Raw genomic sequence first — 253,715 nt, forward strand, 5'->3', positions numbered from 1 at the left:
TTCACACCAGCCTATGGGGTAAGTATCATGTTTATTCCACTTCACAAACTAGGAGACTGATGTAGAGAAAGGTTTAGACACCACATGTTCTTAGCAACTAGACAATACCGCATCTCACGTCATTCACACTCCAAAATAAAGCAAAAATCACATGAATATTCCAAATGAAATGGAGAATTCAAAGAGAGATTATGCTTGTGCAGTGGCAGCCGGTCACTCACTCTGACTCAGGAAGGCACCAAGAAGGCTCCTGCAGTGGAGGCGGGTGGGGTTGTTGGAAGCATTTGAGCTGCTGGGCTCTCAGGTATTAATGGCTCAGCGGGGACTTCCTGTCTCATGTCTCTTGTCACACTCTTGACTCTGGAGTCAGCCTCCAGGGACTGCTCACACCAAGGAGGAGGCCCGGGATGAGCCTTTCTCTCCCACAAGTGCCAGGGAACATCAGATGAGCCCCCTCAAGGAACAGTTGGGAGAACATCAGGGAACTGGTGAAAAGCAGAAGGCAAAGCATCACCAGTTCCCTGATGGAAGTTCCCCTTCCTGCTCACCCTGGTGGGTTGAGTCGTCAGACCTGTGAGTGCCGTTAAGGCACTGTCAGTTAGTGTTACCCATCCAAGCTCTGTCTGCTCGCCGCACAGCAGGCCAATGATCAGGAGACCAGGTGTTGAGACAAGGAATAGTGACTTTATTCAGAAAGCCAGGCATCCGAGAAGATGGAGGACTAAAGTTCTAGAGTACCATCTTATGGGGTCTGGACGCCAGTCTCTTTTATAGAACAGAGAGAGGGAAGAGGTGAGGAAGTAAAGTAAAAAGGCCATGGGTCTTGCAGAATATCTCCTGGCTTGGCCAGCGCTGGGGAGCTAGGAGAAGATGTATTAATTTCTTCAGGGGTCAGGGTGTCTCCCTGGGAGCTGAACAAAGGTACTTTAGTTTAACATCAGGCAGAGGGGCAGGGTTCCCTGAGGCAGGCCATTATGTGTGCTTACAGCCACAGACAGCATCCTTTTAGTGATGAGAGTACCAAAAGCAACAGGAAGCAAAGCTTAAAAGAAATAGATCCAACATGGAGTCAGGCATGCTCTTTCCTGTTACATTAGGATAGCAAACTGCCCAAGTCTGGGAGGGTGGGCTGAACCTCACAGGTCCTGTCCCCAGATTCACCATCTAATCACCCCCAGAGAGCTCTCCTCCATCACTCTGCTGCTGCTGCTGCTGCTAAGTCACTTCAGTCGTGTCTGACTCTGTGTGACCCGTAGATGGCAGCCCACCAGGCTCCACCATCCCTGGGATTCTCCAGGCAAGAATACTGGAGTGGGTTGCCATTGCCTTCTCCCTTCCATCACTCTACCCAAGTATAAATACAGAGCCATCCTTCAGTCTCTGTACCTACTCCCCCCTGCCACCCACTCCCCTCTCTCCTGAAACCTGCCACAGTGTTTAAACAAGACATTGCCAAAGACATGGAGGTGGGGAAGATTGGGGAATGGTAAGAACAGAAGGGAATGAACCCCCTAAAAGCTATATCTGTCTGATCAGGCTACAGGGTGGGACTGCAGAACCAATCTCTCTCTGGTGGGTGGGGGAGGGGAGGTGGGGTGGGTGGGATTCAGACCCCTCACTGCCTAGCTCCTGGACTCTCCCCTCATGAAAACCCCCACCACCTGGGGACAAAGGCAATGCCTTTCAATTTAGAGAAGTCTAAGAAACCAAATTCTATTTCCTCCCTAAAATCCATTCTCTTGCATTCCCAGTCTCCCTTATCCGTCTAGTTTCCTAACCATGCTCCCAGCATTGCCTACTGACCACAACCAGACAAACACAACAATGCAACATTTGTATCAGAGATATATAGAGAGGTAGAGAAAGAAATGGAAACCCACTCCTGTATTCCTGTCTGGGAAATCCCATGGACAGAGGAGCCTGGTGGGCTACAGTCCATGGGGTCACAAAGAGTCGGTCACGACTTAGTGGCTAAACAACAACAACATACAGAGAGGACCAGGAAGTTCCTACCAGTGATGCTGCTCTTGGGGTATGTGTGGATTTTACCCTAAGAAGTGACATCACGTCAGGGCTTTGGCCTGAATTTGTTCCTGATAACAGAATTACTGTTTCTGGTTGCGGGTCTTGTAGATGGGCTTGGGAAGCATGCTCAAGACTGTGTTGGAGGCTTGGTGAACAGGAGCCCTTGGAGATAAATCCTAGAGAAGTTATAGTTGACTGCAGAAGGCACGGAGGATCCAATGGGGAAACATTAGGTGAGCATGGTGTCTTCCAGGTGCGAGATTGCCTGGGGAGTGCTTTCACAGGAAAGACCTGGAAGGGAGCAAGGGACACAAATAGGGGTGGGTGGAGAGCAGAGACAGCCTGTGCACAAGGGTACGTGTAGATAGACACACAGACAGGCTCATAGACTGAGAGTCATGCCCTCATGGTAGTTTGAGTCACTTATGGAGCAGTTCTGGGTTTCCTTTGGCCAGTCGTCTTGCTTTGCCTGGTTCTAAGTCTGTATATAGTACATCTCAGGACCCTCCCAGGTTGACCCACTCTCTTAACCAAGATGGATTCTAGTGAAGAGGCCTATGGGTGGGTTGACATCAGCTACTATAGGGTGGTGCCCCCTCCCTTTTTCACCTTTGAGCAGCCTTTCTGCACATGTGTAGTTGGGAAGGTTTCCTAGACCTTGAGAATGAGGAATATGTGGTCTTTTATCTCTTATCTGGGCAGGACTCATGCTCCTCTCTCCCTCCTGCTATTCTGGGGCATCTGTCCACCAGGGAGGAACTCCAGCAGCTCAGCCTAGGGCCCATCTCTCTCCTGCCTCACTCTCATAAGCTAAAGAGGATGCTTCAGAGAAGGTCCTGGCTTTAAGCCCCTGACTGCCACACTCACATAAATGCGAGATGGGTGTATGTTCCCATGACGAGGGTTTGGACAGAGCATCTGCCCCAACAGCATCTAGCACACCTGGCTTCTCAGGTGTTCCCCACCCCACATGGAAAACAAGCTCAGCTAGAGGTGGTAGTTTCCTGTATATCCAGAGCCCGTCTTTGGAACACACATTTGCTTCATAAAAAGTGTTCAAGTCTCCTGCCTCATAAGCAGGAAAAAAAAAAAAAAGCCCTTGGGAAGAGGTGTGACAAGAGCGAAGGCTCTACTTGGCGAGGGGCTCTGTGCACACTGGCACACCCTCGTTCTTGGTTTCTGCTCTTGTCCTGCACCTAGAGATCCATGATTTCAGGACTTCTTAGAGGTACTAGATCCATCGTGTCAAGGCAGGAGGCTTGGGCTTTCATACTGCTATAGCACTGGAGGTCTGAGCCAGTCAGAATCTCTGTCAGGAGAGTGAGGTGGTGTTGGACAGACTTTCTAGAAAGCTCCAAACCTTTGGGATTGGGCAGAGGAGAGCTTTAGTCCCCCAAAGTGTTGCAAAGGAATGGAGTTGGATTTTGGTGACCCGTCTCAGGGCCAGCAAACTCTCCAGGCCCCAGACCCAAAGCTAACTTCATGTGGCCTCTAGGCTAGGAAGGGGTTGACCTGACTGTTTTACCTGCATCTCATACTCTGATTGTGTGTGTAAGTGTGTGTTTGATGCTCAGTCATGTCCAAGTCTTCACGACCCCATGAACTATAGCCCACCAGGCTCCTCTGTCCATGGGGTTTCCCAGGCAGGAATACTGGAGTAGGTTGCCATTTCCTTCTCCAGGGGATCTTCCTGACCCAGGGATCAAACCCTCCTCTCCTGAATTGCAGGTGGATTCTTTACCACTGAGCCAGGGGAAAGCCCATAAGCTTATTGAAAGTGAAAGTGAAGTCGTGCCCGACTCTTTGAGACCCCATGGATAGTAGCCTGCACCAAGCTCCTCCGTCCATGGGATTTTCAAGGCAAGAGTACTGGAGTGGGTTGCCATTTCCTTCTCCAGGGAATCTTCCCAATCCAGGGATTGAACCCAGGTCTCTCACATTGTAGACAGACGCTTTACCATCTGAGCCACCCTTATTGCATACAAGCAAATACTTAGGCCTCATTCAAGACCATGGCTTCTTTCTTTGCACATAATTCTAACAGGTTTGTTCATCTAGTTTTCAAGACTAAATTAGAGGCTCTGAGTTAGAAAGGGACAGAATCCCTACTCAGAAAAGGGATACTGGCAGCCTAAAGGTGCTACAGAAAAACTGTAAAAGGCAAAAGAAGTAAAAGACACCATAAGTCTGGTACAGTTTTGTTCACACTGGTAGGGCCTGAGAGGATCACAGGGTCACTGCAAGGGCTTTGTTCATGCTCGTGAACCCAGGTTATCTACAAATGCACTTGTTCATCACATTAAGTTTATGATGTATGGAAGTACAGGCTACATTTCAGAAAAATAGTCACTCATCAAAGGGCTAAACTGTAAGAAAAAGAAAACAAAGGCAGGCACCAACTATTCCTTTAACAAGTCACCTTTAACTTCCTGAAAATTTCACACCTGTTGTGAACAGTCCTGTAGTGAACATTGGGGTACATGTGTCTTTTTCGATTATGGTTCTCTCAGAGTATATGTCCAGTAGTGGGACTGTAACAAAGGTCCATCTAGTCAAGGCTATGGTTTTTCCAGTGGTCATGTATGCATGTGAGAGTTGGGCTATAAAGAAAGCTGAGCGCCGAAGAATTGATGCTTTTGAACTGTGGTGTTGGAGAAGACTCTTGAGAGTCCCTGGGACTGCAAGGAGATCAAACCAGTCCATCCTAAAGGAAATCAGTCCTGAATATTCATTGGAAGGACTGATGTTGAAGCTGAAACTCCAATACTTTAGCCACCTGATGCAAAGAGCTGACTCATTTGAAAAGACCCTGATGCTGGGAAAGATTGAGGGCAGGAGTAGAAGGGGACGACAGAGGATGAGATGGTTGGATGGCATCACCAACTCGATGCACATGGGTTTGGATGGACTCCTGGAGTTGGTGATGGACAGGGAGGCCTGGCGTACTGTGGTTCATGGGGTCACAAAGAGTTGGACATGACTGAGCAACTGAACTGAACTGAACTGATGGTACTTTTATTCCTAGTTTGTTAAGGAATCTTCGAACTGTTCTACATAGTGGCTGTAGCAATTTACATAACATGTGTAAAATAGATAACTAGTGGGTGGGGCAGCAGGAAGCTGCTATATAGCACAGGGAGCCCAGCCTGGTGCTCTGTAACGCTTCACCTTAGAGGGTGGGAGGCTCAAGAGGGAGGGCAACCCACTCCAGTACTCTTGCCTGGAAAATCCCATGGACGGAGGGGCCTGGTAGGCTGCAGTCCATGGGGTCGCTAAGAGTCGGACACGACTGAGCGACTTCACTTTCACTTTTCACTTTCATGCATTGGAGAAGGAAATGGCAACCCACTCCAGTGTTCTGGCCTGGAGAATCCCAGGGACGGAGAGCCTGGTGGGCTGCCGTCTACGGGGTCGCACAGAGTCTGATACGACTGAAGCGACTTAGCAGCAGCATGTATATATATATATCATCACCCCCAGGTGGCGCTAGTGGCAAAAATAACAACAATAACAACAAAAACCCGCCTGCCTATGCAGGACACACAGGAGACATAGGTTCTACCCCTAGGTCGGGAAGATTCCCTGGAGGCAGGCGCATGGCAACCCACTCCAGTATTCTTGCCTAGAGAATTCCATGGACAGAGGAGCCTGGCAGGCAACAGTCCACAGGGTCGCAAAGAGTCGGACACGACTCAGCGACTAACACTTTCTTACTTACATATATATACATATATAAATATGTGTGTGTATATATATATGCATGCTAAGTTGCTTCAGTCGTGTCCGACTCTTTGCAACCCCATGGACTGCAGCCCACCAGGCTCCTCTGTCCATGAAATTTTCCAGGCTAAGTGTATATATATATATATCTATATATAACTGATTCACATTGATGTATGGCAGAGACCATGACAACACTGTAAAGCAATTATCCTTCAATAAAAAAAGTTCACACCTAGCACATCATCTCTGACAATTCCAGGAGACCAGGCTTTTTTTCCAGAATTGATTCATTTGAGCAAAAAGAACAGAGTACAAAGTACTCTGTACACTTAACTGTTTAAAAATGTGATACCAGTTTTCTTACAAGTTGTCAAGAAGAGTTGTGCCCCAAAGCATTTTCTCCCATGCTGCACTGCACATCACTCACCCCGCACTGCAGAATGAGACCCGCCTGTTTAGTCTGCTTCCTTACATGTTCCTTACTCTGTCCGCTTGGCAATATTTGGGTTGGAAACACCACAAAGAAATACTTGAAAAGTCTTTTTTCAAATATAAGTTCAATAAAAACATTTCTATGTATTACATTTTGCAAAACACACTTAACTTCAGGAGAGTTTAGATAGCCAATTAAGCATTTTTATCCCTTCTTTACCATGGCTTGGGCAAAAATCTTCTATGGATGAGTATGAAGAACTAAATTCCTTCAGATGCAACCATTTATATCTGGTCAGTTTTAGGCTTAAAGAACAATTCAGTTCAATGTAGCAAAATGCAATATTTATATTTTTTGCAATATATATTAAATTTTTGCCAGGTATGTCTAGGTCCTGGGAATACAATGGCATGGTAAGATACAGCCCTGCCTGGAGGAGTAAATGAGATACAGTGTGATAAATGATTTCAGAGATATAAGCACAAGGAGCTAGAAAAGTTTTGCATAGGATGGCAACTAATTCAATCATGGGGCTTTTAAAGATGTCTTAGGAGAAGTGATATTTCAGCTATGAACTAAACTTGCTTTTTTTTTTTTTAAGAATCTCCATACTGTTTTCTATAGTGGTTGCACCAGCTTACATTCCCACCAACAATATAGGAGGGTTTCTTTTTTTCCCCCACACCCTGTCCAGCATTTGTTATTTGTAGAGGTGGCTCAGATGGAAAAGAATCTGCCTACAATGCAGAACAGGGTTTGATCCCTGGATCAGGAAAATCCCCTGAAGAAGGAAATGGCTATCCACCCCAGTATTCCTGCCTGGGATATCCCATGGACTGAGGAATCTGGTGGGCTATAGTCCATGGGATCTCAGAGTCGGACACGATTAAGTGATTAACGCTTTCAAACTTTCATTCTGCCTGGTGTGAGGTGGTACCTCATTGTAGTTTCAGTTTGCATTTCTCTGATAATTAGCAATGTTGAGCATCTTTTCATGTGCCTGTTGGCCATCTGTGTGTCTTCTGTAGAGAAATGTCTATTTAGATCTTCTGCCCATTTTTCCATAGGATTGTTTGGTTTTTTGTTGTTGATTTGTGTGAGCTGTTTGTTTATTTTGGAAATTAAGTCCTTGTCGGTCCCATCATTTGTAAATGTTTTCTCCTAGTCTGTAGATTGTCTTTTCTCTTTGTTTATGGTTTTCTTTGCTGTGCAAAAGCTTGTAAGTTTGATTAGGTCCCATTTGTTTACTTTTGTTTTTATTTCTGTTGCCTTGGGAGACTGATATTGGTATGATTTATGTCAAAGAATGTTTTGTCTGGCTGTATTTTTAATAATTCAAGCAAGAGCTCACGATGGCCTAAGCTGGTACAAGTGGTAGTGAAAACAGAAGAAAATAGAAAGATTTGAGACAGTTGTTAAAGAATTTTTAAGACTTGGTGAATTACTTAAAAGAGTAGAGAGAGACAGTCAAGGTTGATACCCTGATTCCTGCATGGGCCATGGGTGATGGCAGTGTCATTTGCGGAGTTGGAAGTGTAAGAGGAAGAGGAGTGTATTGGGTGGAAAGAGAGAGAGTGAGAGATGATGACTTAACTTGGAACATTCTGAGCTGGAAATCCCTCTGGGTCTAGAATCAGGATGACAACCTGAGCTGGAGATTTAGCTTCATGACTCATCAGCATGTGGTTGATACTTGAAGCCATGGAAGTAGACAGTGTGGATGAAAACAGCCAGCTCATCCACCATCTATCCATACATCCATTCATCAGAAAAGGAATTTCTGTGTATTCTCCAGTGTGCATGCAGTATACGTGTGAAAGTTTGAAAGTTTAGTCTCTCAGTTGTGTCCGACTCTTTGCGACCCCATGGGCTGCAGCCCACCAGGCTCCTCTGTCCATGGGATTTTCCAGGCAAGAGTACTGGAGTGGGTTGCCATTTCCTTCTCCAGAGGATCTTCTGACCCAGGAATCAAACCCAGGTCTCCCACATTATAGGCAGACACTTTACTGTCTGAGCCACCAGGGAAGTCCCTATATGTATAATTTCTCCTAAACAGTGAAAATATCACACGTTTCTTTTTCAAAAAAAAAAAAAAAAAAAACCACCACTGAGGAGCCATCATCGTGAGGCACTTTTGATTTCTGTCTTCACCACTTGCTCATAGGGTTGAGTGGCTCTGGCCAAAAGGATGTTTCCTCAGCTCTGTTCTTTTGCTCTTTTATTGTGAACTTCAATCTGAAAGACACACCCACCCCTGAATCCTCCACGGCGAAGTCTGACATTCAATCCTAGCCTGGGGCTCTGGTTTAGCATCAAAGCGTGAGTGGGTCTTATTCAGCCTTTCCCAAGAAATTGCTAAACGCTGTTTCATTAAATGTGTGCCAGAGAAGTATATTTTTCTTATTGTTTTTTAAAAACCAGGAAAGAACCAAAAAAAACTGTGAAACAAGTATCCCCAAATTTATGTATGGTGTCAGGAAGATTGAGAACAAAATGACTAGTGTTCTACAAGCATAAACAAGAAAAATGGAAAAGAATTTTTTCTTTAAAAAAGGAAGTCCCTAGGTATACCTACGGCTAATTCATGTTGATGTACAGCAGAAAACAAAGCAATATTATAACGCAATTATCCTTCAATTAAAAATAAATAATTTTTTTAAAAACCCTGATATTGCTATGAACTGTCAGATCAGGTAGAGACTTCAGATCAAAGATGATTTGAACTCAAATGTTGTATACAAACTACCCATTCCCCACTGAAACCACTAAATGGATACTATATCAAATTCTCTATGAGTGCTGGAAGCTGAGGAAGGGAATTGCCCCCATAACTGCGACTCACAGGGTTGATGCGATACACCAGTAGCCATTGCTCTGATGACAGTGGCCCTTGTGACAGAGGAAGAGAGCTGTGCGCTGTGAATGTCATCTTATGACACTGCCAGGAAGCTAAGGCAACTATGGTTATCCTGTGGGAGAGTCAACATCACCTGTTCTTTTCTAATTTATTTTTATTTATTTATTTTTGACTGTGCCGCACAGCATGCAGGATCTTAGTTCCCCGACCAGGGATCACACCCACGCCCCTACAATGGAAGCATGGATTCCCAACCACAGGACCGCCAGGGTTAGTCCCAACATCACCTGATTCTGGCCTGTGAGCTCACAGGGATGGTCCCTCGGAGGGGCATCTCCCTGTGTGGTATGCCCCTGGGCTGCCTCCTGGAGTGTATGCAAACCACAGACCGTGGTTTTCACAATGATCAGTTTAAGGTGACCAAAGTGTGTCACCCTTCTGGTGAAGGTTCTGAGGAGTTACAGGAGCCTTTGAAGAGCAATCATCTTCTGAGTTGCATCTAGATGCACTGGGAGAGTCAAGAGGCAGAGGTGGTGACAGCTGAGAGCAACACAGCCTCGTGTCCTCCCGTTATGGGTGCTCAGTTATTACCATGCCTGTGGCATCACATGGACAGTTATTAATATGTACATAAGGATTGAATAGGCTTCCCAGGTGGCACTAGCAGTAAAGAACCCACCTGCCAATGCAGGACAGCATCACAACCCACTCCAGTTTTCTTGCCTGGAGAATCCCATGAACAGAGGAGCCTGGCATGCTATAGTCCATGGGGTCACAAAGAGCTGGACACGACTGAGTGACTGACACAATGCTGCATCAGTTTCCTAGGGCTGTCCTAACAAATGACTGTGGCTAGGTGACTCAAAACAACAGAAACTAATTAGCCCACTCTTCTGGAGGCCAGATGTCCAAAGTCAATGTGTCAGCAAGTCCGTGCAGCACCTGAAGGTTCTGAGGAGAATCCTTTCTCGCCTCTTCCTTGGCTTCTGGGAGCACCACTCCAATCTTTGTCTTCACATGCTCCGCCTGTGGCCTGCTCCCCTATGTCTGGTTCTGTGACAAATCCCCCTCTCCTTTCTCTTTGGATACCAGTCACTGGGTTCAGCGCATGTGTTTGGTCACTCAGTCATGTCTGACTCTTGCGACCCCAAGGACTGCAGCCCACCAGGCTCCTCTGTCCATGGGATTTTCCAGGTGAGAATACTAGAATGGGTTGCCATTTCCTCTTCCAGGAGATCTTTCCGACCCAGGGATTGAGCCCGTATCTCCTGTGTCTCCTGCATTGCAGGTGGCTTCCTTACTCGTTGAGCCATTGGAGAAGCCCCAATGGATTCAGGGCCCACCCTAAATCCAGGATGATCTCACCTTAAGACCTTTAACTTGACTCCATCTGCAAAGACCTTATTTCTGAACTCACATTTTCAGGTACTGGAGATGATGACTCAGACATTTCTTTTTGGAGGCCGTTAATCAACCCACTCCAGCCACCAATACTAAAGATTACCCTACATTCTGTGTCCCACTCGAAAGGATGCCCAAGAAGTTGTCCAACATAGCTTATCAGAGGTTCTAAGACTGAGACCAAACGACATTAAGGCACTCTAATAATAACATACTAATATAAATGTAGACACAGAACATAGAAAGAATTCTCACAGGCCAATAATAAACAATTGAAAATGGTCAAAAGATTTGAAGAGGCACTCACGAAAGCTACACATATGCCCAATGAGCATATGAAAAGATGCTCCACATCATCACTCATCATCCGAGATTGGTCCATGGGAGGCACAAAGGGGCTCAGAATTACAGGACTGTGAATTAAATAAGAGGCTTTCTACACCAAGTCCCCTACATACAAATGAGATCCATTCCAAGACTGCGTCCGTAAGTCCAGTTTGCTCATCAATCCAACAAAGTTAGCCTGGGTACCCAACTAACACAATAGGCTATATAGTACTGCAGTGTCATAGGTTTATAATACTTTTCACACAAATATTACATTAAAAAAAAACAAAAAATAAACATTTTTATTCTTACAGTACAGTACCTTGAAAAGTACAGTAGTGCCAGCTACCTCACCGCAGCTTTTACACGGTATAGGGGAGTGCAGGTTCAATTCCAGGTCAGGAAGCTAAGAACCCACATGCCTTGCAGCCAAAGAATCAAAACAAAATGGAAGCAATAGTAACAAATTCAATACGGACTTTAAAAATGGTCCAGATTTTTAAAAAATTAAGAAAGCAAACAACAACAACAAAAGAATATCTAGTAGCTATTTATATTTAGAGTTGTGGTGGGTTAGTGTCTGCTTCCTTACCTTCGTGCACAGGTCTGGAGGTTGGCTAGAGTCACTTAGTTCTGGCCCATGCATCTCCCTGCAGTCAGCTAGCTTGGGCATGTTCTCGTGATGGAGATGCACAGGTGCAGAGTACAGGTGGAAAGACTTGAGTATTTTTCAAGTCCCCATTGGTATCCAGCCTGCTACCATCCCACAGGCCAAACAAGTCACCAGCCTGCACCCCAGGTCAGGGTGGTCACAGGAGGAATTCGCAGCTGTACGACTGCATTTCGGAATCGATTCAACATTAAGAATGACCAAGGCCTTTTGCCAACACAGTGCGTCATGTTTATTGGGTGATTCACAGGTCAGGAAAACACACGAAGGGGAAAGACCGGAGGCCATCAGTCATGTCAGGAAACAAACTATTTAGCAATTCTTAGCTTCAAGTGTTGTCTTCCATCACAGCTTGAGGAAGATGGGCCAGTCCCTGACAGAGCGGTAGCGGGTGCTGTTTATTTTTAGCAACAAGAAGCACATACATTTATTTAACCAGTGACTTTTAGGACAATCAGCAAAAGAAGAAAACTGTATTTCCATGGAGCCAAGACAAGAAAATCATTTATACAAATTAAACTGATACAAAATACATTATAAAGAGAACCACACATACAAAACTCATTAAGTTGGTCAAAGAGCAAGAATGCCACAGAACAACCACGCTGAGAATACTGGTGTGAATTCATTTCGGTTATGAAACTTATGTCCGAGAGAGTGTGAGTTATCACATTTACTGAGGTAAAGGCACAATCACTTCCACATAGTTAATGGGGAAGAAGCCAGATTCCCCATGCAGAATTCCTTCATACCAGTTTTCATCTATTTGATTGGTTAATGTAATGATGTCCCCTTCTTTAAATCCTAGTTCTCCTTGGTTTTCAGGCTCAAAGTCATAGAGACCACGACAGCAGGGCTGGTCCATGGGAACGTTAGAACCTGTCCGCATCGTGTGGAGACAAAAAGCAAATGGTTAACATGACGGAGCATCCGTGGGGTGCTGCAGAGACCAGGAACAGCAGGCCCCTGCCTGCCTTTCCAGGACAAGGCTGGCTCGGCACCCACTGTGGGCCCTGCACTTGTGGCCTCTGCCCTCCTCAGCTCTGCCTCCTCCCCTAGCTGACCTCCTGAGCGCATGGCTTTTCTCATCAGTTCTCCTAGCCAGAAAAATTCAGGCCCAGCCCCTGTTCTTTAAGCAGCTGTTCAGCTCTGCCTGAAGCCCAAGGGAGGTGCAGAATTTTACAAGGCCTAACCCCTGCCCTCAGGGAGCTCATAGTTCCTTTCTGGAGAGTGGACAACACATGAGAAACATCTGAAGAACAAAGATGAGGGACTTCCCTGGTGGTCCAGCGGTTCAGACTCCATGCTTCCAACGCAGGGGACGCGGGTTCAATCCCGGATCAGGGAACTAAGATCCCCGCGTGCCACACAGTGTGGCCAAAAAATAAAATAAATTGGTAAGAAACCAAGGCTAAAACAACAACAACAACAAAACAACAAAGACGAGGTAGTGTATCACCTATAACTCAGAGAAGAAGGAAGCAGAAAAGGCCTGGATGGTCAGGGCCATATTCCTAGAGCTGGTAACCAGGGGGTGGAACATGGCAGGGTGTGAGACTAGACAGACAAGAGCAGAATCTCTACAGACCAGCCTGCAGCCTTGGGATTGTTGTACCAAGCCGGTAGTTCTCAGGACAACATTTTTAACGTAATTATTTTTTCATTTCAAAACCAAAACTAAACACGGTAAAAAGAGAAAGACAAAAAGAGACAGTAAATACATGCAAAATTGAGAGAATAAATACATGCTAATGAAGAGGTGCATGTGTGTGTGCTAAGTCATTTCAGTCCTGTCTGACTCTGTGTGACCCCATGGACTGTAGCCCTCCAGGTTCCTCTGACCACGGGATTCTCCAGGCAAGAATACTGGAGTGGGTTGCCATGCCCACCTCCAGGGGATCTTCTGGACCCAGGAATCAAACCCACATCTCTTACAACTCCTGCATTGACAGGCAGGTTCTTTACCACTAGTGCCACCTGGGAAGCCCCAATGAAGAGGTCACCAGTGTTAAATTAACATGATGGCATAGAAGTTTCCAGATAACTTTATGAATATATTTGTGTATGTATTTAACATATAGTTATTTTCATAAAAGAATATTCCTATTATATTACGATGAACATTTTCCAGGTTACTTTTAATTACTGAACAGCTGTCAACTATATCAGGATAACATAATTTCTTTATTGTTTTGGTCGCGTGGTGTGGCACATGGGATGTTAATTCCCTGACCAAGGATCAAACCCCTGTTCCCTGAATTGGGAGCTCAGAGTCTTAACCACTGGACCACAGGGAAGTCCCTAACATAATTTCTTTAACTGATACCCTCTTGTAGGATATTTAAAGGTCTTCCTTTCCTTCCTTCCTCTTTCTCTCTCTCTTCCCTTCTATATTCCTTCCTTTTCATTTGCCCATTTGTTTCCTCTTGGCATTCATTGGTAACTCTTTGAAAAATATCGTAATATATGTGTATTTATAAATATGTACATTTAATTCCTGAGGGTAAACTTCTAGAAGGAAATTAGCTCTTCATAGACATAACTTTTTCTAAGACTTTTAAAATTTACTACAGTATATTTTTCTATTTTCTTTGTCTTAAAAGTATTAGGTGCCCCTAATATTTATGGACTTTCATACTATAAATATTAACCTCGTATCTGTCATGTTTGATATATACACTATTTCCAGCTTATTATCTGTATTTTTTTCCCTTTCATTTTGTTTTTGGAGTGTGTACTGGGGGTGGGGCAGGGATGGGGGTTTCTGTTTTATTTTGCCATCCATGCAGAAATTTTAAACCACATAAGCAAAGTGATGAAACTTTTCATTCATGGTTTCCCTTCCACAGTTATATATAAATATTCAACTAAATTTATCCCAGTAATTTTTTAAAATTAATTTTTAATGTGAAGATGCTCTCCTTAAATCCATTTAGATTTTTGCAAATAAAGATATTATATATTTTTAATAATGTTTAAGCAGCTATCTGAATGCAATTTATTAAATAGTAATAATCCATTATTCTCAACTGATTTCAATCCTACTTTTGTCTTATGTGCACTTGGATCTATTTTAGCATTTTCTACTTTCCCCACTGATGTATTTCAGTAACTGTACCACACCATTTTAAATAGTCTAGCTTTAAAGTAAATGTCCCTTAGACTGCAAGGAGATCAAACCAGTCAATCCTAAAGGAAATCAACCCTGAATATTCATGGGAAGGACTGATGCTAAAGCTGAATCTCCAACACTTTGGCCACCTGATACGAAGATCCAACTCATTGGAAAAGACCCTGATGCTGGGAAAGATTGAAGGCAAAAGAACGGGCAGCAGATGAGATGGTTAGATAGCATCACTGACTCACTGGACATAAATTTGAGCAAACTCTGGGAGATAGTGGAGGACAGGGGAGCCTGGCATGCTACAGACCATGGGATTACAAAGAGTCTGATACGACTTAGCAACAACAACAAAAAGTAAAAGTAATTAGTAAAGCAAGTTCCTCTCTATTACTCTTCTACCGGCATCCCTTAGAGATATTGCAGATTTGGTTCCAGACCATTGCAATAAAGCAAACATCTCAATAAAGCAAGTCACACACATTTTTTTGGTTTCCCAATACATATAAAAGCTGTTTACACCATCCTGTAAATAGCATTGTATCTAAAAAAACAATGTATACACCTTAATCTTAAAATACTTTATTGCTGAAAAATGCTAACCATAATTTGAGCCTTCAACAAGTCAATCATTTCTGGGGGTGGAGAGTCTTGCCTTGGTGTTGATGGCTGCTGACTTATGAGGGTGGTGGTTGCCGAAGGTTGGGTGGCTGTGGCAACTTCCTAAAGTAAGACAAGAGTGAAGTCTGCCTCATGGATTGACTCATCCTTTCACAAACAATTTCTCTGTAGCAGGCAATGCTGTTGGATAGCATTTTACCCACAGTAGAACTTCTTTCAAAATTAGAGTCAGTCCTCTCGAACCCTGCTGTTGCTTTATCAACTAGGTTTATGTAATACTGTAAATCCTTTGTTGTCATTTCAACAGTCTTCACAGCATCATCAGTAGATTCCATCTCAAGAAACCTCTTTCTTTGCTCATTTATCAGAAGCAGCTCCTCATCTGTTCAAGTTTTGTCATGAGGTTGCAGCAGTTCAGTCACATCTTCAGGCTCCACTTTGAATTCTATTCATTCTCTTGCTCTTTCCACTACATCTGCAGTTATTTCTTCCACTGGAGTCTTGAACCCCGCAAAGTCATGCGTGGGGAATGAAAGCCACTTCTGATAATGTTGATATTTTGACCTCTCCCCATGAATCACAAACATTCTTAATGGCAAGCAGAATCCCTTCCAGAAGGTTTTCCATTTACTTTGCCCAGATTCATTAGATGGATCACTATATGTGGTAGCTATGTTGTTGTTCAGTCGCTCAGTCGTGTCTGACTCTGCAACTCCATGGACTGCAGCCCGCCAGGCTCCTCTGTTCATGGAATTCTCCAGGCTAAGAATACTTAAGTGGGTCCCCATTTCCTTCTCCAGGGGATCTTCCCGACCCAGGGATCAAACCCGTGTCTCCTGCATTGGCAGGCAGATTCTTTACCACTGAGGCACCAGGGAAGCCTCACGTAGGCAGAGTAGATTTAGCATAATTCTTAAATGCCTTAAGATCTTCAGAATGGTAAATAAGCATTGGCTTCTACTTAAAGTCACCTGCTGCAATAGCCCCTAATAAGAGAGATACTCTGACCTTTCAAACTTTGAAGCCAGGCACTGATTTTTCTTCTCTAGCTATCAAAGTCCTAGATGGCACCTTCTGCCAATAGAAAGCTGTTTCATTTACACTGAAGATCTCTTCTTTAGCATAGCCACCTTCATGAATTATCTTAGCTAGATCTTCCTGATAACTTGCTGCAGCTTCTACATCACTTGCTACAGCTTCTACCTCAGCACGTGCTACTTGACCTTGCAGTGGTTAAAAATCCACCTGCCAATGCAGGGAACATGGGTTGAATCCCTGGTCCCAGAAGATCCCACACATAGCAGAGCAACTAGGCCTGTGTACCACAACCAGTGAGCCTGTGCTCTACAGTCTGTGCTCTGAAACAAGAGTTCCTTTTCCATTTCAATTTCCTCTTTCTATTATTATGAAACGTTCTTATTCCTCTACCCATCCAGACTTTAAGTACGAGTTGAAACAAGTTCTGCTAGAGACTGTGTTCTTTCCTCAACAAGTCTTTCCCAGCCAAGTAAAGAAGAAGATAAATTTGGGGCTGGTCAAATGAGAAGCTGCTTTGTCCAGGGGAGGGGCCAGTAAGTGGCAGAAAATTCAGCCAGCAGCACCTATTCTCTGGGGGCGGGCCTCCCTCAGTGCCACCCTCAGTACCACCCCCACTGCTAACCTTCCACCCCACGTGAGAGTGAGAGCCAAGCCCCACCCCGGCACCTCGCTTAGGGAGCATCTGTCAGTGAAGTTCCCCAGTTGGACTGAGATGGTCCCCTCTTGCCTTCCTGCTGCAGTGGTTCTCAATCTGGAGGCAGGATAAACACCCTCTGCCTGGGCTGACCCCAGACCAATTAAATCAGAAGCTCTGGCAATGGGACCCAGACACTGGAGTTTACAAAATTTCTCAGGTGTTTCCAATTTCCAAGAGAGGTTGTGAACCACCAGCCCCATGGCCCTCTTTTGCTCCAAGTCCTTTGGCAAGAGGCTGGGAGCCTCTGGAAGCTAGCGGGGGAAGTGGGGTGGGGAGTCATGGCTGGGGAGGGGAGGCTGTTCTTCCTCTTCAGGTGGGAAGCTCCTTCCCAGGTGTGACTTCCAGGTAGGTCAGCATTTTAAAATCTGGGCCCCCTGCCTCATTATTTCTAGAATCTTCCTGATGCTTCCAGCATGTAGATGGCTCCTTCCAATGACAGAACCCTATCCCACCCCAAGTTTGTATATTCCTTTTGTCGTAATGACAGGAATTGGGGATTGTTTAGTCGCTCAGTAATGTCCAACTCTTGGCCACCCCATGAACTGTAGCCCACCAGTTTCCTGTCTATAGGATTTCCCAGGCAAGAATACTGGAGCAAGTTGCCATTTCCTTCTCTAAGGGATCTCCCTGGACCAGAGATCAATCCTGTCCCTCTTGCATTGGCAAGTGAATTCTTTACCACTGAGCCACCAGGAAGCAGGAGGATTTAAATAGGGGGCCTGGTTCATGATCTTGAATGTTAACAGAATAACCTTCACTGATTTCAAAGCATTAGGGAATTGTGTGTTTCCAGGCCAGACTTTCCATTTTCCTTTAGAAATACAGCTCAGATCTAGGTGGGCTGGGGGGCTATGGGAGCTGGTCACTGAAATCCTGTAGCAAGTCAACCTGCTGAGTCCAAGTCAATTCTACTAGTGAATAACTGTTCCAGAGTGGTCTATTAAAATGATCAGTATTCTTCTGTCATTTCTTCCACTACCAGTTTTTGACACAGAGGGAGTCAACTGCCAAGCCCCATGATGGTTTTGGGAGGCATTTTCTGGAACACAAAACGCCCATGCTAAAAGGGTCTTTCGTGGTCTTCCACAAGCTTTCTTTTTGAAGAAGAGGCAGTACGTGCCCCTCAGAGGTCACAACAGCCTGGCCCCAGAGCTAATGGCAAAGCCAGAAAGATACCAGGGCTCCGCCTGTGACCGCCTCTCCTGATGTCACCTCCTACATGCTCTATGCCGCTAAGTCTTGCCAAGAAACTTCATAGGCTATCACACTGACTACAGGGCTGTGTGTGTGTGTGTGTGTGTGTGTGTGTGTGTGTATACATATGTTAGGTTGGCCAAAAAATTAGTTTTGGTTTTTCCATAACATCGCATGGAAAGACCCGAATGAACTTTTTGGCCACTCTATTTTTCCTTCCATTCACTTTGTAAGCTACCTGTGATGACTGAAATAAATACTAAATGGCAGACATGCACTTATCCCAGCCCCCGCCTATGCATGCAGACGTGTGCCCTCGCTGCACACACGCTCTGAACCAGTGGAGGGAGAGACACATCCCTCCCGTCTCGCTTCATTTACTCCAGGTGAGGGACCACTGCCACACTTCCCACTTCTGTCTCCTAAGAGCTGGACCTCGACCAGCACTCACATCACACTCCATCAGCAAAGCAACCCCAAACGTGGCGTCTGTCCCAAGACCCAGGAGTGGAGAGCCCCTGGGCAAGAGTTCCCCAACTCCAGTGAGGTGTGAGTGCTGGGTTCTTCCCAGCCTCTCCACTGTCCCCCCACCCCCAACATCCACCCACTGAACACAGTTCTTAACAACAGTGCAGGCACCAGGTAGGTCCACGCCCAGCAGAGCTCGGCCCACTGTTCTGAACTGTACATGCAGCAAGATGATATTGGGAAGTATCATCTGATGCCTTCGTCATGCTGGGTCGTCTTGGCCGTCTGGGGCCCCCAACCCAGAAAGCCATGGCCTTCTGTACTTTAGGGAGAGAGTGGAACCCACACATGAGGGAGCGATGTTTAACTGGTAAGTTCCAAAATAATGCCATTTCAGTTGTGAGATGGTGTGGACGCTGAGGCTTTCGGGCTTTCATGCCTGAGCCTTTTATGAGATTTGAAGCTGGGGTGGGGAGCGACTTCTGGGTTCCAAGGAACCAGAGGTTGAAGAACTCGGAGCACAGAGATTTGTCTTACAAGCGTGGGGAGGGAGGGACTGTTTCTTGCCACCAGAAAAGAGACAAGAGCACCTCCTGGAATCAGGGAAGAGGTGGAAGAAGACAGCAGTTTGAAAAGGCTGAGATGCTTCCTGATCCCACCCTGGGGTGGGGGTCTTGGCCCCACTTCCCACTGGAACTGTAGGAGAAGGTAGGCTTCAAAGAGCTCTAGACTTGGGGGTGCTGAGCACAGTGGAAATGGTGGGTTGTGTAATTAAACAGGCGCTTCCCCTGTGACTCAGTGGTAAAGAATCTGCCTGCAATGCAGGAGATGCAGGTTCGATCCCTGAGTCCAGAAGATCCCTTAGAGGAGGGCATGGCAACCCACTCCAGTATTCTTGCCTGGAGAATCCCCATGGACAAAGGAGCCTGGAAGGATACAATAGAGGAGGGCATGGCAACCCACTCCAGTATTCTTGCCTGGAGAATCCCCATGGACAGAGGAGCCTGGAAGGATACAGTCAACAGGGTCGCAAAGAGTCGGACACAAGTGAAGCCACTGAGCACCCTCACATGTAATTAAACAGAGAGGGTGCCTGAGGGGGTCACCTGGGCCTCATGCACTGTGAACACATCTTCTCAAGACCAGGCAGGAAGTGAGGAAGTGCTGAGGGGGCATCTGGACCAGAGATGGCCTGGGCGTGGGTACACAGGCTCCCAGTGCAGAGGTCCAGTAACCCAAGGGCAAAGCCTTGGGCCCCTGACCCGGGCCCAGACCTGGTGTGATAAGTCTCCTCTGTGGAAGCAGTTAAAACCCTGACAAGCTTCCCCACCCATCACCATGATGTTCCCTAAACACCCCCTGTACCCAGGCAACATCTTGAGGGTACAGAAGGAGGTAGGAGAGAGCCTTGGAGGAAAAACCAATAGCCCTGGCAGGAAATTTTAGCTGAACTGACCAGGTTTAAATCCTGAATCAAGCAAGCAATAAATGGACAGTCTGCACTTTCTATTGGAAGAGACTGAGTTACCTTGAAATGGCCAGATTACGTTTTTTTCCACCATTAGAAGAAATGGAAAAAAGATTAATTTTTTTTTTCTTTTGGCCAACAGTAGAAATGGAAAAAAGATTAAGTTGTTTCCGCCATCGGTCTGAAGGGAGGCTCACGAGCAAGTTTGGTTAAAGAGGAATCGAGTTTGTGCTCGCTCCGTGACAGTGTGTGAACTTTCCCTCTGCACAAAAGACAGGGCAGTGTCACCACAGATGGGACGCTGGAAGTGAAGGCAGAAGAGGTGACATGTTCTCAGTGGGATCTTTTCAAACTGGCCGTGCTTGGCGCAGACCTGTGCAAGGAGCCTGAGCGCCCAGCGCCCAAGGATAAGCTGCACCTCTACCCAGATCTTCCCCGAAGAAAGGAGGGGTCCCACCCAGCACCGCATCTTTGCTGAACACTCACTTCCCTTTCCCCTGGGACCTTCCACCACCACCTCCATGTACAAGCTTTCTTGTGCACGGTACTTGGCACCTGAACCCGCTGAGAATCTGTGCACGTGAGCTCCTGGCAGCCGAAGCCCCAGCCCCGGGCCATCCAGTGAGGAGGCTGCCTCCTCCTGCCCTGGCCGGGGAGCCTGTGTTTATTTTCTCTCACTCCTGAGGCCTGGCTTCACGTAATGTGAGAGCAGAGGTGGGGAAAACACAGTCTCTTCCTTGTTAAGGCACTGAAACAAAGATTATTTTAACAGAGAGAAGGGAGTGTCCCTATTGAATATTTATTATTCAAGCTCTGTTCCACACCATTAGGGAGTAAAAAAAGAGACCCAACCACAAGAATTTTAAGGAAGGTGGTCGGTCAGTCAGTACTGCATCGGCAACATGCAACAGGTCGGGAAATCGTGTTCTCTCTAAAAGAAATTTCACTCCCTTCTGGGCAATAATGTGGACCGGCTTCTGACAATATTTGGTCCCCTCTTGTTTTAACAGAAGGAAGATTCTCTGGAGACTCTTCTCTGACTCCAGCTTTTATCTCTTCAAGTCCCTGCTGCAAAGGGCTACTCACGTGAACAGAACTGCCAGGCACATTTTATTCTGGTAGCCACAGTCCCACAATGAATACCACAGTCCTGGTCAGCTGGAGAGATAGAAGACTAACCCTCAGTTTTCAGTATTTACCATGTGCCAGGAAAACATTCTAAGTGCCTATAAGCAAACTTAATTCTCAGAGGAACCCTTTGATGAGGTACCATTTGTCATTATTGTTGTTCGGTAACTCAGTCGTGTCTGACTCTTTGTGACCCTATGGACTGTAGCCCACCAGGTTCTTCTATGGATTTCCCAGGCAAGAATACTGGAGTGGGTTGCCATTTCCTCCTCCAGGGGATCTTCCCAACCCAGGGGTCGAACCTGCATCTCCCACAATGGCAGGCGGATTCTTTACTGCTGAATCACCTGGGAAGCCTGAGGTACTATTATTTCCCCCAATGTGATGTAGAGAGAAATTGGGGTTCCAAGCACTTAAGCATCAGTGCTGAGATCTGACCTCCATCTAGGTCCAGAGTCTGAGCTCTTGATCACCGTGGCATGCACCCACTCTGAACATCGTTGGATGCTGAGTTTATGCCCACTAGGTTTCTGAGCCAACTGCAGTCAACAGGGTGGTCCATCAGCTGGGTTGGAAAGAGCCATGGGTCCTCAGCAGGGCAGGCTCCTGGAGCTCCCAGGCCTGGGATGCTCTTCGAGTGCTCTCCACCTTAATCCTTCTCTGATCCTAGAAGGTCTGCCCACATCCCACCCACCCTGCCAGTCACTGGAGGGATGCCCTTCTGGGCCTTACTTGCTGTGCAGCTTCAAAGTGAGCAGCTCAGGCTTCAAAAATACCATTAAGTCCCTATACATACGAATGAGTTCCATTCCGAGAGTGCATTTGTAAGTCCAGTCTGTTCGTAAGTCCAACAAAGTTAGCCTAGCTAACCAACTAACTAATCAGCTATATACTGCTGCTTTTACACTTGCTTCTGGACATTCGGGCTTGAAATAAAGACACTGCACTACTGTCCTCTACACAGGACTGTACGGTAAAGTGTGCACAAGCACAGCTCCTTGTGAAGGATGCATGCACGCGACAGTGTATGCCAGACATGAGAAGTAACTTGTGATAGCTCTGATTGGAAATGCGAACATTCACATCTTGGAAAGTTCCCAACTTGAAGGTTCATATATATCAGACTTAGTGTAACAAGCAAAAAAAAAAATGGACATCTATTCTGGGTGGTGGGTTAGACCCCAGCGTAGAGCTGGTGTGCTGGTGTCTCTGCAGCCTGGCCACCTCATGTGCTCCCTCCCTCTCTCTCTGCCACCAGCCAGGACCTGGGAGCCTGTTGTCGAAAATATATTTCTCGCCCTGACTTTGAAGAAGATCAAGGAGGGAGCAGAAGTGGTAAGAGGGGCAGGGAAATCCTTCTCTCCATGACACTAAAAGTCACAGCTCTTTTGATGTCCTTGAACTTGCCGTATTTTCAGATCACCCAAGGAACCCACTGCACTCTTGTCTCCTCTGGTGGCCCTGACTTCAGGGATTTCATTACCTGGAAGCATCTGGTCAGAGCATCACAATCGAAAGGCAAGCGACAACCCCCACTCCTACTTTGTGGTGAGCGGGAAGCGGATGGAGAGAGAAGTAAAATTCATACACCTGCTGTCAACATGCGTGCCTATCAACGTACAAGGTACAGAGTCTACAGAAGCTACTGACCTGAGGAGGGTTCTTTGTCTTTTAGTAAATGCCCCAAACTGCTGTGCCTTTTAGAGATTTTGTTCCTGCTCTTTATAGTGTTTCTCTTGCCTCCCTTGTCATCAGGCTGCGACCTGTCACTTTTTCCTGCCGACAGTGGGCCTTCCCGGAGCAGTCCCCCATGCCTTTCTAATCTGCTCCTTCCAGTCTGCTGTAGGCTGGGAAATCAGATAACCAGTTATGAAACGTTAACAACTGCTGTGTCCTGGGCGCTTACACTATGTAGCAAGTACCGTGTGTGCCCAGTACCTCTTATTTACAGGATCTGATATAATCCTCAGAATAACCCTCTGCAGGTAAGGTGAGAATTCCTATTCTTTTGATGACAGAATTCTGACTGAGAGGGATGGAGCGAAAGCCAGGACTTGGGCCTTCCTCTGAAAGGCAGGTGACACCTGTCCTGGCTGGGTAAGCCTGTTTTCTGCTCACTTCCTGGTCTCAAGTCAGGAATGCAGAGGTGTCTGCATATGACTTCTGCTACCCATGGGGAGAAAGGAAGGTACCTGACAGCAGGTGGAATGGGCAGCCAGTTAGGAAGAGTATGGTCAGCCACCCAGAGACTCACTACACCCATACCATCTAACTAGAGAGTTCATCTCTTAACGGGTTGGGCCCAAAAGGGACTTGGAACTTTCAAGTCTATTTCTGCTTCAGACTCAAACACTGAGTGTGTACCCTGGGCCAGGCACCATCTCTCTTGAATTAGAACCAGCATATCTGGTTCAAGCTCCCTTCAAAAGTTGTCATTTTTTTATTGATCAAAAATCTCAAGCTCTGGCAGCAAACATTTTTTTGAAGCTAACACTTTTGCTTGAGCTGACCCAGATACAGCATTGGTATATAACTCTGATGAATACTACAGAACCCATTTTTGTTCAACATCTGTAAAGGACTATTTTCGTTCATTTGGTAAGACCATATGAGACAGACAGTTTGGATCCCTGGGTTCTAGCTCTGGGTGAGGTCACCTCTGGACCCTGGTTTCCTTACCTGCGAATTTTACGTATAGATCTATGGCTAATGCCATGGACAGAATGTCTGTGTGCCCCCAATATTCAGATGTTGAAGTCCTAATCCCCAAAGTGGTGGTATTAGCAGGTGGGGATGTTGGGGGATGACAAGGTCATGAGGGTAGAGCCCTCGAAAATGGCATTAGTGCCACCAGGGACAGACGACGAGAAGACAGCCATCTGCAAACCAGGAAGGGGTCCCTCACCCGACAACGAGTCTGCCGGCACCTTGATCTTGAACTTCCCAGACTCTGAAACTGTGAGAAATAAATGTTGGTTGTTTTAAGCCACTTGATCTAGTATTTGTTATAGCAGCTTGAGCTAAGACAGTTAAGTCATAAACTAGTGAGTATGGTCTAGTAAAGGTTTATGAATAATCTAGAAATAAGAACTCTGTATTTATCCATAGGAGATGTGATTTGTTAAAATAACTTGTCAGTGGAACTCAAGCTTAATTATTATAATCTATAAAAATAAGCACCTGTAATTTGTTTTTACCTTAATACCAATCCTCTACCACTCACAGATTACAGGAGATGGATTTAATTAGTGATGTTTGTGCCCTCCTCCATTCACTAACAAAGCTTTCCCTTGTGTACCAAGATGACTTGCACAGACTTCTCGGAAGCTGTGGCCCATTATTTAGCAAAGTTTCCTGGGAGGTGAGCCCTCTGCTACAACCGGGTCCAGGGCGTGTGGGTTGCCTTTGCCACTCTGAGTTAAGGGAAAGGAGAAGACGAACAGCGGCCTTAATCAGAGGTGGCTTCCTGGCCACTGGCAGGGGGATCAGTTTGCAGACGGTGTTTTGCTTGGCCGGCTCCTTGCTTTGTACAGTGTGGATTAGTTGCCAGTATTTAAAAATCAGGAGATTGCACATAAATATGTGATTTCTGGCTTCTCTTGGAAAAATCCTAAGGGCTGGCTATCCTTGGTCCACATTCTCGGGCAACAAGCGGCTGCAGTTTGGACAGGGTGAGCATTTACTCTATCCGCTACAGACTCCTCTGCCTGCGGTGCTCCTGACTTGGAGGTCTGCAGTCAGACATCACTGGCCTCGCTGTTTTCTCGTTGTTGTTGTTGTTTAGTTGCTTAGTGGCATCTGACTCTTTGTGACCCCATGGACTGTAGCCCACCAGGCTCCTCTTTTTCCCAGGCAAGAATACTGGAGTGGGTTGCCATTCCCTTCTCCAGAGGATCTTCCTGACCCAGGGATCGAACCCATGTCTCCTGTTGTTGGCAGGCAAATCCTTTACCACTGAGCCACCTGGGAAGACTTTCCCACAATCTGGCATCAGGATTTGCACCTGAGGCCACACCCACTCAACAACTCCAGAGGGGGTGTCACCCACGTGGATTCCAACACAAGGCCCACTGGAACTGTGCTTCATGGCCACTCTGTTTGTAATCCTTGGAGACTGACTTCACTTGACTATTTTTTTTAAAACATAAGTACATAAATGAATATTTAGATAACATTATTTTAAGTTTTAGCTTAAAGACCAAGCATATCATTGTAGAATATACGCTAAGATTTTAAAATATGATCTGAGATAATAGAACCATTTCAGCCAAGGAGTATTAAAATTTTGACAACTAAATTGGAAATTATGTCCAACAGGCTTTTCAAAACCTCTTTTTACAGACTATTTAGCAGAGTTACAGGAAACCATCCCCTGCAGCAAGAAAACTTTTCCCTCTGAAGCTTTCTTGAGATAAAGAATAAAAAAAGGACCCTTCCCCCTTTCTCACATCAATGCCTATTGATCAAGAATAATAATCAGAGCTCACACTTTAATTTTTAATAGTATTTTTTAAAATACAGAAAATATAAAAATGTTCAGTCTGTGCACTTTGCAAATTTGTAAGAATGCTGAGTACTCATAAAAGATAAATTTTGAAGCCACAGAATTTAGAGCTGGAAAATAAACCTGGAATGTATTGAGTCCAATCACTTCATTTAGGAACAAGTATAAATCAGTCCAGAGATGTTAAGAAACTCTCCCAAAGTCACACAGCAAATAAGTGCCAGAATTCTGAATTCCAACAAGAGACTCCCATTTTTTGCTTATATCTCTGTCTATAACTCCGACTCTGAACTACTACTGATAATATACAGACATGGAGACTGCAGACAGGCTGATGGCAAGGGAAAAAAAGACCAAGGAAAGAGTGGGAAGGACAAGAGAGAAAGAGTAAAAAAGGACCTGCTGACCAAGCAATCACCGTTGTCACTGCTGTGTGAAATTTTAATTTCCTCTTTGGAAATTCGGGTTAAAAATACATCCATTTCTATTTGCAGAGTGCTCGTCTTCTTTAAGTTTCACACTTCACACTTTACTTCTGAATAAATGTTTATTTTCTAATGTAATCCTAGAGATTTCACTCCAATGAGGGGAAGGACTTAAGCCCTAGACATTACATCCGAGCCCCCTAAGAAGTGTCAAGGAATTTATAAAAAGTCTCTTTATACCCAAAGGGAGTTAGAATGTCTTAATATACATCATTTGAGAGATTTATTTCACCTCGCTCTGAAATGCCTGGAGCACATGTTTGAAACCCACACTTGTTCACTCATCTTTGCCTTCCACATTAACGTCAGTCTCAGTTTGGTCCATATTAACCCTCAGTTGTGATTAGACAAAGTGGCGCCCTCTTTAAGAACCGCAGTGCAAAAGAAAACCTCCTTAGGGACTTCCCTGGTGGCACAGTGGATAAGAACCCACCTGCCAGTGCAGGGGACACAGGTTCAATCCCTGATCCAGGAAGATCCCACATGCCCGCCGGGCAACTAAGCCCATGCACCACGCCTACTGAGCCTGTGCTCTAGAGCCCAGGAGCCGCAACTACTGAAGCCCTCACACCTAGCGCCCATGCTCCGCAACAAGAGAAGCCATCGCAATGAAAAGTCCACGTGCCGCAACTAAAGAAAGCCCGCTTGCAGCAATGAAGATCCAGCACAGCCAAAAATAAAAACATAAATAAAATTAGAAAAGAGAAGGCCTTCATAAATAAGTGAGTTGATTAAAAAATGTACAATGGCCTCTGTTCTCTAGTCTTTACATTTAGAATTCAGCAAGTGACGACTTACCCAAGGTAGGGAAGATGCCTAAGCATAGGTCGCAAGTTCCTTTACTATTTTCCTGAAAACCAAGGGTTTTCTGGGAACGACCCAGGCACACATTTTAGCGCGAAGACTTTTCTTGGCCTCCCTTTCTCTTTGGGGACAAAGAGGCAGCATACTCCGATGAAGCCTCATGACCCCACACTCAGGGGCTTGGACAGGCAGCGGTTTCTCCTCGCCAGAGCCTAAACTTGGATTTTGTCTGCAATCCATCATTTCAAGATGTGATTTCCACCACCACCCCCCTCTCCCTTTTTTGGCTCACTTTATTCATTCTCTTAAGTACCTAGAAACCATATTATCAAAGATTCCATCTTAGTCCCACCATGGATTCAGCCTAATTGATCTACGTCCTTTCATCTTCCCCCACCTCTGTTTTTTTTTTTTTCTTTAGAAAGAAGAAATGATGAAGAAAATGTTCTTGGAATTCATTTCTGGCAGAGTCCTAGGAGCTTTGCTTTAAATTGTTAGTGAAATGCTTGACATTTTTCCTTTACTTTATAAACATTATGTGCAAATCATTCAGAATCCTAATGGAAAGTAATTTCCCATTAATGCCGGCTATAAAATGCCATTTTCTTTTGAAACTGTGCCTTAGAAACAAACAGTACGGGACGCCTTCACACTCGCAAATTCTACCCACGAATCAACGAGGAAGCCCAGGGCTGGGGATGGGGACTAAAGTAGAGGCAGATGTTACACGGTGGCGTGGCATGCAGTGTGCTATAATGGAGAATCCAGTTGTGGATACTGAGCCTTCCTAAAAGCCATCTTCTACACATCTGTGATCTCTGGCTGACCATCACCCAGCTAACAACTTAATCTGCCTGGGGACTGAGCTACTGGCCAAGAAGGAGGGGACAGAGTACTACACACACAGTCTGGATGAGGAGGCCAAGGAACGGACTGTCCTATCACCGCTTTCTTCTTCCAAGTCAGATGCGTACAACAGACTCCCTTTGCAACCACTTGCTGGCCCGATTCCCTCCGATCAAGAATCTTGGAAAGAAATCTTTCCTGATGCTCTTGAACGTTTGCTGACATTCCCCAGTATTATTTCTTAACAAGATAAAATGAAAAATCTGTAAGATATAGAACTACCATATGACTCAGCAACCACACTCATGGGCATATACCCAGAAAGAACCATAATCCCAAAAGACACATGCACCCCAGTGTTCACTGAAGCACTATTTACAATAGCCAGGACATGGAAGCAACCTGGATGTCCATGAACAGATGAATAGATAAAGAAGTTGGAGTATGTATAGACAATGGAATATCACTTGGCCATAAAAAGGAAGGAAACTGTGCCATTTGCAGAGACACGGATGGACCCAGCGAATGTCATACAGAGTGAAGTAAGTCAGAAAAAGAGAAGAACAGATATTGTATATTAATGCATATATGTGGAATTTAGAAAAATGTTAGAGATGAACCTATTTGCAAAGCAGAAATAGAGACACATAGAGAACAATGTACAGACACCAAGGGAGGAAGGCAGGAGTGGGATGAATTGGGTATACACACTACTATGCAATGGCACCCCACTCAGTACTCTTGCCTGGAAAATCCCATGGACGGAGGAGCCTGGTGGGCTGCAGTCCATGGGGTCGCTAAGAGTCGGACACGACTGAGCAACTTCACTTTCACTTTTCACTTTCATGCACTGGAGAAGGAAATGGCAACCCACTCCAGTGTTCTTGCCTGGAGAATCCCAGGGGGACGGGGAGCCTGGTGGGCTGCCATCTATGGGGTCGCACAGAGTCGGACACGACTGATGGGACTTAGCAGCTTAGCAGCATGTATAAAATAGATAATTAATGAGAACATACTGTATGGCACTGGGAACTCTACTTAATATTCTGTGGTGACCTAAATGGGAAGGAAATCTAAAAAAAGGTAGAGGGGAGACATTTGTAAACGTGTGGTTGATCCACTTTGCTGTACAAGAGAAACTAACACAACATTGTAAAAACAACTCTACTCAGTTGTGTCCAACTCTTTGTGACCCCATAGACTGTAGCCTCTGTCCATGGGATTTCCCAGGCAAGAATACTGGAGTGGGTTGCTATTCCCTTCTCCAGGGGATCTTCCTGACCCAGGGATCGAACTTGCATCTCCAGTGTCTCCTGCATTGATAGATGAATTCTTTACCACTGAGCCATCTGGGAAGCCCTTCTGGGGTCCTAGGGTCTGCTGATTCCAATTCATTCAGATATAATACAGGGAGGAAGGCAGGCTGGGGTTGGACTTGCTTTCAACGTATTTAGTTATATTTATAACCAGCTTCTTTCTAACAGAAATTTTGAAATGGCTCACAATAACATATGTATTCAGAAGAGAGGTTTCACAGACCAGAAAGAGAAAAGTAAAGCCATAAAAAGTAAGGAAACAATGTATTTTCATACAAACAATAGAACTTGTGAGTAAAGGAGGGAGCGGACTACTAAAAATGGTATCAGAGGGACTTCCTGTTGGTCCAGTGGTTAAGAATCCACCCGCCAATGCAGGGGACACAGGTTCCATCCCTGGTCCTGAAGATCTCACACGCTGCTAGGTAACTAAGCCTGCACAGCACAACTGCCAAAGTCCATGTGCCTAGAGTCTGTGCTCTGCAATAAGAGACGCCGCTGCAATGAGGAGCCTGCACACCACAACTAGAGAGTAGCCCCTGACTGCAACTAGAGAAAGCCTGCGCATAGCAACAAAGACCCAGCGAAGCCAAAACTAAATAAAGACATTTTTTCAAAAATTATACTGGAGCAACAGACATATGCTGGGACTGTCCCAAGCAAACTAGGATGCATGGTCACCCTCATCAAAGGGGAGGATGTGCACATGGACCAGCTCTGGCCATTTTATAATGATTGCTGTGCTTGAACTTTGCATCTGGCACTAAGCTTCCTGGGGGTGGGGAGAACAGGGAATACAGTGGGTACACAGTTTTCTTTAAAGAAGGAAGTATACCTATTCTTCAAAAGTCACAACTTTTCCATTATTAAATACATGCTTGTTTATTCAAATACACTTATTGAAATACAATTTAAAGAATATCTTTTTAAAAAGGAAAATATTGCCCAGAATCCTACCATTTAGCCTGGCCTACACGCACAAATTGATTTACAAGGTTGTAATCACAGAACACTGATAACTCTGTGTCTTTCTTTTCAACTTCATATCAAACCACAAACATTCGAATGTTTCGACATAATTTCCATGTCAGTGAGTTTGAAAAGCTGCACAATATCCCATTTGATATACCATCATCTACTTAACCATTATCCTAATGTTGACAAATATATATAAATAAATATTGGTCATTAGACTGTTCCCATTTATAACTTGTTCTTCCTCTGTATAGTGCTGTAATAGGTACAGGAATATGCTTTTGCTTAAATTATTTCTTTAGGATACATTTCCAGGAATGAAGCCACTGAGAGTAAGCAAACATTTTTATTAATTTTGATGGATATTGTTGAGTTGATTTCCCAATGAGTCACCCCAGGGTTGGCAAACTCTGGCCTGTGGGCCAAGTAACATCTGAATGGAATACAGCCATGCTCATCCATTTCCATACTGTCTGTGGCTGCCTTCACATCAGAACAGAGTTGAGAGGTTGCAACCAAGACCAAATAACTGACAAAGTGTAAACTTTTTATGACCTGTCCCTCTACAAAAAGAGCCTGCCGACTCCTAGGTTATCCTTAATGTACGTTCCCATACCATCCTGCATGAGGTACCACGTTCTAATGGAAATGAACTGTGTGGGGCCTGATGTGTTCTTCCACAACATATGTGTAGGAGATAGATGTGTGTGGTAGAAACTGCAAGCTGGCCACCAACACTCTCTCGCTCCTCTTCACGGTGGTATAGTGGTGGGATGTGGCTCTCCAGCTAAACCCACTCCCCCAGCCTCTGCAGCTAGTTGTGGCCCTGTGACTAGGTCCATCCCAGGGGGATGGGAGTGGAAGTAACATCAACCACCTTTGGTTTACTTCCCTAAAAGGCAACCTCCAGACCTGGACTTCCAGTCTTAATTTCTATCTCATTTGAACCATTGCTTTCTTGAGTCTCTGCACAACAGTAACTATTCTTACCCTAACTCATGCAAAAACTGGTACCAGAAGTGGGATGTTGTCATGATAAGAGCTAAACTTAGTGGCCAAGCCGTGATGAAGAAGAAACAGATATAACTGGCATGAAAGTCGGCGATCCTAGTTAGGGTGTGGAAAAACACTTGGTAAAACTTTTGCCTGTGGTAACTTTCAAAGCATCCCGCATATCAGGAGCCTAAAGGAAGAAATTGGGGAAAACAGAATGTGACTGGATGGTAACTGCTCCTTGGTACATCTAGCTACTTATTGTAAGAAAGGGAAGAATTGCCCGGTTTGCAAGCAAAAAGGGAAGAGACGAGAATCAGAGATTGGGTCCCAGAGCATTAGATAAGCTTCTGTACCACCAAAGAACGGACGATGGGCAGGCTGTGCTCCAAGTCATTCTCAGAGACTTCTGTAAACTGAATGAATGGACCTCATTCCACAGCAAAGATTTATCTAAAGGTATTGCCTTCCCACTTATCTGCTATTCCAGATGGCCTCAAGGTAGCCTCCATAAGTTAAGAAAGGTTAGCTGGGACTTCCCTGGTGGTCCAACGGTTAAGAATCTGCCTTGCAACACAGAGGACACAGGTTCGTTCCCTGGTCAGGGAACTAAGATCCCACGTGCTACAGGACAACTAAGCCCACACGCCTCAACTAGAGAGTCTATGGGCCACAATGAAGAGCCTGCATGATGCAAAGAAGATTCTACATGCCACAGCTAAGACCCAAGACAGCCAAATATAGAAATATTTAGAAAAGGAAAGGAAAGGTTAGGCAAGAAAGGAAAGAAGTAAGGCGGTCTCTTAAGAGCTATATCTAAGAAAGAAACTTGGATGTGATTACTGGCACATGGGAGTGCTTGGGAGACACAGATCAGAAGCTATTACATTTTTGGAGGCCTTGAATTGGGAAAAGGAAGTGCTGGTCTAACCTGAAAACATCTGCATCTATTGAACCTTGAAGAACCCTCAAGACACCTAAGCAGCAATAAGCACAACTGTCAGAGGAAGCGGCTTTCCAAAGGCCACTTCAGATATGAAGATGTGGAAGCTATGAAAGACATCTGAGAAGATAAATCTAGGGACCTGCAGGATAAAGGACAAGAGCTAGGCTTCTCACCTTCCAGGGAGTAGAACCAGGGTCTAATCTTCTCTCATTGACTCAATAGCGGGTCCTGCAGAATCCATCATTTCTTTGGACAAGTGTGTGCATGCTCAGTCACTAAGTCATGTCCGACTCTTTGTGACCCCATGGACTGTAGCCCTCCAGGCTCTTCAGTCCATGGGGATTCTCCAGGCAAGAATACTGGAGTGGGTTGTCATTTCCTTCTCCAGGGGATCTTCCAAACCCAGGGATCAAACCCATGTCTCCTGCATTAGCAGGTGGTTCTTTACCACTGAGCCACCAGGGAATCCCAGCCAATCACTAAAGATTATAAAATAGGTATGTCTTCCAAGGGGGAAGAAGCAGGATGGGAAGAATTAGGAGATAGGGATTGATACATATACACTATTGATACTATGTATAAAATAGATAACTAATAAGAACATACCGTATAGCAAAGGGAACTCTAATTCACTGTGGTGACCTGAATGGGAAGAAAGTTCAAAAGGGAGGGGATGTATGTATATGTATGGCTGATTCACTTTGCTGTGCCGTAGAAACTAATACAACATTGTAAAGCAACTATACTTCAGTAAAATCAATTTTAAAAATTAGAAAATAAAATAGGTGTGTCTTTAATTCCAAATAATGTTGGAAAACAAGAAGGACCATAAATTATGAAAACTATAAGGAATATCTGAAAGATGGAAATCAAGCAGCTGGAGAAAATGAAGCTCAAAATGGTCCCCAAAGAGAGATGCAACAAAAGTGGGTTTGGAGGGTGCCCCAAACTCAGAGTAAGTAGTTCTGGGAGCTGGAAGACTAGTTGGCATTCTGGGCAAAGAGCGGCCTGATGACTCCTCCCACCCTGGCCTTGTACCAAGTACCCAGGAGACCAGGCGTCTGCCTCCAGGAGGAGTACTGAGTGCAGGGACCTGAAATGGTGCCAGGCAGCCCAGAAAACTAGAAACCACTGTACCTCACTCAGCAAAGCACCCGTAATCCCTCAGAACCACGGGAAGTGGGCAGCAGTAACAGACACAGCACCACAGGCAAATTGACATGGAATCTCAAATGAGAAGTTGCACACAGAGCAAAGAATTGTTTTTTATCCATTAGTACTTGGCAAAAATTGAAGTCTAATGACACAGGCAAGGGGAAGCAGGTATTGCTATATTAATAGTAGTGTACCTGTTTTAGCAGGTAATTTGGCAGTATCAATGGTCTCTTAAATGCATTCACTCTAACTCAGCAATTTCATTTCCAAGAAGGACTTGCCCATCAGCATGTAGAGGCAGATAAAGGACATTCCTTTTAGAAAATAACTGGAAGCAACTTTAATGTCTATTAATAGGGGAAATGGTATATATAATGGAAAACTATGAATCCATTAAAAAATAATAGGATAACACATATAAAATGGAATATTACTCAGCCATAAAACTTAGTACAGCCACTATGGAGAACAGTGTGGAGATTCCTTAAAAAACTGGAAATAGAACTGCCTTATGATCCAGCAATCCCACTGCTGGGCATACACACCAAGGAAACCAGAAGGGAAAAAGACACGTGTACCCCAATGTTCATCACAGCACTGTTTATAATAGCCAGGACATGTAAGCAACCTAGATGTCCATCAGCAGATGAATGGATAAGAAAGCTATGGTACATATACACAATGGAGTATTACTCAGCCATTAAAAAGAATACATTTGAATCAGTTCTAATGAGGTGGATGAAACTGGAGCCTGTTATACAGAGTGAAGTAAGCCAGAAGGAAAAACACCAATACAGTACACTAACGCATATATATGGAATTTAGAAAGATGGTAACAATAACCCTGTGTACGAGACAGCAGAAGAGACACTGATGTATAGAACAGTCTTATGGACTCTGTGGAGAGGGAGAGGGTGGGAAGATTTGGGAGAATGGCATTGAAACATGTAAAATATCACGTAAGAAACGAGTTGCCAGTCCAGGTTCGATGCACGATACTGGATGCTTGGGGCTAGTGCACTGGGACGACCCAGAGGGATGGTATGGGGAGGGAGGAGGGTTCAGGATGGGGAACACATGTATACCTGTGGCAGATTCATTTTGATATTTGGCAAAACTAATACAATTATGTAAAGTTTAAAAATAAAATAAAATTAAAAAAATAAATAAAATGGAATATTACTCAGCCATAAAAAGAACAAAATAATGGCATTTGCAGCAACATGGACGGACCTAGATTGTCATACTCAGTGAAGTAAGTCAGACAGAGAAAGACAAAGTCAGACATATATATATGTGTGTGTGATATAAGTAATATCACTTACATGTGGATTCTAGAAATATGGTAGAAATGAACTTATTTACAAAATAGAAGTAGAATCACAGACATAGAAAACAAACTTGTGGTTACCAGGGAAGAAGGGGAAGGAGGGCTTAACTGGGAGATTGGCATTGACATATACACACTACTATGTGGCTCACAACAAACTGTGGAAAATGCTGAAAGACATGGGAATCCCAGACCACCTGACCTGCCTCTTGAGAAATCTGTATGCAGGTCAGGAAGCAACAGTTAGAACTGGACATGGAACAACAGACTGGTTCCAGATAGGAAAAGGAGTACGTCAAGGCTGTATATTGTCACCCTGCTTATTTAACTTATACACAGAGTACATCATGAGAAACGCTGGACTGGAAGAAACACAAGCTGGAATCAAGATTGCCAGGAGAAATATCAATAACCTCATATGCAGATGACACCACCCTTATGGCAAAAAGTGAAGAAGAACAAAAAACCCTCTTGATGAAAGTGAAAGTGGAGAGTGAAAAAGTTGGCTTAAAGCTCAACATTCAGAAAATGAAGATCATGGCATCTGGTCCCATCACTTCATGGGAAATAGATGGGGAAACAGTGGAAACAGTGTTAAGACTTTATTTTGGGGGGCTCCAAAATCACTGCAGATGGTGACTGCAGCCATGAAATTAAAAGACACTTACTCCTTGGAAGGAAAGTTATGTCCAACCTAGATAGCACATTCAAAAGCACAGACATTACTTTGTCAACAAAGGTCCATCTAGTCAAGGCTATGGTTTTTCCTGTGGTCATGTATGGATGTGAGAGTTGGACTGTGAAGAAAGCTGAGCGCCGAAGAATTGATGCTTTTGAACTGTGGTGTTGGAGAAGATTCTTGAGAGTCCCTTGGACTGCAAGGAGATCCATCCAGTCCATTCTGAAGGAGATCAGCCCTGGGATTTCTTTGGAAGGAATGATGCTAAAGCTGAAACTCCAGTACTTTGGCCACCTCATGCGAAGTGTTGACTCATTGGAAAAGACTCTGATGCTGGGAGGGATTGGGGGCAGGAGGAGAAGGGGACGACAGAGGATGAGATGGCTGGATGGCATCACCGACTTGATGGACGTGAGTCTGAGTGAACTCTGGGAGTTGGTGATGGACAGGGAGGCCTGGCGTGCTGCGATTCATGGGGTCGCAAAGAGTCGGACACGACTGAGCGACTGAACTGAACTGAACTGATATATAAAATAGATAACTAATAAGGACCTATTGTATAGCACAGGGATCTCTACTCAACAATCTGTAATGACCCATATGGGAAAAGAATCTAAAAAAAGAGTGAATGCATGCATATGTATAACTGATTCACTTTGCTGTACACCTAAAACTAACACATTTTAAATCAACTATACTGCAATAAAATTAAAAAAAAATAGTGGGATAGATCCATATGCATGATGTGGGAATAACGCCAAGAAACAATGGTACATTTACAAAACCTAAGCATAGCACAATACCGCTAGTACAAGATCTTGTATTTGAAAACTAGTGAAGGGTTTAAAGCAGTAAGTATACAGTATATCTATGCACATAAATAGATATGACAGTGTTCATACCAAATTTTTAACACTGGCAACATCTAGGAAGGGGCCTGGGGTAGAGTGGGTGATCACAACAAACTAAAGTATGACTTACACCACTTGAATGTTATTTTTCTCAGTTCAACCATTTTCTTTAGGCATATATTTGTGCCATTTGTCTAATTAAAAAATAATGGTGCAACACTTATGATGGTGCCTACCACATAGCAGATGCTCAGCCAATGCTGATTCAAATTTTTTTTTTAATTAGGAAAATATTTTACAAAAGTTAAAAATTTAAATGTAGAGGATAATGCAGCATGATGTTTCTATGGCCAAGGTTTGACACACGAGAAGGCCGTAAGTATAGATCTGATAGACAGTGCCTGATGAACTATGGATAGAGGTTCATGACATTGTACAGAAGACAGAGATCAAGACCATCCCCAAGAAAAAAAAAAAAAAAACCAAAATGGCTGTCTGAGAAGCCCTTACAAATAGATGTGAACAGAGGAGAAGTGAAAAGCAAAGGAGAAAAGGAAAGATATACCCATTTGAATGCAGAGTTCCAAAGAATAGCAAGGAGAGAAAAGAAAGCCTTCCTTAGCGATCAATGCAAAGAAATAGAAGAAAACAATAGAATGGGAAAGGCTAGAGATCTCTTCAAGAAAATTAGAGATACCAAGGGAACATTTCATGCAAAAATGGACTTAATAAAGGACAGAAATGGTATGGACCTAACAGAAGCAGAAGATATTAAGAAGAGGTGGCAAGAATACACACAAGAACTATATAAAACAGATCTTCACGACCCAGATAATCATGATTGTGTGATCACTCACCTTGGGCCAGACATCCTGGAATGTGAAGTCAAGTGGGCCTTAGGAAGCAACACTACGAACAAAGCTAGGGAGGTGATGGAATTCCAGTTGAGCTATTTCAAATCCTAAAAGATGATGCCGTGAAAGTGCTGCACTCAATATGCCAGCAAATTTGGAAAACTCAGCAGTGGCCACAGGACTGGAAAAGGTTAGTTTTCATTCCAATCCCAAAGAAAGGCAATGCCAAAGAATGCTCAAACGACCACACAATTGCAGTCATTTCACACGCTAGTAAAGTAATGCTCAAAATTCTCCAAGCCAGGCTTCAGCAATACGTGAACCGTGAACTTCCTGATGTTCAAGCTGGTTTTAGAAAAGGCAGAGGAACCAGAGATCAAATTGCCAACATCCGCTGATCATCGAAAAAGCAAGAGAGTTCCAGAAAAACATCTATTTCTGCTTTACTGAGTATGCCAAAGCCTTTGACTGTGTGGATCACAATAAACTGTGGAAAATTCTTCAAGAGATGGGAATACCAGACTACCTGATCTGCCTCTTGAGAAACCTGTATGCAGGTCAGGAAGCAATAGTTAGAACTGGACATGGAACAACAGACAGACTGGTTCCAAATAGGAAAAGGAGTATGTCAAGGCTGTATATTGTCACCCTGCTTATTTAACTTATATGCAGAGTACATCATGAGAAATGCTGGGCTGGAAGAAGCACAAACTGGAATCAAGATTGCTGGGAGAAATATCAATAACCTCAGATATGCAGATGACACCACCCTTATGGCAGAAAGTGAAGAAGAACTAAAGAGCCTCTTGATGAAAGTGAAAGAGGAGAGTGAAAAAGTTGGCTTAAAGCTCAACATTCAGAAAACTAAGATCATGGCATCTAGTCCCATCACTTCATGGCAAATAGATGGGGAAACAGTGGAAACAGTGTCATACTTTATTTTTGGGGGCTCCAAAATCACTGCAGATGGTGATTGCAGCCATGAAATTAAAAAACGCTTACTCCTTGTAAGGAAAGTTATGACCAACTTAGACAGCATTTTAAAAAGCAGAGACATTACTTTGTCAACAAAGGTCTGTCTCATCAAGGCTATGGTTTTTCCAGTGGTCATGTATGGATGTGAGAGTTGGACTATAAAGAAAGCTGAGTGTTGAAGAATTGATGCTTTTGAACTGTGGTGTTGGAGAAGACTCTTGAGAGTCCCTTGGACTGCAAGGAGATCCAACCAGTTCATCCTAAAGGAGATGAGTCCTGAGTGTTCATTGGAAGGACTGATGTTGAAGCTGAAACTCCAATACTTTGGCCACCTGATGCAAAGAGCTGAGTCATTTGAAAAGACCGGGAAAGATTGAGGGCAGGAGGAGAGGGGGTCAACAGAGGATGAGATGGTTGGATGGCATCACCGACTCAATGGACATGGGTTTGGGTGGACTCTGGGAGATGGTGAGGGACAGAGAGGCCTGGTGTGCTGCGGTTCATGGAGTCGGACATGACTGAGCAACTGAACTGAACTGAACGGTGTGGAATTCATCCTTGATGTAAGTACTCAATACAAGGAAGCAGGAAAGGGTGCATTACTAAGGGGGAAAGGGAATTTACCAAATAACCTAAGAGAGAAATTCAGGATCTCAGTGTAGCCACACAGAATACAGCAATGAGCAGTGAGCAAGCACTTACAGGAGAGCCTTGCAGAAGGGCATGCGGTACCCACAGAACGGTCAGCTCACCTGTTGTCTTTGCTGAGGAGGCGGTGGACACCCCATTGAGCTCGCTGGGGCTCCTTTTTATGGGTCGTGGCTTGTATTCTCGCTTGGGGACGTTGGATGCAGCCGATATCCTGTGATACACATTTTAAGATCAGTCAGACATTTGATGAAAAATTCAAAGCCTCCAAACCTACATTTGTTCTGCCTTGTGGACCTACACATTTAGGTCCTAAGGTGATGGTCATGAAGGGGGTGATTTTTACACATTGACCCTTGAGTAGCCCAAAGTGATGGCTTTGATATGCCAAATGTAGTTTTTTGGCTATATGCAGACATACCTCATTTTATTGCACTTTGCAGATATCTGCTTTAAAAAAAAAAAAAAAAGAAACAACTGAAGGTTTGTGGCAACTCTTTGTACAGCAAGTCTCTGGGTGCCATTTTTCCAAGAGCATTTTCTCACTTTGCATCTCTGTATCCCATTTGATAATTCCCCAAATATTTCAAACTTTTTTCTTAGTTATTCTATCTGTTGTGGTGATCTGTGATTAGAGATCTTTGATGTTTACTGTTGTAATTAATATGGGCCCCAGAAACAGTGGCATGTGAGCTGGCAAGCTTAATTGATAAATGTGTGTTCTGACTATTCTACCTACCACCTCCAGCTGTTCCCCCATCTCTCTCCTTCTCCTCGGGCCTCCCTATTCCCTGAGACACAACAATATTGAAATTAGGCCAACTGATAACCCTATAATGGCCTCTAAGTCTTCAAGTGAAAGTCTCATATCACTCACTTTAAATCAAAAACTAGAAATTATTAAGCTTAGTAAGGAAGGCACATTAAAAGCCAGGAGAAGTCAAAACCTAAGCTTCTTGTACCACACAGCCAAGTTGTGGATGCAAAGGAAAAATTCTTGAAGGAAATGAAAAATGCTTCTCCAGTGAACACACAAATGATAAGAAAGCCAAACAGCTTTATTGCTGCTATGGGGAGAGTTGTAGGGGTCTGGATGTAGCTAATGGATGACTTTGGGGGGTTCAAGACTTCAGTGAAGGAGGTCACTGCAGATGTGGTAGAAAGAGTGAGAGAACTAGAAGTGGACCCTGAAGATGTGACTGAATTGCTGCAATCCTCTGATAAAACTTGAATGAATGAGGAGATGCTTCCTATAGATGAGGAAAGAAAGTGGCTTCTTGAGATGGCATCTATTCCTGGTGAAGATGCTGTGAAGACTGTTGGAATGGCAACAGAGATCCAGAATATGACATGACTTAGTTGATAAAGCAGCAGCTGAGTTTGAGAGGGTTGACTTCAATTATGAAAGAGGTTCTACTGTGGGTAAAATGCTATCCAACAGCACTACCTGCTACAGAGAACTCGTCTGTAAAAGGCAGAGTCAACTGATGCTGCAAACTTCATTGTCTTACTTTATGAAATTGTCACAGCTGCCCCAACCTTCAGCAACAACCACCCTGATTATTGAACAGACATCAACATTAAGGCAAGATGCTTCACCAGCAAAAAAGATTAGGACTTGCTGAAGACTCAGGTGATGGTTAGCATTTTTAACAATAAATATTTTTAAATTAGAGCATATATTGGGCTAACCAAAACATTCATTTGGGTTTTTTCCATAAAGTGTTACAGAAAAACCCCAAAACAAACGTTTGGGCCAACCCAACATTTGGGTTGGTAGTTTTTTTTTTTTTTTCCTTAGACATAATGCTATTTCACACTTAAAAGACTACAGTTTAGCATAAACATAACTTTCATATGCACTGGAAAGCCCAAATATTCATGTGACTCACTTTACTGCAATATTCAATTTATTGTGGTAGTCTGGAACCAAATTCTCAGTATCTCCAAGGTATGTCTGTATTTATAAAGTATTTTCTCTCATAAAGTCTCTGAGGCATCTAGCAAGTACCAGGGATGAACTGGGCACTCAACAATGATCACTTCCTTCTCTTTTTCCTCTTATAAAGGTAGAATTATGAAAAGACACACATGTGAGGAGGAGATGAACTACCTGCCTTAGAAAGTGGATGATTCAGAGACTGGACACATCTTGTGTCTTCCTTTTATAATTATTGCATTGATTTAAGCCAAAATCCCTCCAAATTTACTCATTATGATAATCCCATGTAAAACAATTATCTGTTCTCACATTTGGTCAAAAGATAGAGTAGTATTTCAACCCAGTGTTTCAATTAACAGGGTTGCAATGCATGATACCTATATCACTGATTTTCAGAAAAGTCAACAGTACGCTCATCAGTAAAGTCACGAGGAACACAGCAATCTTTCTTTGACCACTCAGGGGCGTTTTTGGCTCTTTCAGTATCAGAGTCAATATTATAAACATGCCCTGATATTTGTCCTGGGAAAGTAAAAATACATCTTGTTCGAGATAATTACATACTATGTGGTGGGCTTCCCCAGTGGCTCAGTGGTAAAGAATCTGCCTGCCAATGCAGGAGATGCAGTTTGACCCCTAGGTCAGGAAGATCCCTTGGAGTAGGAAATGGCAACCAACTCCAGTATTCTTGCTGAGAAAATCCCACGGACAGAGGAGCCTGGCAGGCTACACTCCATGGGGTCACAAAGAATCAGATATGACTGAGTGACTGAGCACACACACACAAGAACCTACTGTATAGCACAGGGAACTCTACTCAATACTCTGTCATGGCCTATACAAGAAAATAATCTTAAAAACAAGTGAAAAGTACCCAGCTCTTTGCAACCCCATGGACTGTAGCCCACCAGGCTCCTCTGTCCATGGGATTCTCCAGGCAAGAATACTGGAGTGGGTAGCCATTCCCTTCTCCAGGGGATCTTCCCAACCAAGGGATGTATGTATATGTATAACTGATTCACTTTGCTATACACCTGAAACTATTAATACACACTGTCTGAAGACCATCTCACTCCTCCCCACATCCCTAGATGTTGGGGAGTGGCCCTAGGCCATCCCACCTTCAGCTAAACTCTCATCATGTCAGCAAGGAAGACAGGACCTCTCTGAAAGGGCTGAACTCCAAGGCAAGTGTGCAACCTGGGTTGCCCTAAACACAGGTCATAGAATAAGGGACTTGAGCAAAACGAGAAAGGAGAAAAGCTGCCAGACCTCCTTTCCAGGTTCTGTCCTATTGGACAAAGTCATACGGTTATTATCTCAGCACAATCTGCACCCAACCATGAAAGCCAGTGGAAGAAAATTCAACACAGAAAGAGGCAGTGGGAAGGGGGAACTGAAGAGAGAGACAGAGATGGATTTCTACTGACTTCAACTCTGCAGCCCTTGTCTGGTAGTCAATGGGGAGGCACTTACCTCATCTGTAGCTTGCTCTGCAGCTCCTGCAGAATCTCTGTGGACTGTCTGTGATAATCTAAAGCGGCCTCGACAAACACGGCCAGCTGGCTGACTTGTTCTACCTGCGGCACAAGTGGAAAATGACTCCATGGAGGCCAGCGCCTGGGTCATGTTCAGATAGAGGAGAGACTGGCGACCCAGACCCAGCTTTTCAGGGCAGACCCCACCCCACCACCAACAACAACCCTGTCTGCCTGGGCTCTCGTCGATTTCATTTCATTTCATCACAAAGTAATAATCACACAGGTCATAGTAGAGAGCTAGACATGCTGGAGAAACATGTTCAAATCTAGTTTTGATTATGAAGCTGCTTTAGCTCAATAAAAAAAGTCTGTTTTTCCAATTAGATGATATTCTTGGGAGATGTGTATGCTATAAAGCTCATGAATCTGAAAAAAGAGAGATAAAACTTTTCCAATGACAACTCAAGCCAATATTTAGTAAATGAATTTGCTTTCTTAGTGAAGTGTCTCTACGGGCAATTTTGAGCTAAGTCACATCAAGAAAGTAAGTAAATTAAGCTGTTTTCAGGCTTCCCAGGTGGCGCAGTGGTAAAGAATCCGCCTGTCAATGCAGAAGACACAGGAGATGCAGGTTCAATCCCTGGGTTAGGAAGATCCTCTGGAGGAGGAAATGGCAACCCACTCCAGTATTCTTGCCTGTAGAATCCCCATGGACAGAGGAGTCTGGTGGGCTATAGTCCATGGGGTCGCAAAGAGTCAGACACGACAAGCAACTGAGCAGCACACAAGCTGTTTTCAGATAAGAAAAGAAGCCAGGGAGCAGATTGTGCCCCAGGGCAAAGATATGCCAGCCCCCTGTATATATTTATTGCCATCAGCACAAAATAATTTCCCTGAAATAAACAACCCAAAGGAATGAACCAGGAAGACTCTGGCATGTCTCTTTCCCATGAACCAAGACATTCATGAAATTTGAGACCAAATTACAGTGGATGAAAGAAAATAAAATCAAAAAGTTATGTTATATAGAGAGCCCCGAAGACCTGGGGATGCAAAATTTGAAGAAGAGACATCTCCTGTGGGGTATCAGAGCTCTGCCCCCAGCTTTCTATATGTCTGGGGGGCTGCAACAGAAAGGAGGGATGAATGGAGCTGATTTCCACAAGCCTCAGAGGAGGGACCACTGGGTGGAGGTGATGGGGAGGCAAGGGGTTCCAAGAGTGAATGCCATGAGCTCCAGAACCAGACAAAGCACAAACCGAAATCAATCCCCCTCTTTCCTAAACTTCCCCAAAGTGTATACCTCATCTCCCTACTTCATTTCTAAGTAACTTAGGGGAAAGTCTGCCTTCTTAGTCCCTCCTACACATTCACCCTGCAAAACCAATCATGGGCTCCTTTGCCTTCAAAGACCTAAGCTATTTTCATTTTCTATTATTGACTGTGCTTTATCTGTCTACACTTTAATTCTCCTTGCCCACGCACGCCATTTTAAACACAGGCTCCCTGTTCACGTAAGATCTACATGGACTTCCGCTTGGGTCATTTTGTGATCCGCGTCTGCACAATGAAATCCCATCATATCACATTTACATAACCACATTCTGTGGCTGGAAAAGCAACAAGCCTAAGCCTGAAATTTCCAAAAACTCAATAAACAAAACAAAGACAGCCTGGCCCCTGCAAAATTCTAAGGATTTAAGTTTCACCTCTTTGGCTTTTACACACACTTTTAAACAAGTCCAGAACCATGGTCTAACAGGATCACAGCAGAATCTGCTTCAGATTCCTTACAGTGCAAGAGCTGTGGCTGGTTAACAACTGCACCACACTCCTCTGTCTTTAGTAAGGTTAATTTATATATATACATACATATTTTAAAAATAATTTTATTTATTTACTTTTGGCGGTGCTGGGTCTTCATTGCTGCACAGGCTCTTCTCTAGCTGTGGCAAGTAAGGGCTACTCTCTAGTTGGGGTACATAGCCTTCTCATTGTGGTGGTTTCTCTGGTTGTGGAGCATGGGCTCAGTTGCTCCACAACATGTGAGATCTTCACGGATCAGGGGTTGAACCCTGCATTGACAGGTGGATTCTTTACCACTGAGCCACCAGAGAAGCCCAACTTTTTTTTTAAGAGAGTGTATTTTTTTTAATGTGAACCATGTTTAAAATCTTTATTGAATTTGTTAAAATATTGCTTCTGTTTTATGGTGTTTTTTTTTTTTTTTTTTTTTTTTTTTGTAGCCACAAGGCATGTAGGATCCTAGTTCCCTGACCAGGGATTGAACCCGCACCATCTGCATTGGAAGGTAAAGTCTTAACCATTGGACCACCAGGGAAGTCCCAAAAGTCACTTTCTAGGGGCATGTGACTAAGCAGAAGCAAAACCAAAACCATAGAACAGGTCGTTCACTCTTTGTTGGATGTGCTTTCTTTCTACTAGTGCAATACTTCCTAGATGTCTTCTTCCATATATCACAGGTCCCTTGATATGTCAATAAAATAACAGTTATAAATTCCCTAATGGCTTAGCAGGTAAAGAAACTGCCTGCCATACAGGAGACACAGGAGACTCAAGGGACTCAGGTTCGATTCCTGGGTCAGGAAGATCCCCTGGAGGAGGAAATGGCAACCCACTTCAGTATTCTTGCCTGGAAAATCCCATGGATAGAGGAGCCTGGCAGGCTACAGTCCAAAGGGTTGCAAAAAGTCGGACACGACTGAGCACACACTCATTCATTCAATAGTAATGACAGTGGTGTGGAAGAGTTCAATGATCAAATAACTGAGAAACTGCCTTGTGTATTCTCTCTTAGGACTCTCTTAGAGATTAATTTTTCATATATTCATATAATCCGAAAAGCCTTGTGATAAAGAAAACCTGTCTAGTTTTGGTTAACCCAGGGTTTCCCAAACTTATTTGACCGTGGAGACATTATTGACAAAACACAAACTACATCCTGTGGAATAAATTTTGGGAAACTCCACTCTAGACCAATGAAAAGCACCCAGGAATCTGGAATCTAGTCAGTCCATTTGTCATAGGAGCCCATGGACAGAGGGAAGGTTCCCAGGCTGGGCGTTTGTATCAGGAGAGCATAGAGAATGCTGCAGATGCCTGCCTTCATGGAGCTGGGGAAATGGCATCTTCTGTGTGGTATTTCTGGCTCTTGCCAAAGTCAAAGACCTACATTCCATTATGTCAAGTCATGAGGAATAAACCTCTCTGCAAAGACAGAAGAGGAGCATGTTAACAGGTCTTGCGGTGATTCAGCATTCCCAAGAAAATGGCAGTGGGGGGCCTTCCCTGGTGGTCCAGTGGCTAAGACTCCCCACTCCCAATGCAGGGGGGGCCTGGGTTCAATCCCTGGTCAGGGAACTAGATCCCAAGTGCCACAACTAAGAGTTCACATGCCTCCACTAAACATTCTGAGCACCATAACTAAGACCCGGCACAGCCAAATATGTAAAAATAATTGAAAAAAAGTGGCAGTGGAGATTGGGAACCAAATTCTGAATACCCTGTACCCCCAACCTCAAAGCTCACTGCCAGAGGCACAAGGGCCCCTCTCCTAGGGGGCATTTCTCTGGGTGCCTCTGAGGGCACTGGCAGTCCCAGCCTGACCCAGAGAAGGAACCATCCTAGACCTGCCCCTCTGGGCTCCTGGGAAAGCTCGGGGCCCCAAACGCCTCCTGCTTGCACCTGCGTGTAGAATAAGGAAGCTGCTCAGCCCCCAGCCAGAGGTAAAGTAACACTCGAGGCCTCCAGCCCCACTCTTACTGACAAGTCCCCCAGGGACAACAGTGGGGGGCCAAAGGGGACTCTTCTCTGATTCTCGCATTCCCAACTCTGCCCCCAATAGGCAGGAAAACAGATGCCACTTTCCCTTAGGAGTGTTAGTGTGAACCACTCAGGTCCTTCTCACCACCCCTTCCTTCCTTCCACACCAGAGGAGGAGGAGGAGGAGGAGGTCTGTTTGATTGATGAGATCAGGGCGAATGGACCCTGCACTGGAAAGATAAGAGGGTCTTGGCCCGGGAGGTCTGTTTTCTTGAAGAGAGTGGGTTTGTGAAGCGACTTTTCTGCTCGGCCCACCCACTCCCCGAGGGTGGCTCTACAGGCTAGACCAGGCCTGGGGGAGGCAGCTGGAGCCCCACGTGGGCACAGGCCCAAGCTGCCCACATGATTTTCCAGACGGTCCTGTCCTCCAGGCAGGGGGCTGGTTTGTCATCCTTGTATGCCTGCCCCCCTGCCTCTCAGTGGGGAGAATGTAGATGGAGAAGACAGATAAGCAACCTCACCTGGAAACCCCTACAAATGGCCCATTGGCCAGAGAATCAAGGGGAACTGGAGAACATTTTCCAGACCTTTCCTCCTCAACAAGACTGCCAGACCACCTGGAGGTAGCCAGACACTGTCGTGGAAAAAGACAAGGCTGTCCTTTTCTGGGTCTAACTGCGGTTGCCACAAGAAGAGGATGAAGGCAGTCTTCCGGAGCTTCCACAATAACTTGTGAGTCTTCTCGACTCTAAACCTGGGAGAGGCAAAGTTAAGAGCAGCCTCCCTCTCATGAGTCACTTCGTAAATGGCAGCTCTCGTCACTGTCATCTTCACCACCACCATCAGGTCCTTAGCACTGTCATTATCTCGAGAATCAGCAACCGCAGCACAGATGGGTAAGGACCACTGTGGCTAAAAACAGCACAAGGAAAGGTGGGAAGAGAAAGAGAAGGAATCTAGTACCAAGGAAGCCTGCAAAGGCCTTCACCCTTTCCTTATTTTGATCTCTTCCCATCTCAATGGTCGATTTCCATGGAGATGTAGACCCAGGTCCTGAAACGAGGGAGCAGACCATGCTCCTCAGAGCTGAAAGAAACCACCCCACCTTTACCTGCTAAAGGAAACTTTAGGGGGAACCCTGAAATTCATGCCTCTGTGAGGCCTGAGTTACAAACTAGCCTTCTCCCAGGGTAGCATGGAAATGGGTTAACTCATTTGAGACAAGCAGAATAGTGTCCCTGTCAACAAATGGACAAATGACTGAGCTTTTATAAGGAAGGGATTATTTCTGATTTTGATTGATACTAGAAGGAAAACAGGTCTCTTGGGTCAACCACCAAGGGTAGAGAAACTGATTCAGGCCTCCCTAATGGCGTACTTTGCGATAGCTTATCAAAGATCGTGAATGAAGGTCATGACAAAGCACGTGGGCTAGACAGCATGTTTGCCTCAGAGTTTAAATCCATCTCTAAAGGGCACAGGGCTGGAGGGGCAATCTTTACTGCAGCCCAATAAGGAATACATGCATCTGATGCCTCTCAAAACACTCTCTAAATACTTCATTTTTGAATCAATATGGCAACCCAAGACAAAACTAAACCAAATGGCCTATGGTTCAAGGATAATTTCAAGGAAATTTGTATTTTTAAGGGAAAGCAAACAACAAGGGAAAACTGTTATACCGCTTCTCATTTTTCATAAAGTGTAAAAAGAAAACAAATCTGATAAAATATTTAAAAGGAGAAACATAATAGAATGTGCTTCTCGGCATTGGGGTCTAATGGACATGGGAATTTCAAATTGTTTCCTCCAGGATTAATGTCTTGTCAACACTGAACATAATCTTCCCTTGACATCACCATGGCACATAAAAGGTGCTCAGGACACCTGGCTTGACTTGACTCAAAAGATGTAAGACTTCAATGTACCTTTTAATAAATTATTGTAAGTAGAACATAGTTTTGCAGATATATAAATCCTCTGACTTGTTCCAACAGGTTGGAGTGTTCAACAAATAGGTCCAAAGTAATGCTGGGCTGAGGTGGCTCATGGCCTCACCAAGGCCAGGCTTAGGGCAGGAACTCCAGAGGGAGGCAGGTGGCCAAGTGTTCTTGAAAAATGCCAAATGACCTCTCATTGCCAAGGCAAAGAAGAGTGGCTTTCAACCTTCATGGTGTCCACTTGGGGGTTACCATCTGTTTAGTTTCATTTCCACCTGGGCTTCCCAGGTGGAAAAGTATGTGCCTGCAATGCAGGAGACACAGGAGACGCGGGTTCGATCTCAGAGTCAGGAAGATCCCTTGGAGAAGGGAATGGCCACCCACTCCAGTATCCTTGCCCGGGAAATCCCGTGGATGGAGAGCCTGGTGGGCTACGGTCCATGGGCGGCAAAGAGCTGCAAATGACTGAGCGACTGAGCATGCACACAAAGTCTAACTTTACTTGTACAAATAAAATGAGAGCCGGTGGCAAGAATCATGGTACAAGGGAATGTTAGCATTTCTGAGGGATCTGTGTCAAGACCTTCACAACCCCCAAGTTCACAGGTACTACAAGGGCACAGCTGGAAAACTCAGGCCATGCTTTTATATCCTGAAGCTTCACTGTGACAAGCAAAGGCTCGGAGAGCTGGATGATGAGTGAGGCTTCCCATGAGCCAAGGAAGCTGCTCCTCCTCAAACATCTGCCTCACAGAGCACATTTCATTTTTAGCAAGACTGCAAATTACCATATTCTTGGGCTTTCCATTCACCTGCAAAACCACCAATAGCATAGCCTCAAATATCACAACAGCAGGTCTACCTCGCACTTCACCCAAGACAATCCCACCTCCCCAGGGCTGACCTGAGCACATCTCTGAGGTAATCCCAGGATAAACAGGACCCTCTCCAGATCTGAGATTTGAGTCAGGACTTGCTAGATGTCTGAAGCTATTTCTGAGGCAGGAGATAATGGTTATGGAAAATTCCAGAAATATGTAACAACTAAGGCTCCCAAGTTCCTCAGCATGCTGACCCTTGTCATACAGTCAACATTTTCATTCACATTAAAGTCTCCTGTTTGGTGTAAATACTTACATCATTTTCTAAAAAATTAAACATGCTTCTTTCAGCCAACTCCTTTGACTCTTCAAATTTTTCTACTGCTTGTCTGACTTCTTCATCTGGTATCTTACCTACTCGCTTCTTTTTATAATCGTAATCCAGGCGGCGGCCTTCCAGCTTTTTCAGGTGGTGCTAAGAGACAAAGGAGTCCTTCAAAGAACTGTTACACTCAAACACAACACAAACAGACTGTTGGCATTTCTATGAAAATAGTCACTGCTTTTTCTCAGCATAAATTCTAGGGGGCAGGACCCCACCTTACACTTCTTCTGCATGCACTCGGCATCTATTAGCAGCGACTTTCACTGCTGGTCAACCAGGAATGTTTGTGGAATGATTGAATGGGTAGATGGATGGATGGATGGAAGATAAACTGAATGAGTGTCTATATGGAACATAAAGATGCAGTATCAGTTTTTAGATTAATTTTCCAAGGTTCTCTATAGAACCCTTCAGTTAAGTTCCATTAATTTCCAAGTAATTTCCAACCAAATTAACTATACTCCCAAAAATGTATGTTTCTTTTGGCAACTCCTCACTAAGAAGTAGATTATAAAGCACAAATTTCTAGTATCCTCTTGAATACTTAGGGATCTTCCATAAATTTCCCAAATAATTACAAAATAAGTTGAATAAATGCTATTGATGAATGCAATACACACAGAGGACCAAAAGTATGATCTCTTTAACAAAGTAAAACAATTACTAATATTAGAGGTGTCCATTCGTGGAACACAGTGCCTTCTGTGGTAGTAAGTTCCCCATTACAGTCTGTGTTTAAGCTGAGGGCTCTCATGTCAGAAATACTATAGAAGGGATCACTATACAGGTCAAGGGAGTTTACGATTATAACCCCTGGAAAACAGATATTTGATATTGAAAGTGGAAGTCAAAACAGACTCTCCCACTGAAGCATGTGGGTAGCTTGACTATTCTTTTTAGTGGGAAGCACTGGTTCTAACGTCCACAATGGGTGGGTGAAAAAAATACGAGACAAAAAGTCAGAACCACCTCTCTTACATGTTCCGTGACTCTGGGCAAGTCTCTAAACCCCTCCAGACCTCCACAACTATGGTGTAAATGGGGACAGGTGGGCTTAACCTGGCTACTTATGGGTGATGAAATGTCTGTAAAAGCTCTTTGAATCCAACAAGACCTTTTATAGATATGTCAGGCATATGTTAAATGAATGGGCTTTCCACTCAGGAGGTCCAAGCATAGTTGAGACTATGAAAAGCCTACTGAATATTGGACACAAGTCTTGATCATCTATAGTATTAGGTTTGAATGTATACAGTTTCTCCATCAAACCAGAGCTGAGTAACAAGAGGTACCACTTAAAAATTATCTTTTGCATAGGGAAAACATTTAAGGCTATGTGTATTTTGAACATTTATCCCACTTTCTATTGAGGATCCACATTCCTATCCAGCCACCCTACTGAACCAGGTCAAGTGGAAGAGTAATGTCATCCGGTGAAGTTCCTTTCTTTCTTCAAGGACAACAGCACAAGAAGAAACTGTATATTATGTCTTTCCACAAAGGAGGTGTTTGGTTTAAAGGTTCTGCATTTGGGAAAGATACCTTGGTGTCCCCACAGCTCATAATACCTCTTCTCTAGGATCATCTGTTCAATAATAATCTGTGAGCACAAAGGCTGTGCTAGTCATCGTGACTACAAAAGTGAACAAAACCTGACTCCTTACTCCAAAGCACTTTATCCCAAACAACAGAAACAGAGAAGCACAAGGAGCACCTGATTAAGTCCAGCAGAGAACAAGAGCTTCCCCAAGGACAGAACATCTGAGCTGAGACCTGTGAGGTGAGATGGCTTAGCCGGGAGAAGGGGGAAAAGGAGAACGACAAAGAATAGAGAGAGAGCCCAGTGCCACGGGGACTGTACATAATTCAATGAGGCTGGGTGAAGAGTTCAAGTGGGAAGAGGCGAGCTATCAATCCCAATCAGTCAATCAACAGAGAGAAGGAGGGACTGGGAATTAGGGACTAAGGTGCTGGATCTTTACTCCCAGTGGGCAGCTCCTGGGGGGCTTGTCCCTTAGGAAGACTGCTCTGGCTGCAATGTGGAGAGTAGACTGCAGGGGCCGAGCTGTGAGGCTGGGAGTCAAGGGCTGCCATGCTGATATGTTTAAACATTAACCAGAAGTCAATAGAGAGAAAGGGGAAGAAGGGAGGTTCTGGAGAGAGGATGAAGGATGTGGCAAAGGCCCTGAGGAGGTGAGGATGAAGGACTCTGGGGCCCAGTGGAGGACTGGGCTGAGGGAGCAGAACAGACACCAATTGCCCTGATGTGGAAGAGAAAAAGGAGGACAGTGGGAGTAAGCTGCTGAGCGAGGTGCTGGGCATGGGGTAGCAGAAAGTTCTGGGAGTTCCTGAATGGATGCTTTCATTTTTCGTTCAACCTCCCCGAGTTCAACCTCCTCTCCTCCATAGCCCTTAGTTTCAGTGTGAATTCTAAACGTCTACACGGGCACCCAGGACTCTCCCCTGGGAAGCTCTGGGATACGGCCCAGGAATCTGCATTTCTAACATGAGATGATGATGCTATTGCTCGTCCTGGGACCACACCAGGAGAATCACTGGGCCTGAAAAAGAAAAAGGGGGATCTCTCCAAAGTTCAGATGATTTCCAAGCTGGTCCCCAGCTGCACTCAGATCACTCCTCAAGGCCCCAGGAGTTAGGTCTTTTGGGCAGCTTCTCAAGAGGGTGCCCAAAGAAGGTCTCAGTGCAGTCTGTCTCTCCAGAATAGAAGTCCCTGGTGGGGTGGAAGTCTCAAGGCTGCTTTTGCGCATCTGCCAAAACACCACGAAACAAGTGGTGTGTGATTATTTACGGGTCCCTGAAAGCTCCTAGATATGCTCTGGAGGGCCATTTTTAACATTTTCCAAACACAAAATTGGGCTTCCCTGGTGGCTCAGACGGTAAAGAATCTGCCTGCAGTGTAGAAGACTTGGGTTCAGTCCCTGGGTCGGGAACATCCTCTGGAAAAGGGAATGGCAACCCACCCCAGTATTCTTGCCTGGAGAATCCCATGGACAGAGGAGCCTGGAGGGTTACAGTCCTTGGGGTCACAAAGAGTCAGATACGACTAAGAGACTCACACCAACACTAAACACAAAATGCTGATTCCTAGATACTGATTTCCATGAGAAGTAATGGGAAATAATGATCACTAGTGCAATGAATGGAAAGACGCAGCCTGGATGAGAGGGGAGTTTGGGCGAGAACGGATACATGCATACGTACGGCAGAGTCCCTTTGCTGTCTACTTGAAACTACCACAACATTGGCTATACTTCTATATAAAATAAAACATGTTTTAAAGCTAAAATAAAAAAGATTTGCGAGAGTAACACTGAAACACATACATTACCATATGTAAAACAGATAACCAGTGGGAATTTGCTGTATGACATAGGGAACCCAAAGCCAGCCAGTGCTTTGTGATAACCTAGAGGGGTGGATGGGGAGGGAGGTGGGACGGAGTTTCAAGAGGGAGGGGACATGTGTATACCTGTGGCCGGTTCATGCTGATGGACAGAAGAAACCATCACAATATTGCAATTATCCTCTAATATAACATAAAAGTTAAAACAATAAATAAGTAATAGATGGTGGCATTAAAAAAAAGAAAGATGCAACGAGTATTGCATGATTTTGATGATCAAAAAACCAGTACAAAGTTCTGGAATCATTTTGTTACGTGAAAAACGACTGTAGAAATAGGTATCTTGAGCTTGGCTTCTAGCTGGCTTCAATAAGACACAGAATAAAGGTCTAACTGTCCTAGGACTCTTTCCTGGTAAGCCAGGTTACCATAACTGAGTTATTATTTTACCACCCACAGTAAGATGATGCTTTCACTGAGTCGCTATGGAAATGTTCTAATGATTTTAAACAGTGTAAACATCATATTAAGTAGCAACAGGCAGATTTATAGCCTAGAAAACTTACCCCAATCTCTTTTAAATCTTTGTCTTGTAGTAACTGAAGTGGATCAATAAAAGTTTGCTTTACATTAATATCAAGAGAGTCTTTCACCTCAGCCATTAGCTTCATGGATTCACCAACTTCTATCAATGCACTGCCTTCAACAGAGAATACAAACAAAAAAGGTTCTTTAGCAGACTTCAAATCTAAATTAACAGTGATATTTATTTAACTCCTTCCCCAAAGTTTGTGATGATCAATGATGTGAAACAAGGTCCTCAGTCTGGGACCTCTGAATCTTGACCCTGAGAAAAGAAAATGTTAAAACGAAAAAGTCTCCATTTTACACATTTTCCTCACTGCTTCTGCACTTTCCACTGCCGAGAATTAAAACCAATTTGGCAAAACTAATACAATTATGTAAAGTTTAAAAAAAAAAAAACAAAAAAACCAAAGCTCCGACAGACTGAGGCACTTGCCGTATCCGCCACTAGAGGGGGTTAAAGCTCCTTGATTTTATTTTATTTTTTCAGTAACAATTTTTATATTTATTTTTATTTTATTTATTTATTATTTTAATTAATTTTATTTTATTTTTAAACTTTACATAATTGTATTAGTTTTGCCAAATATCAAAATGAATCCACCACAGGTATACATGTGTTCCCCATCCTGAACCCTCCTCCCTCCTCCCTCCCTATACCCTCCCTCTGGGTCGTCCCAGTGCACCAGCCCCAAGCATCCAGTATTGTGCATTGAACCTGGACTGGCATCTCGTTTCATACATGATATTTTACATGTTTCAATGCCATTCTCCCAAATCTTCCCACCCTCTCCCTCTCCCACAGAGTCCATAAGACTGTTCTATACATCAGTGTCTCTTTTGCTGTCTCGTATACAGGGTTATCATTACCATCTTTCTAAATTCCATATATATGCGTTAGTATACTGTATTGGTGTTTTTCCTTCTGGCTTACTTCACTCTGTATAATAGGCTCCAGTTTCATCCACCTCATTAGAACTGATTCAAATGTATTCTTTTTAATGGCTGAGTAATACTCCATTGTGTATATGTACCACAGCTTTCTTATCCATTCATCTGCTGATGGACATCTAGGTTGCTTCCATGTCCTGGCTATTATAAACAGTGCTGCGATGAACATTGGGGTACACGTGTCTCTTTCCCTTCTGGTTTCCTCAGTGTGTATGCCCAGCAGTGGGATTGCTGGATCATAAGGCAGTTCTATTTCCAGTTTTTAAGGAATCTCCACACTGTTCTCCATAGTGGCTGTACTAGTTTGCATTCCCACCAACAGTGTAAGAGGGTTCCCTTTTCTCCACACCCTCTCCAGCATTTATTATTTGTAGACTTTTGGATCGCAGCCATTCTGACTGGTGTGAAATGGTACCTCATAGTGGTTTTGATTTGCATTTCTCTGATAATGAGTGATGTTGAGCATCTTTTCATGTGTTTGTTAGCCATCTGTATGTCTTCTTTGGAGAAATGTCTATTTAGATCTTTGGCCCATTTTTTGATTGGGTCATTTATTTTTCTGGAGTTGAGCTGTAGGAGTTGCTTGTATATTTTTGAGATTAGTTGTTTGTCGGTTGCTTCATTTGCTATTATTTTCTCCCATTCTGAAGGCTGTCTTTTCACCTTGCTAATAGTTTCCTTTGAAGACTCCACCAGAAAATTACTAGAACTAATCAATGATTATAGTAAAGTTGCAGGATATAAAATCAACACACAGAAATCCCTTGCATTCCTATACACTAATAATGAGAAAACAGAAAGAGAAATTAAGGAAACAATTCCATTCACCATTGCAATGAAAAGAATAAAATACTTAGGAATATATCTACCTAAAGAAACTAAAGACCTATATATAGAAAACTATAAAACACTGGTGAAAGCTCCTTGATTTTAAACTGGTGGTTTTGTGAACTGGCACCAAAGGTTCCTTAGAAACTAGAACAAAATCCCTCTTTGTAAACAATGAAAAGGATTCATTCATGGAGGCTAAGTATTAACCAATAAAGATGACAATAGAAATAAGGGAACAAATCCTCATGTCAGCTTCTGGCTTCTAGGTCTTCTTGAGGCCTTGTATTGAATACTCCTTGTATTCTTGAGATGGTTCTAAGGCTCCCGGCCCTTTCTGATGAAAGAAAGCCTGGCAGTGTCACACACACAGGGTGGGCAGGATCTGCTCCTGCAGTGAGGTGCAGGCCAGTCCCACCGGCCTTGAGCAGCCACAGGCAGCTTTAGCTGGATGGAACCCTGATATTTGGCACCAGCTAACCTACAATAGACGAAAGTAGGCACTCGGGGTGGGGCTGGGGAGGCGGTGATTCTAGGTGGCTCATGGTAAAGAATCTTTTGGCAATGAAGGAGATGCAGGAGACTCGGGTTTGATCCCTGGGTGGGGAAGATCCCCTGGAGGAGGAAATGACAACCCACTCCAGTATTCTTGTCTGGGAAATCCCATGGATAGAGGAGCCTGGCGGGCTGCAGTCTATAGGGTCACACAGAGTCAGACAAGACTGAAGCGATTGAGCATGCACACACACATTCTGGAAGCTGAGCACAAGGAGGGTTGTAGTGACCAAGCTGACCAAACTATCTTTGCATCGAAGCCCCTGCCCTGTCACCTGACCGGATGCACTGCAGGACTGTCCATGGATGTCAGGGCCTGCCCGGCAGCCTCTCCTATTCCCTTCACTGGTCAGCCTTCAGAACAAGGGATAGGCCATCTTGGTCCCAATCACCCAGGAAATAAAATAAAATTCACATTATATTGCTCCAAAGGACACTGATACCCTCTGAGACTAATTAACATTTGAGGGTGGTTTTTTTAATAAGTTTTCAAAAGACTTTCCCCCCAGTTTCCTAAATGAATTACTATGGCCTAATATCTGAATTCTCAATTGCCATCTCTTGCCTTGTTACCACTACAAGAGGAGCAAACATGCCAAATTCTCCGGGAAGACTTAACAATTCAATTCACCCACAATTTATCAATTTAAAGTAATCTCAATCAAATTTAATACGCTTTTTTGTGGAATTCCCTAGCGGTCCAGCAGTTAGGACTTGGTGCCTTCATGACCATGGGCCTCAGGTTCAATCCCTGGTTGGGGATCCTGCAAGCTACACAACGTGGCAAAAAATAAAATTAAATTAATATTTTTTTGTTTTTGGTAGAGGGAACTTAAAAGGACGCTAAATTTCATCTGGAAAAATAAAATAGGTGAGTATGTCTGTGAAATTTTTATAATATCTAGGGGAAATTTTAGTTAAATATATTTTTAAATGATGATATTTAAAACAACATGGTACTTGATCAAAGCAGAGTACAGATCCAGAAAACAGAAGAGACAGATCAGAAACAAATTTAAAATATTATATATAAAGTTTTATAACAGAAAAGCTATAGCTGAGAAAGGTTGAACTTTTCAATAAAGTATTAGGGCAACTAGCTATGTATTTGTGAGAACAGAAAATTAAAACCCTATTATACAGTATTTGTCCATTGAACTCAAGAGCTTGGAAATTTAAAGGTAAGGAAGGAAAACATATGTATGAAAATGAAGTATAAATAAACATTTGCACAGTTTCCTAGTGGAGGGGGAGAGGTGGAAATGTTTTTCTAAACATGATACCAAAGCCATAAACCACAAAGGAAGATCAATGAGCCCCACTAAACAAAAAGCAAAAATCTTTTTCCATTAAAATGATCTCTATCGACAACAGCAGAAGGTACATGCATACCTGGGGCAAAACTTCATCCAACATATTGGACAGACGAAGAGTAAATATTCTGACCACTGAACAAGGCCCATAGGGATTTTCCTGGTGGTGTACTGGCTAAGACTCTGTGCTCCCAGTGCAGGGGGCCCGGGGTTCGGTCCCTGGTCAGGGAACTAGATCCCACAAGCCACAACTAAGGGTTCCACATGCCACAACTAAGATGGAAGATCCTACATGCTGAAACCAAGAGCCGGTGCAGCCAGATAAATATTTACAGAGAAGAAAAAGTTCACGGAACAGTAAGAAAAAAAATGAACACCTCAATATAAAAATAAGCAAAAGACACAAATATAAAACTCACAAAGAGGATGACAAACCTGACTAAAAAACCTGCCTCACACACAATCCAAAAAACGAAGTTACAACAGTGCCCAGATACCAGTTCTATTTGCTAGAAATCACATGACCAGTTATTTAAAAGGAAACTAACAGGATAACTCTCAGAGTTAGTATAACTGTGCTGGGAAACATTCTCATACCCTCCTGGCAGGAGTGTCAATATGGTATAACCCTTCTGGAGGGTCATTTGAAATTATGCTTCAAAAACCTGAAAACTAAGCATCCTCTTGACTCAGCAACTTAATCACTAGGAATTTCATCTAAGAACATAGTCTTGGATATTTCCAAAGCTTTATCTAGGAAAGTGGCTATCATAAATGCTGTGTAAATTTTTTTCACATTAAAAAATCTAAATATCCAGTAAATGGGATCCATTGAACAAACTATGGATATATGGAATATTATGCAGTCTTTAAAAAGGCCTGTGTGCAATATTACTCAGCCATGAAAAGGAATGAAACTGAGTCATTTTTAGTGATGTGGATGGGCTAAGAGTCTGTCATACAGAGTAAAGTAAATCAGAAAGAGAAAAACAAATATCATATATATTCCACATATGTGGAATCTAGAAAAATGGTCCAGATGACCCATTCCTGCAGGGCAGGAGTAGAGATGCAGACGTAGAGAATGGACATGTGGGCACGTGTGGTGAGGAGGGGAGAGTGGGGTGAATCGGGAGAGCAGCACTGACACAGACACGCGAGCCCACGTAAAACTGACAGCTGGTGGGAAGCTGCCGCACAGCATAGGGAGCTCGGCCTGGTGCTCTGTGACGCCCTAGAGGGGTGGGGTGGGGGGAGGGGGAGGGCGGGGAGGGGATACATGTATACACATGGCTGCGACACGCTGTTGTACGACAGAAACTAACGTAACATTGTAAAGCAACTATCCCCCCCAAAAAAACAGTGGAAAGTACTGTGGAAGATTGTTTAACAACATGGACCGTGTTATAGTCAGTGGGAATAAGCAGATTACAAAAGGGAATTAGGGTATATATACTATAACCCCACTTTAATATTTTTAAAACTGTATATGAGTAAATACAAGAACAAACCAAAGGTATTAATATAAAGAACAACAAACAACAAAGAGCGTGACCGGGCCCGTCACTGGGGGGGTAACTATGGGTAATGCTGCACCTTCTTTTATTTCACTTGCCTGTGTGTTCTAAATGTCCTACGATGGACATGTATTATTTTTTTAATTTTAATTAATTTAATTTTTGACCATGCCACGTGGCATACAGGATCTTAGTTCCCTGACTAGGGATAGAACCTCGCCCCTGCATTGGAAGTGCGGAGTCTTAACCACTAGACTGCCAGGGAAGCCCTGAACATGCATTTCTTGATAATAGGAAAAAATTAATAAGGGTTGTTAAAATGAAGGTTTTGTGCATTACCAAAACTCGACGAAGGCTGCATGCTCAGCTCTCCCAGTGGCGTGGTGATACTCACCAAAAGTGGAGCCTTCCCCGAGCTCTTTGCCGTATTTCAGCATGCAGTCGCCCAGCAGGCCCTCTGTCTGCGGGTACCCCGTAGTTTTCACCTGGCCTCGGATCTTCGACATAGTGTTCAGCATTCCTAGCTTAGCTCTGTATGCTTAAAAACATTATCATTTGTAATTCCTTAAAGTGGCACGGCAGAGTGACAGGTACATAGCATTTAACAAATGCGGCTGCGAAATCAAGGTCGCCCTGGACTCAATGTCAGAGACCTGAGACAGGAAGGGCCCTGGGCGACCCAGTTTCTCACATGGCTTCCTAGATTACTAACTAGGATAGGTGCTAAGGGCCATGATGAGAAAAAGAAATTATGTTGACTCCCAAATAATACTATAGTAACCAGGCTATCATTACCCTACCCATGGCTAACTCACTGAGTCAAGACGCTGACACTGGGGAAGACATTTTCCCAGGGATCGACTGCAAACTAAGAATAGAATGGCTGAGGTGGGTGTTTCAAACCAATTGGTGGTTAACACCCCGCCCCCCAAGAGTGTATCCAGACTGATGATCTTCAATTTCATGGTACCAGGGCACTGCGCAGCACACTCCTATTTTAGGAAGCAGAACCAGTAGGAGACAAACACTCCCATGGTGAACAGGAGTCTGTGTTGATGGTCCCTTGGGTGCAGCTCCACTTCTGGGCCCAAGGAAAATGGTGGGTGGCCACTAGATCCTTTCTCTGACCTAGGCCATGAGGGTTGACTAATCCCAGCTCTGTGCGACACACCATGCTAACTACTAGGACCTTAGAGAGACCTAAGACAGAGACGCCCTGGTGAACCAGTGGTTAAGACTCTGAGCTTCCACTGCAGGAGGCATGGGTTCAATCCCTGATCAGGGAACTAAGATCCCCCATGCCATTCAAGGTGGTCAAATAATAATTTTAAAAAAGAGACACTTAAGACATGCTCTGCCCTCAGGGAGTTCACACATAGTTCTTGGAAGGCAAAAACTCCAAGATGTCATTATACAAATAAAGTCTTATGTGGTATACAGAAAAGAAAATATAACAATATGCCGAATAAAGATGGAAAGATGCCCCCATCTCAAAAGTTCAGAAATAGTGTAAGATGGAATGCTTATGGTTTATAACCAACAGATAAAGGGTAGGCTGCTTTGACTGAAGAAGAAATTAATATAGAACAAATCAGGAAATACTTAGGGGAAAATGGTACTATGAACTGAACTCCAAGCTAAGGATCTGGGATTTTATTCTGCAGGCTAGGTGATCTTTGAGATAATTTTAAGCACTAATGGGATAGATTTTTATTTTCTCTGATTTTAATAATTACGTATTTATTTTCATGTATTCTAGGCGAGTGCTTCCCAAACTAATGTGCCTACAAAACACCCAAGGATCCTGTTAAAATGTAGAATATTTTATCCAATGTATGTTTTTAGATTTATTTCCTAGATTTTCAGATGTTTGGATGTGTGCTGATTCCTACAGCCGAGGGAATCATAGTAATTATATACAAATAATAAATTCATACAAAGTAAAAGCAGATTTGGAAATCCACAGAATTCGAAGCTTGGACGCCCTCTGTTGGTCTCTATAATTTAGAACTTGGGAAAACTTCATCAAGGGAATCCTGCTTCAGTGCCTAGGAAAGACCTCCTGTCAAGAAGCTGCAGTAACAGTGGATCTTCTCGTGTTTCTCAGGTTTATCCGATTCACTTCATCAGCATTTGAGCCACGAAGTGAAAGCAGTTTCAAAGTCATTGACACCGTTAGAACAGGATGGCAGAATTAAAAAAAAAAAAAAAAAAACAGAAGAAACAACTGAATAAGAAAGTATTGACAAAATATTTAGTGGGTTTCCAAAGCATCTCTTTGCTTAGAAAAGTGTCTTAGAGCTTCCAAGGTGGCACTAGTCGTAAAGAATCCATCTGCCAATTCAGGAGATGCATGTTCAATCCTTGGGTGGGGAAGATCCCCTGGAGAAGGAAATGGCAACCCACTCCAGTGTTCTTGCCTGGGAAATCCCATGCACAGAGGAGCCTGGTGGGTCACAGTTCATGGGATTGCAAAGGATTGGACATGACAGAGCACACACGCATGCATGCAGAAGTCTCTTGCTCTGAGATCAAGACTCCATCCAAATAATGTCTCTATAGTTCACAGAAGTCTCTGCCCTGCTTGTCATCAGCTAAGAAACACTGCAACTACCTTTAGTCACTCAACTTTAAACTACTTAATTTCATTATTTGGACATAGAGGACATTGTTTCTAGATCATGTCAACCATACGCTCAGTAAATATTGGTTGTTAGAATCTGTGATGCTCAGTAAAACTCGGTTATTAGAATCTGTGAATGAACAACTGAATATTTCAAGACATTTTCTAACTTTACCTGGATTTGGCTGAAGATATTCTGTGGCTTTTGAAAGAATTTCTGCAACAGCTTTATTGGTAATGTCTATTTTCTTTAAAAAAAAGAAAGAAACATAAAAATATTAATAAATGACAAACAAATTCAACAGAAAAACAAACAGAAGAATAAATTTCATTAAGTTAGTATTTATAACAACACTGTTATAATGATTTTAAATTCAACATTTTGGGTAGAGGGGATATTTTCTTAACTTTTAGATTCTGGGACATCCTTTCAATAATTGCTCCTCCCAATGACAGTGGAGAACACTAACTTCTTTTTCAGCATTAAAATGAATATTAATGTAATATTTAGGAAACTTGGAAAAGTTATTATGCTCCACTAGATTATTGGATATACTTGAAGGTCTCTCAAAACCAAGCCAACCAATTCTGGACACTCTGGCTGTTGGTTAACCAGAAGATAAATGTGAGCACATAGAGTAAAGTTAATTATGCACATTTCAATAGCTTTATTTTATACCATCAATGGTCAAAAAGAGAATGTTTTAAAGTAAAAGGATATTCCACTCATGAGAACAATTTAAAAATCATCAAAATAATGAAAATAAATATTTGTTTTAGGTTTGATGTTAAGTTTGAGGGAATCCTACGCAATTTGGGAATTTGCCTAATAAGTTTGAGGGAATCCTAAGCAATGCATTTGTATTGTAGTTTGAAAACTCTAAGGGAATTTGCCTAATTATATAATGAGTTGGTGATAAATGTGTAAGCATTTCATCTGTTAAGTGTATGACTTAATGGAACCTAAAGTGAAGTTCACTAAAAATGATTGCCATTTTTCTATACTGAAGTTGTTCTTGTTTAGTCGCTAAGTCATGTCCAACTCTTTGTAATCCCATGGACTGTAGCCTGCCAGGCTCCTCTGTCCATGGGATTTCCCAGGCAAGAATACTGGAGTGGGTTGCCATTTCCTCCTCCAGGGGATCTTCCCGACCCAGGGATCAAACCCATGTCTCCTACATTGGCTGACAGATTCTTTACCACTGAGCAACAAGGAAAACCCAATACTGAAATTAATAAATATATGAATAAGATCCATATGTTTAGTTTAAGGCTTAAGACCTGGGTTTGAGATTTATAACTTTGTATAAATTCAATATTAATTAAAGCACAACTTGGAATGGTCATTCCATGCACACAATTCTCTTGGGACATGAAAAGTCACCAGGTATCTAAGAATCACCTCTGAAGGGTGAGGGTGAAAGGAGGTAGAGGCGAGAATATTTTTTTACTTAGACTCTTCTATTTCTTTGGGGGAAAAACGCCAAGAAACAAATGGCCCAAAACTCTGCACATACTGGCAGTGCTTCCAAGACAGCCCAGGAATCAATACAGGGAACGAATCCTTTACAAATGAGAGAGGATGCCACTAACCATGTTGGCAAATGTGGTCAATCAAGATAAACACTGAAAAAATAACTCATTGCATAAAAACAAAAAAAAATTAAAAACAAAACCTTGCTTCTAGAATAAGTGGAAATACTGGGGGTAGGGTGGGTATTGGAGAAGGCAATGGCACCCCACTCCAGTACTCTTGCCTGGAAAATCCCATGGATGGAGGAGCCTGGTAGGCTGCAGTCCATGGGGTCGCTAGGAGTCGGATACGACTGAATGACTTCACTTTCACTTTTCACTTTCATGCACTGGAGAAGGAAATGGCAACCCACTCCAGTGTTCTTGCCTGGAGAATCCCAGGGATGGGGGAGCCTGGTGGGCTGCCATCTATGGGGTCGCACAGAGTCGGACATGACTGAAGCGACTTAGCAGCAGCAGCAGGGTGGGTATATGTGTTCAGATTAAGGAAATGCAATGAAGGAGTTTCCCTGATGGTCCAGTAGTTAAGACTTCACCCTCCAATGTAAGGGGTGTGGGTTCAAACCCTGGTCGGGGAGCTAAAATTCCACATGCCTCGCAGCCAAAAAATCCAAAGCATAAAACAGAAGCAATACTGTAACAAATTTGATAAAGACTTTTAAATGGTGTACATCAAAAAAAAAAAAGAAAAATCTTTTTAAAAAAAGGAAGAAAATGTAATGTACATATCTCAGCAAACCACCAGGACATATGGGAGAAAGCAGAGAGGTGACAATTATTTTTGTAATGCCTCCCTGGGCATCTTTGGTGGCTAATTAACCCTAGAATTTCCATGTGTGTTGGTACCTACCTCTGAGGTGCCCCAAAGTCTAGGTTCTTGACACTCCCAGACCTCAGTCCTTACAGAGCTGCTGGCAGTCCTGGTTTACATACAATATTCTTTTTTTTTTAAATTATTTAAAGAATCCACATCTGTCTTTGTATCTTTCTTATTCCTTATGCAGTTTATCTGTGTTTTCCCTTCTCCCTTTCTTGCTCACGCTTACTAGAAGTGGTCTTTCAAAAAAAGATAATTCTTGGTTTTATTGATTGATTCTACCTTTTTGCTGTTATTATTGTGTATTTGATTAATCTCTCATTTATCTGTATTGATTTCTTCCTTTCACCTAGAGTGATTTGTTTTGCTGTTATTTTCCTACTTTTTGGTTTGAATGATTTATTCATTCTCTTCCAACATTTATTTTCTATTAAATGCATTTAAGACAGCTATATATCACAGGTTTTGACACAGAGTTCTCATGACTAAGTGATCTTTAATTTTACTTTCCATTTCCTTTTGCACGTTCTTCCATTTCCAAACATCCAGAATTTGGAAACTATACCCTCCTTGTAATTCTTGTGTTCTACGATTTTACTTAGGAAATTTGTTTTCTTTTCTACAGTCCAGTAAATAATTGATTACTGAAACGGTTTTGAAGGAATTTGAAGTGAATATAAATTCTCAATTTGAGAAATGAAGACTATATTTACTTACAATCAAATTTATTAGTCATATTTTATGCAAATCCCCTATGATCCTATTTATTATTGTCAATTTAATCTGTTATTTTATGGGAAAGCTATGCATTTTGTCAGTTCTCTATATTTTTCTGATTGCTTTTGCCCTCTATATTTAGATGCCATGTTATATGATGCATAATGTTATATGATGTCATAGTATTCTGATAGACCGCATGATACATCTTCCTATGTTTTAAAATCTTCTTTTTCCAGTTAGTATTCTTTTAGCCTCAGATTTTACTTTGACATCACTTTTATTCCTCTGTTGCATATGGTTAGCACTTGTCATGGAATATCTTCATTTGTTGTTGTTGTTCCATCGCTAAGTCGTATCCGACTCTTTGTAACCCCATGGACTACACCAGGCCAGGCTCCTCTGTCCACGGGATTCTCTAGGCAACAATACTGGAGTGGGTTGCCATGCCCTCCTCCAGGGAATTTTTCTAACCCAGGGATCGAACCCACATTTCTCACGTCTCCTGCATTGGCAGGCGGGTTCTTTACCACTGAACCAACATTAACTTTGTCATGTCTACGTTATGTTTCAGGTGAGTCTAATATCATCTAATTCACCTGTTGTAGAAAGTCCTTAAAGCTTCTTGTCACCTATTAGATATTTCCACGCTTTTTGATGCTGTAATAAAACAGATATTTTATTTTTATATTTGTTCTGTCACTCACTTGGGTTCTGCGAGGAAACAGAAGTAATCAAGAGAGGTTTCAGTCCATCAAATGAAACTAAAATTCCTGAAATGTGCTTTTAAATTTAACCTTTCAACTGAATCGCTTTGTTAGTAATAAAGTTGCATAAAATATCTTTATTTATCAAGAAATTTTAAAGTAATTTTAGGTATGCCAGTGATGTTTAAATGTTCTGTGTTTCTCATTCTTCCAAAACTGTTTCCAAAACCAAAACAAAATAAGCTTTCTGTCAAGGCATTAACATTTCTAGAAAACTAACTGTGCTCACCCAGAAACAAGAAACTCCCCGGAAGACAGTGAGGCCAGGTCCAGGGCATCCTGTAGAGGATAACCCCACACACACACCCCATGGCACAGTTCTGGGGCTGGACTCCCTTCCCCAGCATCTGCTGAAAGCCCTGCTACCTGCTACAGCCTGTATCCTCCATGTTACACCCAAGGAAGCCTTTCCTTGGAAAGCAGAGAAAGCTCTGATTTCTCTCAGCCCTCTCTCATTGGGGGAGTCTGGTTATTAACACAGGGTTATGTTTAAAGGTCCCAAAACAAAAGGGAAGGGAACTGAGGAGATTGATAAGTAGTGATGGTCCCACTTCTGCCTCCACCTAAACTATTCATGGGCTTCCCTTGTAACTTAGTGATAAAGAACATGCCTGCCAATGCAGGAGACACAGGTTCCATTCCTGGGTCAGGAAGGTCCCCTGGAGAAGGAAATGGCACCTGCTCCGTTACTCTTGCCTGGGAAATCCCATGGACAGAGGGGCCTGGCAGGATATAGCCCATGGGGTCACAAAAGAGTTAGAAATGACTTTGACTAAACAACAACAGAGAAGGACTTCACACAGGTGACCTGGAAGCTTGTTCAGAGACACGGAGGCCATAGTCTTCCTTTGGAATGTGATAACAATCATTTCCATAGTACACTCACGGGATCTTTTAAATGCTTTCACACATATAATTTTTTTTTGCATAGTTCTTAAAACATCCATGTGAGGCAAGCAGAGCACACATTAGCATCCTTGTTTCACAGGTCACGAAAGTTTGAAACAGTTTATCCGAGTAGAGGCAGCTGGTTCCAGTGGCAGAACCAAGATAAAAATTGTTATGCAGCTGCTGTAACACATGGAAACAGAGTCCTCCACACATTAGATCAACGTTTACAGTATTTGAAGAGTCTTCTCCCACTAATACATTTTGACTCTCCAAGATACTTAATCACAATTACTTCGGCTGAAACTGTTCACCAAGATGGGCCATCTTTTGAGCATTCTGACTTTGTCCAGTAGAGGGCACCAGTTAGCCATAGCCCATCTCTCAAGGGCCAGCATCTTTATTTGAACTTGGAAGTAATCAAAGAACTGCCTTTTGGATTCCATAATCTACACTTTAATTCATACCTCCTAGACCCCCACTCTAACATCCTTTACGATACCAGTATATCTCATATCACAGTAAAAGTCAAATTTACGAGATAATTCACATTAAAATGTTCTCTTACCCTTTCCATATCCAGAAATTCGTCATCTAGTTTTGTTCCTTCAACACCACTTATTTTTTCACTAAACAGCTGTAGAAATAAACACAAGTAATTGTTTGTACAATCATTCGTTATCACAGTATTTGACTCAAATTATTACCAAAAAAAATGTTCAATTCCAAATTGTTGGATTTTTTGGACGAAGTCCTTTAAGAAAATCATTGGAGGGAATAACCATAGTTAAGAATATGGGAAAATACACACTCCTCACTCTTTCAACAGACACCTATTATGCACCTACTATATGTAAAACACCAGAGAAGGCAATGGCACCCCACTCCAGTACTCTTGCCTGGAAAATCCCATGGATGGAAGAGCCTGGTGGGCTGCAGTCCATGGGGTCGCAAAGAGTCGGACACGACTAAAGCGACTTAGCAGCAGCAGCATATGTAAACACAAGGCAGTTTCTCTAGTAGAAACATAAATAAGATCTTTTATCTTTGTTGCGGCAAGTGGGATCTTTACTTGTGGCATGTGAGATCTAGTTCCCTGACCAGGGATCGACCCAGGCCCCCTGCATTGGGAGTGTGGAGTCTTAACCACTGGACCACGTTATTTTGAACACACTAAGGTTCATTTGTGTTAAGGAGGAGATGGAGAATGAATGGCGTAACTGATTTAATAAGGTATGAGAAGTATCTGCTTTATGTAATTAGTGGTAACTATTAAAAGCACAAAACAACTAATATACATATAGTACTATGAGTTATAACATAATATCCATACCAGCACATCAGTGGAAAGTCAATGTTTTCCTATCCAAAAGAAAACAAAGATAAAGGATATTCAGGAGAACATAAAAGGTGATAAGTGGAAACTACAAAATTAAGATAGTAATCACAAGTCCAAGAAGGTCAGTAATCATTATCCATGCAAATAAGTTCAACACATGAAAGGATAATTAATGGAGTCGATTTTTAAAATCCAGCTATATAGAGCTTTTAAGAGACATACCTAGAATGCAACACACAGGAGAGTGAAAATATTAATAGACAAATTATCTTGTTGTTGTTTAGTTGCTAGGTCATGTCTGACTCTTTGTAGCCCAACAGGCTTCTCTGTCCATGGGATTTTCCAGGCAAGGATACTAGAGTGGGTTGCATTTCCTTCTCCAGGGGATCTTCCCAACCCAGGGACTGAACCCAGATCTCCTGTATTGCAGGCAGATTCTTTAGCATCTGCAGCCATGAAATTAAAAGACACTTGCTCCTTGGAAGAAAAGTGATGACAAACCTAGAGAGCGTATTAAAAACAAAGACATCCCTTTGCCGACAAAGGTCCATATAGTCTAAGCTGTGGTTTTTCCAGTAGTCATGTATGGATGTGAGAGTTGGACCATAAAGAAGGCTGAGCGCTAAAGAATTGATGCTTTCAAATTGTGGTGCTAGAGAAAACTTGAGAGTCCCTTGGACTGCAAGGAGATCAAACTAGTCAATCCTAAAGGAAATCAATCCTGAATATTCACGGGAAGGACTGATGCTGAAGCTGAAGCTCCAATGCTTTGGCCACCTGATGTGAAGAGCCAACTCATTGGAAAAGACCCTGATGCTGGGAAAGATTGAGGGCAGAAGGAGAAGGGGAAACAGAGGATGAGATGGTTAAATAGCATCATCAACTCAATGGACATAAATCTGAGCAAACTCCCAGAGATAGGGAAGGACAGGGGAGCCTGGCCTGCTATAGTCCATGGGGTCTCAGAGAGTCAGACACAACTTAGCAACTGAAGAATGACAACAAAATTAATAAGGAGAGACCTGATCTAATAATAAATGGAGCAATTCACCAAAATTCTGGTATAATATAATCTACCTAACAGCATAACTTAGAAAAAAAATAAAGCAAAAACTGAGAGAAATAATTGAAATAACAAATCCACAATCTTTAAGGAGATTTTTAGCACAACTCTCTCAGAAAACTGGCAGATCAAACATGATTAAAAGAAAATAACTTGGAAGAGATACATATAGTTTTAATGATCAAATTAATATCCTTGATAAAATATGCACAAATATATATATCCCTCCAACTAATAAACAGATAATATATAGTCTTTGCAAGTACAGATAGAACATTAGAAACAGTGATCATTTACTAGGTCACAAATCAGTCAATACCATACAGAACACATTTTAAACCACAATTCAATTAAATTAGAAATCAATCCAATATAAATAAATATGCAGGTATAAAGTTTTAGAATTCAGTACTAAATAACAACGAGTTTAAAAGGAAGTCCCAAGAGGAGTTATCGAAAAAAATTAATAATGAAGATATATCAAAACCTGTGAGATGCAGCAAAATCAGTGTTTTGAAATCAATGTGTTACTTTAAATTCATTAAAAAAAAAAACACATCTCCATGTTTCAAACGGATACATGTCATTCAATCTAATTCAGCAAACATCTGAAAGTCTACCAACTAGGTCAATATGCTAAACGTACAAAGATCAATCAATCTAAATACATTTCAGGGCTTCCCTAGCAGCAGCAGCTGGTGGCTCAGTGGTAAAGAATCTGCCTGCCAATGCAGGGGACATGGATTCGATCCCTGGTCCAGGAAGATCCCATATACCGCAGAGCAACTAATCTCATGCGCCACAACTACTGAGCCTGTGCTCCAGAGCCCGGGAACCGTAACTGCTGAGCCCACATGCTGAACTACTGAAGCCTGTGCTCCGAAACAAGAGAAGCCACCACAGTGAGAAGCCTGAGCGCTGCAACTAGAGGGTAGCCCCTGCTCACCACAATTAGAGAAAAGCCCGTGCAGCAACGAAGACCCAGTATAGCCAAAAATAAATAAACTTCCTTAAATACATTGCAACCACTTATACTGAGAAGCAGAAGTAAATGGCCGTAACACAATGAGATGCAGAATAGAGAGAAGCACAATTTGTTCTTCAAACCCAGACGGAGGAAAGCAAATTAAATGGATGAGAAGGTGCCAAGAAATTCCCAGAACTGACCAGAAGGGGGACAAGGAGATTCATTAGAAGATAAGGGACACACACACAGTGAAGAGGCAGACAGTGGAAAAGTGTCCAAATTTTAGTCTAAAACTCTATCTACCCTCTTCAGCCTTAACCACTAGTAAGCCCTCACCGATCCAGCTTCTCCATCACAAACACTGCATCTGACCTGGGCTTGCAAGATGGAAGTAAAGAATCTAAGATACACATAGCCAAGGAAATGTGTCTCCTGTTATCTTCCCCTTGTAAGAAAAAGGATCATGTTGCCAATTAAACCTGTCCCAGGATGGCACCCCACTCCAGTACTCTTGCCTGGAAAATCCCATGGACAGAGGAGCCTGGTGGGCTGCGGTCCATGGGGTCGCTAGGAGTCGGACATGACTGAGCGACTTCACTTTCACTTTTCACTTTCATGCATTGGAGAAGGAAATGGCAACCCACTCCAGTGTTCTTGCCTGGAGAATCCCAGAGACGGGGGAGCCTGGTGGGCTGTCGTCTATGGGGTTGCACAGAATCGGACACAACTGAAGTGACTTAGCAGCAGGATGGCCTGTTGCTATAATCAGAGATGACAATCTTCATTCACCATCTACTTCTTGGTGGGCTCCAATTTAATCAATAATGGGAAAATAAAAACCGTTTTCAAAGACAACAGAGCAGTGATGCAAAAGACATTTATTTGGGAGACATGAAGTTTTTGCTTTTCATCTAGATGTGTTGGGGTTTTAGTGGTAAATGTTAACACAGCCTTGGACTTCTGCTTGTGCAAAAAAAAGAAAAAATATCTGTTTTCAAAGAACTCTTGGCTTCTCCAACTTCTTCCCTTTTATGAAGCAAGAAATTAGACAGCAAGAAAGCCAGAACCTAGGAGAAAACGTAAAGAAGCAGATTTTATAGCGCAGGATGCCAGAACGTGCTTTGGAACCATATTTGCCAACACATGTGCCACAAAACACCTGCTGCACGGGATACGAGGAAGAGTCGTACAAAGGAACAGCTCCTTCATCATGTCCTTGGAAACGTGGAGATAAACAAAATTAAGCAGACCTCTACTCAAAGAGACTTTTCAGAGACTTTAAAGTGGAAATGAGCACTGTTGATTTCCAAGGGGGTGCATGTAAGATAGAGCATTTCCCACCCATCTCTGGTCATGGGAGAGGTCTCAGCCGAATAGTATGTGCTTTGAGAAGCCCTGAACCAAAAATCTCACCTTCTCTACTGACTCCTTTTTTTTTTTTTTTCTCATTCAACAAGTCAGTAGTCATGTCCTGCTGTTATCAGCTTGGAAAACAAGACAATACTCAAGTATAAATCTAAATCATGAAGGTTATTTGTAAGTTGTTAACATTAGGAGACGAGCACAGGGCACTTGTGAGTTCTCTGTGCTAGTTTTGCAACTTTTCTGTAAATCTAAAAATATTTCAAAATACAAGATGATTTTTAAAAATCTCTGAAGGCAGAGAGCAACCAAGGCAATCAGGATCTCAGAGGCCCAAAATCATGAAGAAGGGAAACGCACTGAGAAGAGCAATACATTCACAGCTGCCTTTTCCCTTGGGGGAAATTCCTGCAACACGTGATATAAAAGCTAAACAGAAAGCCTCAGCCTAGAACCTGCCGCAGCCTTGCTGGGCTGGGAAGAGGGAAACTGAAGTGCACTGTAACCTAGGAAATCAGGCTAGAAGAGGCCAGAATTCCAGGGAAAGAAAAAAGGACATAAAAGAAGTAAACCCAATAGGCTGTGTGCAATTTTCTCTAAAGGCTTTTGACAATTCTTAAGCTGCATATGCACAAGGCAAGATGCTTGGCTACCAGCAAAAAGTGGCTGCTAGAAGGCTAAAGATCTAAGTGGAGATTTCTGCATTGTCACAGTGATCAAGAGACAAAATTAGAGAGTTCAAGATGCCCAAAAAGAAGGAACCTCAGTAAATACCCTGGGTTTTTGGTTCAAATCCTGAAGGCCTAAAGGCCTAAGACTAACTGCAAGGTCGAAAGAGATGGGCCCTCACAGAGCCTGATGTGCAAACTTGACTTTGTTCAGTCCCTGTTTGCATCAAGGTTATTGACCTTTACCCTCATTATGTGGCAGAATCAAACTTTCTCTCTGGAGGAAATCTTCATATACAGCATCTACCATTAAAATAAAAAAAATCATTTATCATGCCAAGAGACTGAACCAAACAAGTGAAAATTAAGGGAAAAATAATAATCCAATAGGCAATCCCAATACTGACATCAAAAATTATCTTTAAGATAATTATGACTGGCAAACCCACAGCTAATATCATACTCAGTTGTGGAAAAAATAAAGCTATCCTTCTAAAATTAGAAACGAGACAAGGATGTTCACTCTCACTACTCTTATTCAACATGGTATTGGAAGGCCTCTAGTTAGGCAAAGAGAAGAAATAAAAGGCATCCATATTGGAAAGTAAGAAGTAAAACTGTCACAATTTTCAGATGATGTGATTTTGTATATTGAAAACCCTGAAGATTTCACTTAAAAACTATAGAGACAATAAATACAGTAAAGCTGCAGGGTATAATATCAATATAAAAAAGTCTGTTGCAGACGTAGAGAATGAACTGACCATTGTTGGCAGGAAGGATGGGGGAAAGGGATAGTTTTATTCAATTCACATAAAATTTAAAAACAGAAAAAACTAACCCATGATGATAGAAATAAATGTAATGGTTATCTTTAATTCAGGGTTACCAGGGAGCATTTCAAGGAGCTGGTCACGTTCTACATTGTGAATTGGTTTTGTGGACGTGTTCACGTTGTTCAAATACATCAAGCTACATATGTGTGAGCTGTCACTTCCCTGTATGTATATTTTATTTCAATTAAAAAAAATGCTTAACTCACTCTCCCATGAGCCCTGCATTCAATGCTTTTAATATTTGCAATTATCATATTTTCATGATTTATTTATCCACAAGGAAGCTTAATAAACAATACTGGTCCACTTCTTCCTCCCTTGTCTCAATAATAGAAATAAAGTTCATTGTCTGACTATTTACATCTGGAAGGGTCTGCTTCTTAGAACTGTGACTAAACCATACAGAATCGAATCACCTAGATTCAAAAGAACAAAAAGCCTGTAGGCTATTACATGGTATTGCATCCACTGTGCCCTAAATGCTGCTTTCAGTTTAATTGGTACAGCAGCAGGATAAAGAAATTAACAAATGTCAACAAGAGAAAGGAGATAGATAAAATACCTACAGCAAATGTTGCAGACATTGAATCAAGATGGTGGCTTGAACACACACATCTTCCTCTTCACTGTACCAAATACCTTTAAATAAACTTTATATATATATAAAAAGAGAGGCATATGACACATACATAACAGTACTGAAAAACAAAATGTGTGCTAGCAGCAGATCAGAAATGGTGAGAAATTCCTAGAAGACAGAAAGCAGATGGGATCAGCAAGCTGAGGAAACGGACCAATATAGACACGGCAGAAAACCACTCCCAAGATAAAAATTAATACAGAGAAATTCCAAGTCGGAATAAAAGGAGCACAGATAGAACAGAGTGGGCTCCCAAGAACTCATCCAGAGACTTGCTAAAAGAACCATATAGAAAGCTACAAGGATCAACGAAAACTGTCTAGCCTGTCCCCATTCCCACATCTGTACCCGAGGGCAGGGTCTGCAGTTACTCCATGTTTGGTTCAAACCCCTGACGTACTGCTGATTAGAGAATAACTGGGCAAATTATGGAAGCTCTCTGTGCCTCCAATTCCTTATCTGCAAAATGTAGAGACATAAGTGTTATTACATATATATAGTCAACATTATATATGTGAATATATATAATATATATATTATATAATCGATATACATGGGTGCATGTGTGCTAAGTCATTTCAGTTGTGTCTGACTCTGCAACCCTACAGACTGTACCCTCCCAGTCTCCTCTGTCCATGGGATTTTCCAGGCAAGAATACCGGAGTGGGTTGCCATGCCCTCCTCCAGGGGATCTGCCCAACCCAGGAATCAAACCCACGTCTTCTGCATCTCCTGCACTGGCAGGCAGACTCTTTACCACTGTGCCATCGGGGAAGCCACAGCTATAATAACTTGCAGCCAAACTCATTCCTACTTGATAGACCTTAGTATTGATACACCTTGAATGGTTCTATTCAACCTGCTCTCACCAATGACCTTTTAGTTTCTAAACTCCCAAAATAAATTTTCACTCTTCACTAACATGGGCTCTCTGGGTATTCTGACTCTATTGACCAACCTCTTCCTCAGAGTTCCTCTTTTCTTGGCCTGTGGAACCTAAGTCTCTTCTCTTTCATCCCTGGATACTCCTTTATTACCACTGAAGTTATTTTTTTTTCTCATCCTACACACACTCCTCCCCTTCCTACCCGCAATTCATCAGCCACTAAGTCCTATCCCACATCCCAAACATCTCTTGATTCCATTGCCTTCTCTCTGCTTCCACAAACACATCCTCTGTTCAGGCCACTACTCTGAGAACCTCCCAGCTGGGCTCTTTCAGCCCCTCCTCCACACTGCTGCCAGTCAGCTCTCCGAAATGGCAACTGAATAATGTCATTCCCCACACCGATTCAGTGGCTTCCTCATGCCTTTAAAATAAAACCCACCTCAGCTTCCCTGGTGGCTCAGCGGTAAAAAATCTGCCTGCCAATGCAGGAGACACAGGTTCGATCCCTGACACAGGAAGATCCCACATGACACGGAGCAACCAAGCCCATGCGTCACAACTACTGAGCCTGAGCTCTAGAGCCTCAGGAGCTGCAGTTACTGAGCCAGTGTGCCAAAGCCTGAGCCCTTGAACCTGAGCTACACAAGAGAAGCCACCACAATGAGAAGCCCACACACCGCAATAGAGAGCAGACCCTGTTGGCGGCAATTAAAGAAAAAGAAAAAAGCCCATGCAACAAAGACCCAGCACAGTCAAAAATAAATAAATAAAATTATTTTTTAAAAGAATAAAAAAAAATAAAGCTCTTAACAAATTTTTTTTTTTTTAAAAACCCATCTCCTTAACATAGTGGACCACGCCCTTCATGATCTGACTGCTCCAGTCACTTTCCCACCACTCTTGATCAACACTGCACACAACTTCCTTTCTAATCCTGAGTCCCTTGGAGTATCCTGCCCTTTCCAGCCTTTGCACATGCTATTCCCAATGCCTCGGAAGGCTTTTCCCATCTAGCTAACCCCTAACGAGGCTTTAAGGCTCAGTAAGTGTCACAAGGATGACCTAGCTGGGTGCCTCTCCTGTGGTCCCCTTCACACAGTAAGTGTTAACACCGCACTTATCCCACTGCACTGTCAGCCAGCCACATGCAGTGCCTGTCAGCCAGTCACATGCAGTAGCCTGTGAGATCCCTGAGAGCAGGATCCGTAACACTAGAAGAGTACATGTCACACAGTAGGCCTCCTGGCCAGTAACTGCTCCCCCTCCCACTCCCCGTCAATGCACCGAAGGGCACTGAGGCAATCCATGGAAACGTTAAGAATAGTGTTCGAAATTCTATTAGTGACTCTCTGCTCTGCTCAGTTGCTCAGCTGTGTCTGACTCTTTGCGACCCCATAGACTGTAGCCTGCCAGGCTCCTCTGTCCATGGGATTTCCCAGGCAAGAATAATGGAGTGGGTTGCCATTTCCTCCTCCAGAGGATCTTCCCAACCCAGGGATTGAACTCTCGTGTCTCTTACATCTCCTGCATTGGCAGGTGGGTTCTTTACCACCAGTACCACATGGGAAGCCCTTCCTATTAATGACACTTTTCTCCAGTAAAAGTCCAGGAAAATTTGACCCTGAATGATAGCAAGGAAATAACTATACTATGTCTAACCATGTGATCGCCAATGAAGATAAGAAGATTCCAGTCAGTGAAATTAAGAAGGTTAAAAATAATTCTCATCATACAGATGCTACATGACAATAACAGAAAAGCAAAACATGATGATTAATTGAAGGAAAGCAAACCTGTTGCTTTAGTAACTTCAAGATAAGAAAAAAATGTAACTTCTGATTTTGTCTGGGTCACTTTACAAGAGCTATGTGGAATGTAATCTCAGAAACTTAGAAAAAAAATTCCTCCCACAGAGTTACAAGTGAAAGGCATGAACCTATATGACTTCTCTTTGGAAACTGGAAGACACATTGTTCATGAGAAAACAACAAAGAATATAGTATCTAGATTCTTTTTAAGCCAATAGAGCAGCAACTTGTAAGTATTGAAGCTTTCAGAAGAAAATGCTGTTTCACCAACACCATCTTGCAAAAAAAAAAGAACTCTCCAAGACCACAAAGGCTTAGGCTCAGATCTCCCTAACTGTGCACACACTCCACTGCCACTTCCTCTCATGCTGACCTCACCCACTCCCCAGTACTCCAAGAGGAGCCAGACTAGAGAATTCCCTGGTAGTCCAATGGTTAGGACTCAGTGATTTCACTGTCAAGGGTCCGGGGTTCAATCCCTGGTCAGTGAACTAAGAACCCACAGTCTTGCAGTTCAGAAGGAAAAAAACAAAAGCCAGACTTATTTGAAAATTCAAAACAGGGGGAGAAGAAATCACCTTACATAGTTTAATCCCTTTCTACGGCCTCTGTCATATCCTCTGGCCCTAGCTGTTGGGTTAAATTTAACATCCTGTACACCAAATATGACCTTCTCCATTCACTAGAAGGTTTTGGTGACCACTAGGATAGTTGATGTTTTTGCCAACACATGGGCCTCAGGGAGGAGAATCCTCACTAATTTTACATTCAGTTGGTATCAGAAATGTGATACCACCGAGAGATACGAAAGATAACAGCAAAATCAAAACTAAACAAAATAACCCCACAAGTACTTGAGGCCACACCAGACGCTTAAGTTAAACTTGGGTCTGTATCTGGAGCTGAGGGCCAGATGTCATAAAAGCTCCCCAAGCTTGGCCCCAGGGAGCAAAGAAACTACTAACATGAACTACTGCAAATCCTGCATGTGCGCTCAGTCGTGTCTGACTCTTTGAGACTCATGGACTGCAGCCCACAAGGCTCCTCTGTCCATGGGATTCTCCAGGAAAGAATACTGGAGTGGGTTGCCATTTCCTCCTCCAGGGGATCTTCCAGACTCAGGGATTGAACCCACGTCTCCCATGTCTCCTGCATTGCAGAGAGATTCTTTACCACTGGACCACCTGAGAAGCCCACAAGATGACCTCAAACACAATTGAAAACTTGTAAGAAAGCCTCAGTGCTGCTTGGAATGGCTTGGGTGCACCACCCATGTCCCCTTCAACATGGCAGCCTCATGTAAGAAAAGCCAGTCTCGGCAGGTTCCTGGGAGATGCAATTCTGGACCTCCTCTGTCTCTTCTCCGAAGAGCCTCCATTCTCCTCCAGGGCACCCACCCCGTGCTTCCTCCATAAACCCTCCCACACAGCCCTGCCCTTCCAAGCTCTTCTGAGGACATTTTTAAAGTACTTGCTTGTTTCCACAGGGTCATTTGAGCTCAAGGCTAAAGGACTCAAACCAAGTGAGACGTCACTGATATTGCAGCCATGAAACTGTAACAGTACAATGTACAGTTGGTCTATTTTGAGATGCTGATAAGGGGGAAAGAAGAGGTAAAAAGGAATGTTACATTCTTTTCCTTCCCATGAAAGCTTTCATGACCTTGCTCTACACTTTACAACAATACTTCCTTTCTGGCGTGTGTCCCTGAAAAAATGTGTAAATCTGTTTTTTCGTAATTCAAAACGTGCTTTTAACTCACTTTAGCAGCTTGTTTACTTAAAGGCATCATCAAAGAATCCTTTAGTAAAATAAAACGATGCTAATGATGTAAAGATCACCCTTATATCTATTGGTCATACAAATTCAGATTTGGGTACATCTTCTATTCTCAAAATGTGGACCATCTCTATTTGTGGAGTGGGGGAAGATAATTATTTGAGCTTTAAAACATTTTTTTTTCTTTCTTGTTCTTTTGTTTATTTTTTAAATTGAGATATAGTTGATTTAAATTCTGGGTGGCTCAGCAAGTAAAGAATCTGCCTGCAATGCAGGAGACACAGGAGAAACGAGTTTGACCCCTGGGGTGGGAAGATTTCCCCTAGAGGAGGTCATGGCAACCCACTCTAGTATTCTTGCCTGGAGAATTCCATGGACAGAGGAGCCTGGGGGGCTACAGTCCAGAGATTCGCAAAGAGTCGGACATGACTGAGAGATTCACACAGCCTTGATTTAACAACAACTAGTACAAATCTTTGTGCACGACACAGTAATTCAAAATTTTTATAAGATTTATACTCCATTTAATGTTATTGTAAAATAAGTGGCTATATTCCCTGTACTGTACAATATACCTTTGAAGCTTATTTATTTTATCCAGAGTAGGAATATTGTTTTCAGTTCTACTTGCTCTTACCCATATAGGCTTTTTCCTACAGTTTCACACAGGAGGTTTCACTGGACACTTTAATCAGGAAAAGACCTTTCTGTGATCTCAATGCAGATTTCAGAGCCTGCATGCATTTTGCCTCTTCTTTGCCAAACTGAAACTATTGACTCAGAAAATTTAGTAATTTTTCTTTTTAAAAAGCAGCTATAATGACAAAGCAGAAAAAAAAGTCAATGGATCAAACTCAATTCCAGAGCCAATTTTAAGGCAGCAACATTGGTGTAACCACAAAGCTTATGCAATTCCCAAGGCAGGTACCAGAAACTTGCAGAAATGTGGACAGAAAAGGCTAGTCTGGCAGCAAAGGGACAGGAGTGTGGACTGTCTGCCCACATCATGTTTGTAGAAGACGTCATTAGAGGAGACTATCTCCAAAAATCAACACTTTGGGATCAGAGCTTCCAACCGACATCACGGTTGTTAAACGTATCATCTCAGTTCAGTTCAATTCAGTTCAGTCGCTTAGTCGTGTCTGACTCTTTGTGACCCCATGAATTGCAGCTCGCCAGGCCTCCCTGTCCATCACCAACTCCCGGAGTTCACTCAAACTCACGTCCATCGAGTCAGTGATGCCATCCAACCACCTCATCCTCTGTCGTCCCTTTCTCCTCCTGCCCCAAATCCCTCCCAGCATCAGAGTCTTTTCCAATGAGTCAACTCTTCTCATGAGGTGGCCAAAGTACTGGAGTTTCAGCTTTAGCATCATTCCTTCCAAAGAACACCCAGGACTGATCTCCTTTAGGATGGATTGGTTGGATCTCCTTGCAGTCCAAGGGACTCTCAAAAGTGTTCTCCAACACCACAGTTCAAAAGCATCAATTCATCGGTGCTCAGCTTTCTTCACAATCCAACTCTTACATCCATACTACTGGAAAAACCATAGCCTTGACTAGACGGACCTTTGTTCTATTACAGAGCAAATAAGTAACACCCAGGATGAAAGGTGCAAGCAAATAATCAGGTCAAAAGAAGGGCTTTCTGAGACTTCCCTGGCAGTCTAGTGGTTAAGACTCCACCTTCCGATGCAGGCAATGGGGGTTCCATCCGTGGTCGGGGAGCTAAGAGCCTACACACATTGCAGCCCCAAAACCAAAACAGAAGCAATATTGTTCTTAAAACAGAAGCAATATTGTAACAAATTCAATAAAGACTTAAAAATTGGTCCACATCAAAAAAAAAAAAAGAAGAAGAAGAAGAGTTTTCTATCAAGATGGTCTCTCGTCTCCACGGACTCCTCTCACTTTGAAAATGCTGACAGTCCTACAAGGTCGGGTTTCAACTCTCCCCTCAACTCATGCATTCTCTGCTGGGAAATTACGTACACTCTCAAAATCTTCACTTACCATCAAGCACCCAGATTATTATCTTTAGCCCCAAATCACTCCCCTGAGATCCAGATTCACATATCCAGCCGCCTCCTTAACGTCTCCATTCAAATCCTGCCCCACAATGAGCTCATCCTTTCCCTCCTCCCTTGCCTACTTGCCCAGACAGCACCAACTTCCCAGGTGATAAGAGAGGAGACCACGTCAAAATCTCCGATGTTGCGACTTTCGGCTTTGACCTCGGAAGTGCATATACATCCCAAACTAATCCAACTTGACTTAGGAAAATAATCAGATGCATAACAAAGAGCAAACACAGCCCCAGAGCCTCCTTCCATAGTCAGCAACACTGGCCTCCACTAGCCTCAGCTTGGACACAGCCCCTGCTGAGGGGCCAGGACATCAGAGAGAAAGACCAGAGAGCTGACCACCACTCCACATTGACCCAGGACTGGCAATAAAATGAGCACTATAGTTCTTGAACTGTTGGAGAAATCTGAACAGTTTGCTGCTGGGAGTCTGCGCTGGTTATTTGCCTACTGACCCTCAGCCCCAGCCCCACCCTCCTGCATCTACTAGGTGATGCCAAGGCTGGGAGTCTGCAATCTACATTTGTCAGGCTTGCATGCCGCTGGCTTCTATGAGGTTCTGATGGTGGAACGAGGGAGGAAGGGGGAAAAGGCTCTGTTTCTGCTTTCAGCCTCCGTTAGCATCCACCGAGCAGCAGCACCAGCTCCATTTCCTAGTCTTGGCTCTTGAGTACCAGCTCTGGGGTGTCCCCCAGGGCATTCAAGTCCCAGCTCTCATCACTCCCTCCTCTGACCCCCTAGGTTTTGAGATCACAGCTCTTCCTTTTGTCCCCGCATCTAGATGTAGCAGCCGCTTCCACTTCCTGAAGTTACTCATGTCTGGATGACTTCAGAATCCACTTGTGTTCTTTCAATCTTCCAAACCTGGTACAGTCAGAAATCCCTCTTTTTTGTTGTTAATAATTACTTATTTTAATTGAAGGATAATTGCTTTACAATATTGTGTTGGTTCTGCCATATAAGAACATGAATCCGCCACAGGTACATATATATGTTCCCTCCCTCTTGAGCCTCCTCCCACCTCCTACCCCATTCCACCTCTCTAGGTTATCACAGAGCATCGGATTTGAGCTCCCTGCGTCATACAGGAAATCCCCCCGGCTATCTAATTTTACATGTGGTAGTGTATATGCTTCCCTGCTACTCTCTCAGTTCTTCCTGCCCGCTCCTTCCCCTCTGTGTTCACACGTCTGTTGTCTATGTCTGCATCTCCACTGCTGCCCTGCAAAGAGGTTCATCAGGTCCATCTTTCTAGATTCCATGTATACCTTGAGGAAACCATAATTGAAAAAGACATGTACCCCAGTGTTCACTGCCACACTATTTACAATAGCTAGGACGTGGCAGAAATCCCCCTTAATTGAAATACTTCGTGTGGTTTCTGTAACCTAAATGGACCCTGAGTTATGATACAAAATTTCTTTTGCTCTGTGGTTTGTTTTCTCTTGTTATAGATTTTACATTCTCTGCTCACAAAATATCACTTCCCATGGCTGAAGTCTCTACCTTTGGTTACCATTTGTTCTGCCAAGGAGACTGCTCTCCAGCGTGGAAATGGAAGAGTACACATCAGTCAGAGGAAACTGAAACCTCATGAAGGAGGCTGGCTGGACCTGCAGATATATTCTGAGCCCGCGATCCACATAACTCAACTCGCAGATTCTAAATTCAATTTTGTACTGAATAGTTAATAGGTTAAGAGAAGTGTAGGCCTATTTTAAATGTTTGGGTTTTTCTCTCTGTGGACACAAATACATCCCAAGATCTGATGAAAAAGAATCTTTTTCTGATCCCTCTCCCTCTTGTGGCCCCTCTCCCAACAAGCCACCATCCTATGTAGTTCTGTCCATTCAGGCTCAAGCTGCAGGAACCCCCATCTAACTCACCAGGACCTGACCCTGGACAGTCTTGCACTTGTCCAGGACATGATGCATGGAATTAATCGTTAGCATGGAATATGACAAAGCTGACCTCCCTTCACAGACAAATTAATACCAGGTAGGTTACACCGGCGTGAGATAATTCTCGCCAGATCTCTCATGTCTCTGCATGTCTTGCAAGCAGAGGCTTTGCTCCCTTTGTCCCAGGCTATCTTTTCAAGGATGCCCACACAGCAACCAGTCTTAGAAGATATGGTGTTTCTCTCCAGGGAAAAGGACAGATGTTTTGTGTGCACACATGAAGCAACTTGGCACATAGGCACGCAAATAAACCCATCTTTTTTCCTGGAAAGAAACACTAAAATCATATCTTCCAAGACTGGTCGCTGTGCAAACATCCTTGAAAAGACAGTCTGGGAAAAGGGAGCAAAGCCTCTGCCTGTAAGACAGAAATAAAAGAGGGTGTCTCCCTTTGGAGCAAAGGTAAGGCAGGCTAACTGCCCACAACAAAAGGTTCAGGTTCCCTAGAGTCAGGATTCCTCTCCCACAACACAATCTACTTTGTGTACAGGAGTTACGTGACCCCTCTTCACATCTGTCTTATGGGAATTTGGTCTCGGAAACTAGCACTAGAAAATTCTGCTACTCTGGCTACTACTATTTTTGTGAGTAATAAACTCATTTGTCAGGGCTTCCCAGAGGGCACTAGTCATTAAAGGACCTGACCTGCCTGCCAACGCAGGAGACGGAGAAACTTGAGTCAATCCCTGGGTCAGGAAGATCCCCTGGAAAAGGCATGGCAACCCACTCTAGTATTCACGCCCAGGGAATCCCATGGAGAATCCCTGGCGGGCTACAGTCCATAGGTCACAAAAAGTCGTACACGACTTAGTGACTTAGCGCACATACATGCAAAGTCATTTGTCTCTGACCCAGAATCCTTGTATCTTTTGCAGCATTCATGAAACAGAACAAGCTAGCTTATTAGCTTGCAAGGAGAGGAAAGCTTCAGACCCTCCACAGTTTTTAGCACACGTCAGCTAATGTGAAAACAAAAACTATCACGCTTTGGAGGATGAAGTAAAGAACTGCTTCATAATTTGGAAACTGGGGAAAATGTCTTAAACAAAATACATAAAAGGAATATCAAAGAGGGAATAAATAGATAGATTTGACTTCACTAAAATTAAGAAATTCCATTCACCAATGGACACTATTAGGGCAGTGGAGAAGATGTTCACAATAATAAAAAAAAATATATTGATGTACAACTGACAAAGGTAAATGCAGAACGAACATATATCCTGTAAATCAGTAATAAAAATACAATATCCTGTAAATCAGTAAGAAAAATACAGAAAATCTGATAGAAAAATTGGCAAAATAGTTGAGTACAACCTTCACAAAAAAGGAAATCCAAGGGCCAGTAAACAGAAAAAGGTGCATAGCCTCATTCAAAATCAACGAAATAAAAATTAAAGCACCATGGAAAATCATTTGGGAAAACAGTTTGCCATTATCTAATGATGGGCACCACAGGACCCAGCCATTCCTAGCAGCATTATCAGTACTAGCCCCAAACTGAAAATAACTCATAAGCCCATCAACAGGAAAATGGATAAATAAATCAGGTATTTTATACCCCCAATAAAAATGAATGAACTACAGCTACATAAAATAACATGGATGGCTCTTACAAAATAAATGTTGAGTTGAAAAGAAGTCAAACACAGAAGGGAATATATATCACACCTTGTATTTATAAGTTAAAAAAAAACAGGCAAAAATAACCCATTGTACTTAGGGATGTTTAGGTTGTACAATTATAAATAAAAGCAATGTGCAATGGGCTAAAAAAGGCAGGATAGTAATTGCTTTTAGGGAGAGAGAGGAGTATATAACTCTGAGAAGCTACATGGGGACAGGTGGTGTCTGGGATGTACCGTCTTGTCCTTGATGGGATTACACCAGTATTCAGTCTACAAATAAACCAACAATCTGTATACTTATGTTTTATACCCTTCAGTTCAGTTCAGTCGCTCAGTCGTGTCCGACTCTTTGTAACCCCACGAATCGCACCATGCCAGGCCTCCCTGTCCATCATCATCTTCCGGAGTTCACTCAAACTCACGTCCATAGAGTCGGTGATGCCATCCAGCCATCTCATCCTCTGTCATCCCCTTCTCCTGCCCCCAATCCCTCCCAGCATCAGAGTCTTTTCCAATGAGTCAACTCTTCTCATGAGGTGGCCAAAGTACTGGAGTTTCAGCTTTAGCATCATTCCTTCCAAACAACACCCAGGGCTGATCTCCTTTAGAATGGACTGGTTGGATCTCCTTGCAGTCCAAGGGACTCTCAAGAGTCTTCTCCAACACCACAGTTCAAAAGCATCAATTCATCGGTGCTCAGCTTTCTGCACAGTCCAACTCTTAAAAATTAGTAAATATATACCAAAAAGACTGAGGAAACGATATCCAGGTCATGAAATTGAACTCAGCCCGTAAACCAGAAGCTCACACATAGCCCTTTCCAACTCAACCCTCTCCCCTGCCTCATAGGTTATCACTATCTGACCTTTGGGCTTCCCTGGTGGCTCAGACAGTAAAGAATCTGGCTGCATTGCGGCAGACCTATGTTTGATCCCTGGGTCGGGAAGATGCCCTGGAGAAGGAAATGGCAATCCACTCCAGGATTCTTGCTTGGAGAATTCCATGGATGGAGAAGCCTGGAGGGCTACAGTCCATGGGGTTGCAAAGAGTCGGACATGACTGAGTGACCAACTCTTTCACTCTCACTTTTGACTTTTACCCTCAAGCATACATTATCAAATACTATGGTTTACCTCGGTCTGCTTTTGATTTTTCCCTAAACAAAATTAATAAAATATTTGCATTTGAGTCTGAAAAGTATCCTTGATAAATCAACTCACTCCTGTGATGCAAATGCTTCTTTGAACATAATATTTTTGTAATGAATTAAACAGTTCAGTTGAAACAGAACTTTACAAGTGTGTGTGGATTCATGAGAACAGAAACCGAAATTAAGCAAGAGAACCTTATCCACGGGATTCCCTGATAGCTTAGTTGGTAAAGAATCCACCTGCAATACAGGAGACCCTGGTTCAATTCTTGGGTCGGGAAGATACCCTGCAGAAGGGATAAGCTACCACTCCAGTATCCATGGGCTTCTCTTGTGGCTCAGCTGGTAAAGAATCCATCTGCAATGCAGGAGGCCAGGGTTTGATCCCTGGGTTGGGAAGATGCCCTGGAGAAGGGAAAGGCTATGTGTGGATTCATGAGAACACCAACTGAAATTAAGCAAAAGAACTTTATCTATGACATGAACTCAGTGGTATCCATTTGAATTTTACCGGATTAGTAGTTTTATTTGCATTTAAGTTGAAATAAGTTTGGAGTTCATGCTTAAAGCTATAAGCATAAGTTAACAGTTTCAAGTTCATCCATATTTAAGTAACAATATAATAAACTAAATTTAACTCGACACATGGAGTCCCTTATAAAAAGGGGTCCGGTGTTCACACAGATTTGAGAAACCCTGCCTAGGAATTGCCCCCGCCCCTCCACGCACAATTCTTCCATCTCACTCTCCTGCCTACACCCTACTCCACCTTTACCCCAAGACAAAACCACAACTTGCTTTTTACAGCCGGGAACATTTAAGCAAAATGCTTTCCAAACCACCCATGTCATCTCCGTGAAGTATGTCAGGCATTCTGCATGTCAGCTTTGGAATTCATTCCAATTCCATTTGTCATATAGGTGATCAAAGCTGGGGACCAAAATCAGGCACAAGTAACTAAGGGAAGTGTGAAAACAGTTTATTTGGGCCGGGTGACAAATCTTTGAAATGCTAATGACAATTACCCACAGCTCAAACTTTGGCATTGCAGCTGCTTCCTTATGAACTCAAGAGTAGAAAGCCCTCACCCAGTGCTTTTCTTGCCTACTGCTGCTGTAAAAAATTACCAACCTTAGGGGTTTAAAACAACACAGATTGAGACTTTCCTGGTGGTCCAGTGCTTAAAACTTTGTGTTCCAAGGCAGGGAGTGAGAGTTCGATCTCTGATCAGAGATCTAAGATCCCACAAGTCTCTTGGCCAAAAAAACGTAAAACAGAAGCAATATTGCAACAAATTCAATAAAGACTTTAAAAATGGCCCACATCGGGGGGAAAAAAATATATTGAAAAAATAAAACACAGAAGTCTACAATTGGTGTTTCCAGGCTAATATCAAATTGCCGGCATGGCTGGTTTCTTTCAGAGGCTTGGGGGAGAGACCACTTCTTTGCCTCTTTGGGCTTTTAGAGGTCATATTCACCTGCATCCTTCGCCCCTGACCCCTTCCTCGCAACCCTCCAATCTCTTACTTCCACCTTCACTTTGCCTTCTCCTCTGTCCTGCCTCTGTCTTATTAAGGACTCTGTGATTACATCAGACCCAACCAGGAAATTCAAGGTAATGCCCCCATCTCAAGATCCTTAACTTAATTGATACCAAGCAGGGCCTGTGGGACTCCTGGGCAAAAGCCTTTCCGTGTCCCCCATTTCTTTGATTACAGGAAACAACCTTCATTCAGCCTCCGTGAGCTTCCATGAGTTTCAATGGGCAGATTCGAGTATTTGTTCACAAGAGAAGGAAGGGGATGCGAGACCAGGGAGAAACAAGCAGCCGTGGGGCAAGGTCCTGGTTCCCCATCAAGGGATACACACAGCAGTATCTTTGAGGTGTTCTGCAGATACTGAAACCCCCTGCAGATGGGAGAAGTTAATGATTAATGATGGGATACTGCCCACAAGCAGGTAGACCCCAGACCAGCTGGACCTGAAGATTGAGGATGATCCGCCCATCAGAAGAATGTCCACAAGCTGACGACATCCTCTTTGAAAAATTACTAAAAAACTTCTCACTATCCTCTCCAAGTGGACACATAGTTTTTCAAGGCAGGATCCTGCTGTGTCCCCGTTTGCCTGGCAAAGCAATAAAGCTATCCTTTTCCTGTGTGTGCTAAGTCACTTCAGTCGTGTCCGACTCTTTGTGACCCTGTGGACCGTAGCCCGCCAGGCTCCTCTCTCCATGGGATTCTCCAGGCAAGAACACTTGAGTGAGTTGCCATTTCCTACTCTAGGGGATCTTCCCCACCAGGGATTGAATTCGCATCTCTTGCATATCATCTTGCATTGGCAGGCAGATTCTCTACCACTGGCACCACCTTTTAATACGTGAGAAGCAGGAAAAATGTTGCTGGTTGCTCCTTTATCAAGTTAATGAGGATTCTCTGAGGGTTCTCTTCAGAGTAACACCTTATCTGGAGGGAGCCGATGAGGGGAGAGAAGGAGTGAGGTGATAGCCAGGCCAAGGAGGGGAACAAAGTGCTGGTCACATTGTGTGTGTGAGAGAGAGAGAGAAAGACGGGGGATGGACTGATGGAAGGAGAGAGGGGAGGAAGGGGAGGAAGAAAGAGAGGAACAGGGGTGAGGGCCAGGAGATGATGCTGGTGTCTGACTACACTGTTTGCCACCTTTGGTTTTGCAGAAAGACAGGAGAGCTTTCTAAGACTGAGCTGGAGGAAAAGTCTTAGGTGAGCATTTTCCATAGAAGCAGGACCAGCTCTTCAGATGCTGGTATAGGCAGAGCTCATTCCTCCACACTGTGGCTGCTGCTCAAAAGCAAATTCTTCGGAACATAAGTACCTCTAGATACTTCTGACTCTAGCAGCAGTCTTTTTAAATTTTTAATTGGAGTATAATTGCTTTACAATGTTAAGTTTCCGTTGTACAATGAAGTGAACCAGCCATAGGGATATATAGATCCCCTCTTTCCTGAGTCTCCCTCCCACGCCACCCCATCCCACCCCTCTAGATAATCACAGAGCACCGAGCTAAGCTTCCTGTGCTACACAAGGCTTCCCACTAGCTCTCCATTTTATTCCTGAAGTGTGTATATGTCAGTGCTACTCTCTCAATTTGAAATGAAACTATTAGGACCTCAGAGAAGCCAAGGATTAGATTAATACTAAATAAAGGTAGAGTTTAAGAAGATGAAGATTATTAAACATATTTTACTGGAGGTGTATTTTTAATCAACTGAACTATGTATCTCTACCTCTTATGTTACGTAGCTAGTGTGAATGTATCTGGGGTACAGAAAAGTTACCTCACCCACAGTCCCACCAAGATGCTGGCAATAAGAGCTCCTGAAGAGGTTTTCTCTGATCCTCATTAATGGAGAGAAGCAAGGATGGGCCAAGTGCCCTGAAGAGACCAGTGATGTTTATCCCCCTCGAGAGGACCCGTCAGAGCCATCCCACACCTCTCCGTGGAACCCAGGTCTTTAGGCCCCTGTACCACGTGCTTCCCCATGGGGAACCTCACCACAGCAAGTCTGTCTTACCGACACTGTGGTAAGTCCCTCATGCTGAGGGACTAGACATCCAAGGGCCTGGCTCCCTTAGGTCCAGCATTTTCCCCAACTCCTCTCTGAGTCTAGACCCCTGTGAGCTCGCAGCTGTCCACCACTAGGGCACCAAGATAGCCTACCACCCTGTGGGGTGGGGTGCTAGGAGGAGACCCAGAAAGGATGGGGACGGTCGGACGTGGCTTCTCAGAAGCCGAGGTGAGTTGGGCAGGGGAAGGGCACACTCTCAGAACACCGGGGGAGCAAACTGGCATGTTTCACTGGGACCCTGGAGAGTAAGCAGCTGGTGGGGATGCTCACAGGCCAAGAGAAGAGGAGTCTCTCTGGACTTTGGGATTTTACAGCAGTAAATACCAATAATGGCAGTAGTAGTAATAATAATAAAAATGTAAAACATAATTTTTATCATTAATTGGAAATGGCTACCCACTCCAGTTTTCTTGCCAAGAAAATCCTGTGGGATGGAGGAGCCTGGCTCCTCCAGTCCTTAGGGTCACAAAGAGTCAGACACAACTGAGCACACACACACTTTTCATTATCCAACCATATTATAAAATACTTTATATTAAACCAAAACAATAGATACATAATAATAATCCTAGTATCATTAAATGCAATAAAATAGTGTTTGTTATATTAAATATAATAGTGATATTATTTATTATTGTTACCATATAACAAAATGTTTTTAAGTTTTCATTTTATTAGGAAAGTACACTTCTTTTTTATTGCTGTTTCATTTGAATAAGGTCCTTTCAATAGTAAAATTATATATTTGCATGTCTAAACATTTTTTTAAATTGGGGTAGAGTTGCTTTATAATGTTGCATTAGTTTCTGCTGTACAACAAAGTGAATCAACTACATCTATATATATGTCCCCCGCTTCTTGAACCTCCCTCCGCTCACCCCCATCCCACCCCTCTAGGTCATCACAGAGCACTGAGCTGAGCTCCCTAGGAAGAATATAATCTTTGAAATCAGGTAAATTCAGATTTGCTAGAAATTCGCTTCGTTCCCTTATTTGTCCTTATATTTTTCTCACTTTGCTAAGGACCAGTGACCACTTCAAAGGAGGCCAGAAGTTCACATGTGGAGCTGGAGAGTCAGAGGGACTGGACACCAGACACTTCTGCCAGACCTGTTTCTACTTGTCCCGCAGGTGGCTCTGCAGAGCACATGCTTTCCATAAAGAGCAAGGCCTAAGGCTCAGACACTGGGATGCCAGGGCCCACAGCATCCCCTCATTCAATCTGCTCTTCTGATTGGCCAATTTTCTTTTGAAAGAAAGTGAAAGTGGCTCAGTCGTGTCTGACTCTTTATGACCCCATGGACTGTAGCCCACCAGGCTCCTCAATCCATGGAATTCACCAGCAAAAATACTGGAGTCAGTAGCCACTCCCATCTCCAAGGGATCTTCCCAACCCAGGAATCAAACCTGGGTCTCCCGCACTGTGGGCAGATTCTGTACCATCTGAGTCACCAGGAAAGCATCAGGGAGACAGAGGGCAAGCCTCACTCCCATACTCCTGCTTTCTGGTGAACATGCTCTAAGTGACCCTTCCCAGAGCCCCAGAGAAAGCATTAACTGGCTGCTCCCCTCTTTTCACTTCGGCTGCCAGGAAGCTCAACAACAAATGTGAGGACCAATAATAGCAACTCCATGGACCTTCTCACATGTGTATTTACATGAACGTATATTCCCATAGGGGGCTTCCCAGCTGACGGTAAGAACCTACCTGCCAGTGCAGGAGACATAAAAGACTTGGGTTTGATCCCTGGGTTAGGAAGATCCCCTGGAGGAGGGCATAGCAACCCACCCACTCCAGTATTCTTGCCTGAAGAACCCCCATGGACAGAGGAGCCTGGCGCACTATAGTTCATAGAGTCACAAAGAGTTGGACACGACTGAAGCAACTTAGCATACATGCATATTCCCACAGACCTTCACAAGCTTTGACTTTACAACAATGTATTTATATTTTCCTTGGTCACAATTATTCTTTTTCACATTTTACTTCTAAAATTTCTTGTAAACTGTTTCAAACCCTATGTGGTACAAGAGAATATAAATACTATATGCCAAGAAAAAAAATGTTTAGGTTAAAATTATAAAAATTTGTGAAAGCAATTCACAGACGACTGAGGCAGACATGATGTCTTTTACATAATAACCAAACTGCAAAAAATCACTTAGGCCACCAGATAAGGCAGATAAGGCATCAGGGCCCAGATTTGTCTAAAGCAAAGCGATGTTTTTTCCCTGAAAGATATAATATAGTGCGTTATCAGCTTAATTTAAAATGCACACAGCTTCTAAACAATAAGAGGCACTTTTCTTTTCCGTGAACAAAGACGTTTTATTCATATGTGAATAAAGCAAAGATTCTTTCTGTTCTATCTACATGAAGCAACTCTGCATTTCTATACAAAATGAGGTATTTTGCACCAGGCAGAGCCATATTACAGAACCACTGTGCATTCTGGATGAGGTTGTCTGATTGCACATGCATTAATAACAAAAAGCACTTTGTATTACCAAATAAGAAAAAAAATACTTAAGCCCTCCACGACACTCTCTTCTATTTCTCCTGCAACACAAGCGTTGATGAGCAAACCATACATTAATGCGTTCACTGCTAACCTAGCACTGGACGTGCTCCACAAGGGTGGCGAAGGTGTGTGGGCCCAGAGTGAAAGGACCAAATAAAAGAAACATGAACCTCCACACCAACTATTTTTGAACAGCTGTTGGTTAAATTTTTTCCAAGGGTATAATTTTAAATAGGTTTTGCAAGGCTGGGGGTTGGAGGTGGGGCCCAGGGAAGAATCTCCCAGCAAATGATTGCAAACTCACTGAGACAGCAAAGGATTGTTGCTGTTCAGTCACTAAGTCATATCCGACTCTTTGCAACCCCATGGACTATAGCACATTAGGCTTTCCTGTTGTTCACTCTCTGTCAGAGTTTGTTCAAACTCAGGTCTATTGAGTCAGTGATGCCATCCAACCATCTCATCCTGTCGCCCTCTTCTCCTCCTGCACTCAATCTTTCCCAGCATCAGGGGCTTTTCCAATGACTTGTCTCTTCACATCAGGTGGCCAAAGTATTGGAGTTTCAGCTTCAGCAACAGTCCTTCCAATGAATATTCAGGGTTAATTTCCTTTAGGATTGACTGGTTTGATCTCCTTGCAGTCCAAGGGACTCTCAAGAGTCTTCTCCAGTGCCACAGTTTGAAAGCATCAATTCTCAAAAGATAGTTTCTACTTATTCTAGGGTTAAATCCCTGAATTCTTCATACTTCAGGATAATTACAGAAGCATTATAAAAATAGCATATTCTTTAACGAACTTTGCTCTTTAGTCTCCAAAAGTTTAAACTGTCTTCTTAAGACTGTAAATAGAGGGACTTCCCTGGCAGTCCAGTGATTAAGATTCCACCTTCCAATGCAGGGGTTGGGGTTTCAATCCCTAGTCAGGGAGCTAAGATTCTACATGCCTTGCAGCCAAAAGCCAAAACATAAAACAGAAGCAATACTATAACAAATTCAATAAAAACTTTAAAAATGGTCCACATCAAGAAATCCTTTTTTTAAAAAAGAGTATAAGTATAGTTCTTAAGTGAAAGAAGATCCAACCCTGACCAACCTATTAACTGGAACTGACACTTATCACAGCAATAAAACTGGATTTGAAACATGAAGTCTTAAAAGCAAAATTCATTTCTCCCACATTTGAGCAACAAATTACCGAGAAGTCCTGATCTCCTGGGTGAATAGCTAGGAAGAAATGAGACAGCAGAAAATATAAACTAATTTAAAACTAGAATCCAGACTTCCCTGGTGGTACAATAGGTAATAATCCGCCTGCCAGTGCAGGAGACACGGGTTGGATACCTGGCCCAGGAAGATCCCATATGCCATGGACCAACTAAGCCCATGCACCAAAACTACCACGCCCATGCTCTAGAGCCCACGTTCCACAACAAGAGAAGCCCTGGCTCGCAGTAACTAGAGAAAGCCCTCTGGTAGCAATGAAGATGCAGTGCGGCCAAAAATAAATAAATATTAAAAAAAAAATAAAACTAGAATCCACAATGATCATTTGGAAGCAAAACATGAATATCATCATGATAGTCCTTGCTGTCCCCAGCCTTCGGCAGTGTGCGTGGGAGGGACTTTATTCCAACAACAATATCCTTGGGTTCTGATCTTAGTAGATGCAGGGCGTGCCACCCTAATCTTCAACTCCAAAGCAGGCCAACCTATGTTATCCTGTATTCTTCACCTAAGACAAGGCTTGAGCAAAATGGCCTGCTCCATAGACAGCTCCACTGCCTCACCTTTAAGTCTCATCCTTTTCCAAGAAAAATTTCTTAAATGTGTGGTTCTTTTAAAAATCATACTCTCTTGCCCTGGTACTCAGACAGACTCCTACCCCTGGGCCTTTGCACAGGCTGTCCCCTCTGCCGAGCACATATTTCCAGCAGATATCTGCACAGCCACCTTCCTCACCTCCAAGTATTTGCTTAAATGTCACCTTCACAATGAGATGTACACTGACCATCCTATTTAAAACTGCAATGTAAAACTACTCAATGTATATTTTAAAATATTAATTCCATAAAGGCTCATGTGTGCATTCTAAGTTGTGTGTGACTCTGCAATCCCAAGGACTGTAGCCTGACACGCTTCCTTATGGAATTGTCCAGGCAAGAACACTGGAGTGGGTTGCCATTTCCTGCTCCAGGGGACCTCCTGACCCAGGGATTGAACCCACGGCTCCTTCTTGGCAGGTGGATTCTCTACCATCTGAGCCACCTAGGACACACCCATAAATCCTCACCAAGTGTTTAATTCCCAGTAAGATCCTAGGGGAGGCGACTTTGTGACAGCCTGTCTCCTGTTCCCACCTCTGCCCCTCTTAGGTCTTATTCTCAAAGGAACAACCAGAATGATCTTGTTAAAATTTAAGTCCACCTCAGCCCCTCAATATTCCAGAACCCTGCAATGGCTTCTCTTTCCACTCAACATAAATGCCAAAGTCTTTGCAGCAAGGCCGCACAGGAACAGTCTCTCATCCTCCCTGACCATCCCTCTCTCCGTTGCTCATTCTGCTCCAACCAGTCTCCTGCCCTGGTACTCAGACAGGTTCCTGCCCCTGGGCCTTTGCACAGGCTGTCCCCTCTGCCGAGCACACGTTTCTAGCAGATATCTGCACAGCCACCTTCTTTACCTCCAATATTTGCTTAAATGTCACCTTCTCAATGAGATATACATAGACCATCCTATTTAAAACTGCAACTGCCCCCATGCCTACCTGTATTGCCCCAACCCATCCTCCCTTCTTTAAAAAGTTATTTATTTATTTAGCCACATTGGGTCTTCGTTTTGATGGCAGGATCTTCACTGGGTCATGCAGGATCTTTGGTTTAGATGCACAGACTCTCCAGTTGGGGCACTTGAGCTCAGTAGGTACTCCCCAGTATATGGGATCTTAGTTCTCTGACTAGGGATCAAACCCAGGTCCTCTGCATTGCAAGGCAGATTCTTAACCACTGGACCATCAGGGAAGTCCCAATCCATCTTCCCTTTGTTCTACATTTTCTTTTTCTCCCAAGGCCTTATGACTTTTGAACCTACCACGTAATATACTTGTTGGTTTTTTATACAAACACATCCCAAGCACCTAGAAAAGTGTCTGGTACATAGTATGTACTCGATAAATATGTTTCAAATGAACAAATGATTTCTTGGAAAGATCCAAGATGAATCACTGCAAATAAATTAAAACCAACGAAAGATATCAGTAAAGGTCATTAGCTAAAAATAAGTACACACAAAAATGAATTTTCAAATCTTGATAATAACCAGCTAGGAAAATTACATATTTTTAAGCAGAAGAATGGTTTATATAAATAGAACCTATGACAGTAAACAAGGAAGACAGAGCTGTGATGCCCCCCAGCTTCTCAGCCACTCCTAGAAGCCTTTGATCTCTGAAGGAGAAGGGGTTTGAAAAGTCACACACTAAAAAACACACAGAAGAAAAGAGCCAATTCATGCCAGCAACAAAAAACATTAAGTACTTCGAGTACTTAAGAAGAATTTGTTAGACCTATATTGAAATAAAGCCTACAAAATTGTTACTGAGGGACATAAAAGAATTCAAAAGTAAAATGGCAAGACATGGTAAATTTTTAAGTGGGAGGATTCAAAAATCCCAAACAAGCTGTTTTTCCACAGGTAATTATATAACACACTCCCAACAATTCTTAACGGTAATATTTTGATAAAACTGATAAATAGATCCTAAAACTCGTCTTGGAAATAAAAATGCAAAAAGAAAAAAACAGAAAGTGCCCAAATCCATAGAAAGAGCAACCATCAGAATAAAAGGTTTAGAAATAGAGCCAAATATGTAGGATCTGATTTGTACAGATGGCAGGTGGCATTTAAGATCAATAGGAAGAGGCCAAATTATTTAGTAAACTCACTAACCACATTATGGATGAGGAAATGGCAACCCACTCCAGTATTCTTGCCTGGGAAATCCCATGGACAGAGGAGTCTGGCAGGCTACAGTCCATAGGGTCACAAAGAGTTGAGCACAACTGAGCAACTAAACAGCAACAGTTAACCATATTAATGACATTGAGGGGAAAAAAGCATTGCTATAACTATGTGCTGTGTCATGCTTAATTGCTCAGTTGTGTCCGACTCTTTGAGATCCCATGGAATGTAGCCTGCCAGGCTCCTCTGTCCGTGAGGATTCTCCAGGCAAGAATACTGGAGCACATTGCCAATACTGGAGGGATCGAACCCACGTCTCTCACATTGCAGGCAAATTCTTTATAGCTTCAAAAAAATTTTTCTGGTGAATTCACAGTTCAAGTATTTTAAAAATGGGGGCCTTTCTTCATGGTCCAGTGGCTAAGACTCCCTGTTGCCAGTGCAGGGGGCCTGTGTTTGATCCCTGGTCAGGGAACTAGATCCTACATGCCACAATCAAGACCTGGCACAGCCAAATAAATAGATAAATATTTTAAAAATGAAACCATATAAATAAAGCCACCATAGGTAGGTGAACATTGGTGTAATCTCAGTTGGAAGCCTTTCTAAGTATGATTTCAAATCAGAAGCTATGATAAGAAGGACTAATAAAAACTCACTATCGTAAGTAAATAAGTAAATTTTATTACATTAAAGCAAACAATTTCGTTTCGTCCAAAGATACCATTCAGTCATCAGAGAGTGAAAAGACAAGCCAGAGAGTAGGAGAATACATGTGCACAATGTGTAACAGCAAAGGCCAGTACTCAGACTGTATTTTAAAACCGCCAGAAATAAGAAAAAGAAAACTACTTTATTTATTTATTTTTTTTAAACAACAGAAATTTATTTTCTCACAGTTCTGGAGTCTAGAAGTCCAAGATTTAGGGGTTACCAAGTCTGATTCCTTGAAGTCCCACTCCTGGGCTCAAAGAAGATACACAGTTGGCTTTCTCTTTTCTCTTCCTCCCTCTTTCTTGAGGTCCTCCCTTCTATCCTTCCACAAATATGTATTGAGCATCACAGCTGAGTGTGGCCTTGTTGAATGTGGGACTGTAACAGTGAACAAGAGGCAGTGTTCCAGAAGCTCACAGTTGGGTATAGAGAGATGCCTTCTCACTGCCTCCTTTTAAATGGACAAAGTACCTGAACAGGCACGTTACTAAAAGGGAAATTCAAATGGCCAATGAATAAATAAAAATGTTCAGCCTCTTGGTCTCCAGGAAAACATAAAGTAAAACACCAATGTGTTATCCCTACATACATACCAAAGTATTGGCAATACCAAGTGTTGGTGAGGATGTAAACTGTATGAAGAGGTTCTTAGAAATCAGTAAAACACAAACACCACGTAAGATGCGAAGCCCTATTCCTGAATAGTAATGGGAGACAGGTGTGCTGAGAACTGGGCGCAATACGAAACTGAATCTGGAAGTAGCCGCAGTTAAGTGCAGCAGCTGTGAAACGTGACAATTGCTACAGATATCACTTACACTGTGTACCAGAACTGCTGGAGCTCTGAGGCAGCCCAAGAAAGGTGCAAAAAGCTTCTATTGTGATTACCAAGCCCTGTAAATGATTCACACCTTTGATCTCTATATCTACCACACCTGTGAAGAAAATGCATCCTCCCGGGGAGAAGGTAATTCCTGAACACTAACTAGACCCTTCAGAGAAGGCAATGGCACCCCACCCCAGTACTCTTGCCTAGAAAATCCCATGGACGGAGGAGCCTGGTAGGCTGCAGTCCATGTGGTCGCTAATAGTTGGACACAACTGGGCGACTTCACTTTGACTTTTCACTTTCATGCATTGGAGAAGGCAATGGCAACCCACTCCAGTGTTCTTGCCTGGAGGATCCCAGGGATGGGGGAGCCTGGTGGGCTGCCGTCTATGGGGTCGCACAGAGTCAGACACGACTGAAGCAACTTAGCAGCAGCAGCAGCAACTAGACCCTTGGGGCTTCCCTGGTGGCTCAGCAATAAAGAATCTGTCTGCCAAGCAGGAGACTAGGGTTCAATTCCTGGGTCAGGAAGATCCCCTATAGGAGGAAATGGCAACCCACCCAGTATTCTTGTCTGGAAATCCCATGGACAGAGAAGCCTGGTGGGCTACAGTCCATGGGATCACAAAAGTGTCAGACACAACTGAGCAGCTAAACAACAACAACAAAACTAGACCCTCAGAGAGAAGGCTATAATTTAGACATGCAGTTATCACAGTCTAAAACCAAAGCCACATCTTCAGATGCCTATAAGTCATTCTTCAGATCAGAAGTTTGTATTATTCCTGGAGATTAATCTGATCTCTATATAACTTGTCTGAAAATGAAACTACTGCAGTTAACATGATTTATAAAGTACCTATTTTTCTAATGAATCATCAAATTTCTTTCCTTTCCTACAAACTGTCTGAAAGGAGGCTAATAAGTCTAAAATGCAAGATAGGTTCTCATATTTAACTAAGATCTTACATCCTAACAAGAAAATAATAAATCGACCTTTAAATGTCTGTTCTCCTTGTGATATCAATAACCCCAGTCTGAATTCTACCTTTTCCTTCCCATTAAACAGGACCATGATAAGCAAAGTGAATTTTTTTTTAAAAATGTGTAAGTCAACAGGAGACAAAAGTATTGGAGCAAAAAGTACTTTTATGATGTTCTTTACAAATCTAAAACTGAAAGATTTTTCCTTATGTTTAGACTGTACTGTAGTCTTCTAAGTATGCAATAACGTTATGTCTAAAAAAACAGTTACATAACAATTTTTAAAAAGCTTCTTAATAAAAAGTGCTCTACATCCAAGCCTTCAGCAAGTCATTATCTTTTTGCTGGTGGACAGACTCAAACGGAAGAAGCAGGGAGAGAATCTCATGAGATGCTCCATGTTTGGGTTCAGTATAGAACCTTTCAAGAATTAAAGCTCTGTGCAATTGCTTTAAGGTACTCCATGATCACAATCAGCAATGTCTGCCCCATTCATTCATTCATACGTATGTAATGAGTGACTACCAGGATCCTGTTCCCCCTCTGTGCTAAGTCCCAGCAAAACAGTAAGACAATTCCAGTCCTCACAGAGATCCAAATCTACTCAAGGAAACATGCGTCACTCACTAAACAAACATTTACTGAGTGCCTAGCTGGAGTGCTAGACTCTCCTTCTGGCCTGGAGACTCCATGATTAATAGTCAATAAAATGACCACAGAATGGTAAACAATGAGAACTGTACTGATTATAACCCCTAGTAAATGACTGCACGCAAGTTCAGTCATGTCTGACTCTTTGTAACCCCATGGACTGACCCCCAGCCTCCTCTGTTCATGGGATTCTCTAGGCAAGAATACTGGAGTGGGTTGCCATTTCCTTCTCCAGGGGATCTTCCCAACCCAGGAATTGAACCCCGTGTCTCCTGCATTGGCTGGTGAGTTCTTTACCAATGAGCCACCAGGGAAGCTTGAGTAAATGATTACTAGTGTTTTAACTAGTTGTACTGGGACCTGAGTCAGGTATATGAAATCCCATCACTATATAGGGTTTTAAGAAGCAAACAAATAAAAAACCATTATGAAGCTCCAATACTTTGGCCACCTGATGCGAAAAACCAACTCACTGGAAAAGACCCTGATGCTGGGAAAGAATGAAAGCAGGAGGACAAGGGGACAACAGAGGATGAGATGGTTGGATGGCATCATCGACTCAATGGACACGAGTTTGAGCAAACCTGGGAGATGATGAAGACAGGGAAGCCTGGCATGCTGCAGTCCATGGGGTCGCAAAGAGTCGGACATGACTGAGGGACTGAAAAAGAACAAATACAAAACAACAAGGCCTGGGGACCAAATGAGGAGATCTGGATAAAGTCCTGGAAAATGGAAACAGAATCCAGGAGCCTAGCAAGTCCTTGATATTCTGCAGGATGTGTTCTTTCAGGAAAAGGTGCCAGTCTGCTGAAAAACTGACCTATAAATTGGACAGGATCCCACTGAAAGGAATAAGTAGGGAAGTCCTGTTGACCACTTGATACCAGCGAGGGGGCCTCGGAACAGATGCAAGCTCACATTGCGTGATTCTGGAGGAAGGACCCACATTCTGAGTCCAGGTCCCAAACTCTAACCAGTTCCATGGAGCTTGACTACATTTTGGTTATCAATGTTTTGCAGGGGACTACAGGTGGCCACAGTCCCTTATTTGGGGTACGGGATAAAGAAATAAGCCCCTGTATTGAATATAATTATTGTAATAAGGTATAATGACAGTAATAACTTTACAGGCATTTCTATATGCATATACTTCATCTACTTTTTAAGCCTTATGAGAATCATATATATTGAACCTGTAACTGTGAAGTATTTAAGAGAAATTAACAGAATGTATAAATGGTATCGTTTGTGAGATTTCATTGGTTAAATTTATAAAACTATTCAAAGAGCAAGTGAAATGAGTGCTTTTCATTTTTAACACCAATATTACTAGATTTACAAATGAATCTACAAGATTTCGCCTATAGGTGATGCCATGCATGTGCACTCAGTCATGCGTGCTAAATCTTGTCCGACTCTTTGCGAACCAAGGGGCTGTAACCTGCCAGGTTCCTCTGTCCATGGGATTTCCCAGGCAAGAATACTGGAGTAAGTTGCCATTGCCTCCTCCAAGGGATCTTCCCAACCCAGGGATCAAGCCAGTGTCAATGCATTGGCAGGCAGATTTTTACCACTGAGCCACTTGGGAAGCCCTGTGGGTGATGCCATGACCTTCCAATGCATCACATCAGGGAGTAAGGCCTCTAACAATGGGAGATTTGTCTAGCTTTAAGCCAGCTTTTCTCCTCTTTCATTGGTTGCCTAATATTCCTTAATTCAACATATTCCCAAGCAGGCTAACTTCTTCCAAACATTATGGAAGCTCAGCAAATATGAAGTAGACAAGCCAAGCTCTGTGTCATCCAAAGGTCTTGCTCGAAATTTTCAAGCAGGGTTTGCTTGTGACTCAGAGTATACACCCTAAAATGTCATTTATTCTCCCACTCTTCAGAGCACATTTCAAATACCAACCTCCTTTTGAAACCAACTTCCATACCACAACAGTGCATGCACCACATGTATCTCTCTGGCTCTGAATTCGCTTACACTTTAAGCTTCAACACATTCCAAAGCGAAGAGATGTTCAGATCCTGTAAATCTTACCCACACCACTTCACAAAAGTCTGCCCTATTGCAAGAATGCATGCTCAAGAAACAGGTTAAGACTCTTGAAGAAATGCTAAAATTAAATCCAGAGAAGGTTCTAGCCCAAAGAAATGCTTCACACAATACTGACAAGTTGAAAATCTTCAGCCATTGATGTTTGGTAAAGAAGCTCATTGCCGTTCAATTATCCAAGGTCACTTCCACTTGCCTCCATCAAACTTTCTCCAGATCAGAGTCCCTGTCGTCAATTCACTCAATAAAAAAAATATATGACCTGACCCTGTGAGCTCAGGAAGGGCACCAAGCTTCCTGGGAAGGAGTTCTCTTTCTCTCCCCTGTGATGCCAATTCTTTCAACGTCAACCCAGATTCACAATGTTCCAGCCTGTGTATCTTCTTACACAAGTATCAGAGACAAGGATCCATTTATACTCAAAACACCCTGACATCAGATGTATGGGTTTTTCTTTCCACCCAACAACCAATTCCCTAATTCTCCAATACCAACTGAGTGTCTTACAATTCAGTTCTAACACTGATTACCCAAAGCTGGCATCAGACTCCACAGATTTCAAGACTCCATCCCACAAGACTGCCCAGACTTCAGATACCAGGCACAAGTATGGAGTCTCCAGGTTACCCACACTTCTGTCTGACTTGGCTACTGTGGACTTAAAAAATATTCACAACCTAAAAGTGAAGAGTTATGTTTCATTCAGTGGGAATTTTTAGGACTTAAGCCTGAGAGGCAGCATCTCAAATAAGCCTAAGAGAACTGCTCAAAGGAGGCGAGGGGAGGAGCCAGATTAAATAAAAGTTTGGCAACAAAGAGCAGGTAGTCAGAACATCAAAAGATTGTGCTTAACTGAGTCCAGTTCTTTGTGATACCATGGACTGTAGCCTGCCAGGCTCCTCTGTCCATGGGATTTCCCAGACAAGAATACTGGAATGGGTTGTCATTTCCTTCTCCAGGAGATCTTTCAGACCCAGGGATCAAACTCAACGTCTCCTGTGTCGGCAGGAAATTCTTTACCACTGTGCCACCTGGGAAGCCCCTGTGACAACAGGTACAAACTGCTCAATAGGCTTAATTCCCCTTCTTGATTTAACCTGGAAAGGACGCATTGGTTCAGCCTCTTCATTTTCCATCAAAGTGGAGGCCCAGATGGGTTCAGTGATTCTCCCAAGATCACAAAGCAGAGGCAGATTGAAGTCTAAAACTGCTGTACCCCAGGGTTATTGGACCATTCAGTATGAAAGGACGCTTGTGTTTCTAGTTAAATAGGAAGAAAGATACTGTTTGCAAACACATCAAGTTGTACCTAGGCTGTCAGCTACTACTGGGGACTAGGGAGAAGTTCACCCCCAACACAAGAAGCAGGAAATACCCTGGAAACGCAAACCAGATGAAAGTGGAGAAAGGGATGGAGACACGGAGGTAACAGTAGTTAACCCCACGTGCATGCACGCTCAGACATGTCTGACTGTTTGTGACCCCATGGACTCTAGCCTGCTAGGCTCTTTCATCCATGGAATTCTCCAGGCAAGAATATTGGAGTGGATAGCCATTCCCTTCTCCGGGGGATCTTTCTGACCCAGGGATCGAACCTGTGTCTCCTACACTGCAGGCAGATTCTTTACCTTCTGAGCCACCAAGCGTGCCTTCACCCAAGGCTCTACCCCTTCCTTAACCTACAAATTGTCCTGGGTCTTGCCTTCTCAGAGAGACATGACCCCATCCCAATAGCTTCCGGTTAAATGGCTTGGCCCTCCTTCTCTGTTCCTCCTACGGACCCATGCATTCCCCCTGCCTCACACCCACCTTTTCTCACTGCCCCAAATACCCTCAAGAGACCTCAGTGAGCAAATCAATAGCCTTATCAAAAAAAGAACATGTCATGCTGTCCATAGTGCTTTTTGTCCTTGGAGAAGTAAATTAAATAAATCCAATAATATTCATTCTTTAACAATCTATGCCAGTCTTCTGAAATTACAGTCCTTATTTTGATGACAAGCTTCCAAGAATTTTTCAATTATGGCAATTTCAGCTGATTTCCATTCCCAAAGAACCTCCACCTAAATGTACCAAGGAGAATAGATACACCATATTTCTTTAAAATATGCGTGTCTGGCAACTCAAAAGGGTACCATCTGGTTCGCATAATTTCTGCATGAAATTATGCAGTTTCTGAAAAGCCTATACAACTTATATGAGCCACTCCTGCTGCAGTAGAAGCCAAAACATTCCATGGCTATTGTACAAATCGACTCAGGTTAACTGAGGCTGAAACTGGCCATGGTCCTTACAATGATCAACACCCTGAGAAGGCGGCTCACCAATTAAAATATACTTATTTAATCAATGTCATGCTAGAGAGGAAAGATAAACATGGACATGACATCATCCTCAAGGATCATTTTTGAGCCCTGGGAAAAGTAAGTAGAGAACTGGCAAGAAAAGCAGTTGGGACTCTTTCAAAATGAAGCAAAGAAGAAGGCAAAATGAAGTTGGAATAATTAAAACAAGAAGGGAGCAATCATGGAGAAGAGGGAACCCAGTGAGGGGAATCGGTACTGTTCCCCTGGTGAGGAATCACAGTGAGACGATGGCAAAACACCTAACAACCTGTACCCCATCCTAGTAAAAACATCTAGGTCATTCCTTGTCAGCAGTGTAAACTCTGGATAGAGGAGTCCATAGGTGTGTGACAGCCGGTGACCTTGGGGTACTTGATCTCCTGAATTACAAAGTAAGAATGTATTCCAGCCCAGGACTCTACCCAGGTCACCAGAATGAATCAGACTTGTTAAGTGACTGGAAAGCCTCCAAAAACACACAAGCCAATTGCAGATGCAGACAAAACGTTTTCAGCATTCTGTCCAGGGCTTCAGGAATGCTCACACCAGCATATGTAAATTCCCTAGACGTACAGCTCAGAATAGAGGTTGGCAAACATTTTCTGTGAAGGACCAGAGAGTAATATTTCAGGCTTTGCGCTCTGTGTTGTCCCTGTCACTACTATTTGATTCTGCTTTGTGCCATAGACGTATGAGCATGGAAATGAGCTGGGGTGTGTATGTCAATAAAACTTTATTTACAGACACTGAAATTTTAATCATATGTCATTATCACGTGTCATTAAAAATGTGAAAATCATTCTTAGCTCACAGGTTATACAAAAAAATAGACGATGGGCTGTCTTTGACTCATGGGCCAATTTACCAACTTCTGACTGAGAATTTCTATTCAATAGAGGCTAAACAAGTGACACATGGTTCAAATGAACGATAAAGACACCCTGAATTTATGCAAAGATTGAAAATCCTGAGGAAGAGAGTGGAGGGCAGGAACAGGTTTATCTCATGCAATGGTGGCAAATACTAGACTGCATTTGTCTTGGAATCACAGAGGCCTGTCCTTGAGTCCTTACAAGACCACTTGCCAGCTGTGTGACCTTGAGCAAGTTTCACTTAACCTTGCCAAGCCTAATTCCCTCCCTTGTAAAAGGAGGAATATGATGAGTGCTTTCTTTTTTTCAATAATCATTTTTTAATTGAAATATAGTTCATTTACCATGTGTTAGCTTCAGGTGTACAGCAAAGGTATTCAGATATATGTGTATGAGTGTGTGTATATATATATATATATATATATATATATATATACACACATTTTTTTAGATTCTTTTCCATTATAGGCTAGTACCTTCTTGATAGAGGTTATCAAGGAGATGAAATGAGATGCTGCCTCTAAAAATACTTTGCACAGTACTCAGCACCTCTACTAAAAAAAAAAGCTAATTAGCATTATTATTATACTCATGGAATGATGAGTTGATTGACTGCAAAACATTCTTCCTGGATATGAAGACAACATTTCCTGGATGAGAAGAAGTTCAGACTCCTAATTTATGGAAGTCAAAGCTCAAAATAAGGTAGATCAGAGACGAACATAAAATACAAAAACAGAATATTTTAATTTGGTGCAACATCCCAGTTATTCACCTACTGGGAGCCTGTGTTCAGTCCCTGGGATTCTCCAGGCAAGAACACTAGAGTGGGTTGCCATTTCCTTCTCCAGTGCATGAAAGTGAAAAGTCAAAGTGAAGTTGTTCAGTCGTGTTTGACTCTTTGTGACCCCATGGACTGTAGCCCGCCAGGCTCCTCTGTCCATGGGATTTCTCAGGCAAGAATACTGGAGTGGGTTGCTATTTCCTCCTCCGAGGATCTTGCAGACTCAGGGGTCTAACTTGCATCTCCTGCATTGGCAGGTGGATCCTTTACCACTGTACCACTTGGGAGTCTCCATTTTCTACAAAAGTTGTGAGCCTGAATTCATGAGAAAAGAATGCAAGCATCAACAGTCATTCAGTCTCAATAGGCATTTCTAAAGACTTCCATGAGAGCCTGCCTGCCTGGTTGTATAAGAGGTAGCCACTGACCAAGCCTGCCTCCACTTCTGCTTCCTGTCTCTAACCCTTACTCCATGACAAAGATAGTGGCCAGCTGTGGATGGTCAGATAGCTTCTATCTTCCCCTGCCCAGCCCTAGCCCCGACCAGCACCAGACAGACAGTGGCAGTGGCAGCAGCAGGTGACAAGGAAGATTGTGGACAAGGCATTGCTATTAAGAAGTCAGCAAAAATGGATGAGCAAGCTCAAAGGCGGCAGATGAAATGTTTGTGGCCCAGACTTCTTTGTTGCTGATGAAGCAACAGGAAAACCTTCATATGTAAAAAAAAAAAAAAAAAAGGTGGCCAATCAGGACTTCCCTGGTGGTACGGTAGCTAAGACTCTGTGCTCCCAACACAGGGGGCCCAAGTTCGATCCCTGGTCAGGGAACTAGACCCCACATGCTGCAACTAAAAAAAATCCCACAGGCCACAACTAAAGATCTCAAGTGCTGCAACTAAGACCTGGTATAGCCAAGTAAATAAATACATAAAAATAAATATTTAAAAAATGGCCAATCTGCCATGGCATAGTTAAAGACTGGTACTTGATGGAAAGCTTTATGGATCAAATGATCTTTAAGAGCAGAACCTGAAGACCATTTTTTTTGGATTGAATCTCCACTGAATACTCCAGACAACAGGGAATACACTGCTGAAATAATGTTCTAGGCTTGTACATTTCTGGGCAGGCCATTCTCGCCTAATCTACATACTAGACCTCAAGACAAGCAGGAGAACGGTCTGTCTATTGGTACAATACCAGACAGTGGAATCAGTATCACTCAGGTCATCCCTGTGACTGAAGGGCATGTGATTGTCAGCTATATTAAGCACACATTCCAAACACAAGATGAAATAGAACATATGTTATTCAGCAATTGCTGGGAGATGGAGACAGAGGAATCCCTCAGAGCAATCCTGGGAAACTTCAAAGAACACTATAGCTACGCCTGCCCAGATTTAGTAAAAGAACTTAATAAGTATGAACAGATGGATCAAAGTGAATTAAACAGTATACTAGAATCAATGCTATCTCAAAGAAAGAATTTTCCATTGGTGTTGCTTTTGTTTTGTTTAACCTTTTGGATATCTCATTACACAGCAATTTTTTAATTTGTATTTTATTTATTTATTGGCTACACTGGGTCTTCATTGCTGAACAGGTTCTTTTCTCTAGTTGCAGAGAGCAGGGGCTACACTCTAGCTGTGGTGTGCAGGCTTTTCATTATGGTGGCTTCCCTTGTTGCGGAGCATGGGCTCCAGGCGAATGGGCTTCAGTAATTGTGGCACTCAGGCTTAGCTGCCTCACAGCTTATGGAATCTTCCCGGACCAGGGATCAAACCCATGTCCCCTGCATTGGTAGGCAGATTCTTAACCACTTGACCACTAGAGAAGTCCAGGTGTTGGTTACTGAGGGAGTCTTAGGGCCTAAATTTTCTTTTCATCTAGAGTGTGCTAATTCAGGCTTTACTCAACTTATCTCAGAAGTTGTAGATGAAGGCATTGACAATTGTCCTACTGATGTCAGACGTCTTCTCTACAAGAAGACTGTCCTCTCTGGAGGTTCAACCGTATTCAAGGACTTTGCACATCACTTGCAAATAGATTTGAAAAGAACCATAGATGCCAGGCTGAAATTAAGGGAGGAACTGAGAGTGACAGACTGAAGCCAAAATTTATCGATACACAAATCATTACACCCAAAACGCAGTGACAGGCAGTTCGGTTTGGAGGATCCATGCTGGCTTCCACATCAGAATTTTGCCACATATGTGCATCCTGTGTGTGTATGCTCACTCATGTCTGCCTCTTTGCGAACCCCTGGATTGCAGTCCACCAGGCTCCTCTGTCCATGGAATTTTTCAGGCAAGAATACTGAAAATAAATTAATTACTTAAAAAAAAAAGTGGAGGCTATATGTATACCTATGGCTGATTCATGTTGATGTATGGTAGAAACCAATGCAATAGTGTAAAGCAATTATCCTTCCATTAGAAATAAATAAATAAAAATAAAGACACTTATCAACTGCTACTGCTGCTAAGTCGCTTCAGTCGTGTCCAACTATTCGTGACCCCATGGACTGCAGCCTACCAGGCTCCTCCATCCATGGGATTTTCCAGGCAAGAGTACAGGAGTGGGTTGCCATTGCCTTCTCAGGACACTTTTCAAATATATATATATATACATATATAAAAAGAATACTGGAGTGGATTGCTATATCCTCCTCCGGGAGATCTTCCCCACCCAGGGATCGAACCTGCGTCTCCTGTGCCTCCTGCAACTCCTGCACTGCAGGCAGATTGTTTACCATCTGTGCCACCAGGGAAGCACCATACCCACTGCTACTCCTTCAAAATAAATCTGAGCCTCCATCCACTGTTTCCCAGGAAAGAAATCCACTGCTGAAAATCAAAAGAAATAAAAGTGAATTGCTGGCCTTGAGCTTTCAAGTGTCTAAGTCTTCACTGCTGTTGCTGCTCAGTCTCTTTAGTCGGGTTTGACTCTGTGCGACCCCATGGACTATAGCCCACCAGGCTCCTCTGTCCATGGGATTCTCTAGGCAAGGATACTGGAGTGGGTTGTCATTTCCTTTTCCAGGGGATCTTCCCAACCCAGGGATCGAACCCGGGTCTTCTGCATTGCAAGCAGATTCTTTACTGCTGAGCCACCAGGGAAGCCCCAAGTCTTTGCTATTTATGGCCAAATTAGGGCACTGTATAAGTTGTTTCACTCTGAAGTTTCTACATTACATGCTAACTGCCAACATTGCACCTAGTCCTGAATATCATTCAATCATACTGAGAACTCAGCCCTAGATATGACCACAAGGTTTAGACAAAAACTCTTGTCTTTTCTTGGAAAAAGTGCTTGATCTAAGATGTCAATTTGAATAGCAGGGATCCAAGATAAATAAAATTCAAGGATATTGGTTAATTTTGTTAAACAAATTTAACAAGTTATTAGGTTGGCCAAAAACTTTGTTCAGGGACATCATACAGAAAAACTCAAATGAATTTTTTGGCTAACCCAATACATAAAATTAATCAAAATCTTAAGATACATAACTTTGACTTATGAGATGCCAAGTTTCAATGAGAACATCAGGGAAGGGGTCCTATCTGCCTTAGAGTATTCTAGAAACCATCTATTCTTACATCCTCTTCACAGATTAGTCCCAGGTAGGTCACTAAAAGCAAAGCGCTTGCTCCCCCTTGTTTCTTGCCAGAGTTCTCACAGTCATATGAGGCTGCCCACTCACTTCATAGCCTGTCTTCTGCTGCTCTGTCTGCTCAGCACTGACGAATTCATATCAGGACTCGACAGCTCTCTGCCCTCACGCCTGATCATTCCACAGTTCCCACATCAAGCCAGCCAAGTTCCATCAAAGAGTCTAACACAATAGCACATGGGCAAACAGTCAGCTTGGTTCCATCCAATATGCCTTCCAACAAGGTTTCCAGGAAACGTCCAGGACAAAAAGCCAAGAGCTGTCTCTACAGAGACCATATTCATCTCCTAAGCAAGTTCCTGGCCACACCACAAGTGACCGGGAATTATCCTTCTACTATTCAAGCTTGAGGAGAAGTTAACCTGCAGATAAACCATGTGTGCCAGTTGACTGTTTGGTGGTGCACCACGTTAATTCATCACACACGCTTCTTCTGGCCCCGCACAGCTCTTTTAAAATTTAAATGAATTGCCAATATTTCAAAAGTAGGAAATTTCCTTTTTTAAAAATCTGGATTTTGAAAATTTCTCCCCCTCCCCCCAAGATCAAGAGCATCCAGGCCAACAATAGGTTGGAGTTCAACAGAAGCAGGTTATCCAGGTTCCAATCCTCAAAACCTGCTGAACGTTCATCCAATATTAGCCGATGGTTCCAGTAGTGTTCAAAAGACAGGATTCCACAAGGGACAAACTGGGCAAGAAACGACAGACGGTCAGACCCTCTAAGAAGGGATTTGATTTGGGTAACTCAAAGGACTTCTGCTTCAGGGAAGATGGAATAGATACACTTCCTCTATTCCTCTCACTAATTACAACCAAAATGCTTGGCATTATATATAACACAAACCCAGGAAGGCCCAAGCAGGTGGAGAAAAGGAGATACACTGAGTAGGCACCCCAGGGCCCAAGAGATGACACAGTAGTGAGCTTCCGTTTTCTTTTTCCTTCATAATCCAAGACTTGGAGCTGAAGAAGCGGCAGTCTAGAAATACAGACAGACACAGGAAAACAGACAAATAAACTCAATAAAGGCCTCCTGTCTCTAGTCAAGGGACCAGGCAAGGGGCAGTCTAGCAACACAGAAATTATTAAACAATATCTAAACTATTAGAAATTACTAGATAATACCCACAACCCCGGTGGCTCAGCAGTTAGAGAATCCTCCTGCAATCTCTCCTGCAGGAGACACGGATTTGATCCCTGGGTTGGGAAGATGCTCTGCAGAAAGAAATAAAAACCCACTCCAGTATTCTTGCCTGGGAAATCCCATGGACAGAGGAGCCTGGAAGGCTACAGTCCAAAGGGGCACAAAGAGTTGGACATGACTGAGCAACTGAGCATGCACACACTCCACTCCAGCTTAACTCCAAACACCATAGAAAGAACTGTGACCCCATCCCCACTGGCACTGTAAAGCATGAGTGGAATGCAGGAACTTGCATCTTTGCCACATTATTACAAGATGACCCAGCACCCCCCAGTTCTCTCTTTCCCTGGGTGGTGCCAGAGAAAGCCAAGTAGGGAGTCCCTGCCAGGCGATAACAAGTTCCACCCGGCTCCTCCCACCCCTTCAGTGTCAGTTGAGACCATGTCGGGGAGCCTGGACCTCCACTTCCACAGCAGTACTAAGGAGCCCACTCACCCTTCTTCTGGGTGAGGAGGCCAGAGAAGGCCTTGTAGGAAGTCAGGACTTCTACTACCACCCAGCAGTAATGAGGCCACCCCTCCCATGGGTGTGACTTCAGGCCACGTGGGAAACAGCAACAAGGCTGTTTCCATCTCAGCCAGAGGGGTATCAGCAGAAGCTTAGTGAGGTACCAGAAAGGCCACTCCCACACAGCAGTAAGGAGGCACGAACTCCAAATGCCAATAGTCTAAGTGAGAAGCCTGGACACTAACCCCCACTTGGAAGTAAAAAAGCAATGCCACCACCTTCCCCTGCCAGAGCAGCAGAAAAGAAAGCAAATAAAAACAGACAATTTAAATAAGATCTAGAGTCTCATAAAATAATACTGAAAGGCCTGAGGTTCTATTTAAAAAATTCTGCCATCATGAAGGTATGGCCAAGATGGTGGAGTAGGATGACCCTGAGCCCACCTACCGTGGGTACACCAAAATTATAACTATTTACAGAGCAACCGTGGATAAGAATGACCCAAAGACTAGCAAAAAGTTTTCCACAAGAAAAGATGTAAAGAAGGAACCACGGTGGGAGAAGTAGAAGGGGCAGAGACATGGTGTAGTCAAGATCATATCCCCAGCTAGACATCCACAAATGGGAGGATAATTACAATTGCAGAGATTCTACCCTAGGAGTAATGGAAACAGTGACAGACTTTGTTTTCTTAGGCCCCCAAATCACTACAAATGGTGACTTCTGCCATGAAATTAAAAGATACTTGCTCCTTGGAAGAAAAGCTATGATGAACCTCAGTTCAGTTCAGTTCAGTCGCTCAGTCATGTCCGACTCTTTGCAACCCCATGAATCGCAGCACGACAGGCCTCCCTGTCCATCACCAACTCCCGGAGTTCACTCAGACTCACGTCCATCGAGTCAGTGATGCCATCCAGCCATCTCATCCTCTGTCATCCCCTTCTCCTCCTGCCCCCAATCCCTCCCAGCATCAGAGTCTTTTCCAATGAGTCAACTCTTCGCATGAGGTGGCCAAAGTACTGGAGTTTCAGCTTTAGCACCATTCCTTCCAAAGAACACCCAGGATCTCCTTGCAGTCCAGGGGACTCTCAGGAGTCTTCTCCAACACCACAGTTCAAAAGCATCAATTCTTTGGCGCTCAGATTTCTTCATTGTCCAACTCTCACATCCATACATGACCACTGGAAAAACCATAGCCTTGACTAGACGGACCTTTGTTGGCAAAGTAATGTCTCTGCTTTTGAATATGCTATCTAGGTTGGTCATAACTTTTCTTCCAAGAAGTAAGCATCTTTTAATTTCATGGCTGCAGTCACCATTTGCAGTGATTCTGGAGCCCCAAAAAATAAAGTCTGACACTGTTTCCACTGTTTCCCCATCTATTTCCCATGAAGTGATGGGACTGGATGCCATGATCTTAGTTTTCTGAATGTTGAGTTTTAAGCCAACTTTTTCACTCTCCTCTTTCACCTTCATCAAGAGGCTTTTTAGTTCCTCTTCACTTTCTGCCATAAGGGTGGTGTCATCTGCATATCTGAGGTTATTGATATTTCTCCCGGCAATCTTGATTCCAACTTGTGCTTCTTCCAGCCCAGCGTTTCTCATGATGTACTCTGCATATTAGAAAGCAAAGATTTCATATTGCCAACTAAGGTCCATATAGTCAAAGCTATGATTTTTCTAGTAGTCATGTACATATGTGAGAGTTGGACCATAAAGAAGGCTGAGCACTGAAGAATTGATGCTTTTGAACTGTGGTGCTAGAGAAGACTCTTGAGAGAGTCCTTTGGACTGCAAGGAGATCAAACCAGTCAATCCTAAAGGAAATCAACCCTGAATATTCATTGGAAGGACTTTGGCCACCTGATGCAAAGAGCCAACTCAATGGACATGAGTTTGAGCAAACTCTAGGAGATAGTGAAGGACAGGGGAACCTGGTGTGCTGTAGTCCATGGGGTTGCAGAGAGTTGGACATGACTGAACAACTGAACAATGACAAAATATCCACAAAAAGTAGGTAAATGTTAAAAAGATATAAATACAAGTCAAAATTATTAAATGCGAAGTGAGGGGGAGTAGAAATGCAAGATTGTTAAAATGCATGCAAGCTTAAGAGGTTATCAACTTAATCATGTATATATACGCTGTTATATATAAATTTCAGCTGGTAAAGAATCCGCCTGCAATGTGGGAGACCTGGGTTCGATCCTGGGTTGGGAAGATCCCCTGGAGAAGGGAACAGCTACCCACTCCAGTATTCTTGCCTGGAGAATTCCATGGACTACATTCCACGGACTGTATAATCCATGGAGTTGCAAAGAGTCAGGCACAACTGAGTGATTTTCACATCACATATATAAACCTCAGGATAACAAAATCTATAATGAACACAAACACACAAAAAAGAAAAGGGACTTCAAAATAGATTTAAAGCAGAGACTGTAAAAGGAGATAAGTAAGGGCATAACAGAATGATAAAAGGATCAATCCAACAAGAAGATGCAACACACACACGTATACATATATATACGTTCATACATCAAATGAATAAAATGCATCAAAAAGAGTGAAATGCAACTAAACCAGTGCTGAGAGGAAAATACATAGCACTCACTGCATACGTTAGAAAAAAGGTCTCCAATCAATAATCTGCTTCCCTTAAGAATCTATAAAAAGAACAAAATAAATCCAAGCAAGTAAAAGGAAGGAAATAATAAAACAAGAGCAGAAATCAATGAAATTGAAAAAGCAAAACAACGGAAAAAATGAAATAACAACCTGGTTCTCTGAAAAGATCAATATAACTGACAAACCTCTAGTAAGACTGATAGAGAAAAAGGCTGAAGGTATGGAATTACCAGTAGCAAAAATCAACTCTATACACATAGAATAAGGGAACTGATAATGATTAAGAGAAGAATACTACATATAATTCTCCACACATAAATCTGATAACCCTAAATGAAATGGATTGATTCCTTAAAAAATCACAAACTAATGAAGTTCTCAAATGAGACATCTCCAAGCCCAGATGGTTTTACTGGAAAATTCTACTAAATGTCTAAAAAAGAATTAACATAAGTTTTATGTAATTTCTTCCAGAAAACAGAAGAGTGAGCACTTCCCAATTCATTTTATTAAAGCAGTATTACCTGATACTGAAATTAGACACAGTGCAAAAAATAAAGGCCAATATTTCATATAGAAACAAAAAATCCATGACAAACCATTAGCTGATTCACATCATACAGAAACCAACGTAACATTGTAAAGCAATTATCCCCCAAGTTTAAATATATTTTTAAAATAAAAATACATGGGATTAGAAAGGAAAGCATCTGTACTGAATATAGTCATCAAAATATCAAAATATTTATGATACAGTTTTGTTTTAAGTTAAGCAACGTGGGCTTCCCTGGTGGCTCAGTGGTAAAGAATCCGCCTACCAACGCAGGAGACATGGATTCTATCCCTAATCTAGGAGGATCCCACATGCCTCCGAGCAACTGAGCCCCTGTGCCACAACTATTGAGTCAGTGCTCCAGAGCCTGGGAGCTGCGACTACTGAAGTCTGAGCACCCTAGAGCCCGTGGTCCACAAGAGAAGCCACTTCAGTGCGAAGCTCATACATCGCAGCTAGAGAGTAGCCCCGGCTCGCCTCAACTAGAGAAAAGCCCGTGCACAGCAACAAAGACCCAGCACAGCCAAAAATAAATAAATAAATCATTTTAAAAATATTTTTTAAAAGTTACGCAGCGTGATAGAGAGGGCATGTGCTATTTGAATTGCATGGTCAGGAAGACGTTTCTGACAAAGTGGCCTTTAATCTGTGCTATGATCTAAACAACAATAAGGAAACACTTTGCAAAGATCTATCGGAAAGGCATGCTAGGCTGAGGGAACAGCTCTGGCAAAGGCCCAAAGGAAAGAAGACCTTAGCACATTAAAGGAGCAAAGAGGCCAGTGTGGCTCAATGGCAGCAGGAGAAGGAAGGGAGAGGCCAGGTTATGTGAGGCTTCACAGGCCAGAGGAGGAAGCTTGGGGTTTATACTAAACACAGCTGGATGTCACTGAAGCACTGAAGACTTGTAAGCAGTCTCCATTATTCACAGAATGACACGGTCTGAGCTACATTTTCAGAAGAGCATTCAGGTCACTGTGGGTCAATGGACTGTACCTGGTAGGAAGCTGCTAGGTTCCAAAGTTCTAGAAATCGGTGAGGAGGCTCCAGCAACCATGTGGGCAAGAGGTGACAGTCAGAGAAGGATAGTAGAAGCAGAGCCAGAAAGAGATAAATGGAAGAAGGGTGTATTTTGAAAATAAAACCAAGAGTTATTACCACTTTCTGATGAATTAGGGATGAGAGGAAGAAAGCAATCAAAGATGAATCTTGGTTTTGGCTTATTTTGCTTGAGCAGCTGAACACATGTTGGTACAACTGACTTAAATAGGAACCACCAACAGAAAAACAGGTTGGGGTAGAGAAAATTAAGAGTTCAGGTTTGAACATCTTAAGTCTGACAGCCTTTTAAACATCCAACAAGTGAGATGCTGTAGGCAGTTAGACTTAGAAGTCTGGTATTGGTCTGTGATCAGGAGGAGTATCTAGGCCAGAAACATAATTTAGAGAGTAATCAATGTTTAGATCGTTTATAAATCCGTGAGGCTGGATAAAACACCTTGGCAGAGTTCAAGGTTGAGAAAAAGAGGAGCTATTCCAAGCCAGAGCCCTGGGGCACTCCAGGATTTAGGGCTCAAGGGGGACGAGAAGGAGCCATTAAAGGAGATTTGAAGCAACAGCCATTGAAGCCAGAGGAAAACCACAGAAGCGTAGTAGGGCTTGTAAGCAGAGCACGGTACACTGGGTCAAAAGCTGCGGAGCGTCAGCTGGGGAAGTGACCCTCAGACTCAGCAACTTGGAGGTCACAACACCCAGACAAGGCAGTCTCTGCCCAAGAGCAAGGAGGAACACAGATTGAGATGAGGACGTACGACTCAGATATCAGGTGCATCAGTAGGGAGTACCCACGCTCTCCGGCCTGAAACAGCAGCAGCTTCTACCAGTGATGGATGATTTGATCTGGCAAAGCACCTGGTGATGTCAGTACTTGAGAAAGACTTAGCCAAATGCCGGGCAGAAAGACACTACCACCCGATGAGTGACAAAGTCAGAAGGGAGGACACTGGGCTCAGGAAGGTCACTGCGGCTGGTGCTGTGGTGATAACAAGTGGGGATGAGCCTGGGAATTGCAAGGGAAGAGCTCATAATAAAGGCATCTCACAGAAGAACTCAAACAGAATTGCAGCAATGTCTTCCCAATACCAACTGGATTCCTCCAGATTCTTTTCCCCAATTTAACACTTTCCCAGGTTTCTAGCGAAAAGTAAGGGCTTCCCTTATAGCTCAGTTGGTAAAGAATCTGCCTGCAACACAGGAGACCAAAATCTAGGTATTCTCACTTGGCTGATGTAGAATCTCCAGAATACATTCACCTATTATTTAGTTAAATAAAGTCGTGTATTGGTTCTGTTTATTGGCAGTTTCATTTTCTGGGTAAAGTATGACAACAATAGCAACCTCCAAATACGTAACATACACACACACACACCCCCCACTTAATTTGGGGAAATATAATTTATAGTCATTTTTTTAATAAAGTTGAAAAATTAATCTGAAACAAATAGTATATCCATACACACACAAAAAAATTTCTGCTTCTAAATGCATTTTTAATGAAATTCTAAGAGATAGCCTAAATTACATTTACTTTAGAGAAAAGGCATCAGTGGTAAGAAATGCTTGAATTATACTGCGTTCTTCAGAGATTAAAAAATTAAAACCAATTTAGTTTCAGCATCTACTCTAGCATCCCAAGTTAAAAATATATGGTTAACACATAGATCCAAGGATTAATTTATCAAGCAGTCTATGTGGAAAGGAGTAAGCAAGTTTCAGCTTAACACATTTTCTGATGCACCTACATAAAACACAAAGCATCATTATGGACTTTGCAAAGTGCATTTTTATCTTTCTCTCTAATGAGAAAATGAAACAAGAGACATTCACCGCCTCCCTAGAGATTCTCATAATTTACAAAGAATATCCTTCTCTATATTTACCCATAAATGGCCAGCCTGTGCACTTAGTCATTACAGAGAGAATGTCTTGGCCCCTTAGGACCACTCATCATTTTTCTGATTCAGGCATCAAAAGGGAAAGAGGGGGAAATTACCAAAAAAAAGCTTTTGTTAGGAGCTCCCCACACCCTATTGTGTTTCTAGGTCACGTGATAGAACACTGCTACGTAAGGGTAAAAACAAGGAAATTTAACATGAAGGGTCATCACCCCTCTTGTGTCCTCACTAGTTGGTTAGTTTGGGGCAAGAAGAACAAGAGGAAAGAATAAAATCAGGCTTTCATGGGATGGGGAACCAGGCTCCTAGAAGTGCAGAAAGGGAACAAATACAGCTATTAGAACAGTGTCCATGTCACAGTAAGCACAGATGTGGCCTAAGCATCCTGCAACCAAAAAAAATGCTGTCAAGAAAATTACTATGAAGTGAACATAATTAATACAAATCAATGAGTGGCGACATATAATTATTATGAGTTACATTTTTATTGGTCAGGCACACCACTTAACAAGAAACCACATGACCTTTCTAAGCTATTTGTGTATGTGTGTTAGTCACTCAGTCCGACTCTTTGCAACCCCATGGACTGTAGCCCACAAGGCTCCTCTGTCCATGTAATTCTCCAGGCAAGAATACTAGAGTGGGTTGCCATTCCCTTCTCAGGGAATCTTCCCCACCCAGGAATCAAACCCAGGTCTCCTGCATTGCAGGCAGATTTTTTACCATCTGAGCCACCAGGGAAGCCCAAGCTATTTTTATTTATCTCTAATAACTCAAACTGCATGCCTACCAGTAGAAGAGTAAACCTCTCTACTAAAAAAACCTTTTCAAGAGAAAGAAGTATTTAATTATGATCTTGGGACACTTGGGTTATAATCCCAAATGTTGAAGGAAAGGATTAATTAAATTTTGTTATTAGCTCAACTTGCACTCTTCTCATTTTAGTTGATTTCTTCCTCTTTCCTTTTAGTCTCCATGTGCTGCCAAAATGATACATAATCCCTGGGATTTAGAGTTCTTCATTCTCTGTAAAGTAAGGGGACTTTTTTTTTTCCTGCAGAGATAGGTAAGGTATCAAGAAAGCCAGAGCGCTTAACCAGGAAGTTATAAGTTATTTCACCTTTTCTATCATTAAGAAAAATCATCTCAATTTGTCAAGGTCTTGGTTCCCTAATTTATAAAAGACACACTTTATAATCTTTATCTTTCTCTGAAATACTTTAAGCGAATTACTTAACAATTTCAGAACTGAGATATATTAGATAAAAAGATAGAGATATAGTTAGTTATATACTTTCTTGAGATATAATTTATATACTATACAATTCACAACTTAAAGTCTATAATTCAATGGTTTTTCTTAGCATATTTACAGAGTTGTGTGATCATCCCAAGAAATTTTAGAATAGGAACATAGCTTCTAAGGGTTTCCCCGGTGGCTCAGTGGTAAAAAATCAGCCTGCCAATGCAGGAGACCTGGGTTCCATCCCAGGGTCAGGAAGATCCCCTGGAGGAGGAAATGGCAACCCACTCCAGTATTCTTGCCTGGGAAATCCCATGGACAGAGGAGCCTGAGGGGCTACAGTCCAAGGGGTTGCAGAGAGTCAGACATGACTGAGCATGCACGCATACAGCTTCTAAATCATCTAATTCACTATACAGATGGGTTAAATCATGTTTCCCAGGTCACAGATCTGGTCAGTGGCACAGCCAGGCCTGGATCCCTGGGAATTATTAAACCATTGACATCATCCCAGCCTCCCTTTCCCCAGCCCTGGGAAAGTTCTATGTGAATTAAAACCTGCTGTTAAAATGTTGCCTGGGAAGAACATCTGGCACTTTTTATGATCGTGCTCCCTCTTATTATATTAAGCCTGGTCTAATTTCTCCACCAAATCTGTCCCACTGCAAGATTTCTTAGAAAGACTTTCAGAACAGATAAAAACATATCCATATCTATTAAGCACTTTGACAAAATGTGATTTGCAAAGCCCAGAGAGAATCCGTGATGTCTTTCTTTTCAGATAAAGTCACAAAAAGATTTCGGTTCATGCAAAAAGACTAAATTAGACCCTTTGCTCATTTCCTTTTTTAATGGACTGATGAGTAGTTTAACTAAACGACCTTATCTTTAGCATATTATTTACCAATGTCAGTAACTTCCTGGGATTTCAACCATTCACTCTGGTTAGTGGTCAGAAACCAATTTCAATCCTCTTAGGGCTGTGTCCTGTTCATCTCTAAGGTTTGCTCCTGTGAAGTCTATTCTCAATAAAAGAATATCTTTCAAAAAATGTTAGTACCCTGCAGAGGATGAGATGGTTGGATGGCATCACCAACTCAATGGATGTGAATTTGAGCAAACTCTGGGAGGTGGTGAAGGACAGGGAAGCCTAGCAAGCTGCACTCCATGGGGTCGCAAAGAGGCAGACACGACTGAGCAACTGAGCTAAGAAAGCTCCTGTAGCAAGCCTAGCTAGCTAGTGATTAAGCTGACACTGCCCTGAACACAGAGGCAGTAGCCTCCAGGCTGCCCACCCTTCAGTACTGAGCTCAAGGCAGATTCACTAACTGCTCCCACCTTTTATTTTATTTTATTTTTACTTTCTGGCTGCATCGCATGTGGGATCTTAGTTCCCCTACCAGGGATCAAACCCACACCCCCTACTCTGGAAGTGCAGAGTCATAAACCTTATACCACCAGGGAAGTCCCTGCTCCCACCTTTAAATGCACCCACTTCTTAGGTTTCCATGATACTCCTCTCTCCTCCATTCTACTAGTTCTTCCCTTCTTGTGCTTCTCCACTCCCACACTTTCACTTATCCAATAAATATTTATTGAGTGGTCACTGCTTATCAAGTCCCGGCCTAAACACTGTCCCTAAATGTGGGTGCTCCCTACAGTCTATGAGTATAACTCACTGTGCATTTTTTGACTTCCATTTGCACTTATATTTTTAAATCTGCACTGAGGCTGGAAATCCCCCCAAGTCCATAGCTCCAATCTGGATCTCACCCACTAGCCCCCAGGCCAGAGTCATCTGAGTATCTCATGGATTTTTCAAAGTGCCCAAAGCCCACCTGCAGTGACCCCACCATCTTCCTGGTCACCTAATTGGCCCCTTATCCAGGATTCCTCATTACCCCAACAGTACCACCAACCTCCCAGCATCCCCAGCTGGAAACTGCACACCACCCAGTTTCTTCATGGAAGGGATGTGAGTGAGAGAACAGGTAGCACTTTCCAACATGAGACAGACAGAAAAGAATCCTCTAATTCCAACTGCTTTTCAGGGACCCCTGTGTGAAAGAGGCAAGATAAGACCTCACCAGAAATGTGAATTCTGAATGAAATTTGTCCAACAGACCCAGCAGTTCCGGTGTAGGGTTGATTTTACAATGTGAGTTCTGCCATGGCTGGGAGACTGAAATCTTAGAATATAAATTTGCTTGTCAACAGACATCCAGACACACATACACACACCAATCACATGCCAGCTTGCCTGTCTTCCTGTTTCCTCTGTTCAGAACTCCTATCCTTTCCACCCACACCCTCCACCACAATTCCTTCTCATATTTAATTTTCAAATGACGCGGCTCTTCCTCCGGGAAGTTCTCCCTGATGCCCCATCTTATTATCTGCCATCCACTGTGCGTGGAGGTGTGTCCAACACTATATGTTTACGTGTCTGTCTCAGAGTCTTCCCACAAAACAGACAGCTCTTAGAGAACAGGAGCCTGGTGCCCAGGCCCGGGCCGACACCGGGAAGACTACGCGGGAGGAAGGACGGCTGTAGACAGCCCAGCCCGGAGCTGCGGGCAGTCAGGCAGGCGGGGTCCATCTCCAGGCCGGGAGAGCCAAGTACACAGCATCCCCGGATCCACCGACGCCCGCGCCTGCCCCGGGGTGGCAGGACGTGCCCCGGGGTGGGGGGGTCTCCCAACCAAAAGGTGGGGGACTCGAGGGAGGCCCTGCAGGCCCTGCACTCTCTGTGGTCCTCCTCCCGGCGCGGGTCCGGGAATAGAGGCACGGAGCAGAGCCTCCAGGCCTCGGGACGCCCAGTCTCTGCTCGCCCGAGCCCCTGCGACCCGCCACCTCTGGTCTCCCCTCCCGAGAACCTCTCGGAATTTCAGTGGCTGGGGATGGAGCAGGGGGGCCGGGGGCTGGCAAGAAGGAGGCGCCAAGAAGCGGAGGAGAGCCGGCGGCCCCTCTCTCCACCCCCGAGCCCGCTTAGGCGGGAAGAAATCGAGCCCTAAAAGAGGCCCCTAAGGGCGCCGGAGCCTCAGAAGCCCCGGAGCCTCGAGGGGACCGCTGCTCCCCTAGCCCTCCTCCCTCCCTCCTCCTTGCGTCCCTACCTGGCTGGCTTTGTGGAACTGCTTTTTCAGCCCCGCCACCGACATCGCGACGGCGCAGCGGCCGAGACTGCTGGTCCCTGGACTCGGCCGGGCCACGCGGCCGCGATCCGCTGGAGGAGCGGGCGCCGGGGCCGGTCCCCGCGCGGCTGGGCTCCGCCGGGCCGGCCTCCCACGGCCACGGCCACGGCCACAGCCGCTGTCACACGCGCACACACGCGCGCACGCCGATGGCAACACTGCGTTCCAAAGCCCCTACGCAGCCCATTGGCCAAGCCGCGGAGATATGCAAATAAGGCCGCTGGGGCCGCCCACGCTTCATTGTTGCGTGGAGACCCGGGAGTACTGGAGCTGCGGAGAAAATGGGCCTGCGAAGCTGGGCTGCATGGGGATGTCCCCGGGTCCGGAGAGCAGAGCCATACAGGACTGTCTGCAGGGCGTGGGACCGGATGCATCTGCCATAGGACTGCCCTGGATGGGACAGAGGAATCACCTCTCTATGCTTCTGGGCAATATCGCCGCCCTCAGGGGCATTTTTGGTAGGTTTCTGTTTTTAAAAACGGACGCCTTCATAATACAGGCTTCCCTGGTGGCTCAGATGGTAAAGAATCTGTCTGCAATGCCGGAGCCCCGTAATACGCCTTGTTGTTCAGTCGCTCAGTTGTGTCCGGCTGAAGCACATCAGGCTTCCCTGTCCTTCGCCATCTCCCGGAGCCTGCTCAAACTCATGTCTGTTAAATCGGTGATGTCATCCAACCAACTCGTCCTCTGTCGTCCCCTTCTCCTCCTGCCTTCAATCTTTCCCAGTATCAGGGTCTTTGCTAATGTGCTCTTCCTATCAGGCGGCCAAAGTATCCGTCCTTCCAATGAATATTCAGGATTGATTTCCTTTAGGATTGACTGGTTTGATCTCCTTGCAGTCCAAGTGGTCCACTGGAGAAGGGAATGGCAAACCACTGCAGCATTCTTCCCTTAAAACCCCAGGAACAGTAAAAAACTTAAGGGGAGAGAAAGGTAACAGAACACAGAATCTGTAATAGGAGGAATTGGTCTGTGGGCGGCACATCTGGTTTCTTCTCAACCCCACCGGATGCTCTTTCTGGGTGCAATCGGGCACTCTAGGAGCCCAAGGGTTACTGGGTAATTTATTAAATAAGATGCTGCCTCCATACAGCACTTACCCACTGTCAACTATATTAAGAGCAACTGTCTCCAAGGAGCCTTAAAGGAAGCTCTCTGTATCCAGGGGAACTCACCCCAGGAGGAGACCAGCTCCCTCGGTAAGTCTTGCCATGTCAGCTACAGGGCACCCTTTTGCATGGAGGTCATAGCACCCATGTGCATGGAGGCCTAGCCAGGGATCTGAAGCATCCCATTGACCTTCAAATCAGAGCTGCACCCAACAGGCCAGCATCTGAGCTGGAAGCTGGCCTCCAAAGGTCCCTGAATTAGTTACTCAGTCATGTCTGACTCTTTGTGACCCCATGGACTGTAGCCCTCCAGGCTCCACCATCCATGGGAATTCTCCAGGCAAAAATACTGGAATGGGTTGTCATGCCCTCCTCCAGGGGATCTTCCCAATCCAGGGATAGAACCCAGGTATCCCACATTGCAGGCAGATTCTTTACCATCTGAGCCCCCAGGGAAACCCCCAAAGGTCGCTAGGGCCCCCAAGACCTAGAAACCACTTTTAGCAAAACCTAACACTGAAAGAAACAAGCATATTCCTCCTCCAGTCTCCACCTAAAAGAAAGAAGCTCCTCCTTCTGCACCTTCAACAGATCCCATCTGCAATGACAAGTTCAGTTCAGTTCAGTTCAGTTGCTCAGTTGTGTCTGACTCTTTGCGACCCCAGCACACCAGGCTTCCCTGTCCTTCACCAACTCCTGGAACTTGCTCAAACTCATGTCCATGAAGTCGGTGATGCCATCCAACCATCTCATCCTCTGTCATCCCCTTCTCCTCCTGCCTTCAATCTTTCCCAGCATCAGGGTCTTTTCCAAGGAGTCAGTTCTTCGCATCAGGTGGCCAGGTGGTATTGGAGTTTCAGCTTCAGCATCAGTCCTTCCAATGAACGTTCAGGACTGATTTCCTTTAGGATGGACTGGTTTGATCTCCTTGCAGTCCAAGGGACTCTCAGAGCCCCGGTTTACACCTGTTCCCTGGCATCCACTCCTGATATCTGCATTTCTCCAGGATAAAAGTCACACAGCCTCTCCTTTGACATTAGCTCCCAACTCCCTTATTCCTGAGGTCATCCTAGTGAGGATCGGCTAGTATCTACGTCTCCCTGTGCCTAAGTTCCCTCACTTTCCCTTTGGAGGGTGGGAATAGGAGCATTCTTCCTCGGATAGGGGAGGTAATGAAGGAACCTAGTGAAGGAGATAAAGGCAGCCATCCAGAGGGTTAATTAGCATGACTTGCGCAAGTGCTTGAATGACCTACATACAGCTGACACCAGCCACAGATAGGTAACTGACAGGTGTGAGGACTGTAACAGCTAGGTCCCAAGAGTATAGCAAGATGACCTGTTCATACGACTGGCTGACTGCCACTCAACAGCAGGCTCTGCTCCAGGGGAACTGCTACTAATAATGCAAGGGCAACTAGGGGCCAGGGCCACCTGGAAGAGGCTCATCCGCCTTCTTGCGCTGTGTCCAGGAGTCATTTAAATAAAACAGGTTTGAAGTAATTTCTCCTTAAGTCAGTCTCCTTACTTTCTCCTTAAGTCTCCTTAAGTCTTCCGCCCTCGGGAAGGGGAGGGGGAGGGGTTTGAATATTTTATTAATAAAACTTTTTAACCTTTTTCCCTTGGTTAACAGCACATTCCAGTTCAGTTAATTTCAGTAATTGATCTCTTAATTTTATCAAGTGTAGAACTGTCATCATAGTCTCATCATTTCTTAACTTCAGAATCATTCATATACATTTTTCCTTCGTATAAGCATTTGCGACTTTTCTTAATTTTTTCTGTGATAATTCTCAGAAACTTGCCAGTTTTATTGGTTGTTTAAAACAACCAATATAAACTTGAGTTTATTCATCATTGCTATGGCTTTTTTTCTCTCGTTAATTTATGTCTTTATTAAACATTCCTTCCTTCTGTTTTGTTCAGGGGATTGAAGTTATTCACAGTAGAAACTGACCCTAGACAGGAAGAAGAATGTACTGGAGAAGGATATCACGCAGCCCAGCTGTTCAGAGGTTGTAGGGAACCAGGTGGGGGGATGAGCAGAAACTAGGAATCTGAGTGGTCAGATGCCCAGCTTGTTGTGATGTGCTGGTTGTACCACATGTTCAGGCTTCGGCTACCAGAATGACCACTAAGCTGCTTATTTCTTTTAGGCACTCATGCCAGGTTCAAAGTTCTAGTTCCAAGGAGCAGCATCTGATCAACTAAGTCTAGATGTTCTGCCCCAGCTCTCCAGGTCTAAGACCAACATCATGGTGGATTGCCCTGATAGGAGAAGAAGCTTCAGAAGCTAGGCAGCCAAAAACAATTGCCTACAAACAAAACACAAATGCCCACTAATGTTAATCTAGGGATCCCTTCATTCCTTCAGTTGAATGTATTTTATTTATTTGTTATAGTTTCTGGTTTTATAGTCGGCATATGTAAAGCTATGAATTTTCCCCCTCGATATGGCTTTGGTTTCACAGTTTTCATTATATAATATAGCTCTTCTGCTTGTGTTCTAAATAAATTTGTAATTGCAGTTACAAAGAGGAAATTACCATTTGATCCAAATTTTTAAAAACCTTTTCTAGGTGGTTTGATTTTTCTTATTCATGGTGTATGAAATTTGAGACTTGTGGTACTATTGTCAAACATGTCTTTAAAGTTCTTTTCTTTCAACATAGTCTATTATGTTACCTTTTATAAATGTACCACAGAGGTTAGAAATAATGTGTATTCTCGGTTTCTAGGGTATAGTTTTTAAGTTCATGGGTAGAGGAAGCATGTGTTCTACTGAAGTTCCTAGTTTAGAGGGAGATGTCAAAGTCCCACGAACTGGAGTCATGTTGGCCAATTCACGGTTTGCCTTTTACATCACCATCAACCCTCCAGGGCCCAAAGGCCCATAGCTCCTCAACCTGCTTAGAGGAAGAGAATACAGATGTCTGGGGCTATTTGACAGGGTTGTCTGCATGGAATGAAACCAATGGGAGAGTCTTGAGGCACAAACAAGCATCACCTTAATTTGGGCTCTTGATGATCTTCAAGGTCCATGACAAAGAGGGATGCTCTCATGGCACTCTGGACAGATGGCCCATGTTTTGCCAGAGGTTTGGGTGTTCTCCTGTGTTCCTTTCCTTATAGTACTTGGCTCCCTCTTCCCCTTTCCCTTCCCTGGTCCACAGAGAACAATGCTGGTGTGCATTCACATCTCTCTTGTCTTGTGGTCAGGCCAGCTTGTCAATTAGGCAGTCCTCATGCCTGGCCGGGCCATGAATGACACATCTGTCTGTGTGGGCAGGAGCAGAAGAGCCTTGGGCAGGGGATTGACAGGAAAGGAAGCTTACAGATTAGCATCTCCAAATATTATTCCATCGTGCATGTTATCTGTCCCTGCCTCCCTTCAAATAGCTCCTTTGGGACTTCTCTAGTGGCCCAGCGGCTAGGACTCTGCACTCCCAATGCAGAGAGCCCAGGTTCAATCTCTGGTCAGAGAACTAGATCCCACATGCCACAACTAAAGACCTGGCACAGCCAAATAAATAACTTTAAAAAAAAATAGCTCCTTTTATCACTAGTATCTATTTGTTTCAAAGATTTTCTCTGCTTTTTCTTCTTTATTTTTGGAAGCTATATACTCAATTTTTACCCACTAGTGGTTACCATTGTTCTATAAAATATTTGACCTTATATTCTCTATCAGCATCAATAATTAAACATTTAGGGAAGCCATAGCATGACTAGAATGAGCAGTGGCCAGGGCACCTGGACTAGGGTCATCTCGTCACCTCCGTCAACTTAAACCAGCTCACACTCTAGCCCCAGCCAGCTGAGAAGCTTCCACCAGAGACCAGACTGAGTCCACTTTCCTTTGTCTGAAGTAGAAAATGAACCAGTTTGAGACTAGGATGCAGGGTGTTGAGTTTTAAGTAAGGGAGGAAAGATGGAGAGAAGAAGACAACTTAAACAGAAATTCTAAGATAAAAGAATAATGAAATTATTTTAAATTCAAAACAAAAGTTTTCACAAGTATAGATGTTCTGTGACACAGTAACACCTACAATTTGAAGCTATCAGAAAGTAAAAAGGCAGGGAACTTCCCTTGTAGTCCAGTGGTTAAGATTTCGCCTCCCAGTGCAGGGGGTGTGGGTTTGATCCCTAGTTGGGGAGTTGAGATCCTACATGCCTTGTGGCCAAAAGACCAAAACATAAAACAGAAACAATATTATAACTAATTCAGTAAAGACTTTAATATTGGTTCACATAAAAAATATCTTTAAAAAAAGAAGGAAATTTTACCTTGGGAATCACCACTGAAGCAACTGCTCTTAATATTTTGGCATGTTTTTCTTTCACAGCCTTTTTCTATGCAAAATTTAAACAGCAGGATCGTGACTATGCATACTACTTTATTTTCTTCTTTATTCTCTTAATTATGTGAGCATTTCTACACTGTCTAGTCTTCACACACATTATTCTCATGACAACTTAATAACCAATTATGTAGACATGTCAAATTATATTTGATCGTTTTCCATTACTACTCATTTAAAGGATTTTCCCCCAAATTTTTCATCACTTAAATAATGCTACATGAAACGTCTTTTTCCATATTAGAACTTCTTTCTATTTAGGAATAGTTCCTTAGAACGGATCCCCAGATGTGAAGTTAGTGCATCAAAGACTTGAACAGTTCTAAATGCAAATTGCCATTTCTGGAGCATAGTTATAATTGCTCCCACTGCCCATGGTCATTAGAGAACAGTATTATAAAAAGTCAGGGAGTGTCAAAGAGACATAGATCTATGTCTACCATTTTTCTTGAATTCCATGACATGAATCCTGTGGCATGATATAAGCTTCAGACTGCAGTTCTTGGCTGTCTTTGGAGAGCTGAGTTCAAACACATCAGTCTTGAATAATCCTAAAGTGTTACTTTAACCATGGCCTCTCAATTTCCAACTTTACTCTCTTTTTTCTTCCCTGAAAAAAAAAAGCTTTCACCCAGACTCTGTTCTGGAGAGGCACTGTGGGTTACTCGTGCATAAAAGGGTGGAGCTCTGGCCCATGAAATGCATTGGTACAATATGCCAAGTATTTAGCTAAACTTGACCCAGAGGCATTCCTTCTCCCAGTTTAATATCTCCACATACCTGCTTGCAGCAGAAAGTTGAGAGCATGGCTATCATTTTGCTTTCCTTGTAACTCTGTAGGCCTTCACTGTGCACATGTGGGAAAGACATGTGCCCATCAATGAGGTAACAGAGCAGATATGATGAATCCCAGATGTTCACCACAGCAATTTGCCTTGTGCAAGACCACAACTGGGAACAAATGTATAGATTTTCTTCACTTATTGTTTTACATGAAGCTGATGGAAAATCAATTGATCAGTTCAAGAAAAAACCAGAGAAATCTTTCCATTTTAAAATGGAGAGGAAAAGCACTGAAGCATTCTTGTGTGTTTCAAAATGAGGACTGGGTGAAGGGCTACGATCAACAAAGTGACAGTAAATATAATTAACTGGTGAATTAATCCATTTCATGGTTATACACAATACATGACTCCATTATTCTATACTCTAAAAACATTCAGTTAAGCATTCTAGGTCATCAGATCAGATCAGTCACTCAGTCGTGTCCGACTCTTTGCGACCCCATGAATCGCAGCACACCAGGCCTCCCTGTCCATCACCAACTCCCGGAGTTCACTCAGACTCACGTCCATCGAGTCAGTGATGCCATCCAGCCATCTCATCCTCTGTCGTCCCCTTCTCCTCCTGCCCCCAATCCCTCCCAGCATCAGAGTCTTTTCCAATGAGTCAACACTTCGCATGAGGTGGCCGAAGTGTTGGAGTTTCAGCACCAGCATCATTCCTTCCAAAGAAATCCCAGGGCTGATCTCCTTCAGAATGGACTGGTTGGATCTCCTTGCAGTCCAAGGGACTCTCTAGAGTCTTCTCCAACACCACAGTTCAAAAGCATCAAGTCTTCGGCGCTCAGCCTTCACAGTCCAACTCTCACGTCCATACATGACCACAGGAAAAACCTTAGCCTTGACTAGACGAACCTTTGTTGGCAAAGTAATGTCTCTGCTTTTGAATATGCTATCTAGGTTGGTCATAACTTTCCTTCCAAGGAGTAAGCGTCTTTTAATTTCATGGCTGCAGTCACCATCTGCAGTGATTTTGGAGCCCCAAAAAATAAAGTCTGACACTGTTTCCACTGTTTCCCTATCTATTTCCCATGAAGTGGTGGGACTGGATGCCATGGTCTTAGTTTTCTGAATGTTGAGCTTTAAGCCAACTTTTTCACTCTCCTCTTTCACCTTCATCAAGAGGCTTTTTAATTCCTCTTTACTTTCTGCCATAAGGGTGGTGTCATCTGCATGTCTGAGGTTATTGATATTTCTCCCAGCAATCTTGATTCCAGCTTGTGTTTCTTCCAGTCCAGCGTTTCTCATGATGTACTCTGCATATAAGTTAAATAAACAGGGTGACAATATACAGCCTTGATGTACTCCTTTTCCTTTTTGGAACCAGTCTGTTGTTCCATGGCCAGTTCTAACTGTTGCTTCCTGACCTGCATACAAATTTCTCAAGAGGCAGATCAGGTGGTCTGGTATTCCTATCTCTTTCAGAATTGTCCACAGTTTATTGTGATCCACACAGTCAAAGGCTTTGGCATAGTCAATAAAGCAGAAATAGCTGTTTTTCTGGAACTCTCTTGCTTTTTCCATGATCCAGCGGATGTTGGCAATTTAATCTCTGGTTCCTCTGCCTTTTCTAAAACCAGCTTGAACATCAGGAAGTTCACGGTTCGCATATTGCTGAAGCCTGGCTTGGAGAATTTTGAGCATTACTTTACTAGCACGTGCTGCTGCTGCTGCTGCTGCTAAGTCGCTTCAGTCGTGTCCGACTCTGTGCGACCCCACAGACGGCAGCCCACCAGGCTCCGCCGTCCCTGGGATTCTCCAAGGCAAGAACACTAGCATGTGAGATGAGTGCAATTGTGTGGTAGTTTGAGCATTCTTTGGCATTGCCTTTCTTTGGGATTGGAATGAAAACTGACCTTTTCCAGTCCTGTGGCCACTGCTGAGTTTTCCAAATTTGCTGGCATATTGAGTGCAGCACTTTCACAGCATCATCTTTCAGGATTTGGAATAGCTCCACTGGAATTCTATCACCTCCACTAGCTTCGTTCTAGGTCATGGTGAAATTCTAATTAGTCTTTGTTAATTGCATAGTGCAGTTTTCATTTTCACATTTTACCCCACAAGATTTATTTTGAAATAAATGCCAGAGATGAGCAATTAGTGAGCGGTGCCCTGATGGCTTTTGTAAACTACTGCTGCCACCTTGTGGTACTTCTGAAAAGTGGGAGAGATGAACATTGAGGAACTGTAAGTTTATCTAATGGTGGTTAGTTGTAGGTCATTTACTTATATTTCAGTTTTTTAAGAGCACACTAACACCTCTAGTCTTGTCACAGCAGCTCATCTGAATGGTGCTGAGTGAAAAAAATCTTGCTGGAGTTTGGAAACCTTGAGATTCTGGGTCACTTCTGGGACTTTGGCTAATCAAGGGTTGCTTCACAGTTCTTATTGTGTAAGAAGCTCAAGAAGGGCTGCTCTGTCGCTAAGACATTATCCAGAGAGGAAGCAGAATAATAAATAGAGGATGGTGGTCATGGTATCAAAGGAGGAATTTCAAGAAAGGAAGTAGTCAGCAGAGCCGGTGGTTACTAAGCAGCCTGCAGCATCCCAATTCCATCACTCTCTATCCCCCTTTCCTCCCTTTATTTTTTCATCCATAGTTCTTTATTCTAGATGCCTGATACTTTAATAATATCTAATCTTTAATTTTGTATTATCCAACTCCACCACCAGAATGAATAAAAGTTCTACAGCAGGGACTTCCCTTGTGGTCCAGTGATTAAGAATCTGCCCTTGCACTGCAGGTGACACGGGTTCAAACCCTCGGATCCCACATGCCTCAGAACAACAACTAATAAGCCCACGCGCCACAACTAGAGAGTCCATGCGCCACGACAAAAGACAAAAGATCCCATGAGCCAAATAAATCTTGATTTTACAAAGAGTTATTTAAATTAAAAAAAAATTTTAAAGTTCTATGGCAGTAGGACAGAACAGAAGTTCTAATAGAACTTTCCATGATGATGGAAATGTTCTCTACCTGTGCTGTCCAAATCCGAGAACCACCAGCCAACTGTGGCTATGAGTCACTTAAGTGGCCACAGTGGCTCTCCATTTCTACTTTGGCTTTAATGAATTAAGACTTAAATAGCAACATGTGGCTAGTGGCTATTGTGTTATATGGAGCAGCCCCAGAAGGGTAACAGTATTCTACTCCATTTCCTGCCATGCTCCCAACACCAAAAGACAATATGGAGACCTAGAGCCCCTCCATAAACATATTCATTTAGTGAATACGTGACTATAAAGAGTCAAAGCAATTTTAGTAAGTTGTGGTTGAGGCTTCCCTGGTGGCTCAGACAGGAAAGAATTTCCCTGCAATGCAGGAGACTTGGGTTTGAGCCCTGGGTCAGGAAGATCCCCTGGAGAAGGGGATGGCAACCCACTGCAGTATTCTTGCCTGGAGAATCCAATGGACAAAGGAGGCTGGCGGGCTTCAGTCCATAGGGTTGCAAAGAGTCAGACAGGACTGAGCGTCTACCACTTTCACTTGTGTGTTGAGGTGAAGCGATCAGGGAGGAGCTGTGTCCAGGCAGATGCAGTTAGAAAGCCAAGGAGATGTGAGGGGTCATGTTCGTGCTGCATGTCCAAGGTGATGTGAACAAGGGTCCTGCCAGCACTGACTCCCACGGTCTTGTGGGCATCAGTTCTGTGGTCAGAGACTGAACTAAGAGCCAGGAATCCTGCCAGGAGGGTCAGCGGAGGGAGGGAGCATAGGAAACTGCCTTCTCCCATGGGCCCACCTGGGCGGGCCCACAGCAGTGCTGCCATGGGGGACAGAGAACTCCTATCTGTCTGTGGCCCTGTCCTTAAACCTGCAAGTTCCCCAGGTCCTTCCGTGGACCATGAGGTTGACAACAGTAACCTCACAGGTGTGACAGGACTCGGAGAAGAGCTTTGTTAAGTGCACAAGACAGCCTCATTAGTATCATTGCTACACATGGTTTCTTCCTCTTCTGGTCATTGCTCATGGAGTTGCAGAGAAGTCTGTGACCCTCCCTGGCCAGAGAGTCTGACCCTGGACCCCAGCAATCAAGCTTGCACGTCTCCTCTGCCCGTCTGCTCCAGGCACTTACTGGGGCTAATGCTCTAAGTGTGTCCCCATTCCCCCAGGGGGAATGTCAGATTCCTTTTATGATATCTGCTAAATGAAGCACTGAAGGACATGAAGACACTGATTCTCAGGACTTAGAGGTAATAATTATGGAATTACAGATCACAGGATCATTCTAAAAAGATCTGCAAAGACACAGACGTTCGATTTTAAGAAAAGAATGCTTGTTGGGCTGCTAAAAAATGTGTTTTCCACCCATTTTCCTACGTGTGTGTGTGTTAGTCGCTCAGTCATGTCTGACTCTTTGCAACTCTGTGGGCTGTAGCCCACCAGTCTCCTCTGCCCAAGGAATTCTCTAGATAAGCATACTGCAGTGGGTTGCCATTCCCTTCTCCAGGGGATCTTCCAGACCCAGGGAAAGAACCCTGGTTTCCTGCATTGCAGGCAGATTCTTTAACATCGGAGTCACCTGGAAAGCCCCCATTTTCCTATAAGCCCCCTTATTTCAGAGGAGAAATCAATCCCCAGATTGACTTCATATTCTCTTTCCACTGCCTTTGTGAGAAAAAATTGTGGTTTCCTTTAAGTGTAGTATTTGGTGCATTTACAAATGTTGCAGAAAGGTGCTTAGCATTTGGCATTTCAAGAATCTCCCATTAGTTCTTTTTTTTTAATTTATTTATTTTAATTGGAGGATAATTACTTTACAATATTGTGGTGGTTTTTGCCATACATCCACATGAATCAGCCACGGGTGCACATGTGTCCCCCCGTCCTGAACTCCCCTCCCACCTCCCTCTTTACCCCATCCCTCTGGGTTGTCCCAGAGCACCAGGTATGAGTGCCCTGCTTCGTGCATCGAACTTGCACTGGTCAGCTATTTCACATATGGTAATATACATGTTTCAATGCTATTCTCTCAAATCATCCCACCTTTGCCTTCTCCCGAATACTTTGGCCACCTGATGCGAAGAACTGACTCCTTGGAAGAGACCCTGATGCTGTGAAAACTTGAGGGCAGGAGGAGAAGGGGATGATAGAGAATGAGATGGTTAGATGGCATCACTGACTCAATGGACATGAGTTTGAGCAAGCTCCGAGAGTTGGTAATGGACAGGGAAGCCTGGCATGCTGCAGTCCATGGGGTCACAAAGAGTAGGACATGACTGAACGACTGAACTGAGAACTGAATATTCCATAGTGTATATGTACCGCAACTTCCTTATCCATTCATCCGCCAATGGATATCTAGGTTTCTTCCTTGTCCTAGCTATTGTAAACAGTGCTGCAATGAACACTGGGGTACACGTGTCTCTTTCAATTCTGGTTTCCTCGGCGTGTATGCCCAGCAGTGGGATTGCTGGGTCATATGGCAGTTCCATTTCCAGTTTTTTAAGGAATCTTCACACTGTTTTCCATAGTAGCCATACCAGTTTGCATCCCCACCAACAGTGTAAGAGGATTCCCTTTTCTCCACACCCTATCCAGTATTTAGTGTTTGTAGACTTTTTGATAATGGCCATTCTGACTGGCATGAGATGATACTTCATTGTGGTTTTGATTTGCATTTCTCTAATAATGAGTGATGTTGAGCACCTTTTCATGTGTTTATTAGCCATCTGTATGTCTTCTTTGGAGAAATGTCTGCTTAGTTCTTTGGCCCACTTTTTGATTGGGTTGTTTTTCTGGTATTGAACTGCATGAGCTGCTGGTGTATTTTGGAGATTAATTATTTGTCAGTTTTTTTGTTTGCTAGTATTTTCTCCCATTCTGAAGGCTGCCTTTTCACTTTGCTTATAGTTTCCTTCATTGTGCAAAAGCTTTTAAGTTTAATTCGATCTCATTTGTTTATTTTTGTTTTTATTTCCTTTACACTGGGAGGTGGGTCACAGAGGATCTTGCTGTGATTTATGTCAGAGAGTGTTCTGCCTATGTTTTCCTCTAAGAGTGAGTTTTATAGTTTCTGGCCTTACATTTAGATCTTTGATCCATTTTGAGTTTATTTTTGTGTGTAATATTAGAAAGTATCCTAGTTTCATTCTTTTACATGTGATTGACCAGTTTTCCCAGCACCACTTGTTAAAGAGATTGTCTTTTCTCCATTGTATATTTTTGCCTCCTTTGTCAAAGAAAAGGTGTCCATAGGTGTGTGGATTTATCTCTGGGCTTTCTATTTCATTCCATTGATCTATATTTCTGTCTGTGTGCCAGTACCAAGAATCTCCCACTTGTTCTGAATGTGCCTTTTGTAATCCTGCAAGTTTACAGTGTCTGTGCTGGTGTGTATTTAAAAGTTGGTTTGTTGCTGTTACGTTGACTGTCCATAGCGGGTAGCGAGGGACCTCAAAGCAAAACAGCAGAACTTAAAATATGGTCAAACGTGATTCTGTAGCACTGTAAAGCAGTGCTTCTCAATCTCTGGGTTTCCCTGGTGGCTCAGACAGTAAAGAATCTACCTATAATGCAGGAGATCTGGGTTTGATCCTTGGGTCAGGAAGATCCCCTGGAGAAGGGAATGGCTACCCACTCCAGTATTCTTGCCTGGAGAATTCCATGGACAGAGAGGAGCCTGGTGGGCTACGGTCCATGGGGTCGCAGAGTTGGACACAATGAGTGACTCTCACTCACTCACTCAATCTTTAATGTGTACACAAATCCCCTGGGTATCTGGGTAGAATGCAGGCTCTGATTCGCTGGGTCTTCCCCAAGGGCTAAGATTCCGCATTTCTGACAAGCCCCCAGGTGATGCCAGTGTGCTGGGCCAGGGACCACTCTTTGAGTAGAAGGCTGTAAGTGACAAGTCCTCAACAGTCTTAGAGAAACCCCAGGATGTAGATTTTCTTATTTAACACATGCCCGTTCTGTGAGCAGTGGAAATGCACCATAAACAGGATTCTTTGTGTTTAAATGACCTGGACCGGCTGAGTTCCAGGTTTGTCTTTCCCTTGCCCATGGGAGCAACATTTTCTCTCCTGTGGCACAGCTACTCTTCTGGTAAACATCAGAAGCTGGTATTGTTTGTCATCACCTTCGCCCCAGTGGGTGTGGGATTCCGAACCTGATTTTGCCAGATCTGTCCAAACAGTAAAACGTGTCTTTGCCCCTGAAATATGCAACTGGTGGCTTGCAGCTACTTTCTGTGACCTGGATGATCAGAGGCCCCTGGACATGCAAAGGGAAAGAAGCCATGGTGTGTATGGGACATGCCACTGTGCACTCTGACAGCAAGCCTGGGAGATACATACAGTTCCTGATTCAATGATGAGACCGAGCTCAGAGAGATGAAGCGGCCCCAGCAAGAGGTAACTGACCCACCTCCCAAACTCTGGCTTCAGAAGTCTACCCATTGGCTTGGAGAGAATCAGGACTTTGATGTGTATGAACAGTCCTTGCTCTAAAGTACACTAGGGAGCTTCCCTCGGGGTCCGTGGTTAAGAATCTACCTGCCAGTCCAGGGGACTCAGGTTCGAGAAGACCTAATCCGAGAAGATCCCTCATGTCATGGGATAACTAAGTCTGTGTGCCACAACTACTGAGCCTGTACTCTGGAGTCCATGCTCCACAACTAGAGAGTAGCCCCGCTTGCTGCATCTAGAGAAAGCCCACGCACAGCAAGCAAGACCCGCATGTGTGAGTGCTAAACCACTTCTGCTAAGTCGCTTCAGTCGTGTCCGACTCTGTGCGACCCCATAGACGGCAGCCCACCAGGCTTCCCCGTCCCTGGGATTCTCCAGGCAAGAACACTGGAGTGGGTTGCCATTTCCTCCTCCAATGCGTGAAAGTGAAAAGTGAAAGTGAAGTCGCTCAGTCGTGTCCAACTCTTAGCGACCCCATGGACTGTAGCCCACCAGGCTCCTCCGTCCATGGGATTTTCCAGGCAAGAGTCCTGGAGTGGGGTGCCATTGCCTTCTCTGCTAAATCACTTCAGTCGTGTCTAACTCTTTGCGACCCCTATGGACAGTAGCCCGCCAGGCTCCTCTGTCATGGAAATCTTCAGGCAAGAATACTAGAGTGGGTTGCCATGCCCTCCTCCAGAAGATCTTCCTGAGCCAGGGATCAAACTCACATCTCCTGCATTGCAGGCAGATTCTTTACCACTGAGCTACCAGGGAAGCCCCAAGGAAGATCTAGCACTCCAAAAATAAAAGAAAGAAAAACACCTGTTTAAAAAAAAAAACAAAATAAACAAAAAAAAAACCTAATGAACTTTATCACCCCACAAAATCTGAGAAGTAAATGAATGACTTAAGATCTCACCTGAGGGTCTGCAGGTCATAATTGGATGGACTTTTAAGTTCATTTAGTTTTAAGCAAACCTGACCTAAGCTGTTAGAAATCAGGAACCTACTGACCCGTGGGAGGGGCAGTCAGGACTGGAAGGGGTCCCAGTGAGGCTTCTGGGGGCTGCTAATGTTCCATTTCTCAGGCTGGGTGCAAGGTACAGGAGAGGGCTCCCCTGGCGAAAATACAGTAAGCTGTACCCGTAAAACATGTGCACTCCTCTAGCTGCACCGAAAAATTACCTAAAGTTCATAACTTGGAAAGATTTTGACTACAAAGAGCAGCCATTTTAAAAACAGGAATTAAATCATAATGCTTATATCAATGACAATGAACAAATGCCCTGAATTCCCCCCTTTTGCAGATCCATCACTTTTGCTTAAAAACAAAACAAACCCCCAATTACCTAATCTCGGCCACCCCCGTGAAGTGCATTGTAAGGCTAAAAACTTCAAAAACCGGCCCGTCTCCTCTGTTTTCCATTCTGCTTTTCCTCTCTCCCCACTGATGCGTGGGGGAACGACCTCACCTGATTTTTATGTAGAAAATTGAGTCCATCTGGCAATAGCTCCCTCCTGCCCCCTCCCCCCAACTTGAATGTGGTCCTGGGAGCCCATGTTTTCCCACCATGCTCCCCTCTGACAGTGAGGAGAAGGAGCCCCATCTCCTCTTGGCCCCTCTGCAGCTCACACCCCACCAGTCCAGTCCTGACACACACCCCCGGGGCGAGGGGGCGAGGGGTGCAGATCCCCTCCCCACAGACAGAAGGCCAGATGTTCCAGACCTGGTCCCAGCCCGTTTCCAAGGTCTTCAGTTTCAGGAAAACAACCTGAGCCGCTGCCCCACTCCCTGAGGATGCTGGTAGAATCCTCCCTTGAGATCTGAGTTCACCTTTTACACAGTCTTGACCCCTTGACTTTTGTCTTATTTCCTGACTTCCAGGCATACATAGGGCCTAATTTTAAATGGCTTTGGAAGTTTAGACATTCAGGCTTTTGCAAATGATTTAATTGAATGGCTGGAAATGCTCAAGTTTCTCAGAATACCTAGAACCTTTTAAACTCTTTAAACTGGGTGCTTCAGCTGTGCTGTCAGAGAGCTGGAGGCCCAGGCCTGGTCTTCTGTCTACAAGACACAGATAAAGTGTCTAGCAAGGAATTTACCAGGTGTCACACAACCTGGGTCCCAACCTGCTGGAGGGCCCTGGAGAAGCCTGATTTTCCTAAAAGCTGAAACATCCATGCCCATAATGATGTGCTATGTTGTGTGCTATGCTAAGTCACTTCAGTCACATCTGACACTTTATGAACCTTTGTTCACTTTGTGAAAGTGAGGCTCATCTGTCCATCAAATTGTCCAGTCAAGAATACTGGAGTGGGCTGCCATTTTCTCCTCCAGGGGATCTTCCTGTCCCAGGGATTGAACTCCCTTCTCTTTTGTCTCCTGCACGGGCAGGCAGGTTCTTTACCACTAGCGCCACCTGGGAAGCCCCTTAATGATACATTTCCCCAAAGTTCATAGTTGTGTGATCCATTTAGTTCACATATGATAAAGTAGTCTCTGCTCCCATAAACCCTACAGCGTTCATGCATTCCCAGGGGCACCTGACTTGGGCAGTGGATGCAGGTGTACTTCCTCAGCTGAACATCTTGTTCCAGACACAACCTGCACAACTGTTCATGGCACCTCTGTCCATTATTTTGGAGAAATTTTAGGTAACTTTTGATATCTTTCTGCTTCCTCTACTTTTAATCATATCAATAATTATTTTCAACCACTCCAAGGATACTTTATTTTCATGCTTATGGTACATATTTAACAAATCCCCAGAATCTTTACCCATGGTATCAGGTTTATCTCTTTAAAGTGTCTTAGTTCCACTTTACTGCTTAAAAATGGATTTTTACAGAACTTGGTACACCATAGGGAATTATTTAATCAAATTACATAGCATATAGAGGGTTTATGCCAAATTAGTGAGGCCTGACCAGACAGAATGAAAAGAGTCAAGAGCTGTAACACAAGTGTATTCAGCTCCATTGCACTTTGTTTTCAAAGCTAACATTGCACTTTGTTTTTAAAGCTAATATATTGCAATTTGTTTTAAAACCTAATATAAATAAATAAAAGGATTGGGAAATTGCAAATACTAATTAATATAGCCAACATATTTAAAATACATTTGTGGGTTTTCTCTCCTCCATTCTTTTCCTAGAGCCCATGGCTTGCAAGGCTAAGATAATTCAAAAGGATGCTCCTAACATAACCCAAGTCTGGGGAGAAGGCAGATACTCTTCAGAATGATAAAATACAGGAGATATGCCAACAGCATGGATAGCTGATGTATTTTAGATCATCCACCTGGAGACCAGATGACCATAATGGTCTTTTTCCATCCAACCAGCAGGATGTGGGACTCCCTCCACCCTCTCTCCAACAATGAACAAAAGAGAGAAATTCACTGCTAAGGACTGATCCATAGATTGACAATGCACACCCAAGGCCATGACCAAAAGCAACCATTTTAGGGAGAATATGAGGAATAAAAAAAACTGGGAGTGGGGAGTAGGAGATGGCAAGGAAGCATTCCAAAGGGAACTATTTTTGCTCATGCACTGAGTAGTTATTACAGACTGGGGTCAAGTATGGGAGATATACTGAGAAGACAAACATGATTGTCCATAAAGGTCCCTTAAAACTCTACAGCCTACTAAGACTGGGACTGACATATATGCAGTACTATGTATAAAATAGATAACTAATGAGAACCTATTGTATGGCACGGAGAACACTCAGTGCTCTGTGGTGACCTAAATGGGAAGGAAATTCAAAAACATATCTGTATATGTATGGCTGATTCACTTTGATGTACAGCAGAAAACTAACACAACATTGTAAAGCAACTATACCCCAATAAAAATTAAAAAAAAAAAAAAAAACCTCTATGGCTGACTACTCCTAAATGGTACAGGGCATGAACCTGGGTAGACTCACCCCTCCCACACCTTTTGACTGCAAACAGATTGATTCTATCACTAGAACAGAAGTTAAGAATTGATTGAAGGAGGTTTTTCAGCTAAACAAAGCAGACATAACACATGTTTATCTCCACCTCTTCCCCGATTCCCACAGAAGGACACTAAGAGAATTAGAAAGAGAGTCAGAGAAGAGATGACAGACTAGAGATGTCAACCAAATTTGGGAAAATTGAAAACAGTTGAATAAATGGTACTGCCTTCACTGAGCTCTGAGAGCAAAAATCCGATTGCCTGCAGAGGAAATGAAACTGGTTAAAAAAAAAGAAAAAAATGATTCCCAGTAAAGAAGCCTGGAAAGTTTCAGAAATCAAGGCACAGACACCTTCAAAGAGAAAGAATAGGGTGGGTTTGGCAGTGCAGGGCAGAAAGGAGAGCTGGTTTAAAGCTCTAATAAGGAGGAATTGGGCCCCCAGATTCTAAGTGCAGGCTGCAAAGCCATGGGAATGACCCTGCCTCTCTTTGTGGAAGACAGGAGACTTATTCTCCAGAAGGGCTGGACCAGAGAAATGCTGGGTGAGAGTGGAGAAGTGAACTCAGTAAGGCCCTCCTTCCCCCTCCCCACCCCCACTCAGTTCTGACATGTGGGCTTCAGGAGGGCTGCCTATAAGGGGAAAGCATGGAACTGATAGATGAGTTGGTGTGTTTGACCCCTGTAAGAGGATTATTTTGGCTTCTTAGATGGCACTAGTGGTAAAGAACCTGCATGCCAACGCAGAAGATGAAAGAGAAGCAACAAGTTCAGTCCCTGGGTTGGGAAGATCCCCTGGAGAAGGACATGCCAACCCACTCCAGTATTCTTGCCTGGAGAATCCCATGGACAGAGGAGCCTGGTGGGCTACAGTTCATAGGGTCGCAAAGAGTCAGATATGCCTGAAGTGACTTAACACACATGCACAAGAGGATTGTTCAGGTTCTTTTAGAATGTTTGGGGCTGAATCAATAAGTAACTGCTATGAAACTAAGTAAATAAAAAGTAAAGCAACTTTTAAATTATATAATAAGGGAAATAAAATCATAATACATGGTATAGCTGTGAACAATATTTGCATAATCAAAATAATGACAATACAAAATATCAATTTGACCAAAACACTATATAAATTAGGAAGATGGGGAAGGGGTATATGGTGGTTTAGGGGGAAAACAGAGGTGCAATGTTTGTGGGACATATAGTAAATTAACCTTTAAAAGTGCAACCCAGGGATTTCCCTAGTGGTCCAATGGTTAAGAATCTGTCTTGCAATGCAGGGGACACTGGTTCAATCCCTGGTTAGGGAACTAAGATCCTACATGCCATGGAACAACTAAGTCCATGCACCTCACGAAAGATCCTTGTGCTGCAACCAAGACTCAACCCACCCATATAAATATTAAATATATATATAATGCATTTCAATACACAATAGGTGCAGACAAATACTATTTGATTCTATTTATATGAGGTACTGAGAATAGTCAAATTCATAGAGTGACAAAGTATTGGGTTGGCCGGAAAATTCATTCCAATGAAAAACCCAAACAAACTTTTCAACCTAATACATGGGTATCAATAGATGCCAGGGGCCAGGGGATTGGAGTCATAACAGTATTTCAGTAGTAGGAAGTCAATAAATGACTTCTAAAATTAAAAAAATTATAGCTAGTAATATATACACATTATGTAGAAATAGCAATGTTGAGAAAGAGAGGGAAGGCTAAATGGTTTAAAAGCATGCATTCTGAGTGGTGGAGATGGGGGGGCAAAAAGTAGGGTGCCTGCAGGCTGGAGAGAAGGAGCGCTTCCTTTCCTGTAAGTTGTGGGGTATTATTTGACTTCTAAAATTGTGTGCACATATCACTTCAGTAAGAATCAAGCTACATTTTTAAAAAGAATTCTTTGGACATTCTTTAGAATTAGGTGTGCGTGTGCTCTGGATGGAGAGGGGATTAGACCACCTCTTTGCTCCCCTAATCACCAGCAGATGTGTGGATTTCTTCAGAGTCTGACAGAGGGGTTTAAGAGACCACAACACAAAGACGGCCTCTGACAGCTGACCAGTCAGACTGACTTGCTTTATTGGTGGCTCCGTCCTTCCTTCCCGCTGAAAGGCCATAGATGTCAGGGATGATGGAAGTGTGGTGCAGTGCCTGCTGTGCCCATTTGAATTTCATAAAACTTAGCCAAGAGGTTCCTGCCTTGCCAGCTGAACAGTGGTTTTCAGGGGTAAAATATCCCCAGAATGAATGGTAATGCTGCTTGGACAGGGAAAGCGTCTATGTAGAAGCAACAGTGATATCTGAATTAGAGCTACTGGAAGGACACCCAGTATGGCAATGGATGTGCTAGCTGAGGACTGGGATTATACCTTATTTTGCAACATAGAAGTCACTTCCCCACTCAGGCCTCCCAGAGGAGATGCTAGGGGAGATGGTGTAAAAACAAGTGTACAGCTTCATTGTGTGGTACAGTTAGAGGAATGGCAAATTTATGGACAAAACGGAGCTGGTCTTGCACATGTGCTAGTACAGTAAGCAGGCAGGCTTTGGGGGTGCTGAATGAATGTGTGCATGATAAGTTTTCATCCTTTAGGTTTCACCCATGTATATCTTTATTTTAAAACAGATTTCCTGTAGATAGCATATAGTTTTTTTAAAATTCAATGTGATAATCTGACTTTTAATTGGAGTGTTTAAACCATTACATTTAATTAATCATCAATATGGTTGCATTTATAGCTGCCATCTTGATATCTGTTTTCTATTTCTCCATCTGTCCTCTGTTTCCCCTATTCCATCATAAGATATTTTAAGATATTTAACGTGTACTATGTGATGATTTGATATATATATATATATATATATATATATATATATATATATTATGAAAGGATCCCTCCCTGAATTAATTAACACATCTATCCTTCACCTCACATATTTACCCTTTTAATGAGAACACTTAGGTTCTATTTTCTTAGCAAATTTCATTTATACAATACAGCATTATCACCTATAGTGATTGGGACATATATACATTAAATCTTCAAACCTTATTCATCTTATAAATGAAAGTTTATACCCTTTTACAAACCTCTCCCTATTCCTCCCAATCCTCTGCAACCACATTTCTGCTCTATTTCCATGAGTTAAACTTTTTTTCCAGAGTCCACATACAAGTAATGCCATGAAGTATTTGTCTTTCTCTGTCTAATTTCACTCAGCAAAATGCCCTCTAAGTTCATCCATGTTGTCACAAATGACAGAATTTTCTTTTTAAAATAAATAATAGTTTTATGTGTGTAGACACACACACACACACACTATGAATTCTTCCAATCCAAGAGCACAGAGTATCTTCCCAATTATTTGTCTTTCAAATTCTTTCAACAGTATCTTATAATTCTCAGTGTAGACAATTAATATTGTTTAAATGTCCATACAACCCAAAATGCCCAAAATGTTCTATAGACTTGACTCAGTGCAATCACTATCCCAATGGCATTTTTCACAGAAACAGAAAAAACAATCTGAAATTTGTATGAACCCACAAAAGACCACAAATAGCCAATGTAATCTTTAGAAAGAAAAACAAATCAGGAGGCATCACACCTCTTGGTTTTAAACTATATTACAAAGCTATAATAATCAAAACCACATGGTATCGGGGGATAAAAACAGACACACAGATCAATGAAACAGAATAGAGAGCCAGAAATAAACCCACACCTCTGTGATCAATTAATCTATGAAACAAGAGTGAAGAATATAGAATGGAGAAAGGGCAATCTCTTCAATAAATTGTTCTGGGAAAACTGGATATCCACATGCAAAAGAATGAAATTGGACCTCTCTCTATCTTACACTATACACAAAAATCAGCTCAAATGGATTTAAGACTTGAACGTAAGATCAAAAACAATAAAACTAGAAGAAAACAAGGGTAAGATCCTTGATATCAATCTTGGCAATGATTTTTTTTTGGGGGGTACTTAATACCAAAAACAAAGACAAAATATTTGGAAGAGTTCCCCACTGTCCCACCCCCACCAGGGCTGAGATTCAGACCTTGATGGAGAGGGTGTATGGGTGTGGCCCATTGGATGGTGGAGCAGTTCACTGAGGTGTCTCAGGCCAGGTCTGACAAGCAATAAACCATGTGCCAGGGTGTGGACTATACTTCCTGAGGAGCTACCCTCTGGGATGTGAGTGGAACTTGTGAAAAGCTTCTGCAGGGAAATGCACTGGAAAGTTGCCCATCAGGCACCAGCGAGGCTTGTTGGCACTCCTCCTGCTGGGTGCCTGGGAGACTTGCCAGAAGCTGGCTGCAGTGCTAGCAGAAATCACTGGAACCACCCGCTGGGGTGGCCCTGAAACCTGCATGAGGATAAGCCCCATGAGGTTTGGCCAAAAGCCCCAGAAGCAAGAAGACAGGCAGGAAAATCCAGAAGAAGGAAATGAGAAGCATCTTTGTCACCCAGCTTTGTTTACATGGCCCACCCTAGTATGACAAAGCAGAGCAAAGGACGGTGGGTAGGAACTGAGAGGCAATAAAGTGATAACTGGCACAATTCAGGAAAATTACTTAAATCACCATCATTCATTAATTGCTTAACACAACCCTATGATACATTTTTCCTACCCTTTCTGGGCTTCATACACTTTGAGTGCTTGTTCATATGACACTGATTTTGTGACATTGTTCTCTATCAACAGACTAGAAAAGTAATTCAGTATTTCTTCTAGAATGCTTGATGGAAATCTGTATTTTTAGTGTTAATAATTCAGAATAGCTGCCTTCAACTTCAAAGCCTTTTGTAAATGCCCCTGAATTTGCCTGCCAATATGAGAAATGTGGGTTTGATCCCTGGGTCTAGAAGATCCCCTGGAGGAGGGCGTGGCAACCCACTCCAGTATTCTTGCTGGGAAATCCCATGGACAGAGAAACCTGGCATGCTAGAGTCCATAGGGTCACAGAAGAGTCAGACACTAGTGACTAAACAATAACAACCAGTTGTACTCCTGGCCTCTTCAATAGCTTGCAGTGAGGACCTGGGGTGTTACTGGTGTTGAGTGGGGCACACGGGGAGTGGCTTCCTAGCACAGAAGGAAGGAGGGACAGGACACACATAGAGGATGGACATGCAGCTCAAGTATCACGGCCTAGCAGAGGTAGGCTGGGGTGGCTGCTTTCTCCACTTAGTCCTGGAGGGGAACCTGCTGACCCTGAGAAGGGACCCCAACAAGCTAGAGACTCTGAGACTCAAGCTTCATTAGCTTGAGCATCAGTCAACTTCTGTCACTACAGACTCACAAAACTGACTTCCTACCTGTCTTCAAAGGCTTTGGGGTGGTTTCTGAAATTCTGCTTTAGCCTCAAAGGGTGTGGACTTTATTCAAAGGACAGTGCACTTAAGAAGAGTTTTAGAAACAAGGCAGCCTCTTGGGATAAATGCCCAGAGCCCTCCCATAAGGGGTCATTTTAGAAGCAGCAAAAGTCACAGAAATTCCAGCTAGTTATTTTTTTTAAAGACAGAATATGATGATTACTAAATCATATCAAGTAGAGATATTTTTATCTTCTTTTATCAACTTGAGACAGGGATAGCTGTGGTCAGAATCAATATTCCCCCCAAGATGAGCCTCCTTCAGAGAATAATGCATCTCCTCCAGTTGTGCACAGATCTAACAGTCCCAAGTAGGGAGCAGGAGGGCGACTACTGATTTTCCAGTTTTGTCCCCTCCACTCCCCACCAAAATCAGACCATCTGTATTCTGGGCCATACTTTCTTGGATAGAAAACTAGAAAAATTTGACATGTCAGTTCAGTTCAGTTCAGTTGCTCAGTTGTGTCTGACTCTTTGCGACCCTATGAACCGCAGCACACCACGCCTCCCTGTCCATCACCAACTCCCAGAGTCCACCCAAACTCATGTCCATCAAGTCGGTGATGCCATCCAACCATCTCATCCTCTGTCACCCCCTTCTCCTGCCTTCAATCTTTCCCAGCATCAGGGTCTTTTCCAATGAGTCAACTCTTCACATCAGGTGGCCAAAGTATTGGAGTTTCAGCTTCAGCATCAGTCCTTCCAATGAACACCCAGGACTAATCTCCTTTAGGATGGACTGGTTGGATCTCCTTGCAGTCCAAGGGACTCTCAAGAGTCTTCTCCAACACCACAGTTCAAAAGCATCAATTCTTCAGTGCTCAGCTTTCTTTACAGTCCAACTCTCACATCCATACATGACCACTGGAAAAGCCATAGTTAAATATATTCTTGCTCATGGTTTTTACCCCAGATTTCCTATACTATGCTCCTGAGTAGAGAAAAATAAAGGCGCTGGAAAGTTTAAGGCTATTTTTTCTAAAGGTTATTATTAGCATGGGCCAGAGGACAGGAAGGTGGGTGAAGGGGAAGCATTTATCCCATAACAGGGCGGGGGTGGGGGGAATTGAGGCCCCAGAGAGGCGGTATCTGCTGCAGCCATGTCTGCCCTCTATCTGGTATTTTCAGATGCCAGCTATGCCAATCTCCTTAACATTCTCTGCCATTTTATTTATATTCATCTCTATCGCAAGAGAAAGCTCCAACTATCACTCAATATCCAAAAGCAATTATTTTTTAATTATGTGGTTTTTTAAATGATCAAAACAAAAAGACAAATAGGAAATATTTGCAACATATCACCAACAATGAACTTCAATACCTGATCCTAGACCCTAAAAATTCTACATACCAACATCATCCAAGTAGGAATAGACTAATATAAAAAGATACCATTTGTAGAAGCCACTGAACTTTTTGGGTGCCAGAGAAAGGCTGGGGTGTGGGAACAGGTGGTAAAAATCTGTCCCCTAAATTCATATGTTGAAGTCCTAATCCCGAGTACATCAGAATGTGACTGTAGGGACTTCCCTCACGGAACAGTGGATAAAACTCAATGCAGGAGGCCTGGGTTCAGTCCCTAATCAGGGAACTAGATCCCACATGCCACAACTAAGACCCAACACAGCCAAATAAATGTTGTTGTTGTTGTTGTTTTTTAAAGAAATGTGACTGTATTTAGAGATAGGGTCTTTAAAGAGGTAATTAAGTTATAATGAAATCATTAGTGGGCCTTAGTCCAGTATGATGATTTGAATACAGTCCTAGACACTGTGGAAAGCTCTGAGAAGGAAGTGAGGAGAAAGAAACAAGTTTCACAAATTTAAAATATTTGCTGGATCAGCCCCTACCTTTGAGTTCTGAGAACTCTTCATGAGAGATATAGAGTCAACATACATGTGTGGACTTCTCATTAGATGATACCTAATCTCATGGCTGGATGGCATCACTGACTCGATGGACATGAGTCTGAGTGAACTCTGGGAGTTGGTGATGGACAGGGAGGCCTGGCGTGCTGCGATTCATGGAGTCGCAAAGAGTCGGACGTGACTGAGCAACTGAACTGAACTGAATCTCTAGGACCCCCAGGGTCCTAGATTATTAAATAAAATCTACAAGTTCTCTGAAAGTATTTATCTCTCAAGGTACCACAATTTCACTGTCCACTCCAAAAGAGAAAGTCAAAGAAACATCAAAAAATTCCAGCTTCTATGTTCCACCATCAATTAACTTTTTTTTTCTATTTTTTGGCTATACACAGCATGCAAGATATTAGTTCCCTAACCAGGGATCAGACTTGTGCCTCCTGCAGTGGAAGTGTGGTATTCAAACCACTGGATGACCTTAAAATTAGGTACAAAAGCCCTGTCTTCCCTGGGTCACTGGCTTTTAGAAGTTTCTCAATGTCAAAGTCTTACTTGTAACAAGCAGCAGTCCAACCTCATGTTGTGCAGTCATTCACTGGGATGGAGTGGTGGGAATGGACCCAGACAGCAGGTGGTTAAGTTCCAGGACAGCAAATAGGACGTGTGATGGTGAAGCAAGGGGTGGGGTTGGGGGGTAGGGAGGGAGTTGGACCAAAAGAACCAGGGCTAAGAATTTGAGGAACCATGAGCAGAATCTCAGAGCACAAAATCTGGATCCTAAGACTGGGCCAATGTCTAGGCAAGGGACTTGGGTGACAGGCTAGAGTGAGTCTGTTTGAGGATCCTACACAGAAGCTGATGTGCTGGAGACTTCCTTCCTTCTGCATATGGCCCTGAACAGGGTTGAGTGCCAATGGATTTCCTCGTGTTTGTAAAACTGTCTCCACCATCCCCTGAAAGTGTTAGTCGCTCAGTCAGGTCTGACTCTTTGTGACCCCATGGACTGTAGCCCACCAGGCTTCTCTGTCCATGGGATTCTCCAGGCAAGAATACTGGAGTTGCCATTCCCTTCACCAGGGGATCTTCCCGACCCAGGGATCGAACCTAGGTCTTCTGCATTGCAGATGGATTCATTACTGTAAGAGCCACCAGCCTCAATCCTCTATTTGCCTCTGAATCTCCTAGTTGACTTATTCAAAATATAGATTACAGATACTCCTCATTCAGAGCTGCCTCCTCCTACCAGGCCAACCAAAGGGCCCGTACTGAAGAAAGAGCCTTTGCAGAACTCCCAACAATTATTTTTATATTTTTACATTTTTACAACTTCACTGCAGTAGAGATTCCTGCCTTCAGAGAGTGGTAAAGAGATACAACTAGCTGGAAAGGTAGTTTGGATTCTAAGACAGCAGTCAGAAAAACCATTTTTCCAACTTTGTAGACCTAGGAAGTTTTACCCATGAGCCCTGGTCTCATCCCCTGACCTTGGCCCTTCCAAGCTCCTCATTCCTACTGTCCCTACTGAAAAGCTTGATCTGACTCCTGTATCTCAGAATGACAGACTTAGGTAGGAAGTTGTCAGGGTCCCTTCCCAAATGGGTGTTGTTGTTCAGTCGTTCAGTTGTGTCTGACTCTTTTGTGACCCCATGGACTGTAGCCCACCAGGTTCCTCTTGTCCATATGTTTTCCCAGGCAAGAATACTGGAGTGGGTTGCCATTTCCTTCTCCAGGAGACCTTCTTGACTCAGCAATCAAACCCGAATCTCCTGTGTCTCCTGCAATGGCAGTGAGATCCTTAACCACTGTGCCACCTGCAAAGCCTCCAGTGGATAGGGACTTAACATAAGGTCACTGCTCCTGGCAGACTGGCTCAGCACAAGGAATTCCCACCAGCTTTGGCTCCACCTCCAATATGAGGTCCAGTTCACTGAGGGGGCTGCTTGGACTCCCATCTTTAGTGTGTCTCTCCTAGCACTTTGGGGGACTGATGTCCGGCCCCAACTGCTAGCTGTTGGGGTTCTTTTGGCCTGAACCATTTCTGGAGACTCTGCTTTGTGCCTGGTTGTATATCCCCTTCATACTCCATCCTAAGTGTCTGTCTAATTCCAAACCTAGCACGTAGTAGATGTTATGAGAGGTAGCAAACATCTAAGGGTTTCCCCAGTGGCTTGGTGGTAAAGAATCTGCCTGCAATGCAGGAGATGCAGGAGACTTGGGTTTGATCCCTGGGTCAGGAAGATCCCCTGGAAAAGGAAATGGCGACCCAGTCCAATATTCTTGCCTGAGAAATCCCATGGACAGAGGAGCCTGGCGGGTTACAGTCCATGGGGTCACAAAAGAGTTGGACACAACTTAGTGACTAACAACAAAAATAACAAACAGGACCCATATGCTGTAATGACAGAATCATCCCCTCTCTGCTTCACTTTGACCCCCCAAACATAGCCTCACTCGGAGGCTCATTAAACTATCATATTGAAACTTGAGATTCAGCCACATGAAAAAAACAATCACTCCAGTTACAAACATGAAGCATTTGAGGGAGACTGAATACGTACTTACTCGATACAGCCAGGTCTCAGCTTCCCCATCTGTAAAACAAGGCTCAGTCCCCAGATCCCTCAGGATGGACCACCGGCTCCCGATGCCAGGAAAGTGCTTCAGCAACATCAGGTGAGCTGTACAAATGAGAGGTAATTTGACAAGTCAGCCAGCATGGAGCAGCCCGTCGAGTCAATGCAGAGTGCTCTAATGCACTTAAAAGCCCAGAAGCCAGCCTGGGCTGAGTGATAATGGCCTCAACACCACCGGGGATTTCCCAAGACTAATTTTCAGGCCTGATGGCCATAGTGTTCCATCTCCGTTGGACTAATGAAGGCACAGCGGAGACAGAATCTGACAGAGAAGCTCACCCTGGCCTTTGTCTAGATTTATGGAGAAGAGAAGTTGCCAAGCAGGTAGATTAGACGTCAGCAGGGCTTCCCTCAGTGTGATGAGGTCTCAGGGGCATCACGGCTGTGAGATTTAACGTGAGTGTAGATCAGTGTTATGTGCAGAGACCGGGAGGTGTGGGAGTTACTGAAAGGTCTCTTCTACTTTTACCTACATGGCCGCAGTGCACTTCACTATTCAAATCCTTAACTTCTTCATCTGTCAGCTACAACTAACTGTTATCTATCCCCAGAGGTTGTTGAGAAAATGAAACCTATAGAAAATGGCAGTATGGGGCCTAGCACAGAACAGGTGCCCAATAAATAGTAGCTTTTTATTTTTTTTTTATTTGGCTGCTCTGGTCTTAGCTGTAGCACATGGCATCTTTGATCTTTGTTGAGGCATCCAGGTGGCTCAGCGGGTAAACAATCCACCTGCCAGTGCAAAGGATGCAGTTCGATCCGCAAGTCAGGAAGATCCCCTGGAAGAGGAAATGACAACCCACTCCAGTGTTCTTGCCTGGGGAATCCCACGGACAGAGGAGCCTGGTGGGCTACAGTCCATGGGGGTTGCAAAGAGTCGGACACAACAGCGACTGAGCACGCCAGGCATGCAAGATCTTTATTTGCAGCATGTGAACTCTTAGTTGCAACATATAGGATCTAGTTCCCTGAACAGGGATAGAAATTGAACTGCCCCTCCCCCCACATTGGGAGCATGGAGTCTTAGTCACTGGACCACCAGGAAACTCCCATATAGCCATTTTTATATTATGTTATAGTTGTCATATTTTCTGCTACAGTGATATTCACCCCAGTGACCAGACCTGAGAAGTGAAAGTCTATTTATCTTTCAGACCCAAAGACTCAGCCGAGCCCTGAATGGGACGTATGTTCTCTTGGGGAAGATATATTTACGTGGGATGTATCTGCCTAAGATGGCTACTTTTCCTCTCAGCTTCTTCAGATACCAGTTATTAGCCAAATGCATACAATTGATCTCTCCCTCAGAATTCCCTAATCTTAGCTCTAGATGCTCCCCTTCCCATTTCTAACCACCCCTTTCCCACACTGGACCTTCATACAGGAAAGCCATAGCCTGTGCTCCCTACAAGTACAGAGAGAAGAGTCCATGCCTCTCTCTCCTATTCCCGTTTTTGGCCACACCACAGTATATGAGATATTAATTCCCTGACCAGGAATCGAACCCATGCTCCCTGCATTAGGAGCATGAGTCTTAACAACTGGGCCACCAGGGATGTCCCTCCTATTCATTCTTACCACTAACTCTTCCCAAAATCAACTTATCTTTAATACATAATCTCCCTGCTTCTGAGCCAGGAAGATAAGTGCTCGCAGTTAAAGTTTTCAGCTCAGTGGAAGAAGAGTAAAGAAATTTCTATTGAGTAGAGTTGACCAACATATATACATATACATATATATACATACACGCACACAGACTTTGTGAGAAAGAAATTCAAAGGGTCAAAGTCCAAACCAAAGTTCATACATTAAAGGACACATTGTCATTAAGAGTTTATTTCTCCCCAAAATTAATCTGTAGATTAATTCCAATTGAATTTCCAAAGGACATTTTTTGTTGAAATAGATGAGTTAATTATAAGTGGCAATGCAAAGGACCTAGAGTAGTCAAAGGAATCTTAAAGAAATAACAAAGCTTAAGGACACACACAACTTGATTTCAAAATGTACTATAGGACTTCCCTGGTGGTCCAGTGGTTAAGAATCCGCCTGCCAATGCAGGGGACACAGGTTTGATCCCTGGTTGGGGAAGATCCCACCTGCTGCAGTGTTACTGAAGACTGTGCCCTAGAAGCCCGTGCTCCGCAACAAGAGAAGCTACCACAGTGAGAAGTCCACACACCACAACTAGAAAAAGCCCGTGCACAGCAACGAAGAGCCAATGAACCCAACAATAAATACATTTATTCTTAAAAATGCACTGTAAAGCCACAGTAATCAGGAGAATGTGGTATTAATGTAGGAACAGATAAATAGGTTACTGGCAGAGAATAGAGTCCAGAAATAGGCCCACACATATAAAGACGACTGATTTTCAACCAAGGCACCAAGGCAATTCAATGGAGGAAAAGAAATTTTTTTCAGTAAGTAGGAACTGAAACAGTCAGATGAACATGTGGAACAAAACAAATCTTGACTTCAATCACACACCACACAAAAAATTAATATGAGATGGATCATTGATTTAAACATGGAAGTTAAGACTACAAATTTTCTAGGATAAAAAACCAGGAGAATAGGCAAATATTTTTTGTAAAAGACACACAACACAAAGAAATTTTTGACAAACTGGATGATATCAAAATAAAAATATTCTGCTTATCAAAAGACACAACTGAGGGACTTCCCTGGTGGTCCAGTGGCTAGGACTCCGTGTTCCCAATGCAGGGGGCCTGAGTTCGATCTCTGGTCAGAGGCCAGAGAACCAGATCCCACGTGCCACAACTAAGACCCAGTATGGCCTAATAAATAAATACAAATTTAAAAAGACATCATCAAGTAAATGAAATGGAGAACCACCTGGTGGGAGAAAAATAATCACAATACATCCATCTGAAGAAAGACCTGGCAACAGGAAGACTAGAATAAACCCTATAGTGTTGGACTGAATAAAAAGATCGGTATGAATGCCTTATAAAGTTTTTGATTTAGAGATTGATATTTTTCCCAGCCCTGAGAGCTGGAGGTCCTAGAAGCAATGATTCCAGTAGCAGTGAACACTCCCAGGACCCACATGTGATTTCTAAATATTATTCTTCTATAATAGGATAATGGCTCCTTGGAGAAAGAGCTGATTACAGGAATGGAGCAAGGTATGGTACAATATACCATATATGGTACAACATACCATGAGATGAAACATCTCATCCCACCAGAAAACATGGATATGTCTTTTTTAATGGTGGGAACATATCTAAAGGACACAGGAGCCTACCTTTATCCCCACTGGCTAAACCTCAAATAACTTGGGAATCAAATTAAATAATCATGAGAAAACAATTTGAGCATCAAATTGGATGAATTCTAACCCACAGAATAAAATAAAGAATCCACATGTCCACTCTGATATAAATAAATATGTGCTGACAGCTCTTCCTTATGCATAGAAGAAATAACAATTGGAAGAATAATTGTTTTAAAATTATCAGTGAATTCTAGAACTAGTGGGTGAAACTTTGATACATAAAGGGGTATTTACATAATCTCAAAATATCTCCCATAATTACAAAGGGTAAAATAGAACTTTACAGAGAAGAAATTTGGTGGACACCATCTTAACCAAGTGATCAAAGTTAACATCACCAATATTATGACAAACTCACATTATGTTCCTCCTAAGGCGATACACAGACAGTAACACAACATCACACCTGGGGCATGTCTGCCAAACATTAAAAATTTAATCAGTGGAAACACCAAATTGACCCAAATCGAGGGACATCCTATTAAATACCCAAACTGTAGTCACTGGATGAGAGCCAAGGATGGAGAGGGAACCCAACAGAAGTTACAGAAGCAGGGAGAGCTAATACAACAAGACTTCAAGAGCGATCCAATTCAAATCAGGTGTGAGAATAGACTTGGAAAGATGCAAAGACACTTCTTCAGAACTTAGCAGGAAAGTGAAGATAAATCCCCTTTTAAATAGTAAGCAGGAGAACAGTATGGAGGTTCCATAAAAAACTAAAAATATGACCCAACAATCCCACCCCTGGATGTACACCCAGAGAAAACCGTAATTCCAAAAGATACATGCATCCCAGTGTTCACTGGAGCAGTATTTACAATGGCCAGGACATGGACACAACCTAAATGCCCATAAAAAGAGGAATGAATGAAGAAGATGTGGCACATACATATATACAATGAAAGATTACTCAGTCATAAAAAGGAATGAATTGGGTCATTTGTAGAGATGTGGATGGACCTAGAGACTGTCACACAGAGTGAAGTAAGTCAGAAAGAGAAAACAAACACTGCATATTAACACATATATGTGGAATCTGAAAAAATTGGTATAGATAATATTATTTACAAAGCAGAAATAAAGACAAAAACAGAAAGAATAAATGTGTGAATGCCAAGGGGGGAAATGGGGTGGGATGAATTTGGACGTTGGGATTGACATATATACACTGTTAACACCCAAAAGGGATGGGTCATGGTGGAGAGTTCTGACAAAATGTGGTCCACTGGAGAAGGGAATGGCAAACCACTTCAATATTCTTGCCTTGAGAACCCCATGAACAGTATGAAAAAGCAAAAAGATAGGACACTGAATGATGAACTCCCCAGGTCGGTAGGTGCCAATATGCTATTGGAGATCAGTGGAGAAAGAATGACAAGACGGAGCCAAAGCAAAAACAACACCCAGTTGTGGATGGCACTGGTGATAGAAGCAAAGTCTGATGCTGTAAAGAGCAATACTGCATAGGAACCTGGAATGTTAGGTCCATGAATCAAGGCAAATTGGAGGTGGTCAAACAGGAGATGGCAAGAGTGAATGTCGACATTTTAGGAATCAGTGAACTAAAATGGACTGGAAGGGGTGAATTTAACTCAGATGACCATTATATCTACTACTGTGGGCAAGAATCCCTTAGAAGAAATGGAGTAGCCATCATGGTCAACAAAAGAGTCTGAAATGCAGTACTTGGATGCAATCTCAAAAATGACAGAATGATCTCTGTTCATTTCCAAGGCAAAGCATTCAATATCATGGTAACTCAAGTCTATGCCCCAAACAGTAAGCTGAAGAAGCTAAAGCTGAACGGTTCTATGAAGACCTACAAGACCTTCTAGAATTAACACCCAAAAAAAGATGTCCTTTTCATTATAGGGGACTGGAATGCAAAAGTAGGAAGTCAAGAAACACCTGGAGTGACAGGCAAATTTGGCCATAGAGTACAGAATGAAGCAGGGCAAAGGCTAATAGAGTTTTACCAAGAGAATGCACTGGTCATAGCAAACACCCTCTTCCAACAACACAAGAGAAGACTACAGGACATCACCAGATGGTCAATACCAAAATCAGACTGATTATATTCATTGCAGCCAAAAATGGAGAAGCTCTATACATTCAGCAAAAACAAGACCAGGAGCTGACTGTGGCTCAAATCATGAACTCTTTATTGCCAAATTCAGACTTAATTTGAAGAAAGTACGGAAAACTACTAGACCACTCAGGTATGACCAAAATCAAATCCCTTACGATTATACAGTGAAAATGACAAATAGATTCAAGGGATTAGATCTGATAGACAGAGTGCCGGAAGAACTATGGACGGAGGTTTGTGACATTGTACAGGAGGCAGTGATCAAGCCCATCCCCAAGAAAAAGAAATGCAAAAAGGGAAAATGTCTGTCTGAGAAGGCCTTACAAATAGCTGTGAAAAGAAGAGAAATGAAGGGCAAAGGAGGAAAGGAAAGATATACCCATTTGAATGCAGAGTTCTAAAGAATAGCAAGGAGAGATAGGAAAGCCTTCCTTAGCGATCAATGCAAAGAAATAGAGGAAAACAATAGTATGGGAAAGAGTAGAGATCTCTTCAAGAAAATTAGAGATACCCAGGGAACATTTCATGCAAAGATGGGCACAATAAAGGACAGAAATGATGTGGACCTAACAGAAGCAGAAGATATTAAGAAGAGGTGGCAAGAATACACAAAAGAACTGTACAAAAAAGATCTTCACAACCCAGATAATCACGATGGTGTGATCACTCACCTAGAGCCAGACATCTTGGAATTCGAAGTCAAGCGGGCCTTAGGAAGCATCACTACAAACAAAGCTAGTGGAGGTGATGGAATTCCAGTTGAGCTATTTGAAATCCTGAAAGATGATGCTGTGAAAGTGCTGCACTCAATGTGCCAGCACATTTGGAAAACTCAGCAGTGGCCACAGGACTGGAAAAGGTCAGTTTTCATTCCAATCCCAAAGAAAGGCAATGCCAAAGAATGCTCAAACTACTGCATAATTGCACTCATCTCACACGCTAGCAAAGTAATGCTCAAAATTCTCCAAGCCAAGGTTCAACAGTACATGAACAATGAACTTCCAAATGTTCAAGCTGGATTTAGAAAAGTCAGAGGAACCAGAGATTAAATTGCCAACATCCATTGGCTCATTGAGAAAGCAAGAGAGTTCCAGAAAAACATCTACTTCTGCTTTATTGACTATGCCAAAGCCTTTGACCGTGTGGATCACAACAAACTGAGGAAAATTCTGAAAGAGATGGGAATACCAGACCACCTGACCTGCCTCCTAAGAAATCTGTATGCAGATCAAGAAGCAACAGTTAGAACTGGACATGGAACAACTGACTGGTTCCAAATCAGGAAAGGAGTACGTCAAGGCTGTATATTGTCACCCTGCTTATTTAACTTATATGTGGAATACATCATGCAAAATGGCAAGCTGGATGAAGCACAAGCTGGAATCAAAATTGCTGGGAGAAATATCAATAACTTCAGATATGCAGATGACACCACCCTTATGGCAGAAAGCAAAGAAGAACTAAAGATCCTCTTGATGAAAGTGAAAGAGGAGAGTGAAAAAGTTGGCTTAAAATTCAACATTCAGAACACTAAGATCATGGCATCTGGTCCTATCATTTCATGGCAAATAGATGGAGAAACAATGGAAACAGACAGATTTTATTTGAGGGGGCTCCAAAATCACTGCAGATGGTAACTGCAGCCATGAAATAAAAAGACACTTACTCCTTGAAAGAAAAGTTGACCAACCTAGACAGCATATTAAAAAGCAGAGACATTATTTTGCTGACAAAGGTCTGTCTAGTCAAAGCTACGGCTTTTCCAGTAGTCATGTATGGATGTGAGAGTTGGACTATAAAGAAAGCTGAGCACCGAAGAACTGATGCTTTTGAACGGTGGTGTTGGAAAAGAATCTTGAAAGTCCCTTGGACTGCAAAGAGATCCAACCAGTCCATCCTAAAGGAAATCAGTCCTGAATATTCTTTGGAAGGACTGATGCTGAATCTGAAACTCCAATACTTTGGCCACCTGATGTGACTGAACTGACTCCTTGGAAAATACCCTGATGCTGAGAAAGATTGAAGGTGGGAGAAGAAGAGGATGACAGAGGATGAGATGGTTGGATGGCATCACTGATTCAATGGACATGAGTTTGAGCAAGCTCTGGGAGTTGGTGATGGACAGGGAAGCCTGGTGTGCTGTAGTCCACGGAGTTGCAAAGAGTCAGAAGACTGAGTGACTGAACTGAACTGAACACTGTGTATGAAATAGATTACTAAAGAAAATCAACTGTATAAGACAGGGAACTTTACCCAATGCTCTGTGGTGACCTAAATGGGAAGGAAATCCAAAAATGAGGCCAGAGGCAGAGGGGCAGGGGGTGGCTTCCCGGTTGGCTCAGGGGTAAAGAATCCTCCTTCAGTGCAGCAGACGCAGGAGATGCGGGTTCAATCCCTGGGTCAGGAAGATCCCTTGGAGGAGGGCATGGCACTCCCCTCCAGTATCTTTGCCTGGAGAATCCCAGGGACACAGGATCCTGACAGGCACACAGTCCATGGAGTCTCAAAGAGTCAGACATGACTGAAGTGACTTAGCACACATGTATAGCCGATTCACTTTGCTATACAGCAGAAACTAACATAACATTGTAGAGCAACTATACTCCAATAAAAATTCATAAAAATTAAAAATTTTTTTAAATGGTAAGCAGGAAAATCAGTTTATTCATGGACATCTAAAAACCTAAGATATGTTTGAAATGAGACAAAATTCTGCCCTGTTCCCAATTCTAGTTTATTTTATGACTCATGAACATAGATGAGTTTCTGTCATGTGCTGCAGAAGGTATGGTAAAAAAAGCTAGAAGCGATACTGGGCAGACACCCTGGCATTTGTTGGTGGAAATACGGGCTTGTCACAAGTCCAAGCTGGGCTCCTGATCCAAACACCAAAGAAAATGAGGCTTTCCAACATCGTGATGCTATGCAACTTGTATTGGAATCTGGATAGTGCAGTAGCCCAGCTCTTACAGTATTCCCATCTGTCTTTGAACCTGGATCCAAGAGATCTGTAGCAGCCCAAATGGGCTGATGACAACATTCTTTATGTCTCATTAATAACTTTTTTCTCAATTACTGTGTATGCAAGATTCTCAAAAGTGATTGATTTTATGAGAGCCAGCTAGCAACAAAAAGCATGACCAAGATAAACTGTGTAACTGATTATAGGGAGTGCTTGCCTTCTCGTGTCTTTTCTTTCTGCTTTGTCTTGAAGCCTAGTTTTACAAGAAGAATACAGCTTCTCTCCCTCTTCCTGAGGATATATGCTATAGAGGACACATCCTATTTACTCCTCAGGAAGGTCCAACTTCACACTCTAGGTACACAACCTATTTCAAGGAGTTGTGGATTATTGCCCCTTCTAAAAATCTTTCATGCTGTTTGTCTCTTATGCCAGGGTTTCTCAACCTTAACACCACTGACATGTTAGACTGGATAATTCTTTGTTGTGATGGAGAGTGGAAGAGATTCTCTTCTTTACGGGAAGTTTAGCAGCATCCTTGGCTTTGACCAGAGCTTCTCCCACCGATGGCGACAAAATCTCTCTAGATAGTACCAGATATCCTTCCAGGGGCAAAATTGCCTCTGGTTAAGAACCACTGCCTTAGTGAGAAAGAGAAAAACAAATATCATATGTTAACACATATATGTGGAATCTAGAAAAATGGTATAGATGATCCTATTTGCAAAGCAGAAATAGAGACACAGATGTAGAGAACAAATATGGAAACCAAAGGGGAAAAGGGAGGGTGATAAATTGGGAAATTGGAATTGACATATGTACACTGCTGATACTACGTATAAAATAGATAACGAATGAGAATCTACTATATAGCACAAGTAACTCTACTCAGTGCTCTGTGAAGACCTAAATGGGAAGAATATCCAGAAAAGAGGGGATATATGTAAACATACAGCTTATTCACTTTGCTGTGCAGCAGAAACTGACAGAACATTGTAAAGCAACTACAGTCCAACAAAATTAATTTAAAAAAAGAACTACTACCGATTGAAACATTTTACAGCTGTTAAACTTTATAGCCAGTCTGTTTACTCCCAATTCCAGGCTTTCATAAAAACCTGGGTGCTATGTAATCCCAACATCCGACTGTCTCCCCAGGCATCTGTCCATCTCTCTTTGATTGCAAATTGCAGTACCTCATTGATCCTTCTTTTCATAGAGTCCATTATCCATTCATATGTTGACTCTAAGAGATGTTTGCTCAAATCATGTCTGCTGTGCATAATAGTCTCAGCAATTTAAAAGCTTCCTGCCAGCAGGCATTTCCCACTATTGACCATGGTCTTCTGGAAAACGTACGGTGCCTTTGCATGAGTATGGTTGGGTCTCCCACTCTATTCCATGGCTTCGAGTGTCATCTTGTCTACAAACAAATAATTGAGCATTAAGAGTTTGTGTTTATTTGCTGGTGATTTTGGTTCCGTGGAAATGCTGACTGGATAAAATCTCATGATGCTGGTACAGGACAGAAGCAGCAGCAGGCTGGGTTCACCTTTGGGGAAGAGAATGCTTCTGGACATCCGGGGCTTGACATAAAGATACTGCACTACTGTCCTCCATATAGTCCTGTGCAGTAGCACACACACAAGCACAACCACGTGTAGAGGATGCACACACATGAACTAACTTACACACAAGCGCACATTCACATCTTTGAAAGTTCACAACTTGGAGGGTCATATGCAGGGGACTTACTGTATTCTCCAAGAGTGTAACAGTCTTCCTTCTGGCCCCTACCCTAGGGGGTTTGATCCTTCTGCTCTTCAGGGAAGGCCCCAAAGTTCTCTGAGATACGCATTTTACGTTAGCTTTATTCCCAACAGGGTCTGGGTTCACCTTTTGGGCAGAGGATATCTATCCTCTCCTCTGCCTTTGAGTACTAGGACTTGCTGAGTTTTGATTGAACACTCCCCTAACTATAGTCAGCATTTCCCTGCTTTGTAGCTAAGCACAGACTGGTGTCTAAAGTCAGCCGATAGTAGTGGCAGAGCTAGGATTCAAATCTACATAAACAAAGAATATCTTTCTATTTCTCCCTTGTTTCCCCAAAGTGAAAATGATGAAAACAAGGAGCTCATTTGTGGGTAAAGGAGAAAATTCTTGGAGAGCAGTTTGATTGCTCTCTCCCTTATTGGAAGTGATTGTCTTTTATTGTTGTTTTTCAGTCATTCGGTCGTGTCCGATTCTTTGTGAAGTGATACGGATGGCCAAAAGGGAAGGGCTGAGAGGGGCAGGTGTCATCTGCCAGGGAAGAGGAGCTGGGAGAAGAGGCGGTGCAGGGCAGGAGAGGAGTCTGCTATGCACAGGTTCAGCAGGCAGTGCTGGGTATCGTGAGCAGGCCGGTTACGGGGTGGGTGGGGTGAGGTGGGAGGGAACCAGACCCAAACAGCCACATCCAGTGTGGCCCTTCTTTGACCACACGCAGCAGCCTCGAGCTGCAGTGAAGGAAACGGGTGGCTATCTCAGACACAGAACCTCAGACATCACAGGTTTATAAGGGAGCCTGCCGCATGTGGACACGGTGGGGAAGGGGAAGGTGAGACGAATTGGGAGGGTAGCACTGACCCACAGAGTACCATGTGTGAAAAAGATAGCTAGTGGGAGGCTGTTGTATAACACAGGGAGCTCAGCTTGCTGCTCTGTGATCTGTGATGATCTAGAGGGGTTAGGGTGGGGCAGTGGGAGGGGGTGGTGGGAGGGAGGCTTTAGAGGGAGTGGATAAGTGTGTACATATAGCTGATTCACTTTGCTGTGCAGCAGAAACTATCACAATATTGTAAAGCAATTACACTTCAAAATAAAACAACCCAAAAAAAAGGCCCTTGCCAGATAATTAGTCCAACCTCTGGCTCACTATCTGCATCTCATCCTAGCACTTCTTGAGCACGACCATCAGAACAGACCCTTTGCTGAGTACCTGTTCCTTTTTTGAAAGAAAAAAAAAAAATGCTACAGAATTGTTAGAAAAAAACAATACTTCTTTTCATTCCACTTTGGGCATACATCTGGCAGTATGATTTTTAAAAATTAATGGGTAGGACTTCCCTGGTGGTTCAGTTGTTAAGAATCAGTCTGCCAATGCAGGGGACTCGGGTTTGATCCCTGGGGCAGGAAGATCCCACATGCCTCGGAGCAACTAAGCCCATGCACCATAACTACTGAGGCTGAGCACCCTGCAGCCCGTGCTCCACAGCAAGAGAAGCCACTGCAGTGAGAAGCCCGTGCACCACAATGAGAGAGTAGCCCCTGCTTGCTGCAACTAGAGAAAGCCCACATGCAGCAGTGAAGACCAAAAATAAATAAATAATAAATATACATTATTTTAAAAATTAATACATATGGTCAGTAATGTATTTGTCTTTATTTGCAAGGCTAATTTAAATTTCACAGATACAGACACTTCCTGGATGGTCCAGTGGTTAAGACTCCACTCTTCCAATGTAGAAATGCAGGGCACATGGGTTCAATCCCTGGCAGCAGAACTAAGATCCCACATGCCTTGTGGTGTGGCCAAAAAAAAATTTTTTTAATTAATTTTTAAATAAAAAATAAAATTAACAGATACATATCCTCTTTGCTGTTTGAACATGACCATGTTTTTTCTTTAGATATTTTAAAAGGTGAGATTCTGTGGCCCAAGAATTTTCATATGTGATGCTGTCCTCCTAAAGGGATTTATGAAGTTATCTCAGGACTTCTGCTTTCCTGCTGCTTTTAAAAGCTGCTGGCTACAATGTCTGTGCCTCGTGCAAAAAAAAAAAAAAAAAAAAAAAAAGTGGAGCTTTATTTTAAAATTAGATCCCAGGGTTAATTTAAAGATTATGCCAAGTGTATGTTGCAAATCCACTCATTCCATCTGACCTGCAGGAACACATCTGCTCTGTGTTCGCCCCACCCAACTTCTGACGGTGGCATATGTCTGATGCCTTTGATTAAAGAGAAGGGTTTGTTGGGATGTCATGTACAGTATATCAAAGGAGATCAGGCACCCGTCTGCAAGTCAGATGACAAGAGGGGTGATCAGGATGGTAACAGGCTGAGCACACATTGTGAAGAGTCAGCTCAGTGGAATGAGTCATAATTTGGAAGTGTTCATTACCGGTGGTTTTAGCCATAATCATGCACAAGTCCCAGGGCCTGCAGTGTCAAGTGAAGCTAAGTAATCGCCTCAGCATCCATTTGTCCGAAGCATAGAATTCCAACCAAACTGTAGAACCAGCCTGGTAAGGGAGAGTCTGCGACATTTGGCAATGATTTTCCAAACTGGGATCTGACCAGCTGTTTAGTCCACGGGTCCAGATTAAGGAAGCGCCTTACCTTTAATCAAAGCGTGGTGAAAAGCTTTTGTTCCTTCATAGCGAGCCTGGCCCAAGAACATCATTTCCTTTTTATTTGAATGGAAATATACATTGTTTTCTGGTATCTTCTCTAACTTCTAGTGTAACTGGTTTCTACACTGGACCATCACTTGCATTTTCTGTGTCTCATGAGAAGTGAGCTGTCCATCATGATGCCGAGAGATGGCAACAGAGTTAATGCTTCCTGCGTGGAGCTACTTCCCAGACTGTTAAGTTCTTTTTTTTTTTAATTAATTAATTTGGTTGCATGGGGTCTTAGTTGCAGCACAAGGGCTCTTCACTCTGGCACACGGGCTCAATAGCCCTATGGCATCTTAATGCCCTGACCAGGGATTGAACCTTCATTCCCTGCATTGGAAGATCCAGATTGTTAACCACTGGACCACTGGGGAAGTCCTTGTTAGGTCCTTACTGCTGTGATGTACCCCAGCAGCACTGGCTTGCTGTGGACCTTTATTAGAAATGCAGACTCCCAGACCCCACCCCAGACCTAGTGAATCAGAACATCATGTTTCAGGTGAGTTGGACACTGCATTCTTTTCTTTTCATGGCCTGATCAGTCTTAAAAGACAAAAGGATGTTATTTATTAAAAATACAGAGCAGGGTCTTTGTAAACTGCTTTTGTGTTACTCTCAGTCTTCAAAATGTATTTATGAAGTGATGAGTTACGTGTCAAACCCAGTTCCACGAGCTAAGATAAAAGGTTGAATGGAGAGACTTCCCTGATCATCCAGGGGTTATGAATCTGCCTGGCAATGCAGGGAACATGTGTTCATTCCCTGGTCTGGGAAGATCCCACATGCCTCAGAGCAACGATGCCGGGGTGCCATAGCTACACAGCCAGAGCACCGCAACTACTCAAGTCCACGCACTCTAGAGCCTGTGCTCCGAAACAAGAGAAGCTGCCACAGTGAGAAGCCCGCGCACCACAAAGAAGACCCAGGGCAGGCAAAAATAATTAATTAAGACAGAGTGAATGGAAAAGGGCCTGTCTTTTCCTCAGACTTCACTGTCACATGTGTCTTTTAATGCTAGAGGGTTTTTTGCTTTTTGTTTTTGATTTTTTTCACAAAGCTCTGTTTTCCGGTGTTCCGCCCTTTAACAAACAGTGTCTCCAGGTGCACAGTGGCCAGTGTGCCTGGGAGGCGCCATCTCCCTTTCACACCTGGGGCTGAGGGCAGGTTTCCTGACCTTTGTTCTGCACTGAATCAGAATAGGGGTGGGGAGGTGATCTCCATCCCAGTTCTCCAGGCAATTCAAAGAGCCCACACCCAGCACGCCCGGAAGAAGCTCCCCCTTGTGACTCTGGCTGTTGTTTCAGAGGATACGGAGAGGGAAGCAGAACACGATTCTGGATTTTAAGTCCTGCCTGTGCATGAGGCCGGGAGGTAGCCTGACGGAGAGGTTTTAGAGGTCTCCTTTTTCTCAGCCCTGGCATCCTCTGCTGATGACAAAGTCTTCCCTGCCCGCCTCCCCAGTCTCTGGTGGGCGTAGTCATTTATGTGCCAGAGGGCAAAACGCCTCTAGACAGGCCAAGGTGAGTCCTGCTGGCAAAGCAATGAGTTAGGGGCTGTTGGTGTGGAGAGCAGCCAAGGCTGGGGCTCACTTGGCATTGTTTTACAGTGAAAGGCATGGAGGAATTAGCTGTTAATCCAGCCCCACGGAGCTGTATGTAGTATCTACTCCTCCTAGATTCTGACACATGTTTAATTTTAGCCAACGTTCCTGAAGCTGAGGGAGATTTGTTTTTCTATTTGCCTATCATCATGGATATTTGATGATAGATGGGAAAGGAAGACCATGTGCTTTTATTTTACTCTGTCAATTTCTACAGAAGTCAAGGAACTACATTTCAAGGAAAAAATTAAATAAATATTGATGAAAAGCACTTCTTAACACTTTAAAGAGGTGGCTACCCTGAAACAAAAGCCAAAACTGTATCAGATGCCTAAAAGCTAGTAGTCCCTCTAAGCAAAGGAACAGAGATTACCTAGTTCCTTCTTTATTTCTTTTCTGTCCCCTTTATTTTATTTTTTATTTATTTTAAACTGGAGGACACTTGCTTTACAATGTTGCGTTGGTTTCTGCCATACAACAATGTGAATCAATGTGAATCAGCCATATTATGTATACCTATGTCCCCTCCCTTTGGAGCCCTCCTCTCACCCAACCACCCGCCATCCCATCCCTCTTCATCATCACAAGGCACTGAGCTGAGCTCCCTGTGCTGAATAACAACTTCCCACTAGCTATCGATTTTACACATGGAAGTATATATATATATCAATGCTACTGTCTCAATTCATCCCACCTCTCCATCCTCCTCTATGTCCACAGTCTGTTCTCTATATCTGCATCTCCATTCTTCTTTTACTGTGGGTTTTTTCCAGTTTTATTGAAGTGCAATTGGCAAATAAATATTATATCTATTTACGTATACCACATTGTGCACCTTAAACTTACACAATGACGTGTCGATTATATCTCAATAAATCTGGGGGGAAATTGTGTCTACTTAGATTTCCTAACTATATTTCATTCTTTTCTTCCTCCCGCCAGTAATTACTGAGCATCTACTCAGTGGAAGTAAACGAAGCCCAAACAAGTGAAGAAAGCAAAGGCTACTTACTGAATCTGCTCAGCTAAGGGAATCAACTACTATCACATGCATTTTGGCAGAGACTCAAAGGCAGGCAGAGAAGTGAGTAAGCTGTATGGTGGGAAAGAACAGGTTTCAGGTGTGCCCTGATTGGATGCTGTTGGCAAGGGGAAGCTGGAGGTGGACTAACTAGTTGTAGGGTATCCTTTATGATGGGGTTTCCCTGGTGGCTCATCTGGTAAAGAACCTGCCTGCCAATGCAGGAGACACAGGTTCGATCCCTGGGTCGGGAAGATCCTCTGGAGAAGGAAATGGCAACCCGTTCCAGTATTCTTACCTGGAAAATTCCATGGACAGAGGAGCCTGGTGGGCTACAGTGGTTGCAAAGAGTAGGACACGACTAAGCAACTAACACTTAACGCTTTCCAAGAGGACGAAGTCAGAGCACAGAGATGGCAAGAAACACCACCCTTAATTTCCTCACTAAGCTACTGGGTCAAGCCAGCCCTCCTGCTCTACAAGTTACAAAAACCAATAAATCCCTTTACTGTTTGAGTTATTTTGAGTTGGGCTTTCTCTTTCTTGACCTTTAACTTATACAGAGGGGATTCCTCTTCTGGAAGAGAGACAGGCCCAGCTGACTTCTGAGGCTGCTTCATACCTCCAAACACTTTCCAGACAAGATAAACATCTGTATCAAAGACTACTGCTGAGCAAACAAATTACATGTTTAACTCTAAATTCAAGCTGAAATGGAAACTTAGACTCTATGGGAATCAGGAATGCTTCTCTTGAAGTAAATACATATTGCATACGGACTGAATGGGATCTGGGGAACAGATAAAAGGAGGAAGAGGCTTGGCTATGGCCTGTGATATTCCGTACTTAACCGTACACTTAATGTGCCCAGTATTTGAAACTGTCATAGTAATGCCCCATTTGCTGATAAATTTGGTTTTGTTTGGCAGCAGCAGCCCTGCTGTTTCTGACACGTCAGCATCCCAGCCACTAATGATGATTAAGGTCTCAGAAGGCCTATGGTCTACCTTTCCCTACATCCCTTCAGAGGACTTCCACTTCTCCAGCAACATCCCCGCCCTGTGTATTTTATACAACAGGGTCCATGCCAGAGCCCTACAATGGATTAAAAACAATGTAATCTCTGGGATCCAAGATAACTCTTTTTAAAATAAATAAAGACATGACTGTCACATGGATATTTCCCCTCTGTCTTGGCTCTTTTATCTTCTCTGGCTGAGAGGATGAGCTGAATCCTAAACCTGAATTTGAACCTAAGTGAGCTTGTTAGGGTTCCAGAAACACCAGGTCATGTTTCCTCCACAGCAAGGACAGAGAAGACACGGCTTGTTGTTTCTCTTACAAAAAGGACTTCATGGGACTTCCTTGGTGGTCCAGTGGTTGAGAATCTGCCTGCCAGTGCAGGGAACACAGGAGACATGGGTTCGATCCCGGGGCAGGAAGAGCCCCTGGAGAAGGAAATGGCAACCCACTCCAGGATTCTTGTCTGGGAAATGTCATGGACAGAGGAGCCTGGCAGGGGTCACAGGGGTCACAAAGAGTTGTGAGTGACTCAGCAGACACTGAACTAACTCCACTCCCAAGGAGAGAGCAAGGAGTGGGACGAGCGGTGAGTAGTGTCCCTCAGTGACACAAGTCCTTGCACCTGAAAACAAGGGGCGTCCACGTTCGCCTTGTAAACTGATAGCCCTCGTCCCATGGCAGGAATCCTCAACCTTCTTGGCACCTGGGACAGGTTTCGTGGAAGACAATTATTTCACGGACCAGGGGCAGGAGGATGGTTTCGGGATGATTCAAGCGCATTGCATTTCTTATGCACTTTATTCCTATTATTATTACTTCAGCTCCACCTCAGCTCATCCGGCATTCGAGCCTGGAGGCTGGGGACCCTGCCATAGAGAACCAGAATGGCTCTTTCAATAAGAGGTGTTAACACTGTGAAAAGGCAGGAGAGTCTGTGGACAAATGCTATTATTTGGCATCAGATCTGGGCACAAGTCACTGGCAGAAGAGCTGCAGTCACAACACAGCAACTAGACGGAGAGCTCACCTCCTTCCTTTCATACCTTCCAGGTCCAAGGTCATTACTCAGGGACATGGCCTGGGGCAGCCATGGGCTGAGCCTGGGTGGAGAGCCTAGCAAGGCCCTGTGTCTGTGAGTGTCTGCCTAGCAACCTCTCACAACATTTCACTAAACATGCAGAGAACCATTTGACATGTACCGCCCTCTGCCTGGATCCTGCCCATCCCTGCCCTTTGCATAATCTACTCCTCTTCAACTTTTGCTCTGAGCTTATTAGCTCACTGTTCACTTTTTCAGGAAGGCACTCTCCTAACACCCTCACCCCGTGCTCCTCAAGCCTTTCCTGTCCACTCTCAAAGAACTATGTTCCTTTCCTTTGAAACACCTATTTGGGATGTATTTGTGTGTTTAAGTGTGGGTGTCATGCTTTGGTGAATTTCTTTTTGCACCAATAGACTGTCAGCCTCAAGAGAATGGCGACTGTGTCTGGTTTTACCTCCTGCTATATCCTCAGCAGAGTGGCTGGCACAGTGAAGGAGTTTGAGTATTTGTGGAAGAGTTGAATCAATGAAGAAACGAATGATTTTACTAACACACCAGAGAAGGAAGATTAAAAACCAAGGTAATCCACCCTCCCCATCCATTAACACATGTGAAGATGAAAAGAGATCACGGTCAAAAGCTTGAACAATCAAGGCACAGCTAGGATTTGAATCCTACTTGTCAGTCATTACTGTAGCATGACCTGAAGCAAATTACATAACTTGGCATCTTTCTTTTCCTGTTATCTGAAGATAACAAGAAGACCCACCTCATACAGTTGTGAGGATGAACCACATGTAAAGTGGCTAAAAGAGTGCCCAGCACAGAATAAGCACTCAGTAAATACCAACAGTGATTGGTTCCTCAAGGAGGAAAAGTTAGTGGGTGAGTCGGAGTTGAGAAAGATCCAATAGAACATGTGTTTTCATATAGAGGGCTTCCCTGGTGGCTCAGACAGTAGAGAATCTGCCTGCAATGCAGCAGACCCAGGTTCAATTCCTGGGTTGGGAAGATACCCTGGAGGAGTACCCACTCCACTGGCTACCCACTCCAATATTCTTGCTTGGAGAATTCCATGGACAGAGGAGCCTGGCAGGCTACAGTTCATGGGGTCACAAAGAGTCGGACACTACTGAGCCACTAATACACACTTTCAGATAGAAGCTGAGGTTATCTGCTGGTGATGGGGTAAAGGATAAAGCAGATGGAGCTTTGATAATGGCTATTTCAAGACTGGGCAAGGGAGTTGACGTGACTGTAAGGCAAAGTTGAGGGTCCAGCTAAGATGGAAAACTGTGGATTTAGAGCAATGGCAACCAGCAGAACTGAATAATTTCCCCAGCAGCTCTCTGCATCCAGAGAGGAGAAGCAGTAAGAGGGGAAGGCTAGAATGATGCAGGACAAGGGTTTTGTAGGATGGCAATCTCAGAATTAAAAGCAGGGCAGCGACAGGATGTTAGCAAGGAGTAAGACCTGGTGCCGGAGAAGGCAATGGCACCCCACTCCAGTACTTTTGACTAGAAAATCCCATGGACAGAGGAGCCTGGTAGACTGCAGTTCATGGGGTCGCTAGAGCGGACACGACTGAGCGACTTCACTTTCACTTTTCACTTTCATGCACTGGAGAAGGAAATGGTAACCCACTCCAGTGTTCTTGCCTGGAGAATCCCAGGGAGGGGAAGCCTGGTTGGCTGCGGTCCATGGGGTCGCACAGAGTCGGACACGACTGAAGCAACGCAGCAGCAGCAGCAGCAGCAAGACCTGGTGCATGCAAAAATTTATGATAAAAGTGACATTTCAAATAAGAGAGTAAAAGACTATTCAATAAACAAGAGTGGGACTGTTAGGTAACTCTTTTGAGAAAAGACAAAATTAGATTGTTGCCCAATATAACAGATTAAAATAAACTACAAATAAATTAGAGTGGATGGTGGAAGGAAGGAAGGAAAGAAGAAAGGAAGCTAAATAAACTCCAGGTGACAGTTTGTGCCATCTTGACAAGGGAAAGGCTTATCCAAACCCAAGAACCAAATCAGAAACCATAAATTAAAAGATTAATATGACTAGAGAAAATGTAAAGCCTGGCATAGATGCCAGAAAATTAACATTTGCAACATAGTAGCTAAAAGGAATTTGTGATTCGATATATAAAATATCCTTTTTAATCCATAAGATATGAAGGCAGTAATAGAAAAATAGACAAAGCACATGCACAGACCATTCACCAAAAGAGAAATGTAAATGGTTAATAAATATGGTTAATATGGAAAATTAAAAAAGGATTAATCAAACAATCATGTGTTAAATCTTTGAGGAAAAGACAGACTGTACAATCAAAGATGTTGGGAAAATTGGCCAAACATTTGAAAAAAAATAAGTTAGGTTTTTAACTATGTCAGACACCAGAATAAATACAAGAGGGATTAAAGAATTAAGATTGAAATGTAGTCAGAAAATAAAAAATGAATGAGAATAGACAATATATTTTTATATTGTTGATAAGGAGAAAATCTTTCCTGATATAACACCAAAGCTGACAATTTTGACTAACTAAATATTTAAAATTACTATAAGGGAAAAAAAGCTTAAAGCTATAGGAATGAAGTCTTCAAAGCATGATGAGCAAGGGACTAATAATACTATTTCAAAACCTCCTGAAAATTAACGAGAGACAGCTGAACACACCAAATAGAAAACCCCAATATCTGATACATAATAAAAATTCAATAAAATAAACAGATGACACAAACAGGCTATTTACATAGGAAGTTAAAAAGTGAAAAGATATATTATTTATCCTTATTAAAAATCAAAGAAATGGTAATTTAAACAACTAAACATTATCTCTTTCTAATTTCAAGTTGACAAAGATTTTTAAAGATAATATCATATTTTGGTGAGATTGTGGGGAAATAGATATTCCAATACTTTGTAGGTAGGAGTGTAAATTGAAACCACCTTTCTGAAAGACAATTTAGCAATGTGCATTAAAGCCTTAAAAATGTGCCCATTATTCGACCAGTCATTATTTTCCTAGGAATTTATCCAAGAAACTCATATGTATATGTACAAAATTTGCTTATAGCGCTATTCATCACAGCTTTATTTTATGGCTAACAGTTGTAAGCCACCTTAATGTCCAACAGAAGAACTGGTTAAATAATTTTGAGCAGACCTACAGATATGAAGAGATTCATGATACAGTTTTAAGTTGATAAAGTAAGTTAAAAACAGTATGTATAATATACAATTATAAACAGTAGTTACCTCTGGGGATGAGCTTATGAGTCATTTTTATCTTCCTTCTGTGGTTTCTCTATAGTATTGTCCAGTTTTCTTTTGTTTAAAGTACTGACCATTTTATTTATTTATTTATTTTTCTGCTCATGTCTCACATAATGCAGGATCTTAGTTCCCCTACCAGGGATTGAAACCTTGCCCCTTGCATTGGAAGTGCAGAGTCTTCGCCACTGGATCACCAGGGAAATCCAAATATTGTCCAAATTTTCTTTGTAAACAAATACTGATTTGTAATCAGAAGAACAGATAGTAAATGTTTTCTTGAAAGTGAAAGTCCCTCAGTCATATACAACTTTTTGCAACCCCATGGCTTCTCTGTCCATGGGATTCTCTAGGCAAGAATACTGGAGTGGGTTGCCATTCTCTTCTCCAGGGGATCTTCCTGACCCTGGAGTTGAACCCAGATCTCCTGCACAGATTCTTTACCTCTGAGGGGAGGACAAGCGAGAAATATGGGGAATAAAATATTATATTCTTAAACATTCCAGCTTTCTCAGATTTCTCGTCTGTAGATACAAATGGGGACACATTCTCAAAAAATCATCTGGTTTCAGTGTCTCTTGACCCATCTTGAGCCATCTTCCTGGCTCCCTCAAAGCCTCAGCACGTTATTTCTCAGAGGAGGAGGGTGGGTACCACAGTTCAGTACCATCTTGAACTCCATCCCCTCCTTCAGGTGTGCTGCTCTGAAGCCACTTGGGGGCGCCTGTGACTGTGACACTGGGACCAAAGGAGCCAGCCCAGACAGGACACACACCCCAGGACGCTAGTGCCTGGAACTCTATATAGCAAGCCCCAGTGCAGCACAGGTGCCTGGTATCCCCACATATTGAGCCCCCGTCAGAGTGAGAAGTCCCCCTCTCCCATTCTGTTCACATTTTGAAAGTGAAAGTGAAGTCGCTCAGTCGTGTCCGACTCTTTGTGACCCCATGGACTGTAGCCTACCAGGCTCCTAAGTCCATGGGATTTTCCAGGCAAGAATACTGGAGTGGGTTGCCATTTCCTTCTCCAGGGGATCTTCCTGACCCAGGGATCGAACCCGGGTCTCCGGCATTGCAGTCAGACACTTTACCACCTGAGCCACCAGGGAAGCGAACTTGGGCCCTAATTATCCCCCAGAATCCCTCCTCCTCCACCACCACCACCACCCCGACCTCTTGAAAACACTCCGTCTACTCCTGCCTTCAGCCCTCCCCTTAATGTACCCCTCAGAGTCCTGATCCAGTCCCATAAGAGCCTGCTGTTTCTTTTTTTTTTTTTTGGAAAAAATAATTTTTAAATTTTAATTTATCAATCTTTCTGTATCAAAGATGTTGTAACCATTAGATATTCCCTACACTCTTTTTTAAAAAAAAATTTAATGTCATATAGTTGCTTTACAATGTTGTGTTATTAATAGCTTCTACTGTACAGCAAAGGGAATCAATTATATATATACATATATATGTATATCCACTCTTCGTTAGATTCTTTTCCCATATAGGTCATCACAGAATATTAAGTAGAGTTTCCTGTGCCATAACAGTAAGTTCTCATTATTTACCTGTTTTATATACAGTATCAATACTGTATGGGCTTTCCAGGTGGTTCAGTGGGTAAAGAATCTGCCCACAATTCAGGGGATACAGGAGATTCAGGTTCAATACCTGGGTTGGGAAGATCCCCTGGAGGAGGGTACGGCTTCCTACTCCAGTATTCTTGATTGGAGAATCCCACAGACAGAGAAGCCTGGGAGGCTGCAGTCCATGGGGTCACAAAGAGACGGACAGAGCTGAGCACAGTATGGATTAATAGTGTATATATGTCAATCCCAGTCTCTCAATTCATCCCACCCCCCTCATTTTCCTACCCACCACCTCAAGTCCCCTGCTTCCTCCCTTAGCCAGAACTGATAGAGCAAATAAGCCCTAGGAAAAACCATAGCTTTAACAGTGGACAGAGGTTTGCTGTGTTCCTACTCTGTGCACAGCGTGCTGGAAATCAGTGTGAGCACACACCCAGGTTCTCCCTCCCCCCCTAACCACATCCTAGCAGGGAGGGGTTTGTGCCACCACCATCTGACTAGGGAGAGACAGTGGTGAATCCCCACATTCTTAGCCTAAGATTCACCTGATAATTGCATCTTCTGACGCTGTCCAGCGTTTGCTACGTGCAGTCTCTTCACTTCAAGGAAGCTGTGTGCTTACTGTGGCCCCCAAGGCACCTTGTTGCCAACAGGTCTTAGTCTCCCCGGAGACCCCTGCCAAGCACCAAAGGGTGAACCCCAGATGGGACACAAAGGGTCAATGCTCAGGAAAGCAGGCTTGTCCGGTGCAGAGAACACCCACCAATGAACACGCTCACCCACAGGGCTTCGTTTTCTCCATCGCGGTGAGACCTGTCCCCCATCTGCGGTGCGGATGAAGCCTGGAGGGCAGGGCTGGCGCTGCCTCGTAATGAATGCCCCCAAGGTGAGTTGGGAGCCCTGGGCTGGGCGGAGGGTGGTGACGGTCTCCAGGGAGTACTGAAGTGACAGGAAATCCCTAATGGGAGGATGACCTCATGCTGACGGTGCTGGGGAGTGCCCGCCCCAGGCTCAGTCTGGGAAAGGCAGTGTCCTGGCCCAGACACCCCGCCTGAGGGGTCCTCAGAAGAGGGCACTGAGAACACAGACTCCAGAGGCTGAAGTTGGCACAGTCAGGCCACTGCTAGACCAGCGCCTTGCTGCACCCCTTGGTACTAGATTTTTGGGGCCCTTCCACAGATGCCTAGGAGAACCTGGACACCACGTGCAAGGGGGAGAAGATTCCACTCAGAGGTGGCCCTTATTAGCCCAGAGGGCAGGGCAGGCGCCTGTCTGGTGACACCTGGAGGACTCTGGTCATGTGTCTGTGACCAGGACTCACTCCCAACCCTCACCCCGGATGGGTCATTCTCTGTAATTCTGGAATCAGTGATCGGGACACACCCAGCATAGAAACTTCCTTTTGGAGACAAGGATGGGCCAGAGGGAGAAGGAGAGGACTGCAGGACCAGGGCCGAGAGCTGGGTTGCACATTTCAGGCAAGTGGCTCTGCCTGGAACATGCCATCAGTAGCAGATCCAGGGTTCAGGGCTCTGAAATCATCCTGCAGAGGCTGTGGGCTCCTGAGAAAGGTGGTAGCATCTCCTGCTCTCCCTACAGGCCCCAGGTGGCTCAGGTAGGGGTGATCAGCACCCAAGGGCAGAGGCCAGCGCTTGAGCCTCTCCCTTCCCCACCCCCAGCAGAGTGGAGGAGGCTCCTGGGCACCAGGCAGCATGGTGCACTGAGGCGTGTGGCAGAGCAAAGAGCCTTCCTTTCTCTCCTAGGGCTTAAGGGGGCATACACCCTGCGTAGGCTTCATGCCTTGTCTGTGATCTCTTCTGAAGTGGGCGCGCGAGAACCCCTAGTCAGACTGGGGACCGATGGATGGCTTGATGGAATCACTGTAGCAGCTGCCTCTAGACCAGGTCCGGAAGCAGTTTCCCACCTCATTCAGTCCTGGAAGGGCCCAGAGGTCAAGAGCAATTTTCCATCCACGGCTTGGGGCGAGAAGAGCAATTTCCCATCCCTGGCTTGGAGTGAGGAGGGGATGGGTGAGCTCCAGCACCCAAGGTGCTCTCCACCCAGAAGAGGGGAGCGAAGGCCCCGTGACACAATAGGACATGACTCCAAAAGCACTGCTGGGACTTCCCTGGAGGTCCAGTGGCTAAGACTTCATGCTCCCAGTCCAGGGGGCCGGGGTTCAATCTCTGGTCAGGGAACTAGACCTTGCATGCTGCAACTAAGACCCCGCACAGCCAAACAAATAAATTTTTTTTTTTAAAGTGCTCTTTCTCGCCCTCCCAAGGAACTCAGCTCACAATTTAATAGTCACAGAAAAATGGGAAATAGATCATGTCGTATCCAGACTACAAAAGAACCCTGTGGAGGACGATACCTGTAGAGGTTTTGCAGGGAGGGGACATCTGAGCCTACACACTGTCTGTTCAGTACTTGCTCTTATCTGTGGTTCTTCAGCTGTTTGGGCTTCCGCGGTGGCTCAGTGGTAAAGAATCTGCCTGCCAATGCAGGAGGCACAGGAAACAAGGGTTCAATCCTTGGGTCAAGAAGATCCTCTGGAGAAGGGAATAGCAACCCACTCCAGTATTCTTGCCTGGGAAATCCCATGGACAGAGGAGCCTGGTGGGCTACAGTCCATGGGGTCACGAAGAGTTGGACAAGACTGAGCGACTGAGCACACACAGCTGTTTAGCCTGAGCAATAAGTACAGGAGATGTAACTCTTAGAAGATCTGAGAACGTTTGACAAGGAATCACCTAATAAGCACCCCCAACCTTGAGGAAAAAGAGGGAAAGAACTGGGGACTGAAAATGTGGGCAAAGTGCCTGGCGAACTCATTTGCCTGCACCGCTAGAATATCAGCTTCCTGAGGGTGGGGATTTTTTTGTCTGCTTGGCTCACCCACTGTGTTTCCAGCAACTAAAATAGTGCCTGACACACAGAAGACACACAATAAACATTTGTTGAATAAATGGTAAATAATGCAGGGAGGTAAATCCCATACCGGGCTTCCCTGTTGGCTCAGATGGTAAAGAATCTGCCTGCAATGCGGGAGACCTGCGTTTGATCTCTGGGTTGGGAAGATTCCCTGGAGGAGGGCATGACAACCCACTCCACTCATGGGGCCGCAAAGATCTGGAAATGATGGAATGACTAAGCACAGCACAGCACAGCAAACCCCATACCTGCCACTGCTCACCTCATAGCAGACTAACCACTCTGCTGGAGACCAGTCTCTGGTACAGCCCTGCTTTCTGCTGCGTCAGACCTCATCCCCTCGGTCAGTAAAACTCCACTGGTGGCCTCCATGCAACAGGAATGGCAGATGTTGGGGAGGATATTATGAATCAGATAGAGTCTCTCTCCCCTGGGTGCTCCAAGTTAGGTGGGGAAAACAGGAGACAGACGGCATTAGCAGGTGTGGGGAGAGGATGTGTGTGCACAGGGTGGATACAAATGACAGGGCTGGGGGAGCCCCAGGAGACTGTATCCCCTGCTTCGAAGCAGGACTCTGAGTTCCAGGCAGATCCAGGCTTGAAACCCATCTCCACCCTCGTCTAATGCTGGGTAAATTACTTAACCTGGGCTTCCCAGGTGGCTCGGTAGTAAAGAATCCACCTGCCAATGCAGGAGACACAGGTTCAATTCCTGGGTTGGGAAGATTCCCTGGAGTAGGAAATGGCAACCCACTGTAGTATCCTTGCTGGGAAAATTCCGGGGACAGAATTTGGGCCAGTGGGCTACAGTCCATGGTGCTGCAAAGAGTTGGACAAGACTGAGCGTGAACACAAAGCAAGGCAAGTTACTGAACCTAATTTTTCATTTCTTGTCTACCAAATGGACATGATGCCCTCCTCATAGTTTTCTGTGAGGATGAAATTGAGATAAATCCTGTTCAATGCTCAGCCCAGGACCAGATTTTTCATACCTGTTAGTGATGGCATTATGATTATTCTTATGGTATTAAACAGGAAGTGACATTTGAGCTGGGGCTTAAACAAGGGCAGAAAAAATAAATGAGTAGCTCTAGATGAGAATGAGTGAAGTTATGGTAACTGAGTACGTCTGCAGAGGAAAGGAAAGCCAAAAGAATAGCATTCGTGGCCTCTGTTTGCCCTAGGAAGGCGATAGAGAATATCTGATAAGAAAGTAGGATGGGGTTTGAATAGGAATTGGGAGACATTTGGAATAGCTGCCTTTGGGATGGGAGAGAAACCTACTAGGGAAAGTATAAGACTTAATGGGATCTGTCAGAAATTCAGTTACTAGGCTGAAAATCTTTTTTTTTTTTTTTTTTTCCACTTTTTCTGTTTGTAATTTTATTTGGCTACGCAGGGTCTTAGTTTTCGCCTGTAAGATCTTCAGTCTTCACTGTGGCATGCAGGATCTTTAGTTGTGGGATCTAGTTCCCTGACCAGGGACTGGCCAATGACTCCAGGTTCTGGCACAGAGTCTACCATGTAGAAGTCATCCCATGAATATTCACTGAATTCATGAAGGAAGGAAGATGTGAAATGTCCTAGTTTAGCGAAGAAAGCAATTGAAGACAGACAGGGACACTGGTCATTGCCTGCCGCTGCTGCTACGTCGCTTTAGTCGTGTCCGACTCTGTGCGACCCCATAGACGGCAGCCCACCAGGCTTCCCGTCCCTGGGATTCTCCAGGCAAGAACACTGGAGTGGGTTCATTGCCTGCTAAACCTATTTAACTACTGATAAAAGAACGCTGGAGAATCCCAAGGACAGAGGAGCCTGGCGTACTGCAGACTACAGGGTCACAAAGAGTCGGACAGGACGGAGTGACTGAACAACTGAATCTCAAGGTGACAGTTGAGTTAATATGGCCTAAAAGTGTAGAAAACTGTAACTCCATCCAAGTTATGCACTTCCGTAAGAGAATTAGGTATGAACAAATAGTAACTGAACTGCTCACAATTAGAGATAACTCTATTGTACATAAGGAGTGTTTTATATTAACATTTGTATTTCATACTTTTATAGATATGAGAGTATTTAAATTTTCTGTCGCATTCCTTTATGGCCTTAAATCAGCAAAGCCCAGGCTTCTGCCATGACAGGAACCAAATGTTATTTTCTAAAGAAAAGAGCTGCGAGATCAGGGAAGTGTCAGGCAATTCATCAGGGATAAGGAGGATGGGATGCCGAGACAAGCCCTTGATGCTTTAGGGCATATTAGATACTTAACCCTTTCCGTAAAATAGAAAGGCTTTTTTTTTTTTTTAATGGAGAAAACATCACTGAAGTCAGGCTTTCCCTTCAGTTTAAAGAGCATTTGGAGTCCTAACTTACAATTTAACAACTAGAGCTAGAACAGGTCTTTAGAGCTAATAATCTGACACTGCATCTTCCTTTGCAGATGAGCATGAGTGACAGGTAGCCCTATGTGTGAGCGCTGTGCTTATGAGTGCTGTGCTTAGTCATTCAGTCACGTCCGACTCTTTGTGACCCTATGGACTGGGGCCCGCCTGGCTCCTCTGTGCATGGAATTCTCCGCAAGAATACTGGAGTGGGTTGCCATTTCCTCCTCCAGGGGAATCTTCCCGAACCAGGGATAGAACCCGTGTCTCCTGCTTGACAGGTGGGTTCTTTACCACTGAGCCACTTGGGAAGCCCAGGGGGCCCTGAAACCTGGTTAGTGGCAGAGCCAGGACACTTGCCAGGCTCCCAGGTCCCTCCTCCCGCCGTGGAGCCACCACCTGGAGCCTTCCACATTTGTGCATACTTCGAAACTAAACAAAGTAGTGCCTCTAATTCACAAGGTTTCTACTAGAGACCATCATAATTAACTTTACCGTGGGCCCCAATCCTGAAATAAAATATAGATGGGACATGTTATTATGCTTGATCTAAAATTAATGCTCTTGAATCTAGAAAAAATGGTACAGATGAACCTATTTCCAAGGCAAGAATAGAGAAGCAGGTAAATTGGGCATGTGGACACGGGGCAGGGGTGAGGAGAAGGGGAGAGTGGGAAGGCCTGGGAGACTGGGATAGACAAATATGCACTACCATGTGTAAAATAGCTAGCTAGTGAGAAGCTGCTATAAAGCACAAGAAGCTCAGCTCAGTGGTATGTGATGACCTAGAGGGGTGGGATAGAGGGTAGAATGAGAGAGAGGTCCAAGAGGGAGGGGATATATGTACACAATGGTTGATTTCCTTCATTACATAGCAGAAACTAACACAGCATTATAAAACAATTATCACTGTTGCTTAGTCACTAAGTCGTGTCTGATTCTTTATGACCCCATGGACTGCAGCATCCCCGGCTTCCCTGTCCCTCACCAACTCCCGGAGCTTACTCAAACTCATGTCCATTGAGTCGGTGATGCCATCCAACCATCTCATCTTCTGTTATCCCCTTCTCCTCCTGCCCTCAATCTTTCCCAGCATCAGGGTCTTTTCCAAGGAGTCAGCTCTTTATATCAGGTGGCCAACATACTGGAGCTTCAGCTTCAGTATCAGTCCTTCCCATGATCTCCTTGCTGTCCAAGGGATTCTCAAGAGTCTTCTCCAGCACCTCAGTTTGAAACCATTAACTCTTTGGCACTCACCCTTCCTTATGGTCCAACTCTCACATCTGTACATGACTACTGGTAAAACCATAGCTTTGAGTATACAGGCCTTTGTAAAGCATATTAAAACAATTTGTTGCTGGGTTCTGCCCCCAGAATTTCTGACTTAATGAATCTAAGGTAAGGCCCAAGGATTTGCATTTCCAGCCAGTTCTCAGGTAATGCTAACGCTGCTAGTCCAGAACAGAGATAGATGATGGAACATTCCGTGCATGCAAAAAAATCTTGGATTTTTCTCTAGCTCTTCACCTGACAGTGTGTGGCTGAGGAGCAGCAGCATCAGTATTATCTGTGAGCTTGTTCTAAAGGTCTCAAGCCACCATTTCAGATCCGTTGAATCAGAGTCTTCAGTATAACAAGATCATATGTAATTTATAAGCATATAAATTTGATAGGCACTGCTCTGTGTAGCCCACTGATTCTCTAGCCTGGCCCTAAACTGAACCACCTGGGGAAGCTTTTCAAAAATACTTATGCCCAGGCCCTACCTCCAGAGACGTTGATGTAATTGATTTAGGATCCAACCTGGGCATGGGTAGAGTTTAAAAGCTCCCCAGAGGAACTTTCCTGTTGGTCCAGTGGTAAAGATCTTCCAACAAATGTCAGGGACACGGGTTGGATCTGTGATCCAGGAAGATCCCACATGCAGAGCAACTAAGCCCATGTACCGCAACTACTGAAGCCTGCGTGCCCTAGAGCCCGTGCTCCACAACAAGAGAAGTCGCCCCAATGAAAAGCCCACACACAGCAACAAGACAGCAGCCCCAGCGCTCTGCTACTAGAGAAAGACACAGAGCAGCCAAATAAACAAACGAAAAATTTTTAAAAAGCTCCAAAGGGTCTTCTGATGTGCAGCCATGGCTGTGAATCAACACACTGGCCATAACCCTCAGGTGGGAAAAGGGTTCCTTGTCAGGGCAGCTGTTGCAAATATTCAATGATGAAAATTTTAAAGAGCAGTCAAAAAGCTGCAAAGTCATCACTAACTGTCGAGAATATAACTGGGTCAGGTAGAGACAGGTTACCCCCTTTCATGGCCCCACAAATAGCCTCAATCTCTTTTTCACTCCTCTCTTCATTTTGCTCGGCTTCAACCTCCTCTTCTGTGTTACTTCCTCTTTCTTACTCCTTGAATGATATATATTAGTTAGCATAAAAAATACTTTCCCTGCGAGTATATCATTTCACTATGCAAAGTGCCTTAACATATATAATCTTATTCAGTTCAATTCAGTCACTTAGTCATGTCCGGCTCTTTGTGATCCCATGGACTGCGGCATGCCAGACTTCCATGTCCATCACCAATTCCTGGAGCTTACTCAGACACATGTCCATTGAGTCAGTGAAGCCATCCAACCATCTCATCCTCTGTCATCCCCTTCTCTTCCCATCTTCAATCTTTCCCAGTATCAGGGTCTCTTCCAATGAGTCTGTTCTTCGCATCAGGTGGCCAAAGTATTGGAGTTTCAGCTTCAGCATTCCAATGAATATTCAGGACTGATTTCCTTTAGAATTGACGGGTTTGATCTCCTTGTAGTCCAAGGGACTCTCAAGAGTCTTCTCCAACACCAGAGTTCAAAAGCATCAATTCTTTGGCACTCACCTTCCTTTATAAACTCTCACATCCATACATGACTACTAGAAAAACCATAGCTTTGACTAGACAGACCTTTGTCAGCAAAGTCATGTCCTGCTTTTTAATATGCTAAGTTGGTCATAGCTTTTCTTCCAAGGAGCAAGCGTCTTTTAATTTCATGGTTGCAGTCGCCATCTGCAGTGATTTTGGAGCCCAGAAAAATAAAGTCTGTCACTGTTTCCCCATCTATTTGCCATGAAGTGATGGGACCAGATGCCATGATCTTAGTTTTCTGAATGCTGAGCTTTAAGCCAACTTTTTCACTCTCTTTCACTTTCATCAGGGGGCTCTTTAGCTATTCTTCACTTTCTGCCATAAGGATGGTGTCATATGCATATCTGAGGTTATTGATATTTCTCCCAGCAATCTTGATTCCAGCTTGTGCTTCATCCAGGCTGGCATTTCGCATGATGTACTCTGCATATGAGTTAAATAATCAGGGTGACAATATACAGCCTTGACGTACTCCTTTCCTGATTTGGAACCAGTCTGTTGTTCCATGTCCAGTTCTAACTGTTGCTTCTTGACCTGCATCCAGATTTCTCAGGACGCAGGTAAGGTGGTCTGGTATTCCCATCTCTTTAAGAATTTTCCAGAGTTTATTGTGATCCACACAGTCAAAGGCTTTGACATAGTCAATAAAGCAGAAGTAGATGCTTTTCTGGAACTCTCTTGCTTTTTTGATGATCCAGCGGATATTGGCAGTTTGATCTCTGGTTTCTCTGACTTTTCTAAATCCAACTTGAACATCTGGAAGTTCATGGTTTATGTACTGTTGAAGCCTGGGTTGGAGGATTTTGAGCATTACTTTGCTAGCATGTGAGATGAGTGCAATTGTGCAGTAGTTTGAACATTTGGCATTGCCTTTCTTTGGGACCAGAATGAAAATTGACCTTTTCCAGTCCTGTGGCCACTGCTGAGTTTTCCAAATTTGCTGGCATAGAGTGCAACATTTTAACATCAGGATTTGAAATAGCTCGACTGGAATTCCATCAACTCCACTAGCTTTGTTCATAGTGATGCTTCCTAAGACCCACTTGACTTGGCATTCCAGGATGTCTGGCTCTAGGTGAGTGATCACACCATCGTGGTTATCTGGGTCATGAATATCTTTTTTGTATAGTTCTTCTGTGTATTCTTGCCACCTCTTCTTAATCTTATTAGATGATATGAAAAGGGGAGAGTTTTAAAGCTCTAGTTCTTAATAAAGTTATCTGGCCTTGATCTGTTATTTAAATAACTGGTGAATTGAATGGTTTGGATTTTACTCTCTCTAAAACAAAACCAATACCAACTACTAATTGAAATGCTCTGTGTTTGCACGTGGCTCATGACTGACAGCACCACCCCCCGCCCCCCACCCACCACCATACCTTAGAACTTGACGCTAAACAGAGGAGTGAATCTCTCACCTTATTTCATGGGACACGTCTACACAGCATGTACTCTGAGTGCACACTTAGCGTGTGCATATTAGATTCTAGTACCTGGGACAGTTTGACCATTCCAAACGGCTTTGCCAACTTATAAAAGCCATTAGCTCTGAACTTCAAAAGCATTAGGCGAAGTGAAAGAAGCCAGACATAAAAGACCACCTATTGTATAATTCCACATGCACGAAATGCCTAGGAAAGGCAATCTATAGAGACAGAAGGTAAATTAGCAGTTACCTGGGTCTGGCAGGGGTGGGTACAGAAGTTACTGCAAATGGGCTTTTTTTGGTGGGGGGGATGAAATAGAAATGTTCTAAAATTAGATTACAGGTACAGTTGCACAATTCTATAAATATATCCCAAAGCACTGCATGTTGTTTAGTCGCCAGGCTCCTCTGTCCATGGGATTCTCCAGGCAAGAATACTGGAGTGGGTTGCCATTGCCTTCTCCAAGGGATCTTCCCGACCCAGGGATCAAATCCATGGCTTCTGCCACTCTCCCGCACTGCAGGCGGGTTTTTTACCCCTGAGCCACGGGGAAACCCAACCACTGCATGGTCCTGGCAAAATGGATGAATTCCATGGTATGTAAATGATGCTTCAATAAAGCTACTTTTAAAAGATAACAGCAACAAAACATTAGCATTAAGTATTTCTTCACTTAAAAAAAAGTCTTTCCACCCTCATTCTCCTCTAATACTAATCATTGAAGAGGCCAGAGCAAAATGGTTTTAATACAGACTGATTTAAGAAAAAATAAACATTTACATCAGCCATGGTTCGATAGCATTTTTATTTGCCTCTATTGGGTTTGGCAAGGCAAGAAAAGGAGGGAAAAGACAAAAAGGAGGAACGTTTAAAAAGAGGAGAAATAAAAGCTGTGTTACGTTGTTAAATACAGCTGCCTGAGGAAGTTTCTGGTTGGCCAGGCGGAGCTGAGCTGTGGGAAAGGGTTAACCCCGCGGGGCTCCGACATCTGGCCGGAGTGAGGGCGTTGGCAGAGCCGGGTCCGCCCGTACCAGTCTGTACAGGGGAGCTGTCCCGCCCGCTGATTTATCATTCCCTAATGTCACGGGGATGGGATGTTGAAATTGCGGCTAGAATGTGAAATACGAAAAACACGAAGGTTATGATTTAGCGTCTGGGGAAGATCAGCGTTAGCCTTTGGAGAACAGCTTGTAAAGGGAGACGTCGTTGGCAATCGCCTGTGGTTTTCAAGACTCCCGATACTCAAGGAAAGCAAGCTCGGGATTTGGGCGGCCAGAAGTGTTCTGTCAGAGCAGACAGAGGCAGAGATGGAATTTCGAGCAAAACCACCTCTGTGCCTCGCACGGAGATGGCACAAACTCGGCAGGAGGACCAAAGAGAATTTTTTAATTAAACAGAGCCCTGATGTTGAAGGATAAATAAAATGATGTGGGATGTAAACAGCTTAAATCTGTGATTCAAATGACACCTGCGAGAGTCTAGACCTGAGGTGCATCCTGATTTAATTTGTAGTCTCAGAGAAGATGAAGATGAGTAGGAGGAGGGGATCCCCAAATTTTGCTCATTAAAAGAAATAATAGCTTTTATTTTTAGGAGGTGCTAAATAAGAGAACTGAGTGGGAAAATGTTTTTAACAGCTATCCAGGGAGGAAAAGGTAAGTTTGCAAAAAAAATACAGAACTGTGTATGTACTTAGTCGCTCAGTTATGTCTGACTCTTTGGGACCCCATGGACCTAGCCTACCAAACTCCTTTTTCCAGGGAATCTTCCCCACCCAGGGATCAAACCCCAGTCTCCTGCATTGGCAGGCAGATTCTTTACCATCTGAGCCACAGGGTAGCCCAAATACAAAACTACATGTGTGTAAATCTTGAATCAAAAATACAGAGTCACTACTTTCTGTGATTTCTTTCTTCCCAACTTGGTTTTACATATTGTGTTGAAGGTGAGTTGTTTTTTTTTTTTTTTCCACATGTCAGCACATCCTGGTTTACAGGGAAAAAATGCAGTTTCCACATTGTTTGTTGGTTATAGAAATGCACGTTGACAAGCATTCCCTCAATGCTTATGGTGTGTTTTAATTATTTCCTGTCATACCAAATGCATCTACAATATGGATTTTAAGAATTGGCCTCAAGACATGGGTGTGCTACATCGAAAGTTAAATAGGACAGCTTGACTACTGAATCTCAAATATTCATTCATTTGTTCATTCATTTGTTCAATCATCCAGAAAAAGCACAGCTGCAGGCACTGTACAAAACGGGCAAGTTGGACCCTGCCCTCAGAAAGTACCCAGTCTGCCAGTGGAATCCCTTGGAAATCTCAGTGTGTTGCGGGGGTGGGGGCGGGGGTACTGAATTCATTTAGCAACAATAGAGAGAAAAGAGTAAGTAACTATTTAAGGAGCTCTTTATCTGTCTGGCAATACTGGGACATAGCCTAGAAATCAGTATTTCAGATAACTGAGGATAATCACTCTTCAGAACCAATTAAAAATTATAAAAAGAATTTTTGTAGGAAGCACCCTGAAATATAAGGCTCACTCCCCTCACTCCCCTGCCTGCCTTGATCTCATTTGGTCAAGCTGACCCTAAATTACAGCTACCTTTGCTCGGGGAGCCTGGAGGCTGGGAGCATCCTCTTTGTTAATTTTATATCACAGAGTTACTTTCATTGCGGTGTGACTTGGGGCAGACTTGTTAACCTCTCTGATTGTGCCTCTCTCTCTGTAAAAGGAGGGGTGGATGTCCCTAGATGCTCTTCAAAGGCTGTTTCTAGTTCTGGTGTCTTGTCCTTTATTTTGTGCTATTACAGCCAAGTCCTGGGTGACTTTGCAGTGGCAAGCAGTGTGCCCCTGTGGAAAACACCCCTAGGACATGATGATCTGAGATTCTTGACAGGCCCAGACTGTGCTCATTAGAAATGTATCCAAAGTCCCCAAAAACAGACCCCGAGGGAGGCTCTGCCATGTTCTTTGGGGTTTCCAGGGCATGAATTGGACAGCCTGGCCCTTGTGAACTTGCTAGGGTGTATAAATGAGCATGCTCTTTATCATTTTCCTTTTTCTTTTTTGGCTTGTTTTTTAATTAGTCATTGCCTAGAAGATTGAGGTTGCTTTTTTTCTCTTTTGGCTGCACTGCACAGTATGTGGGATCTCAGTTTCCCGACCAGAGATCGAACCTTTGTCTCCTGTATTGAAAGCACAAAGTCTTAACCACTAAATCAGGCTGCCAGTGAAGTCCTGAGGTTGCTTCAAATCTTACCTCTAGATTAGAGTATAACTTTACATTCACACACCTACCAATTGTGCTACTGTTTCTAAGGCTGAGGGAAACTTTCCCTGGCATGCCTACCCAAATGTCTAGAACACGGGCACAAAACACATCATACTTTGCATCAATCAAAGTTCATTTTATTCCTAAAACTGGTATCAAGGCATTCAGCAAGGCTTTGCTAAGACTAATGCCTGTTCTGTTGCTGGAAACAGAGTCAAAAAAGCCTGTCCCAGGCAGGGTGAGGTGGCCAGGATAGGAAGCTTGGCTGGGAGAATGTTAGACGTGAGCCCTGCACAGACTGCTGGCCACAGGACACTCCTCCTGGATTTGTACGCTTTTCCTTAGATAAAGACCTAAAAATGTAGATGAAGTTCCACCGTTCTCCTATGAAAACAAAAAAGAAAACAGTGTTGGTATTGCTGCAGTTCATGCCTTCTTGAGATATTTTACAGTTAAAGGTCTGCTATTGGGACTTCCCTGGTGGTCCAGTGGTTGAGACTCAATGCTCCCAGTGCAGGGGTCCCAGGTTAGATCCTTGGTTGGGGAATTAGATCCCACATGCCATGCAACAACAACAACAAAAAAGGCTGCTATTGTTTTCCTATCGTAAATGTAACCCATGCCTATTATGTGTGTGGGTGCGTGCACTAAGTAGCTTCAGTCGTGTCCGACTCTTTGCAACTTTATGGACTGTAGCCCACCGGGCTCCTCTGTCCATGGGATTCTCCAGGCAAAAATACTGGAGTGGGTTGCCATGCCCTCCTCTAGGGGATTTTCCCAACCCAGGGATCCAACCCTTGTTTCTTGCGTCTCCTGCATTGGCAGGTGGGGTTCTTTACTAGCGCCATCTGGGAAGCCCCACGCTTATTACAGAAAACTAAAAAAAAAAAATACACAAACAAAACAAAAAAGTAGAAAGAAAGAAAACAAATCAGCATGAGTTGCCTTACTTTAGAGACAACCACTGGCAACATTTTGGCCTATTTCCTTAAAGTTTATAGTCAACAAATAGTTATTGAGACCCTGTGTCTGGCACTGTGCTGAGTGCTAAGCATGGGACAAGAATGGCCCATTCATCCTCACAGAACTCACAGCCTACGGAGAGAGACCCTGTGAGTATGATGACCCAGAAGTATACACTGGAGGGGCTTGACCTCGGCACTCTTCCTCAGTCAGACTCTGGGTTTAGGAAAGGATTTCTAGAGGAAGAGACATTTGAGACCTGGAGAGTCAAAGGGAGGTGTCCAGGCAAGGGGAGGGATGGTGATGGGAGGAAGGCATGAGTGAAATGTGGGTTCAGGATAGCTGGAGGGCAGAGGGCAGGGGCCTCGGGGAGGAGGGGTGATAAGAGATGCTGCTGGGGAGGCAAGCCAGGCCCTGCCAGGCTGGGTGTATTTATCAGCCCAGTCGTTATTATCCTGTAGCTACAACACTGAGTCCTGCTTCTTTTTCTTTTTTCTTATTTTTGTTTTTAGACCTCATGCTATTGCATTATCATGTTTCACATAAACTATTTTAATGGATACATAATACTCCCCCACTGGATGAGGCATCATTCGCGTTTTTTTTGTTTGTTTGTTTTTAAAGAAAGCTGGTGTTTGTTTGCTTCACATTCCACTCCCTTTGTAGCTCTCCAAGGTCTCCAGATAATGACAAACTGGGAAGTTCTGAGCAGGATAGATGCATTAATGTTCTTTTACTCTAAATCAGAATTTGAACCACCCATCACCTGTGTTGACTCCTGGTACCAGCTGTTTAGATCGCTTCCAGAAGTGGAATCAACATAGCTTTTATTCCCTCCTCTAAACAGCCCACTCCTACATCCAGAGAAAGATCAACCCACAGAACCAGTTTCTAGGCAGCACCAAGTCCCACCTTCCTCCGTCCCTTGGGTTCTGAGCATCCTCACCTCCTCTCCCTTCCTCTGATGAAATCAAAGCTCTAAATCGGTTGACAAAATATCAACCTTATATTAAAGAAAAAGCCTTAGAGAAAGAAAAAAGTGTCAACCAAAAATAATGTATGAAAAAACTCACTCCTTCATCTCTTTTAACCTCAAAAATACAACAAGCAGTCATTCATACATTTAGTCATTCACTTTTTCAAAAAGTATTGCTTTCTTGTTTGGCTGCCCTGTGTATAGAGGCTAAAACCTATGCAGCCACTGCCATGCAGACCTTACATTGAGAAAGAATCTGACATTCAATGAATATCAAGAAGCATTTTATGACCAACAGCAGTAGGTGCTATGCAGGAAAACAAATGTGAAGGAAAAAGCAGGAAAAATCATAGCAAATTTAAGAGAATGGAAGGAGGCAATATGTCCAGAACATGGGAACAGAGTCAGGGGAGGGTGTTAGATAGACAAAAGAGATTGTCTTCTTTTTACCTCTTTCTCTCTAACACAAGCGTAGACTGTCTAATGGGAGATGGAGCATTTCTACCGATTTGGAAAACAACAGACTTGTCTTCAAACTGCGTAGACTTGGCATCAGGGTAGAGAAACAAGTCATGTCACCTTCAATTTGTTCCATTTCTTATTTCGTTTGGTTTTTGAGACCCTGAGGGTCAAAGGTTATGAAGGTAGCCCTCAGGGCACTTAAAATGCTAAAACCACACGTGAATGAAGTCGTGTTTATGTATATGCCCTTTATGGATAGCTCATTGATTTTCCTTCTGTTGAATGTTCTTGAAAAGTATCTTAAGATACAATGTTTTCATGAGCCAGATGTTAATATTAATGCTACATCCAGCAGCCACAGTTTCTCAGAGAAGTAAGCTTGCCTTTAGACTCTATTATTGATTTATTCTGCCCAGTCGAATCAGTTGGAAATCTTTTGGTTACAAGTGATAGAAAGCCCCGCTCAAGTTGGCTTAAACAAAAAGGGAATTTATTGGCTGATGTTACTGGATAGTCCTGGCGTAGTGCTAAGTGTCAGGCACAACTTAATGTAGGGGCCAACCGATATTATTAGTACTCCACACAGCTCTGTTCTTCCAGAGTGTTGATTTTGTTCTCACACAGTATCTCCCCTTGGGCTCAGAAGGCAGCCGCTAAAGCTCAGCTTGAAATCCCACTGTGAAAAGGGAGCAGAAGGCCACCAGTGCCATCCCCAAGAGCTGGAAGCGAGGAAGGAGACCCACCTAAAGTTCAGAGGCTCAGAGTCGGGGAGGTGTGAGCCCCACAGAAGAAACTGGAATTTTTTTAATAGGAGAAAGGTAAATAGATCTAAGAGCTTCACCACCCCCACCCCAAGTCACTATCAAAAAACCTAACTTTTGGTAGGACCCATTTATGCTTGTCGATAGAAGAAAAACTCACAGAATGGAAGAGCTGGAAAGCAAACAAAGAAGTCATCTGGTTTGATCCTCTTTCCTTGGGTGGGATCAAATCCAGATCTTTCCAGACGGATGAAAATGCGTCAATGTTTCCAATGAAAGAACCGAGTCCTGGGCCTGGACATCTCATGATTCTCAACCTAAACACCGTTCCCTGTCACCCCTCCTCCACTCCATGCCCTCAACAGATGAAGAAACGGATTCCACGTTCATTTTCTCCAGTATAAATTCTGCTCTTTATGGCTTCTAAGGCTTCGAATTCCACCATAACATGTCAGATTCACATCATTTTATCATTATGTCATCCGGCTTCCTTCCTATTTTTTTCTTTCATCTTAATTCAGGTTTTGTGTCTTGAAAGCATTCCTGAATTTTATAGAGAGCATAAAGTGGATACTGCATAAAATGTATTTTTTGCAGTAAATATTTCTCAGAAGTGTGATCTTGCTCTCATACCTTGTGTAAGTTCCTGAACCTCTCAGAGCCTCCGTTTCCATGTTTATTAAAATGGGGGTAGTGATAATAATAATATATATATTATTATGTGTATATATATATAAAATAATAAGCCTGATTTTTTTGGTAAGGATTAAAGCATTTAGAAGTTTGAATCTGGCATTTAGTGACTGTTCAATAAATGTTAGCTGCTGCTACTATTATTATATCATTATCCTTATTTTATGGCATCTCCTCCTCTTTGGGTATTTCATCCTTGTACAACCAGACTTTTCTTCAGATCTGTTTCCTCATCACCCACAAGACAAAAATCAAAACCGGACGTTCAAAGTTTCTCGATCCTCCTCCTGCCTGGCTTGGTTTTAATGCTGCTATTTGATTTGGTTTTCTCTTTGATCTTGTAACTGGGAACCATTCAGTGGCCCAGGGACCTAAGTAAATGGAGAGACAGCAGAGATCCTGGCATCTGGATTCTCCACGCAGGGCCCTGGATTGGTGCATAAACAGCTTTCCTCTCCTGCCAACCCTCTCCTTGGACCATAACCCTGGGCCCCGCTCCCAGAAGACCTCTGGGCCACCAGGGGCCGGGGCTGAATGACGCAGCCTTTGCACCGGACCTTCCAGCACAGCAGCCTTCACATTTGCCTGATGTGCCTCCAGGGGCTGCTGGCTGGACATCTGCTCTTTCAAACGTACCCTCCCCCCACCTCCTCCCACTCTTCCAAGCCTCTGGCCTAGTGCAGCTTCTAAACCTCAAGCCCCAGCCCTGGTCTCCTCTCCTTCCCTCCAACTTTTATCCTTTCCAATTAGAAGACGTTCATGGTGTCCAGGATCTTTTCTACTCCTCCCACAAGGTTTTGCTACTTTCTCGGGCATCTGAGTGATAGCTTTCTTTCATCTTGTACCATTTATTCTCAGTCAGATAGAAATTTCTTAAAGTTTGCTGGCATTTGCTTGGCACCCTGGCACAGCTTCTAGCATGAATGCAGACTTCATCCATTTTTACGAGTTGTAAAGAAGGGCCTTGTTACCCTAAAAGCTAAGTGTCCCATTTTTTTGCTTGTTCAACCTTTTTCTAAAAATTAATTTATTTGTTTTTCACTGTGCTGGGTCTGTTTCGGCACACAGGCTTTCTCTAGCTGTGGCAATGTCAGGGGAGGGTGCTACTCTCTAATTGCGGTGCACAGGTTTCTCATCGCAGAGACTTCTCTTGTGAAGCAAAGGCTCTAGAGCGTGTGGGCTTCAGTAGTTGTGGCACACAGGCTTAGTCATGCCTCGGCATGTGGGATCTTCCTGGACCAGGGATCAAACCCATGGCCCCTGCATTGGCAGGTGGATTCCCAACCACTGCGCCACTGGGGAAACCCTATTCAACCTTCCTTAAGTGAAGAATTTCAGCTTCGAAACACAACCTCTGTTCCTGTTTGTAGTGGTGAGAGCGCAATAGTGAACTTTTTTTTTGCAAAATGTTCCCGTCCTGGAGCCTCAGTAAAGTCCTGCTTCTAAGCACACCCAGGGGGAATGGGGAAGTAGTGATGCACAGAACTGTCCCAGGGAAAAGAGCCCCAGGGATGACATGGGAGTGCTTTCTCCCAAGGACACAGAGTCCCAGCAAGTCAGGCCTTCTGAAGAGGGTGGCTTTAAGTGCTCTGACTTGCCTGCCCTGTGGGCCCATGCCTGATTAGCCACAAGTGTACTATGAGAGACTGAAAGGGAAATTCACGGACAGAGAGGATGTCATGTGTATGTTGTTGTTTTTGTTCAGGCTCTAAGTAGCGTCCGACTCTTTTGCAACCCTATGGACTGTAGCCCACCAGGCTCCTCTGTCCATGAGATTTCCTAGGCAAGAATATTAGAGTGGGTTACCATTTCTTTCTCCAGGGGATCTTCCAGGACAGGGGATCGAACCCATGTCTCCTGCATTGGCAGGAGGATTCTTTACCGCTGAGCCACCTGAGAAGCCCCATCATGTATATGACCACTGCTAAAAATGAGCGCCAGAATCTCCTAGTCAGGATTCTCCTCAGCCATCCCTTGTCACAACGGTGGAGCCTGGCCGGGTGAACTGACTTGACCATCTTCCTGTGTGCACGCCCGTGGCTGGCTTGTGGGAGTATGTCCTTGCAGGGCTTCTTATGATTCCTCCTCGGCCTGAATGAGGATGCCCACTGTCACCTAACCAGGATTGCAGGCAAAGTTCCTGTCCCGTGCAGACAACTTGCAGCTTCCTTGGGAGGGTTGAGGGTGTTGGAAGTGGCCCTCCCCAAACATTTTCATCTTTTATTTTTTCCCACGATGCCCATCTGGCCAATCGGCATTCCATACACTCTGAGGTCCAGAGGCTTGCAGGATAAGGTTCTAGGGAGCCCCACGGCAAGGATGGAGCCACACAGCATCACTTTGAGCTCATCACTTTGGCTTAGACTCAAAGCTGGCTGGGGCCACTGAGCACACCTCACGTGCTGTCAGGCAGGCACTGAGGGCGAGGAATGCTGGCTTTTGACATGCAGGAACTTCCAGAGGACAAGGGTGAAGCCTTGGCCCCTTTGCCAAGTAACTGGGTGGCCCTGCGTGGTTTTATTTCACTCTCCCAGTCACAGTCTCCTCAAGAGTAAAGTGGGGACTGGACAAAACAATTTCTACAGTTCTTGATGGCTCTAACATTCTGAGATAGTACGATGAAAATAAACTCAAGCGATTACCTAAAAGTTTCCCAGTTCTAAGAGGAAATGGGGACAGTTGGAACCACTGGAAGGCCTCTGTCTCCTGCTAGGGCCATAGCACAATGCCTGGAAGTGATATCAAACAAACCCTTCTCTCACCTCTGGGGGCGCCGAAAGAGTGAGCAGCTTGCTTATGGCACTGGGCAAGGCCACAGGGCTTGACGTCAGCATGGAGTCCTGGGTACCGCTACCTATACTGACAGGAAAGGCGAGGCTTACTTAAATTCAGGGACTACTCCTCACCTGCCACTGTGTGTGAGGTACCCTACAGAGGACACTGAGAGGTAGAAAATACAGTGTCCACCCTGAAGGAGATTTCGAGCTCATCTGACTTTCTTTAGTTACTCAACACACCTCCTCTTCCTTGTTTACTTCCAGGTCTTTGCATATGTTGCACTGTCGACCCCAAACACTCTCTTTATCCCTCTGTTGCTAGGACTGCCGTCTGTAGCAATGCAGACTGCATACTGCATAATTCTAGATCTGAGTACACAGATCTGAACTGTGCCCAGAAATGTGCAGTGCACAGCCTGTACAACTGTACAGCGTGGCTTTGACTGCCATCTCACCCATTTCTCCTACTGTGAGTAACTCATAGTCATCTCAGTTTTCAGCTTAGATCATTACCTTTCCTTCTTTCTGTCCCTCTTCCTTTCCTCTCACCTTCCCTTCCTTTCTTCCCGTCTCTCACAATTGTTAAGCAGCTACTATGTGTCAGGACCTGTGCTAGAATTTGGGTATAAAGCTGAGTATATCTGGGAACAAAACAGACAGGGTCCCTGTCCTTGTGGAACTTAGATTCTTGTGAAGTATTTTGGGCTTCCCTTGTGTGGATCAGCTGGTAAAGAATCTGTCTGCAATGCGGGAGACCTGGGTTCTATCCCTGGGTTGGGAAGATACCCTGGAGAAGGAAAAGGCTACCCACTCCAGTATTCTGGCCTAGAGAATTCTGTGGACTGTATAGTCCATGGGGTCGCCAAGAGTCAGACACGACTTAGCGACTTTCACTTTCTTTCTTTCCTCCAGGAAGCCTTTCCCAACTGCACCCATAATTGCCTCCGGTGCCTGCTGATTGATGAAGGGCTCTAACTTGGGGACCTTTGGCTCTAGAACACAGTGCTTCTGGTCCGGAGAGAATCTGAGAAGGACAAGTGGAGTTAAAGAGACTAACCTGAAGCCCTGAACCCGCCTGAGCTGGAGCTCCTTCCCTTCCAGCTTCCGGTCCCTGGGAACACCCTAGGGCATCTGTGAAGCTCATTAGTGAAGCAGCGATTAATATGAAGCCCAGAGCATGGCTTTTCCCTGCCAGGGAGGCCACAAAGTTCCAGAACATCCCAGGGAGGAATGGAGCACCACCCAGGCCTGCCTCCCAGGGCTGCAAAACAATCCCTAATGAGTCCTCTCCGGGGGAGGGTGAAGTCACCTGCCAGAAGGCAGCTAAGCCTCAGGTGTTCTCCAGGAGGCTTAAAATAGCCGGGTTCCCTCCACAAACACCTTCCAACACTGTTTGGGATGGTGGATGCCAGGAAGCTAATGAATCTGAGCTTAGTGAATTAATTGTTGATGAAATAATGTGAATAGTGTGCTTCCTGTTCATCAGTCTCTACAGAAATTAATTAGCCCCGCTTGGCAGCAAGCAGGATCAAATTTTCAACTTAATTTATGAATTTGGCCAAACCGTCTATGGGAAGCCTTGCCTGGAGGACCTTCTGTGGCAGCTTCGTGTCCAGACAGGCCTTGCCTTTCATAGAAGACGTGACTGCTTTAAGAGAGTCCCAACAAGAGGAGAGGGCAGTGGGGGAGGGAAGAGGTTTGATTGGGAAACTCCAAGCTGACCCCCACTTCTCCAGTCCTGTCTTCCTGTCTCAGCCCTCCCCGTGGACCCTGCATCTGAGGAAGGTCTGTTAGCTGAATTGAGGGGGTGATGACTCAGAGCAACGGGGCTAACTTTTCAGGCACGGTCTGACTTCACATTTAATTATTCCGTGCTGTGTGTGCTAGCTCAAATTGCAGAATGACGTGAAAGAAAAATAAATCTAATGAGAAGTGTATTTGGGGGACTATTTTTAAACAGGGAGCAGAGAAATTCTTGGGCCTGGCAAGATCAGTTTGAGCAATTGGCTGGCATGAAGCATGAATTAGAGCCTGTGTGCCCAGGAGTTGGGCACAGAACTGCTGGCTATTGGGTTTTCAGTCAGCTTTTGTCACTGTGGGAGTCAGGCACTCTCACTGCAGCCAGTGTGAACAGGAATCCCCACCAGGTTTTCCCCGCTGAGCACTAGAATCTGATGTAAACCTATGAACAGAGTGACTTGAGTGTTGCCAGTCTCTGCAACATTTCTGAGAGTGAGTGAATAAGTGAGGATCTGTGTGTGTACATGCTTTTTTATGTTGCTAAAACTCCAGTTTTCTCATGGAAAAGCCCACGAACCACTGAGTTAAAACAGGAGCAGAGATGATAATGGGATGCGTTGCAATCTATTTTAACTGAACACTTCTGGCCAGCCTCAGGAGTCAGGAAGGGAAAAGAGGCCATGTGGTCATTTCTACTACCCAGACTTATTCAGTAATTCAAGCAGTAACTAAGCAGAACTGTTGTAGGCATTGGAGAGTCAGCAGGGAACCAGATAGACACCACCATGCTTCCAGGAAGCTTATTTTCTATTAGGAGAATAGACACAAGTTCTTGGCATCTGGTTTCTGATTCTGTTCAAATGTAGACTTGTTAACTTTTTATCACAGACCACTTTACTGAACTCTGAGTTCTATATTAGTTTCTGTTTTAAAAACAAAATACAGGACTCCCCTCGTGGCTCAGTGGTAAAGAATCTGCCTGCCAATGCGGGAGACACGGGTTTGATCCCTGGGCCAGAAAGATTCCACATGCTGTGCAATAACCAAGACCATGCACCACAACTATTGAGCCTGTGCTTTAGAGCCTGGGAGTCAAAACGACTGAGCCCACGCGCTGCAACTACTGAAGCCTGTGCCCTAGAGCCTGTGCTCTGCAGCGAGAGAAGCCACTGCAATGAGAAGACCTCACACTTCAGTGAAGAGGAGCCCCCACTCAACACAGCTAGGGAAAAGCCTGTCCAGCAACAAAGACCCAGCACAGCCAAAAATAAATAAATAATTTGTTTTTAAAAAGCTCACTGCCTAGCAGATACATACATAGTCACCTCCTGCGCGTGCATGGTTCTTTAAATTCATATCTGTAATAGTGCCCTCAAATTGAGTCCAGAAATGTTTCAATCTTCTAAAGAGAGCCAGAATCAGCAACGGTTTTAGGACCTAGTAACCCTGGGTAGGAAGTGTGTTTGTCCATGGCATTGGCTGTTTTGAGGTGATCTTGGGTCCCTGGGAGGCAGCCCCTTGTAGGTTTGGGTTGACTGAGAATTAAATCAGATCAGGTTGTGTGGAAGGACTCACTAGTGCACTGAATCTGCTGCTATCATCAGGAAAAGCATGTTAAAGGGAGAATGTTGGAACCCAAGCAAGTGCCTACCTCCTCCCTGCAGGTGTTCGCAGCTGCAACCAGACTACCCTTCCCTTTAGAAATCTGTGATGTTATTACCAGCTCACTCCGTGACCTCAGGTTGTGTCTGCCCTTTGTTTACCTTTGTTCTCAAACTGCCAGGTATATAATTCCCTCTGGTAGCTTCCTGGGAGAAGGTAGATTGCATAAACAAAGGGGTGTGTAGGGACAGCTCTAGCCCGAAAGCTAGGCACAGCAGTCAGATGTGCTGGAGAACCCAAGCATGGTCTTCCTTCAGTCCAGCTCCACTGACAGTCATGGTTCCATAACAAATGTCCTTTGCTTTCTTCTCCTCAAGTCACCTGAACCACTATTCCCCCACCTTTTCAGACTGAATGATTCTCAGGCCCCACTCACACGCTAGTCCACCCCTCGAGGGCTGCCCCAATGGTGTTCTTTGGAGGGAATTTCTTCCTCTTTTCTAGTCTCTCACTGTTCTTAAAAGGCGCTGTTTGTTTATGATCTTGCCTACAAATTTCAAAGTCCTCCAAGGAAAGCCTGTGCATTCTTAACAGCAATTGTTCATTGTAAACTGTCCCCGAGAGTCTTCACATCGAAGAGGGACTCAGTATGTGTCTGTTCTGTGTCTATTCCACCCTGGGAACGTTTGAGGACAAATTACTGTTTATAGGAAATGGTGCAATTTAATGAAAGAGGTCTTAATGTTAAGTCCAGTTGTGCTGAACATTCAAAATTTTTTCTTTACTGAGAGCAAATAAACAGAGTGATCCTCCTTGGCGTCCCACCACCCAGAAATGTGATTTAGTGAGATCTCCACCTACCCCCTCCTCCCTCATTCTTCCTGTGGTTTTTATGTTGCTCTGCCAGAGATAACAGAGACCAGGAGGTTGGCACCGAGAGCCAGAAGACCAGGGTTCAAATCCAGGCTGTGCCTCTTACTAGCTGAGGGATGCTGCAAGAGCTATTTAATTTGCCTCAGCTTCAATTTGCTCAGCTGTGAACTGGAAATAAAAATACCTGTCTTGGGACTTCCCTGGTGGTCCAGTGGTTAAGAATCTGCCTTCCAATGCAGGGGACACAAGTTGGATCCCTGGTCTGGGAACTAAGATCCCACATGCCTTGGAGCAACTAAGCCCCCGGAACACAACTAGAGAAACCCAAGGGCTGCAACGCAAGATCCCACGCGCCACAACTAAGACCTCAACGCAGCCAAATCCATAAAATATTTTTTTTAAATGCTCACCCTGTAGAGTTCACATAAATAAATAAAATCTGTCTTGCCTACCTCCAGGGTGGCTGTGAACGTTAAATGAGATGGTATAAGGTACCAGTGCTTTAAGATGGTTTAACCCAGTGTGTTCACTGTGTGCAAGTCACCAAGCCACACAGATATAACTGTGTGTGTCCATCATACTCCAGTAAAAGTACTTTATAAGGTAATACTTCATACAGACATTTCCAACTGCTATTAAACTATGTGCTGGTGAAAAAGATGAAAGAATGATTTAAGGTTGGTTGCAAGTCACTAACAGTCTTGAATAGATGTTGAGTTTATAAAGAAACTAGTCACTTCGGTTCACTGAGACAACTTCATATTTTGTTAATCAATACTTCATAATTCTCAATGTTTTCATTTTGCCACAGTCAAATACAACAGAACCACCTTTTGGTAATCTGGAGACTTACATTTGAAGAAAAATTTAGGAGCTATCTATGAAAAAAAAAATATGATAGAAGGATGAGTTCTCTCACTCATGTACATTTTATCTGTAAAATAATAACTGGGATATGTGTGTATTAAGTCACTTCAGTCATGTCTCTTTGTGACCCCATGGACTGTAGCCCTCCAGGCCCCTCCAGGCTCCTCTGTCTATGGGATTCTCCAGGCAAGAATACTGGAGTGGCTTGTCATGCTCTCCTCCAGGGAATCTTCCTGACTCAGGGATCAAACCCAAGTCGCTTATGTCCCCTGCATTGGCAGGCAGGTTCTTTACCACTAGTAGCGCCACCTGGGAAGCCCAATAACTGGGATATGCTATGAGCTATTATAATTGTTTGCTTCCCACTCAATACTCAGTGCATTGTGGAGTGCCTGACCAACTGTCCCCATTTACTTAAGGACTAGGGGGTTTGTGGGACACAGGGCTTCTAGTGATAAAACCAAGAATGTCCAGGAAAACCTGAGATGGTTGGTCACCCTCCCAGCACATGGAAGACGCTCTGATATTGGTGGAAGGAAGACAGGCAAGCAATCCAGGAGCAATGCAGCATTGGTGGTACAGGGTGAGCGTAGCTGCCTTCAATTCAGGAATAAATTGTGGTACTACAAAGCTCTCCTTTCCTTTCAGCTTTCTAAAAATGTACCTTATGCGTGCATGCTGTAAATGTTTTAAGATTCATATTTAAAAGCCACTACTCTGCACTTTAAACATCATTACAGGATTAAATAGGATCAGCAGTAAAGAATCTGCCAGCAATGCAGGAGACAAAGGAGATGCAGGTTCAATCCCTGGGTCAGGAAGATCCCTGGAGGAGGAAATGGCAACCCACTCCAGTATTCTTGCCATAAAAATCACATGGACAGAGGAGCCTGGTGGGCTACAATTCATAGGGTCGCAAAAAGTCAGACATGACTGAAGCAGCAAAGCGCACACACACATACAGTGGTTAATGTTTGGCATTACATTGCTCGGACCTCAGGCAAATGTAAAGATGTGGCAGCTACACCATCAGACACAATGGTCCTAATTCTTTCCTCCTGACTGCAGGATTTCATTCTAAAAAAGAACCATGGAAATTTTACTGTTGCCTTTATCATCAGACAGTTAAATTCCAAATACAGGATTAAGGGTGGGTGTTGTTCTCCTGGCCAAAGACTTGTAGGGCTGGAAGAGACCTCAGCTATACCTCCAACCCCTTCTATGGGAAAGTCAGACCAGAAAAAAGTTGGCAGCAGAGCCAGTCTAGGACTGTCTTCCTGATTTTCTGTGCACCTCACTTCCCACATTGACTTTTGCTTTTTTTTAATCAGCGTATAGTTGCTTTGGAGCTTCCCTGGTGGCTCAGATGGTAAAGAATCCACTTGCAATGCAGGAGACCACAGCTTGATCCCTGGGTCGGGAAGATCCCCTGGAGAAGGGAATGGCTATCCACTCCAGTATTCTTGCCTGGAGAATCTCATGGACAGAGGAGCCTGGTGGGCTACAGCCCATGGGGGTCTCAAAAGAGGCAGACACGATTGAGCAACTAAGCATGCACACACGCATAGCTGCTTTACAGTGTTGTTGGTTTCTGCCATACAACAACAGGAATCAGCTATATGTATACATATATCCCCTCTCTCTTGAACCTCCCTCCCTCCCCCGTCCCCCATCCCACCCCTTCCTTTTACTTTCCCGCTCTTGGCCTCCTTGCCTTCATCCTATGGCATTTTTAAGCAAATTACAAAATCAGATTAGAGAGTTTCCTGTGCTTCCAGGGCATGTGCACCTACCTCCAGCCCAAACCTGACTGCTCATCTGACTCTGCCCCCAAAAAATGTATATTTAATTTTCTTAATAAGAAGGAGAAGAGATACCAAAGCTCATGTTCTTGCTGCCACGTGAAGGCTCCACAAGAAAGTGACTGTCTGCAAGCCAGAAAAAGAGCCCTCACCAGAAGCCAAATCCTGCCAGATCTTCAGCCTCCAGAAGTCCAAATCTCAGGTTCAGAATTGTGAGAAAATTAATTTCTGTTCTTTAAGCCACCCAGTCTATGGTATTTTGTTATGACAGTCCAAGCAGACTACAGAAGCTACACTCACAAGATGTAGTCTCCTAATAGCCTGACGTCTTGGCTCCTTAATTGCTTATTCCTAAAACCTTGACCTCCATCCTACCTAAACCACATACTCCCTGGACCAGAGACTCTCAACCTTGACTGCACATCAGACTCACTTGGGAAGCCTGGACTTCACCACAGCCCATTAGAATCAGAATAGTCTGTGATGGCCTAGAGAGGTAGGATTGGGGATGGGGGTGGGAGGGAGGCTCAATAAGGAGGGGATATATTTATACATATAACTGGTTCACTTTGTTGTACAGCGGAAGCTAACACAACATTGTAAAGCAGTTATACTCCAATATAAAAAAATAAAAATATAAGAGAATATTTCTCAAGTTGAGATCTATTATTTACACATTCCCTGGGTGATTCAATGTGCAGTCACAATCAAAATCCAGCTGAAATAAATACATTCAAACACACTCAAATCAATAAAAAGAACACCTTGGAAAACTGGGCAAAGCATAAAAACAAGCAAGTTACAGAAGAAATACAAATAGCTGATAAATATGTGAGGAAATGGTTAATCTTCTAATGACCAGAGAAATGTAAACATTTTTTTTAAAAGATTGCTCTTTTGGCAAAAATCAGAAAGATTGATAATATTCAATGTTAGTAAAGGTGAGGGGCGTATTCTCAGAGAATCTTCTAACACATCCTTCAATCCAGAAATTTCATTACTGGTTATCTCTCCTATAAAAATAACCATGTATGTACACAAGTATTTACATACAATTCATAAAGCCAATCTTTACAGCACTATTTGTAATAGAGTAGAAATCCAGTAATTAGAGAATAGTTTGATAAGTGATAATAGTTAGCTTCCCTGGTGCCTCAGACGGTCAAGTGTCTGCCTGCAATGCAGGAGACCCAGGTTCAATCCCTGAGTCGGGAAGATCCCCTGGAGAAGGAAATGGCAACCCACTCCAGTACTCTGGCCTGGAAAGATCCATGGACTGAGAAGCCTGGTAGGCTACAGTCCAGTCCATGGGGTCACAAAGAGTCAGACACTACTGAGCGACTTCACTTCCACTTTTGATAACCAGAGTATATCCATACATGAAAAATTATTCAGCTATGTAAAAAATGGAGTAGAGTTGTAAAGTATTGACCTGGAAGGATATGAATCTATACACACATACATGTATCAATCATATGGAAGAAATAAAGCAAATTTCAGAATAATATGTCTGGTATAATGTCATGCTTGTTAAAAAGAAAATTCTCACTACACATAGAGGGAGACAGTTATGCATTTATATATACATAGAAGACTGTCTTAAAAGACCTTTCAAAGTAATTACCTTTAGGCAATTGGAAAGGAGTAAGGGGACTTTTGTGTTTTACTTTATATTTTGGGGCTGTTTTTACAATAAACAAGTATGAACTACTTTTGTAATGTAAATAGTCTGATATGAGTTCAAACGGAAACTTTATAATGAAAAGTCTTCTGTACCAGATGTTAGGGCCATTTCGGGGCCATGTCTTGATCATCATTTATATCTCAAAATCTTTCAGGGAATTCCGCAGAATATTTGGGGTAATGGGCTGGGTTTTCGAGTTCTCTTCTAGAATTATTCTCCTCAGTTTTGGGAAAGACTGCTGTGCAACTCATTGCTGGTATAGAAATACCCAACATGGCTATTTTGCCATCGATGTTTCAGTTAGGTGGATGTTAGGAGAGTCTTCCGTTGTTAAATGGTGAGGATGGACATGAGCCTGTAAATGTGGTCAACAAGTGGGGGAAGAAAACAAACATATAAACATCACAAAACTGGAGATCTGTGGTCAAGGCATAAGATTTCCAATGTCAGAAAAGAGGAAGAATGTAATACAGAGATGATGCTGGGTGCTATATAGGTTTCATCTCACAAACAAATATAATCCATTGATTATGATGTCTGTGAGTCAGGTTGTGAAGCCCCTGAGGCCATATTGTGGCTCAACTGGAAAGTCCTCATGATCAACTAGTGATGTCTGCCATGGACACAGGAAGGGAGGTTTACATAGCGCAGTACCAATACGAAAGAAGCAAGCAAATTATTTTTATGCCAACAAACCCATTCATTGGAAGGACTGATGCTGAAAGTGAAGTTCCAATACTTTGGCCACCTGCTGCAAAGAGCCAATATATACATGTACCTGTGGCTGATTCATGTTGATGTATGGCAGAAACAAACACAATATTGTAATTATCCTCCAATTAAGAATACATAAAATTTTAGAAAAAGATCCTGCATGCTGCAACTAAGACCCCAGCACAGTCAAGTAAATAAATATTTTTTAAAATGTTAATGTTATTTTTTAAAACATTAATGTTAACATTAATGTTAATTTGCATTCAGCAAATGCAAGGGCCTTTCTCTGTAATCAAAGAGATTATATGGGAAATATGTGATACATTTGACTGTGAAAAAAAAATAACAAAAGCTTAGAAAATAAAATATCATGGATTTAGAAAGAAAGCCATTTCAAAGTACTTATGGTACCCTTAATTTTAAAAATAAAGACCTCTGCCAAATAAGTGGATACACAGGCAATTTGCATAGGAAATAAAAGTTTTAAAACAAGTAGGTTGAAGCAAGGCAATTCAGAGTAAGCACATAAAATTAGAACTGTACAGACTGACATAATATCTTTTTGAAGTAATGTTGAATGAAAAAAATATATATACATATATGTTATGACACCATAGGTAGAATTTATTCACAAAGGACACATCATGAGGGTACATCCCCCAAAATAGGATTTTTTTAAAGCAGTGTGACAGAAGAATGAGATTGTGGATAATGAACTGCTTTTCTTTATTACTTTTGGTGTATAATTAATAAAATTGGGGAGGAAGGACACAAAGTGAACCATCTCACCAAACACATTATCCTAAAGAAAGTATTTCTTTTCACCTGGGGTCAGTTTCCTCTTAATTCTTTTTTTTTTTTTTTTGAATTTTATACTCATGTATGTTTTTTAAGAGCTAAAAATTCTCTGAAAAAGGATTTCTACTTCCAACAATGGCAGCCTAGCTTGTTGCCAACTGAACTTCCTGTCAAAAAGCAACTAGAGAAACTGGATAAATACTAAGGAAAATAAAACGTATTTGAAGTCATCCAAGAGCTATGCAGGCAGCCGACCTGAGGGGCCAAGATCCTAGAGAGGAGGGACGCACAGAGAGGTGAGCAGCAGGAGGCACCACTTTCCCCTGGAGGCATTTGTCAATTACAAGGCAGCCCTGGAGAGACTAGGATCCCAGTGGAAAGCTGCCAAGGGGCAGTTGAGAAGTTGAACAGAGCTTTCAAAGGTCTCAAAGAGCGGGGGTGAAAAGAACTTTTGAGGACCATGAAAGAGGAGGTAAACACACCAGACTTTCCTCTGGATGCCCTGAAGGACTGTGGCTCTAGGAATTAAAGGAGAACCGGAGAGAGAGAGGTGCTCAAGAAGACTAAAGCTCGGCTTTACCTCATGGTAAGGGAATTAACATGGGGTCGCAAAGAGTCGGACATGACTGAGCTACTGAACTGAACTGAACTGAAGGGAATTAACAGGCTTCTCTGGTGGCTCAGACGGTAAAGAACCTGCCTGCAATGCAGGAGACGCAGGAGATGCAGTTTTGAACCCTGGGTCGAAAAGATCCCCTGGAGAAGGAAATGGCAACCCACTCTAGAGAATTCCATGGACAGAGGAGCCTGGTGGGCTGCAGTCCATGGGGTCACAAAGAGTCCGACACACACACACACACACACAAAAGGAATATTAACATGCTTCTCTCAGTAGTAACTGATAGAATAGTGAACAGAAGATAAGCAATGACATGGAAAGATTGGAATAAAGTTGATATAATTACACACACACATACACTTTACCTAATAAACACACTATTCTTTTTAAGTGTACATGTGATCATTTACCAAAATTGACCATATGATGCAGGGTCAAAAATTATGTCTTAAAAATTCCAAAGTTTTGAAAGTATATGGCATATGTTCCAAGATTGCAGTACAATTACCTATACATCAATAACAAAAATAACTTTTAATAAATATAATGAATATATGATATGACAATGTGTGGAATACAGCTAATGCTAGGCTTAGAAGGAAATTTATGTCTTTAAATGTATATGTTAGAAAAACAAGATCAATTATCTAAGTGTTTATCTTGGGAAACTGAGAAAATCCAAATAAGGGAGAATAAGGGACATAATAAAGGTAAGAGCAAAACCCAATGAAATAAAGAGTGAAAGGACAATTGAGAGGCTCTACAGAACGAAAGTTGAGTCTGTATAGACTGATAGAAGGGGCTTCCCTGGTAGCTCAGACAGTGAAGGATCTGCCTGGAATGCAGGAGACCCAGGCTCAATACCGGGTCAGGAGGATCCCCAGGAGAGGGGAATGGCTACCCACTCCAGTAGTCAAACCCTTGGCAATGTTAATTAAGAAGAAAAAAGGCATAAATAATCAATAACAGGAATAAAAATGATACATCACTACACTTCTCACTGGCATAAAACTTCTCAAGAAGAGAATCTCTCAATCTAAAGCTATAAAATAATAATGTCAAATTTCAAAACATTTCATAATAGCAACTTTAAAATTGCAGATTCCACCAGCTTTCTTTCCTATTTTTAAGATGGGATTCCATACAAATAAATTTTCATTATTTCATTAATCCTGGCTTGATAAAATAATATAAACTCTCTCAATCAAAGAATATCTGGTAAACCTGGAATTTCCACAGTTAAATGTTAGGGAAGATAGAAAATCTCCAGAATTATACAACTTAGAAGCCTGAGATGCTCAAGAGACTCTCTTACTCAGACCTCACCTTTAAGGTGAAATATATAAATATATTTGAGAGGAGAAGGTAGAACCCTGAACTCCCTCAACCATCAGTTAAACTGTCAGTATAGCCTTTTAATTTTTCATACGTATTTCTGGTGACCCTAAATGGCATTAAATCTTCATGGTGCTATATGACTAATTTTGAACACCTCTGCAATTAGAACACAAGGAAGGAAACACAATGTTTAGATTTATAACCATTTTAAGAGCACTCATCATGGATTATGTTCCCAAGTTTTTATTAACCACCGTGTGACATTATGAATTACAACCTATTACTATGCTGTTAGTCTAAATGTTTACCTTGCTGGGACAGCAAAGCCCTTTAGATCAGTCACCATTCCCAGAATGTTTTAAAAACTTGCCTTTTGAGTGCAAACGGCTGGACTAGCTCCCTTCTCAGTTTTGCGTTTTCCAGAGGAGGGGCCTTGTTCCCAGGAAAGCGATCAACAGATGAAATAGGTGAGCAGTGTTGGGAGAAACATCAACCCCAGATATGCAGATGATACTCCTCTAATGGCAGAAAGCAAAGAACTAAAGAGCCTCTTGAGGAGGGTGAAAGAGGAGAGTGAAAAAACTGGCTTAAAACCCAACATTCAAAAAACTAAGATCATGCCACCACTTTGCCAACAAAGGTCCATTTAGTCAAAACTATGCTTTTTCCCCATAGTCATGTCTGGATGTGAAAGTTGTATCATAAAGAAGGCTGAGCGCCAAAGAACTGATGCTTTCGAATTGTGGTGCTGAAGAAGACTGTTGAGAGCCCCTTGGACTGCAAAATCAAACCAGTCAATCCTAAAGGAAAGCAGTCCTGAATATTCATTGTAAGGACTGATGCTGAAGCTAAAACTAATACTTTGGCCACCTGATGTGAAGAGCTGACTCAGAAAAGACCCTGATTCTGGGGAAAATTGAGGGCAGGGGGAGAAGGGGGCAACAGAGGATGAGATGGTTGGATGGCATCACTATTTCAATGGATATGAGTTTGAGCAAGCTCCAAGAGATAGCGAAAGACAGGGAAGCCTGGCATGCTGCAGTCCATGGGGTCCCTAAGATTTGGACAGGACTTAGCGATTGAACAACAACAACATGGTAAGTTCAGCTTCCCAGATGGCTTAGGGGTAAAGAATCTGCCTGCCAATGCAAGAGATGCAAGAGACTCAGGTTTGATCCCAGGGTTGGGAAGATTCCCTGGACGAGGAAATGGCAACCCACTCCAGTGTTCTTGTCTAGAGAATCCCAATGGACAGAGGAGCCTGGTGGGCTACAGTCCATAGAGCTGCAAAGAGTCGCACACAACTGAAGCAACTTAGCACACACGCCCGTACAGTGTGACTTTGAGCCCCTCTTTCCTCTACCCACTAAGAAAGTCAAATGTGTACCTCCGTCTCATTGGTCTTCCCACCTTTCTCCCTCATAACCCAGTCTACACCATGTTTTGTCCATATAACTAGACCAGAAGCCTAGTAAAAATCCATATTAGCTTCATGTTGAATGTCAGCTTCATGTGGCCAGCTCCACAGAACCAAAGGCATTCCAAGCCAGTGAAATGAAAGTGAAAGTGAAGTCGCTCAGTTGTGTCCGACTCTATGCGACCCCATGGAGTGTAGGCTACCACGCTCCTCTGTCCACAGGATTTTCCAGGCAACAGTACTGGAGTTGGTTGCCATTTCCTTCTCCAAAAGCCAGTAAGAACTACTTTCAAAGACCCTCCTTGTCGCTGGGTAACCTTGGGCACTTCATTTAAGGCCTCTGAACCTCTGGTTTCCTTATCTGTGTAAGTAGAATGATAATAGCAACTGCCTCACAGACTTTCTCAGGAAGGAGCTGAGAAGTCTTTGGGAAAGCACTTTATCAAGGAATCTCAATCCATTGGGCAGATTAATAAGATTGTTTTATTTATTGAAAGTGTGTTAGTCATGCTCTGTCAGACCCTCTTTTCCTATTGGATAGTAGCACCCTTGATGACATTTCATTCTGGTTTATAACTTCTTGGCCACATTTTGTTCATCCATTTATTTGTTATTGTTTCTTTGAAAATAGTCTTATTTCGATTCTTAAGATTTAGTTTTGTGGACTTCCCTAATGGTCCGGTGGTTAAGACTTCACTTTCCAATGCAGGGGTGTGGGTTCTATCCCTGGTCAGGGAGCTAAGATATCACATGCCTTAGGGCCAAAAAACCAAAACATAAGACAGAAGCAATACTGTAACAAGTTTAATAAAGACTTTTAAAACGATGAATGTGAACCATCCCAACAAACACACTTAAAAATATATTTTGTTGGGTTCCATGAAAGACTATAGATTCTGGATCCAGCTGTGTATAGAATCCCAACTCTACACTCACTAACTGAGAACTTTGGCAAGTTACTACACTTCTCTGTGCCCCCATTTTCCTCATCTGTAAAATGGGAATAATGATTGTACCTACCTCATAGGATTGTTGCCAGGGTTAGATGAAATGAAAGCACTAGAGGAGTGCCAGGCACACAAAATAAACACTATGTAAGTTCTGCTATTATTATACCCCACTCAGAGATGTCTTCATTTTCTCCAGGTAAGGCTAGATCTGGGGCTTTGTCTGCTGAGTTCTGTGGTCTGTCTCATCAGCCTTTCCCCTCCCTCCATCTTTCCAAAATGGGACCAGTGTTGGGGCCTAGAGGAATAAGTGAAGGATAACTACTATCCCACATGCCCTAGATGGGGCGACATTCTTTCTCACACAGCAGTAATACACTACACATGGGCTTAACGACAGCGCGTGGTGCCTTCATTAGGGCACCAAAGAAGGGCTCCCTCCTGGGCACCTCCCAGAGCTACTAATGACCCCCTTAGACTCTTGGATTGTGTCTTCCTGCCCCAGCTCACAGCATTCTGCTGCCTACTTCTGATGCCCCACTCAGTAGTGGTCACAGGCTCCCAAACTTACCAACCCTCAAGCTTTCACTATTAAACCCATGGGCCAGGACTTCCCTGATGGTCCAGTGGTTAAGAATCCACCTTCCAATGCAGGGGACACAGGTTCAATCCCAGGTCGGGAATTAAGATTCCACATGCTGAAGGGCAACTAAGCCCTAAGCTAGAAAGAAGGCCCCACACCACAATGAAGAGCTCACCTGCTGCAGCCAAGTCTAGGCACAGCCAAAGAAATATTTGAAAAATAAGTAAATAAATAAACCCACGGACCTGTGCAGAATAGATTGTATGTTCCGGCTGGGACTGAAACTCCAAGGCCAGAGGCCAAGGAATGGGAAGGTAGCTCCTTTCCCCTCTCTCCCACGGCCCCCACCCTGCAGCTCACCCCAAGGCCCTCTCCCACACCTAGGTACTGCTGTATCAGGCTACGTCAAGGGCTCACTGTCCCTGGTGAGCCAGGACCACATCAAACTCACATCCTATCAATCTGACAAGGGATCTCTCTGAGGCATCCATGCCTTGGCTTCAAGAGAGAAACAGCCCTTTCCTCTCCCCGACAGGCTAAGTCTGTCCTCCTCCGGGTCTCCTCCTCCAGCCAGTGTCGAGAGGCTGGGGCTGCCAGGGCGATGCCCACACTTTTTGCAGAGGTGGTTTCCCCAGCATCCCTGGGCCACAGTTCCCCAACCCCAGAATGCAGGCTCCTTGTTTCTCAGCTGGAGAATTTGGTTACCAATTCAGGCACATGATACCCACACCATCCTGTGACATCTAATTAAAAAAAAAAGAATTTGCACATTTCCCTCAAAATATATTTGAAAGAGTAAATGAAAAATAGACATATTACAAACCAGTATTATAAATATAATAATCAAGTTATAAACTAAGTGACAATAACTAGAGCAATAACAATAGAAACATGAAATACTATAAATGTTATTTTACAAATATTTATATTAAAACTCTTTTACATCTAAATCAGAATGAGTCATATGAAATTGTTGCTTTTCGTAGGTCAAAAGCAGTCACTTATTGGTAATTTCACAAAGATCAATCTAATGCTTAACTCTTCCTGTGGGCCAGGTATTATTCAAAAGCTTTACAAATAACCAGTTAATTCTAATGATGATCTTACAAAAAAAAAGAATTATTATCAAGGCCGTGTTGCAGCTGAAGAAACTGAGGCACAATTTCTTACCCAAGAAACTAGCCAAGGGGGACATCCCTGGTGGTCTGATGACTAAGGCTCTACACTCCCAATGTAGGGGACCAGGTTTGATCCCTAATCAGGGAATTAGATCCTACACGGGGCGGCTAAGACCTGGCACAGGCAAATAAATATTTAAAAAAAAAAAAAAAGAAACAGAAATTTGTCAAGGTCACACAGCTGGTAAGTGCCATAGCCTGAGTTTAAACCTGAGAAGGCTGATTCCAGAAAGCATGTCCTTCCTCGGAAATGGAGAGGCAGACATACAGAACAGACTTGTGGACACAGTGGAGGAAGGAGAGGGTGGGATGAATTGACAAGAGCAGCACGGAAACATATACTTTACCACATATAAAGTAGATAGCCACTGGGAATTTGCTGCATGATGCAGGGAGCTCAAAATCAGTGCTCTGTGACAACTTAGAGGGGTGCGATGCGAAGGGAGGTGGGAACGAGGTTCAAGAGGGAGGGGACATATGTATATCTATGGCTGATTCATGTTGATGTGTGGCAGAAACCAGCATAACATTGTAATTATCCTTCAATTAAAAATAAATTTTAAAAAACTTTAAAAAGCATGCCCTTTTGTCCAACGTAGTATATTTTGCCATTTTTATTCTAAAATCAGGGATGGATTATGGACCTAAACCCTGCAGGGCAGAGCCTATGAGCTCAGCAGGAAACAAACTCCCTCAGGCAAAAGCAAAATTGTTCTGCCTGGGCAAACACAGCTAAGCAGACAAGGCATCATGTCTTTCTCCCAGCACATTTTTTCTACCCATCTCCTCCTCGTCAGTCTTCCCATCAGGAAAATGGGCACGCATGACGTGCACTGATGGCAATAGATGCAAGAACTAATTAGCGCCTGAAACGTGTGTCAGGCTCCCCCACTGTAATAAGGGCAGAAAGTACCCTCACATAAATTCCAGCGTTGCCTCCTGTGGCCCATCGTCTCTGGGCAGGAGGTGGTGTCTCATCTTGTCGAGATCTGATTTCTAAATGCAACCATGTGTTTTCTTTCATCCAAATGACTGTGCTCATCTCAGGAGCAGCCTTTAATTTTCTTCTTGGATCCAAGGACCATCCTTACTTATAGCAACAAAAGGTCCCTAGGACGGTGAGGTAAGATTTGAATTAAGATACCTTGGCATATTCTACTTCTCAGCAATTAACGGGCAACCAGTTTTTAGCAGCACCCACTCTCTGAAGAGCAGTTACTCTTTGTCTCGAGAATCCCTGCGTATCATATTATCACGTTGTCCTGATCAAGCAGCCCCCAGAGGCTGGCTCTCTGCAAAGTGATAAAACGAGTGGATGTCACGGTTGGGGCCTCTGTCGGCTGAGGGGCCAGCCTGATGGAGAAGCCATGAGGTTATGAGGCATCCAACTGCATCACAGACACCAAACATGGCCCAGGCTGCGAGAGTCGGAAGGGGCTGGCTATCCACTTGGCCCATGACCCAGCATCTTCCTTACTCTCGCCCGCCTTTTTGGCCACTGCTGTTCATTAGCATCTCTCCCAAGAGAAGAGAGACAAGGGGAAAAGAGCCAACTTTTTGCTTGTCCGTTTGGCTCCTTGTCAACAGCTCTAGTAAGTGTGTAATCTGATGGAACCATGGTCCAAGATGAGAATTTGGACTCTTTCCCTCTCTCTGCCCCTTGCCAGGCATGTGAACTCCTGTTACGGCTTCAAGTCCCAGCCTTTTTCCCTAAGGCCCCAGGGGCAAAGTCAGAAGTTAGTCATTCCCTCCCTGGCTCATGGAGCCCCTCTCCAGGACCAGAGAACACTCCTCACATTGTGCAGTGATAATCAGAGCCCAGGTCTGTCTGACACCAGCCGGGGAGCTACTCTGAGGGTGGGGTGTGCTCTTTCATCGGCTTAAGTCCCACGGGTTCCGGACCAGGACTTGGCACAGGACTGGGGTGTAAGAAATGTATACTGAATGAACAAATACACCCAGGCGGACCTTCCTTACCCTTTCCTGTCAAAATCAAGAGTTAATGAGGGTTTTTGTTTGTTTGGGGGTTTTTCCCCCTAGGTTTTGATTTGGGGAGAGGGTGCTTGTTTGTTTGTTGTTTTTAAGAAAGCAACATCCCAGGTACTTCCCTGGTGGTCCACTGGTTAAGAATCTGCCTTTCAGTGCAAGGGATGCAGGTTAAATTCCTGATCAGGGAACTAAGATCCCACACGCTGCGGGGCAACTAAGCCCGCACGCCACAAAGATGAGTCCATAATGAAAGATCCCACATGCCACAGCTAAGACCCAGCACAGCTGAGAAAGAAGTAAATATTAAAGAAAGAAAGAAAGAAAGGAAAAATGACAGCCCAGAATTTCTAGAGATGGTAAGGCCTTTTAAACAGACTATTTCACCTCACTCATTCAGCAAATATTTGTTGAGCATCCCTGTTGACCAAGTGCTGTTCTGTACTTCAAGTGCTGGAGAAGCAGAACATACAAAGGGCCTTGGCCTTGGGACGCTTACATTCTAAGGATGGCATTCTTCGTGGAGTACTGACTCTCCGCTATAATTTCCGACCTTGTATTCACCTCTCTAGTCTTTTTCCCTGAAGATAAGGAACCATCTGGACAGTTTTCACCACATAAGCAAAAATACGCAAGGTACAATTACAAAATAAACACTTGTGTAAAACAGCAGGCACCCCATTTTTGCCCTCTCAGTGGCCCCTCAAATCCATGCTGTTAAGGAAGAAGCTTTTTAGGAGACTGGGTGTCATAGGGAGGTGGCAGCTTTGCTGAACAGAGGCAGGTGGGAGGACAGTGGGGTCTTCCCCAAGGCCAGCCACTTCCTTTGACACCATGACCTCCAAAGACTCTTGCCCACCCGCCCCTGCCGGCCCCCCCACCAGGAAAGACCAAGGGCTTCCTGATGCTTTTTCTGAGCAGGGAGGGAAAAGAGTAGAGGAGACTAACCCACCTCCGGTTCTGCCTGAGTCAGGTCTTTAAGGGGAAGAACATTTAGTTTATCTAAAGTGCTGTGAATTCCCACAGCCTTAGGCAGACCCATGTTCCAACGTAAGCACAAAAACAAATACTAAAGCCAAGTAAATGACTGGTGATGAGCCCCAGGTGTGTATTATCATGACCACTGCTTTTTCCTGAGGATTCTCTCTGCCAGGGGAGGGATCCATCCCACAAATGTGAGGTTCAGCCCATTTTTGAGCAACTCCTTTTAGTGCCTGGTACAGAAAGGGTGACTGGCAGATGGACCTATGTGCACAATCTCCCAAGCCTGTACTGCCAACACCCAAAGGGACAGGAACACACCGTGGATGAGGAAGTTCCTCTGGTCTTGCCATTCTGACCACTGACCACTGGCTTTTAAACAACCGGAGCCGTGATTACAAGGTTCCCTGGTGGTCCAGTGGTTAAGACTCTACACTTCTGCTGCAGGGGGCGTGGGTTCCATCCCTGGTCGGGGAACTAAGATCCTCGCATGCTGTGGTGTAGCCAAAAATATAAATAAAACTTTTTAAAAAGTTAGATCCTTGTGTGGACAAAAAGGCATTCGTTGTGTGTGTGTGTGTGTGTGTGTTGATGAGTTGAAGTGATGACTAAAGTTGTTTTGGCTCTCCTGGTGTCTGGGTGGAAAGAGAACAGGTGTGTGCCTCTGCCAAAAATGACAGCCTACGGGCTCTATCAACGCCCGGGGAACAGAGTCCTCATGCGCCATCAGTGAATGCCACAGAGGCTGGGAGGTCTGCAGATAAAAGCACGAGGGGCACAGCTCACCAAGGCCTGTCTCTGCGCTATAAGTGGGAATGACTGTTGAGAAATATTTCTACTTCCACCCAGGTATATTCGCCCACGAGAACCACATGCCATGACTTCTGTCTCAGAGCAGTATTAGCTGCTGTTGGCCAACCAAGGGACTGCGTGCACTCAGGGGCTTCCTGGCTTCGTCTGGGGTTTCTCTATCCTTATCTCGTGTCCGTCTCTCCCTGAAGGACACTGTACGTATGTGCCTACTTCCTCTCACACCCGTAGAAGTGTGTGCTGGTGCCTATCAGCGAGCGTGCAGGCACATTTGTTGTTGTTCCATCACTCAGTTGTGTCCAACTCTTTTGTGACCCCATGGACTGTAGTCCGCCAGGCTCCTCTGTCCATGGGATTTTCCAGGCAAGAACACTGGGTTGCCATTTTCCTTTTCGAGGGGGTCTTCTCAACCCAGGAATCCAACCCCTGTCTCCTGCATTGGCAGGTGGATTCTCTACCACTGAGTCACCAGGGGAATCACATTTACCCCCTCTTTAATCAGACCAGGCAGGCCTCCTGCAAAGTCTGTCTCAGAGTTTAGAACAGGGGGGCAAATCCCACACTCAGGCCATCCCACACTCCTATTAACAGGAGGGGCAGGGAGCAGGCTAGAGGCTTGCTGGGGGAAGGGAGGGGTTCTCCTGTAGGCACCCCAGGCCCCTGGAAAGCCAGATCCTGAGAGAGAACCCGGTGACTAGACAGTGTTTCCCAAACAGCCTGCCATGTGGTTGCAGTTCAAGATGATTCACAGTGACACAGAGCTCAAACTCTGCACTTGGGCACCAGCAGACTGCTGGTCTGCTGGGCAAGGTCGCTGACACACTGCTGGGTGCTGGCAAGGGTGTGGCTGCCACTCCATGTGGTTCCAGTACAGATGTTCCAGGCAGGCGGTCTCGGGATCAAGCTGACATGCATCCTATAGCCTGACAGCCGCGGCGCGAGGTTCTCAGGAAGGGCTGAGTGTGTGTATTAGGTCACTGGGCTCTGTTACCGTTTAACCAGTCCCGGCCTGTGTGGTGGTGACACACATCTGCTGACTGGACGGATCAGTGCATCGCGCTGTAGGCTGACGGGTGGGCCATGCTTGAAAGACTCCTGGCATGTGCCCCTGCCTGCATTTTTCACTCTTGACTGAGAGCATATGCTCTGCACAATCGGGACAGTGTTAGCACACAGGGCCAGCGCGGCTTCCTACACATCTGGCTGAGGCCGACTGAATCACTTCCCCCGGGAGGGTGGCTTCCAGCTCTGTGACATCTGGAGATGGGCAGGAAGTGTCTGGATTCATCCCAGAATGATTTTTATCTCTGAATGCTTTTCCAATTTCATCAGGACCTCCGTACCACGTTCTGAATGACATGTCCAAATTTGCTGTGGATGAGAATGACAGATGGAGAAAATCGTCTTTGACCCTTAAAAATCAGTCATGTTTTATGAGGCAAGAGCTTGGGCACTGAGAGGTATTGTAGTGAGAGCCCAGAGATGGCTTGAAATATGGAAGTCACTTACGTTGGCGCTTTGGAAATGAAAACGTCCTGCCCAAACTATGAGTTTATCAAAGCAATGAAAACAGCATTTAAATTTTTCTCTTTTTTTTTGTTTAAATTGAGGCATAACTTAAGAGTAAAATTGCACAAATCTTACACATCTTATGTGTACACCTTGATGACTTTAAAATTTTTACATGCACACATACTCACACAGCCACCACCCAGAGCAAGGTTTAGAATCTTTCCAGCTCCCCGGAAAGCTCCCTCGTACCACCTCCCTGTCAACGGCCCACCCACAAAGGTCCCCACTGTTCTGGCCTTTATCACCACACAGTAGTGAAAAGGATATTTTTATTTTGGAGGTCCTGCTGGTTAATAGACATCTCACACTATACACAAACAACAGCAATTTTCTAAATTGGCACAAACTTTCAGAGAGGACCCAAGGTCAAGTTTCCAAAAAAATGATTTTGAAACACACATATATTACAGCACACCAGGCCTCCCTGGAGTTTGCCCAAGTTCATGTCCCTTGAGTTGGTGATGTCATCCAACCATCACATCCTCTGTCACCCCCTTTTCCTCCTGCCTTCAATCTTTCCCAGCATCAGGGTCTTTTCCAGTGAGTCATTTCTTCACATCAGGTGGCCAAAGTATTGGAGCTTCAGCTTCAGCATCAGTCCTTCCAATGAATATTCATGGAGGCCTGGCATGCTGTAGTCCATGGGGTTGCAAAGAGTTGGACACACGTGGCAAATGAACAACAGCAACATGTTACAGCATGTAGGGGTCCTCCTCTACCCGGTATTTCACAACTAGGAACAATGGATTCCCAGAGGAAAGCTCCTTGTCTTTATCTTTACTGGTGAGAATTCTGGGTTTGTTCTTGTTCCAGAAGCCTACCCGTAGGTTGCAGTTGAGTTCAGCACATGTAAATGTACAGCCACATGCCTTTAGGTCTTCCCCTCTCTGAAGGGACAGCCAGGCCTGAGGCCACGAGCCCTGGCTCTCAGACCTCATTCTGCCTCTCCCCCGGGTCTTACACCCATCCAGGAATGTGGTCCTCGTTGTAGCTTGCTCCTCTCCAGAGAAAAATGCTTAGTCAGACCTAAAGCTAGTCGCTGCAGGCCCCACACTGTCCTCAGGAAATACCAAGGGCAAAGGCTGCCGGAGAGAGGATTAAACCCTCTGAGTATTCTGATATCCCCGTATGTAAGTTCTGAGGCAGCAGTCCTTAGACTGAGTGGCCATAGCTGTCCACTCCGCTGACAAGCTGCCCTGACTTAGAAATACCTGTTGCTGCAAGCACCTGACGTCAACAGGTAGAGTGGCCTCAGCAATATGGACGCCCCTTTCCTGGACACACCTTTTCTGGAGGCCTAGACTCTTTGCCTCTCTGCCTTTAGGTTTGAAAACAAGGACTTGGAAGGATTTTCATTTATGTTTAGGAGGGGAAGGGATGGCAGGTAGGGGTTCCTAACCCCAGGCAAGCAGCAGTGCCAATGGAAGAAGCCTGGAAAAGGGGTCTAGAACCAGGGCTTCTTCAGCCCAAGTACAGCAACACTGACCCTCAAAGTAGGACCCAGACAGGGCACAGCCTCTCTGCCCCCAGATCCTCATCTATATAATGCAGGCCACTGTACAGAGAGACTAATCGGAGCGGTCTTGCCTAGGGTGGGGGTGAGGGAGGCCTACTGGGAATGTGTCAGCTAACAGTGTTCGTTTTTGCTTTTTTGGCTGCACTGGGTCTTTGTTGCTGCATTGGGCTTTCTCTACTTGCAGCAATTGAAGGCTACTCTCTAATTTCAGCTCTCATACTTCTCATTGCAATGGCTTCTCTTATGGCACAGCACGGGCTCTAGGCATGCAGGCTTAGTAAGCTCGGGCTTAGTTGGTCCGCATGCAGCATGTGGAATCTTCCCAGCCCAGGGATGGAACCCGTGTCCTCTGCATTGGCAGGTGGATTCTTAACCGCTGGACCCCCAGGGAAATCCACAGTGTGGGTTTCCAACTAAGTTTGAAGCTCTCCTTCAGCTTCTCTAACTGTAAAATAAGGGATTGAACTCCCTCATATTCCCCCAAGGGCCTTTGTGTTCAGCCACACTGATGACCAGCAGGTTTTCCAGCTGTCCTAGAGAAATCACTCCTTCCAGGTGAGCTCCAAGGAAATGGTATGTCTAATGGTAATCCCTCTTGCAGCTACAGGAAGACTGGAACAAGCGGGGAACTCTGAAGGTAACTTTGAAGACCCCCAGATAGGAGGGAAAGAATGTGCTTGTTTATGCATGAAAAGGGTGGATTTTTCCTTCTTGGTGGCCAAGCTCACTGTCCACACAGGCCCACTGCCAGCAGAGTGACTCTGCACAGACTCGTCATGTTTTGAGAGCAGGACTAGGACACATCCCTGGGAGAGAACATGCCTGGGTTTTCCTTGTTGCCCCATCACAGACTCTCACTATCAGACCAGAGCAGGCCATGTGGGCACTCCAATGAACACTGGATTCTGGTCTCTGGGTGGAGGCCACCTTGCCCAGAAATCTGCTGATAAGTTTCTTTTTTAGAACTTTAAAGGCAGGATGAAGAATTACTGCATTTGGTCTTGTGTTTTTTTTTTATTTCCAGGTTGTATCCTCATGGATAATTTTTATTTTGGTTTTCTTTTTTCTTTTTGGTTGTCTATTTTATTTACACTTTAAAAAGTTTCTATAATGCTGTGTTGGTTTCTGCTATACAACAATGCAAACCAGCCATAATTATACATACATCCCTTCCCTCCTTAGCCTTCCTCCCCCGACCCCCATCTCATCCCTCCAGGTCATCACAGAGCATCCATGTAGCTCCCTGTGCTACACTGCAACTTCTCACCAGCCAGCCATCTTACACTCGATAGTGCAATCCTTATCAAACCAGTGATATTTTTTCACAGAACTAGAATAAAAAATTTCATAATTTGCATGGTCTTTTATTGGAGGGGGCGGAGGGGCTTCCCTGATAGCTCAGCTGGTAAAGAATCCACCTGCAATGCAGGAGACCCCAGTTCGATTCCTGGGGTGGGAAGATCCCCTGGAGAAGGGAAAGGCTATCCACTCCAGTATTCTGGCCTGGAGAATTCAGGCCATATGGACTATACAATCCATGGGGTAGCAAAGAGTAGGACACAACTGAGCAACTTTCACTTTCACTTCATGGTCTTTTTAAAAAATATTTATTTATTTGTCTATGCCAGGTCTTCATTGAGGCATACAGGATCTTCAGTTGCAGCATGTGGGATCTAGTTCCCTGACTAGGGATGGAACCCAGGCCCCGCGCACCAGGAGTACTGAGTCTTAGCCACTGGACCACCAGGGAAGTCCCTATATTTGGTCTTTTTTATCTATTGGGCTGGTCTTCTCCAGGTAACTCATATTACTAAGAATAGAATTCATCATATAATATGTGCCAGATTCCGCTTCCAGAATAATTTGAATGATACATGTGTGTATGTGTTGCTATGATGCAAACACTCTACAACATGGGGGGTTCTGTTGACCACAGCCACTTCTCCACCACTGAGACCCTCAGCCCTTTGTGAGAGAGAGAAGTGTCCTACAAGCCACTGGAATCTTCTTCTTCTGTCATTGTCTTGGAGGTACCTCACCTCCATGTCCTTTTCTGGGGCCTTTGCAATGTCATAGTCAACATGGATTGCACGGTTTCTTCCCTTGTTCATTGTTTTTATATCAGTAGTGATCACCTGCCTCTATCTTACCCACCGTTGCTCTGAGTTTGCTCTGTAAGCATGTCTTCATCAACAGTTCATTCAGCTCTAAGTAGACCTGTTCCTACTGGCTACTACACAGACCTGTGCCCATGCTATGAGTTCTGGTGCACAGAATACAAAATGCCCTCTGCATGGCTCTAGCAGTACTCCATCTTCAGACCATGCTCCGCTTGCCCAAAACTCTTTCTCCAGCCAGTAGTCTGCATCTCTGATCATCAACTGTAGCCATGAAGGAATTTTTACAACATTTTTATTAGTTTTTTTTTTTGGTGAAGGGAACTATTTCCAGGCTGAGAACAACTTAAAAATGTCTCCCCCACCATGCAGATACCATCAACTTTACCAAACTTCCTGTGGCAAGCTTTCCCAGGAATTCGCTCTTTAACAATTTCATAACCACTCTATGTGAGCTGCAGTAAGTTCCCTAGGAACTGGTTTGTCTCGAGCCATCCATCATTCACAGGAATACTCAGTGGTTTCAGGACGTTGACTTACATGTATTAATACAATAGGTTCAATGGATGGATAAACAAGCTTGGCATTTTTTAACTTAAGCCAGGTCTCCATTGCAGACACTGTTGTTACTGTTCAGTCACGAAGTCATATCCAACTCTTTGAGACCCCATGGACTTCAGCATAGCAGGCTTCTCTGTACTCCATTATCTCCCAGAGTTCGCTCAGACTCATGTCCATTGAGTCCGTGATGCTATCTAACTATTTCATCCTCTGACACCCCCTTTTCCTTTTGCTTTCAATCTTTCCCAGTGTTCTAATTGCAGACATATTAATCTTTAATAAAATAAAGTTTGATTCAAAAAAAAGCTGTATCTTTTTTTTTTTTTTGACTACACTGAGTCTTTGTTGCAGCATGAGGGCTTTCTCCAGTTGTGACTCGTGGGCTTCTCGTTGCAGAGCATGAGATCCAGAGTGTGGGCTTCTCTAGGTTCAGTGCATGGACTTAGTTGCCCCGTGGCATGAGGGATCTTAGTTCCCCAACCAGGGATCAAACCCTCACCCCTTGCATTGGAAGGCGGATTCTTAACCACTGGGCCACAAGAGAAATCCCAGAAAGCTGTATCTGAAGTGAAGGTCTTTTCTGGGTTTGTGGGTATGTGTGTGTGTTTACTGTAGAAAACAGTTGCTATCCTCTTTAACAATGGGGATGTCAATAGGAGAAGCACTGGAATGAAGGTATGTTCTTCCCACTTGTGAGATCCTTCAAATAATTTTTAATTAATTGAGTTACTTATGAAAAGTGAAAGTGAAAGTCACTCACTCATGTCTGACTCTTTGTGACCCCATGGATTATATAATCCATGGAAATCTCCAGGCCAGAATACTGGAGTGGGTAGCCTTTCCCTTCTCTAGGGGATCTTCCCAACCCAGAGATCAAACTCAGGTCTCCCACATTGCAGGCGAATTCTTTACCAGCTAAGCCACCAGGGAAGTCCAAGAATACTGGAGTGGGTAGCCTATCCCTTCTCTCCAGCAGATCTTCTGGACCCAGGTATTGAACCAGGATCTCCTTACATTGCAGGCAGATTCTTTACCAATTGAGTTACCAGGGAAGCCCTATAAATAATGCCAATTTGTATTACTTTTCTCCTTTAATTTCCTCCTCCTGAAACATCCTTTATTTTTTCACCCCATCCCCAACCGACTCTGAGTGTCCAAGATCCCCCCCTCCTTGATTTCTCCACACTAACTTCATTAAGGCATATCTCTGGCTCTGATTCCAGACATGTGGGTCTTTGCCCAATTCCCTTACTCCATGCCATGTAGAAAACTACTGGAAAAAAGGACTTCACTCTCCCTCAACAGCAGTCAACAAATATGAAGGAATGAATGGTTCCAATGGGAGTCGCTCTGTGCTGTTTGTTCAGTCACAGAAGTGATTCAGATTAGCTCTGGGGAACACTGACTTCAGCTGTTACAGTCTTCTGCTTCCTCTTTTCCATGTTTGAAAGTCAAGCCATGGAAAGTAACTTGCATACTCATTAATCTTTAGATATACATATCATAAAATTTATGTCTTACATGTTCACGGTTGGATTTTGTAAAATAATTTTTATTTTATTTATTTATTTTTGGCTGTGCTGGGTCTTCATTGCTGCACACAGGCTTTTCTCTGGTTGCAGCAACCGAGGGCTAAGTTTAGTTGTGGTGCCCGGGCTTCTCACTGTGGTCAGTTCAGTTCAGTTCAGTCGCTCAGTCGTGTCCGACTCTTTGCGACCCCATGAATCACAGCACACCAGGCCTCCCTGTTCATCACCAACTCCCAGAGTTCACTCAGACTCACGTCCATAGAGTCAGTGTTGTCATCCAGCCATCTCATCCTCTGTAGTCCCCTTCTCCTCCTGCCCCCAATCCCTCCCAGCATCAGAGTCTTTTCCAATGAGTCAACTCTTCACATGAGGTGGCCAAAGTACTGGAGTTTCAGCTTTAGCATCATTCCTTCCAAAGAAATCCCAGGGCTGATCTCCTTCAGAATGGACTGGTTGGATCTCCTTGCAGTCCAAGGGACTCTCAAGAGTCTTCTCCAACACCACAGTTCAAAAGCATCAATTCTTCGGCGCTCAGCTTTCTTCACAGTCCAACTCTCACATCCATACATGGTCACTGGAAAAACCATAGCCTTGACTAGACGGACCTTTGTTGGCAAAGTAATGTCTCTGCTTTTGAATACGCTATCTAGGTTGGTCATAACTTTTCTTACAAGGAGTAAGCGTCTTTTAATTTCATGGCTGCAGTCACCATCTGCAGTGATTTTGGAGCCCAGAAAAATAAAGTCTGACACTGTTTCCACTGTTTCCCCATTTATTTCCCATAAAGTGATGGGACCGGATGCCATGATCTTCGTTTTCTGAATGTTGAGTTTTAAGCCAACTTTTTCACTCTCCTCTTTCACCTTCATCAAGGGGCTTTTGAGTTCCTCTTCACTTTCTGCCATAAGGGTGGTGTCATATGCATATCTGAGGTTATTGATATTTCTCCCAGCAATCTTGATTCCAGCTTGTGCTTCTTCCAGCCCAGCATTTCTCATGATGTACTCTGTATATAAGTTAAATAAGCAGGGTGACAATATACAGCCTTGACGTACTCCTTTTCCTATTTGGAACCAGTCTGTTGTTCCATGTCCAGTTCTAACTGTTGCTTCCTGACCTGCATACAAATTTCTCAAGAGGCAGGTCAGGTGGTCTGGTATTCCCATCTCTTTCAGAATTTTCCACAGTTTATTGTGATCCACACAGTCAAAGGCTTTGGCATAGTCAATAAGGCAGAAATAGATGTTCTTCTGGAACTCTCTTGCTTTTTCCATGATCCAGTGGATGTTGGCAATTTGGTCTCTGGTTCCTCTGCCTTTTCTAAAACCGGCTTGAACATTTGGAAGTTCATGGTTCACATATTGCTGAAGCCTGGCTTGGAGAATTTTGAGCATTACTTTACTAGCGTGTGAGATGAGTGCAATTGTGTGGTAGTTTGAGCATTCTTTGGCATTGCCTTTCTTTGGGATTGGAATGAAACCTGACCTTTTCCAGTCCTGTGGCCACTGCTGAGTTTTCCAAATTTGCTGGCATATTGAGTGCAGCACTTTCACAGCATCATCTTCCAGGATTTGAAATAGCTCAACTGGAATTCCATCACCTCCACTAGCTTTGTTCGTAGTGATGCTTCCTCAGGCCCACTTGACTTCACATTCCAGGATGTCTGGCTCTAGGTCAGTGATCACACCATTGTGATTACCTGGGTCGTGAAGATCTGTTTTGTACAGTTCTTCTGTGTATTCTTACCACCTCTTCTTAATATCTTCTGCTTCTGTTACGTCCATACCATTTCTGTCCTTTATCAAGCCCATCTTTGCATGAAATGGTCCCTTGGTATCTCTGATTTTCTTGAAGAGATCTCTACTCTTTCCCATTCTGTTGTTTTCCTCTATTTCTTTGCATTGATCGCTGAGGAAGGCTTTCTTATCTCTTCTTGCTATTCTTTGGAACTCTGCATTCAGATGCTTATATCTTTCCTTTTCTCCTTTGCTTTTCACTTCTCTTCTTTTCACAGCTGTTTGTAAGGCCTGCCCAGACAGCCATTTTTCTTTTTTGCATTTCTTTTCCATGGGGATGGTCTTGATCCCTGTCTCCTGTACAATGTCACAAACCTCATTCCATAGTTCGTCAGGCACTCTATCTATCAGATCTAGGCCCTTAAATCTATTTGTCACTTCCACTGTATAATCATAAGGGATTTGATTTAGGTCATACCTGAATGGTCTAGTGGTTTTCCCTACTTTCTTCAATTTCAGTCTGAATTTGGCAATAAGGAGTTCATGATCCAAGCCACAGTCAGCTCCTGGTCTTGTTTTTGTTGACTGTATAGAGCTTCTCCACCTTTGGCTGCAAAGAATATAATCAATCTGATTTCAGTGCTGACCATCTGGTGATGTCCATGTGTAGAGTCTTCTCTTGTGTTGTTGGAAGAGGGTGTTTGCTATGACCAGTGCATTTTCTTCACAAAACTCTATTAGCCTTTGCCCTGCTTCATTCTGTATTCCAAGGCCAAATTTGCCTGTTACTCCAGGTATTTCTTGACTTCCTACTTTTGCATTCCAGTCCCCTATAATGAAAAGGACATCTTTTTTTGGGTGTTAGTTCTAAAAGGTCTTGTAGGTCTTCATAGAACCGTTCAACTTCAGCTTCTTCAGTGTTACTGGTTGGGGCATAGACTTGGATTACTGTGATATTGAATGGTCTGCCTTGGAAACAAACAGAGATCATTCTGTCGTTTCTGAGATTGCATCCAAGTACTGCATTTCGGACTCTTTTGTTGACCATGATGGCTACTCCATTTCTTCTAAGGGATTCCTGCCCTAGCGGCCAAGAGCAGCTACCCCGCGTCCGAGGTCAGGGGTGGCTGCCGAGAGTGCCAGGCTGTGACAGCGCAGGAGCAGCCGAGAGGAGCTACCCCACGCCCGAGGCCAGGGGCGGCGGCCGGGAGGAGCAACCCAAGGCCCAAGGAGCAGTGGCTGTGCAGGCGCAGGAGGGCCTAGGGGAGCTATTCCACTTTCAAGGTCAGGAGGGGCGGCGGTGAGGAGATACCCCTTGTCCAAGGTAAGGAGCAGCGGCTGCGCTTTGCTCGAGCAGCCGTGAAGAGATACCCCACGTCCAAGGTAAGAGAAACCCAAGTAAGACGGTAGGTGTTGCAAGAGGGCATCAGAAGGCAGACACACTGAAACCATACTCACGGAAAACTAGTCAATCTAATCACACTAGGCCCACAGCCTTGTCTAACTCAATGAAACTAAGCCATGCCCGTGGGGCCACCCAAGATGGGCGGGTCATGGTGGAGAGGTCTGACAGAATGTGGTCTACTGGAGAAGGGAATGGCAAACCACTTCAGTATTCTTGCCTTGAGAACCCCATGAACAGTATGAAAAGGCAAAATGATAGGATACTGAAAGAGGAATTCCCCAGGTCAGGAGGTGCCCAATATGCTACTGGAGATTAGTGGAGAAATAACTCCAGAAAGAATGAAGGGATGGAGCCAAAGCAAAAACAATACCCAGTTGAGGATGTGACTGGTGATAGAAGCAAGTTCCAATGCTGTAAAGGGCAATATTGCATAGGAACCTGAATGTCAGGTCCATGAATCAAGGCAAATTGGAAGTGGTCAAACAAGAGATGGCAAGAGTGAACGTCGACATTCTAAGAATCAGCGAACTGAAATGGACTGGAATGGGTGAATTTAACTCATTGTGGTCAGGCTTCAGTGTAGACTAAAGCCTAAATCAGGCTTCTGTTGTTGTGGAGCACAGGATCTAGGGTGCATGGGCTGCAGTAGTTGTGGCTTCTGGGCTCTAGAGAACAAGCTCGATAGCTGTAGCACATGGACTCAGTTGCTCCTCAGCCTGTGGAATCTTCCCGACCAGGGATCAAACCCCTGTCTCCTGTGTTGGGGTGAATTCCTTTACCACTGAGCTACCACGAAAGCCTGGACTTTTTGTTATAGTCAAAAAATGGAAACCATCCAAATGCCCATCACTAATAGAATGGATAATAAATTGTGAGATTTCACACACAGGACAATTACAATGAGCCATTTATGACTACATTCAACAATTTGAGTACATCCCATAATGTTGAGTGAAAAAGCCAGACACAAAAGAGTATAATTCCATTTATGTAAAGTACAACAGGAATTATGTTAATTATGAGCTAACAGGGCTTCCCTGGCAGCTCAATTGGTAAAGAATCTGCCTGCTATGTAGGAGAGCCCAGTTCAATTCTTGGGTCAGGAAGATCCCCTGGAGAAGGGATAGGCTACCCACTCCAGTATTCTTGGGCTTCCTTTGTGGCTCAGCTGGTAAAGAATCTGCCTGCAATGCAGGAGACCTGGGTTCAATCTCTGGATTAGGGAGATCCCTGGAGAAGGAAAAGGCTACCCACTCCAGTATTCTGGTCTGGAGAAGTCCATGAACTGTATAGTCCACGGGGTCACAAAGAGTTGGACACAACTGAGCGACTTTCACTTCACCTCACTTCAAAGTACAACAACAGGCAAAACTAATCTTTGCTGTTCGAGATGGTAACTGCCCTTGTAGGGGTAATGACTGGAAGGGAACTCAAGGGAGGTTCTAGGGTGCTGAGAGTAAACTATTGATTTTGTTTGTTTAATAATTCATTTGGCTCTGCCGGGTCTTAGTTGTGACATATGGGGATCTGGTTTCCTGACCAGGGATTGAACTCGGGCCCCTTGTATTGGGATTGTGGAATCTTAGCCACCAGACCACCAGGGAAGTCTCAGTGAACTGTTTCTTGATTTGGATGTGATGGCACCTGTTTCCAGCTTGTAACAATCTACCGTGATTACATCTATGATACAGGTATCTCTCTCTGAGCAGATCTCTGCCACATGCACTGTCTCTGGAGAGATTTTGACCTGGATCCCTCTTTCCAGATAGACGTCAAAAATCAAAAGGTATCAGGAATCAAGCTCTCCAAGAATAATAGTGCATTGGTGGAATAATTAACAACTGCTATATAATAAATTACCCCCCAAACATAGTGGTTTAAAAGAGCAAACATTATCTCAGAGCTTCTGTGGGTCAGGAACTCAGGAGCAGCTTAGCTGGGTAGGTCTGGCCTAGAACCTCACGGGAGGTTTCAATCAAGATGTTGGCAGAATCTTCAGTCCTCTGAAGGCTTAACCAGACCTATAGAATCCAATTCCAAGAGGACGCATTCACATGGTCACAGGAAGGAGGCCTCAGTTCCTTGCCACATGGATACCTCCATAGGGCTGCTTGCGTGTCCCTGCGACATGGCAGCTGGCTTCCGCCCAGTCAGTGAGAAGGAGTGCAAGGACAAGCCATTATGTCTTTTATCATTTATCCTCAGAAGTCACATAACAGCTTTCACACCATGTTGTGTTCATTAGAAAAAAGTCACCTAGTCCACCCTACACACAATAGGGAGAGCATTAAGGTCCGCCTCTTGCAGGGATAATATTTTTAAACTGTGGACATGTTTTTGAAACCACTGAAGTTCACCCTCTGACCAAAAATTATTGACATTCTTCCTACATGCAAAAGACACCCACCCTTCCAAGGCCACCAGAAGTCTTATCCCATGAGTACCAGCTCAGAACGCAGCAGCCCATCATTAAAATCAAGCTCGGGTGCAGATGAAACTCCTCAAGTGCAGCTCCTGATTGCTGTTCCTCTTGATCTGCACTAAAGATACAAGTTATCTGCACCACCCAGAGAAACACCCACTCAACGTAAGATGACGGAATAGGCATAAGATAACCACTATCAATGCTTCTGTTCAAAAAGGGGTAAAAAAGGAGTTTTCACCAACGTCACTAGTAAGTAGCAGATTTGAAACTCAGCTGGCCAAATGCTGGGAGATCCCTGATTAGGATTCAGTCCTGTTTCTGCTCAGGAATGATCTTCATGGCTGTTAGTTCTGTGTTTTCCTTCCTTTTCCTTGAAAAGTGACTGTTTGCTTCTCACTGACAGAATTCTGGGAATCCAAAGGCCTCTTTTCATTTTGTACTTTCTCTGTCCCTTTCTGTCCAATTGTGATTTTTTTTTTTTTTTAAACCAAAATGCCATGGAGGCAACACCCTGGCTCAAGTTCCTGAGATAAGAACCTCTCTCCTGAGACATGGGCTCTGACGTGAACGTGCCTCCATACTTCCCGGCAGTGTGTGGCCACCCTGCCCCAACAAACATCCTCTCAGCCTGTCACTAACATAACCATGAAAATCGGGTGGGGAGGGATTTTTTTTTTGAGTTCATGTTGCTTAAAACTGACACCTCCTCCCCCAACCAAAAAAAAAAGAATCTTAGGAGGAACTGATATTAAACATAAGGCAAACAAAGCAGACATTTTTTTAAACTTCCTTTAGTTTTCAGGTCATGGAATGATCTGGCTTCACATCTCAAAACAGAGGTCAACAGAAGACAAGGAAAGGAAGATATTTATACATCATCATCAGAAAACCAGGCAGCCCACCTCTTGGGCATTCCACTACAAGACCCCTTCTTCCTGCCCCACTGCCACACCACCCGGTATAACCACCTCTACAGACCCATACAGAGAAGGGCAGCCTTGGCAGAAAGAGGTCAGGCAAAGGGTGACACATACTGAGATACATCTCAAGATGTGGTCTCCATAAAGGAGGCAGTGGAGACAAAAGGACGCAGGGGCAAGTGCATACTGAGAATTGTAGTTTTTATGCTTTATAGTACTTCAGAGCCCAAGAAGAGGGAAATTATCATAAGCTCTAAAACCAGCTAAGGGATTTCCCTGGTGGTGGGGCTTCCCTTGTAGCTCAGTTGGTAAAGAGTCTGCCTGCAGTGCAAGAGACCCGGGTTTGATCCCTGGGTTGGGAAGATCCCCTGAAGAAGGGAATGGCAGCCCACTCCAGTATTCTTGCCTGGAAAATCCCATGGACAGAGGAGCCTAATGGGCTACAGTCCATGGGGTCACAAGAGTTGGACACAACTTAGTAACCAAACCCAGTGGTTAAGACTCCACCTTCTAATGCAGGATGTGTGGGTTCCATCTATGGTCAGGGAATTAAGATCCCACATGCTGCAGGGTGTGGGCAAAAAATTTTTTTAATTGTTTGCTAATTCTATCATCTGTGTCATTTCTGACTGAAAAATAATTGGTTTTTAAAAAATAAATGAAAAATAAACCCAGCTAAAACAGGGAAACTTCTAAATGAAGTAAAGTTAAATGCAAATGTGAACATTTTCTTCTTGAAGAGAATCTACATCTTGAAAAATAATAATAATCCAGATGGAGTTTATAAATGAAAGAAAAAAAGGAGAGGAAGTTTACTGTTTAGTTTTTTCCTTTTTCCTTTTGGCCACGCTGTGCCGCATATGGGATCTCAGTTTCCCAACCAGGAATCAAACCCACACTCCTGCATTGGACGCATGCAGTCTTAACCAGTGGACCACCAGGGAAGTCCAAAAGAAAGATTTAAACACCAGTTAACTACTGAGTCTCACAATGAAAGAATCATGAGTAAAACTTTAGGAAGACCTTAAGAATTCACAAAATTAGAAACCAAATACATGTTCCAAAACACTAGACTTCAGCCAGAGGAATTAATATACATAGAAAAAAACAAGAAAGTGTGAAAGAAGGGCAATAAGGTATAGCAGTGATTCTCAAACAAGCACTCATCAGCATCATCTGGAAAGCCTGTGAAGCCAGGGAGTGCTAAACCCCACCCCAGGGGCTCTAATTCGGTAGATCAGGTGAGACCCGAAAATTGGCATTCTGAACAAGTTCCCAGGTGATGCAGAAGGTTGACCGCACTTTAAGAATCACTGAAGTATACTATTCCCTGACAGAAAATGTATCATAAAATTACAATTGATGAATGGATAAACCAAATGTATATCCATACAATGGAAACTATAAAAAGGAACAAAATATTGATTTGTCCTACAACATTGATGAACCTTGAAAACATTATGCTAAGTGAAAGAAGCCAGACACAAAAGGCCATGGAGTGCATGATTTCATTTATATGAAATATCTAGAACATGCAAATCCATAGAGACAGAAAGCAGATTAGTGGTTTCAAGGACTGAGAGAAGGGGGAAATGAGGAGTGATGCTAATGGGTATGGGATTTCTTTGGGGGGTGATGAAATTGTTTAGGAATTAGATAGTGGTTGTAGTTGTACAACCTGGAGAATATACTGCAAACTACTGCATTTTACATTTTACAGTGATGAATTCTGGCCGTCTGCGATATGAATGCACCAAGAGAGGGTATTATGCTAAATGAAATAAGTCAAACAAGATAAACACCATTGATTTCACTTATATGTAGCATCTAAAAAGCAAAGAAAAGAGCAAGCATACAAAACAGAAAGACTCATAGATACAGTTAACAAACTAGTGGTTGCAAGAGGGGAAGGGGGTTAGGGGGATGGGCAAAACAGGTGAAGGGGATTCAAAGGTACAAACTTCCAGTTATAAAATAAAAAAGCTGGAAGGATGTAATGGACAGCACAGGGAGTGTAATCAATAATATAATAATATTGCAATAACTCTGTACAGTGACAGATGGTAACTAAACTTCACAGTGGTGATTATTTTATTATAAAAATATAAAATCAGTATGTTGCACACCTAAAACTATACTTTATATATGTGTGTGTGAGTCTTAAACCAAGATGTATTTTACCTACTCAACTGGCAAAATAATAAAAAATAATTAAATTTAAAAATAAATAATTTTTCATAGGTTAAAGTACAGACTTCTGGGAGGGGGGTACGATCTGACAATGTACCTCTAAAACTTATCAAGTTTGAGACTCTGCAATATCATTTACATGAATTTATACTAAAGAAATAGCTAAGAATATGTCCAAACAGCTATCCTCAGGTGGTTGTCCAAGCAAACTTGTTTAAAATTTTGGAAACCAGAAAGGAGCTAAATGCTAAACAATGAAGATTATATTAAAAAATGGTCCCTCTAGCAAATGAAATACTTGTTGTTTAGTTGCTAAGTCCGTGTCTGACTCTTCGTGACTCGCCAAGCTCCTCTGTCATGGGGTTCTCCAGGCAAGAACACTGGAGAATCTCCCCAACCTAGGGAATTGACCCTGAGTCTCCTGAAAGATGTTCATTACATATTGTCAAATGAAAAATACAAATTACAAAATAATATATACATTGTGAACCAATTTTTGTTTTCAAAGCTGTATGTGATATAAAAGATCCAGTTACAGAGGGTATCTCTGGTGAGGAGAATAGCATGGATTTTTCTTCTCTTAAGCTATTTTTTTCCTGAAGGTACTATATAGTGCTTCTGTAATAAGGAAACAATTACTTTTCACTTTTTAAAGGAATTGTAAAACTGAGAGGGGCACTCCCTTCTCTGAGATGATGCTCTCAGATGTATAGGAAATGGAAACCAGGAACAATGTGGAAACTCCAGAATAAAATAGGGATGGCCTTTGGAGGCTGAACTCTTTCAGCTGTATTCCTACTATAGAAATCTTTCTGCTGTATTTCTACAATATCCTTCGCCCTGCATTCCTGCAATAATATTCTGTATGCTGTTTTCCTACTGTAATAGCACCAAAGAGCTCCACTCCTGAAAACATTTGTTTAGCAATGATAGTGATACTGACAGTCGCTCAGTTGTGTCCAGCTCTTTGCAACCCCATGGACTGTAGCTTTCCAGGCTCCTCTGTCCATGGAATTCTCCAGGCAAGAATACTGGAGTGGGTAGCCATTCCCTTCTTGGGGTATCTTTGAGACCCAGGGATCGAACCCAGGTCTCCTGCGTTGCAGGAAGGTTCTTTACCATTTAAGCCACTTGTTTAGCAAGCATGCAAGGAAAAGATGCTTCTTGAAGAGTACCATGCATTCTTAGAGAATTTTTTTCCCTAAATATCTTATCTCAGGTAGAATTCAGAAACCCCAAATCACTGAGCAAAGGAGATGGTAATGACATCAAATTAGAGCAGCTTAATGGGGCTTGTCTCCACTAACAAAAATAGGTAACATTCACTCAACACTTACTACTTTGACAGGCTCCATTCCAAGCACTTTCCATGTATTAACTCATTTTATTCCCACAACCCAATAGGTACTACTATTATATCCATCTTAGAATGGGAAACTGAGGCACAGAGAGGTTAAGTAACTTGCCTAAGCTCACAAGATTCTGGCTGTAGTCTGTTAGCTTTTTTAGAGTCTCTTTTAACAACAAATCAATACTTCTGGGTCCAAAAAACATCTTGCCATTATCATTTGGGAAAACTTTGTCACTTTGTCACTGGGCTATGATGACTATTTCTGAGAGAGTCAGAGTGGTCCTAGAGGCATGTCCTACATCATCTTATATCCATTTGTTCCAAATCCTGGAGATGTGGGGTCCCTTGGATCGAAGGCCAGCACCTGTCCAAAATCCCAAGACATGGGCAAGAGTCTGAATTTTCAGTGTTTCGTTTTTTTTTCCTGAACTTTCAGGAAGTTATTATATTTGACAAATGGAACAGGGAGCATGGGAGGAGTCCTCCTGGGGTGCAGGGAATAAGGGGTGCCTTGTCTGTAGAGAATTTAAAAACAACAACAGAACTAAGTACAAGTCAATCTGCTCTTATCTCCATCGCCAACAATTCTCAACAACATCAGTGATAAAAATACCAACCTGGTGGACTGGACACTTACCACCAACCCCACCCATGAGGATTGGTACACCACAGCTTTAATTCCTGGTTTCTCTTGCGTGTGTGTCTGATTCTTTGTGACCCCATGGACTATAGCCTGCCAGGCTCCTCCATCCATGGGTTCTCCAGGCAAGAATACTAGGGTGGGTTGCCATTCCCTTCTCCAGGGGATCTTCCCGACCCAGGGATCAAACCCAGGTTTCCTGCACTGCAGGCAGATTCTTTACTGTCTGAGCCACCAGGGAGGCCTTTACATTCTACCATTTTATTTGTGAGGCTGACTGTCCACCCCGGATACCCTCTCTCTTCACTGGGTACCCTGAATGATGGCTGAGTTGGATGAGAGGCTTTATTTGGGAGGGAGGGAGAGGGATGGCCTTAAAGTCTGTGTCTGCCTCTTCTCCCCATGAAGGTGTCTGGGAAAGAGAAGCTGGGAAGCCTGGCATGGGGTCCAACTCTGGTTTTTCCCTTGAAGGCAGATGTTGTCCCCAAACTTAGAGTCAGGCTCCTGCTGGGAAAGGGAGTGTCCTGGAGACCCAGCCCTGATATCCCAGCTTCTCTGACACGTTCTCTGTGCCCCAAGGCAGAGTTAGTCACTTCCTTCTCGTGCTCTCACAGCACCAAGTACACCCGTTTTGTTGGAGTGCTGGGCACAGAGGAGCACTCTTAGATCACCCCACTCTCCAGGCAGCTCCCTGAGGGCAGCAACTTACTTGCTCATCTTTGTTCCCTTGTTCTGATGTAGCGACTGACACAGAGCAGATGCTTAAAATGTCTAGTGGGACCAAAAATGGAATCACAGCCTGTCCTCATCTTTCCCCATGAAACTTAGATGCTATGTGTCTGTGAGAAATATGGTCTAGGGTGAGGCATCATGTGTTCATTCATTTCACATACACTTGTGTATGCTTATGTCACCATCATTATGCTTACGTGTTGTTTTTCTTTATTGTCACTGATCTCAGTAATTTCATTTGTTAAAGATATTAATTTGTTCTATTATACTTAATAAACAAAAAAGAAAAATTAGTGTCTCATACATGTTTATGTATCTGTTTTTATGATAGATTTCAATTTACCCGAAGGTAATCATTAAGAATACATTAGATGGAAGTGGTTGTAAGAAATAGTTCCTGCTTAGTAAGCAAGTGTACATGGAAATTATTTGAAAGGCCAGTGCATACATGGTACAGTTTTGGCTGACTAGAACCCATGTTACCTGGAAGAGACAAAGAAATTGTATTCATGAAAGGAAAACCTGATACTCTGAATATTATTTTTTTGATTGACTTCAGTCTCTTATCCACTGCAGAACTCACTAACTTAATACAAATTACATATCAAGAACAAGCTTCCAGACCTAGAGGGGTAGGATGGGGGAAGTGGAAAGGAAACACAGGGAGAGATATATATATATATATATAGTTATGTATATATAATTTATTGGTTTATCTTGTTGTACAGCAGAAACCAACATAACATTGCAAAGGAATTCAGTTCAGTCGCTCAGTCGTGTCCTACTCTTTGCGAGTCCATGGACTGCAGCACGCTAGGCTTCCCTGTCCATCACCAACACCCAGAGCTTGCTCAAACTCATGTCCATTGAGTTGGTGATGCCATCCAATCATCTTGTCCTCTGTCATCCCCTGCTCCTCCTGCCCTCAATCTTTCCCAGCATCAGGGTCTTTTCTGAGTCAGCTCTACACATCAGGTGGCCAAAGTATTGTAGCTTCAGCATCAGTCTTTCCAATGAATATTCAGGATTGATTCCCTTTAGGATTGACTGATTTGATCTCCTTGCAGTCTAAGGGACTCTATCCTCCCATTAAAAAGAAATTTTAATTAAAAAAGAAAAGAACCAGCTTTCGAAATATTATTTAACAAAAGGTTCAGTTCAGTTCAGTTGCTTAGTCGTGTCCAACTCTTTGTGACCCCATGAATCGCAGCACGCCAGACCTCCCTGTCCATCACCAACTCCCGGAGTTCGCTCAAACTCATGTCCATCGAGTCGGTGATGCCATCCAGCCATCTCATCCTCTGTTGTCCCCTTTTCCTCCTGCCTCCAATCCCTCCCAGCATCAGGGTCTTTTCCAATGAGTCAACTCTTCGCATGAGGTGGCCACAGTACTGGAGTTTCAGGTTCAGCATCAGTCCTTCCAATGAACACCTAGGACTGATCTCCTTTAGGATGGACTGGTTGGACCTAACAAAAGGTAGAAAGTAGCAATTCATAAATGATACTGACTGGAAAAGTAGATGTTTTATACAGAAAGAAGTTGTAGAAAATTTTTTTAAATAAATTGATAAATCTTAAAAAAAATTAATTTGCAATGCTGATAGAGAAACAGCAATTTAATACAAAATGGGGAGATTTCTGGAAGGAAATTGAGACATTTCAGGTGGGGAGCAGATGCTGTTCATTCACCCTCTGATGGTGACTCTGGGGCCTGCAGTAGTGGAAGAGGAAGTGGCCTTAACCCTAACCCAAGTGGCTGTCCCACCCAAGACCTACCTGGGGATAAAGACTGTGAGACCTCAGCTCCGTAAAGGAATTACTTACTAATAACGGGTGGGGATGAGCTGGAAGCAAAATGTGACAGGACTCGTTCAGCCTTGTCCAGGCCACACCCAGTTTAGTCAATGATTTCTGAACCCGAAGAACGTTAAAGGGACACAGCAGAAGTCGTACCTGGGGCTTCAGATTTTTTAATGTCCACCTTTTTCAATCCTCTATGAGGAAAAAAAACACCCTCATGTTGCAAGGATGGTCTTGAGAGGTAGTCTGTCCTGAAGACCATCCAATCTTTTCTCTGAACAGACTAGTGGCTGACCCGACATCCCTCCTCCCCCTTAAGCAGAACCGAGTAGCTTGCTTCAACAAGAGCCATGTCAGCAGTAATCACTGTGAAAAAACCTCTCTGCCGAGATGAAATTCAACTTTTGTAGGCGCCTGTGCTGCGGCAGCTTTTTTAAGGATATATTTTCTAGGCACCTTAAATGTAAAAGCATGTAAAATAAATAAGAGCCAATTAACGGTAGCATCTGGGGAGATGCCGCTTAGGAGAAAGGGACTGGAATGCAGGGGAAGTCCTTGGGAAGCACGCCACTGATGGCCGCAGGAGCTTCCTGAGGCCTGGCGCTGACCTACTCTGAGAATCTTCCTGGGCCTCCCAGGTGATAGGAGCACAGGCAGGGCTTCCAAACCAAAGTCCCTGGGTGAAATCGGGCTCACAGCTGTGTTTCATTAGACCTGAACAGTGGATGCATCTTGTAAAAGCTGAGAACCTGTAAACAGGACGTGTGCTGTCCAGTTTACACTGTCCTCGCCACTGTGAACTGTCTGACTTTGACTTGTCCACAGCCCAGCCTCTGTGGGCGCCTCGCTCTGGGACCCCCAGGCCCTAGACTCTGGTTCTCAAACTTGGCTGCCTGTTAGAACAATCAATCCAAGGGAGCCTTATGAAATACCCATGTCTGGGTCGTACCCACAAAGATTCTGATTTACTTCACCTGGGGCACAGCCTGGGTAATAGTTTTAAAAGCTCCCAAGGAGATTCTTTTTTTTTTCATTTATGACCAGGAAAAACTGAAAAATTTACCAAAAAAAATTTATTAAGGTAAAATTGGTATATTACACTGTGTAAGTTCCATATGTATAACATTTTAATTTGGTATCTATAAAATCTACAAAGTGGTCACCCCTAAAATTCTACTTAGCATTCATCAACATAACCCATTTGGCACACATCCCCAGTCCCCAGCTTTCTGATAATCTCCAGATGATTCTAATGTGCCAGGGACTTTGAGAACCAATTGAGCCCTTTAAGAAGGGCTTCCCAGGTGGCACAGTGGTAAATAATCTGCCTGCCAATGCAGGAAACTCAGGTTAGATCCCTGGGTTGGGAAGATCCCCTGGAGGAGGAAATGGCAACTGATTCCAGTATTCTTGCTTGGGAATCCCATGGACAGAGGAGCCTGACAGGATACGGTCTGTGGGGTCACAGAGTCAGACACGACAGAGCACTGGACACGCACACACACATACTTTGTCATACCACTCCTGTTGCTAAATGCTCAACAAAGGTAATTAAAATATGGCCCTGATGCTTAAAGACCTCAAGGAAGACATAGACACTCTGAAATACTTGCAATAGGATATACTGGACAATAGAAGAGGGTGTAAACTGAGTGTTGTAAGAGGCTCAGAAGGAAAAATGGGGACTTCCCTGGTAGTTCAGTGGTTGAGACTGCATGCTTCCACTGCAGGGGGTGGGAGTTCAATCCCTGGTCAGGGAACCAAGGTCCCACATGCTTTGGGGCATTGCCAAAAAAAAATAAAAGGAGGGATTGGAAATACCAACAAAGGCACCACAGAACTAAAGACATTTAGATCTGTGTCTTAAAGGATAGAGGGCTTCCCTGGTGGCTCAGAGGTTAAAGCGTCTGCCTCCAATGCAGGAGACCCAGGTTTGATCCCTGGGTTGGGAAGATCCCCTGGAGAAGGAAATGGCAACCCACTCCGGTATTCTTGCCTGGAGAATCCCGTGGACGGAGGAGCCTGGCGGGCTACAGTCCACGAGGTCGCAAAGAGCCAGACACGACTGAGTGACTTCACTCACTCACTCACTTAAAGGATAAGTATGAGTCTCCCAGACAGAGAGTGGGTTAGGGGTGGAGGTACTTGCAGAGCAAAGGCATGGAGGTGCCCCACTGCACAGCATGTTTGCAAAACTTGGCTTTGAGTCAGGAAGAGAATTTCAGATTGCCTTGAAAGTTAGTTTACCCTGCTTATCTATAAACCTAATGGTTCAGGATGGCCTTAATTATTTTTTCAGTATTTTGGCCCATCAAGGTGAATTGCAGATGACTTTTCCAGCTGCAAAGACAGCAATCACTGGTGTAATCACATTCTTCATCTGTTACCCAGCACCTTTCCCTTTTCAAATAACATTCCAGAAATTTGAACATGACCCTTATCTCTAGCACAGGGTAACCTCTTTTTCTCTCATACAGTCACGGGTACCCTGGCATTGCTAATTACCTTATGTTGGCTAATTCCAACAGAAGCGTTATTATAAAAATCACACAGAGAGAAATCGGGGAAAGGAGCACACAACATAGACACTAATACTTTGGAATATTTGCTTAAAATCACTTTGGGACAGTTAGAACCTAAGTCATTCCACTAATTAATTCAGACACACTAGTGTCTGTAATTCGTCTTAACCATGTCTTTTAAAATCCACACTTTGGGGACTTCCCTGTTGGTCCAGTGGTTAAGAATTCACCTTCCAGTGCAGGGGGTGTGGGTTTGATCCCTGATTGGGAAGCTAGATTCCCAAATGCCTCAAGGCCAAAACACCAAAATACAAAACAGAACCAATACTGTAACCAATTCATTTAAGATTTTTAAATGGTCCACATCAAAAAAGAAACGTTTAAAAAAATCCACACTTTGTCCTCTCCTCTGGACAACTTTCTTAATGCTCTTCAATTCAGAAATTATGGATTTTTAATATTCAGACTTAATGAGTTATCCAGAGGCTCATCTGATCTAATTATGGTTCCACCTTCCAAAGTGCACGCATTGTCAGAAGTAGAGCATTGTCCAAGATCAGCCAAAATGTCTGCGCATACGCTGGCATTCTCCTTTTCACGTGCGTGTATCTTAGCCCAGGGCAATGTACACGACTTTGATATTCTTCAATATTTTCAAGCTGGAAGATCTGTGCAAGTTTAATTACAAACTTAGGGGCCTCTTGCAGCTCAGCCCTTCATTATCATTAATGAACACTTCGTCTGTACTAAAAAGAGAGCTCTAATTGGGTTTATTTCTTTCAGTAGAAATACAAATATCCCTCAGAAGTTTACTTTGCCAATCTAGTTTGTGAAGTGAACCTTCGAATCCATGCAAACCAGAGGACCCGCTGAGAATAAATAAATTTCACGATATTAGCTGGGCAGGGGAAGCCACAATGAAAATCCACTGCATCACAACATATACTTGGTTCATTAATCAGTAAGTAGAACCTGGCCTTAATTATTCATGATAATAGCCCTTAATATACTAGTTCACGGCAGTGTATTCTGTATCAGTAATGGAAGTCTCCAGTCTTCAAGAACTTATTACAACTCTCTGCTATTAAATCTTCACTGGAAGGTGGGGGTACGAGCCTGACCGGGGTTTTCATGGGAATGTCATGTTCGAAGCATAATAATCAGGCTTTACTGTTCGGGGGAGACTTTCATCCTAGGGATCTCAAAGCGCTTTATGAGCCTTCATTAGTGCCAGGAATGCCCTGAAGGCATCAGGGTTTTACTATCTTCCTTTTATAGGTAAAGAAACAAGACATGGGCTGGTGAAGTGACTTGCCCAAGGTCACAGAACAAATGGGACATCTTGGAGAACACAGGCAGGTTTAGGCAGTGACTGTTTCTCTTCAGCCTTGCAAGAAATCACTTGTGTGTCTTTTGAGCTGGAGGGTCATGGCCATGACTTTCAGTGTTGGGGTGGCCCCCATCCACTCCGACACACGCAAGGCACATAAGAGGACTTCAGTGCCTGCTGAAGGGAGGAATAAACGGTAGTTGCACTGGTGCTTTCAATTCAAAAATTCCTTATTAGCTACTCCAACTCTTTAATTTACAATTTCTCTCCCACTTTGTATAGCATATGGAAGAGTCCTGTAAAGTATGCTAAATATGCTGCTATCGTTTTCCCAGTTGCACTAAGAAGAATTGTTTGCAGGTTTTTGTCCTTTAGGAAGAGAGAGATTTCCATCTTCCATATTAAAAGATTTTAATAAAAGGTCTTTTGCTCAAGTTAGCTTCTGCTGTTATATGGGAGAGTTCTAGATAATTAAGTGGTAAGTTCTTCTTATAAATCCAGCTATTTTTTTCCCCTAAACCCTCAAGCTTCGAAAACCAAGAGAGAGCTTTTAAAATATTATTTTTTATTGCGAGTGACATCTATAATACAGGTCCCACTTTGAGGTTGGTGGGGGGATCTTTTTTGTTTGTTTTGCTTTAAATGTGTGTATTTGATCCCAGCCCGGATTTACATTTCAAGCATTTTAAAAGTGTGTGCACTCCCAGTCGTGTGGAATGCCAGGACACCGAGTTCATTCAGCAAGAAGTGAGCTTTCAGCTCTGTCCTTTGTGACGGATTGCAGAGCGTCTCTACCTTAAGGCAGGCAGGTCACCAGGCCGCTGCTGTGACCCCCCCTAACCTGTACCAGGCTGCCGGCAAGCACTCCCTGTCAGCTCTGTTTACTCTGGCAAGACTGATGGCGTCCAGGTGGACTTCTCAACCCCCGCGCCTCCCTGCTCTCCGCCCCCACTTCTTCACTCAGGCCCACGGAGATGGCTGCCTTTGCCAATGCGATCGCTAGGTAAGGAGCTGCTGTGCAAAACTGTAGCCCGTGAAAGTGTCTTTTCTCCTGAGTTAAACCAGGGCCTCCACCTGATTCCTCCGCCCTCCCCACCACCAGAGTCCCAGCCCCGAACCACATGTCCTCTGGGTTTTAGGGAAATGTGCCTTGTGCTTGTTACAGCCTCTCCATCTCCCTGGATAAAGCCACTCGCCTGGGAGGGCTGGGCGGTGAGGCAGATAATCCTGTTAGGCATCTGGAGGGCCTGGCCAGGGGATGTTCAGCTCAAGAATGTCAGGATGAGATGGAATGGTGCTGGAGGTGGGCTCCCGGCCCGGGGCTGAGGGTAAACAGGCTTCTTCCCTGCTGGACGTCAGCCTCGGGCTGGCCAGCTCCCACTGGCCGCTGATAAGTTGCTGACCCTAAGGACTCATTGCCATGATGGCTGTTATGTACCGACAACTGTTGTTTTAGCCCCTTAGATGTGGCACTAAACACTAGGGACTCATGATGAGTAAGACTCCATCCCCAGGTAATGTGTGCAGAGGTGGGGGGAGGGAGGGGGGAGGTTAAAGGTCAAGAAAGCAAACATGTGACAGAATCCAGAAAGAGAATGATCCCCAAAGAGTGGAAGGAATTGAGAGGGTGCTTGCAGGAACAAAAAGCACCAGGACATAGAGGGGGAAAGGCAGGGCGTCCTGATGGGAGAAATGACCTAAGACAAGGTGCTGAGGCAGGAACTAATAAGCTGCATTCAGGGAACAATAACCAAGGACTATGGGAATGCAAGAGTTCACCCAGGGGAGTGAGAGGAGAGGAGAGAGGATGGCTGGAGAGCCAGGGCTGGGCCAGGTGGAGAGGGCCAGGAGTGCCAGGTGGAGGGTTATTAAGGAGGCAGAAAGAAAAAAGTTCTGGAAGGATTACCCAGGAAGGTGGGAGGGTGACATGATCCAGGTGGTATCCTAGAAAAATTAATCTGGCACCAGCGTGTACATGGAAATAAACTGAAAGCAAGAAGCCGGTTGACTATAGTAAACACATGCACCATTCGATAAGGGCTGGGAGATGGCTACTTAATCTATTGTAGGAGTCTAGAGCCTTCTCCAGGCCCTACCCTCTACACCTTTCCATGGCTGACTTCATTCACCCCTTAGGTCTTGGCTTAAATACCACTTCCTCCAGGGAGACCTCCCTGACCAACTCCCTATTAGGCAGGGTCCCTCTGCCGTATGTTCCCACAGAAGCCCATTTGCTTTGTCATAATTACTTCACTGTGATGTGTGTGTGTGTGTGTATGTGTTAAAAATATACATATAACATAAAATTTACCATCTTAACCATTTCTAAGTATACAGTACAGTTGTTGTTGCTCTTCAGTTTCCAAGTCGTGTCCAACTCTTTGCGACCCCATGGACTGTAGCCCGGCAGGCTCCTCTGTCCTTGGGATTTCCCAGGCAAGAATACTGGAGTGTGTTGCCATTTCCTTCTCCAGGGGATCTTCCCAACCCAGGGTTAAACCTGCATCTCCTGCACTGGCAGACAGATTCTTTACCACTGAGCCACCAGGGAAGCCCATACAGTACAGTAGTGTTACATATATTCACGTTTTTGTGCAACTGTCACCATGATCCATCACCAGAACTCTTCTATTTTGCAAAGCAGGAACTCTGCACCCATGAAACAGTACCCCATTTCCTTCTCCCCTGGCAACCAACATCCTGCTTTTTGTTTCTAGGGATCTGACCATTCTCAGGTACCTCATATAACAAGTGGAATTGTACAGTATTTGTCTTTTTGTAACTGGCTATTTTATTCAGCATAACATCCTCAAGGTTCATCCATCTGGTAGCCTGTAACAGGATTTCCATCATTTTTAAGGTGAAATATACTCCGTTGTATACATACCACAATTTGTTTATCTAGTCATCTATTGATTCACATTTGCAAAGTTTTTTTAAAAAATACAATGAATCTGATAGAATAGACTGCTGCTTCTGCTGCTGTTGCTAAGTTGCTTCAGTCATGTCCAACTCTGTGCAACCCCATAGATGGCAGCCCACCAGGCTCCGCCGTCCCTGGGATTCTCCAGGTAAGAACACTGGAGTGGGTTGCCATTTCCTTCTCCAATGCATGAAAATGAAAAGTGAAAGTGAAGTTGCTCAGTCGTGTCCGACTCTTAGTGATCCCATGGACTGAAGCCTACCAGGCTCCTCCATCCATGGGATTTTTCAGGCAAAAGTACTGGAGTGGGGTGCCATTGCTTTCTCCGGACAGAATAGACTAGAACAGAATAAAAGTCGCAGAGTGTACTCTTGTAACAGGGATAAGTATTGAGACAGAGAGTCCCTTATCAGAACTCCAATATAGGGTCTTCCCTGGTGGTACAGTGGCGAAGATTCCATGCTTACAATGCAGGGGGCCCAGGTTCAATCCCTAGTCAGGGAATTGGATTCCACATGCTGCAACTAAGACCGGGTGCAACCAAATAAATCGTTTTTAAAAAATAACTCCAATATGAGATTAACAACATAGGAAATAAAATTTATATCATGTGGCCAGAAGTTAGTAACATGAAACAAATCCCTTCTCTATCTTGTACATAGTACGAAACCTGTATGCAGGTCAAGAAGCAACAGTTAGAATCAGACATGGAACCACGGACTGGTTCAAAATTGGGAAAGGAGTATGTCAAGGCTGTATATTGTCACCCCTGCTTATTTAACTTCTATGCAGAGTATATCATGTGAAATGCCAGGCTGCATGAAGCACAGGCTGGAATCACGATTGCAGGGAGAAATATCAATAACCTCAGATAGGCAGATGACACCACCCTTATGGCAGAAAGCAAAGAGGAATTAAAGAGCCTCTTGATGAAGGTGAAAGAGGAGAGTAAAAAAGCTGGCTTAAAACTCAACAATCAAAAAACGAAGATCATGGCATCTGGTCCCATCACTTCACAGCAAATAGAAGGGGAAACAATGGAAACGGTGAGACTATTTTGGGGGGCTCCAAAATCAGTGCAGATGGTGACTGCAGCCATGAAATTAAAAGATGTTTGCTCCTTGGAAGAAAAGCTATGACAAACCTAGATAGCATATTAAAAAGCAAAGGCATTACTTTGGCAACAGAGGTTCATACAGTCAAAGCTATGGTTATTCCAGTAGTCATGTATGGATGTGAGAACTGAACAATAAAAACGGCTAAGCACTAAAGAACTGATGCCTTCAAACCATGGTGCTGGAGAAGACACTTGAGAGTCCCTTGGACTGCAAGGAGATTGAACCAGTCAATTCTAAAGGAAATCAACCCTGAATATACATTGGAACGACTGATGCTGAAGTTGAAGCTCCAATACTTTGGCCACATGATGCAAAGAGCTGACTTATTTGAAAAGACCCTGATGCTGGGAAAGATTGAAGGCGGAAGGAGAAGGGGACACAGAGGATGAGATGGTTGGATGGAATCACCAACTCAAAGGACATGAATTTGAGCAAACTCCAGGAAATACAGAAGGACAGGGAAGCCTAGTGTGCTGTAGTCTGTGGGGTCACAAAGAATCAGACACGACTGAGTGACTGAACAATAACATTGAGCGAGTGTTAAGGTGGGTGCTGCTTACTTTAGGTACTCACCCTTCTCACCTTAAACCACCAAAATGAGTTCATGATGGGTGATGAAGTACCAGTTCTCTTGGCCACATTTCCTCAGGCATTCTCCACTCTGTGGCATTACCCGTCCAGAACATGCACAGGCTGGGTGAATAGGACTGGTCCTTCCAGCTGCGTGATCCTAGAGGCTCCCACAACCGGAATGTTGTCACCTGCTTACTGGCCACAGAAGTATGGATTCAGTTTCTAATAGGAGTTCAAGAGCCCTTTCTCTCCCAACGCCCTTCAGTTCATTGCTCCCAGCAATTCATATTAAACCCTAGATAGCAGTCCTTCCTTTAGAGTAGGTCAATAGTGGTTTAAGACAGCTGTTTAAAAGTTTATATGATACCTTGAGATCTTAATTATGTTGAATTGGTTCCTGGTGCTTTTCAGGTCTGTCCTTCTACTTTTCTGTAAATTTATCCTGTTAATTTTTGAGTTTGATATTTAAACTCCAATCAAAAAAATCTTAATTTATCTACTGAAAAAATAATTGGAGTATATAATAGAACTGCATGTAACTTTGTTCTGTATTTTTCAAGCCTCCTGTAAAGTGTTATCTCGCTCTCGCTCTCGCTCTCGCTCTCGCTCTCGCTCACACACACACACACACACACACACACACACACACACACACACCCTGGGGCCAAGGAAGCAAAGAAGAGAGGTAGAGAGGTTGCAAGTATTCTTTGGTGACACGAGATAGAAGGAAGAGGATGTGAGTAACTTAACACCTCAAATCCTTTCCCTAGCCATTGGGACATCACCCTCCCATCCTTCAAGTTGCCACTTTGTTCTGGCCATTACACAAATGTTTGGTGGACACAGTTAGCATGACATAAGCGTGCACTGAGGTCTAGAGCCTCGTGGGTGCAGGAGTGGCCTCTGCTGACCTGTGTTGAGTGTGCTTGATTGCCCCCAGGCTCAGGGACTGCACTGGGCCAGGAGCAAAGTCATCAATAAACATCTCTGCCTGAGAGAACCAACCAAATGCGTATAAACAAGAACTGTGAGCTGGAAATAACTTACACTGGTAGTTGAATAGAATGATCACATCCCTTGACATATACCCACAGTTCAAAGATTCATAAGGCATTTCAGTTTAGGTAGAACCTGTGGTTGGGAGAATAATGTATAATAAGCTTATGCAACCTTTCAATACAGATAAAAGAAATTCAAAATTAAAGAATCACATCTAACACTTCCTTTTCGTAACTGAACTTTAAAATTGTCCTTGGAAATCAGAACACCTATTGAAATGTAGAGACACTGAAGATATGAAATTGATATTGAACTTCTAATATAAATTATACATTTGGAATCAGGGCTTAGTCAAAATTAAGTTCACACTTTAAGCCTCTCTCTAACCAAAAGACAGTGAAAGATAAAATGTAAAAAACAGAACACTAAAAATGTATAATGATGCTCAAATAGAAAATAAGTACTTCCATGGGCTACATATTTATCAGAAATACAAGCTTGCAAGCAGTGGTACTTTTGATGACTTTGAAAGTACCCCATGATGGGGCTTTCCTGGTGGCTCAGTGGTAAAGAATCCACCTGCCAATGCAAAAGACATGGGTTTGATCCCTGGTCCAAGAAGATCCCGCATGCCGTGAAACAACTAAGCCCATGCACCACAACTATTGAGCCTGTGCTCTGGGGCCCAGAAGCCGCAACGATTGAAGCCCAAGTGCCGTAGAGCTTATACTCTGCAACAAGAGAAGCCACAGCAATGAGAAGCCAGTGTACCAAGACTAGAGAGCAGCCCCTGTTCACTGCAACTAGAGAAAGCCTGCACAGCAACGAGGACCCAGCACAACCAAATATAAAATTATTTTTAAAAATAATAAAAAAGTACCCCATGGGAAATGGGGAACCAAAGCCAGGATCACTGCAGAACCACACAGATCCAAACACTGAGTATTGACATGGCTTTTCTCAGGTCCTGGATGCTACGTAGAGTTTCTCTCATCTCCTTAAGAATGTGGCTACTTTAAGAACCACAGGTCCAGGTGATAGCCTTAGTCTGTTTTTTACAGGCTTCTTTAATGAGTAAGGGAGTCCCACCTTAATCTCATTTTTACACCAAGATACTATATCTGGTCCCCACTCTTAAATCAACAATGAGAGGTTGCTTTAGTTGTGTCCAGCTCTTTGCGACTCCATGGACTGTAGCCCACCAGGCTCCTCTCTCCATGGGATTCTCCAGACAAGAATACTGGAGTGGGTTGCCATGCCCTTCTCCAGGGGATCTTTCAGACCCAGGGATCAAACCTGCATTTCTTATGTCTCCTGCATTAACAGATGCGTTCTTTACCACTAGAACCACTTGGGAAGCCCAAATAAACAAGGAGTAGATGAATTCAATCCAGATCAAATGACAATTAAAAAGCTACCTGAAAATGATTTTAAGATGACTGTTTCAGGATCTTCAAAGAGGTAAATGAATGAGTAACATGCATAAAAGAATAAAAAAATAAAGAATAAAAAATTATTAAACAAAATAAGTAGAAATGAAACAAGAACAGGGAATATGAAAAACAACTTATAATAAATCTTAAAATTGAAAAATGTATTTATTAATATAAAATATATTCTTCTATATTGAACATAAAAAGAAAAGTATAATATTGAGAGATAATACAGGAAATTTACTCAAAGCGAGCATAGAAAGATAAACAACAAAGATCGGTGGCTTCCCAGTGGTCCAGTGGCTAAGACCCCGCATTCCTAATGCCAGGGACCTGGGTTTGATCCCTGGTCAGGGAACCAGATCCCACATGCCACAACTAAAGATCCTGCATGCCACAATGAAGATCAAAGATCCCGTGTGCTGCAGCTATGACCTGGCATAGCCAAATCAATGAATAAATAATAGATGAACTATGGATGGAGGTTCGTTACATCGTACAGGAGACAGGATCAAGACCACCCCCAAGAAAAAGAAATGCAAAAAAGCAAAATGGCTGTCTGAGGAGGCATTACAAATAGCTGTGAAAAGAAGAGAAGCGAAAAGCAAAGGAGAAAAGGAAAGATACACCCATTTGAATGCAGAGTTCCAAAGAATAGCAAGGAGAGATAAGAAAGCCTTCTTCAATGATCAATGCAAAGAAACAGAGGAAAACAACAGAATGGGAAAGACTAGAGATCTCTTCAAGAAAATTAGAGACACCAAGGGAACATTTCATGCAAAGATGGGCACAATAAAGGACATAAATGATGTGGACCTAACAGAAGCAGAAGATATTAAGAAGAGGTGGCAAGAATACACAGAAGAACTGTACAAGAAAAGATCTTCACGACCCAGATAATCACGATGATGTGATCACTGACCTAGAGCCAGACATCCTAGAATGTGAAGTCAAGTGGGCCTTAGGAAGCATCACTACAAATAAAGCTAGTGGAGGTGATGGAATTCAAGTTGAGCTATTTCAAATCCTGAAAGATGCTGCTGTGAAAGTGCTGCACTCAATATGCCAGCAAATTTGGAAAACTCAGCAGTGGCCACAGGACTGGAAAAGGTCAGGTTTCATTCCAATCCCAAAGAAAGGCAATGCTAAAGAATGTTCAAACTACCGCACAATTGCACTCATCTCACACGCTAGTAAAGTAATGCTCAAAATTCTCCAAGCTAGGCTTCAGCAATACGTGAACCATGAACTTCTAGATGTTCAAGCTGGATTTAGAAAAGGCAGAGGAACCAGAGATCAAACTGCCAACATCTGCTGGATCATCGAAAAAGCAAGAGTTCCAGAAAAACATCTATTTCTGCCTTATTGACTATGCCAAAGCCTTTGACTGTGTGAATCACAATAAACTGTGGAAAATTCTGAAAGAGACAGGAATACCAGACCACCTGACCTGCCTCTTGAGAAACCTGTACGCAGATCAGAAAGCAACAGTTAGAATTGGACATGGAACAACAGACTGGTTCCAAATAGGAAAAGGAGTACGTCAAGGCTGTATATTGTCACCCTGCTTATTTAACTTATATGCAGAGTACATCATGAGAAACGTTGGACTGGAAGAAACACAAGCTGGAATCAAGATTGCTGGGAGAAATATCAGTAACCTCAGATATGCAGATGATACCACCCTTATGGCAGAAAGTGAAGAGGAACTAAAAAGCCTCTTGATGAAAGTGAAAGTGGAGAGTGAAAAAGTTGGCTTAAAGTTCAACATTCAGAAAACAAAGATCATGGCATCCGGTCACATCACTTCATGGGAAATAGATAGGGAAACAGTGGAAACAGTGTCAGACTTTATTTTTCTGGGCTCCAAAATCACTGCAGATGGTGACTGCAGCCATGAAATTAAAAGACGCTTACTCCTTGGAAGGAAAGTTATGACCAACCTAGATAGCATATTCAAAAGCAGAGACATTACTTTGCCAACAAAGGTCATCTAGTCAAGGTCATGTACGGATGTGAGTTGGACTGTGAAGAAGGCTGAGTGCCGAAGAATTGATGCTTTTGAACTGTGGTGTTGGAGAAGACTCTTGAGAGTCCCTTGGACTGCAAGATCGAACCAGTCCATTCTGAAGGAGATCAGCCCTGGGATTTCTTTGGAAGGAATGATGCTAAAGCTGAAACTCCAGTACTTTGGCCACCTCATGTGAAGAGTTGACTCATTGGAAAAGACTCTGATGTTGGGAGGGATTGGAGGCAGGAGGAGAAGGGGACGACAGAGGATGAGATGGCTGGATGGCATCACTGACTCTATGGACGTGAGTCTGGGTGAACTCCGGGAGTTAGTGATGGACAGGGAGGCCTGGCGTGCTGTGATTCATGGGGTCGCAAAGAGTCGGACACGACTGAGCAACTGAACTGAACTGAACTGAACATATATTTAATAGGATTCTGGATTAAGAGAACAAAGAAAATGAAGACAGCAATAGTTGAAGATATACTAATTGAGAATTTTTCCTCTTATAGAAATACACATCAAATATTGAGCAGGATAACTCAAATCATGCCTTGGCAAATCTTCATGAAACTGAAAAAAACCAAGGATAGGAAGAAAAAAATTAAACCTATGTAAGCGGCAAGATAGATTTCCTGCTACAGAATGATGTTAGATCAACAGTGAACCACACATCAACAATATCAGAAGCCAGAAGACTTCTGATGGAATTAAAAAAAAAAAAGAATCAGTTCAGAATTCTTCACACAGCTAAATGACCATTTATGAGTCAGAGCAAAATAAAGTCTTTCAGATTTACAGTCTAAGAGCATGTGCCATTCACAATGCTCACTGAAAAGACTACCAAAGGGCTTACTTCAGTAAGAAGAAAAGTGAACCCAAAGGTATGGACGGTGGTATGAACAAAATCAACCAAAATAGAGGAAAAAATGAATTGGCAGATTAACTGCTGACTGTAACTTTGGGCCAGAAGTTACCTGAGATGTATAAGATAAAGAGGAAATGTTGAAACATGAGCCAAAATAAAGAAATAATTCACCACCATTCATAAGAAAGAACTTGGTCTGCTCTAGATTCTCTTTGTTCAGCCATTCAGCAAAGGAGGAACGAGTGACCTGTATTTAATGATTGATTTACACACAAGTCTTATTCCAAGAAAGATTTAGGTTAGCTAACCTACAGCTATTCCTGGTCTATCCTTCATTTTCAGATCCAGGAACTTCCTAAGGGAGTCATTGGCAGCCTTTTGATTGAACCTTTGGCACTAGTCCCAGGGAGGGCTCTCCATGTTAAAATGAATCACGGGATGCGGTATTTTTTAAGCAATCCAGTTCCTCAAGTCTTTTAGACAAGCACAGCAAAGACTTTTTAGAAAAACTCAAAGGAAAATGGAACATGGGACTTGTAAAAAAATTCTACAGCACTAAAGAATATGTAAGACCCCAAGGGAAAATCTTCCTCAAGTAGGTAAACTTGAAGATAAAGCTGCTTAATATTTCCAATAACATAAAAGAATTTATTACGTCCATCAATGAACAATGTCAGTATAAAAAGAATGCAACAGAAGTATACTCATAACAGCAGAAATTGGGTCTTCATTTAAAGTAATAAAAGCAGAATGAAAAATACAGAGAATCTACTCATTCATCAAGAATGATACACCAAACAGAATAAATCAATACAAAATATTTTATACGAAACAAAAGAAGACAACAGATATTAAAAACAGGACACAGACCTGACAGCCAAATTGTGAATAAAACATTCCTGACAAAGAAGGAACAGCTGGTTAAGAATTAATTATCAAAGCTCTCAGAATTTGGAGGGAAAAAAACTTGACACTGGAAATCAAGAGGACACACCAGAGGTGGGTCCAGTGGCCCAGTGGCTAAGACTCCACTCTCCCAATGCAGGGGGCCCAAGTTCAATCCCTGGTCAGGGAACTAGATCTCATGTGCCACAACCAAGAATTTGCATACTGCAACTATTAATAAAAATCGCACTTGCCACAACTAAAGGATCCCATGTGCCAGAACTAAGACCTGGTGCAGCGAAATAAATAAATATAAAAAAGAGCGAAAGGAAAAACATTATACAGTCCACTATTATGTAGATGTGACACCCAAGGATTTCATTCCTAGCCACAAGTTTTCACAAAAAAGAAAAGAAAAAACATTCTGAGATTTGCAGAGACTCAAAAACATTAGTAAGCTCAGTGCTGTTTAAGCAGAGATTCTTCAAGAGTATTCAAATCACTGTGGTCCAAATTAGTAAAAGAACTATTAATCGTAAGTGAAGTCGTTCAGTCGTGTCCGACTCTTTGCAACCCCATGGACTGTAGCCTACCAGGCTCCTCTGTCCATGGGATTTTCCAGGCAATAGTACTGGAGTGAATTGCCATTTCCTTCTCCAGGGGATCTTCCTGACCCAGAGATCATTAATCGTAAAGCTATAATTTAAAAATAAACAGGGGTCATTATTGAAATTGGAGATAAGTATTAAAATCTGCATCAGGTTTTTACAAGTTATAGGAAAAGAATATTACTGATGTCTATATAACTGATACAGGGACACCCCTGGTGGCCCAGTAGTTAAGAATCTGCCTTGCAACACAGGGGACACAAGTTCGATACTTGGTCAGGGAACTAAGATCCCACATGCCTCAGAGCAACTAAGCCTGAGCGCTGTATCTAGTGAGCCCAAGGGCCACAACAAGAGAATCCTCATGCTGAAATGAAAGTTCCCGCAAGACACAACCAAGATCCCACGTGCCACAACTAAGACCTGACAAAGCCAACTTAAAAATAATAATATGTCAATGTATGGCAAAACCCACCACAATATTGTAAAGTAATTAGCCTCCAATTAAAACAAAATAATAATAATAACTGATAAAGATATTGGAACAAAAGAAAGAAAAACACTTTGAAAGATTAAAAAGAGAAAGTTTTATATTGTGGGAGACAGTTTCTAAGGGGTTTCCCACAGAGCCCTTCCTCCCAGTATTCAGGTCCTGGTGAAATTTCCTACCCAGTGTGAACTGGACCTAGGGACACTCTTCTGGCAAAGGGCAGCAGAAGGAATGGGATATCACTTCCGAGATGAGGTTACAGAACAACTCTGGCTTCCACCTAGTTCCCCATTTCTTGTTCTAGCCTGCTTTCTCTGAAGGAAGTACTGCCATGTTGTTGTAAGCTGCTCTATAGATGTGACGAGAAACTGATAACTCTGGCAAACAACCAGCCAGGCCTGGCGCCTGCCAAGAGTCACATGAGTGAGCTTGGAACTAGATCTTTTGAGGGTGCCAACAGCCCCATGGGTGAGTGAGAGATAAATGCTGCCCCAGAGAAACCTTGGGATGACTGCAACCCCAGCCAACACCTTGACTCAATCGTACTATAGACCCTGGGCCATAGGTCTTAGCTAAGCCACATTCTACAAGATAATAAATGTCTGTTCTTTTAAGTCACTACATATTGGGACAATTTGTTACACAGCAATATATAAGTATCATACCTATTGTCTGATTATATTTTAGAAGAATGGGAAGAGGAAGAGAAAGAAGAGGAAAGCGCAGAAGAGCATATTTCTTCTTACCAAAGGGAGTCAAGAAATACCAGCTTTGATTCAGTACAGAACAAAAAAAATGTATAAAATGTTTAAAGAAAATTATTACTAGGTTTAACAATATGGTTGTTGGCTTCCAAATATTCAAAGTTAAAAGAACATACTTTGTGTGTTGAAATAGCATGAAAAATAGCAAAGAAATACTGAGTGAGAAAGTATGTAATGAAATCCCTTAAGTCAGAGCAAGTATAGCAATTAGACCAGGAACCATTTTAGAAAACAAGGAATCTCACGTTGGGTTAAAAAAGAAAACTCAAAAATATTTATTTATTTAGTAAAGAAATATATTTATTGAGCCCCAACCGGGATACCTGATGAATAAGCCTGACTCAGTCTGACATTAAATACAAACAAGCAATTATGACACAGGATAGTAAGTGCAATGGTGAAGGAAAATAGCACATAAGAAAAGTTGGTTGATGTAACTTTTTCTCCCTTAGTATTTTTAACCCCTTTTATTTTAGGCTATCCACAAATCAGCACCACTTTCCAAACAGCCTTCCAAGATTCCCAAGACATAGCCCTAAGATATACACAAACAAACACAAATTATATTTGCTATAGTCTCTGATCAAAGTGTAGTAAAGTAATAAAGCATACAGTTTAAGAACAAAACAGAAGGCATTAATGAACTGGAAAGCTTTAAATAACACCTGGCTCAATGAAAAATACTGATAATATAGTAAGAGATGATCCAGAAAAATAACTGGATATATTACATAAGAAAATATAGCAAATGTGGCTAATGATACATTCAGAGTTGAAATCATAGCACAAAAATTTTTTGAAAAGAATTTAGCATTCAACTTAAAGTTCTAGATATAGAGCACTAAAGAAATCCTAAGAAAAATTAGATTAGGAAAATAATGAAGATAAAAGAAACTGATGAAGGAACAAATTAAAAATAGACAATATAGTGAAAAATCTGATTAAGAGGAAAAAAAGAAAGAATTAGAATTGAGAAAATTCACATAATAATAACTATAATATTTTTAATTATTATATAATGCACACAATTATGTGTTACTTAATTTTAAAACAGCATTAGATTTAATTTAAAATAGCACTAGATGGACATTTCTGCCTAAAAATAAATAAAATAAGGTATAAGAAACAGAAAACTTGAAGAGTAATAAAGGAAAATGAATAGAAAAAAACTATTTAAAAAAACCCTCTAGCCCAACCAGCAGGTTTCAGTTCAGTTCAGTTCACTCGCTCAGTCATGTCTGACTCTTTGCGACCCCATGAATTGCAGCACGCCAGGCCTCCCGGTCTATCACCAACTCCCGGAGTCTATCCAAACCCATGTCCATTGAGTCAGTGATGCCATCCAGCCATCTCATCCTCTGTCGTCCCCTTCTCCTCCTGCCTTCAATCTTTCCCAGCATCAGGGTCTTTTCCAATGAGCCAGCTCTTCACATCAGGTGGACAAAGTATTGGAGTTTCAGCTTCAACATCAGTCCTTCCAATGAACACCCAGGACTGATCTCCTTTAGGATGGACTGGTTGGATCTCCTTGCAGTCCAAGGGACTCTCAAGAATCTTCTCCAACACCACATTTCAAAAGCATCCATTCTTCGGCCCTCAGCTCTCTTTATAGTCCAACTCTCACATCCATACATGACCACTGGAAAAACCATAGCCTTGACTAGATGGACCTTTGTTGACAAAGTAATGTCTCTGCTTTTTAATATGCAGTCTAGGTTGGTCATAATTTCCTTCCAAGGAGTAAGCGTATTTTAATTTCAGGGCTGCGATCACCATCTGCAGTGATTTTGGAGCCCAGAAAAATAAAGTCAGCCACTGTTTCCACTGTTTCCCCATCTATTTGCCATGAAGTTTCCCCATCTATTTGCCCATCTGTTTGCCAATCTATTTGCCAGCTATTTGACCAGCAGGTTTGAATGCTGTCAAATCTTAGAGAAACATAATTTCTATGTTAAAAAAAATAATAACTTTTCCATAGCATTCGGGAGGAGAAGGCGATGGCACCCCACTCCAGTACTCTTGCCTGGAAAATCCCATGGACAGAGGAGCCTGGTAGGCTGCAGTCCATGGGGTCGCAAAGAGTCGGACACGACTGAGCGACTTCACTTTCACTTTTCACTTTCATGCATTGGAGAAGGAAATGGCAATCTACTCCAGTGTTCTTGCCTGGAGAATCCCAGGGACGGGGGAGCCTGGTGGGCTGCTGTCTATGGGGTTGCACAGAGTCGGACATGACTGAAGTGACTTAGCAGCAGCAGCAGCAGCATTGGGGAAAATAGGAAGCTACCAATTGATGTTATAAAACAAATATGTCCATGGACTCCAAATTTCTTTGACTTACATACACATAATTACAGGCCAATTTCCCTTATAGAGATATGAAAACCTAAAATGGAACAGAATTCCGAAGGATATTGATGCTACAATTCAATCTCTCAACAATCATTCATTGAACACCTATTACTGGGCAAAGATGATACACCAAGCATTTTATGCTAAACCCTGGGAGATACTAAATTAGTAAGGTATGGCCTTTGTCATCAAGGAGCAGAGTCTAATAGATGGGGAGGGCATGTAAGAGAACAATTTAAATGTGTTACATGCAAAGGAAACCTATTCTCAGAGTATAGCAAGGAATAGGGACATCTAGCCCAACCTGGAAAAGGAAAACAGAGAACTTTCAGCAAAGACTTCTTGGAGGACCATGAATGAGTTTATTTATTTATTTATTTTTTTTTTGAATGAGTTTAAACTAAGTGTAAAGGAAGAGCAGGAATTAGCCAATAGGGAGGTGGGGGAGCAATGTTCCACCTCAGCTGGTGAAGTTATTCCAGGCAAAAGAGAGAGGAGTGGAAGGAATTCCCTGGTGGTTCAGTGGATAAGAATCCACCTTCCCATTCAGGGACATGGGTTCAATCCCGGGGAACTAACATCCCATATGCTGCCAGGCAACCAAGCCTGCATGACACAACTAGAGAGCCTGCGTGCTGCAACCAAGCCCAACACAGACAGATAAATAAGTATCTTTTTAAAAAGAGAGAGATAGGAGCAGAGACATGGAGGTAAGCTTGCTTAGAAAAAAACTTCTATGCACAATAGTGGCCTACAGGCTTAGGATGGTGTATACTGTTTATACTCTAAGTGCAGGGTCTAAACCAAAGGAGGCAGAGTGTGAAGTACAAACAACAGATGATTGAGGACAGACCCTGAGGAACATCCAAAGTGCAGGTGGAGAAAGAAGAACCCACAAAGCTCATGGAAAATGTCTGGTGAGAGAGGAACGAGGAGAACCAGGAGCACAAGATGCTGTGGAACTCAGGGAAGTTGTGGTCCACGGAGACTAATACAGCAGAGGACAGTGTGAACAGGGGAAGAATGCCTGTTGGACGGGAACAAGGAAGTGAGCAACAAGTGTAGACTACCTGAAAAGCTAGGACAAGAAGAAGAGGAAAGAGTGGAGAAGGTGTGAGATCCAAAGGAATGTTCTGGGTTTTTTGTTGTACAGGGTTGTTTCAGATATAATTCTAAAAGTTATGACTTAAAAATATATCATTTCTCAGGATCCTATCAATTGCTCTAGCAGCTCTCCTGCTGGTCAGCTCTCCTGTGGTCAGTCTTGGGCTATACTCAACTGGTGGGTCATGTACTTGGGCTAGTTGGGACACCAGGCTTCTCTGTCCATGTGATCACAGATCCTCTCTCCCAAACTGGTCAGTCATGCTACAGGGCCTCTTCCACATGGCCACTGTCTCTAGCAGAACAGTCTGGGCTTCCTTATAACATGGTGGCTGGGCTCCAAAAGGGAATGCAGTTAAGTCTCCTACATACAAACTTTCAGCTTGTGAACTTTCAAAGATGAGAACCTGCCCTATCACGTACATTAGTTCACATGTCTGGCGTACGTCGTTACGTGCACGCATGCTCTACAAGTGGCTGTGCTTGTGTGCACTTTACTGTACAGCAGCACAGTATCTTTATTTCAAGCCCAGGATTTCCAGAAGCAAGTAGAAAAGCAACAGTGATGCAGCGGGTACTGCTAAAAAGTGCCAGCTGTTGTTCTGTACTACTGCACTTTTCAAGGTGCTGTGCTGTAAGATTAAAAATGTTCTTTATTTTTAGTTACATATTTTCTGTGTGAAAAGCATTATAAACCTATTATAATACAGTACTATATAGTAGATTGTGTTAGTTGGGTACTTAGGCTAACTTCATTGGACTTAATGAACAAATTGGACTTATGAACATACTCTTAGAACGGAGCTTGTTGGTATGTAGGGGACTTACCATAAACTAAGAGAGAGAAGCTCAGTGTTGCCAAGCCTCTACTTGCATCACATCTGCCAATGACACTTTACCCAAAGCAAATTACATGGTCAAACCTAGAGTCCACATGGGAGGGGACTATGGAACGTGTGAACACTGGGAGACTTGGAAGGAGGAGTCCATTGATACAACAGTTCACTCTAACACTTAACTGTTTTCTTCCCCTAAAATGGGAGAGTTTAAAATATTTATAGGCTGAGACCGACAGAACTAATTCAAAGAGCGTATCTTTCAATTAGTATTCAGTGTCTGAAGATACAACAAAGAGAAAGTATTACTAATAGGTCTCAGTAGGGAAGGGAAGAGGAACACCATCCCCTGAGACTGGAGAAGATATTTAACACAGGTGTTTAGGACTTCCCTGGCAGCTCAGTGGTTAGGACTTCACAATTCCACTTCAGGGGACATGGGTTCGATCCCTGGTCAGGGAACTAATATCCTGCATGCTCCGTGGTATGGCCTGATAAAAAGAGGGAGAGAAGAAATAATTAAAAAATAAAAAAGTAAAACAGGTGTTTAAATGTATTTTGGCTAAATCACTGAGGGGAATAAAAAGGGGAGTTTTCCATGAAAATGTGGCACTGGGATAGAGACACCAACCCCCGCCATCATTCTGCTTCTCCATCAACAGTCAGTCTGTATGCTGAAGCTGAGGAGGCTGATTAAGGTATTGATCCAGGTTTAGAATTTGGTTGTTGGATGCTGCAGAAGGATAGTGGTGCCAGGGAATTATGGGTTATGGGAGATAATAATCTGAGTAATAGAAATGGGGTTCTTACTCCATAGGTAAGAGACAGAGGCAAGGAAGAGACTAATAGGGAAAACAGAGGAGTCAGATGGCAAAATACACAGATGGCAGAAAGGGAAGAGATGTTGAAGCCCGGGAGGTCCAAGAATCATAGGGCCAGATTACTGGATAGGCAGACCACGTGAACACTGAAATCCAGGAATTAATGAAGGTCCAGGTGGGGTGGAAAATTCTAGCCAATACCCAGGGTCATCAGTGAATGACAGGTCATGACCAGGAAGTGACAGTTCTATGGAGGGGCTGCTCATGAGGACAGAGACTTGGTCTCTTACGGCCTCAGGTACTGGCAATGTCTAACACACACAAGGCACTCAGTATCAAAAATTATTTGTGAGAAGGAGAAATAGCACATGACATCACTTATATGAGGAATCTAAAAAGAAATACTACAAATGAACTTACAAAACAGATACAGACTCACAGACTTAGAGAAGGAACTTGTGCTTGCCAGGCGGAAGGACTAGGGGAAGGGATAGTTAAGGAGCTTGGGATGGACATGTCCACACTGCTATATTTTAAATGGATAACCTACAAGGACCTACTGTATAACACAAGGAACTCTGCTCAATGTTATGTGGCAGCCTGAATGGGCGGGGAATTTGGGAGAGAATAGATACATGTATCGGAGAAGGCAATGGCACCCCACTCTAGTACTCTTGCCTGGAAAATCCCATGGATGGAGGAGCCTGGTGGGCTGCAGTCCATGGGGTCGCTAGGAATCAGACATGACTCAGCGACTTCACTTTCACTTTTCACTTTCATGTATTGGAGAAGGAAATGGCAACCCACTCCAGTGTTCTTGCCTGGAGAATCCCAGGGACGGGGGAGCCTGGTGGGCTGCCGTCTCTGGGGTCACACAGAGTCGGACACGACTGAAGCGACTTAGCAGCAGCAGCAGCAGCAGATACATGTATATGTATGGATGAGTCCTTTCACTGTTCACCTGAAACTATCACAACATTGTTAATCAGCTATACTCCAATATAAAATAAAATATTTTTAAAAAATAATTATTTGTGCAACAAACAAATGACTTTACTCCACCTCCATCACTTAACACATGTAGAAAACCCAGCCTCCGAAAGCTAGTGTTCAGCTAACCAGTGCTTACCACTTGCTTGCAAAACCACACTAAATATGGATTTCCTTCTCAACCTCCCAGAGGCAGTTCATGATTTTATTATTTTATTCTCTCAGAACTATTTAAGTGGCATTTGTCATTCCCTGGGTGCTGGGATGGAATATCCTGAAGCTGAATGAATAAAGGGAGTGGTTGAAAATCTTCCTTGAGGCCTAGAGGGACTTACTCACTTATTGGAAATAATACATCACATGCATTTTCAAGGCACATTTGGTCCTGTAACCATATCCTCACCAGTCTGCCAACATTTTATTGTCCTCTCTTCTTCAGGTGCTGTGGTCCTACCTTCTTCATTAAGACTCAGAAAATCAGGAAATCACATACACACACTATGGCTGTCCATCCACAGTCATCATAGATTTTTTTTTCCATAGATTCTATAGGCTTTAAGAAATGAATTGGTCTCCAGTTGAGTAGGTCTGGGCTGTGAAAGTCTTCCTGACTCTTATATTTAAATATTAATAGAAATGAAAACATCCCCCCACAGGCTATTGACCACTGTGGAATCCAGCTGAAGAAAGAGGGTGGTGACACACTCCTCCTTCCCACTGGACCAAGATTTCAAAGCTTCAAATGTGTGGTAAATCTAACCAAAGATAAAGATTTGCAGGTGTGTTTTGCATAAAAGCAAGAAGGGCAGATGTATCCGAAACGTGCTTCTAACCAAATGGGACATCTGCAATCCATTAGGGGTGTCCTGAAGAGAGAAAGTGAGAGAAGAGGTCTGGGCAGAAAGCCTGCTCAGCAGAAACACGAGCATGAGGACGTGTGTGGACCCTTCTGCCAGGATCTGAGGATGGCGAGGTTCTAAGACAGGTCACCTTTTCAGGGGTAAACTTACATCTCTGCCCAATAACCTGGTTTCTCTCTTTTTTTTTTTTTTTGGTTCCCTTCTATCGTGTTATCTTTGAAATGTCAGTGCCTTCTCTTTACTCAAGTACACCTACATGTTTTAGTATTTAAGACTTGGCAGCCACCTCAGATAAAGACAGCATTCCCCTCTGTGAGTCTGCAGACCTTCCTTTCTCAGCACTCGCAGAGAGTGATGGGTGTCCTGACTCGGCTTCTTACACTCCCACAGAACAAAGCAGAATTGTCACCACGGCATTACTGGCAGGTTACTCACTGGCTGTTATGTGCTCTGTTTCAGACTCCCAAGAAAACCACTAGCTTTGATTAGAAGGTGTGTAACAAAGGCTGTTGCGAAATACCCACGGCTGTGAAAATGATTCGGAGGTGTGTGACTCCTAGAACGGACGTTACGAAGGTCACTCGATTTTAATATACAGGCTCTATGCCCACGGCTTGCTTCTGGTCTCCCTTTGAAGTCTCAGACTGAGCTTCAGTGACTGGGTCCAAGTTGAGCATAACATGTACCTGGGGTGCTCCTTCTGTAAGTTCCTTCATGAGCCAACAGGTCTGTTTCCTGTATAATGTCTCTTACTGACTTGCCTTTGGATAAACCATTAGTGCTGGGGCATTTTGTTAATTACTAAACTTCTGGTGACAGACAAAACTGGCCTGTTAAAACTTGTGTGGTAATTTGAGGATTTCAAGCCACACCTCTGAGAAATGTCGGTATCAAAACTGATTTGGTGTCGAGACAAGGTGTTAGAGGCCACAGTTTGACAAAGTGGATCCCCAAGTGCAGTTGGCAATTACATTTTTAGAAGTCTTCAATTATGCCATTTTATAAGAAGGTACTTTTAAGAAGCTACAAGTCAAGAATGTGTTTTTAAATCCCTTCATATACACATTTATAGGTTAGCCCCTATTTAAGAAGCACCAGAAGAGCCCTGTTCTAGATACAGTAAGAATCAGCAGTCCCTAACTTCTGAATCTCAAAAGCCAAGAAGAAAAATCTCTTCAAAAATTAAAGTATGTGGTCAGTGCATTTCTGGAAAATATTTTACTTAGGATCAAGGAGGTAAGCATGACCAGAAAAATCGATGTGCTTTAATTAGAAGGATCTCCTCACCTGCCCTGGATTTGTGGATTTAAGGTCTGTGTTTGGAGATTCTCCTAATCTTTTATCATCTGAGAGTGAAAGATTGAACAAAGACTGTTATAACAGAGGGCACTTGGTATTTCATTTATCCTTTATCCCAGAATAATCTTCCAGTAAAACTGAATATAAGTTCTACATCAGCAGAGAAGCTTTCTATTTCTATTTCTGTAAGGAGGAAAAACTCAAATTGGCTTACATGATAAAACTGGTTTAACTGTTCACAAATCTAAAAGGCTTAAGGCTTCGTGCATGGTTTGATCAAAGCTTCAGCTACAGGTAACATCAGAGATTATATGAC

At 43.5% G+C, this 253,715-nt stretch overlaps 1 protein-coding gene, 1 non-coding gene and 1 pseudogene across 14 annotated transcripts; 2 read left to right on the forward strand and 1 right to left on the reverse strand.

Moving 5' to 3' along the window:
* Nucleotides 1-679: 679 nt before the first annotated feature.
* Nucleotides 680-119,049, reverse strand: SH3GL3 (SH3 domain containing GRB2 like 3, endophilin A3). 13 transcript variants are annotated; one of them, XM_070358387.1, is made up of 11 exons: nt 118,658-119,011; nt 109,637-109,779; nt 65,911-65,979; nt 60,796-60,868; nt 58,392-58,535; nt 52,815-52,948; nt 48,816-48,974; nt 41,951-42,054; nt 38,637-38,746; nt 21,130-21,201; nt 11,197-12,315 (listed from the first exon to the last, which is right to left on the reverse strand). In XM_070358387.1, exons 2-11 carry the CDS (start codon nt 109,769-109,771, stop codon nt 12,110-12,112), a joined length of 1,206 nt encoding a protein of 401 aa, XP_070214488.1. In that variant the 5' UTR covers nt 109,772-109,779; nt 118,658-119,011; the 3' UTR covers nt 11,197-12,109. The 13 variants fall into 13 exon arrangements, with proteins under 13 accessions (XP_070214499.1, XP_070214494.1, XP_070214492.1 ...); XM_070358388.1 differs by lacking the exon at nt 21,130-21,201 and adding an exon at nt 24,077-24,127 and having other exon boundaries at nt 11,198-12,315; nt 118,658-119,009; XM_070358397.1 differs by lacking the exon at nt 21,130-21,201 and adding an exon at nt 24,077-24,127 and having other exon boundaries at nt 12,173-12,315; nt 48,914-48,974; nt 118,658-119,027.
* On the forward strand, nt 101,367-104,948 carry LOC102285782 (actin-related protein 3-like; annotated as a pseudogene).
* A 111,444-nt stretch (nt 119,050-230,493) lies between the features above and the next one.
* Nucleotides 230,494-230,565, forward strand: TRNAW-CCA (transfer RNA tryptophan (anticodon CCA)). The gene has a single exon. It is a non-coding gene; the product is annotated as a tRNA-Trp (tRNA).
* The last annotated feature ends 23,150 nt before the right edge of the window (nt 230,566-253,715 follow it).

This window comes from Bos mutus, chromosome 21, assembly GCF_027580195.1.
Source record: "Bos mutus isolate GX-2022 chromosome 21, NWIPB_WYAK_1.1, whole genome shotgun sequence".
Lineage (NCBI taxonomy): Eukaryota > Metazoa > Chordata > Mammalia > Artiodactyla > Bovidae > Bos > Bos mutus.

Coding starts and splice junctions, on each gene's coding strand:
- SH3GL3 (XM_070358387.1), bottom strand. CDS start 109,771: ATGAGAAACGCTGGGCTGGAAGAAGCACAAGTTGGAATCAAGATTGCC. Junction 65,980..109,636: donor TAAAAAGCCTCTTGATGAAG/GTGAAAGAGGAG, acceptor TTATTTCTACAG/CTGTTTAGTGAAAAAATAAG. Junction 60,869..65,910: donor AATTTCTGGATATGGAAAGG/GTAAGAGAACAT, acceptor TTTTTTTTAAAG/AAAATAGACATTACCAATAA.